At 43.3% G+C, this 267,522-nt stretch overlaps 8 protein-coding genes, 2 long non-coding RNA genes and 1 other non-coding gene across 17 annotated transcripts; 5 read left to right on the forward strand and 6 right to left on the reverse strand.

Annotated features, from left to right (window-relative positions):
• Nucleotides 1-19,112: 19,112 nt before the first annotated feature.
• TRNAC-GCA (transfer RNA cysteine (anticodon GCA)) lies at nucleotides 19,113-19,184 on the reverse strand. Its single transcript has one exon. It is a non-coding gene; the product is annotated as a tRNA-Cys (tRNA).
• Nucleotides 19,185-26,635: 7,451 nt separating this feature from the next.
• COASY (Coenzyme A synthase) lies at nucleotides 26,636-37,537 on the forward strand. 2 transcript variants are annotated; one of them, XM_072111730.1, is made up of 10 exons: nucleotides 26,636-26,746; nucleotides 28,459-29,129; nucleotides 29,428-29,642; nucleotides 31,092-31,223; nucleotides 31,838-32,027; nucleotides 32,157-32,221; nucleotides 32,305-32,389; nucleotides 33,463-33,560; nucleotides 34,844-34,990; nucleotides 37,050-37,537. In XM_072111730.1, exons 2-10 carry the CDS (start codon nucleotides 28,472-28,474, stop codon nucleotides 37,131-37,133), a joined length of 1,674 nt encoding a protein of 557 aa, XP_071967831.1. In that variant the 5' UTR covers nucleotides 26,636-26,746; nucleotides 28,459-28,471; the 3' UTR covers nucleotides 37,134-37,537. The 2 variants fall into 2 exon arrangements, 1 of the variants encoding a protein (XP_071967831.1); XR_011847788.1 differs by lacking the exon at nucleotides 37,050-37,537 and having other exon boundaries at nucleotides 33,437-33,560; nucleotides 34,844-34,982.
• Nucleotides 37,538-62,914: 25,377 nt separating this feature from the next.
• Nucleotides 62,915-67,331, forward strand: LOC140064644 (coenzyme Q-binding protein COQ10 homolog B, mitochondrial-like). The gene is made up of 5 exons (XM_072111736.1): nucleotides 62,915-63,138; nucleotides 65,308-65,457; nucleotides 65,701-65,893; nucleotides 66,278-66,379; nucleotides 66,802-67,331. The coding sequence occupies exons 1-5, from the start codon at nucleotides 63,023-63,025 to the stop codon at nucleotides 66,961-66,963; spliced, it is 723 nt and encodes a 240-aa protein (XP_071967837.1). The 5' UTR covers nucleotides 62,915-63,022; the 3' UTR covers nucleotides 66,964-67,331.
• On the reverse strand, nucleotides 66,802-93,879 carry LOC140064646 (uncharacterized). 2 transcript variants are annotated; one of them, XR_011847789.1, is made up of 3 exons: nucleotides 93,813-93,879; nucleotides 84,239-84,317; nucleotides 66,802-68,464 (listed from the first exon to the last, which is right to left on the reverse strand). It is a non-coding gene; the product is annotated as an uncharacterized lncRNA (long non-coding RNA). The 2 variants fall into 2 exon arrangements; XR_011847790.1 differs by lacking the exons at nucleotides 84,239-84,317; nucleotides 93,813-93,879 and adding an exon at nucleotides 73,062-73,270.
• MLX (MAX dimerization protein MLX) lies at nucleotides 93,477-103,117 on the forward strand. Of its 4 annotated transcripts, none has more exons than XM_072111732.1 (8): nucleotides 93,477-93,613; nucleotides 96,061-96,094; nucleotides 98,233-98,316; nucleotides 98,620-98,765; nucleotides 99,953-100,052; nucleotides 101,078-101,177; nucleotides 101,651-101,852; nucleotides 102,352-103,117. In XM_072111732.1, exons 1-8 carry the CDS (start codon nucleotides 93,566-93,568, stop codon nucleotides 102,406-102,408), a joined length of 771 nt encoding a protein of 256 aa, XP_071967833.1. In that variant the 5' UTR covers nucleotides 93,477-93,565; the 3' UTR covers nucleotides 102,409-103,117. The 4 variants fall into 4 exon arrangements, with proteins under 4 accessions (XP_071967833.1, XP_071967834.1, XP_071967835.1 ...); XM_072111733.1 differs by having other exon boundaries at nucleotides 93,479-93,613; nucleotides 98,659-98,765; XM_072111734.1 differs by having other exon boundaries at nucleotides 93,578-93,717.
• Nucleotides 102,674-112,787, reverse strand: PSMC3IP (PSMC3 interacting protein). The gene is made up of 8 exons (XM_072111737.1): nucleotides 112,633-112,787; nucleotides 110,266-110,366; nucleotides 109,883-109,972; nucleotides 109,628-109,739; nucleotides 108,225-108,370; nucleotides 107,957-108,010; nucleotides 106,984-107,043; nucleotides 102,674-103,707 (listed from the first exon to the last, which is right to left on the reverse strand). Exons 1-8 carry the CDS (start codon nucleotides 112,655-112,657, stop codon nucleotides 103,651-103,653), a joined length of 645 nt encoding a protein of 214 aa, XP_071967838.1. The 5' UTR covers nucleotides 112,658-112,787; the 3' UTR covers nucleotides 102,674-103,650.
• A 2,235-nt stretch (nucleotides 112,788-115,022) lies between these two features.
• On the reverse strand, nucleotides 115,023-135,535 carry RETREG3 (reticulophagy regulator family member 3). The gene is made up of 10 exons (XM_072111738.1): nucleotides 135,365-135,535; nucleotides 134,963-135,280; nucleotides 124,171-124,277; nucleotides 123,730-123,760; nucleotides 123,243-123,369; nucleotides 122,930-123,014; nucleotides 121,564-121,701; nucleotides 120,117-120,187; nucleotides 119,729-119,861; nucleotides 115,023-118,824 (listed from the first exon to the last, which is right to left on the reverse strand). The coding sequence occupies exons 2-10, from the start codon at nucleotides 135,211-135,213 to the stop codon at nucleotides 118,385-118,387; spliced, it is 1,383 nt and encodes a 460-aa protein (XP_071967839.1). The 5' UTR covers nucleotides 135,214-135,280; nucleotides 135,365-135,535; the 3' UTR covers nucleotides 115,023-118,384.
• A 131-nt stretch (nucleotides 135,536-135,666) lies between these two features.
• On the forward strand, nucleotides 135,667-151,210 carry TUBG1 (tubulin gamma 1). The gene is made up of 11 exons (XM_072111740.1): nucleotides 135,667-135,864; nucleotides 137,541-137,653; nucleotides 138,583-138,750; nucleotides 139,008-139,076; nucleotides 140,237-140,316; nucleotides 141,105-141,231; nucleotides 142,159-142,245; nucleotides 143,075-143,224; nucleotides 144,130-144,282; nucleotides 145,498-145,659; nucleotides 149,344-151,210. Exons 1-11 carry the CDS (start codon nucleotides 135,816-135,818, stop codon nucleotides 149,539-149,541), a joined length of 1,356 nt encoding a protein of 451 aa, XP_071967841.1. The 5' UTR covers nucleotides 135,667-135,815; the 3' UTR covers nucleotides 149,542-151,210.
• A 3,348-nt stretch (nucleotides 151,211-154,558) lies between these two features.
• Nucleotides 154,559-196,783, reverse strand: PLEKHH3 (pleckstrin homology, MyTH4 and FERM domain containing H3). The gene is made up of 13 exons (XM_072111741.1): nucleotides 195,838-196,783; nucleotides 177,972-178,027; nucleotides 171,398-171,483; nucleotides 170,398-170,592; nucleotides 169,219-169,376; nucleotides 167,605-167,728; nucleotides 164,288-164,585; nucleotides 163,536-163,743; nucleotides 161,579-161,715; nucleotides 160,136-160,256; nucleotides 159,252-159,716; nucleotides 158,681-158,872; nucleotides 154,559-157,447 (listed from the first exon to the last, which is right to left on the reverse strand). Exons 1-13 carry the CDS (start codon nucleotides 195,973-195,975, stop codon nucleotides 157,334-157,336), a joined length of 2,292 nt encoding a protein of 763 aa, XP_071967842.1. The 5' UTR covers nucleotides 195,976-196,783; the 3' UTR covers nucleotides 154,559-157,333.
• A 2,680-nt stretch (nucleotides 196,784-199,463) lies between these two features.
• LOC140064651 (uncharacterized) lies at nucleotides 199,464-218,820 on the reverse strand. Its single transcript, XR_011847791.1, has 4 exons — nucleotides 218,578-218,820; nucleotides 213,826-214,024; nucleotides 211,757-211,948; nucleotides 199,464-200,240 (listed from the first exon to the last, which is right to left on the reverse strand). It is a non-coding gene; the product is annotated as an uncharacterized lncRNA (long non-coding RNA).
• LOC140064650 (uncharacterized) lies at nucleotides 210,514-215,380 on the forward strand. Of its 2 annotated transcripts, XM_072111742.1 has the most exons (6): nucleotides 210,514-212,690; nucleotides 213,209-213,336; nucleotides 213,843-214,078; nucleotides 214,337-214,425; nucleotides 214,964-215,106; nucleotides 215,198-215,380. In XM_072111742.1, exon 1 carries the CDS (start codon nucleotides 210,524-210,526, stop codon nucleotides 212,537-212,539), a length of 2,016 nt encoding a protein of 671 aa, XP_071967843.1. In that variant the 5' UTR covers nucleotides 210,514-210,523; the 3' UTR covers nucleotides 212,540-212,690; nucleotides 213,209-213,336; nucleotides 213,843-214,078; nucleotides 214,337-214,425; nucleotides 214,964-215,106; nucleotides 215,198-215,380. The 2 variants fall into 2 exon arrangements, with proteins under 2 accessions (XP_071967843.1, XP_071967844.1); XM_072111743.1 differs by lacking the exon at nucleotides 214,964-215,106.
• Nucleotides 218,821-267,522: the final 48,702 nt, after the last annotated feature.

Below are 267,522 nucleotides of genomic sequence, written 5' to 3' on the forward strand. Positions count from 1 at the left end.
AAAATGACACTAAAACAGTCATAAAAGGCCTCCCTTTACTAATAAAAAGCCCCTAGCTGCCTCCCTTTACTAATAAAAAGCCCCTAGCTGCCTCCCTTTACTAATAAAAAGCCCCTGGCGGCCTCCCTTTACTAATAAAAAGCCCCTAGCGGCCTCCCTTTACTAATAAAGAGCCCCTAGCTGCCTCCCTTTACTAATAAAAAGCCCCTGGCTGCCTCCCTTTACTAATAAAAAGCCCCCAGATGCCTCCCTTTACTAATAAAAAGCCCCTAGCGGCCTCCCTTTACTAATAAAAAGCCCCTAGCTGCCTCCCTTTACTAATAAAAAGGCCCCAGCGGCCTCCCTTTACTAATAAAAAGGCCCTAGCGGCCTCCCTTTACAAATTAAGAGCCCCTAGCGGCCTCTCTTTACTAGTTAAAAGGCCCTAGCGGCCCCCCTTTACTAGTTAAAAGGCCCTAGAGGCCCCCCTTTACTAATTAAAAGGCCCTAGAGGCCCCCCTTTACTAATAAAAGGCCCTAGAGGCCCCCCTTTACTAATTAAAAGGCCCTAGAGGCCCCCCTTTACTAATTAAAAGGCCCTAGAGGCCCCCCTTTACTAATTAAAAGGCCCTAGAGGCCCCCCTTTACTAATTAAAAGGCCCTAGAGGAACCCTTTACTAATTAAAAGGCCCTAGAGGCCCCCCTTTACTAATTAAAAGGCCCTAGAGGCCCCCCTTTACTAATTAAAAGGCCCTAGAGGCCCCCCTTTACTAATTAAAAGGCCCTAGAGCCCCCCTTTACTAATGAAAAGGCCCTAGAGGCCTCCCTTTACTAATTAAAAGGCCCTAGAGGCCTCCCTTTACTAATTAAAAGGCCCTAGAGGCCCCCCTTTACTAATTAAAAGGCCCTAGAGGCCCCCCTTAACAAATAAAAAGCCCCAGCCCCCCTTAACAAATAAAAAGGCCCAGCCTACCTTTACTAATAAAAAAAGACCCTAGCTTCCTTCCCTATACAAATAATAACCCTATATACTTACCCTTGATGTCTTCTTGACGTCTCCTTCACTCCTAATGGCGATCCGCTCACCTTCTGTAGCTCCTGCACCGCGCGCCTCTGGTCACGTGACTTACGCGACCTGACGTCAGGTCGCGTCAGTCACGTGACATGGGCCGCACGGTACAGGAGCTACAGAAGATGGGCGGATCGCCGACGCGGGGCTTGGAGGTAAGTATGGGGGCGGGGGCGGGCGGCAGCTCGACACCGGGGCAGTTTAGTTCGGGGAACTTTCCCCCGCGGCACACTCAACCTTGTGTCGCGGCACACTAGTGTGCCGCGGCACACAGGTTGAAAATCACTGCTCTAAACAGATAGGGCATGATGGTGGCTCCTCAGGGTCAGCACAAAGTCCATCATCATTAGTAGAAGGAGGAGGATCATCAGGGTGCCCGCTAGAGGGTGCAGCACTCCTACCTCCGGATCTCACAGGGGAACGGCTCCTGTAGGTGGTACGTCTCCTCCGTTCTGGCGGGCCTTGGTCCATCGGAGATATTCCTCTCTCCCGGTGGCGCAATCTGCTCCGGGTACGGCTGGCTATAGGAGAGTCATCCAGGAAAGCTGCGGCTGCCATGGGGTCTGCTGATGGACGCTCATGGGGTTCTTTTTCTTGGCATGTTTGCTTTTCAGGAAATGGCCGTATGCTATCCATATCATTTTTTTATGAGATACATAAGGCCACATTCATTTCAGTAGACGATACGTCTATTTACATTGCTGTTGTTTACACCGTACCATACAGTACCGTACACAAGCCATTAAAAAATATAGAGCATGTCCTATTTTCTCATGTATTTCAATTCCGTATGCCCTATAGAAGACTATGGGGATGTAGAAATATGGTTTACATACCTGCTGCATATGGTTGTGCACCATATGTTGCCAGATATATCCGTGCAGTATCCAGGGAACCAGAACCACTGGGTGGACCTTCCTTCCTGAAGTTGACAAGTGAATGCCATTTGTCTCAATGGAGCGTCTGATTGCGCTGGTGCAGGCAAATCCCATCCTATAGGATAAGCGCCTGGAAACCTACACAGCCATGTGCATGTATCCCCTCCAGTCATGTGCATGTATCACCTACAGCCATGTGCATATATCACCTCCAGCCATGTGTATGTGTCCCCTCTAGCCATGTGCATGTATCTCCTCCAGCCATATGGATGTGTCCCTTCCAGCCATGTGCATATGTCCCCTCCAGCCATGTGCATGTGTCCCCTCCAGCCATGTGCATGTTTGCCCCTCCAGCCATGTGCATGTTTCCCTTCCAGCCATGTGCATGTTTCCCTTCCAGCCATGTGCATGTGCTCCCTCCAGCCATGTGCATGTGCTCCCTCTAGCCATGTGCATGTGCCTCCTCCAGCCATGTGCATGTGTCCCCTCCAGCCATATGCATGTGCTCCCTATAGCCATGTGCATGTGCTCCCTCCAGCCATGTGCGTGTTTCCCTTGCAGCCATGTGCATGTGTCCCCTCCAGCCATGTGCATGTGTCCCCTCCAGCCATGTGCGTGTCTCCCTTCCAGACATGTGCATGTGTCCCCTCCAGCTATGTGCATGTTCCCCCTCCAGCCATGTGCATGTGCCCCCTCCAGCCATGTGCATGTGTCCCCTCCATCCATGTGCATGTGTCCCCTCCAGCCATGTGCATGTGCTCCTTCTAGCCATGTGCATGTGCCCCCTCCAGCCATGTGCGTGTTTCCCTTGCAGCCATGTGCATGTGCTCCCTATAGCCATGTGCATATGCCCCCTCCAGCCATGTGCGTGTTTCCCTTGCAGCCATGTGCATACATCCCCTTCAGCCATGTGCATGTTCCCCCTCCAGCCATGTGCATGTGTCCCCTCCAGCCATGTGCGTGTTTCCCTTCCAGACATGTGCATGTGTCCCCTCCAGCTATGTGCATGTTCCCCCTCCAGCCATGTGCATGTGCCCCCTCCAGCCATGTGCATGTTTCCCCTCCATCCATGTGCATGTGTCCCCTCCAGCCATGTGCATGAATCCCCTCCAGCCATGTGCATGTGTCCCCATCCAGCCATGTGCACAAGTATAAACTTGTAGTCACTGTCAGCCAAAGACAACAAAACCACAGAAAAATATTGGGACTTATTTACTTATTTACTTTTCATCGGTTTTCCTGACTCTTCGGGGATTGTGTTGCACACGATCGTTTTGTGTCGACACAAGTGCAAGTCTCATCCAGCGCACCAATGCAATACGGAAGCCTTGCTGAGTCCTGGAAACCTTCAGATATCTGAATCCAGTCTTCTGCAGTCGGCTCAGGCAGTGAAGCAAACGGTTTGCGCACTAATGTGCAAATATGTTTTTCAGGATGGTATAAGGAAAACCATGCGACTTCTAGCTACCTATTTGTAAGACAGCTCCCTTGACATCAAGCATGACGTTTTGGAAGCCTAATGACATGATGCGGGATAAAAACCAAACCAGTATATTTATTCCAGAAGGAACAGATTCCCAACTGTAGACAGCGCTGTTTCTATGTGGTTGCATCTCTTCAGTAGAGTGTAGGGAACTGGTTTGGGCTTTTAACTAGGGTTGGGAAGTAAGAGCTCTCCTTACAAAGATTTTGCCAATTAGAGCCAACCTGTAGAGACTGACATAGAGAACAGCCATTGATGCTCCACTAGTCTCTCACTAAGCCAAACCAGTTCCCTACACTGTGCTGAAGAGATGCAACCACATCGAAAACAGCGCTGTCTACAGTTGGGAATCTGTTCCTTTTGGAAAAGATATACTGCTCTGGTTTTAATCCCCCATCGTGTCATTAGGCTTCCTAAAAGTCATGCTTGATGTCAAGGGAGCTGCCTTACAAGGTACCTAAAAGAGGTGTGATTTTCCTAATGCCAGCCTGGAAAACGTATTTGCATATGGCTAGTGCGTCAATGGCTATAGGTCTCCACACACCTATAAGGTGGCCTTAATTGGAAAACTCTCTGCAAGGAGAACTCTTTCTTTATACTAAATACCATCACAGGCAGGGGTAGTGCACGTCCCTATTATTACCTACAAAGAAAAATAAATGGTGGACCCATTAGGTATTTCGCCCCGGGGCCTCCAGCAACATTAATCCTCTGCTATCTATAGCCAACTTCAGCACTAATATCCAAGCTAAATGGTTCCTCCTCACTTTCTACCACAGCACTCATACACAATAAGTATTACAAGTACTAGTCAGATTCCTGAAACTGACAATACAAAATACAGAAATGGCACAAAGAATTTCACCAAAAAGAACTAATTAATGATGCAGACTACTCATTCGTTGTTAGAGGGGATAGATGTTCCATTTCATCCCATGCGCTTTAAGCATTTATGTTTACTACACCATCAATCTTTAGTTTCAAAGTTAAAAGTTCTGTGGTTGATTAGAAAAGAAATGTCTTAGATGAAAGTTGACTGGGTGTAATACATCCAAATCAGGGGCTGAATATTGATAAACCCACATTATTAGATATATGACAATAGAAATGTACAGAAAACCACTGCTAATGAAGAGCAGAAGATGCTTGATGGTTGCACAACACAGGCACAGACACTTGGCAGTTACACATAATTTTCAGTTTGCGTAACTTGTTGGTTAGTCCCGATGACGGAGGTTTTTGAAGTTCATTTCTTCATCTACCTTAATATCCAATAACCTCACAACATACTGCTAAGTCACTGCTGTCAATTACCAATCTCTGCCAGACCTCATCTAGGTCACACATTTCAAACACAATTCTTGCTGCTTGTGCCCTGTCACCTCATTTTCTGTAGCCCATGATGTCTGCAGCAAGGAAATACCTGATCATCCAGAACTATACTTTACAAACATTTATTGGAGCTCCTGCTTCAGGCATTGCAATGGGCAGCCAATGGTGGGGGAAGGTTGAATGGGTGTAAGGGTTTAGAAGAGGAAAATTTAATCGACATCTACCACCAGTGGTAGACTGTCTATAATGCCCCCTCGTTAGCTCTAAGGCAGTGGTTGCGAACCTATGGCACGGGTGCCAGAGGTGGCAGTCAGAGTTCTCTCTGTGGCCACCCAGGTCTCAGGCACCCTCAGCATAGAGTTTATAAGAAAGAACCCATAGCCTCCTTCTGCAGTCCAAGGCCACAAAGGACATTGTGCACTCACTACTATTTTAAAGCAACACATCCTTGGCTGCCTGCGACTGAGAAGATGTGGACAGGGCTGGATTATAATTTGAGCTCCTGCCATGGGCCCTGCAATTCTTCCTGTACAGTGGATCCTGGAGGGAAGCTACAATAATAATCTTAATTTCTCCTCTTTCTGCTGTATTGATGTCCTCAGGACGCCAATGCGATTAAAAGATTTGACAAAGCAGTAAGCAATAAGTTGTTGTGTAAATAGAACTTAGAAATAAATAAGTGAGTTTTTGTTGTAGTTTGGGCACTTGCTCTCTAAAAAGTTCGCTATCACCGGTCTAAAGGGTGATGCAACAGTTTTCCGCTTCATCCTCTTGTCCTGTAGTACGAAGAGAAAATGGTTATAAAAATAAGTATATAAACCTGATGCCAGGGTCGGCTCCAGGTTTCAGAAGGCCCCTGAGCGACAGAGCCTCAGTAGGCCCCTCTGCAGTGAACTCACATGGAAGCATTAAAAATTCATAAACTAAAACAGTCTCCTGTTCCCTAAAATATTCCTTATTTTATCATCCCAAAAAGCCCCCTCATGGTTATTTTAAAGGAAAACGGTGGCATCATCCACTATAGGTAACGAGCATGAACTATAGGACAGTCTACCACCAATAAAATGGTATTAAATGTCCTTTAAGGATATTTGAGAAATATGATCAGCCCTTTAATTGCCGCTATTGGGCTTATGTGACCCTCTGTATAATTGAGTTTAAACGCCCCTGACCTAAGTCATACTCTTGCTTGTGCTTCCTCATCATTCTAGAGTTTTCAGTAGAGTGATACACTCAGACCCTCACTCCCCATCAGACATTTTCCTCAGATCTTACACTTTTTCAATTGCTTTAGACCAAAATATTCTATGGGTGTATTAAATCAATATAGCTGAGAGATGAAAATGGAGCACTAACAGATGCCAAAGCCTTGGGAATCTGTCATTTGTTGACCATCAAGGACATGTCCAGCCAGAAAAGGTTGGCCACCACCCACTAAAGATTACATGGTTGTTAGTGTAGGTATTTTAATGTAACATTAATACTCAAGGCTACTGCATATAATAAAGTATTGGAAGAAGGTTTGGCTGACCTCCCTCCAGTCTACTTCGTTTCAATAATAATCAACCAAAATAATCCCACATAATTTTCTGTTTGACTTGAGCATTATCTGTACGTATTCTCAGCCATGTCATCCAGTTATTAGCTGACAATCAGTATGAGCAACTATATATGGGCAGATAAATGTATAATCGACCTAATGAGTCACGAATTGAAGTAACTCTGATTGCAAATGCTCTAAAATTGGAAATAGACATAACTCTTTGAACATATGAACATTTTGAGGCATGTTCAATGAGAAGCCCTCTCAATAACAATGTAATTACGTAGGCCTCCTAATCCTAATGAGCCTAATGACCCGTCCTTGACACAACCTTTATTTATCTCATACCCATTGTATGTCTTCAATATAACCATGGTAACCAATATTCATCAATTTGTTGATAACACATCAGGGTATCATGTAAGAAAATCGAATAATATATAAATGATATATAGATAGATAGATAGATAGATAGATGCACCTCTGTGATATATATATATTGGATACTCTAGAAAGGAAATATAAAGAGGGGTGCTTTATAGATACCCTGTCACATTTAAAAGAAAACCTGTAGTTCTCCAAAGGGGATTGAGGCAACCGGAAAGGCTAGCGCAATTACCCTTTCGTAAGCATCTACGTAAATCATCTGCCATCTGTTTCTGTGTCGAAACATGTGTAAACCACCATGTAACGTGCAGAAAAGAAAGGACAATATGCAGAAGGTCTCAGACCCCATTGGCATGCGCCCAAAAAGCATGTTCGACTGGTAACATGCTTCAATATTGACTTAAGGTCCTTATCAAGCCAACAGGAACTGATGCACAATGACAATGGCTTCAGGATGCTGGTCCTTCTTCAGTGCCAGGATGCAGTCCTTTGTGGCATTAAATACATGCTTATTTGTTTTTTTCATATTTGCCAAGGGGAAGAGAGTAGTGTAGTAGATAAAGGGGCGAGTAATCTAGTATCTGCCAGATGGTTACTGCGGAACAAATCTCTCTTATTTTTGACCAAGAGGGATAGATCTTGGAAAAACTCCATTATCCCCTCTTCCCAACAGAAGCAACCAGATCGGTAGCTAGGCTTTTTCTTCACCTGAAGCAAAGGTTTTATAGTAGTAAAGTAGATAAGGTGGAAAAAAGACGTCAGTCCATCAAGTTCAACCTGTTCAATAAACACAGTAAAGTGGCTTGTTTGCTCCATCTGACAAATAGCACCCCGGTGATCCCTGTCCTGAAAGCACCAACTATGGGAAAATTATTAACATCAGGAAAAGATTGTTTCTTGGTAGTTGTTGCTATTTTGATGTCTTATCATATTTATTTTAGAAGAAAGGCAATAGCTCTTCCTCAGATTTGGATATGAAGGTTATGAAGCAAGAGGTATCTTTCTCCTCATTTTTCCAAAACATCCCCACCTATTAGAAGAATAATCCCCTCATAAATGATGTAAATGATGTGAACATTTGTAGAAGTAAAGTTCCCTACTGCGTTGAATTTGTAATACTCCTCCCCTACTTACCTGAAAGAGTAATAGTCTTCCCTAAATAATGGTTCTATGTCCCATTTTGTAATAAGGATACCCAGGTATCTCCATATAGAATTAATGATCCACTTGTACTCAACAGTAATAATGGTCCCCATGTGCCCAAAATTGTAATAATAGTCTCCCGTGTGACCATATATAATAATAATTGTCTCTATGTGCCCTATATAGAAACAGTGGCAATAAAATAACATGGATGGCCTCTTTCTGAGCAGCAGTAAATGGCTCTTCATAGGTGAGTGTCTATTACTGATAGAATGAAAAAGTTCTCCTAAATTTGGTGGACAGGTCAACATCTATCCAGTGTGACCACTTATAGCTCCGTCCAACTCTCAGCTTGTTTAATGACCAGGCGACATGAAGCATGACAAATATGTACTTATGAGTGATATGGAGAAGAAAGCTAGTGTTTTACATCATTCCATTATTGATGCTCTTAATGTTTTCAGTTTCCAAAATTAGAACCCAGAATCCATAGCAGTTGTTTGGTTAATGGGGAGGGCTTACCCACTCATTACTTTACAATGAATAGATCTAATTTTGATCAAAATAAGAAATAAGGCTTTCAATTATCTCCTCTCGAAGCGAACTTGTATCTCAGAAATCATTGAGGACGGCCGCAGTAACACATACTTGAGAAGCCTTGTCATCTAGAAGAGGCGACTGATTAAAAGGCTTCTATTTGCTTTTAGATACGTAATGTCCATCAACGCTGTTCACACTATTGTGGTGAACGTGTGCTTTGAAGAGGAGTGCCTTAAAGTGCGCATTAATACAGAAAAAGGTAGATTGACTAAGTGACACCATAATCTTATTAAATCTTAACACTGCATTGACTAGTTTGCTATGTAGAATTTATAAAAGGACCCATCTACAGGGTAAATTAAAGGGGGGCTGTCACCAGACTTGAGAAGACATCTTGTAGATTGATCAAGGACCCATTTTGGTGTTCCCAGCCCAATTTGTCGCTGCTTTAACAAAATTCTATAAGTATCATTCTTGTAGAAAAAAGTAATGACTTAAAAATCCGTTCTTGATGCGCGAGGTGCAGCTGAAGTTGGTCAATTACACCTTGCGTCACCTTGGATTCAACTACACACAGCACATACACCAATCCCAAGACTGTGGTCCCTAAGTTTGTGGTCATGAATATCAGCAACAAATCAATGGGCTGAAGTGGGGAATTAAAACTGCTATGGGCCCTGGGCTGAATAAAAATTGTTGACCCTTGACAAGTTTAACTTTTTTAATGGTTTCACATCTATTGCCTAAATACAGTACCAGAACCAAGCTGCTTAGGAAAGTAGGGGGTCCCTTCTATTGGCTTTCAATTCTGTAGTTTAAGGACCTTAGAATGTCTTGAGAGGGCTCTTCAATACATATGTATTTAGCTGGCACACATTTCGGATCTGGAGATCCCTTCTTTTATTAACTCTAGCTTGTGTGGTTTGGGTGGCCTTGGGCCTGCTAGATGCCTTGGGTCCCTAGTTGCCACCCAAACACCCCATATTATGATCTGCTACAGAAAGGCTATACGTGCATTGCACAGATTTAGGGCGATATCAAATCTCAGTTATTTCATCAGTTTTTTGTATCAGTTATTGTAAACTAAGCCGATGTTGAGATTACATAGAGATAATGTAGACTCAGATGATATGCATCTGTTGTGTGCCTTCAAACTACCATGATTTTAAGTCACAATAACAAATGCAAAAATCTGATGAGAGGTGAATTGGCCCCTTTCCATTCCTCCAGAGCAAGTTACAATCTTTGTAACTGCTATCCAGTCTGGCTCACATAAGGGAACCATTCTTTCAATTATCATTTTCTGGGGTCTAATACAAACATACTGGCTCACATTTACTAAGAACAGTGCAGTCTGTACTATGTGCAGTTTGCCTGTGTAGTGTGCAGAGGGCGCCAGATTCAGGATTTCTGGCTCCCGTTCTTCGTGAATCTGACACGATTCTGTCGGACTTTGCGTGTTAAATCTGCCGCGCGGTCCGGGTGAGCACCGGAACGCCCCTTCAGTGCAGAAATTTGTGTGAAGAATAGTGCAGCCACGCCACAAACATCACATGTGAAGTTGCACGAAAAACGTGTGGAGTCCTCCAGAAAGCTGGCAAAAGCACATTAAAATACCTGAGCCACTGTTTTGGATGCGCCAAGCATCCAGTATTTCTGAGACCCTTTATAGATCTATATTAGGATATACAGGCAGTCCCCTACTTAAGGACACCCGACTTACAGACGATCCCTAGTTACAGACGGATCTCTCTGCCCACTGTGACATCTGGTTAGGGTCTCTGGATACTTTACTATAGTCCCAGACTGCAATGATCTGTAATGAAGATTTATTGATAATCCTTTTTTTCCCATTACAGCAAAAAATGAAAATGAAAATCCAATTGTGACTGGCGCAAAAATAAATAGTCTGGAGCTGCAATGATAAAATATACAGTTTAGACTTACATACAAATTCAACTTAAGTAAATACTGCCTGTATTAACATGTTGAATATTTTAAGCTAAGTGTATGTGCAAGAAAATCTTTCTGCCATTTTAGTCTCTGCACTGAATATACACCAAAAAGGGATTTATCAATCCTTCCCTTTTAGAGTGCGCAATGAAATATTTTGGAAGTGGATCACACATGCAGATTTTGTGTAAGTATAACCAATAATTGTCTGGTATACATGTCACTGTCTACAGAGCTACAAAATCTACTCTGCAAAGTGAATATGACTGTATACAGACCTCCTCAGTGTCATTTTTATAGATTCCTGTTGACTCAAAACTCATCTCATAATCTTGATTTTAGAAAACACATAGAGACTGTTCTAATGGACAGAAAAAACAGGTGTATATCCCCCTCCTCCTTTACTCCTCTTCCTCCCACCTTCCTTATCAATCCATCCTCCAAGTTACTGACTGAGGGATATATAAAGGGATGAACTGCAAAACCTCCAAGAGCGCACAAGTTTCCCCTGGAATTAAAGAGAACAGCAGGTAGGTGAATCTGAATCATTTGTTTGCTAGAAATATATATCATGTGGAAATAAAAGATATATAGCCATGTGATAATATTTTTAATGGGAAAATGTTTTACCATTACGTTGTATAAAGACACTATTAGAAATCATTTCTATCATTTCTAATAATATAATTATCTATTGCAGAAGTAGATTTTTACTATTATTATGAAAATTATTATTATTCTCTGTAATATGTATTAGCAATATACAACATTATCATGGATTGATCATGTTATATTATCATATAATAATATCATATAATATTTTATCAAATTAAACACCCAGAGAAACTTATAAATGCACAAATTACCCACTCAATTGATGTAATGTTTGTAATTAACCGTAGTTACAGTGAATGATACATTAGTGAATGCATTTTATAAAGTCATAGAAACAATGTTTTATGAATCCATACATGAAGCTGAAGTCTACATTAAATGATTTATTTCTTGGTGACCTTTACAACAGAGGTCAAGCTGCCCGGACACTGGAGACAGCTGTCACCCAGATCTATATGTGGTCTTTCATGGTTTGTGACACCTGATTGGGAAGGGCAAGTCTGGTGATATATGTAGCTGCATGATCTCAATCAAGTGGGTTTTAATTGTAAGAATAGTTATATTTAGCAGTATGTCATGTATGCTCCTTTTGACCTATGATTTTTTTAAATGAAAAAAATTCCTTTAAATAACATGAAAATGTGCACGCCTTCCTGGCGATCCAGTGCTCCAGCTCCGCAAGGTGCCTGTTTTCTGCTACACATCAGGTGGCATGTGACTGTTGCAGTCAATGAATGGCTTGGTAGTACGTTCCATACAATTATGTCACTAGAGCTGCAAAGCTGGATCACCTAGGGAAATTAAAGGGAATCTGTCCCCACAATTTACCTACCTGAACTAACTGCTATGTTATGTAGGCCTATGCCCATACAAGTCACCCAAAACTTTGTTTTTATTGTCCAGCTGCTCCATTCATTCCAGAATTTCACTTGAGAAATATGGAAATAAGGCTGAAGTGCTTTGGAGGGTGTGATCAGAGCACCTCAGGGCTTCTGCTCCACATCTAACTGGACCCAGGAGTGAAGTAGCTGAAGGGGGAAGGATGAGAGGGGGTGGTGGAACTGTACCATTATTGCATATTTGCATATTTCTAAAATTATCTTTTGGGATGGAAGGAGCAGCTAAAATATAAAAACAAAGACATATGTGGCACATGTTGTCATAGCTCAATGTAACATAATAGTTAGTTTCGGTAGGTAAATTATAGGTTTGTATTATGTAATTTATTTGGTCACTAACTTATTATCAAACGTTGCATTCATCAATAATATAAGTTAACACAAGAAACCTATAAGAGTATATTTAAATATTTTCTTTTTATATATTTTTTCTTTATACTTTTTTTTAATTCCACTTTATTTATAAAAAATAGGAGTAAAATAGGAACCTTTAACTGAACATACAAAAGCAATCTATTACCCCCTTCTCCCTTTCCTAAATAATTGTGTGGTTTAACCTACCGGGCTTCCTAACAAAATCCTCTGGTTTGCTTTGGTTTGGATGCACTAAAAAAAACATCTGGCTTGTATGTGCTGCTCACTCCTCAGCTCTCAACCCCTGCCCTTGTGCTCCTGTACAGCTCCTCCACCCCACCCCCACTGATGTCAGCTCACCACACTGTGAGCTTTGTCCATGTGTGAGTGGAGGAACAGGAGGGAGGGGTTGTACAGGAGCAGAAAGGAAGGGGCTGAGAGCTGAGGAGTGAGCAGCACAGACAAGTCACATGTTTGTTTGTTTTTTTTAAATGCATCCAAACCAAAGACAACCTGGGACCCACCCGAGGATTTTGTAAGGAAGCCAGGTTAAAACAAACAATTATATAGTAATGCAAATGCACAGAGAAGGCATAAAGGCAGATATGCAATGCAGCTGTAACGGGCTTTTGCAACCAGTCTTTAGTAAAAATGAGGACCGTGGTGACAGTTCCTTTAAGATTACAATTCACATAATGGATAGAAACAGTTTTATACATCATATACATACACTGGACTACTGAATTCTGCAAAGACTAAATATACTTTGGAGACATTTCATAGTTTCATAGTTTCATAGTTTCATAGTTTCTACGGTTGAAAAAAGACACTTGTCCATCAAGTTCAACCAAGGACGGGTAGGGATTGGATGAGGAAGGGATTTAGGGGAAACAATTCTATATAACATAACCATCAATGTTATTTAGGTGTAAAAAGGCATCTAGACCCTTCTTGAAGCTATCCGCTGTCCCTGCTGTGACCAGCGCCTGAGGCAGGCTATTCCACAGATTGACAGTTCTCATAGTAAAAAAGCCCTGTCGCCTCCGGTGATTAAACCTTGGTTTCTCCAAACGGAGACAGTGCCCCCTCGTCTTTTGATTTGATCTAATCTGAAACAACTTACCACCATATTTTTTGTATGGACCATTCATATATTTAAATAAATTAATCATGTCCCCTCGTAGTCGTCTCTTTTCCAGACTAAATAAATCTAGTTGTTTTAATCTTTCCTCATAACTGAGACCCTCCATACCCCTTATCATTTTTGTGGCTCTACGTTGAACCCTCTCCAGCTCCAGGGCATCCTTTTTATGGACCGGTGCCCAGAACTGGACAGCATATTCCAGGTGTGGCCGAACCAGTGCCTTGTATAGTGGTAATATTACATCCCTATCACGAGAGTCCATACCACTTTTGATACATGACAAGATCCTACTGGCTTTAGAGGCAGCTGATTGACATTGCATGCTGTTATTCAATTTATGATCTACTAGTACCCCCAGGTCCTTCTCAACAAGGGACTCTCCCAGATTTACTCCCCCAAGGACATATTTTGCCTTTGGATTATTGGCCCCCAGGTGCATAACCTTACATTTATCCACATTAAACCTCATTTGCCAAGTGGATGACCAAACATTCAGTTTGTCCAAGTCACCCTGCAGCCTATGAACATCCTCCATAGACTGTATTACACTACACAGTTTGGTGTCATCTGCAAAAATAGACACAGTGCTATTAATTCCTACCTCTATATCATTAATAAATATATTAAATAGTAGTGGGCCAAGCACAGAACCCTGGGGTACACCACTCATAACTGGTGACCATTCCGAGTAGGAATCATTGACCACAACTCTCTGGATACGATCCTTCAGCCAGTTTTCAATCCAATTGCAAATGATTTCTGTCAAACCAATAGCCCTAATTTTACCCATCAGGCGTCTATGAGGGACAGTGTCAAATGCCTTTGCAAAGTCCAAGAACACAATATCCACAGCTGCTCCTCCATCCAGGCATCTGCTCACCTCTTCATAAAAGCAGATAAGGTTAGTTTGACAACTTCTATTCTTAGTAAACCCATGCTGGCTGTCACTTATTATACTATTTGATGTCACATACTCCAGTATGTAGTCTTTTACTAACCCTTCCAATACTTTCCCCACAATGGAAGTTAAGCTTACAGGCCTGTAATTTCCAGGCGAAGTTCTAGAGCCCTTTTTATATATTGGCACCACATTTGCCTTGCGCCAGTCACTTGGCACCACACCAGACATTACAGAATCCCTGAAGATTTTAGTCAGCGGTACAGCAATAACAGAACTTAGGACTTGGCTCTTAGGCTCTTTATACTTTGGAGACATTTAGGACTTGGTCTTAGGCTCTTTATTCAACAAGCTGCCATTACACATGTCACATACTCATATACTCTTAAACTCTTTAAAGGGAACCTGTCACCAGGAGACCCACTTTTAGCACTCCCCCACTCCCCCAGTCCCCAAAGTGTTTTTGTATTAAAAAAAATTGGTTTTACAGAAAAAAAGTTATGTTATATTGTACCTTTCATTAGCATTTGCTGTGTGACTAGGCAGTTGCCAAAAGGGAGGGTCTGGAAAGGAGCAGTCCCTCCCCACCCTTGGGAAACATGTGACCATTTCAAATATATGAATAACTCCCATTACTCAGGATTGGCTGTAGAGGAGCAGGGGGCGTCGCTAAGCCCAGTGATGGGTGTTTTCATATATTTGAAAAGGTCACATGGAGAAGCTGTTCCCCAAGGAGGGGGGGACTGCTCCCTTCCAGACCCTCCCTTTTGGCAACTGCCTAGTCACACAGCAGATGTTAATGAAAGGTACAATATAACATATTTTTTTTTCTGTAAAACCTATTTTTTATACAAAAACACTTTGGCAGTGTATGTACTATGCTCTGTGGGGACTGGGGGAGTGCTAAAAATGGGTCTCCTGGTGACAGGTTCCCTTTAAGAATCAGAAACCCCATTACCTTATATACTCGAGTATAAGCCTAGTTTTTCAGCACAAAAAATGTGCTGAAAAAACCAAACTCGGCTTATAGTCGAGTCAAAAAATAAATATATCTAAACTCACCTTTCTGGCGACCCCTGTATATCTTCTGTGCGATCTGTCCGGCAGCCGCGGCAGGCTATATACACTGGGGCAGGGTCTGGCAGGCTATATACACTGGGGCAGGGTCTGGCAGGCTATATACACTGGGGCAGGGTCTGGCAGGCTATATACACTGGAGCAGGGGCTGGCTGGCTATATACACTGGGGCAGGGGCTGGCTGGCTATATACTGGGGAGGCTGTGACCAAAGCATTTCCCACCCTCGGCTTATACTCGAGTCAATAGGTTTTCCCAGTATTTTGTGGTAAAATTAGGAGCCTCGGCTTATACTCGGGTCGGCTTATACTTGAGTATATACGGTATTACTTTTGATATAGCAAGCAAGTACAGGATGGTTCTACTAGTATCAGTGATATCTCTAAGAGGTGAATCATCAAAACTTCGTTTTGGATAACAGTATACACATCACATTTATTTTGTGATAAGTTCCTATGACATGTCAAAAGATGTATTAACTAAACTAATATAATTATATATACCTATATACAGGCCTCGTACAATATAGTACAAAAAGTAATATATATATATACACAACACTATTATACCAAATACATTTTTTATTGAATATTGCGAAAAATAATACATGTATGATCACTACAATAAAAACAACCCATACAAACAATCCCTGGTGGACAAAAAGTGTATAGCCATTCCTGAGTAGTATCAAATACAAAGGTGAATACCTACAATGCAATACAAGTGTAAACAGTAGAGATCAATGTAAACTCTAACCATGTAAAATAGATCCTGGTAGGAGGTCATATAGCCCGCCATGGCCAAAAAGTAAAGTGCATAGTGCTAAACATTTCATATATACCGACCAGGTTGCATGATGAGCAGGAGATATGGCGATGAACCAATAGACCACGATGCGCGTTTCGCCGTCGCTTCCTCAGTGGGTAACTAATATAATGTTCTGATATTACAATGTAGACAATCAAACTCTCTACTATTGTTTCTTCTATTGTATTTTGATCTTTATTATTGATAACGGACCAGAGCTACAATATTCGAGTCAAAGCCGGATATTGCGGGTTCAGGTTCAGCAAGAAGTCTGTGGTTAAGCTTGGTGGTCAGGCAAACACCAGCACCGATAGCGGATGTTATCCCTTAACCCCTTCCCGACGCGTGCCGTAATAGTCTTGGTGACGATTGGGAGTGACGATCGTCAGATGTGATATTTTAACCCATTCATTGCAATGTCCGATTTGCACATTTTAATGAATGAGGTGGAAAATCCCCATAAACTGCCTTACTGTAGTATGGCAGTATATGGTAAGATCGATCAGACTTAAAGTACCCGGTTTAAAGTACCCTAGGGAGTCTGAAAAATAGTGCAAGTAAAAATTAAAAAATTTTAAAAAAATTATAATAAAAAAACTAAAAATTCACCCCTCTAAAACCGATATAAATAAAAATATGGGGTTAATATCATGTAACTTCTTTTTTATAATTCCGTTTAATATCATGTAACTTCTGGCGGATTTATCCACAGGATGTAAGGGATAACACCCATGATCGGTGCTGGGTCCAGGTTTGGCTGAACCCACCGGCCCCTTATATTCCTGGGTCTGCTCATCACTTCTCTTTGTCACCTGAGTATTTCCATTACTAATACACTATTTACAATAGATTTATGTTAATCTTGGCCTTTAATTCCAATTTTCTTCCACACAGGTGAGAAGCTACAAAATGAATCCCTCCATCTTGGGAGTATTTTGTCTGATGTTATGTGTCCAGAGTCGATCTCTGTATAATGAACGACTTAATGCTTTGGATTTGTCAGAAAACAGAGACCTGGTTAGTATAATTGAAACTCTATGTTTAGTGCTGTGAAGTAAGTGATTTCATTAGCAGATCTCCTATCTGCTTTATAGAGCCATATGGGTCCATTGCACAATCTTCCGTATATGAGTAACATCTGATATGTTGCTTAATTCCTTCATGGGTGTGTAATTGAAGAAGGACTCCATAGAATTTCCAGTAAATCTACCATTTGTTTTTATGCAAAACAAACCCTGAGGATGCTGTAGCTGCACTGATGCAGAAACATATCTTGTTTAGTCCCTGAACTGAGTGGTTTTGCTCAAAAAACAATTATAACATTCAGGACCTTAGGAAAGCTGGGTAGCATGCATGCACCCTACATAAACACCTTACACAGAGCTTCCTGAACTGTCCAGACAGGACTAAACAACCTGAGCTGGATGACTCATAGACAGAAGCTGGGGGATGGTGCAGTGATTGATTACTTCTGCCTGTCAGAGACAACACAGTGAATACAGCAATCTCTGTAAGCATTCTCTGAAGCAGTGCATAATTAAGGTAAGAGGAGAAGCGCAGCCACAGGAGCCACAAAGCCTCATTTTCATAATCTTAGAATAGTTTTTTCAACAAAACCACTCTATTCAGGGATTAAACAAGATATGTTTCTGCATCAGTGTAGCTACACCAAACAAACTTTTTATTTAAAGTAGTATTCCAATATTAAAGTGTACCTAAAGTTTTAGCTCATTCTGAATAAAGCCGCAGTAGGGTGGGTTTACATGGTCGTACCATTATTTATGACTGTATTCTGCATTTTTAGTAGTTTCCTGCTGTACTCTCTTTCTAATTTACAGTTGTCCCTGAGTTGGTGAATGGAGACTAGCAGCCATAATGTCACCTATACACTACACTAAGTAGAGGAGAATCTATAAAAGTTCCTTTCTCTCAATAGAAACATCAGCAAGATCACATAGGACATTATACAAAACGTTGACAGACCCAGTTCACACTAGCATTCGGACCTCCATGATAATCTTCCGTAACTGAAACGATAATATCGGAAGTCTAACAGATCCTTTTAATAGTCCATTAATTTTATTGTACGTTTATTAGGGGGAGATTTATCCTCAAGTTTCTGAGGTAAAACTGTTCTAGTTGCCCATGGAAACCAATCAGAGCTCAGCTTTAATTTTATAAACAGCTGTGGGGAAAAGAAAGCTGAGCTGTGATTGGTTTGCACCATTTCCATTATTTGGGAGGCATTTATCATGCGCTGTATGCCAGTTTACACCCTCTAGCAACCTTCACTTTATTATTTTTGTAATAAGAATCCTGGTGTAGGCCGAGCCTTTGAGAATATCTGGTATGTTGTGCGCCAGCAGGGGGAATGTTATGACCGGCGTATGATGTGCCACCCTTAATAAATTTTCCTCGTGAAATAACCAAAGTGGTGTAAATGGGCTCTAACGGAAGCCATTGAAGGTCCACCAAAGTCAATGGACATTTAACAACTTCCCTTATTATAATTTTAGCAATAGAAGATAATAATTGCTGTCCAAACACATGTTTGAGCTGGACCTAACATGTATACATATGAGTAAAGCATGTGCAGTGCCCTAATTATAATGACTCAAGATTTCAAGTTAAGGGGGTTGTCCACTTTCATCAAATAATTGATATGTAGGGCGTCCATGATCTAATATTAATGACTGTGGAATCCACTTTATGACATATAGAAAAGTCATACATGTCTGGCTCTATAGGCTACTTACTGCTCTGCCACTTGGACCCCTCATCAGAAGCATAAAGTTCTTCTCCATTTAATATATAACATTTTTATAATTATGTACAAAATGGTAATTAAAATTCGTTAGAACTAAAACTATCCACAAAAAGGAAGCAATAATATAAGCAGTAAAAAAAAAAAAATCAATGCTGCAGCTGTCTACTCCCAGATCACAAATTACAATTTCATTACAAAGCGAGATGATAATGAATGAGATGACGGATATAGTTAAAAAAAAATTAAGGGGGCACCCGGATTTGAACCAGGGACCTCTCGATCTGCAGTCGAATGCTCTACCACTGAGCTATACCCCCAGCTACATACAACAATGAGAACAGGTTAGGTGTAACTGATGTGAGTCACCCATGTGTCACCTATTTAGTTAGCATTGTTTGCATTGTACTGCTGACAGCATGGAGAATTCTCATAGGAAAGATACTATCACCACAACGCTGTAAAAATCTTTTGAAATGTAAGTGAGGACACCAATTGAGATTCCCAATGCAGTACAACTCACTCAGGACCACAGATACTTTAGTGTGTTCTTTTGTTTTTTTACTTTGGCTCAAGGAACTTCAAGAGGGGCCTGGATGTCTTTCTGGAGGAAAAAAATATGACACGTAGAGATGAGAGCTCCCTACGTTTGGGTTCGACCTTGCGACCCAATCATATTGCTGAATTAGCAGGCAAACAGCAAATCTGGCCAGATCACGCGGCTCAATCAGAACGCAAACTGGGTCATGGACCTAAATGGACCTACAATCTTATCTACTATGATACTATGAACTGGATACAGTGGCATCTTATTAAGACAAATTGTCTAAATTTGAAAATATATAAGACGAGTGGTGATAATGTAGATTGAGCCGTGACACAGAACCTTCACCTGAACCAACAGTTTCTGACAATACTCTGTGGGCATAATGCATATGAAGATATCATATGATGGAACACCAGCCCAACGCCAGATCTATAAGAAGGCTCATGTACCACTTTTTCTATAGTCCTCCACACACCTATAATGTCCCTTTGTCTTTTCACAATAAGGTTAAAAATTTGTTCATACTGTAAAAAAAAACTGGGAAAACTTACCGACTTTAGTTTAAGCCCTAGGTAGGAAATGCAGCTGCTACTAAAATATAATGTACAGCAGTAGCTGCACTGCATTAAAAAAATGTTCACAGCAGAGCCCCCATTTAATGAAATGACCACAGCAGACCCCCCTTTAAAGGAATGTCCACAGCATAGCCACCCTTTAATTAAATGCCCACAGAAGAGCCCCCTGGCATAAAATGTCCACAGCAGAGCCCACATTAAATAAGTGTCCACAACAGAGCCCCCCATTGATATTATGTCCACAGCGGAGCCCCCCTCACATGAAATGTCTGGCGGCTCTGTCTTCTTCCCTTCCTGTCCGCGCGCACACACTATGCCCGCGGGCAGGAAGAGGAGAAGATGGATCCACTGGGAGAAGAGTCGAGTAAAAGTGCCCGGTTCCTTCTCAATGGTGGATCTTCATATAGGGCCCAGGCCCCTGCCCATGCCACCTATATGAAGATCCACCATTGCCAAAGACCCTAAGCGACATAACCTGCAATCTACACAGAGCTGTCAAAATGCTACACTGGAAAATTGCCTTCTTTAAAGTTCCTGGAGACACGTACATTTCTTTAATGACTCTAAGGTGTCTTCAAGGGATTAAAAAAGGTCCTTTATTTTTCGCAGCTCATTTATGTTCCTGGCTTATTGAACAGACTATGATACATTCAGTGAGTGGGTATCCACAGTGTATTGTACTTGACTATTTAATAGATCAGTCAGGGTTGCCCATAATAAAGAAAGAATAGAGCATCTCCTAATCCTTTTTTTCCTGATCCATTAGAGATGTTCGGAGCAAGTCACAAGGCTCTTTGTGTTGGATGACACATGGCATGCTTTTAGGTACTGTTATGTCAGAGATTACAGATGCACAGGTGGTGTTCTTTAAAAGCAAGTGATTCATGAAACTTTCATCAAAGTAGAGGCTCAATGAGCTGCTAATCGATCTGTAATAACGTATAGGTCAACGTCATAAGTGGATGACAAACCTGGGTCCTCACGGATGGATGACTAAGAATAGGCTGGTGATGTGTTCATGTTCAAGTGAGGATTATTTCTTACATATAACTTAAGGACACTGCCTAGGCAGACCCCTACAGCCAGATTATACTGTAATGAACTACTCAAAAGGGCCACCATGAACTGTGCATAGGCAAGAGAAATAGATGGTTCCTCATCTATTCCATGTAAAAAAAAAAACATCTGCTAGCTAAGGCCCAAAGAGGCTGACAAGTAAGGCCTTGAGTTTTCTAAATTTCTCTGAGAATTGCACGTTCTAGCCATGGGGTAAATTTGCTAGTATTTTGTTTTCCATTTATAATCTAATTCGTGTATCCATCAATGTATAATGATGGACTTTAATTATTTCCCAGATTGAAGAAAGCTAAATTTGCTTGCCAGAAATACTGTAATTGATATTGGGGAGCATTAATGGCTTTGCACCAGTTTTTTGACGGTCCCTTTATTTTTTGGGGTACTGTGCCTTGTGCCACAATTTAGCTTCTTTTCTGACACTCACATTTTTACTTTATTTTTGTCGCAGCTTTAAATGCCCAACACTTTTCCAGCACTTCTTATTTTCCGCCATTTTTGGCAAAATTTTTGGTTCATAATTAGATCAACAAAAAACAACTGTCAGGATCAGGGGTAGTGGATCCTCTGTACCACTGCGGACGATGACTTAAGCCAACACCTGGGACCGGAGTCTAAGTGGCACCCGGTTTTCACCAGAGCCCGCCGCAGGTCGTTCCACAGGCATGACTTTGCCCGCGGTGGCGGCCAAGACGTAGTACAGAATCATAAGACTAACTCGTGGTCGGCGACAGGCAGTAGGTCGAGACAGGCAGCACAGGATCGGAGTCAGGGACATAGCGGTAGGTCAGGACAGGCAGCACGGGATCGGAGTGAGGAACAGAATCAAGGTCACAACGGGAAAAAAGGATAATTGCAAAGGGCTTAGAATACAGCTTTCTCTTGGGCATAGAAGCACAAATCCAGCAGAGTTCATGGTAAGAGGATGAGCAGTTATAGGTTGTCAGGTGGCCAGCGTTATTTAGCGGTGCGCTGGCCCTCTAAATTTCAGACGGCCGGTGCTCATGCAGGCTAGGAAGCAGGGGCGCGCATGCTGAAGCGAGGAGTGCGCCTAGGGAATTCAGGCTGCTGTCGAGAGGGGGCACACGGAGGCACGCGGGTGCCCTGCGACACGAAACATGGGTCGCAAGAGTACACTGGCAACAACCATCTTCTAAACCCCTTCATGAGCGTGATTTGTCATTTATGATACTCATTAGCTGATCTTACGGGACGCCATATACATTAAGGCGCCACAATATAAAATCCCCACTTGGTAAGTAATAACATGGTATAACTAGGAAAGTGATGTTGGTTTAACCCAGCATGGGAGATAACAATCTGATCAGACCTTACCACCCCCTTCTTTTAGTTTATGAGAACAAAGGTCCCATTCTCACTAAATTAATGAAGTAGCATGTCGAAGACATGCCCATTCAGTACTACTGAAGCTTAGAAACGCAGAGTACTTTGCTCCAGTACTACCATTTACTGTCTATGAGAGCTCCAGAGATAGCTGATGGCTGTGCTCAGCAATTTCCATTGTTACCGTAGTACAGAAGGGAGCATCTGCACAAAAGCTCAACCTTCACTCCATCAATTAGTGAAACTGGTTTTCATGAAACTACGAGGATCCCAGTAGTTAGACCCCCACCAATTGTTTTCCCCTATCCACAAAGGAAACTGGTACAATGCTTTTATAAAAAGGGTATATTCCCCTATCCAAAATGGAAACTGGTACAATGCTTTTAATAAAGGGTATATAAGGTGCTGGTTCCTTGCACTAGAACCCCATGACCCTCCACATAAAGCAATATTACTACTGTCGGTATATTTGCTCTCTATGCAAGTGAAAGGGAAAGTTGCTTTAGATTTCTATGAAAGGCCATAGACTGTGCTGTTATGACTAAAGGCATAGGTACTAGTAATTAAAGGGAGCAGGTTGGTGGGAAGTAATCCCGTCACCAGATGGAAATGGGACAAATCTTACTATGATCTAGATCAGTGATGGCGAACCTTTTAGAGACCGAGTGCCCAAACTATAACAAAGACCCACTTATTTATCGCAAAGTGCCAACACAGAAATTTAATTTGTGATTTATACTCCCTTCTCTGTCACAGCTTTCATTGATACTAGCACCCTGAGGACATCAATAAAGCAGAAAATAGTAGAAATATGGATGATCATTGTAGCTTCCTTCCAGGGTCCCATAAACAGGAAGAATTGTCAGGGCCGGAGCAGGAGCTACAATGATAATCCAGATCTGTCCACACTTCCCACTCCTCCAGTAGTCCCAGATAGCGCAGTCACTTTAAAATAGCTCTGTGCACAGGAAGTCCTGGGCTGTCTGGGACTGCAGGAAGATACCTGGAGTCCTCTCTGGTGATGGCCTGGGTGCCCAGAGAAAGAGCTCTGAGTGCCACCTCTGGCACCAGTGCCATAGGTTAGCCACCACTGATCTAGATCAAGAACAGAATATAATGGCAGCTTTTGTTTCTATTGCAGTTTTTAAGTGCATTGCAAGCATACTTCAGCAGAAGAGGTATCCATGTGGACAGAACTGCCCCCTCATATATTGTCTTGTCATCAAAGCCTCGAAGTAGCAGAGACTCTTTCCTTGATGAAGACAGACTTTTAGAGACGCAAGTAAGTGCCGGTGGTTCCAAGAAGGACATTCAGTGGGTAAGTTGGGTTTTTAAAAAAGATAAAAGTACCTAGACCAGTGATGGCGAACCTTTCAGAGATCGAGTGCCCAAACTACAACCAAAATCCAACCAACATGGCATATTAAGCAGTAACTTATTGTTACCTGTTCTTCAACATCATTCAATTGTATTGGCTCTCCTAAGGCCACCAATGCAGTTGAAAGAAGGTGGGCAAATTCAGACCATCATTGTAGCTTCTCTCCAGGAAGAATGATGGGTCCAGCATCCCTTAATTTGCTTGGGACTGCAGGAAGATTTGGTGGATGTGGTCCTGTTTGGTGAAATTAGGGGGATGGCCTGAGTGCCCACAGAAAGGGCTCCAAGTGCCACCTCTGGCACCCGTGCCATAGGTTCCCCACCACTGACCTAGACTATGTGTAGTTAAATATGGGGGGTTTATACACAGGGGGTATTTAGGACATTTTGCCACGACATATAACTCTATGGGCCAATTGAAAAAGTGGCCACACATGTTCCTCCCCTTTTGGGGCTGGGACGGGAAAAAACGAAGTCATACTTCTCTGGCTCCCATTTACTGATCACTGTAAATGTTAAAAAGCCCTCAAAAGTGCACCTGTCGTGTGATTTCTGCTGTCTTTTCTTGTCACAGAATGGATTTTGCACATATTATGAGTCTGTGGCAAGATCACTCATTGAAATCAGCGGTGTGTTGGAAAGACCAACATCTACCCCACTGACACAAAAGCCAAAATGGGTTCATATGTCATTTTTGGTATACACTTGGGAAAGTCTCCAAAGAATACACTGAGCATGCCCATTCTGGCAGGTGAAAGAATAGTTGTTGCCTCCGTCTGATGCATCCACTGAAAAACACAGGATGGAAACCGTAGCAAGCTTAGTCTTTCCATCCTGCCCCCTTCTGCTGAGCAACATATACGCTCAGTGGGGGCAATAGAAGCCGATGGGGAGTGAAGCAATGAATGGTATCTCTTCTCTAGCCTCGTGGAGCAGATACGCCGCTCAGCAGGAGGGAGGACGCCGGTGATGTCATTGTCCATATAAGGACAGTGACATCACTGGGAAAATATCGGCAGCAGCCAATCGCCATCGTGGGCAATGTATCCCACTGTATAAACATACAACATATGAGTATATAATGGAATACATCTGTAGCCGACGTGTCTTTACAATGTATGGCAAAAACGAAGTGTGAGCCCACCTTTATATCTCAGTTGTGTGTATAAAGGGTAATATTATATTTCTACTTTAATTTCAGTCCCAAGAAAATTTCTACTGATCAACTATAAAGAAGATCGTGTGGACCACGCAAAGTTTTTTTTTTACGCATTATTTATTTTTATTTTATTAATTCCAAAAAAATGAAATGGAACTGATGGCCTCCATGATGTAATAAAGTTTCACTTGTAATTGGTAATGTAATCGGATCAATTGTTTTATATATGTGCATTGGATTTCAGATGAATATATCTTGTAGAATGAAATAAAAATATCCCAATTAAATTATTTGCGACTCTCGTGACTCTTCAGAATGTATGCGTGCGTCTTATTTTGAAGGTACAGGATGAGAATATGAAGCGATGTCGACAATAAAAATCAGTAGAAACCCCTACGTAATAGTTATATTATTATACATCAGATGACTCAGTTAAAGGGGTTGTACAGGATAACATTTTTCTCTTTAATACTGGCCACAGGTGGGCTTAAAAGTCTTATACTTACCTCAGCAAGGTTCCTTCTCATCCACTGTTTGTAGAAAGACATCACAGAGGCTCAGCAGTGACATAACACGGACAATGTGCACCCTCTACAACGTGTATTGGGTGTGAGCAGTCAAGGAACCTCGGGGTTTTTTTTGTCTTATTTTTATTCCACCTGAGGCCAATAATAAAAAAATTATCAATCCTGAATGAAAGCAACGTATCACAAATGTAGATTCATGAAGCTCGTTATATATTTCGGAGTAGAATGCAATGTGGATGCAGGGAGCTGTCGGCACTTCCTGCATCCCCATTAAGCCTCTGCTGCTGCTGTGTACAGAGGGAAACTGGAAACTGGACGGGGGACATCTAACAGAAAACAGAACATTAGAAAACTGGGGAGCACTAAAATTGTGGCATTAATAAATGGAAGTGATACAAGAAAAGGGGCATAAGATGGGGGTTTAAGAGAGAGGGGAATGGTAATTGGGTGGGGGACAAAGAAAAAAGGGTATTACAAGGATGGCGATAAAGAAGATGGAGCATTTTTTCACGGAAAGTTAATAATTAAACACTACAGTTTGTGCCCAAAAATCCAGCCTTTATTCACATAGATTTAAAAAAAACAGGATACAACAAAGGACAAATTCCAAAAACGGCTTGATCATAATAGGATCCTGGGGGAGATATATCTGGCGGCCAGCGCAGGCCCAGGTCAAAAATTTGGCGTAGTTTTTCGTGAACCAGCAAATGCCCCGTGTCTCCCATCTCCATCACTTCTACATCCACCTGGCGTGCAGGTGGCGCATTCGTATGCGCAAGAATTTGCGATAATTTCCGATTTGTGATCACAAATTTCCCCCGACGTGTATATGAATGTGCACAACTGTCTGTGACTACCTTCTACCTGCCAAATTACCAGGATTATAGCAAATTCTGTGCAAAAATCCCTGTTCGAGAAATAATCTAATATGTGCATGTAACAATTGCCTCACACAATTTATAATTCTTGCTACAAGATGTAAAACACGTCCCTATACAGCAGAAAAAGAACTCGTTCTCGTCACCTAATTCCTCAGGAAAGCGGACGTCAACAAAATGGCGGCCTCCTATATCACTCTGTTTTGTTTATACTCAGTTTTGCCTCTGGAAATCACGTGTCGTCACATGACCACACTGTTAGCCCCCTTCTGTCATTTTTAAATAAAGTTATTGAAGGTGTGAAAAAAACGTGAGTTTTTACCTGTCAGAGATTAGAGAGAAGTGCAGAAGAGCCGGCGGGAGGTGAACGAAGAGGGGCCTGGCCTGCCGGGGGGCGCTGTGTATGTATGGCTGCCACAAGCATATACCGGGTCTTATGATAACTGTCTATGTGCATGCATAGAGCTGGGGCTCTGTTACTGTGTATCAGCATGGGCTGTGCTGTGGCTATGCAGTATACAAGCAGTGCCATGTAATATGTATCCTGCATAAGGAGGGTCAGGGGGCAAAGGTTGATAGACTGACCCTGACCATGGTGACAGATGGGTGTGCTGCACATCTATACACCATATAAGGTATACTATAAAACATCATCCTTCCTACAGGAATGTATAGAGCTGTGCAACAGCAAGTCTCGTTATGCCAAGGCATGCCCCTTACCCATCTCCAGCAAGTGTGGAAAATATACAGGTCCAAAAGTATACGCACCGTATACAACACATCAGATTTCTGCTGCGGATTCACACAAGATCCCATGCAGAAATCCAGAGGAAAGTCTACATCCATTACTTGTGGATTTAGCACTGATTTCTATCCTAATATAGGTGTATTTGGAAAGAGTTTCTTCCAAAAACTGCTCTTCCCCTGACCATGGGTAGTGTGTGGTATTGTGACAAAACTACATCTCTACACAGCTCAGCTGCAATACCACCGCTTACCATAGTCAGGTGTGGCGCTGCGTTTGGAAGAAAGTTGCCATGTTTTTTAACCTCCAGACAATCCTCCTGTTTATTACAAAGTAATGGTGGCCCATTATTGACCCTTTGTGTGCTGCACACTGTAGGATGCCATATTAGTTCCCCAGAATGATGGACGGCTGTGGAGTTGGACTCCACAGACACAAAATAAATTATGAAATGTCATTTAAATGTTAAAGGGGTGTCATACTGCTCAACTTTTAGGGGTTGCATCAGTAACCAGCACCCTAGATGCACCAACAACCACAGTACAGCACAAAATACCACTGAGCAATTATAAATGTCACTGTACAGCAATAAATACCACCCCAGCAACCAAATACTGCATTCAGAGGAGAAAATAATAGTGCAGACCCCAGAGCAGATAATAATAGTGCAGACGACTGTAATAATGGAGAGACCAAAAGTATAGACAATAATAAGGGAGAACTCATAGCAGACAAACAATACTGGGGACCCCCTGAGCAGATAAAAAAAAATCCTCTTCTTTCCTGGCTCCTCTTCTTCTCCCTGCACCACACTGTAGATTCCTCTCTCCTCTATGTGCCGCTTCACTCTGTCTCCCGAGCTGGTTGTATGTGCATAAAGCAGTACAATACAGCTGACAAGTACTTACCACTCCTGGGTGCTCTTCGCTGGGTCCTGGGGCCAGTGCATTCAACCAGCATCGGGGGTCATGTACAGAGTGAAGATGCAGGAGAGGACCCAGAAGCAATGTACTCACCACTACACAGCCTCCCACAGCAAAAATCTTTACATGAGTTGTGGAGGCGCTCTTAGGACTGTGACTGTCGGCAGGGTGCAACATGGCGGATACAGGTTGTGCATCATCTTCTAGGCTTTTAGTTGAGATGAATGTGGGTGCACTGTATGTACATGCACTGCTAGAGTGACCAGGAAAACAGGACCGTGGAGTCGGAGTCCAAGTTAGGGAAATTAAGGAGTTGGTGTCAGAAGCTTGGCTTACCGACTCACTTCGCAAAACTGTCCGATTCCCCCTATGTAATAGATGGGAGTAAAGTTTCATGAAAGTGAAATCCAAAACTGCATTAATAACCCTATATCTTTTTTTACAGGTGATTTTTGGCAATGTCGGTTTTCCGCTCGGGTGTGCTGGTCTTAACATCTCCCCTCTCTGCCTTGTCGATGAGATTGGCTCCTATTTTAGCCTCTGCAGCCAAAATAGTTCAAGACACCCTATACGTTCACCTCCAACCTGGGCTTCTTCTCACCGGTTCTTCTCAGCCCACTTCTACCTACATCCCTGCAACCCAAGAAGTCTGCAGCCTCATATCAAAGTTGTACTCCGATGCCGATGTCCATGGCAATCTGGATGTCCGCGTGCTCTTAACAAATATTAAAAACCAAAGCGGCAGCCAACAGACTCTCTCCTCTGTTCAGAACCTCTCACACCCCCCAGAGGTGGTCCTTACAGACTTCCAGACCATAGATGGTGGGCAGTATAACCCAGCCAAGCAGCAACTAGAGCGATATGCAACCAACTCTTACAGCTGTCATCCCCACCTAACATCAGTATTATTGTACCCAGAGTATGGAATAGAAGAGGACATTATTAATCTTAAGGAAACGGACAGTGAAGGAAACCCTCTGCAGAGCCACAGTGATGTCGTAGTAGGCGGCACCTTCGATAGGCTCCATAATGCCCATAAGATCTTACTAAGTGTTTGTTGTCTGTTGTCAGAAAGACGTCTTCTCATTGGTGTAGCTGATAAAGAACTGCTGGACAGTAAGTAGATTTTCATATTTGTGGCTCCTAAGGCTAAGTTCACACTACTGTTTAATATTCAGTTCCTTACCTCCATTAATAAAGTAAAGAACTAAGGTTTAAAGTATCAAAGCTGCAAACTGAGAATTCATCTCCATGAGACCATCAAGGACAGCATTTGTCTGATCTTTGGAAGTGCTATAGGGACAGTTTAACATGAGCACAATAGGGACACAGAAGCCTTTCCTGCTGTTCTTTATTAATGGGATGTTTCAGTCTTAATTTTATTTTAACTAAATATTTAATAATACATTTTCAGATAAGGCCCTGAAGGAACTGATTGAGCCCTATGAGAAGAGAGTGGAAAAATTGGCCCAGTTCCTGGTTGATGTGAAGCCTTCTCTCGGATATGACATAGTGCCTATATCGGATCCCTTTGGCCCTTCAATTACTGACCCAGAATTGAAATGTATTGTTGTCAGTGAAGAGACCCAGAAAGGTGGACAGTCCGTGAACAAGAGACGTCTGGAAAATGTGAGTTTCCAGATAACTGGATTTGAGATTGTGTTAACTGTCACCATTGAAGGGCTGTGGTGCTTGGTTTCTTGCTATGGCATTTGTTTATTGGACACAGCACCATACAGTTTATGTGGGCTGAGATAATGCGGCTTAATTCACCTCCATCTCGTGTAAGTGAATGGTTCACAGCTGTGTGTAATACTGAGCACAGCCACTACCGCATTTATGGCACTGTACTTGCTAATGGAGAGACGGCAGCAATTTCTTAGGCCATCTTTTAAACAGCTGATCAATGGGGGTGCCAAGAGTTGTAGTCCCACATATCTGATAATAGGACCACCCTACTTTGGCCCCTACTTTAACTACTTGAATTATTCCCTATACACTGGATAAGCTGAGTGGTGAGGCTCCAACTGCTGGGACCCCACTGATACAGAGAATAAACAATCTGGGGAATGTAGGTCATCCTGCTGTTTTATTCAACTGTGTGGGCAGAAATTGCCGAACAAAGCACTCGGGTATCTCCATGAATACCATAGACAATAATGAATGAAAGTGCTGGAGATAGGAGAGCACTGTGCTTTGTAATGTCCAACTTTCTCATACTATCGTATGGAACCCACATTCTCCAGATTTCTGGGGTTCTCATGATCCATGGAGGATCCAGCAGTCAGACTCTCTCTGGTCATAGTGTTATTCCCTTTCTCGTCGACCATTTTTTTTAATTAGGTCCCATTTGAGCCATGATCACTTATTACAGAAGTTATGTATAAGTGTTGTACATGAATTGCTATCTATGAGTGTAACAAGAAATAAGCTTTATATTCAGGCAGTCCCCTACTTAAGAACACCTGACTTACAGACGACCCCTAGTTACAAACGGACCTCTGGATGTTGGTAATTTCCTGTACTTTAGTCCTAGGCTACAATGATCAGCTGTAACAGTTATCTCAGGTGTCTGTAATGAAGCTTAATTGTTAATCCTGGATCTTATGACAACCCAACATCCAATTGCCATAGAGACCAGAAAATTTTTTGCCTGGAGCTACAATTCTAAAATATACAATTCTGAATTGCATACAAATGCAACTTAAAAACAAACCTACAGAACCTATCCTGTCTGTAACCCGGGGACTGCCTGTAGTTCCAACATATTGTGTGACACTTTACAATGCAGAGGGTTCATCTAAACCCAGTTTACAGCGGTGTCCAAAATGTTTTTATCTGTAGAAGCTACAGAGAGCTCAGTCCTATACAAACACTATGTATGTACCACATAATGATGCCATAAGATGAGAGCGGATTCCTGATGCTGCAATATCCAGGTGCTCCAATGTCCATGTACAAGGGCAATAGAGGAGCGTGGAGCCTTCATGTGATCCTTTTTGGCTTATCAGGCAGGAGAAAACGTTTTTTTCACTGTAATAAAGAATTGTTTTAACCTTCCTTCCTTGTATTATTCAGGGACTCGGCGAGCTGAGAATACATGAGATCCAGCTGGTAACAGACCCAAAACATTCTGAAAACGAGGAGGAGAAAATCAGTTCTTCCAGCTTCAGGAACAGGTTACTGGGAACTCTGCTGAAGACTCCAGCTGTAAGCATCCATCTTTCAGCTTTATTATTGCAAGAGCGTATTTCTAGGTGATTATTTCCAAACCCCTTCACGACTGCCATACGGTTAAAAACGTCTTAATTGCACTCGCCGTCTACGTATAGCATGTGTATATACGTCATGACAGGGAGCCCACTAAATATCATCTGATCTGTGGCATCTAGAAACGCTGTCCTGGTATCATTTTAAAGAGAAGAATCTCTTGTTTTATACTGCATAAGGATTATGTTTCTAGGTGATGCAGACATAAGAGAGATACAAAGTTCAAATTCAGCGCTCACTCCTTAACAGTGGATATCTCTGTGTCTGTGGCATCTGAAATTTTTGTTAATTGCCTATAAGCATATAATCTTCCAAATTTACATGTAAAAGCAGCGATTCAAATTAGAAATGGCAGGTGTATTTGATTTAAATGTGTTGGATACTTTTGTAGCAGCTTTCTACACTATTCTCATTCAGATCACAAAGAGTCTGAGCATGCTTGTGTATGGGAACAGGCAGAAGGAATAACTGACAGCTTCCTAAAGTATATAGTCTGTTTTGGTGCAAAAGATGTGTTTCTGATCTGTAATCAGATGTTTCTAATGTTTCTGTAGGAGAACCCCAGCATGCCTTCCCGGCCTTATGTTATCGGCCTAACAGGAGGCAGCGGAAGTGGAAAGTCCTCTATTGCAAAGATTTTGGAGAAGCTGGGTGCTGCATTGATAGACTGTGATAAGTTGGGGCACCAGAGTTACAAGCCTGGGGGACCGGCATACCAGAAAGTTATAGATGAGTTTGGCACAGGTAATAACACTGCATAATAATAACTGTCTGTCCTTAGATATGTATTTTTCATCTGAAAAGGTTTTTCATGGATAGTGGTTATGTTGCTTTTACAAACTGTTGATTTTTTTTTTTTTTTTGTGTTTCCAGATATCGTCTGTGAAGATGGGACTATAAATAGGAGAGCTATTGCCAGCAAAGTGTTTGGTAACAAGGTGAATAACTTTATCTAGTTGATCTCCAGTGTCATGGCACAAGAGAACTTCGTATTTTAATATCTAGGCGTTAAATCCTTTAGGATCAACTAAAGCGTCTGACGGACATAGTGTGGCCAGCAATAGCAACTCTTGCTAAAGAGGCTGTGAAGGAAGCTGCTGCTGAAGGTATTTTTCTTCATTTTGAGCCCCCATAACTGTGTACTGGCCATAGGCTACCGCATAACATTGTGGGCTAGCCACATTGTCCTATTGTATGCCATAACCTGATACTGTAAGAGTTTTGTGTGGAAGACATAGAAGCCATACCCAGAGAAGAGTAAGTCAGTCACCGGTGTCTCCGTAACCCTGCGTGTCAAACAAAGTTGTATACAGTATGTGCCAGAGCTTGTTATTGTGCATTATAGCCATAGTTGCCCTTAACCAGTGACCTAGACATTGATGCATGTAGAAGAGCGCGTGCCCAACACAGGGAAAGTGTTCTGCGGTGTTACACATTCCCTCTCTGAGATAAGAGGCTGCTTAGGCCACTGTTGGCCCACTATACTTCCCCAAGCCATATTTCTTTTTTCTGGGTACTCCCAAAATGACCTTTATAGTGTTTCATGCTTTGAAAGGGAGGATAGTAATGCACGCTAAGCACACAGAGATTCCAAATATTTTTACATAAACATAGAAAGAGATGACGGCACTCACCGGTTCCAAAAGCATGAAAAGCGTCCTTTATTGGTGGGGAAGCATGCAGGGGGGTAAACAGACAGGTTCCGGCACCTGTCTGTAAACGGCCGGAACCTGTCTGTTTACCCCCCTGCATGCTTCCCCACCAATAAAGGACGCTTTTCATGCTTTTGGAACCGGTGAGTGCCATCATCTCTTTCTATGTTTATGAATGGATAAAGTGAGAAGGATAATACCACTGTCCTCCCAGCAAGCAAATATGCTACTGTCTGATGTGATGCTGTACTGACTCTTTATGGGAGCATTGAAATAGAGAAAACTAACTAGTGTATGTTGTTGTTTTTTTTCTACATTGTGATTTTGTAAAGAGGTTAATTCATTTTAACACAATAAGATAATTTCAGTCAAAAGATATGCACGTCACTTTGTAGTCTGACCCTAGGTATGTTCCAATACAATGCTATTTGTCTGAAATAGAATGTATATATCCATAACCACTCAGGTGTAAACACATAGGGGTCTTGCTTTGTTGCACAGAAACTAAAGATTCTTATTTGATGAAGGTATCTCTGTGTGTGTGATGGATGCTGCTGTTCTCCTGGAGGCTGGGTGGAATGAGATGGTTCATGAGGTGTGGACTGTAATCGTACCAGAAAAAGAGGTAAAGGAAATTTTAGCAAGGGTTTTCTTTATTATGTGACACTGTTGCTCAGTAACGTTGTCCACAAACAGACAAACTTTGAAATACTGTATAACCTGAGACCCCTAATTTTAACACAAAAAATGGGAAAACCTATTGCCTTGATTATAAGCCTAGTAAATAGCATACCAACTCTTACCTCCAATATACAGCAAGCCCTTTACCCCCAGTATATAGGCTGCAGCCCCTGTCCACCGCTGCACAGGCTGCAGCCCCTGTCCACCGCTGCACAGGCTGCAGCCCCTCCCCTCCCCCAGTATAATGCCTATAAGAAAAAAACAAAATGTGTACTCACCTTTCGACGCCCCTCCGACAGGTCCTCTTCCTTTCATCGATGTCGGGCATCGGTTCCGTGGCGGCGCACAGTCCGTCATACACACTATGACGTCAACCACTGGCTGACATCATAGTGTGTGGCATATTAGAATGTCAGTGAGCGGCTGATGTCATGATGCCTGTGACAGACCGCACGCCAACACGGAGCCAATGCCGGACATCGATGGAATGAAGAGCACCTGCCAGAGGGGCGTCAAAAGGTGAGTACACTTGAGTATAAGCCAAGTTAGGGTTTTTTTCAGCACATTTTTGTATATACGGTAATATTATTTTAGTGGCACAGAATCATCCCATGTACAGAAGAGATAGAACCCAATCGCCTTGACAAGAATATCAGGAAAACACAGCAGTACTGGTGGAAAGTTTTCAGTCTGTGTGTAAAAATACCAGTTAATATATAATGACATTTCTTCAATATGTAACTGTAATGGCAGCCTCCGCACTCGGTCTCCATGCCAGCTCTCCTTCCAGCAGTGGAAGAACCGCTGACCCACCTAGTATGACCTGGTTTTCATGAACACCTCTAACATAACTTATAAATCCCCTGAGGACTGGTTCACATCTGCATCCGAGGTTTTGTTAGGAGTCTCCATCACAGATTCCATTAAATATTGCGTTATATTCCATTATATTTTTATCCTGTGAAATCATATACCGTACTATAGGAAGCGCTGCTGATCTTCTAATAATCAGTGGAGTCTATTGGGTGCTGTTTGTGCCTGTTATTTTAAAAAATGGAGGGATTCTGTCTTTTATTCTGGTTTTAGAACAGAAAAATAGAAGCCCCAAAAGGATACAGAATGTGGCCCCATCTTCTCCTCCTGCTTTTACATATATATCATATATTTGTCGGTTCTGAAAGCTGAATGTCCTGTCTCTGAGATCTCCTCTTGTGTTGGTTACTTCAGGCTATTTCCCGTATAATGAAAAGAGATGGCGTCAGTGAAGAAGCTGCTAAGAACAGGTTGGCCAGCCAGATGTCCAACAGTGAGCGGGTGGAGGCATCAAATGTAGTTCTGTCCACGCTTTGGGAGCCAGAGGTCACCCAAAAACAGGTAATGTGGGCGGAGGGTTAAGTAAATGTACTGAATAATCCGTATACACAATCCTAAGTTTTATATCTCTCACTAAAGTATATGAGCTGTGTTATTGGTTACTATAATCATAGTTGGGCTTCTCTCACACAAACTCCACAAACAATACCTGACTAGGGCCGCCATGGAAGTGCATTGTGTATGGGCACACTATAGGGAGCAGACAGTGGGGCACTATTACTACAAACAGTGCAAACTGCACTTGCCTGTGCAGAGGGCGCCAGATTCAGGATTTCTGCCGCACGTTCTGCATGAATCTTGCGCCCTCTGCACTGCCCTGAAAGAGTGCACCACTTATTTTTTTTTTTGGTATTAAAATAGTGTGCGCAACACAATTCCGTCAGAGTTTGCATGTTAAATCTGGTGCACGGTCCGACTGAGCACCGGAACGCCTCCTAATTTGTATTGCATGAAGGATAGTGCAGCCGCACCACAAAAGGTCCCGTGTGGTGTGGACTTCTTAAATACCTGTGCAAGCAGCTTGCACTAGAAAGAACGTACAAAATCCATCAGAAAACTGTCACATGGCGCTAAGTAAATGTGCCCCAGTGTGTCACCCCCGGGAAGAAAAAATGGTGTGCTCTATCAGTAGCTGTACTTACAGCATGGCTGCACTGCTTCCTATGGAGAGGGGAGTGGTGAGGAGCACTTGCCCCCTCCATACAGCCGGCTGGATCAGGGGAGGGGGCAAGTGCTCCTCACCATTCCCCTCTCCATAGGGAGCTACGCAGCCCAAGGTCTGACTCGGGCGAGCATACGTTCTGTGTGGAAACGGGACTGCTTGTATCTTATATCATCATAATGCTCTGTGTCCAGGACTTTGATTTATGTGACCCGACCAGGGTCCTATGAAACTGCCCTCACACAGGAACCTTGCAGCAGGCCCCCATTCTAATGACCGCTGTAAAGAGGTAATGTGTGAAAGACGACTATAGAAAGCCAAGCACAGTGCTAGGTTTTGGCTGGATCGGTGCATATTTTCTAATTAAATAGGTGGAGATAGAATAAGAATAAATCTGTATTTATACATGGCGCCGCCATATTCCACAGCGCTGTACAGATTATGGGGGGACGTATACAAACATAAAAACTTTTTGGAGTAATAATATTGTCAGATGAAACAAAGGAATGACAAACAAAGATGAATCAAAGACCCTGCTCACAAGAGCTTACAATCTATGACGACACAGGAGGTAAAGTGTATAAAGGAGTTTATATAACGATCCAGTCATTCTTTAAGGTTTCAGAATAAATAATGATAATAATTTAATTACTAGATAATGCTACTACTTGCTACTACCGGTTTTCACCTGCCATCTTGGTTACAGAGACCAAGGTGAGTAGGACTGCAGGGAAGCCTGTATATTACTACCTTGTGCTTGCAGGATAATAGAAGGTAGGAGTACACAGGGGTGGTGAGAAAAATTAAGTTACATGCAGTAGGGAGCAGGGAATAGGTTCCCGTAAAAGTCAATCTCTTCTGACAATCCCTATCACACACATGTAAAAATGACCTTCCTAATGACGGGTTCCCTTTAAATGTATATGTGAAGCTTTGGTCTTTGGATATTATATTGATAGTCCAAGGTAGGGCATTCCAGAGAATTGTTGCAGCTTGGGAGAAATCCTTGAGATGTGAGTGAGAGAAGAAAAGAATAATTTTGGATCACTGGCAGCAGGAGAGCACGAGCGATATACAGAGAAGAGAGATGGAGGGTGCACAATTATGCAGAGCTTTGTGGATAAAGGTGATTAATTTAAACTGTGTTCGGAAGGATACGGGCAACCAGTGCAGTGACTGGCACAGACTTGCGGCATCAGAGTAACTTCTGAATTGAAAGATAAATTTGGCTGCTACATCAAGAATAGATTGCAGAGGAAAGTGTTCAGAAAGTGAGAGCCCCTCCCCCTCCTCAGGATTAATGGGGGTCCTTCCTGTAAAAACCCCTATAGGTGATGATCTCAGAACAACATATTTTAGTGTGTATACAAGTTTTCAATACTGTTTTCTACAATCCAGATCCGGAAAGCCTGGGATCTTCTCCAACACCGGATCAATCCAGACTTTTCCAATGACAAGCCCTTTCTAAAATCAAGATTTTAACTTTACTATCCAGGAAGTCTGTAATTTAGAAGATGTTGCTGCAGTGGAGCCTGGGAGATGCCCGGCTGGCACAGAGGATATCGCATGCCTTATTTTACAATGTTGACATTTTATCTGTTCACAATTCCATCTGTGTCTTTTTAATGTGTGTTATATGTGCCTGGAATTCATTCTCATTTGTACTGTCATGCTCTAAATTCACCTTTTATACATAGTCTGTATTCCTACGTTATGGAATGAACTGATGAACTTAATTATACAAACAATTTTTGAACTTCTTCTGATATAGCACTTTAAGAAGAACTTGGATGAGTCTTTAAGTATTGATTCATTCTAATCCTGAGGTCCGCTGATCGGTTGATTGATATTTCAGAATAAAGAGATGTGTACAATTTTTTTTACAAGTTTCTCTTTTTCTTATTATTTGTTATTGATGAGCCAAAATCCATGATGGATGAGGAGAGAGGGGATTTCCTGTGTCGTTCTGTGACATACACTTTTGCTATAATTACTATTGAATAAGATCTTCGTTTATATACACGTGAAGGGGGACATTTAGCAGGGTTTCTATACCACAAAACTGGTGTAGAAGCTCTTAAATAGTCGCAATGCCTAGCAAACCATCGGGGATTACGATTATTATCGCCTTTATGCCTGCTCCAAGGGGACTTGGCGTAGAAATAGACGCTGTGCTTCCACCCCACTAGATCTATCGGGAGGCCAAAGCCTCTTGTTGTAACCGGAGGGGCAAGGATTTCATCAAACGCCAGCACACAAGCCCCAAATGTTTTAACCTAGGTTCACCAACATAGGACGAAAATGTACGTCCACATTGCGACGTACATTTTCGTCCTGCACTGCTGTGACTGTGACAACTGTCAATGGACGCAGTGCTGGAGCCTCCGAAGTAATAGCTGGGATAGGGATAGCCTTGATTCCAGCTGTTTAACCCGCCGCACTAGGTTCGGGTATGTTGATCATGACAGCTCCGGGGTCTCTTTAAGGAACCCAGGACTACCTTTAGCAGTGTAATGACAGTTCCTGTTACTGTGCTTGTCAGCCTATGCATGCATAGAAGGTATTGCCACATCCATAACAACCAGTACAATAAAATAAAATCATTACAAAGCCAGTACAGTGAACACTAAAATAAATTCTAAAAAAAAATAAGAAAAATCTGGATTTTTGGGCATCCAACCAAACAAAAAAGCAATAAAAAGTCATCAAAATATCACATTTACAACACAATAATTTCAATAAAAAAGTAAAACTCGTTCCGCAAAAAATAAACCCTGAATCAACAAAAAAAAATCTAAATGTTACGTTTTTATTCTGAAAAATGATTTAAAAAAAAAAAAAAAATTGGATATAGTCGTAATCGTATTGACCCATAGAACATAAATAACGTATTATCTATGCTACATCGTGTATAAAACAAAATATAAAAGTAAAAAACTCGGCCATTTTAGGGGTTTCTCTTGTTGAGGAATGTTATGAGTTCAGCAAATGCAACAAAGCATCTGAAATTTGTTTCAGTAAAATTTGCCCTTTCAAAAGCACGATGGCCTTTCTGCCTGCTGTTAGGTCCATAACGTGATTTACATCCACATATGGGATGTTGCCAGATTCCAGAGAAACTCTACAATATCACCTGCATTTTTTCATTTTATCCTGCATGAACATGTAAGTTTTAGGGCTGAATAACCATTTTGTTTTATTTAGATACTTGAAGGGAACCTGTCACCACATTTGCACATATACAGCTAGTGACAGGTTCTTTAAGAGCTCTATTAACTGACTGACCCCATTCTTTGAGTTAAAATTTTTTTCTCTTACATCCACATAAATCGCCTTTTATTTTAAATTCCCTGCCATCAGAGGGGGTCATGTCCGGCTCATCCGGCCCCTCCCATCTAATCCTCCTTATGCCTCCTTACTGGTCACAGTTGATATCATGTGACCAGAGTGACATAATCTCAGGTCCTTTTGCCTCTTAACAATAGTAAACTGTACCCCATGCATGTATCTGACCACATGAAGTCACAGCTGCCTCCATGGACTTCTACTCCTCTCCAACCTCCTTTGCGGATGCTGTAATTTCATGTGATCACATACATGGTGTACAGTTTGTTATTGTTAGATGGCTAAATGATCTGGTGACAGGTCCTCTTTAAACCGGTTACAAGGGCTGTTTTGAATAGTTTGAGGGGTGCAATTTAAAAATGTGGTACACTGTGGGGAGTTTCTAATAAATAAAACTTTTAAAACCCTATAAATATGAATAGGACTCTACAAAACTGAATATTTGCTGTTTGATTTGTTAGCCTCCTAACATCAACATAACGCAGACATAATTATACACCCTGCGTACTATGGCTTTAACCTGCCCAGAACGCCTGCACATCCCGAGAGGATAATTGCCTGACTTGTGGCATGGTCTCTGGCAATGCGAGCGCACACAAGCCTTTTGGGAATCAATTAAAAAAAACACATTTCCAGGTTCTGGAGAGTAGACTTGCTGCTAGACCCTGTGCTTCTAATTTTTCATGCAGGAGATGGGGTTGGGACACCCGGGGGACCCCCCCTCTAATGTGACTCTTATTTGTGCGCATTCCTTCTGGTGGCAAAACGTTGTATCATGAAAAACTAGATTTGCCCAGATATTCCAACGTACGCAGAAGTGATCACACAAATGCGTTTCTTGGTTAAAATGAACAGACTGGAAACGCTATGTCGCAAAGAAAAACAGGCTAAGACCTTCTAGAGTAGATGAATAGTAGAACTGGTACAACCCTTCCGTCTGGCTCAGTGGTACAATAATGCATTGCTAAAGGGCACCCTAGGAGCGCTACAATTGTAATGTCACAGGACCGGCCCACTGACTCCCCTTCCCGGCTTGAAATGCCAAACATTCAAACACCCCCCCCCCCCCTTTTCTTAATAGAGCAATGTTTTCAAATGACACCTTTCAAAGTGTTATTGACTCTATCATGGTGCAGCAAACCTTTGTCACCATTTCTGAACTGTCATGAAACATGTACATTGTACTTGTTACTTACTGTGTAATGTTGTTTTTGAAAACCAAATATAATGGGGCTTATTTACTAACGGTCCGCGGATCGTGTTTCTGTCTGACTGTCAATGGTTTGCGGGGATTTCCCCTGCTGGGACAGGTATTTAGAAGGGGATTGTGTCGCACGTGATCGGATTGTGGTGCAGCTGTATCGACTTTCATGCGACAGAAATCGCGGACGATCCAACTGATTCGGACTGAGCATGGGATTTAAAATTAAAATTGTGTCACAACCAATGCACTTACATACACCAGGAAGAAGAAGGTGAACTCTGGCGGACCTGAGTGGAGAAGCGACAGATGTAGGATATCGGGCGCACGATCTTAGTGTATCGCGACACAGTGCACTTTCGGGAACTCCGAGAGACTGTGTAAGTAAATGTGCCCCAATGTCTTACATAAAGCGAACATATGGTTAATGTTAGATAGCAGCCTATTTGAGAAGTTAAACTAACTATATGATGAGCATAACATTTAGGAATCAGAAAATTTCAAATTTTTCCAAATTTTCGCCAAATTTGAATTTATTTGTATAAATAAATGCTAAACTTTTGAACCAAAATATACCGCTAAGTTGAAGTACAACATGTCAAGAAAAAAAAGTGTAAAAATCACTTTGATAAGTTAAAGCGATCTAAAGTTATAACGCTTAGTGATAAATGGCAGGTTTGAAAAACTGGGCTGGGTTCTGAGGATAAGCCATCAAGCAATGCCTTTTTCTACCACAAGGTGGCAATATGCCCAAAACTAATGTAACCATACTCACTGTAAGGCGCTCAACAGAAAGTTGTCTGCACATTCTCTCACTTATAGGAGTAGTTGGGGTCACAGGACACACTGGTGAGCCCAGGTTCTAACGTAACATTGGTAATGGACCCTACTACAACAAGATAACCAAATTTGATTTTAAAAATGTGTATTTAATGTGATTTTCTAGCAGATTTTCTGAATGGAAATGCGGAATCTCTTAGGACGCGTGCACACACCACGTTTTGGCATTCGTTTTCATTGTGTTTGAAACATATTATAACAGCAGAGGAGAGGTGATTTGCCTAATTACATTACCTTTAAAATTTGTGTTTACATGTGTTTACAATGTTTTGTTAAAGCATGTGTTAACATAGTATTAACAAATGTAAACAGTAATGTAATTAGGCAAATCACTTCTCCTCAGCTGTTGCAATGCATTTCAAATGCAATGAAAACGCAATGGGGGACATTTACTTAAAGTGTCGGTGTCTGCATTGGCTTTGTTACCGACCTGCTCTCGGAAAGAAGACACACATTTAATATTGTGGAGCTGTGCAGAGACGTTTCTGGCGCCGAGACCATTTTCTGTCCCCGGGACCAAAATCTGTCCCGAGCACCAGAAATATGTCCAACAGTCCCTGCTAGACCAGTTTTCTTTTGGTCTACTTTCCGCCAGTTTTCAGCGCCCAAAAATGGCTGTGACACATATTAATTCTGTCTGAGTTTCCACTCCGCCAAAGCCACACCCCTTTTCGGAGAAGAGTCGGAGCAGACGGAAAAAGTCATTTTTTCTGTCCCCGACAGCTAATAAATAGGTCTGAGAGCAGAACATGTGGTGAGAGCGCCACAAAACTGGCGGAAACACCATAGTAAATGTCCCCCAATGTGTAAATGCGCCCCTTAAGGTACCTTATGTACCTGAGGAAGAATGGCCATAGGATTTACCAAATCCAAACTAACCAACGATAGCTGAATTGTACTGTGCTTAGGCTGTTTTTTTTCTGCCAAGTGCAGGGGGGTCTTTAGGAGCCTTGAGCTTACCTTTGAAACTCGATAAGCTAAATTCTGCACAGGGATCCGCAGAGGATTATAAAGATGCTACGGAAATTGCTTTTCACTAGCTTTCTGCAGTTTGTGAATAGGATCTTCATAAATCCCATACACTGCACTGCTGCTGTATTATTAGGCCCGCGGTCACACGTACAGCTAGGCGTCCGTTCATAACGCGATGCTAGCGCACAGGGGGAGGTCATCAGCCCGAATGCACATGCGTTTCCAGAGAAACGCATGTGCGTTCGGGCCGAGGACCTTCCCCTGTGCGCTAGCGTCGCGTTATGACGGACGCCTAGCGGTACGCATGACCGCGGGCCTTTTGAACCAGTTTTGGGCCGTTTTTTAAGCAGTCCGTTAAAAAACGAATGCGTTTATTGCCGGGTTTACCAATTATCTTAATTAAAACGGGTCAAAAACAAATGCGTTTTTAACGGACTGCTTAAAAACTGGTTCAAAATGCCATGTGTGCCTCCAGCCTTAGGGTGAAGACACACATGGCGTTTTTGGGCCGTTTTTACTAAGTGCGTTTTCAGATCGTTAAAAACGCGTGCGTTTTTTTGAAAACGCATGCGTTTTTGTCCATTTTTCCAAAATTGCGCAATGAAAAACGGACAAAACCGCATGCGTTTTTAAAAAACGGATGCATTTTTTAACGCATGCGTTTTTAACGATCTGAAAACGCACTTAGTAAAAACGGCCCAAAAACGCCATGTGTGTCTTCACCCTTAGGCCGGCGCCACACAGGCCGGTGGGCACGACTTTGTCTGCGTTTGCGTTTGCAAGCGCAGACAAAGCGCCCTGTGTGGCGCCGGCCTTAGGGTGAAGACACACATGGCGTTTTTAGTCAGTTTTTGGGCCGTTTTTAGTTAGTGCGTTTTCAGATCGTTAAAAACGCATGCGTTTTTGAAAAACGTATGCGTTTTTTGAAAACGCATGCGTTTTTAATTAGTTTGAATTAAGATAATAGCTCAAACCTGTCAAAAACGCATGCGTTTTTTAAGGCATGCGTTTTTAACGATCTGAAAACGCACTAACTAAAAACGGCCTAAAAACGCCATGTGTGTCTTCACCCTTAGGGCGCGTTCACACGTTGCGTTTTGACCTGCGTTTTCATTGCGTTTGAAACGCATATACAACAGCTGAGGAGAGGTGATTTGCCTAATTTCATCACTGTTAACGCATGCGTTAACAAAACGCATCGTAAACGCGATGTTAACGCATGCGTTAACAACGTGTTAACGCATGCGTTTTGCTAACGCATGCGTTAACATTGCGTTTACAAACGTAAACGGTAATGTAATTAGGCAAATTACCTCACATCAGCTGTTGTATATGCGTTCCAAACGCAATGAAAACGCAACCAAAACGCAACGTGTGAACGCGCCCTTAGGCCGCGGTCACACGATCCGCTAGGTGGCCGTTCATAACGCGACGCTAGCGCACAGGGGGCGGTCCTCGGCCCGAACGGAAATGCGTTAACAGGGAAACGCATGCGATCGGCTTATCAATCGCATGCGTTTCCCTGTTAACGCATGTGCGGTCTGGCCAAGGAACGCCCCCTGTGCGCTAGCGTCGCGTTATGAACAGACACCTAGTGGATCGTGTCACCGCGGCCTCACCCTGTGGCCGGTTTCCCATGTGCCGTTTTCATTGTGTTTTTAAACGCATCAAAAGCGCAAGTGGGAGGGGATTTGGCCAAAAGTATATGCGTTTCCAATGCGTTTCACATGTTGCTTTTTGGTTGCGTTTTCATTGCGTTTTGAAACACATTACAACAGCTGTGGGGAAGTGATTTGCTTAATGACATTACTGTTTACAATTGTTTACACATGTGTTAACATCGCATTTGCAATACATTTTGTAAACACAAATGTAATTATGCAAATCGCCTCTCCTCAGCTGTTGTAATGAGTTTCAAAACGCAATGTGTGACCGCACCCAGAGGTTCTGTACGTAGAATATTCTTAGGTCGCGTTCACACGTTGCGTTTTGGTTGCGTTTTCATTGCGTTGGAAACGCATTAGAACAGCTGATGAGAGGTAATTTGCCTAATTACATTACCATTTATGTTCGTTAATGCAATGTTAACACATGTGTTAACACGTTGTTAACACGTGCATTAACATCGCGTTTATGATTAGTTTTGTAAACGGAAATGTTAACAGTGATATAATTAGGCAAATCACCTCTCCTCAGTTGTTGTATATGCGTTTCAAATGCGATGAAAACGCAGGTCAAAACGTAACATGTGAACGCGCCCTTAGAATTCACCTGGGGCACAGAGCTGCCCATTTCATGCTCTGAGTTACAGAAATGATATAAATGGTATTTTAGAATTGGCGTAATGAGAGTAATCTCACATCTCCAGCTTTTATCAGCCTGAAATTAAACACTGGCCTATTTTCACAGCTGTTGCAACTATTTGGGATCTGGACCAAAGACCTTGATCTGACCAGTGCAGTTTACTTTAGCTGTTACACAAGAGGCTAAGTATAGGCTCACATTTATAGCATTCATGTCATTTTCTCTTTCTTTGGTGGATCCATGACATGGCGGTCAGCAGCAGGTCTAAGTGACCATAATGGGGTCCATCGCTTCCACTGGAAGCATCTGCGAGGGAGACTCCTGAGGGCGCGTTCACACGTTGCGTTTTGGTCGCGTTTTCATTGCGTTTGAAACGCATATACAACAGCTGATGAGAGGTAATTTGCCTAATTACATTACCGTTTACGTTTGTAAACGCAATGTTAACGCATGCGTTAACAAAACGCATGCGTTAACGCTTTGTTAACGCATGCGTTAACATCGCGTTTACGATGCGTTTTGTTAACGGAAGCATTAACAGTGATGTAATTAGGCAAATCACCTCTCCTCAGCTGTTGTATATGCGTTTCAAACGCAATGAAAACGCGACCAAAACACAACGTGTGAACGCGCCCTGACAGGACCTTTCATGTAGACAATCCCCATAGACATTAGGCTGTCAGCACATCCAGACATATGGAGGAAACTATAAGGGTGGATTCACAGTGGTGGGGGGTTTTTTACACATAGAAAGGAGTTTTTTTACATCATTGATTCTTCACTGAACCCATTTTGGCCTATGGATACATACAGATCGGTTTTCCCTTCCTGGCTTCAGTGATTTGTCACTGATGCCTTAGGCCACGGTCACACGTACCGCTAGGCGTCCGTCATAACGCGACGCTAGCGCACCGGGGGAGGTCCTCGGCCCGAACGCACATGCGTTTCCAGGGAAACGCATGCGATTGTTAAGCTGATCGCATGCGTTTCTCTGGAAACGCATGGGCGTTCGGGCCGAGGACCTCCCCCTGTGCGCTAGCGTCGCATTCACACGTTGCGTTTTGACTTGCGTTTTCATTGCGTCTTGCCTAATTACATCACGGTTAACATTTCCATTTACAAAACGCATCGTAAACGCGATGTTAACGCATGCTTTAACAACACGTTAACACATGCGTTTTGTAAAAGCATACGTTAACATTGCGTTTACAAACATAAACGGTAATGTAATTAGGCAAATCACCTCTCATCAGCTGTTGTATATGCGTTTCAAACGCAATGAAAACGCGACCAAAACGCAACGTGTGAACGCGCCCTGACAAAGCCTATTGAAAGGAATGGGTCAATAAGGCCGGTGCCACACGCACCGCTTTGTCTGCGTTTGAAAACGCAGACAAAGCCGCGCCTACCGGGGCGGGCCGCGGCCCCATCGCATTGGCGTTTCTATGGAAACGCCTGCGATCGGGAACAAGCCGCCGGTGTTTTGCGTTAATTTAATTCCATAGAAACGCTGATCCCGTTAGGCGCGGTTTTGTCTGCGTTTGCGTTTTCAAACGCAGACAAAGCTGTGCGTGTGGCACCGGCCTCAGGCATAAGTAACAAATCACAGAGGCCAGGAAGAGAAAAACGATCTGTATATATCCATAAGCCAAAATGGGAGAGAAATAAGTGAGAAATCACTAAACTGAAAAAAAACAACAATGTGAAACCACCCTGATGCTGGTGCCACACGCACCGCTTTGTCTGCGTTTGAAAACGTTAAATTAACGCAAAACACCAGCGGCTTTTTCCCGATCGCAGGCGTTTCCATAGAAACGCCAATGCGTTCGGACCGCCCTGGGCCGACTTTGTCTGTGTTTGCGTTTTCAAACCCAGACAAAGCGGTGCATGTGGAACCAGCCTAACATGATTACATGTGATTAGATCAACCATCTTTGATTTCCACATGAAATCCTATTGTGTCTGGAGGATCTCACTAGAAATGTTAAGCAGCTGTATGACCCTCCTGTCTCCTGAGGGCGCGTTCACACGTTGCGTTTTGACCTGCGTTTTCATTGCGTTTGAAACGCATATGCAACAGCTGAGGAGGGGTGATTTGCCTAATTACATCACTGTTAACATTTCTGTTTACAAAATGCATCGTAAACGTGATGTTAACACATGTGTTAACAACGCATTTTGTTAACGCATGCGTTAACATTGCGTTTACAAACGTAAACGGTAATGTAATTAGGCAAATCACCTCTCATCAGCTGTTGTATATGCGTTTCAAACGCAATGAAAATGCGACCAAAACGCAACGTGTGAACGAGCCCTGAGGGTTTAGCATGTGTATCCATGAAAGCTAAATGTTATTGTGAATGGGGGATCAGAAGTGATAACTGCTGGATACAATAAAAGACACATAAACAGGTGGCACTAATTTGCTTCCATTCCCCATGTACAGACTGGATGGCATGATATTGTCATAAAACATATATAACAAATAGTAATGCAGACCACATCCTTTGCTGGGTTAAAAAATGCTCACTTTATTTTTCCATTTAACAATTCAAATCGCTTAAGGCACTTGATTGCACAGGATCATCTTGCTCGGCTGGACTCACATCTGGCAAGTCGGCCAGCCGAGCGTTCTCTTTCCCATCTCAACTTTCCGCCAGCTGTGAGTTAGTGCTTGTAAGAAACAAAAACAAACAGAAATTAACAATTGAACAAAACATATCAAAAACAGGGAGGGAGGGTGGGCCGCTAGGGTGCCGCTAGCAGGAGGACGAAATTGGGAAGGACCAGCCTTATAAAGGCCCACGCTTAGGGAGGAGGGGCAGACGTCATGAGGTAGACAAGAAGGAGGGGTAAGTAGCCCAGCAAACCTACACACACACACACACACACACACACACACACACCTTTTATTAAAGTGCCAGTAGCCCAGAAACCTTTAGGGTGAAGACACACATGGCGTTTTTGGGCCGTTTTTACTAAGATTGTTAAAAACGCATGCGCCATGTGTGAAGACACACATGGCGTTTTTGGGCCGTTTTTACTAAGTGCGTTTTCAGATCGTTAAAAACGCATGCGTTAAAAAACGCGTCCGGTTTTTTAAAAACGCATGCGTTTTTGTCCGTTTTTCCGAAATTGCGCAATGAAAACGGACAAAAACGCATGCGTTTTCAAAAAACGGATGCGTTTTTAAAAAACGGATGCGTTTTTTAACGCATGCGTTTTTAACGATCTAAAAACGCACTAAGTAAAAACGGCCCAAAAACGGCCCAAAAACGCCATGTGTGTCTTCACCCTTAGGCCGCGGTCACACGTTCACACGTGGAATTCTCTAAACCCTCCAGTCCCGGGGCACCTTCCCTAAACGGTCAGGGGTACCCAACAGAATGAAAAGAAAAAAACAATCAATGCAATGAAAAAGTGAAAATCCTGATGGATGTCACTTTACAGACCCCCATAAAATACCGTGGTTGGTCTGTGAATCATGGACTGTGCAATGTCCTGTTTCATGAACCGAGCACAGTGTCTAGGACAGGACTCCTTGCATCATAGAAATATAACACTTCAGGTCGCGTTCACACGTTGCGTTTTGACCTGCGTTTTCATTGTTTTTGAAACGCATATACAACAGCTGAGGAGAGGTGATTTGCCTAATTACATCACTGTTAACATTTCCGCTTACAAAACGCATCGTAAACGCGATGTTAACGCATGCGGTAATGTAATTAGGCAAATCACCTCTCATCAGCTGTTGTATATGCGTTTCAAACGCAATAAAAACGCAACCAAAACACAACGTGTGAACGCGCCCTAAGGGTGATGCCACACATGGCGTTTTGAAACCGTTTTTGGTCCGTTTTTAAGCACTCCATTAAAAAACGCATGCTTTTTTAAAATGCATGCGTTTTTTAAAACGCATCTGTTTTTGTCCGTTTGCAATTTGCAATGATTTCACTGCTTCTACACCAGAAAACTGAGGTAGAAGGAGTGATCAATCCCCCCCCCCCTCACAATGATGTAAGCTATGACATTTTCTCATAATATGGCAACAAAAGACTGTAAGGCCAATTACTTGCAAGTGTGCAAAGGCTACAGATTCAGTATACAGTAAAATATGTATTTGCATGATTTATTGAACCATCTCGTACATTTCTGTCTGTAATATCACAAATAATTTGTCTTCTGACACCACATGGGACATTATTCTTGGCAGGGAAGCAAAGTTCTGCAATCGCAGGGTGTTTGCTTAAAGCGAACAGACGTCATTAAGGCTCATTGCAACATTATATTTGAGGGAGGACTGTTCCTGCTTACTTATCTGGCTGGCAGTAAATGTGGGTAAGGCAAGGTGGTGACTTGTGCTCCGGCTCCCATAGGCTCCTGCAGCCACTACCTCTTTTTGCAGCCATTCATATACAGCCATGTAAAGTCTGATGGGGCAAAGCTTATCTGATATGAATCAGGCTGTATCGGCTTGGTACATAGTGAAAGCTTTACGAGTACATATACAGTACTATATACATACTGTACTATATACAGTAATATATATTAAGTCTTGTGTATAAAGTGTGAAGTGGAAGGTAAATTGCTCTCACCCGGTCAGATTCGTCCTGGGGAAACTTCCATCACGGCAGCTCGGATCCCATGTGACCAGCGTGTAGGACAGCAAACGATTCGAAAAAATGATCCAGCCCGTGTTAGGGTGAAGACACACGTGGCGTTTTTAGGCCGTTTTTGGGCCGTCTTTACTAAGTGCGTTTTCAGATCGTAAAAACCGCATGTGCTAAAAAACGCATGCGTATTTGTCAGTTTTTAATTGCGCAAATTTGGAAAACCGGACAAAAACGGATGCATTTTTTAGCACATGCGTTTTTTACAATCTGAAAACGCACTTAGTAAAAACGGCCTAAAAACGGCACGTGTGTCTTCACCCTTAGGAAGAGACACTTCGGACTTTTTATTTAGCTTCCATAAAAGATATAGACATCACATATATCTTAGCACTGCGTCCATGTGGTGGACTACAATGTCCAGCCTACGCGTTTCGAGCGTATGCACACGCTCTTTGTCAAGGCTCACCCCGTGAGCGGCCCGCCCCGTGGGTGCGGCTTTGTCTGCGTTTGCGTTTTCAAACGCAGACAAAGCTGTGCGTATGGCACGACCCCGATTCCCCAAATGGCGTTTTTGGTCCGTTTTTAAGCATGCGTTTTCAGTCCGTTTAAAAACACATCCGCTTTTGACCGTTTTGGACTGTTTAACATTTGGCTGTTTACAACCTGTTTATCTATTAAGATAATTGGGAAAAACGTACAAAAACGCATGCGTTTTTTTAAAATGGACTAAAAAACGCATGCTTAAAAAGGGAACAAAAACGCTGTGTGTGGCATCACCCTAAGGCCGGCGGCACACATGGCATTTTGAACTCGTTTTTTGGCCATTTTTAAGCAGTCCATTAAATAATGCATGCATCTGTTTTTTACCCGTTTTAATTAAGATAATTGGTAAAACTGGTCAAAAACTGATGCATTTTCAAAAAAATATGCATTTTTTAACGGACTGCTTAAAAAGGCCAAAAACGGGTTCAAAACGCCACGTGTGCCGCCGGCCTAAGGTGCCGTTGGTGGATGGAGCGAGACATCATGTCCCAGATGTGCCCAAACGGATTCAGGTCTGGGGCACAAGCGGGCCAGTCCATGCCTTCAATGCCTTAATCTTGCAGGAACCACTGACACACTCCATCCACATGAGGTCTAGCATTGTCCTGCATTAGGAGGAACTGCGGGTCAATGGCACCTGCAAATGTTCTGACAAGGGGCCTTAGGGTCTCATCTCGGTACCTAATGGCAGTCAGGCCTCTCTGGCGAACACACAGAGAGGGCTGTGCGGCCACCACACACCAATACTGACCCACTGCCAAACCGGTCATGCTGAAGGATGTGGCAGGCAGCTCCAGACTCTGTCACGTCTGTCACATGTGCTCAGTATGAACCTACTTTTATTTGTGTAGTGCAGAGGTCCCCAACCGCCGGTCCGCGGACCAGGACCGGGCCGTTGGAGTTCATCAGCCGGTCCGCGCAGGGGCGGCACCGGCCAGCACTGAGCTCCCGCACCGGACGGGACCATGTTGCAGCCCTCCATCCGGCACCTTGCTCCCCGACGCTGCCAGCAACTTGCGCCCAACCCCCGACGCCGCCGGCACCTTACAACGGCCCACAGACCCTGCCGGCACCGAGCTCCCCCCCTCCAGGCTCTCGGCTCCCTGCTCCCCCTGCCCCCGCTCAAGCTCCAGGCTCCTTTCCCGCTCCCTCCGCTAACGTCCTCCCTGCTCCCGGCTCTCCGCCCTCCGCTCCCGGCTCTCTTCTCCCTCCGGTTCCCGGCTCTGCGCTCCCTCTGCCCCCCGCTCCCGGCTCTCCACTCCCGTCTCAACCTGTCTCTGCTAACGCCCCCCCCCCCCTCCAGGCTCTCGGCTCCCTGCCCCGGCTCAAGCTCCACGCTCCCCTACCGCTCCCTCCGCTCTCGGCTCTCCGCTCCCTCTGCCACCCCACTCCCGGTTCTCGGCTCTTGACCTACCCGCTCCCGGCTACCTCACCGCGCCACCACCGCTGCAGGACAAGGCACCGAAATTTCCAAGAACACAATAGGTAAGGTTACTTTATCTTTGCATATATATGTGTAATATGTGTATATATGTGTAAATATATGTAATATGTGTGTGTATATATATGTGTGTGTATGTGTGTTTGTATATATGTATATGTGTGTTTGTATATATGTGTGTGTGTATATATGTATGTGTATGTGTGTGTGTATATATGTATGTGTATGTATGTGTGTGTATATATGTATGTGTATGTATGTGTGTTTGTATATATGTATATGTGTGTGTGTATATATGTATGTGTATGTATGTGTATATGTGTATATGCTGTATCTACTGTTTGTTTATGTGTATATATGCTGTATGTATATGCAGCATTTGTGATATTTGTGATATTTATCAGGGCTTCTATTTTGTACTACATGGCAGTACTCGGTATGCATTTTATACTACTTGGCGGTACGTAGTATCTATTTTATAATACTTGGTGGCACGCTGGATGCATTTTATACTACATGGTGGTATTCTGTATGCATTTTATACTACATGGTGATACGCTGTATGCATTTTATACTACATGGCGATACGCTGTATGCATTTTATACTACATGGCGATACGCTGTACGCATTTTATACTACATGGCGATACGCTGTACGCATTTTATACTACATGGCGATACGCTGTACGCATTTTATACTACATGGCGATACGCTGTATGCATTTTATACTACATGGCGATACGCTGTGTGCATTTTATACTACATGGCGATACGCTGTATGCATTTTATACTACATGGCGATACGCTGTACACATTTTATACTACATGGCGATACGCTGTATGCATTTTATACTACATGGCGATACGCTGTATGCATTTTATACTACATGGCGATACGCTGTGTGCATTTTATACTACATGGCGATACGCTGTATGCATTTTATACTACATGGCGATACGCTGTATGCATTTTATACTACATGGCGATATGCTGTATGCATTTTGCATTGCTTTATTTTTACAAAAAAACCAATATGATAGATCTGGTCCGGACACTCCCTGATATCTTATATTATAAGCTCCACCCCTCCATAACCCCACCCCATATGACCAAAGCCCCGTCCCCACCCCCACCGGGCCATGGAAAACTGGTCTAGCTTAAAGCCGGTCCCTGGTGCAAAAAAGGTTGGGGACCTCTGGTGTAGAGAACAGAGGGCCAGTGGCGAATCAGCCACTCCTGGTGTTCTCTGGGAAATGCCAAGCGTCCTGCAGGGTGTTGGGCTGTAGACACAACCCCCTTTTGTGGACGTTGGGCCCTCATACCATCCACATGGAGTCAGTTTCTAACCTTTTGTGCAGACACATGCATATTTGTGGCTGCTGGAGGTCATTTTGCAGGGCGCTGGCAGTGCTCTGCCTCTTCCTCCTTGCATTGAGAGAAGCTAGCGGTCTTGCTGCTGGGTTGTTGCCCTCCTACGGCCCCCTTCACATCTCCTGATGCTTCTGGAAACTACCAGACACACCAAACCTTCTGGCCACTGCTTGCATTGATGTCTTATACTTGATGAGCTCCCCTTATTGAGACACTTGTGTGGGTTGTAGGGTCCATCTCATGCTACCACAAGTGTGAAAGCACCGCCAACATTCAAAATTGACAAAAACATCTGCCAGAAAGCATTGGTACTGAAAAGTAGTCTGTGGTCCCCACATGCAGAACCACTCCTTGTTCAGTGTGTCTTGCTAATTGCCTGTGAAATTGATTGTCAATCAGTGGATTATTTGATTTCACAGAAGTTTACTTGGAGTTACTGTATATTGTGCTGTTTAAGTCCCCTTCCACACTCGCGAGTGTGATGCGATGAACTCGCATCACACTCGCAACGCGTGCTACTCGGATCGCAAGGCCCGAACGCTGAAAGCGGAACTGATCTGAGATGCTGAGTTCAGTTCCCGTTTGCAGCGTTCGGGCAGTGCGATCCAAGCAGCACACGTTGCGAGTGTGATGCGAATTCATCGCATCACACTCTCGAGTGTGGAAGGGGCCTAAGTTTTCCCTAGTGTATTATAACATATATCTCATTAGACATTTATGCAATTATTCAGATAATGGGACAAGACCAATCAGATATCAACGAGCCTGCACCAAAAAGCTAGCTTGCTCATGCCCACCATATAAAGTCATGTGCAAGGAGCCTAAATCTGCATCAGAAACAGCTGGTTTCTGCCACCTATGGAACTCCACTCTGGAGTCCCAAAAATGAGCCGGAAACCAACATTTATCTTAAGTCTGAAAACCTGTGTCTAGTTTTTTTGGGTTTTTTTGAGGTGTTGGGCTTGCCTTTTTGATCTTGCGGTGCGTTCTTGGTCTGTTCTTCATGTTCTTCAGCACTGAAAACGCATGCATTTGGCTGGTTTTAATCAGTTTTTCTTCATTTCTGGAAGCTTAAGCAGCTGTGAAAATGTGAATACAGTTGCTTACACTTCCAGAAATGTAGAAAAACTGATTCAATCCAGCCAAACACATGGTTAAGACCAATAATGGACCAAGAATGCACCGTGTGACCTCACCCTCAGGGCGCATATGCTAAAACCCAATGTAACCTCAGCATGTAATCAAGGCTGAAGCCAGTGGGAAAAAAAATGCAAAAACGCAACTCAAGGGTGCATTCACACGTTCAGTTTTTCAGTTTTTTTCAGTTTTTGATGCCCACACCAGGAGTGAAGTGAAAAGAGTTCACACATGGCGTTAATGCATGTATTTTGAACGACAGCTGAGAAGAGGAGATGTAGTTTAGCAAATCTCCTCTTCTCAGCTGTTGTATTGAGCATCAAAACGCATGTGATAATGCCACGTGTGAATGCGCCCTTAGGAAGAGGGGACTCCTTGCATCATATATGAATATGATGCAAGGAGTCCCATCCTCTGTACTGTGGTCGGCCATAGAAACAGTCCACTATACTCAGCAACTCCACATTCAGTGATTCTCAACTGATAAACAGAGAATTAAACAGGAAGCAGACAGCTCCCTTGTATCAAAACACATCTACAAATATTCTTTCTGCAGCTGCCTGACACCCCAGAGCTCAACTATGTGTTTTTCATCAACAAGTTGAAAATACTTCTTGTTTATTTCCACTTTCTCTCTGGAGCTTTGGTTAATAGCTGGGTTCATTGGCCCACAACTCCAGTATCATTTGTCAATCACGAGGGAGCTTTAGGCCGGCAGCACCCGTGGTGTTTACGTACTATGCGTTTTGAAAAAGAGATTTGCTTAATTACATTGCTGTTAACATTTGCGTTTACAAAACCCAATGTTAAGACATGACAACATTGTGTTAACATTTTTTGTTTTGTTAGCTCACTGTTAACACACGGTTAACACATTGCATTAACATTGTGTTTTGTTTTTGTATTGTGCTTTAACCCCTTAATGACTGCCCTTTCGGCTTTTTACGGCGGTTATTAAGAGTGCTTCTTCTGACACACCGACTTTCTACAGCAGCGCGTCAGAAGGAGTTTTCGGTACATCCAGTCCCGCAAGTGCCAGTGTTGGGCTGTGACATCACAGCCCAGACCCGGCACTATCACCCAGGATTGGAAAAACTCAGGTGTTTAACCCCTTACACGCCGCAGTCAAGTTTTCGAAGTTTGTCCCCCGGGGTCCGGCGAGTGCCCCGAGGCTGCCGGCTCCTCTTTGCGCCAGGTTACGCCTCCTGGCAGCATCCGGCTGTAACTAACTGAGCATTACTAAGGCTACATTCACATTAACATGTGCCCCAGTACTGTAGCACGGCAGGCACATGTCGGTGCCGGGGAGAGGAGGTGTGCGGGGCGCTGCTGTAGTGCGTTGTGTATCCATTGCCGTCTATGGTGGACATATATACGCCTGTATAAACATCGGCCGTTTATACGTCCCCCATACGTTCGTGTGAATGTAGCCTTACACTGTAAACTGCAATATATGTGTATTGCAGTGTAAGGTCTTGAACAAGTGATCGGATGAATGCTTGTTCAAGCTCAAGAGTGGAAAAGTAAAAAAAATGCATAAAGAAAAATAAAAATCTTTTTATAATAATAATTAAATAAATGAATTAAAAGTCACATATTCCTCCCAGTTACATATAAAATGCAAATAAATGTATATAAATGTATACAAAAAAAGCATACATATTTGGTATCACCGCATCCATATTAATCTGCACCATTAAACTAAATCAATATTGAACCCGATCGGTGAACACCATAAAAAAAAAAAAAATCCCGTAATATATCATTTTAATATAACATTATCAAATACGCTTACAAAAAATGTTCTAAAAAGTGATAAAACAAAAGTTATGCACTTTAATATGATACGACTGAAAAGAACAACTCTTTTCACAAAAAATAAGCCCTCAACCAGATCTGTCAACAGAAAAATACAGAAGTTATATAGTAATATACAGATAGTAAAAACAATGCGATATTCTCCAATATTGGTTTTGCTCTGTAAAATTGAGCAAAGATAAGAAAAACTATATAAATGAGGTATCACCACAATCGTAGTGAACCAGAGAATAAAGATATAATATTATCTTTACATGACGGTGAGAGGGAAAAAAAAGTGCTAAAAATCCAAAATAAAAATTGATGATTTTGTCCCCCTCGAAATAGTTAATAAAATCTCACGAATAAGCTATAGACCCACAAAATTAATTATCTATACATTGTATCTCACCTCGCAAATAATAAGCCTCATATGTTCATATTACCAAAAAAATGTAAATTTTACAGCCTGTACATTGTGACAACACAAATCTTCTGAATAGTGAATACTGAATAGTGAATAGCACTGCTTCAATTCTATGCCCGGCCGTGTTCCCATACAGCAGTTACCACCGCATATGGGGTATTGGTACACTCACGAGAAATGGGGCATCAAACTTTGCAGAGCATTTCATCATTTAATTAATTATGAAACGTTAAGTTTTGGCCTAAATGAATGTATTTTCCCCCCAAAATTTGAAAGTTTCTAAATCGCCGGTCCATATTGTGTTAACCCTTAAAGGGTTAATAGACTTAATACAAAATGTTTTACATACACTCACCGGCCACTTTATTAGGTACACCATGCTAGTAACGGGTTGGACCCCCTTTTGCCTTCAGAACTGCCTCAATTTTTCGTGGCATAGATTCAACAAGGTGCTGAAAGCATTCCTCAGAGATTTTGGTCCATATTGACATGATGGCATCACACAGTTGCCGCAGATTTGTCGGCTGCACATCCATGATGCGAATGTCCCGTTCCGCCACATCCCAAAGATGCTCTATTGGATTGAGATCTGGTGACTGTGGAGGCCATTTGAGTACAGTGACCTCATTGTCATGTTCAAGAAACCAGTCTGAGATGATTCCAGCTTTATGACATGGCGCATTATCCTGCTGAAAGTAGCCATCAGATGTTGGGTACATTGTGGTCATAAAGGGATGGACATGGTCAGCAACAATACTCAGGTAGGCTGTGGCGTTGCAACGATGCTCAATTGGCACCAAGGGGCCCAAAGAGTGCCAAGAAAATATTCCCCACACCATGACACCACCAGCCTGAACCGTTGATACAAGGCAGGATGGATCCATGCTTTCATGTTGTTGATGCCAAATTCTGACCCTACCATCCGTATGTCGCAGCAGAAATCGAGACTCATCAGACCAGGCAACGTTTTTCCAATCTTCTACTGTCCAATTTTGATGAGCTTGTGCAAATTGTAGCCTCAGTTTCCTGTTCTTAGCTGAAAGGAGTGGCCCCGGTGTGGTCTTCTGCTGCTGTAGCCCACCTGCCTCTAAGTTCGACGTACTGTGCGTTCAGAGATGCTCTTCTGCCTACCTTGGTTGTAACGGGTGGTGATTTGAGTCACTGTTGCCTTTCTATCAGCTCGAACCAGTCTGCCCATTCTCCTCTGACCTCTGGCATCAACAAGGCATTTATGCCCACAGAACTGCCGCTCACTGGATGTTTTTTCTTTTTCGGACCATTCTCTATAAACCCTAGAGATGGTTGTGTGTGAAAATCCCAGTAGATCAGCAGTTTCTGAAATACTCAGACCAGCCCTTCTGGCACCAACAACTATGCCACGTTCAAAGGCACTCAAATCACCTTTCTTCCCCATACTGATGCTCGGTTTGAACTGCAGGAGATTGTCTTGACCATGTCTACATGCCTAAATGCACTGAGTTGCCGCCATGTGATTGGCTGATTAGAAATTAAGTGTTAACGAGCAGTTGGACAGGTGTAGCTAATAAAGTGGCCGGTGAGTGTATGTTGAGGGGTGAAGTTTCTATAGTGGGGTAATTTATGGGGCTTTATTATTATTTAGGCCTTATAAAGTCACTTGGAAGCTGAGTTTTACCTCAAAATGTGAGTTTTAGCGACTTTAATGAAAATGAGAAAATATTGCACCTAAAGTTCTGCACCTCATAACATCCTAGAAAAATAAGAGGACGCATTAAATATCATCTCAACACAAAGCAGACATGTTAATTATCAAGCTTTTTGGGTAGTTTTATTTTAGAACATTTACAAACTTTTGCCAAATTTTATTTTTTTTTCAGAACAAAACACAAAACTTATCACTTATCACTAAACTAACATGATGTACAATGTGTCACGAGAAAACGTTCTCAAAATCACCTGGATATGTTAAAGTGTTCCTAAGTTATAACCAATTATTGTGACATATGTCAGATTCTAAGAATCGAGTCTGGTCATTAAGCTGAAAATAAGTGTCGGTGATAAGGGGTTAATATATCCATCTTTATTCTTGTAGCTTAGCCAAAACAATATAATTTTAAATAATATCTTTGAACTCTTTGGCTTATTTTTCAGTAGTCAGCTAGGGATGACTCCAGTGATCTTGACCTTTGGGTTTTCTACCTACATCATTTCAGTCCTATCTGCTTGCGATGTATCTTTGATCTGCAGTCTAGATTTCTCCTGAGACAAAGTCCAATACTAGAAGGCTTCATGTACATGGCTAAATTATCGCTTTATGTATAGGTAACACATAGGCCGCGCTCACGTTCCACTAGCGTTGCATGCATAACATGACACTAGCGAATAGGGGACAGGCCTCGGTCCGATCAATTATGAGTTTCCATGGAAACGCATGCGATCAATAAGCCATTTGCATTGGACCGAGGCCCGCCCCCTGTGCACTAGCATTGCATTATGATTACAGCGTGTGACCACGGCCGTAGAGATGCATGGGGCATTACTGTTAATCTGTTTGACTCTTGGACTTTTCCTGTCAACCTTTGAAGGAAACGCATCAGAAATGCAAGAAATGCAAGATTTTCTGATCATTATTTTACGTATTAGTGAATACGCCATAGGTAGAGGAGCAAGCACGGGGCATTTCCTTTGCTGGATTTTACACAAAACTATTCCAGGTCGGACCTAGTTTAGTGTCGAACGCGTTTTTTGGGCCGTTTCAATAAAGATAATTGGTCAAACCTGTCAAAAACGCATGCGTTTTTTGACGGACTGTTTAAAAATGAGCCAAAAACGCCACATGTGCCATCACCCTGAGCCTCTTGATATATCCGGCACAACAAGGGGGGGCGCTCTCATATGCTGCAGGAGCACCGGTGTATGATAAATCTCCCCCATAATGTGGAACCGTAGGGTTTCTCAATGAGTATTTGATAAATCAAGAACATCATTTGCAATTTGTATAAATCAGAGGTGGTTAAAGTGAAATGTATCCAGCTACAGTATGCTAGATATGTTGTCATCCTTCCCACAAGTGAAAGATCTGCGATGACCCGGTATCCAGTTCTAATTCTAAATCCAGCACTGCAGGTGTGCCTTCTCACCATGACTAGAGGCAGCCTGCATGGGACAAGAAGTGGTTTGACAGCCCTTGAACCTGCTATACTTAGCAAGGACCTGCCAGAGCCAGATTACATGGACAAGCCTGTAAGACGTATAATATTTCTCCTTATCTTTAGTCATTACCCTTGATAGGATAAGATCCAAGTCTACAGTTTCTGCAGAAAACCTTATGACTGTAATAAAAAAAGAAATCGCATTCTATTATATTGCGTGCGGTTACATTCCCCACCTCCCCACAGTCAGATGTTTGCATCAGGGGATTTCACTCCTGATTACAAAGGCATCCATTAGCATGAGCCTCCATGCATATAAATGAGGTTCTCCTTTATCTCAGAACCACCCCCCCCCCCCCCCCATTGTAGGGTCTATCTGAATAGAGCCACAAACTCACCAAATCTCATTCACCCATTTCCCAGGACAACTTTCTGTTTTTCCCCCATGGGGCCCCTTTCATCTCAGCTCTAATGGATTGTAGATCTCATAACGAAATCACTGGATGGAATTGGCTGACATGATGTTGTGTGGCCCAATAAGTGAATAGCGCACCAGTGGCACTTCATGCACAGAGGGAGAGTCAGATTGACTGTGAGGGTTGGTTTCCCACGTGGCCTTTTGTCGCGTTTTTAAACACATCCAAAACGCAAGTGGGAGGGGGATTGGCAGCGCGTTTTGGATGTGTTTTAGCCAAACCACGTTTACATTGTGTTTTGTAAATGCAAATGTTAACAGTAGTGTAATAAGGCAAATCACCTCTCCTCTGTTGTAATGAGTTCCAAAAACGCAATGAAAATGCAAGCAAAAAGCAATGTGTGGACGCACCCAGCAGGATCAGGATGAAGAGGAACATACTTGAGTATTTGTATCTGTTTTTTACTATTTTTAATTGGTAGATTGCCTTTAAAACATCTTGGCCAAGCTGAGTGTGAATGTGTATGGAGGGAATTTGATAGATAGTGATGAGCTGAGAGAGCATTTGGTAGAGGTATCTTATCTATGTGACCAGTTAGTGAATGAAAATACATGGCACCCTTATCCAGCACGAATAAGAACCAAACAAAGGTCAACCATTACCATAAATTCCAGTAACATTTAGAGGTTTCCATGGCAGGTGGTCAGCAAACAAAACTTTTCCCCCCAGGAGACAACCTTTATCTCCTGGTGCCTGCGTCATGTGGAGAATTACAATGACCTCACATCAGACTGCAGAGCATCACAATAGTCCCTTGTTTACAAAGGTAAGAGAACAATAGGTGATCCAGCTGCCTCTGGTCTGTAAGGGTCATCCTCTGGGATTGTGCTAATGGCCTGTTTACATGAAGTGATAGCTCGTTACCATAGAGAATATCAGCTCAGAGAACATCCATTTGATATTATGTACCTACAAATGATTAAACCCATAGGGCAGCGGTGGAGTACCTATGGCACGGGTGCCAGAGGTGGCACTCAGAGCCCTTTCTGTGGGCACTCAGGCCATCGCCACAGAGTTATCCAAACAGGACCAAATCCATCAAATCTTCCTGCAATCCCAGGCAATTTAAGAGATGCAGCTGTCAGCGGTATTTTACAGCGACACTTCATTGACTGTTTGTAACTGCTTGAAAAGTGAGAAGGTGTTGAAAGAAGTGCATTATCTTTGGAGGTCTTCCTGCTGGACCCACCATTCTTGCTATAATGATAATCTGAATTTGCCCATCTTCTTTCAACTGTATTGGTGGCCTCAGGTGGTAGATACAATTGTAAGAAGTGGAAGAACAGGTAGCAGTAAGCTACTGCTTAAAATGCGACGTTGGCACTTCATGGTAAATAAGTGGATTTTGGTTGTAGTTTGGGCACTCGGGGGGGATATCTATCATACGCTGGCGCTCGTGCTCGTATGATCGCCAAGCCGCTGCGAATTCGCAGCCCGATACATCAAGAGGCTTCTGCCTCTTGATGTATCGGGCTGCCAGTAGCGCAGCGCTTATCCTTCGCCAGGCAGGGCCTGGCTTAGAAAAAACCGCAGCCGGCAACTTTTCACGTATGAAAAGTCGCCGCAGCAGCGAGTGCGCAGGGACAGTAACGCCCCGCGCCCCCTTCACGCCCCACTGGCGTGAAAGTGGCGGATTGGGGAAAATAATCGCAAAAGCTAGCAATAAGCTAGCATTTGCAATTATTTCAGGGCCTCTGCGCCACTGGCGGTGCGCAGAGGTCCTGATAAATATGCCCCACTGTCTCTAAAAGGTTTGCCATCACTGCCATAGGGGGAGATTTATCATTAGGCAGGATTTTGAGCAGTTGTCTATGTGTTAGACCCATTCTACACTTGCGACTGTGATGCGGGTTCATCCCATCAGACTCGCGAGTGTAGAAGGGGCATAAGACTGGCAGGTTTCCAACAGTCTGATTTATAGTCCCATGTATGTGCAGTGTTAAACGCCTTCCTATCTGAATATCAGCTGTGTGTGCTCTATGTGCATAGACTGGACCAGCCACACGTATGTTTAACATCTGCTCAATTTCTCCCTTTTTGCGATGTTTTTGCACAGGAAATTCTCAGATACCTCAAACATAAAATTGAGCAAAAACGTTAAAATTGAGCAAAATCTTCAAAATTGAGCAAAAACTCCCCCCCCCCCTGTAGTAGCAATGGACCCCCATACATCACCTCCTATGTGGTGTAGTTTTGTGATTAAATTTGCTGGTTTTTGAAAATTCTCAGTTGGTAAATGTGGTGTTGCACGTTGTTGCATTCTGTGGTGTATTATTTCCGCCATTGCGTGACTTTAGAGATGCGTTTTTTTTCTCGCCAAGAAAAAACCCACAAAATTTGCAACAATTATATGCCAAGAAGCTACATAAGACTAGTGATAAATCTCCTTCATAGTTGGGAAGTATCATAGCATATCTGCCCGTTTTGTGTCTTCCAATTTTATCACCAAATTGTTTTGGTTATAAATCTAATGATTTATAACTTTTTTCCATCTTTTTGCCAGCTCACTCCCCATTTCACTTCAGTCCAATCAAAATTTATCATGTTCAAAACGCCACGTGTGCCATCACCCTCTGCCATCTTGTTTTTTCCAACAAGACACTTTTTTAGGACTGATGTGAATAAGAAAATAATGCTAATACAACAAGGACACCAACATGGACTGCAAATGGACACAGGAGGAAAGCACTAGTGTGCCAGAGCCAGAGATAATCCCATTATCACAGTCTCAGTTGGTCAGGCCCAGTTGTTTGCATTTATGGAGCTTCTTCCTGTATAGTTACATTCCTGTAAATGTTGACACATGAGTGTGACTATCGCATGGTCACGCTGAATCACACTAATGTACCCTGAAGGGAACCTGTCCACATCGACCTGTAATTAGTTTAGTGAAACGTTTCTGCCTGTGGTCAAATGTTTATACCAAAATAGAGGTTCAATAAGGCACATCATGCCCCTCACTGGTGCCCCCTGCTCCTGTACTTTGCTTCTGTACTGTCCCGAACCTAAAAGTGAGGTAAGTATATGTACGTTTTATTTATTGCAGCCCCAGAACAAGAGATTATGGACACTCAACCACCGTCCATGAGTACCTGTGAGGGCGCGGTCACATGGTGCGTTTTGCTTCCCTTGAATTGCATTTCCTCAAAGTGACCTAAATGTAGCTATAATTTATAATTTTTTTAGTCTTTGTGGCCTTTGAGTATGTACATTTCTTTTGTGATAGACATTATTGCCTCAACAGCAGCAGTTTTTTAGGCTGTTTTCCATATATGTGTTTTTCGATTTTTATTTAAAAAAAAACAACCACCCAATGGAGGTTGCCTGGGTCACAGAAATGCACGAAAGTTTTAAAAAAAACACTCCTCTTTTATCAGTTGCAGCAGCGTTTCTGCTTAGGAGTGCGCTTTTTAGCAATGAAGCTGTACGGAAATACTGCACGGAATACATGATGCTGACTGACTATTAATAAAACAATGGGCGAATTTGGGTTTCAAGAGTTTTTATTCCTGCTTAGTGAGTGCACAATTAAGCTGTGTGAACAGGATGCGAGTAATGGCGGTGGCACAGCCGGTTATACTCCGGGTTACCACAGAGCACTTGGCGCCGGCTACACTAGAGGCGGGGCTAGAAAACCCCGCCCCCCGTGCTGACGTCAAAAGCCGCTCTTTGTCCGTAGAAGGAAAGTAAGCGGCTGAGGAGGAACCGGCTCATTACCGCAGAAGCCGGGAACAGGAGAACGCGTGCGTTACCGTCACATTATCAGCAGCCATGGCCGGACACTGCGGGAGAAGCTCCACTGCCCTACTACGAGCCCTGCTGGAGGCTGAGAGCCGACCGTGCAATGCGGCGCTGCGGAGGAGCAGTAACAAGCAGCAGGGGCTGAGGTGAGAGCATTACTATACTACATTACTACTATGGCGACCACCCACATGCACCGAGCTGGCAGAGGGGGGTCGTGGCTTCCGGTTACAGCCATGCAATGTGTGGGGTGCGGGGCAGGAAGTGATAATATAACGTTATATGAAGTGTATATAATCTCCATGTATGTTATATCATGGGACCAGCATCTCCCGTAGGCCACCACTTCTTCTATTATAACTATGTATAAGTTGTATCACACTTGTGGTTACATTGTTGCACGATTATCACTATCACATGGATTAGGGTCCTGGGCAGTGCCCGCTGCTGTATACACCTCCTCTAAGTGGCATCGGGCTCTTGTATACTGCCTGGTGTAACTTGTATCTGGATGGATTGGGGCTGTCCTCTATTACTTACGTAGCACCCCCTATTGGCCTATTGGGGGTCCTATAGGTATGTTGTCCCGCTCTCTTGCCTGACACAGGTGGTCGTCTCTGATGGCATTCTGGTTATGGAGAAGTTATCCTGTGTCGGGTGTATAGATGGGCATCATTATGTAACACATCCCTGCTCTTCTTTTACATATGGTGATCCTCCATAAACCAGAACAAATCCAATTACCACCTCAATTTCTAGGAACATTAACATGATATCGGTTCCCCGTTGTTATACCACCCACCTCCCCCAGTAGTGAGCAAGGTGGGGACCGGCTCATTCACTGGTATCAGCCACGTCAGAGAATAGGCATTCGTATTGTGAGATAGTGACGTGCAGGGAGGGGCGGGCGCAGTGTGAGGATTCTTGGAACTGGCACCAGACTGCATTTTCTTTTCAAACTCGTGACTCTCATGTGACGAGGCCCCTGTAGGGGAAAGTTTTACTATTCTCACCCGATTTCTGAACATTCTGTACTGCAAAAATTTTGGCAGTTGGCTTTATTTGATATGACTTATTTTATTGGAGTCATTTCCAGTTCTGCGTGTGTTGGGGACATCAGATGTCCATAGATACAAGTTTATCATCTGAATCTATAGCCAGATGCACAGACTCTACATCACCCATATCTGAGCAAATCCTGTGTGTGCCTGAAATTTTAGACATCAACTTTAAAGCTATAGACCAGCGAAAAACAAATGTGGTCGGTCAGTGAAAAGACTGTGCACTGGTGGGATTAAGCTGAATGACCACAATGCACAGGACTCGATCACTCTAGTGATCTGATGTAAGAAATCCCTTCTGTATAAATCAGCAGCTCCATATTGTAGTCATGATTTGGTCAGTCCCTTCTATTAAAACCACCCCAAATTCTTCTTTTTCACATGAGATTTGTCATTTTGGGCTGAGTAGGTTTACCACAAGTGATACCAGCTTAATAGCAGGGTTTTCTATCTTGCACATGATATATATCGCTCCCCTGTTCGGGTACATAAGATCCATAAGCTTAATTTTTGATCCCTTTGTTCTTGGGTATTAGTTCTGTCACAGCGGTAATGTGTATCCCTCCCTGTGCAGATCATGCACACTCGGCTTGGTTGAGTGTGCATGTCTACAGGGGAGTCGGATGGAATAGCTGTCACCTCAGCAACAGTTATGTAATATATATTACCACCCATGGATCTCTACTCCATCCCTAAGACAATAAGTTCTCTGCGGAGGGTGAATTGTAGTGTGAAGTTGATCACATTTCCTGGAGGGGAAGTGCATTCCCCGTTTTCAGGACACGGTGACTCACACAGAAAGCAAGAACAATTCCTTCTGTTCTGGGAAATGCCGTTTACGCACAATTCTCCCCACCACCCCAGAGCCTGTGTGATCCTACCATAAGGTGTAGGCTGGGGGTCTGCATCCTGTAGCACTAAGCTGTGAAACCACAACCCCTAACACTAGGAGTAGTAGTATCACAGGATGCAGGACTCTGTAGGGCGTGTTCCCCTCAGTTGGCCTCTTGGAGGGGGATGGTAGAAGAGGAACGTCACAGATAATGGCTCCCATGTAGAAACTAGTCTTCCTAGTTACAAATGAAAGGAGCTGCAGGTCCACATGAAATGACCTGTGCAGTGAAATTCCAGCTGGTGGATGAAATTCTATCCCTCCGTGGCGGAGGCATCTGTGGTATTTTTACTAACGCACAAGACCTGTGACCCCCAGTGTGAATTTCATTTGACATTCCTTATATTTTACTTCTATTTCAGACATTTGAGCTCCTGCGGCATTCTGGCTTCACAATCTACACGACTACCTCTACCCTCTCCTGTACAAGTGCAGTCACGGTCCTTCCTGAATTTAGCGACTCCCTTCTTGGGAAGCAAAAGGATAGACTATACTGAATCCAAAGTCTTGGGGTAAGTAATTGAATGAGTATAATTTTAATGCAGTGGATCTCTGTGCTCTTTGTATAGGGTTTGCAGAAGGCAGATATCCTAAGGCTGGGGCCAGATTGGAAATACTGTTTTCCTTGCAGGATATGAGATGTTATGTGCCATAAGGGCTGCCCTCTATAGGAAGCCAAAACTGTGCAGAACAATATGAGCTTTTCTGACTATACAAAATATCTAAAACCTATGTCCTGTCTCTTTTTATTACAGGTATTCCATAGATCAGATGTTTGACATTGTTGCAAAAGTGGAAGACTACAAGATGTTTGTACCTTGGTGCAAGAGTTCGAAAGTCCTGTCCTCCCGCAATGGTGTGACCCGCGCTGAGCTGGAGGTGGGCTTCCCACCCATCGTGGAACGCTACACATCTGAGATATACGTTAAACCCAATCATCAGATACGGGTAAGTTTGCCTTATTTAGCCTGAGTTGTTCTAAATTGGGCAGTCATATTTTTCTTGATCTCCTTGTCTTGGCATGACCTGGGCATTCACACCCTTTGTATAAAGTGAAAGGCGGTGTAAGAGAATGACGCAGGGTTTCTGGAGAACTCTCCATGTCATTGTACTTTGTACAGCCAAACCAGTGTCTGCTACATGGTTTGAACTTTGTTCTCCATAAATCTTAGAGCCATCTACTGATCGGCAAATAGTTAGTTGTGAAAGTTCCATTGGAAACTTTCATTTAGTCAGAAGCTATAAAACAAAGCTCCTCTCCCTTTTACCCAGTTCTTAGAATACACTCCCCTTTTATATTTCATTATTCTCCTTTTTTTCTCTCTGGTACAGGCTGTCTGCAATGATGGGAAGCTCTTTAGTCATCTTGAAACAGTGTGGAGATTTGGCCCAGGACTGCCTGGACGACAGGACACCTGCACACTTGACTTTTTTGTAAGTAGTGTTTAAACTTTTTGTATGTATGTGGGTACATTTTTCATTCTGTGCATGGTTCGACATTGCATGTCCAAATCCCTGCCCGCTACCTAAAGCCAGTACATTATATTAGGGGGCATATGTCTGGGTGCACTTTGTGGGAATCATGCTACTCCCTCCCCATAGGTTAGCATTATGCTATAACGTTATGGGTAAGTCTATAGTTAATCCACTTGAAGGCGCAAAAAAAGTTGTAATTTCTGGCCGTGCACACAAGCCATGGTGGCTTTAAAGCCGTATTGAAACTACATGTCCAATAGTTTTGTAATATCTGGAGGACCTTTTGGAAGATAAAATTTACATTCTAGGCAAAGGGTGATGTACACTTTGCTCCAGATTCCTGCATCGGACTTATCGCTGTGTTCATATTTTCTTTTCAGGTGTCATTCGAGTTCAAATCTCTTCTACACTCTCATCTGGCCACCGTCTTTTTCGATGAGGTAGCCAAGCAGATGGTCACAGCGTTTGAAAACCGAGCAGCCAGAACGTACGGACAACGGGCCCTTTCAGTACAGGCAGCTAAGCTCCGAGTCGTGCGCTAATGAACTTCTTCACTTTCTAATCGGTCCTATGGATCGGCACACCTTATATTGTACACCTCGAAACCGGACCACATCAAGACTTTGCACAAACGTCTTTATTTATATCTTTATTTAAATGAGACCTTCTTAAATAATTAACTTATTTACAACAAAGGAAACCTATTTAATACTTTAATACTGTGCAGTTTTTGATGTAATATAAGTGATTATTGTACTGTCCAAACTTTATTTTTATGAACAGTGTGACAGCAATGTATTTTTACGCCTTTCAAAACACAATGTATGTATATAATGTTTTAGGGAAATTCAATTTGTTTTTCTTTTTTTAATCTATCCAAAATAAAAATTGAACACATTTAATAGTAAAATCAGTGCGAGGCTTTTCATTAATGGTATAATGCAGTTACTTGTTGAATCAAACATGTCTGATCGTTCGTTCTCCCATAATCTGTATTGAAGTCGCCCTCTCCTATCCTTACATAATGAACCTATCTAATTTGAATGGTAAAGCTGGTTTACACTTGCTCATTGACCCTTTAAACTAGGCTTGGCAAGAATTCACACACAAGAATCTTAACAAAGTGATTACCATCAGATAATACATGTGCTGTTTAGCAAGTTACCCCTGGTGCACAATGTACACAGATAATCTGTATGCATTGCTTGGGTATAAGGTGTTGTGCATATGATGAGTTGAGACCCTAGGCACTATGTGGGATGTAACTAGATCAAATGGACCCAGTTTCTACCATCTTTTTCACAGAATGAACCTGCTTTGTTATTGTTTCAATTGTCTCCATCTTCTGAAGAGATTACCTATCTTTTATTTGGTTTTGGTACATAACACTCCCTCTCCTAAAAAAGAATGTCCAATGACAATGCTACAACAACACAATTGGGCTGTGTTAAGGGAAATTTATACAGTTTAATTCCGCTAATATGCAGATTTTCTCAAGAGGCTACTGGGGGCCCCATTAGTGTCTTGTGTTCCGCCTACCAATAGATAGATGGATAGATCCGTGGTGGTAGGTTTCCTTTAACCCAGCACAGTTCTTGGTACAACTGCATTCTATTCAGTAATGTACATTGGAGAGCACATGAACCTTTTGGCAAAAGAGAGCAGAAAGTTGTGACTATTTCCCAGCTATATGGGCTCATGGACAAGGGTGCTTTTAGTGGATGGAGCTTGGATATACTATCCATGAGCTGTGAGTGCTCCTCAATACCGCACTCTCACTTCCTTGGTTTGACACCTAAATGCATTGCTCTCTGGCAGAAGGTGGGCTGCTCCGCTGCATACTAGCGAGCCATACAGACTCTCCTTACATAGTGGGGATGAGCATACACTTGAATAACCCTTCCTGTTGGCTCATGTTACATAGATGAGAGCTCAGTTCTTCAGCTGGCAAGGGCTATATCAGCTGTGCTTAATATCATTTTCCATAATCCCAGTCTTCATCCATGCCAACACTTCACTTCTCCAGTGCCAGTCCTGCGTCCACTGAAATGATAGAAGATGGCATAATACTAATGTTACTATAAAGGTATCTGACGCTTAGGGCTCCTACGTCTTATCTAGTGTATACAGATACAGGAACGGACATGCTCTTAACCTTACACAAAGCCAATGCTGTGATTGTTTTGGGGGAGGGGTGCACTCCAAAACATCTGTTCACTAAGTGGCCCTTCTAGGATACCGTAGTTATTTCATTCTATAGGATTTATATATTACATTCTGGGTGAATATACAATACGATTATGAAGATTATTCATCCCTCACAAACTTTAATGTTCCAGCTGGAACGGCAAGTTTATTCTGGCAGGCGTCTAGTACAGACTGCAGGCGTTAACACCCCTTGTACTTCATCCAAAGAATGTTCTGATCTCAAACTAAGGCACATGAATGAACTCCGCTGAGTCCTGAGTCTTGGACATTCAAAGGTCAGCAGGAATTAGCGCGAGGGGTGTTCTGAGCTATGTAGACGGAACGTGGGGGCCAAAGGATGGGATCTAGCCCAAATCTAGAAATAGTAACCCTTAATAATTGCCAAGCGGGTCATGTTAATGCAGGTGGGTTCTGCTTTACCAATTACTAAAGTTGTCATAGAGACAATAATAATTGGGCCGCTCTTACGGAGGGAACAGAGAGCAGACAAGGAGGATTTATCTTGATGTCTGTGCCTGAGGACGCAGAAGGTTATGTAACTAATCCTGGAGATTCTCCTAGATACTTAGTGATACATGTGAGTCAGGTAAATCTGCAGCCAGCGGCTGTGCTCCAGCATTAGGACCTATCACTATTGGCTAAGGTCAGGAGGCTTGGTAATATCCGGGCAAGTGGTAGTGGAAGACAGCTGGGTGACATCTTGGCAGTGGTTTCTGCTATGCGGTGCACTGACGTCTATTTCAATTAGTGCTATTCAAAGGGCATTCTGGGTAGGTTAAGAAATACCCCAACAATTCCGTAACGTGAAGTCCCTGGCATAGACCCCGAAAATGCTATCTGTAAAAATTAGAAGGGTTGGGTGATTTTGAGTTCTGTTTATAAAATGTACATCTGGCTACAATATATAAATCAAATACTGGTCAGTCCGATTTTAGGATGTAGATGTACGCAGGCCGGTGCTTGGGGTGTCCATGTACCTTCTAATATTTCCCATATCTTCTGAAGTTGAAGGGCACTGATTAAGCAGGTCACAGAAGGCTCTATAAAGTGGATGGATTTGTTGTCTACATCCTTGGTTCTAGACACCTGTAGAAGATGTGAGTCTATCCATTTTTGGGATTAGCAATGTGATACAAAGTATTTATGAAGTAGCCTTCTACAGTCATAAAGGTATAATGGAAACAATAGTTACAACTTACACGTGACGGACATCTGCTGAAAAGTTGGATGGTGACATTTTTTGAATGCTCCACCTTTGCATTACTAACTGTATAAATTTGTCAGACAAGAACAGATGAATCATTAGCATATACAATGCGTGGTTTTTATTTTCTAAATTATGCAATAATAATGTAATACACAGGGGCCCCTAGTCAAAGTATCAAGGCCATTGTTGTCTTTTGAAGGGGTTGTCCACTTTCAGCAAATAATGGATATGCTTTGTGTAAGCAAGAGTTATAAAATTTTCCAATATGCTTTCTGTATCAATTCCTCCCACTTTTATACTTCATCTCTGTTTGCTGTAATTCTATAAATACAGAAATCAGTCCATGGTCATGTGATGTCACACAGGTGCATGAGCCCTCACAAAGAGTAACCAGAGCTGTGTGACATCACATGACCATGGATATAACGAGCTGTGCACCCCTGTGACATCACATGACCACGGATATAACAAGCCGTGCACCCGTGTGACATCACATGACCATGGATATAACTAGCCGTGCACCCGTGTGACATCACATGACCATGGATATAACAAGCCGTGCACCCGTGTGACATGACATGACCATGGATATAACGAGCCGTGCACCCGGGTGACATAACCATGGACAGATTTCTACCCACTAGAAGTAAAAATAGAAGTTTTCTATAGCAGAACAGCAAGCAGAGATCTAGAAAACCGCAAGGAATTACATTACAGGAAGTATATTGGAAAACTGTATAACTTTTCTTTACACAAATAATGTCAATTATTTTCTGAAAGTGGACAACACTTTGCTTAGTAGAGTCAAATTTATCCCCACTAAGAACAGGTTATATGCAACTTGCTGCCGCCTTTCTAACATCATCACGATAGTGACCATTTTACCCCATATATACAGTGAGTGGTCATCTGTCCGCATCCTTTTTTCCTCTGTCTGACCAGTGCACACAGTGGGATATGGATATCCTAGCCAGGGGCGTAACTACAGTGGTAGCAGCCATAGCAGCCGCTATGGGGCCTACAGTGTTCAGAAGTCTGCTACGGGGCCCTGCCTCTCCTAGTTACGTCCCTGATCCTAGCCCTCCATTGTAAGGACAATACAATGCAACAGGAACCAGAAATGAAGCTGACCATAGAAATTTGATGTATGTTGCCCAAAATCATCTACTCTGTATGGGAGCCGCCTAACTTTCCCACAATTTTGGGTTTGAACTTCCAACCCCTTTGTACTTCAGAAGATAAGCCACTACCAAAGAGAGATTGTATGGGGGTGTGAGGTAGGATAGCTGTTCTCTCTCACAGCTACTGGGACAGATCTGTGTAAATGTATATATCAGTGCATCAATGTGAACGCATAAGTGTATAAAAGTGTCTATATAAAAGTATATGGGGCTCATTTACTGAGGGTCCGCGGAAACACTATCTTCGGAATATCCAACGATTTCCGATGTGCGCCGTATTTAGAAGGGTTTTTTGTCACGTACGATCGGATTTTGGTGCATCTGTGCCGGCTTTCACACAACACAAATTTGAGGGCGGGCCGTCGGACGATCCGACGGATTCAGACAGCGCGCAGGATTTAACATGTCAAATTGTGTTTCAAGACATGCACTCACCTACACCAGGAAGAAGAAGGTGAACTCCGGCGGACCTCAGAGGGGAAGCGACACATGCAGGATATCGGGCGTCGGACTTCATCCTCGTCGGACAACGCACCTCGGGGATCGCGACAGGACCGGGTAAAAGTAAATATGCCCCTATATATTTTCTGAGGGGGTGATGGGGGCCCCATTCAGAAGTCTTTTTGTACCAAATACTTGTTTGTTAAAGTGCATTTAGTTTTTCTTGTGCAATAAATGAAACCTACAGTATAAAAAGTGAGAAAAGAAGGAGGTATAGAAAATCTCCCCTTGTGGTTGGCATCCAGGGGTTATGGAGTTCTCCATGGAAACTATATAAAGCCACCAGTCAGAGGTGCAGGGGCCATAGATACCTCTGTGCAGGCTCCATTCTGTCTATTAGCATAGTTTAAAATAATTATGGGACCTCCATAGGAGTCTTCATAGGAGCCCACTATCGACCATGAATTAAAAGTGTATAATATAGTAAGTACAATGCTGGATGCAAGTTTCAATGTAACATTTACTTAAAGTAAGCTCTTTCATTTCCATCCTGCCATGCATCGTCGCCAACCTGCGTAATATGGAAAAACAAACGCACTTGTGACGTCCAAGGTCACTTTAACTATTATTCCTGTTTTCTTCAAGGATTGAGGTGAAGAGTTTACTTTGACAAGAGGTAATGATCATTCCCCAAGTCTGAATCCCCCTGATCCCAATAAATAAATTGTAACAGGGCCAATACCTGTCATGTAGGACACATCAGGGAACTGTCCATTGTATTTCTCATAGCTATAGTGAAGGGGAATGTATTCTCATGTGGCTTGGGAATTTCTAGGGGTTATCTCACTAGCGTTTGGTCATTTTTTTTAGTGAACTGGTCCACCACTTTTAAACCTCACATGACTCAGTCTTATCATAACTAATCCTTACAAAGCTGAGATATAGGAAGCTGTTTCTCCTTTTCAGCAGAGCTCAAACATGTACAAAAGTAGGTAGCAGGAGTGCTGAATCACTTGATGAGTATTGAGGAATTATCCACAAGGCAGTAAAAGCACATGGGCAATTAAGGCTACATTTACATGGCATTTTTTCATATGCTACTATTATATACCCTGAGCGTATCCATAAACATGTATCGCTCCCTCCTGCTAAGTGATGTATATCCTCAGGGAGGTCCCGGGTTTTGTCACTGTCCTTTTAAGGACAGTCTCGTCCTCCTCTCGTCAAACCTGAACACTGACAGAAACCAATCACTGTCTGCCGCTGTTCACTCCTCTTCCCACTTTCAGGGGAGGAACAGTGGGATATATCCCACTGTACCCTCCAATGAAAGGACACGTCAGGAATCCTTCCATCATATCCTTACAACAGACGGAAACACAATGGGGCTTATTTACTAAGGGTCCCGCGGACGCATTTCTGTCGGGTTTCCCGATTTTTCGGGGATCGTGTCGGGAATTGTGTCGCACACAATCGTTTTTTCTCGCAATCGCGCCGGCTTTCACGTGACTCAAATGGGGGGGGGGGCCTAGGACAATCTGACGGATTCGTACTACGCGTGGGATTTAACAATTCAATTTGTGTCGCAAGACAATGCACTTACATGCACCAGGAAGAAGAAGGTGAACTCCGGCGGACCTGATTGGGGAAGCGACACATGCAGGAAACCGGGCACACGATCTTCATGAATCGCGGCAGATGGGCATTCTAGTGGACAACGCACAGTGGGGATTGCGCAGGGCCCGGGTAAGTAAATCTACCCCAATGTGCTTTGAGCTGCATCTTATGTATTCAGCCTTTGTGCAAATAATGGCCTTGGTGACAGCAAGTCAGATGTTAAATGCGCGGCCTCCTATCACACACACATTTTATAGCAGTTTCACTGCTCGGATCCAGAAATACCCAGATTAAGGTGGATAACCAGCGTCTTAATGTTAAGCTGCTCCGGTCTGATCAGGAGGTGGCAGGAGTCTTGACACTTGTTCGCATACGCTGCTGGGTTATGTCTTTGCCAATGAATATTGTATTAAAGTATCAGGAGGGCAAGTCCTGCTTGAACATGTTAAATCAGATGCTTTTTGTGGTGCTTAGTAATGCTTAGTCTATAGTTGGCTTGTATCATGTGAATGACAGTTTTGAAAATGACTTGGCAACCATTTAATGTCAATGGGTATTGGTCCTGGAGATTTGTACCTATGGGGCACATTTACTAAGGGTCCGTCGGACGTATTTCTGTCGGTTTTCCCGAATATTTCTGATTTGCCCTGATTTGCACAGGGGATTTTGCTGCACGCAATCGGATTTTGGCGCATCGGCACCGGCTTTCATGCAACACAAATCGGGGGGCGTGGACGTCGGACAACCCGACTGATTCAGAATTTAAAATTCAAATTGTGTTGCAAGATCAGCACTCACATACACCGGGAAGAAGATGGTGAACTCCGGCGGACCTGAGCGGGGAAGTGAATCGCGGCAGCTCAGAATCCTCGTTGGACATTCCGGATCGGCGGCGCCAACGGGACGGGTAAGTAAATGTGCCCCTATGTGTATGCATTATCATTTATAGATGCTTGAAGGCTCACTGAGGTGATCAAGCTCAATGTTTCCTACTGTCTTTCCCCAACCAAAAAAAAGGTGTCTTATATTAATTTTTGCTCCTAAAGAGCCACTAGGTGTTATTTTCCGAGGATGTCTTACTTTCCATGAAAAATTATTCACATTTATTCTTCAACAAAAAAATCTACTTCTCTAATATCCTTCTAACTGTCCAAACCCTGTATTTCATGCTGAATTTTTTGTGCCTCCATTGCTATTAGAATCCTTGGCCCCAATCTCTCATGTTTAGCCATAGAATTTTCCTCAATTACACCTTAATGTCTGGGTAGCTGCTCGTAGCACATTTACAGTGTAACAGTCAGTGATTTTATCACATGAATTTGTCACCCATGTATGGCACAACCTCTTGTTGTATCTAAATGATCCACTAATACTAATGTATGGGGGGAGGAGGGGGGGGGGGCTGTAGCAATGGTTGCCGCTAGGTCTTATTTCCAGGGGAGGTCTTATTTTAGGGGAAATATGGTATTACATCTATTAGGAGCAGTATTTCGCAATACACTGCATTGGCAGGGGTGTTGCACAGGGATCCTCTATATGGACGGTAGGGGCTGAGTGCAGGGATCCACTATATGGATGACAGGAGCTGAGAGCAGGGATTTTCTATATGGATGGCAGGAGCTGAGTGCAGGGACTAGTTAGCAGTGTTCCTGGCACTATCTTGGCACTGGGTGCATATTGGTATCGAGGGCATGTGAATGAAACAGCTGTGCTGCACTTAGCGCTTCCCATATGTCTAGCTCTCCTATCTATCACAGGTTTAAGGCTGGCTATAGTTACACAATGCCTGTATGCTATTTCCAGGGGATTTTCAAAACCACTGCCAAATATAGCCTCCCTATTTATATAATCTCTCTGTAGTTGTACCGTTCAAGGCAAACATGATTTGTCTCAGTTCACAAAACAAATTGTTCTCTTTCCATTAAAAACAATTTGTGGAGGGAAAATTGGCCTCACTCCCTGTCCCATGCTTACCCATCTTTACCCCTAACAGCAAGCCCAGGGAAAAGGAGAAACACAATCTGATAATTGATATTTCTGATATATTTAGGTTAAGTAGCTCCAAAGCTTAAACAGGTTTGGGTTTTTTTGTTTTTTTTTATTGTATTATTTCCAAGAACTATATCTATGTTGCTGTTACATTGGTTGCTTTTTTGCAAGGTGTTTTGTATTTTTCACCTATTTTAATCTACTTTTATATATTGTCTTTTGGGGAGAGGAAAGCAAAAATTGTCTGCATTATGCACCACTATCAGAAATTACTCACATTGTTGCCCCCTGATCATAAGAAATAATACCCACATTGTGCCCACTGAATAAATGCACCCCTGATGTGAATGGAATATTCCTCATGTTCTCTACGATGACGTGGAAACATCACTTGCATCACAGTGAAGACACCTTGTAACGACTGTCTTGCACCTTGTAGTGTGGTTGATCAAAATCAAGCATGGATAAACCAGGCACCATAACTGTGGTAATGGTCTGTTATTTGTTATCCATGGCCTCCTTTCTACTAAAATCAACTCTGGGGGTGTTGAGAAAGTGTAACAGCTTGTAAAGCTACAGCACAGAGGGGCTCTGGTAAGCCCTTTTGGCTCATTTGCATAATTTTTAAAGTTGGTTTTAGAAGGAAGGAGCTCATGGATAACAAGAAGATACCACAATCACGGTGTCTGGATTTATGATTTATCATGCTTGGCTTTGAGGGTAAATCTCCATAAGTTAAATTGTACCCAGGCCCGGCGCCAGCACCCGGCTAACCCGGACAAGTGCCGGGGCCCCGGGGTACTGGAGGGGCCCACTCGGGCCCCCGGGTCAGCAGGACATCTGCCCCGCTGCCCGGGAGGTTCCTTTCCTCTCTCATCACGATCTGTGTCCTCCGGACACAGATCGCGATAAGTACATGTGCAGTCACTGCTTTCCCCGGCAGGAGCTGCAGAGGCTGAAGGACCTGTGATGACATCATGGTCACATGACGTGCCGGGGAAAGCAGTGACAACACAGACCTGTATCTGTGAGGTGAGGGGGGAGAGACATAACAAGGGCCAGGGAAGGGGGAGAACATGTGGGGCTGTGTGTATACAGGGGGGGGGCAGTGTGTATACAGGAGGTGGAGGGGGGTGAGGCAGTGTGTATACAGGAGGAGGGGGGTCAGTGTGTATACAGGAGGAGGGGGGACAGTGTGTATACAGGGGGAGGGGGGGCAGTGTGTATACAGGAGGAGGGGGGGCAGTGTGTATACAGGAGGAGGGGGGCAGTGTGTATACAGGGGGGGGCAGTGTGTATACAGGGGGAGGGGGGCAGTGTGTATACAGGGGGAGGGGGTCAGTGTGTATACAGGGGGAGGGGCAGTGTGTATACAGGAGGAGGGGGGTCAGTGTGTATACAGGGGGAGGGGGGCAGTGTGTATACAGGAGGAGGGGGGGCAGTGTGTATACAGGGGGGGCAGTGTGTATACAGGGGGAGGGGGGGCAGTGTGTATACTGGAGGAGGGGGGCAGTGTGTATTATACAGGGGGAGGGGGGCAGTGTGTATACAGGGGGAGGGGGGCAGTGTGTATACAGGGGGAGGAGGGCAGTGTGTATATAGGAGGAGGGGGGCAGTATACAGGGGGAGGAGGGGGGGGCAGTGTGTATACAGGAGGGGGGATGTGTACATGGGGATGAGGGGCCGTGTGTCCACGCGGGGGAGGGGGGGCAGTGTGACTACTGGAAGGCGGCCCATAAAGGGGCCCACTAGAGCTCTGTCGCCCAGGGGCCCACTAAAACCTGGAGCCGGCCCTGATTGTACCTTTGCCTTAAACAGCTCTAATCTCACCTGTGGAGTGACATGGGACTTGTGATATTAAAAAGTTTTCCATGTCAAAGGTGGTAGTGATGCTTGTATATGTGCAGGGGCACAGGCTAGACAGCAGACTAAGGCCTCATACACACGTCCTGGAGAGGCAGACGTGAGCTATCCGCAATGACAGCAGGTAGCTCACGGCCGCCATAGACATTGTGAGGGAGATTTATCATCTAGTTTCTGAGGTAAAACTGTTCTGATTGCACATAGAAACCAATAAGAGCTCAGCTTTCATTTTATAAACAGCTGTGGGAAAATTTAAGCTGAGCTCTTATTGGTGGCCATAGGCAGCTAGCACTGTTCTGCTCTGTATCTCCCCACACTGTGTCCTAGCTGTGTGGACTCTCCACAAAAGATTTAGCAGGACCTATACCTGCCTTGATTTGCGGAGCGGGCACTTAGCTCACTGCTGCGGATGTGTGCATGGAGCCTTAATCATCAATGAACATGTGTACCCTAGATGGGGTTGCAGGCGATTGAAATTAAAAATTGAATGAGACTCCTGGAAGACAAGGATTCTCTTGCGATCTTAACTATGGTAAAATATCTGTAAATATAAAAAAAAAAATTTATCATACCGTATATACCGGCGTATAAGACGACTTTTGAAGACAGAAAAATCTTCTGTCTTCTCTGGGGTCGTCTTATACGCCGGTAATCGTCTTATACGGCGGCATGGAGAGGGCTGAGCCCTCTCCATAGCCGGTAAGTCTTTGCTGCATATTCATTGAACAAAAACGGGTCTATGAAAAAATAGCTGGGCAGAAGGAGCCCAGACATATAAACATCCCAAATAAAGGTAATGAACCACAAAAGCAAGACAGGATGTATATCAATGGTACAACAATCTTTATTAAATCCAAAATACAAAGATATAAAAACAATTAAAAAGCACTAAATGTGCCAAAGTCCAGCGACCAACCCTGGGCACAATGCAAGAAAAGTCATAAATAAGGTATACATACCAGGACATCAGAGCCTGGTTTGGCTCAAAGCTACCAACAATTAAATAAAGACATAATCAAAATGCAATCATGTAAGTAACAATAAGGTTATAAGTAGCTTGGCCATTGAAGCAGTGATGACAAATAGTTACCTAAAGTGCATGGTGCAATCGGGGAGGGGGCTGGAGAAGAGGTTCCCCACGCGTATCGCCTGTGCTAGCAGGCTTCCTCAGGGGTAGTGTGAGTGATATATGCAGCAGATATATAAAGGATAGAGGGACCCACCTCCAAATGCAGCCACCCATACAGAACGCTTCCCAAGTCGGTCACTGACGTATCGGGAACCGGGGGTAGTGTTCCGGGGACCGGAAGTGACGTTTCGGGAAACCGGAAGTGACACTGCCAGCCGACGGTGGTTACCAGGTGCGCGTGTGCAGTGCCTGATGTGTTTTTGTGAATGAAAACAATATATGATAGTACAATGTCAATAGCGCATGCGCAAAGAAACGATACAGAGGCGCCGCCGTGGAACAGAGGTAAGTATCCAGTATAAAGTATCAGTTAGACAGATACTCATCAGGCAGCGAAATAATCATTAGAGCGAATATGTCAAAGAAGTGGATACAAGGGTGGACATCAGTCATATACAGATGTTGGTATAAGGCATACAGCAGAGGATTAATCCTCATAACTTAGATTGCGGCACAGAAATTGCCGACTTACAGGAATATATTCTTATTCAACGCAAAGAAAAAGGAGCCAAAAATATAGAGGCAAGTATATCAAAAGATAGACACAGAGGTAGACATCGATCATATATAGTATGGAGCATGGGGTACAAGTATAGAAGCATAACCCCCCGTGTGGATACAAGCCTGCTATAGTCGCATTCAAGTAAATATATATACAGGCAGAGGGATAATCCTCATGACGTCGAACGCGGCATGAAAGTTGCCGACTTACAAGAATAGGTGCCACGCAAGAACAGGTGAGTAACACAATAATTTATTAAAGGTATTGTGAAAAGAACAAAAGACCCCAAGTCTGGGAAATTTTTTGCAATAGTAATAACTATGCATAAAGAAAACAGTGTGCTGGCTTGTAATAGAAGTCAATACGAGCCTAAAAAAGTAACATTAAATGTGAAAACTTAGATAGGCCAGGATTTGGTCCAAACTAAAGGTAAGTGAAAGAATTTTGTGGTACATAGAATGGTAACAGGGGTGGTGCAAAGTGAGAAAACCACAGAGAATGTGTCTATATATTCAGCTCGCTATGCATAAGAGCTTACGAGACGCGAACCTGAAAAAGATGTGTAAATGACCGATTAAGGGATGTTAAATGAAATGATACAGCACCTAGCCTATACTAGGGCTAAGTGGTGTAATAAATGCGAAATGGTGGACATGCGGTGGGGGCTGCACTGGAGATGGGTCAAGTCAGAAATAACACATATAAATAAACATAAGAAGAGAATAGATAAAGATTAGTAATTAGTCACTTTGAGAAAGTATATATGTAAATTGATAGCTACATAACCTAAAATACCTTACTTATCAATGTACAATAAGCATATTAGAACATAACAGGTATGGAGACACCAGGAGAGCCAGGCGAAACAGGTCAGATGAAATGATCAACTCGGTTGGTCAAGAAGGTGAGTAAGGGACGAGTCCTTGCATCAGATGAACGTTATCGGGTACGTGATACCGGGAGTTTTAATCTCGATCCGGGATAGGAGGCAGAGTCCAATATTGTCGATAGTAGCATATGATGATCTCAAATACAGATGGAATCACTGTGAAAATATATGTGACAAATGTGAATAAACCAAATCTAAGGAAGAGGTCCCAGGACAAATAAAAACTCTTAAGAGGACCATGTGCATGTGCATTCAAAGTGAAAAATAGGGGCATGAGATAGCGAATAGGGGGACGGAGAGGAGAAGCAGTGAGTGGGGAGAGAGTGGGACGTGAGTGGGGATGGAGGGTAGGTGTAGTGGATGGATGAGGGAGTGATGTGAATGAGGGAAGGATGAAGAGTGGAAGGTGAGATGGTGTATGGGGGAGGACTGCATGTAGGTGGAGTATGTGTTGTGAAGGGAGATTACAAATGAGGTGTGCAAGCATGGGTGGGGGTGTGGTGAATAGGCTAAACAGGGTGAGATAATAGAAGGTAGGTGTAGAGTGAGAATTAAAGATGGATGGAGTAAATAAAGACAGTTAAAGCAATGTAGATCTAGTCCTTATAAAAACCAGTAAAAAGTAAATCTTCATTAAGCCCTTTGGGTGCTAGTGTGTCCAATTGGAATATCCATTTGGACTCAGCCCTAAGTAATCGTTTGTTGGAACTGCCACCTCGGATGTTGCGGTGAACCCTCTCCAAACCACAGACTTTCAGGCCCGTATTCCTCCCCTGGTGGAAATGGAGAAAATGTGAGGCTACTGTGGTTAGGGTCTTACCATTGGTTTGGTCTCTTGCTGCTGTAGTTATCGTCGACAGATGCTGTTGAACCCGTCTTCTGAGTTCCTGGCCAGTTTGGCCAACGTATATTTTTGAGCAGGAACAGACCAAGGCATAGATCACATCTCTTGATTTACAGTTGATGTAACTTTTTAATCTGTGGGAAGAATGGTTGTTAGGGTGTACAAAAGTCTCATTGAGAACCCAGATACGATCACAGATCGAGCAGCCCCCACATGGAAACGAACCCTTCAGTCGTTGTCCCCTCCCTAGGGGTGTTGTCTGTCGCTGGAAGTGACTAGATGTCAAGATGTCCTTGAGGTTTCTTGCTCGGCGGGCCACCATCTGTGGTTTATCTGAAATGTGTGTGTGTAGCCGACTATCGCTCAGTAGAATGCCCCAATTGTTGTCCAAGATCTTGTAGACATCAGACCACTGATTGTGGAAGGTGCTGATCAGTCGAATTTTGTTATTAGGGAAGCGCACACGGGGCGTAAGAAGTGAATGTCTCTCACTGTTCTTTGCTCGAATAAAAGCTCTTGAAATGACCTTCTTGGGATAGTGGCGTGTTTTAAACCTAGTTGTCAGGTCTTTTGCATTCACCTTGAAGTCGTCTGGATTCGTACAGTTGCGTTTGATCCGCAGAAACTGTCCCACTGGGATCCCCTCTCTCAAATGCCTCGGATGAAAGCTTGTGAATGAGAGCAAGCTGTTTGTTGCGGTCTCTTTTCTGTAAAGAGTGGTTGTAAGAGTGCAATCTGTTAATTTGATGTTCAAATCTAAAAATTCAACAGAGTGTTCAGAAATCTTAGAGGTTAGTCGAATATTCCAGGGGTTCTCGTTTAGTAGATCAATAAAGAGTTGATACTCCTCCCTGGTGCCCGTCCAGATAAGCAAGATGTCATCAATGTAGCGGTACCAGCCCACCACATTGTTTTGAAATACGGCCAATGGGTACACGACCCGCTCCTCCCACCAACCCAAAAATAGGTTGGCATAGGAAGGAGCGCATCGCGCACCCATGGCCGTACCCGACAATCTTCCTTAGATTTGGTTTATTCACATTTGTCACATATATTTTCACAGTGATTCCATCTGTATTTGAGATCATCATATGCTACTATCGACAATATTGGACTCTGCCTCCTATCCCGGATCGAGATTAAAACTCCCGGTATCACGTACCCGATAACGTTCATCTGATGCAAGGACTCGTCCCTTACTCACCTTCTTGACCAACCGAGTTGATCATTTCATCTGACCTGTTTCGCCTGGCTCTCCTGGTGTCTCCATACCTGTTATGTTCTAATATGCTTATTGTACATTGATAAGTAAGGTATTTTAGGTTATGTAGCTATCAATTTACATATATACTTTCTCAAAGTGACTAATTACTAATCTTTATCTATTCTCTTCTTATGTTTATTTATATGTGTTATTTCTGACTTGACCCATCTCCAGTGCAGCCCCCACCGCATGTCCACCATTTCGCATTTATTACACCACTTAGCCCTAGTATAGGCTAGGTGCTGTATCATTTCATTTAACATCCCTTAATCGGTCATTTACACATCTTTTTCAGGTTCGCGTCTCGTAAGCTCTTATGCATAGCGAGCTGAATATATAGACACATTCTCTGTGGTTTTCTTACTTTGCACCACCCCTGTTACCATTCTATGTACCACAATATTCTTTCACTTACCTTTAGTTTGGACCAAATCCTGGCCTATCTAAGTTTTCACATTTAATGTTACTTTTTTAGGCTCGTATTGACTTCTATTACAAGCCAGCACACTGTTTTCTTTATGCATAGTTATTACTATTGCAAAAAATTTCCCAGACTTGGGGTCTTTTGTTCTTTTCACAATACCTTTAATAAATTATTGTGTTACTCACCTGCTCTTGCGTGGCACCTATTCTTGTAAGTCGGCAACTTTCATGCCGCGTTCGACGTCATGAGGATTATCCCTCTGCCTGTATATATATTTACTTGAATGCGACTATAGCAGGCTTGTATCCACACGGGGGGTTATGCTTCTATACTTGTACCCCATGCTCCATACTATATATGATCGATGTCTACCTCTGTGTCTATCTTTTGATATACTTGCCTCTATATTTTTGGCTCCTTTTTCTTTGCGTTGAATAAGAATATATTCCTGTAAGTCGGCAATTTCTGTGCCGCAATCTAAGTTATGAGGATTAATCCTCTGCTGTATGCCTTATACCAACATCTGTATATGACTGATGTCCACCCTTGTATCCACTTCTTTGACATATTCGCTCTAATGATTATTTCGCTGCCTGATGAGTATCTGTCTAACTGATACTTTATACTGGATACTTACCTCTGTTCCACGGCGGCGCCTCTGTATCGTTTCTTTGCGCATGCGCTATTGACATTGTACTATCATATATTGTTTTCATTCACAAAAACACATCAGGCACTGCACACGCGCACCTGGTAACCACCGTCGGCTGGCAGTGTCACTTCCGGTTTCCCGAAACGTCACTTCCGGTCCCCGGAACACTACCCCCGGTTCCCGATACGTCAGTGACCGACTTGGGAAGCGTTCTGTATGGGTGGCTGCATTTGGAGGTGGGTCCCTCTATCCTTTATATATCTGCTGCATATATCACTCACACTACCCCTGAGGAAGCCTGCTAGCACAGGCGATACGCGTGGGGAACCTCTTCTCCAGCCCCCTCCCCGATTGCACCATGCACTTTAGGTAACTATTTGTCATCACTGCTTCAATGGCCAAGCTACTTATAACCTTATTGTTACTTACATGATTGCATTTTGATTATGTCTTTATTTAATTGTTGGTAGCTTTGAGCCAAACCAGGCTCTGATGTCCTGGTATGTATACCTTATTTATGACTTTTCTTGCATTGTGCCCAGGGTTGGTCGCTGGACTTTGGCACATTTAGTGCTTTTTAATTGTTTTTATATCTTTGTATTTTGGATTTAATAAAGATTGTTGTACCATTGATATACATCCTGTCTTTGCTGCATATTGCAGCAAAGGCTTACCGGTAACACCCGCGATCGGTGCTAGCACCGATCGCGGGTGTTTGCACAGCGATGGCTGCCGGCAGCCTCAAAAAGACATCGGGGGGGAAATACTCACCCTCCGTTGGCCCCGATGTCCACGCTGTGCTGTCTTCAGTCTTCCGCGCCGTCTTCTTTCTTCTGCTGGGCGCCGCCATGTCTTTCCCCGGGTCGGCGCCTAGTATGACGTCAGCAGCGGCGCGTCATACTAGGCGCCTGCGGGGAAGATGGAAGACGGCGCGGACGTCGGGGGAGCAGCGCCGCACATCGGGGCCACCGGAGGGTGAGTATATAAGTTTTTTTTTTTTTTTTTAATGCTGGGCAGTGCTGTATACTACTGGGGGCAGTGCTGTATACTACTGGGGGCAGTGCTGTATACTACTGGGGGCTGTGCTGTATACTACTGGGGGCTGTGCTGTATACTACTGTGGGCAGTGCTGTATACTACTGGGGGCTGTGCTGTATACTACTGGGGGCTGTGCTGTATACTACTGGGGGCTGTGCTGTATACTACTGGGGGCAGTGCTGTATACTACTGGGGGCTGTGCTGTATACTACTGGGGGCTGTGCTGTATACTACTGGGGGCTGTGCTGTAATGGTAATGTTGTTGTTGTTTGCCTTATGTTTATGAGCGACAGTTTTCCTGCTATACACCTGCATGTCATAAGAATTTACATTAAAAAAAGGACCATGTTAAATTCAAATCTGTTTTTTTTTTAATTTTTACCGGTGTTTTGTATGCGTTGGAAAAGGGGTAGTCTTATACGGCGAATATATCTTAAACAGGAAAGTAGGGGGGTCGTCTTATACACCAGGTCGTCTTATACGCCGGAATATACGGTATATATTGTTACCTCCTGGTTCTCTTTATGTGAGGTCGGGTTCAGTTAACTTTTCCTCTGACAAGTTCTTCAATCAATGTTACTCTGACACCTAGTGGTCAGACATAGACATAGGTGATGTATGTACATTCTTATATGCGGAACATATTTTTTTTACCCCAGCTCCATTGTATCTACATCTCCCATGAAGGATTATGTAACTTACTGGTAGCAGATTCCAAAGACACATTTTGTGCTACACTAATGGACAAAAGCACTGGGACACCAACATTAGCAGGATTTTTCTTAGGGACATTTTATGGCCTGTATTTTAACTACATATATTTCCTGTATACTATACCGTCAAGTATAAAGGAATAAGTAGACTAGAGTTTGCTGACACTTTTCATGAATCCACAAGTTTGTAATCCAGCACAAGACTGTAGCTAAGAACATTTAAGAACAGACATGACAGATCTAAGAATGAAAGGCCTATTGTCATGGGTGATCCGGCGACCCATATCGCGGGTCACGGGCTCACCCGTGCTCCTGTCCCCCCCACTGGCATGGCCCTCGCACAACTTACATGTCCCGGTTACTGCTTCGTCTTCCTTGACCATGCGCATGCGTTCCCGACTCTTAGGGCGCACACGTGCTCACTTCAAAAGATTTAACCCCTTAAGGACGCAGGGTTTTTTCGCTCATTTCTCGCTCTCCACCTTCAAAAATCCATAACTTTTTCATTTTTACGTGTACAGACCTGTGTGAGGGCTTATTTTGTGCGTAAAAATTTTACTTTCCCGTAATGTTATTTATTTTAACATGCCGTGTACTGTGAAGCTGAAACAAAATTCCAGATGTGGGCTCACGTTCTTGTGGGCTCAGTTTTTACGACTTCCACTCTTCGCTCCAAATAACACGCCTACTTTATTCTTTGGTTCGGTGTGATCGCGGTAATACCAAATTTATATAGGTTTTATTGTGTTTTAATACATTTTCAAAAATTAAACGAATGTGTACAAAAAAGAAAAAAAACATTTTGTCATCTTCTGAAGCTAATAACTTTTTCATACTTTGGCGCACAGAGCTGAGTGAGGTGTAATTTTTTGCGAAATGAGCCGACGTTTTCATTGCTACCACTGGCTCATTGTAACGAATCTGCAGAAGCCATTAAGCCTCGGGTCAAACGAAGACCTGAGGCTACCTGAGGCAACCAATCGCCGCCCCCCGATGACGTTCGGGGGCGCGGCGATCGTGATAAATATGGCGGCGCCCGCGCGCTTCCGTCTTTTGAATGCCGCCGGCGACTTTGAAAGGGTTAATAGCCGCGATCGGTGCAAGCACCGACAGCGGTTATTAGCGGTGGGGGTTTGCTGCAATATGCAACAAACCCCACCCTTGTATGAAGAGGACTCAGCCCGTGAGCCCTCTTCATACACTCCCTGTACCTGTGCGCCGTAGAGCTACGGCGCAGAGCGTTAAGGGGTTAAACCTGCCTCTTCCTGCAAACCCTGCCGGATCTTTGAGCCTATGCCATTGAGAAAGCTCCCCTGTGATATTCCTGCGTTCCTATGTGTTCCTGCTCCTGAGTTCCTGTGTTCCTGTGTGTTCCCGTGTTCCTTTGTCCCATTCCTGTGTTCCTGTTCCCATCTGCCTGGACCAGCCGTTGCTGACCCAGGATTGGACTTGACCTTGCATCTTTGCCTCCTGCGCTAACCCTGAGCCTAAACCTGACCACGAGACTGTCTCCTGCTAAGGTACCTCGACCTCGGCTGCCAACGCGGGCTGGTCGCATCTGTGGAACAACCTGATGGTACCCGCCGCAGCAAGACCATCCTGCTTTGCGGTGGGCTCTGGTGAAGACCAGGTGCCACTTAAATTCCGGTCCCAGGTGTCGGCTAGTACCACCTCCCACGGTGGTCCAGAGGATCCACTGATCCCGAATCCTGACACCTATGCTAAGGACAAGTCATTCAAGTCAGGCAAAAAATGACCCTCCTCAGCTCATTTGAATAAAACTTTGGAGGTGATTTCTTTTTTTGGGAGATTTAGCATAAAAGGGGGAAAGCATATTTCATACCCGAACTGAGGGGCAAGTGATTAAAGGGGTATTCCCATCAGAGGATTTACATTTAATTAAATTCAGTTGCCATATATAAACATTTCTTCAATTGGATGTTAATAAAAAAAAATGTTCCTGTGTGAAGATAATTTCCTATAAATGTAACCATGTTGACCCTTAGAAACCAGATAGCTTCCTCGGATACGACCACGTCACACTCTGGCAGCGGTGGCCAGACATGTACTATTGAGCCCTGCCGGACCACCAGGATTCAGCAATCATTACCACAGGACAGCTGTGGGATATACAGTAACTCCAGGACATTTCATATACAAAAACTTTTTGTTTCTATGTGCACTCACTCCAGCAGAGGTGGTCGTATCCGAGGAAGCTATCTTGTTTCTAAGGGACAACATGACTACATTTATGAGAAATTATCTTCACACAGGAACATTTTTTTTAATAACATCCAATTGAAGAAATGTTTATATATGGCAGATTAACTAAACTAAATGTGAGTGCCCAGACGAGAATACCCCTTTAAGTGGGGTAAAAGCTGGTAACTAGAGATGAGCAGAATTGTTGTTCGGGTTCTGCCGCCCAACTCAGATGTATTGCTATCTTGGCAGAGGAACTCCCATGGCTAATCACAGCCATGGATAGTTGCTAGGGGCAGTCATTTGGCAGATTGGCTTTTTGGGCGCCAATCTGGCAATATATCCGGATCAGGTGGCTGAACCGACGAGCGCAGCATACAGGCAGAAAAGTAATGAATGCGTGTTGGTCCACATCGTGTCACCAGACAGCACAGTATCTTTAGCCCTATATACAGCACAGTGAGTAGCTGTACCCTATATAAAGTACAGTGAGGAGCTGTAGTCCCATATACTGCACAGTGAGGAGCTGTAGTCCCATATACAGCACAGTGAGTAGCTGTACCCTATATACAGCACAGTGAGTAGCTGTACCCTATATACAACACAGTGAGGAGCTGTACCCTATATACAGCACAGTGAGTAGCTGTACCCTATATACAGCACAGTGAGTAGCTGTCCCCTATATACAGCACAGTGAGTAGCTGTACCCTATATAAAGTACAGTGAGGAGCTGTAGTCCCATATACTGCACAGTGAGGAGCTGTAGTCCCATATACAGCACAGTGAGTAGCTGTACCCTATATACAGCACAGTGAGTAGCTGTACCCTATATACAACACAGTGAGGAGCTGTACCCTATATACAGCACAGTGAGTAGCTGTACCCTATATACAGCACAGTGAGTAGCTGTCCCCTATATACAGCACAGTGAGTAGCTGTACCCTATATAAAGTACAGTGAGGAGCTGTAGTCCCATATACTGCACAGTGAGGAGCTGTAGTCCCATATACAGCACAGTGAGAAGCTGTACCCTATATACTGCACAGTGAGGAGCTGTAGCCCTATATACTGCACAGTGAGGAGCTGTAGTCCCATATACAGCACAGTGAGTAGCTGTACCCTATATACAGCACAGAGAGAAGCTGTAGCCCCATATACAGCACAGTGAGTAGCTGTACTCTATGTACAGGCCACTTAGGGCGCATTCACACAATGCATTGCGTCCCTTTTTTTTAATGCGTTTTTGAACGCAAAGGCTTCAGCCTTGATTACATGCTAAGGTTACATTGCGTTTCCACTGCATCTGCTAAAATGCAATGTAACCTTAGCATGTGATTAAGGCTGAAGCCTTTGGGATGCGTCAAAAACACATAAAAACGTAAGGTACGGCATTGTGTGAAAGCGTCCTGACTGATTACAATATTATCACACCCTAAAAAGTAGGGGAACTCACAAAATATGTTTTATAAAAATCTCTTCATTTTATTTCATCAACAGTAAAACATATGTGTTACTGTTGATGAAATAAAATGAAGAGATTTTTATAAAACATATTTTGTGAGTTCCCCTACTTTTTAGGGTGTGATAAGTTTGATTGGGGGGAAGCTACTTGTATTCCTCTATAGGACATAACTTATTTGGGTTATACTGATTACAATATTGTAGACACTTGTGATACACCGCAATTTAACATGTCACTTTGCTCACATTTCTTTCAGTGGTGCCATCATTTCTGTCCAGGACTGTTTCATGACTTCTATTTTTTTCTAATTATGTTTAAGCATGGTTGTATAGCAATGTCTGCCTTTCATTAGTTCATTTTCATAGAAATGTAATTTATTGTTCCTTTTGTCAGATTCAAGTTATTTTTGTGACCATTGTGGGTTTTTCTTTCATTAAACAAAGGGTACCAACAATTTTGTCCATGTGTAATATATATATATACACTCACCGGCCACTTTATTAGGTACAGCTGTCCAACTGCTCGTTAACATTTAATTTCTAATCAGCCAATCACATGGCGGCAACTCAGTGCATTTAGGCATGTAGACATTGTCAAGACAATCTCCTGCAGTTCAAACCGAGCATCAGTATGGGGAAGAAAGGTGATTTGAGGCCTTTGAACGTGGCATGGTTGTTGCTGCCAGAAGGGCTGGTCTGAGTATTTCAGAAACTGCTGATCTACTGGGATTTTCACGCACAACCATCTCTAGGGTTTACAGAGAATGGTCCGAAAAAGAAAAAACATCCAGTGAGCGGCAGTTCTGTGGGCGGAAATGCCTTGTTGATGCCAGAGGTCAGAGGAGAATGGGCAGACTGGTTCGAGCTGACAGAAAGGCAACAGTGACTCAAATCGCCACCCGTTACAACCAAGGTAGGCAGAAGAGCATCTCTGAACGCACAGTACGTCGAACTTAGAGGCAGATGGGCTACAGCAGCAGAAGACCACACGGGGTGCCACTCCTTTCAGCTAAGAACAGGAAACTGAGGCTACAATTTGCACATCGAAATTGGACAGTAGAAGATTGGAAAAACGTTGCCTGGTCTGATGAGTCTCGATTTCTGCTGCGACATTCGGATGGTAGGGTCAGAATTTGGCGTCAACAACATGAAAGCATGGATCCATCCTGCCTTGTATCAACGGTTCAGGCTGGTGGTGGTGGTGTCATGGTGTGGGGAATATTTTCTTGGCACTCTTTGGGCCCCTTGGTACCAATTGAGCATCGTTGCAACGCCACAGCCTACCTGAGTATTGTTGCTGACCATGTCCATCCCTTTATGACCACAATGTACCCAACATCTGATGGCTACTTTCAGCAGGATAATGCGCCATGTCATAAAGCTGGAATCATCTCAGACTGGTTTCTTGAACATGACAATGAGTTCACTGTACTCAAATGGCCTCCACAGTCACCAGATCTCAATCCAATAGAGCATCTTTGGGATGTGGTGGAACGGGAGATTCGCATCATGGATGTGTAGCCGACAAATCTGAGGCAACTGTGTGATGCCATCATGTCAATATGGACCAAAATCTCTGAGGAATGCTTCCAGCACCTTGTTGAATCTATGCCACGAAGAATTGAGGCAGTTCTGAAGGCAAAAGGGGGTCCAACCCGTTACTAGCATGGTGTACCTAATAAAGTGGCCGGTGAGTGTATATGTGCGTGCTTGTTATGTGCTGACCTGGTGAACATACAGTGATCCCCCAGGTACAGTCTGTTGGGTAGGGGTAACAGTTATTACACACTGACATGCTGATCAGGGTATCTATGGGTAGCACTCATAGGACCTCTGTGGGGGCTTGAGTGTCTGGCACAGTAATGGGGAATCAGTATCTGGCACAGTAATGGGGCTTCAGTAGCTGGCACAGTAATGGGGCATCAATAGCTGGCACAGTAATGGGGCATCATTATGGGGCACAGTAATGGGGCATCAGTATCTGGCACAGTAATGGGGCATCAGTATCTGGCACAGTAATGGGGCATCAGTATCTGGCACAGTAATGAGGCATCAGTGTCTGGCACAGTAATGGGGCATCAGTATCGGGCACAGTAATGGGGCATCAGTATCTGGCACAGTAATGAGGTATCAGTGTCTGGCACAGTAATGGGGCATCAGTATCGGGCACAGTAATGGGGCATCAGTATCGGGCACAGTAATGGGGCATCAGTGTCTGCCACAGTAATGGGGCATCTGTATCGGGCACAATAATGGGGCATCAGTATCTGGCACAGTAATGGGGCATCGGTATCTGGCACAGTAATTAGGCATCGGTATCTGGCACAGTAATGAGGCATCAGTATCTGGCACAGTAATGGGGCATCAGTATCTGGCACAGTAATGGGGCATCAGTATCGGGCACAGTAATGGGGCATCAGTATCTGGCACAGTAATGGGGCATCAGTGTCTGGCACAGTAATGGGGCATCATTATGGGGCATCTGTATCGGGCACAGTAATGGGGCATCAGTATCTGGCACAGTAATGGGGCATCAGTATCTGGCACAGTAATGAGGCATCGGTACCGGCCACAGTAATGGGGCATCAGTGTCTGGCTCAGTAATGGGGCATCAGTATCTGCCACAGTAATGGGGAATCGGTGTCTGGCACAGTAATGGGGCATCAGTATCTGGCACAGTAATGGGGGATCAGTATCGGGCACAGTAATGGGGTATCAGTATCTGGCACAGTAATGGGGCATGGGTATCGGGCACAGTAATGGGGCGTCAGTATCTGGTACAGTAATGAGGCATCGGTATCTGGCACAGTAATGAGGCATCAGTATCTGGCACAGTAATGGGGCATCAGTATCTGGCACAGTAATGGGGCATCGGTATCTGGCACAGTAATGAGGCATCGGTATCTGGCACAGTAATGGGGCATCAGTATCTGGCACAGTAATGGGGCATCAGTGTCTGGCACAGTAATGGGGCATCATTATGGGGCACAGTAATGGGGCATCTGTATCGGGCACAGTAATGGGGCATCAGTATCTGGCACAGTAATGAGGCATCGGTACCTGGCACAGTAATAGGGCATCAGTGTCTGGCAAAGTAATGGGGCATCAGTATCTGGCACAGTAATGGGGAATCGGTGTCTGGCACAGTAATGGGGCATCAGTATCTGGCACAGTAATGGGGGATCAGTATCGGGCACAGTAATGGGGTATCAGTATCTGGCACAGTAATGGGGCATCGGTACCGGGCACAGTAATGGGGCGTCAGTATCTGGTACAGTAATGGGGCATCAGTATCTGGCACAGTAATGGGGCATCAATATCTGGCACAGTAATGGGGCATCAGTGACTGGCACAGTAATGGGGCATCAGTATCTGGCACAGTAATGGGGCATCAGTGTCTGGCACAGTAATGGGGCATCAGTATCTGGCACAGTAATGGGACATCAGTAGCTGGCACAGTAATGGGGCATCAGTATCTGGCACAGTAATGGGGCATCAGTAGCTGGCACAATAATGGGGCATCAGTAGCTGGCACAGTAATGGGGCATCAGTAGCTGGCACAGTAATGGGACATCAGTATCAGGCACAGTAATGGGGCATCAGTATCTGGCACAGTAATGGGGCATCAGTAGCTGGCTCAGTAATGGGGAATCGGTGTCTGGCACAGTAATGGGGCATCAGTATCTGGCACAGTAATGGGGAATCGGTGTCTGGCACAGTAATGGGGCATCGGTATCTGGCACAGTAATGGGGGATCAGTATCGTGCACAGTAATGGGGTATCAGTATCTGGCACAGTAATGGGGCATCGGTACCGGGCACAGTAATGGGGCGTCAGTATCTGGTACAGTAACGGGGCATCAGTATCTGGCACAGTAATGGGGCATCAATATCTGGCACAGTAATGGGGCATCAGTGTCTGGCACAGTAATGGGGCATCAGTATCTGGCACAGTAATGGGACATCAGTAGCTGGCACAGTAATGGAGCATCAGTATCTGGCACAGTAATGGGGCATCAGTAGCTGGCACAATAATGGGGCATCAGTAGCTGGCACAGTAATGGGGCATCAGTAGCTGGCACAGTAATGGGACATCAGTATCTGGCACAGTAATGAGGCATCGGTACCTGGCACAGTAATGGGGCATCAGTGTCTGGCAAAGTAATGGGGCATCAGTATCTGGCACAGTAATGGGGAATCGGTGTCTGGCACAGTAATGGGGCATCAGTATCTGGCACAGTAATGGGGAATCGGTGTCTGGCACAGTAATGGGGCATCGGTATCTGGCACAGTAATGGGGGATCAGTATCGGGCACAGTAATGGGGTATCAGTATCTGGCACAGTAATGGGGCATCGGTATCGGGCACAGTAATGGGGCGTCAGTATCTGGTACAGTAATGGGGCATCAGTATCTGGCACAGTAATGGGGCATCAATATCTGGCACAGTAATGGGGCATCAGTGTCTGGCACAGTAATGGGGCATCAGTGTCTGGCACAGTAATGGGGCATCAGTATCTGGCACAGTAATGGGGCATCAGTGTCTGGCACAGTAATGGGGCATCAGTAGCTGGCACAGTAATGGGGCATCAGTATCTGGCACAGTAATGGGGCATCAGTGTCTGGCACAGTAATGGGGCATCATTATGGGGCACAGTAATGGGGCATCTGTATCGGGCACAGTAATGGGGCATCTGTATCGGGCACAGTAATGGGGCATCAGTATCTGGCACAGTAATGGGGCATCAGTATCTGGCACAGTAATGAGGCATCGGTACCTGGCACAGTAATGAGGCATCAGTGTCTGGCAAAGTAATGGGGCATCAGTATCTGGCACAGTAATGGGGAATCGGTGTCTGGCACAGTAATGGGGCATCAGTATCTGGCACAGTAATGGGGGATCAGTATCGGGCACAGTAATGGGGTATCAGTATCTGGCACAGTAATGGGGCATCGGTACCGGGCACAGTAATGGGGCATCAGTATCTGGTACAGTAATGGGGCATCAGTATCTGGCACAGTAATGGGGCATCAATATCTGGCACAGTAATGGGGCATCAGTGTCTGGCACAGTAATGGGGCATCAGTAGCTGGCACAGTAATGGGGCATCAGTGTCTGGCACAGTAATGGGGCATCAGTAGCTGGCACAGTAATGGGGCATCAGTAGCTGGCACAGTAATGGGGCATCAGTGTCTGGCACAGTAATGGGGCATCAGTAGCTGGCACAGTAATGGGGCATCAGTAGCTGGCACAGTAATGGGGCATCAGTAGCTGGCACAGTAATGGGACATCAGTATTATGATGAACAATTTGTGTATTTCCTGCTGTAATGGATGGAGGGTAGAAGGCCGCACATATATACAGCGCGTCCAGGCCAGGCCATAGAAGGCTCCGCCCAGCAGAGGGCGCTCCCGGGCGCGTCACTACTCGGGCCTTGTTATGCAGTCAGTGCCGGGCCAGGATGTCGGAAGCAGTGGGGACCGCATCTCCCGAGGAGTCCTGGAGCAAAGTAAGGAGGGCGGAGTAGGACAGACCGGGGATGGTTAGAGGTGCAAGGCCCTAGGAGAGGAGGGCACGGAGCACAGGCCTCACCGCGGAGCTAGTAGTCATATGGTGTGTATACCCTCCATTACATGTAGTGCTGTGTGCAGCCCATGTCATAGCCTCATCCTACAGCAGCATATCATACATACATTGTATATACTTACATATGTGATCTCTATCACTGCCATGTACATCTGCCATATGTGATCTCATGTACAACTGCCATATACATCCTCTATATACCGCCATATGTGATCTCATCTACAACCCCTGACGTACATATCCGCTATATACCGCCATATGTGATCTCATCTTCAACTGCTGACGTATACATCCGCCATAAGTCATTTCATCTACAACGGCTGACAACCATTATAGATCAAGTTCATTTTTTTTTTCCTCTGTACGCTATCTGTGATTTCCAACCACAACATGCTGAGGATGCAGTCACATGTGGCGTTTCAAAACGCAACGCAACAGCTGAAGAGAGATTTGCCAAATTAATTAGCTATCAACATTTGCGTTTCGTTAACTCTAACGCATGTAAACACAATGTTGCGTTAACACAACATTGCGTAAATGGTTGTGTTTTGTAAATGCAAATGTTAACAGCATTTTAATTCGGGTAATCTCTCTTCAGCGCCTGCAATGCTCTTTGAGATGCGTGTGTGTGACTGCATCCTGATCCTTCATAATTAACATTCAAGCTTGTACATACAATCCCCATAGACGGCAATAGCCGCATGGAATGGTCCGGTTTTTCGTAGCCGCAAACAGAGCATGCTCTATCTTCGTCCGTATTTATGGCTGTGCGGATTTATTTTAAATGGAGAGAGGAGGGGCCACCTCTCCTCCTCCTATCCAGCGCAGTTCAGGGTTACGGGCAGGTGGGCATATGTTCGGGTACATGCAGCCCTGCTCTAACAACACAGGGCTGCAGCATATCGCATGAAATACTTGTATACAGGGGGATACACCCTCTGGTTCAGCTCCTCTCCTTGAAAGAGCGTTCAGGAAGTCAGCATATATGGAAAATTGCATCCAGTGCGTATGCTCAGCGGAGGCCCGGGGTTGGATGCCATACAGTTTTATCCATCTGGGCATGATATTCACCCACCACAATGTGACCGGGTGTCAATATACCATATATGCGGCCAATGAATGTAACGTCATTGGCGGGAGAAGAGATCCAAAGAGGAGATGATTCAGGCTCTATTCAGACCGCAATAATCTGGTCAGTAGTTACTGTTGTTATTGAGAAACCAGAAGTGGAACGTAAGGCGCAGTTCACACCTGAGTGAAATCGGGGGACACTATGAGAGATGCATTTTAGCAATGGAGGCTAATGATGGAGGTCTAAACGCAGATGTGACCTGGGTTCTTACATGGAAGCTACAAATATTTTTATTACAGGTTTTCTCTGTTGGGGCTCTCCAGCAGGTTTTGGCTTACAAATACTGGTCAGAATACGGGATTCTGAATATGGCCTAAAAGAAGGATCAGGCATGTTAGATTTCAACATGTCTGATCACTAGATATCACGGCTGATAATCCAGGATGTGTTAGTGGCTTTTCACCACTTTCCAACACGTGCATGCTAAGCCAGGCCTCACAATCATCTGTATTAGGGGCTCGGTGGTAAAATAAGATGTGTGACCACCTTTATCTTTTATAGGCCCAAGGCTTCCCCTTCCTTCTAGTCCTTAGTTGGCTCCAAAGTTCTGAGCCACCAGGAAAAATAATGATCCAGCCAATTGCTTATTTTTAGTTCATGTCCTTGGATGGTATCATGTCCTCAAGAACAGGCTCTAATAACTAAAGGAAATCTACCATCATGATAAACCAGGGACACTTACTCATAGATACTGTACTGTGATTGTGGTATCTTCTTATATTTGTTATGCATGGTCTACTTCCTTCTAAAATCAACTTGAATTATGCTAATGAGTCTGAAGAGCTCTGGGGGTGTAACAAGACCGCCTCCGTGCTGCAGATTCAAAGGCTGTTACAGTGTGCAGGAGCACTTCCCCCTCCCGCTGTGTGCTGGATCAGGCAGATCGAGGGAAAAATGCTCAGGGAGCAGAGGGGAGGGTGACAGTGTAACAGCCTGTGAATCTGCAGCACTGAGGGGCTTTGGTAACACATCCATAGGCGCTTACACTCATTAGCATAATTTTACAAGTTGGTTTTTGAAGGAAGGAGGCCATAGATAACAATTATAAGATTCCCAGAGTCACGGTGCCTGGATCTATAAATAAGTGTCCCTGGTTTATCATGATGGATTTTATGGTAGATTATCTTTAAGCTTTTACCTCTAGTTACTCATGAGTTTGATATAAACTGTTACTGAAGGAATTTTATCTATGTATCAGTAATTGTTTTTTTTCCTCTTCTTTCTTGGGTATGTTGTAGTCTGACACGTCATTCAGTGATAATGTGGAGACAGGTAAGACTTGTCATCTAGGGTTTTGGGTGTCCTGGGTACTGTATGGTTAATGTGACTTGTCACCTGCCGCAGCAGAGAGCAGACTCTCCGTACTGTACCGCTCTATGATGGATGCAGATGGAGACATTTATGGTGTCAGGGATGAATACTGAGGTATTGATGTGCATTTTATCAGTCATACAATCATTGGATCTAAAAGTTCCCCTTGTGGTGACTAAAAAAAGTGCAATGCTTGAATTTCTTTTATTTATCTGATTCATCCCCCCCCCCCCCTCGCTCAAATAGGAACAGTAAACAGTAACAGTTATATATACTGCAAAGTAAGAACCACAGATTGTCCTGCAAAAAACAAGCCCTCACTCAGCTAAAAAAAATACAGGAGAAGCTGCTGACCACAATTTTTAATAGCAGATTTGTTCCACCTCGTTTTGTTGCACGGTTCAGTCTTGCATAATATTTGCTTAAATCTAAAATATAACGGAGAAAGGGGCGCTCCAATAGTATAGCACCCTCTGTTTAACGTGGTAAGATATGAAAGTGGTAATGGAACTACTAACCTTGCAGAGTTGTGCTGCCAGGTACAACTCTGGGATTCACGTGTGTCTTAGTAGTTTTCCGTTGGCGTCTTCCTGCAGCTGCGCTCTAGGAGTGAATCCTGCTCCAACACGGGGAATAAGCTCCTGCGGCAGAACTTTCGCACTTGATGGCACTTGATTTAAATGCTTGATGAGCATTATGTACGGCGCCGGAAGACTCGATTGGAATTTTTATTTTGTAAAAATTAATTAAAAAAATGCAAAAAAAAAGGAACGCACTAAAATAATAAATACAACAAATATGAACTTTGTCTTGTGGAAGTTCGCGTTTCGAGCACTTAAGCTTGTTCATGGTAGGCAGATGCGTTCAGATGCTGTTTATGCTGATGGTACAAAAAACCTCCTGTATATATTTAAACTACGGAAGCCGGCTACAGCCAAAAAGAAGAGCGTATTCCCCGGACGGAATGAAGAGAACCTGTACTCTGAAGGGGGATTTACTGCATTGGATATATACAGTCTTGATCAGTAATAAAGACCAAGGCATGTGGTATGTATAGCTGATGGAATATATATATAACTATATATACACCGTATTTTTCGGACAATAAGGCGCACAAAAAATCCTTTTATTTTCTCAGAAATCAAAGGTGCACCTTATAGTCCAGTGCGCCTTATATATGGACTATACTTACAGGCAACAGCTGCCTTGTACTGTGCACAGGTCTGCCACCTGCTGGTCATTCATCCTTATAATCAGGTGCGCCTTATAGTCCAGTGCGCCTTATATATGGACTATACTTACAGGCAACAGCTGCCTTGTACTGTGCACAGGTCTGCCACCTGCTGGTCATACATCCTTATAATCGGGTGCGCTTTATGTATGAACCTAGACATTTTAGCAGCCTTCTATTGATGGTGCTCCTTATAATCCGGTGCGCCTTATAGTCCGAAAAATACTGTATTAAATATTTTTGTTTGTATAGTAAATAAGAGCAATGAGGGACACGAGTGGCCCCATCATTTGCCAATTTATTCATGGGAGCTTTCGAAGAGTCCTATATACAAATAACTAATAACCTATATATATATATAATTATAATTATTATTTGCTATATCTATGTTTTTGCCCTACAGAACGCTCATCACGCATTTAAATCAAGTGCCATTTGATAATATTCACTTAAATGGGTTGTCCAGAATGAGGGTTTCTTTACATGGGGGGGATTTAGAGGCTCAGCAGTGACAATGCGTCCAGACCGTGTGTGTTGTCAACGAGAGGGATATAGCTTGTTTGTTATATATTATACCCCTGAGCCCCTAATTATCTGTCCACTGTACCTTGAGTTCTTGTATGAAATGCTTCATGGTGCCAATAAAATTTAGTTGTCCTGCAAAAAACAAAAACAAACCTTTATACATTGATTAAATTACCGTTACATTGCCCGTGTCTTTAAGGGGTTAAAGAGGGATTGCTCAGACGTGGAGGTCTTCTAGTACCGGCTGCAGTATTATTTCCCGCCCAGTCTGTCATGCCCGCACCCTGGATGGTCAGCACAGGGATAAATGTTTGGGCAGAGGCTGATTGTTTTCTCATTGCAGGTCATAACATGGAACGAAAAGGAAGCATAGTATCCAGAGCCAACAGCATCGGCTCCACCAGCGCCTCCTCTGTGCCCAACACAGGTAAGTGCACATCTTCTTTGCCTGTTTTTTTTTTATTTTTTTTATTTTTCTTGGATTTTTTTTTTTTCTATCCCTTGGTCAATTCCTTCAGTCGGGGCTTACTTTATCTGCAATACTCCAATATACTGTGTCCAGCTGCTACAGTAGGTCAGCCTTTTCATAACCGACCTACTTAAAGGAGTGTTTAATACTTTTATACCTGTGGTCTAGGGCGGATCCTTGTGACATGAATAATGCAGGAGGTAGATATATTCTCTAGGGTGACAGAGCCATCTATGTGTATGTCCCCTTAACCCCTCTTAGCCCGCTCCATGATCGACAATACTTGTTCCCTAACCTCAGATGACGAGGACAGTGATTACAGACAGGAGAGCATCAAGGACGCCTATAAAGACAGGCGCAGGCGGGCGCACACGCAGGCGGAGCAGAAGCGGAGGGACGCCATTAAGGTAAGAGCAGTATTGCGATACATTCCCTGTCGCTGAGCTCCGGGTTGTTTAGCTTTGTATATAGATATGTAGGAGCGTGAGTCCAAGGCATAGATGAACATATAGCAACTTCCTCTCAACCGGACTCTCAAATTGCAGAGAGTCCTTACTACACAACATTTTTCCAACCTCCCAACTTATTTGGCGATGAATAGGTTAATTAGCACTGACTGACACTGTAATTTTTTTGCGTCATTACACACTGAGTCACCGCTCCTGGATAATAAGTAACTGGCGGACATAACATGTTACTGGAAAATATCAGCTGCGGGAGCAGGATTGGGCTCTGTGCACACAGGTATCCCATCTCCTGTAAACAGGAGTAAACCTGCAGCCCACTCTTCCCAGTAGTAGCCTTGTAGTATCTGTGTGTTAGACAGTATTGGTGTTTGGCAGCCAGCTCATCAGCCAGCTCATCTGGGGATGCATGATCCTGGAACTGGCATGTTATCAGCAAATGAAACAAAACTTAAATCCACCACATGTAGGATGATATATTCACTTCTTTATTCTGATCTTCCCAAAAGCACATGACCAAACATAGGACAAAAGGATCCACGAGTCTTGCGCGTTTTGAATCACTGCGACTTTTAATCATAGTATTAGTGTTATACCTATCCCATATTGTAACTCTTAGGGCTCCGTAGCCGTACAGGCACACGCAGGGTGCGCTGGAGAGGCCGAGGGACGTTGTGCTCGCCGTACCGAGCCCATGGCCTCCTTCCTTGTAAAAACAACTTTTTAAAATCATGCTAATGAGCCAGAAAGGCTTTGGGGAGCCCCTCTGTGCCCTGGCTCCACAGTCACATTATGCAGAAGCCCCCACTGTAGGCTGAAACTTCTTCTGCTGCAGTGAAGTTACATCAGGCTGAGGGAGGGGGGGAAGTGCTCCTGCACAATGTAAAAGACGTGGATTGTGTGTGAACGGTCTTCTTACTAGTTCTCAGTAGTAATGTCCTGGGCAATCCCTTAACACTCTGTTCCGCTCTGAAGCAAGCCCCCCCCCCCACCCCCCTCTTCCTGATCAATAATGGAAGGTTCATTTGTACATTCCAAGTGTGTGGTGTGAACTTGGCCTAAGATTATTGGGAAGCTGCGTCCTAGGTGATATCCATGTTCATTCTTCTTTCTATTTTTCCCTAATATAGAAAGGGTATGATGATTTGCAGACCATCGTGCCCACGTGCCAGCAGCAGGATTGCTCTATAGGATCCCAGAAGCTCAGCAAGGCGGTTGTTCTGCAGAAGAGTGAGTGTTTTCTCTGTATCCTCCCTCTAGTGTTGTGTAATATGTGATGTAAGCAGCTTCACTTCTTATGTATTCAGTAAATTACAGAAGGGGAAAGGGAAGCAGTCAGCGGACGAGCTCCAGTCTCACGAAAATGCAATTAGAAGCTTAGAATCAAACTAAAGAACCCTGACTATCCCTGACGTGTAATGTCATTATAGCTTAATCCAGTTAGTGGTCCGTACTGCCAGTATATACAGTTACGTTAAGGTCTACCTTCTGTCCGCCAGAGCAAAGAGCCGCAGCAGCAGCAGCAACTCCCGTCCTGATTGCTCATAATAATAATAATAATAATAATAATAATAATTCCTTCTTTATATAGTGCACACAGATTACGCAGCGCTGCACAGAACTTGCCAAATCAGTCCCTGTCCCCAATGGGGCTCACAATCTAATCAACCTAGCAGTATGTTTTTGGCTCCTCTATTTTTTTTTATACCCCACCCCTGGTTCCCTAATGGCCTGGCATTGGGCATTCATCTGCTGGGGTTTACAGTGGATTAGCCATTCTTCTCCATGTAAGGGACAAGCCGCACATTCTCACTAGGAGCCATTATGTGACCATGTATTAGACATGTTTATAGTGACCCCAACGGCATTCAGGCCACATATTGGGTATTGGGCCCTTAGAACAGCAGTAAGGCTACCAGTACAGGAACCTGTGTTGTTCTTGAGCTGCAGAGCTGCAAACAACAGATATGTTCACATATCTGACCACATGCAGATGTCACTATATGTCATTTGTGTGTGGTCCATAGAATTCTATGGGATGACTCAGGCCACAAACACGGCCAGGACTAGGACCTGATCTGAGTTTTCTACAGCCTCTACGTGGATCTGTGAAAAATATGTTCTTATACATGATCCATTGAAATGAATGTGTCAGTGTGCCATCTGAGGAAAAGAAAAAAAATAGCGCACCAGACAATGGGGGTAGTCTTGCTTTTAAACCAGCTCTGATTTTATTGCTGTGATTCTTCCTGCAGCTATAGATTACATCCAGTTCCTACACAAGGAGAAGAAGAAGCAGGAGGAGGAGGTTTCCACACTGAGAAAAGAGGTCATGGCCCTGAAAATTATGAAATCGTAAGTTTTCATCATTTGATTTGATGCATTATGAAGCAAACATACCTTGAGAATGCTGTAGCTTAATTTGGTATTGCTGAAAAAAACATTAACGTTCAGGACCTGGATTGCATGATTGTACATACAAATTACACGGAGCTCGTATTACACACGGGGCGTAGTCCAGACAGGACTAGTCAACCTGAGCTGGATCACTCATACACAGCAGCTGGGGGATGGTGCTGCAATTGATTATTCTGCCTTCAGGCACAACCCAGGGATTACATCATCCTGTGAACCAGTGCATAACTAATGTGCTAGGAGAAGTGCCAGAGCTTCGTTATCATAATTTTATAATTGTTTTATTAGGAAAAACCACTTGACCAAGGGATTAACCAGGATATGATCCTGCATCAGTGTATCTACAGCAGCTTCCAATCAAATGGTAGTTTCCTTTAAGATCGCCTCTTACTGTAATGTGTTTTCACTTTTAGAAACTACGAGCAGATTGTGAAAGCTCATCAGAATAATCCTCATGAAGGGACGGACCAGGTCTCTGACCAGGTGAAGTTCAGCGTCTTTCAAGGCATCATGGATTCCTTGTTTCAGACCTTCAATGCGTCCATCTCTGTGAACAGTTTTCAGGAGTTGTCTGCCTGTGTCTTCAGCTGGATAGAGGAGCACTGTAAGCCGCAGGTATGCCATAATACTGTACACTACAGCCTGCTCAGCTGCTTCTTAAGGGGCTTGTCTTTACCAGCGTTGAGTGAATACCCCCCCCCCCCTCCTGTTAAGAAATTAAAAACTTTATGTATGCTAATGAGGCAGTTGGTGCACCCAGGGGTGTCATCTCATTAGCATATAGATTTAAATAGGAGTATTTCATAAAAGGATCTAAATAAAGGTTTGTTAGAAATCCCATCGCCAGTAGTAGCAGGCCCATGCACAGTAGAGATCACTCTCAGGCTCCGAATACAAACAAGAGGACGGGCCCTTTATTATCCTCGCACCACACAGAGTCACATATATAAGATGTTGTAAACCCAGACTTTCCTAGCCTGTGGGGAATTTGGAGCCGCTAACCTGCAGTGATTATGGCATTTGTCTAGTTATGTGGAGGGAAGATCTGATCTACACAATTATGTTCTTTTCTGGTGCTTTATGATATTACCATGTCACCCTCTCTCTTCTCTAGACCCTCCGTGATGTCGTGCGCGGCGTCTTACACCAGCTGAAGAATCCGCTTTACTGAGACGTCACCGCTCCGTTTCTCATGCACTGTACCTGGACTTTACGTATAAAGCAATGTGGAGGCTACAGCTGAGCATTAAGGACACTTTTAACCCTTCAATGCCAAAAAATGGACTGATCAGTGCTACTAAGTGGTATATTTCTTTCTCTTCCAATATCTTTACTTTGACAATGGACTCTTAATTGTAATCTAAAATTTACTGGTGATACCCAAGAGTTGGCATTTACTACATATTTGATAAGTTGGGGGGGGGGGGGTTCACGTCTTTATGAACATCTAAAGCATAAGTACAGTGGATGAGAATCTGTTCGCCTTAATGTCAGCAGTGGAAGTAATGGTGGGGGCAGGTTGGAAAGCCTTTTGACTCCATTCACATCATGGTGCATAAAATCTTTCATAAGCCCCGGAGTGCTGTGATAAAAACCAGCAACTTGCTTAGATCCATGTTTTGTGAAATAACTTAAGTATTTTGGGTTGGTGCAGTTCCTACCAGTATCATATCATGTGAGGTAGAAACTTGGTCAACCACAACTAAATGGTCATCAGGTTATGGGGCACATAAAAGTAGAAGCCCTCAATTATCCTGAAATTTGTAATTTCTTCCTGGGCTTAACTTACTGCAGTGGGATCTCCAATGTCTGTTTTTATATTTATTTCTTTTGCAATGTCCTTTGTACAGCTGATTTATAATTAAATTTATGACCTATGACCCTGGATACCTCCATTGATTCAGTAAAAAAAACGGTAGCACATAAAAATACCACATCTCAACACAAATGTTCTTTATAACAGAGCAAAGAAAATGTACACAACGTCTTCTGTATTTACAAAGGTAAACCAAGTCCATGTCGCTCTAGGATGAGGAATATGTGATCCGAATGTTCTAGGTCACTTTTTGTGTATGTTTTATACAACTGTGTCACCAGACTACAAACTGTGCAGTCTGATCCTGCGGTCACATTAATTTGTCCCCTGTAAATGTAGCAAGAAAAGTAAGGTAGGACAGCATACAGGTTGAGTAGTCTAAAATCATATCAAAAGTTTTAGTCCTTCATAGGAAATGAAAATTAAACTGGTGTTTTTGGTGGGGAAATTAGAATCATAGCTTGGATAGATCTGCCAGTTCTTAGACTCCAAGTAGTCTACAGGACTGTACAAAAAGTTTTATATTGCTGCAGTATCTTTTATACAAATGCTTATATACAAATGAAAGGATTTCTTCTCGGGATACATGGCTCTATGTTAGACATCTGGGATGGTGACATTATGATCTTCATCTGTTTCAATTCCAACTTCTTCCTACAAGAAAACAAAAAGATGTAACTCAGACACTAACATTTAGACCGGTCTATCGAGCAAGGTGAGAGATGGGGCTGTAAAGTTGAGGACTTGGAAGTTTGGCTTACTAACTTCAACGTACTGGTCCCTAACTCCACAGTCCTATTTTCTTGGTCACTCAGCAGCGCTGAGCTAAATGCTGGCATTCCCTCCAAGCAGAGGTCGCACTAACATTTTTCCAGAAGGGTAATAATACTCCTCTCACAATTTTTGAGGAGTATTTTTAACCCAGGAGGAGTACTAAATTTTCACTAATAAATGTATAACTCCTAGGCGTATATATAGTGTTAAGAGACGTCTATTAATACAAGGAAAAAGTTACAGCTCCTGTTTTCTGTGCTTAAAAGGGTTTTCCCACAAATTCAAGTTAGGCCCTATCCACGGGATAGGGTCTAATTTGAATTCTCGGGAAATGCACACGTTTTTTATGCGTTTCTGACGCATCCAAAGGCTTCACATGTTGAAGTAACACTGCGTTTTAGCAAATGCAATGGAAACGCAATGTTACTTTAACATGTGATCAAGGTTGAAGCCTTTGGAATGCGTCAAAAACGCAACGCATCGTGTGAAGGCTCCCTCAAATAGCAAGTATGTATTAAACGAGTGCTGCACAACATTTTTATGGTGTGTTCACACATGGCATTTTCAAACACATAAGAACAGCTGAGAAGAGATTTGCATAATTACATTGCTGTCAATATTGTGTTAACAAAACGCATGCATCAACGCAATGTGGACAGCAATATAATTAGGCAAATCTCTTCTCAGCTGTTGTGATGCGTTTGAAAACGTATGTAATAACCTCACCCTTAGGGCGCTGTCCCACGTTGCGTTTGCAAACGCAGACAAAACCGCGCCCACCGGGGCGGTCCGCGGTCCAATCGCATCGACGTTTCTATGGAAACGCCTGCGATCAGGTACGAGCCGCCTGTGTTTTGCGTTAAATTAATGCAATGCACTGGTGGCTCGTTCCCGATCGCAGGCGTTTCCATAGAAACGCTGATGCTATCGGACCGCCCCGGTGGGCACGGTTTTGTCTGTGTTTGCAAATGCAACGTGGTACAGCGCCCTCAGGCTACATTCACACTACCATATGGGGGCGTATGTAAAACCACAAGCTTGTGGCTGTACATATGTCCCCAATAGATGGCCACACAGAGTGATACCGCTCAGTACATGGGAAAATGACATGTCTTTCCCCGTGTACGGCCAGTACCCAATGCATTTCAATGGAGAGGGTCGGGGTCACCTCCTCCTCCTCCTCCTCCTCTCCATGGTGCAGAACGTACGCCTGCCTGGCTCCGGCCTGGCGGGCATACGTTTGTGTGAATGCAGCCTTATTGTCTACCCAGCGGACTATGGCTGACGGCGGCCCCCAGACCAGTCCGGGGCTGATGCTGCGGAAATTTTATTTAATTCGGTTTCTGCGGTTTGGGAACATAACCCTTTTTTTTTTTTTTTTTTCATTATACAGGGGCACATTTAGGGAGGAACACATAATATATGTGTTCCCTGTTTTTTTTTTTTTTTTATAGATGACAGATAACAGTGATCTAATGGTAAGAGCCCATTGGATCACTGTCATCAGTGATCTGTATACAGAGACATGCAGAGAGGATGCACAGCACCTTCCCTGCAGCCTCTCACTGTATACAGGGGCTGCTGTGACAGGGGACCGATTATTATCAGTCCCCTGTCACAGTACACGATCGGACTGTCACATAGACAGCACGATCCTGTTACTGGCTGTGTGCACACCGATCAGGAGCACAGCCCCGGTAACAGATATCCCTTCCCCGCTCGGCTCCTCCATCTCTCACCCCCCGCTTGGCTCCTCCATCGCTCACCCCCCCCCCCCGCTTGGCTCCGCCCCCACCACTCGCGCGGCTCCGCGCGGGAGAGGCACGGACGGTGAGCTGGAAGTCCCTCCCTGTCCTGCCTCCAGCCACTCAGCGCTGCGATCCTGCAGAGAATATCTTGCAGGATCGCAGCCGGCAGTGTCACCGCTTGGAAGCGGCAGCTCACAGGAAAATCACCAAGCGTATTAATACGCTTGGTGATTTTTTTGGGGAGTAAATCAGCCTCTAAACGCGTCTATGACGCGTGTAGAGGCGTTATCGCGACCTCTGCCTCCAAGCACCTTTTTCCTTTGATCTGCAGCATAGGAGCTTCATTACTGAGCATGTACATAAAGTGCAGCCGCATTCATCTCAACTAACATCTTAGAGCAGTGATGGCGAACCTTTTAGTGACAGAGTGCCCAAACTACAACCAAGACCCACTTATTTATCTCAAAGTGCCAACACAGAAATTTAATTTGTGTTTTATACCCCTTGCTGTCACATCTTATATTCATAATCGCACTCTGAGGAAACCAATAAAGCAAAAAATAAAAGAAATTTGGATGATCATTGTAGCTTCCTTCCAGGATCCTCTAAACAAGAAGAATTGTCAGGGCAGGAGCTACAATGATGACCCAGATCTGTCCACACATCCCCACTCCTCCAGTAGTCCCAGATAGCGCAGTCTGTGCACAGCAAGTCCTGGGCTTTCTGGGACTGCAGGAAGATACCTGGAGTCATCTCTGGTGATGGCCTGGGTGCCCACAGAAAGGGCTGAGTGCCACCTCTGGCACCAGTGCCATAGGTTCGCCACCACTGTCTTAGAGGATGTACAACATTTGGTTAATCAGCAGTCTGTACCCTACTGACAACCAGAGTTAAATGAGTGTTTCCATAAGTGATGAGCAGCTGACAGATCCTCACTGTCCCCCAGCATTATCTGCTCTGAATGCCATATTTGGTTTCTAGGGTGGCATTTTGTGCTGTACTGTGGGTGTTACTGCAGCTAGGGTGCTGGTTACTGATGCTGCCCCTTAAAGTTGAGCAGTATGACAATATGGCCATCAGACCAATAAATGTTTTCCCTTGGCCTAAATCCTTAAAGCAGGAACAAAACACAGACACTTAAAGTGTAAGAGGAATCTTATGTTTCCATGAAGCACATACTTCATTGATCAAACTGGCTTTGGTCCATTTTATCATGAATTCGACTTCACAGCCCTGGCGAGAAAGAAGTTTTAGGGTATCTGCACACTTTGCGTATCACTTGTAAATCCTAAGCATAATACAGTAGTAGAGGATTTATGATAATCCCATATTACTTGTTGCTGTGGTGTTAAAATGAACTTTTTTCCCTGGATTATTCATCTTGAATACTAAAAGTGAGATTACTTACAAAGAACTGCTTTTTGCTTTTGGGGTACCCTTCAAGGATGGCATCAAAAATATCCGTAGCCTAAATTGTAAAATAAACATTATGGTCAAAAGTATATTTTGACAGACGCAAAGAATCATAAGGCTGCTTTCACATGCACGTGTAAAAATGGCTGTCCGTACTGCTGCGGGCGGCCCCATTTCAATGGGTAAATTTCCATCCATTTTGATGGACATATTGCCCATTGTGCCGTACCATACTGGGGAAAAAGATGGATCTTGCTCTATTCTTTCCCTGTAAGTATGGCCGTTCCATACTTCTCCCCAAGGAGATACGTTTGTGTGAATGCAGCCTTAGTCTAAGGCAGTGTATTCAGGACCATCAAAGAAAATGAGGGGAGGAAGATGACAGAGGTCATAGTAGAAAGGAAGCAGCTGTAGTTCTCTGGAAATCCTGTTCTGCTGGCTACATCTAAGTGTAGTTAAAACATTAACAATACCGCTTGCTACAAGGCCACACGTGACCATAGTTCTGTGAATACAGTTTCACGGACCGACCACAGTGTAGAGGACAAAACTCCATGCCAGAAGCGATACAGGATACTAGGAGTCCCTGCTTCCAATGGCACAGCTGCACCAAACTGATTATGATTACAGAGGTGAAGAAGGGACTCCTAACCTCATATTTTACTATGATACACAGAATTCCACCCCTTCCGCACCTATACTGTACTGAGGAGACCCAATTGGGTGGAAACATTGCTGTCTACAGTCGGGAATATGTTCCTTCTGGAATAGATATACTGGTTTGGTTTTAATCCCGCATCATATCATAAGGCCTCTTGTAGGTCATGCTTGATGTCAAGGGATCTGCCTTTCATGGTAGCTAAAAGAGGCGTGGTTTTCCTTATCCAATCCGAGAAAACGTTGCATATTTTCCCAAAAGAACCAAACACAGTTGTGTGGCGCTGGCCTAAGATGGTAGCAATACTCACCATGCGCTTCCTCTTCCTCCATTCTTTACTGTACTGCTTCCGTTCACTGTATACCTGGAGGAAACATTTCACATAAAATATGTAACACGATCTCCAGATTTGCCATGTATGTATTTTTTTTATATATCATTTATTACTAAATCAAGTCCAAATAAAAGCCCTACATATTTCTCATCCGCATCCTAGTCTATCCCATACAAGTCTGTTACAAAAATAATTACAAATTATAAAACAGTGCATCACGGAGCCATCCAGCATTGCACTGTACCTTCTCTTTCTCCTCCGGGGTGACGTGGTTAGTTGCAGATTTAATCTTCTGCAGCTTTTCCTGGTGTCTACTACATTCCTGCTTTAATTCCTTGATCTCTTTTATCATCTCCTCCGTTGTCATGGAGTTGTTCAGATCTTTCAGTTCTAACAAAGGTAATAAAAATGTATAGCAAATCACTGAACCTACAGAAATTTGTTTTCTGTCAATTATAATCAATAGTGTCACCAGTATCCACAGCCTGGCTCAAGCTTCCCATTTTCAACCATAATACTTGATGTCTAACTAAGGCTGTTTGCACACGTGGATTATTACCTGCAGATTCTTTAGCATAATACAATAACAGTGTTATGTATGAGAGATTTATAAAAATCCCATATACACATTGCGGAAACAACCAGGAGGGAAACTGCTTTTGCTAGGGATTTCTGAATTTGAAGTATGTTCTTTCATTGCTGCGAATCACTGCACACAGAGTTTAAGCTGTTCCCAACCACAAAATTGTGGCATAAAATGCATGAGAAAGCAGCCCATCTAGGCTGGATTACAATATTATACTATACTATTATACTGTGCAGAAAGCTTTAGTAGATTTGCCGAGCCGGAGTCAGAAACCGCTGGCCATACATTCAGAGAAAATGTGCACACTTCTGAGAATAACCTGCTTTCTTATGTGTATGGGGCTTCCAAATTTCCATCTGATGTCAGATGCCATGTGAGTTAGTATAGGATTTTAAAGTTGAGAGTCCCCTTAAACGACCCATTAAAATCTGCATAAAAAAACAGAGATGGTGCCCCTGTAGATTTGCACATGTATTAGCTTTGCACTGTTACCTATCTTGGTGCTCAGGAGAACTCAAAATCAACCACACTAATCACCATGCAGAAAGGCTTACTGCTCTACTGTTCTGCAGAACACATGCATGCTTGGCCGAGACAAGTGTGCATTTTATGGAGATATTTCGCCGAATAGCATACTGAGGGCACGTCCACACCATGTGTTCCGAAGGCTTCAGCCACGATCACATGCCAAGGTTACATTGTGTTTTAGTGAATGCAGTGGAAAGCAATTTAATCTCAGCATGTGATCATGATTGAAGCCTTTGGAATGTGTCGAAATCGCAGAAAATCGTTGCAACGCAACGTGTGAACACAGCCTTAGCACATAGACATATACATAAATGGGGAGATTTAACAGAAGTGTCTGGTTGGAACTGGAACAATTCTGCTCTCAGTCAGAGCTCAGCTTTTACTTTCCCACAGCTGTTTATAAGAATAAATCTGAGCTCTGATTGGTTTCTATGGGCAACTCAAACAGTTTTAACTCAGGCACTTCTGATAAATCTCCCCCAATGTGTACATGAGAGCCAAGTGAATGGTTTCTATTGCAGCACATAACAAACCTGTCTCCAGCTGCCGGCAGCTCTGCTGGACACTCTGCACTTTACTGGAAAGCTCGGAGATCTTCACATCCAGACTCTTGAGTTCTGTCTCACTCACATTTGGGAACTGTTCCTAAATGTAAAAAAAAAAAATATATAAAATTACAGTATGGCCGTTAAAATGAAACGGTTATTCCAAGATGTTTCTTTTTTATCTATAGAGTAGGACATCAATAATAAAAATCCTTTACATGGGGAGACTCATACTTATCTCACCTGATCAGCAAAGTAGATTTTCTGCTTGCCATAAACCTTTTCCTTGACTTTTCCCTGCTGGGCAAGTAGCTCCATTGCCTTGACGACAGCCTGGAAGGAATAAACCATGATATAAACTAAAATGGGAAGAGGAAGCAAGTTCAGCTTTAAGGGGTTTTCAGGGATGATAAAATATCCTATCTGCAGCATTACTGCGATACAGAAGAGGCAGAAGTCTTCTTATATTGTACATTTACATATAGGTCTTACCTCTCATCATATCATAAGTGAAATCCAGAGCAGCCACCACAGTAAAGCTGCAACTATACAGCGCGTCCATGAAATGTGTGCAGATGCAAAGCAAAATATTCCTATGAATAAGGGATATTCATCATAACACTTACAGTTTTCCCAAGACCATGTTCCCTCTGCAGGTTACTGAAGACATCCTGGGTGCTGTACGGCCGGTTCTGGTCATTTAGATACTTCAGGATAAGGCCGCTGGCTGTAGGAAAAGATCACAGACACTTTTATAGGGGTTGTCTATGACCCTCTACCTGTAATATAGGTACCCTAGGCATTACATGACATGTCTGTATTGTCAGGGCCACCAGTGTCCATGATACAGGGAGAACCATAAGAATGGGGTCCCTTAAACACCAGGAAGCACAGACGAGCAGCAGATTCATTCAACTCTATAGGACGGAGTAAAGTACAGACAATAAGACACACTATATCAGTGGTGGCAAACCTATGGCACGGGTGCCAGAGGTGGCACTCGAAACCCTTTCTGTGGGCACCCAGGCCTTCACCCCAACTCCTAAATTGCCAGATAGGACTCAAGGCTTTCTCCTGTGATCCAACACCGCCCAGGACGTGCCAAGCTCAGCGCTATTTTAAAGCGACATCCTTGGCTGCCAGGACTACAGGAGGAGCAAGAAGGTGTGGATAGAGATGGATTGTCATTGGAGATCCTGCTGGAAGGAAGCTACAATCCAAATTTCTCCATTATCTTTTTATTGTATTGGTGTCCTCAGGACACCAATACAATTAAAACTTGATACCGCAGGGATCAATAAATTACTGCTTAAATTGTCATGTTGGCACTTTGCGACATATAAGTGGATTTTGGTTGTAGCTTGGGCACTCTGTCTCCAAAAGGTTTGCCATCACTGCACTATATGAATGCCAGCAGTGGACCCTGGAAATATCTAAAGGGCCAACTCCCGTCACAACCATTATATTATATTCATCTCAGATCACTGGTGCAGCTCCAGAGATCAGATGCCGAGGCTGGTTACTGCTTCTCAGATTCCATCCACTGCACAGTGATAACAATCTATACAGATCCCACCCACATGCTGTAAAAAAACCCAGAGGTCTTAAAAGGGGCAGGGGGAAAAAATCGAATACAATTTTTTTTACATCTGTTCAGGCGCTTAGAACCAGAAAGCTCGGCTGGTGCTAGTATTCACAGGACCCCCCCCCTATAGCCAGTAACAAGCCTCTTCAGACTATGGAACTTTGCTTCTGTTTTATACATTGGCGCTTTTGCATCAGTCGTCCACCCATTTTTCAGAGATGGTCATAAACTATGGGATGGAATTTATCATACACCAACGCTCCGTGCCTAGACCTGCCTGGCGTAGAATTGGGCTGTAACGTTGAGTCCTGGGTATTCCCAGGCTATAGTGAGTGCACAGGAAGGAACACCCTGCGTCCCCCTTCACAAGGTGGTGTAAATAATCACAATTGCTGGTGGTTCAGGGCAAATTTCAGGGCGGGTATGCCAAAAAAAGGCCTGGTAAATCTACCACTATAAGTGATCCGTAAATAAACAAACAGTTCTGACTAGGACATGTTCACACCATATACTGGATCGTTCGTGTGTGTGGTCAATGAATCTGTCCTTAATGATTATTGTGATTTATTAGACAATTATTACTGTGGACTCTCCTTCTGGACTTTAACCTTTGTAAAGCAAATGTCAAAATCCAGACTAAACGCTGCTGTTTTTGGATGTTTGTTGATGCCGCCTCCTCTTCCTCTGCCCAGTTTTTCCAGAGCCGTACTAAGGGTGGTGTCACAGGTTCCCGTTTTGATTCAGTTTTGTAATGGAATAAAAAACGCGCTGGATGATCACTTATGCGTTTGTACGCAAACACACGCAATCGGCAATCACCGCCCAGTGTCTTGTGAAAATGCAAGACACCAGGCGCTGATTGTATGCAAATGCATATGCAATCGTTCACAGTCCGCCCCAGTGCGTTTTGATTCCGTTACAAAAACGGAATCAAAACTCTAACGTGTGACACCACCCTAAGGTGCGTAGACCCTTACATGACCTCTGTATCCCCTTCCATCAAATGTAGCTGCACATCACCAAAAACTCAAACCTGATCCTCTTGTAGCACATCCCAAATTATATTTAATGAGATATATAGCTCTTCACTGATAACTCTCCAGTATATACATGACTACTAAAAGAAGGGCGCTGAATGGTGGGGCCAGGCCAGGGATGTAAGGAACATTGCAGTTCTTGTCCAAGGCAACCAATCAGGTCATACATTTCATTAACCAAAGTGACTTTGACAAATGAGATCAGGAATCTTATTGGTTGCTGTGGACCCTGACATTTATTACAGGTATTACCTCCACTACAGTAAATCCAGTGTCCTAGTAATAAGTGCGGTAGTAGCGGCTGCAGAGCGGTGTGTACAGGGAGCAGGGGCAATGTGCGGTATATGTATATATGTGACAAGCTCACTCACCCGCAGCGTCCTTTGATTTGCTCATCTCTCGGTATCCGCAGCGCTGAAGTAACCTGGTAACTTGAGAATCCCGCCACGGCGCATCACGACATTTCCACTTACGACTCCAACATCTGCTGGAGGCTTGGAACGCAAACAGGAAGTAGTCCGAGCCTCATCCAGAGCGAGGCGCGCACCGCATATGATAAGCCAAGCTCAAGGGTATTACCAGGCCCTGCACACAGCTGTGCCCTAAACATTTGCCCCCACTGGTGGTTGTTTCATACTGTAACACGCGTTTCACACATCCTGTACAAAACACGAAAAAAAGGCCGTATTCAAGAGGGCAAATTGAAAGCACTGTACTTACCCTTTACTCGCCCCCATTCCAGCGCTGCAGAGCCCAAACCTCAACCAGCAGTGTGTACAGGGAGCAAGGGCCAAATGCGGTATATAAATGTGACACGCAGATAGATCCATAATTAACATGACTGCTCCAGGCCAATCTTCTATCATTCACTAAGTCATCTGATGACAAGCTTTGGAACTGTTTTCTACGACTTTGTTATGCAGAGGAAACAGAAGCCCCAGATAGAAGCTCAGGGCGCATTCACACGATGCGTTGTATTGTGCGTTGCATTTTTGGCGCATTCCACTGGTTTCAGCCTTGATTACATGCTAAAGTTACATTGCGTTTTAGCAGATGCAGTGGAAACGCAAAGTAACCTTAGCATGTAATCAAGGCTGAAGCCAGTGGAATGCATCAAAAACGCAATGCACAATGCATCGCGTGGATGCGCCCTTAGAGTAGTAATTACACATCGTCACATTTTTCTAGGTTGTTAGACTTTGAAGTTTGTGTGCAATTTTTCAAATTGTTTAGAAAATCAAAAACCTATATTTATAGGGAGAAACTTGCAATCAACACAATACAGAATGAACACCATGGTACATCCAATGAAATAGAAAATGCTTCTTTTATTCTTTATCCATTAAAATCATGCATAGTAACACAACATGGGTAAGCTAGACTCAGGCATAATGCCAACGAGACACGATGCTTGCCTCTAGCTTACCCATGTCGTGTTACTATGCATGATTTTAATGGATAATGCATTTTATGTCATTGGATGTGCTGCGGCGTTTCTTCCGTATTCTGTTGAATGCAGGATTCTTCATGTGAAGTCAGTCGCAACATGGTTGCTTAGTGGTTAGCATTACAGCGCTGGGGACCTGGGTTCTAGTCCCAGGGTCAACATCTGCAAAGAGTTTTTATATTCTCTCTCGGTCGTCCCACACTTCAAAACATACTGGTAGGATGATTAGATTGTGAGCCCCATGGTGACAGGGACTGATTTGACAAGCTCTGCGCAGACCTGTGTAATCTGTGTGCGCTATATAAATAAAGAATTATTATAGTCACTCCTAATTTGCTGCACATGCACTTTCCTTGGACGAGGTGTGGAAGCTTTGCATGTTTTTTAATATATATTTATAGGGACCTGTGCAGCTTTAAATGACTTTGAGAGGCTTAAAGGGGTTCTCTGGAGGTGGAAAAACATGGCTGCAGTCTTCCAAAAACAGCACCTCACCTGACCATGGGTAGTGTGTGGTATTGCAACTAAGCTCCATTCATTTGTATACAGCTGAGCTGCAGTACTGGCAGTAACCATGGTCAGGTGTGGTGCTGTTTTTGGAAGACTGCAGCCATGTTTTTCCACCTCCTGAGAAGCCCTTTAAATAATAGTAAGACCCCCATAAATTACCCTGTTAAATTACCCCTCAACGTACAAAAAAACAACTTTAAGAAATGTGTTAACCCTTCAGGTGTTTCACAGGGTTTAAAACAAAATGGAGGTGGAATTTACAAACGCTAATATTTTTTTTAGACAATACATTAGTTTTGTACAAACATTAAACATTCAGAAAGGATTGATGAAAAGCGCCACAAAGTTTCATACCTAATTTTTTTCCGAGTCTGTCAATACCCCATATGTGGTGGTAAACTGCTGTATGGGGACACGGCCGGACACAGCTCCATTCAGAACAGATTTGCATTGTCACATTTTACCGGTGGTTGTTGTAATTTGGACAGATGGGGGCTTATTTTTGTGAGATACAAAGGTGGCATATGTCCTGTGGTCTGGACACAGTTATACACCTTTATGGAACGCCATCATGGATTGGCGCAGCTTTTATACCAGGGGCTAGCATGTACCAGTATCATGTAGAATACTTACCAACACTGTAATCCTAACTGATTGGGGGCCACCCCCTTGACCAGATACTCCCCAGCAGCTTGTGGTCTGAAAAGTATAGTGACAACTACACCATATTTCCAGTAGACATTTCCGGCTTATGGAAATAATTCATTAGGTGAATATCATGCAAAATATAAAAAATCCACAGAGTAGTAATAACATTTTACTTCTGAGCACTGTGGCAAGACTTGGTTTACACTTTACAGATTGTCTATTACAATACTTAGCTTTCCTTTCCACACATGTACAATCCCTCCATCACAATCAGTGACATCATACTGCTTTATTGTAAGGTCTCCCATGCGGGGAGCTTTCCTAGCGAGACCATTCACATTTTGGCAGACAGCGGACAGACATTTGTTATAGGAGGTTCCCCTAATTTATTGCAGGAAAACAAGCGCTCTGTGAGCGGACACAGGAGACTTGTTTTCCAGATCTCTCATGGCAGTGTGTTTTATCAAGCCCTTTAATAATGTCTGAGAGCTCCTAATGCATCTTCTGCTGCCAAGAAATTGACTGAAAGCACCGACAGTAGCCCTTTAAGTAAAATCGTTCTCTCCGGGTGTCCTTTACATCAGTACCAGCTCACTGAACAATGTATACACAAAACCAATAGAACACTTCAGTTTCCATGACAAGTGATGGCACCTCTAGTAGATGTATCCGGTTTATGACCAGGACCAATGACACCCTTTCCACCCCATCCTCCATGAGACAGAACAGAAAGCTGCTTTGTAGTAGTAGCCAACCATGTGTTCCTAGGAATGGCCACCCTTCATATTACCTAAACTACAAACGCATGGCCAGGATACAGGATGATATCAAAGAGGATTTCCCACTAATACAGATCTTCCCATATGTTATGGATATGTGAGGGTTGACCACAGAAAAGGGGTTCTTCTTGCTCCTCTTCTAAATTAAGCAACAGGCCAGCTGAAGTTTTATTCAGTTTTTTCATGGGATTCCTACAGAAAGCAGAGTAGGAACACTCATATATCCATTCAAATGTAGTACAAAAAGCCCCCCATTCTTATGGTCAGTGTCAGACCCCTAGTGATGCCCCCTGCATTACCTACAGCTCAAATCCTTTATATGTAGATAAAGAAATGCTTAAAATATATTATAAATATTTCCCTATTTGTACATGAAACAGAAAGAACTGGGCAGAAAGTGGGGACAAAATTGTGCATGTTCTGCTCATTTGTGTAAATGTATAATATTTTTTTTTTAATAATAATCTTTTTTTCAATATTTGTGGAGGTCTCTAAGAGAAGCTTGAAGGGTATATAATTTGGTATATATGGAAATCACAATAATCTGTATTAGCTAATGGACGAGTATAATTGGGAATATATAAAACAACACTTTGTTCTATTGGAAGTGGCGCTCAATGATCTCACTGCAAAAACAGTGCCACGTGGGTAACACACTGGTCAACTTACCTTATAAAAGTGCCATGTGACTACAGAACGTCCCATCACTGATGATATGGAATTGGCATTGTGATCACAGTGAACCCCCCCCCAAATAAAAAAACACCTTTCAATATTTTCAAATTCTCCAGTTACATTTGTCAACATTAAAATAATCACAAAACATCAGTGAAAATCTAAATATATTCAAAATTAAAAGTGCTTTTTTGGGGGGGGAGAGATTTTGTCTCCACCGTAAAAGAAATGTTGCGCTGAATGATAATACAAGATGAAGTCCCGATCCCCATCACCTGACACAGGGTCACAGTTGAGCTTCTCCCACTACATAAAAGTAGCTGCACAAGACAATAAAATAAAGTAGTAGTTACAGCGGTGTTTCTCTGGAGGTGGGAGACGTCATCAGCACTTTAGACTGTATGTAGTCACAGGCCTCCCCTCCGTAATACAATATCCTCGGCAAAAGTGCTCCCATTTTTAATCTCTAGGTGGGAGATCCACCAGGCTTTATGTGCCTGGCAGAGCAAAAATTATATTTATAAACTATAGTTTATTATGTATTACTCTCCATAGCACTAGAATTTATGTATATTTAATGCTGTTCCGTCCTACACTATTAGATCACCTCCTCCTGGTAACACTACACTGGTCTGTTAGGCTATAGCCATCTCACTCAGGATAGTCTCCATAAACACTGACTGAGTGAATATTTATTTCAATCGTTAAAAGGGGTACTCCAGTAATAACATGGTACCCTCACTTGCCAAAATACATAACTGTTAGATTAGTGGGGGGCCCAGATTCCCCTTTATAACAGAGCATGCTCATTTTCAGGCTATGGGACTGACAGAAATAGCCAAGTACAGTTCACACTGTCCTTCCGCAGCGCCATAGCATTGAATAGAGCAGCCATGCACATTGTTGTCCATTGACACAGGAGGAGAGAATCACAATCTTGTAGTGGGACCCTCACTATCGTGTAGTTACGTATCCAGTGTATAGGTAACAAACAGGTGTTCCATTAATAAGATAATAATAAAATAGTGGTAGTCTGTTAGTAGTTTGGCTATAGTTAGGTATTGGCCCTGGATATGTCTGTAACCACACTTTGTATGTGGTGTTAGTAGCAGCAGGACTGTGAGAAGAGCATTTAGATTTCAAGTTTGTAGCTGGATTTGGAAAACTCTCCCTCCCCATTTAAGAAGGGAGAGCCTGTGCCGTGTTTGGCGAAGAGATCTCACACCTCAGTGCACTGAAGTCCAGCTATAATCATGGAATATAGTTTTTTTTTTTTTTTTCCCCACAATCCTACTTCTACCAACACCACAGATGAAGGTACCTAACACCATCTGTAACTTTGTATGGTTAAAACAAAAAAAAAATATAAAAAAGCTGTCAGATTCCATTTAAAACACACGATGCTCAGCTGACGAAAGGTGTGATACGTGTATATGGGAGCTGTCAAAACATCCAAAATTATGAGTTTGGGGCTACCATACAAGTGGGTAACAGAAGTATAAGCCACAAAGCCAAAACATCTATATTACTCTTTGTTGATCCTCCTAAGAAGAGACTTGTTCGGAAGTGGAGCTACACTTTATACGGACAAGAGTTTATCCGTGCTCCAGCACACACATCTTTGTAAGTGCTAAGTCCAGATTGGAAAAATCTGCATTGTGAAAGGGACACAATAACTACAAGGTCATAATTCACACAATGACGTGTCCCTAACGCGAAAATGTTAAAAACATCTACACTGTAGTATCTGGCAGAGCAGTCTTCTGGTATAATCTAAGATGGGGTAAGAGAAAGTCACGTCCATTGCACTAGTCCATTATCCAGCAGGGACTCCATTATAAAATATTGCGTCTTTCGTTCTAACGTGACTATTCTACTGATTCCGACTTCACAGTGATAACCTAGCAAGCTGTACAGTCCTGCCGGAACTAATGGAGACCTCACACAGGGGCACACCGAGAAGACACAGGTCTACAATAAGAGCTCTTTAAAAAAAAAACAAAAAAAAAACACGACAATGTAAGAGATTGTATGTTCACAAGGGACTGGCACCTTCGTCGGAAATCACTGTTGGCCACGTGGCCCAGTAGGATCCATCTGGCTCAACTCGGATTGGTCCAGCAGCTCAAAGTCATCGGCTTCAGCATCAGTGTCCAGCTCAGAGCTTGAATTTCTCTGATATGTTCTCTGCCTGGGATTTTCCAAAAAGCCTGAGGCTTGCTGGGTGACACCTGCCAATGCCATCTGTATCATCCCGCGAGTGACAAGGTTGGCGAGGTTGTCTTTGATCTGCTGAGCCCCAATGGCAAGCGGCACCTCTGATTCGGACAACTCCTGCTCGTCATACAGCTGGTCAGCAGACATATGGGGTTGGCTGGTTGTGATTGGGAGTCCAATGCTGGTGTCATCCTCATCATCTATCCCGGTGGTTTCTGGATTGATAGAAGGAAAGTCAGGGAGATCTCTTGCAAATGACTCTTCTGGGTCACTATGACGGTCCAGATCTGTTTGTATTACAAGTGGAAAAAATAAATATGACATTGTATATGATTATTTTGTGAAACTGTTTGAACGCAATAAATAATAAGAATCATAACATAAATAATAATGAGACAAATTTACATCTGGGTCACTCCTTTACCCTTAAAAGGGAGCCTGTCCTCACAGCTGGTGACAGGTTCTCAGAGCCCTTTAAACTAAAATAGTTTCCCTCACATCCCTATAAAATTACTTTCTCTTACCTTGCATACGATCAGATCTAGCAGAGCAAGAGTGGTCATGTCCTGCTCAGCTATGTGCAGCGCGCCCCCCCCCCAAAGCCTCTCCTCATCAGTCAGCACCTCATGTCATGTGCCCCATGCGATGTCATCCAAGGTCCTTTACCCACTGACATTTGCAAAATCTACCACATGCATGTATCTGATCACATGAAATCACATTTTGCAAATGTCAGCGTGTAAAGGACCTTAGATGGCATCACATGGCCACATGACATGAAGTGCTCAATAGTGAGGAGGCAGCTTGGGACATGGGGATGAGCCGCTTGACATGGCCAAGTAGGTCATGCTCCCTTCCACTTGCCACTAGATCTGGCTGTATGCCATGTAAGCAGGTACAGCCGGTCCCCTACTTAAGAACAACCGACTTACAGACAGCCCCTAGTTACATACGGGCCTCTAGATGTTGGTAATTTACTGTACTTTAGCCCTAGGCTACAATGATCAACTGTAACAGTTATCACAGGTGTCTGTAATGAAGCTTTGTGGTTCTCATGACAATCCAACATTTTTAAAATCCAGTTGTCACAGAGGCAAAAAAAAGAATTGTCTGCGGTTACAATCATATTCTAATGTGTCTCCATACAAGCCATTCATAACAGATACCATTGCTCCCTAATGAAATATTTACCCTCTGAGCCTTCTGTAAGAGGAGTCTGCCCCCGGGATAAGTTAAATGTCCCATTCTCTGTGTAGGAAACTTCTGCATCTGAATGTTCAGAATCCGAAATTGTTAGTTCTTTAGCAACAGCCAAATCATCCAGCTAAAGAAGAGGAGGGGAAAAAAAAAAAAAAAAAAAAGGGGAGGACCCGTGAGATGTGCATGTCCACCAGTATGCGGTTAAAGGGGTAAGAGTTAACGCTGCAAACATTGAAGGCGCGATAGAGATGGAGTAGTGTCTGGTATGCGACAGGTTCTATCGCACCCCCTGCCACAGCTCATACATTAATAAAGGAACAAAAATTTGTGAACTTGAAATTCTTTCGTTTTAACCGATTATTAGAAAGCATGCTCCTACCGTAGGACAGAACGCAGCCAGCTCCTCTTCACTGTCGCTTCCCTCAGTTGCGGGCAAGGCTCGTCCATGCGCTGGTCATAAAGATATAGTGTTACTGTCTGGAACATCTCCGGGGATGGGTTCAAATATGATCAATAGACCAGCAGAGGCCAAACTAGAAACTCGTTTTTGAAGCCACAGAAGATGCGCGTGATTTAGCATGAATCTGTAACCTAAGGCTCAATAGAGGAAACAGCAGCACTCCTTTGTAATCTAGTGAATCAAGGGTTTTCTTTATTCACACGCAACGTTTCCACACTTTGTCAAGCATTGACTTTGTCAAACCGTTGCACAGATTTCTGAAGAATCAAACACTTCATTACTACAGAGTTCTGCAGCTTTTTCCCTCTATATTATCCTACTGGATCCATCTAGCTGGGATCTTTCTGCTGCAGGCACCCACAATGATATGAGCAGGCCCAGATTGGGCAAATATGGATGCTTTCCCACACCTTGTTTTTCCGTATCCTAAGGCTGGCGCCACATGGGCATGAATTGCAGAAAGTTTGTCCCTGCACATTCACTGCAATCTTGTATATGCTCCTACTGTAAATCTCAAAAAATGTCACCTACTGCAGAAAGTGACTACCCCATAAAAGTTAAAAAAAAAACCTGCAGCAGTAGGTTGCTGTGGTTTTTAGCCTTTGCAATGCATAGAGCCTGCAAAGAAAACATTGAAAGTTTTTTTTTTGCTGCAAATGTTTAGATGAACAAGCATCAGAATTTTCATGAAGTATGAAGCATTCAGGATTCCATCAATAATTACGCACCGATTCCTCTCCCAACTCCTGACATTCCTGTTAAAACTAAAGGAAAGAGCATTGTGTTCCACTTGCATGCAATGGAAAAATGTTAAAGGAATAAAAAAAAAAATAAAAATAAAAAAAATCTACAACATGTTCATTATTGCTAAAGATTCCATAAAGAAAATTAGCAGATTACTCTATAGTATTATAATGGGCACACAAGATCACCTGGTGGTCCTTAAGGATTAAAAACAAGGCTGCTTTCTTCCAAAGACACCACCACATCTGAAAATGGTTTGTGCTGATATTCGAACTCCATTCATCTCTATGTAGCCTTAAGGACATTTAAATATAAAATATTTATATAGCCAATATATTAAAATATTATAAGAAACCCCCACAGACTCTGCATGTAAAAAAAAAGTAATAGATGACAAATATTTTATATACATATAGTATTTGGAATCAGGAGTTGAAGTCAGCACATTTTTACTGACTCCGATAAGCGGCTTTAACATTACAGCCGTATGAGTCAGAAGTTTCACCCTCAGCTTTCTGGTGTAAGATATTTGAATCCTGCACACTGAATATCCTAAGACAGACAGGTAAGGTATTCTGAATGTATAATCCATCACTAATGTTTGATGCCATATAACACTTACATTGCCTTTCTTTTTGCCTGGACATCATATATCCACGAACACTAAAGTCCAACCGCTGCAGGGCTGGCTCCAGTTTCTGATATACCCGCTGCCCCAGGCGGTGGTATATAGCCAGAGGCCAGAGCAGGATGCACAGTACTGTGTATAAGAAGAAACAAATTATAGGCAGGTGCATCAGGCCTTGTGATCCCCCGCCCCCCCATACTTCTGGGTTTCCCAGATAACACAGACTGCGCCCACATCCAATTACATTAGCCCAATCTTAAAATCACCAACATAGCAAAGACAAAATTTTCTCTCAATAGACCAGGTTTTGGTGTTATTAATATAACTTATCCATAGGAGGGGTAACCATCAATCTTCAGCAGAAAGGCGGCTGCTTTAAAGAACTGATCGATAAGGGTGGATACAATACAGGACCCTGTAACCTCTCCTTAGACTTGATAATCAATAAACCAGAAAATACCTTTATTATACTCTGAATTAGTGTGCTTTCTGGACCCTAGCCACTGACAGTGGCTTATCAGCAGCTCTCCCCACTGAGAAAATGAATATTTGGAAAAGCTGAGTGTGCATGTGCAGTCATGTGGACTAGTTTTTTGGCTGGAAACACAGAAGTTGTATGACCAGTTTAAGGCTGTTAGCACACGATCAGTGTTGGTCTGTGAAATATGGAACTTGCTCAGGCTGAATTACAAGGACCGACACAGAGCAGAGGACAGGACTCCCAGCATCATAATGATTTAGGATGTAAGGAGTCCCTCTGTGTGTCATATATTATTATTATGATGCTCACTCAGAGTCTAGTCCCCATTCCCTCCATGAAATCTAGACCGTGTGCATCTCCAGCCAAACACTACACATTAACCAAAGCCACACTGGAGTCACACAGTTAAAGGAGTGGTCCCATTTCAGCAAATTAATGTTTTTATGATAAAAAGTTATACAATATTCCAATATACTTTCTGTATCAATTACTCACGGTTTTCTAGATCTCTGCTTGCTGTCATTCTGTAGTAAGCTTCTATGTTAACTGCCAGTGGACAGAATTCTGACCATGGTCACACGGTTGTACGGCTCGTTAGTATCATAGAGAGTAATCGGAGCTGTGTGATATAATGAGCTGTGCACCTGTGTGACCATGGACAGATTTCTGTCCACTGGCAGGAAATATAGAAGCTTCCTATAGAATGACAGCAAGCAGAGATCTAGAAAACCTGTGAGAAATTAATACAGAAAGTATATTGGAAAGTTGTACAACTTTTTATAATACAAATAACATTAATTTGCTAAAATGGGAACACCCCTTTAAACAAATAAAAATCATGGACACAAACTGGGGGAAAAAAAAATTATATTGACTCACATAGCAAATAGGAGAGCACAAGACCAGGAATATATCCACCGAGGACAGTCAGAAAAGTGAGGAATCCGCAAATCAGGAGACAGAACTGAAAATGGAATAAAAACATGATTATTACAGGTGTATGATGCACTGTGACCATCTGGTGGAGGAGTTTACTACCAGTTGGTGCAGTAATAGAAGATTTGAGTGACATGGCCGCTGTATGGAGTCAACAACATACTGGAGGGCCAAGCCATGGGAACTGGTAGCTAGAGAGGCAAGTACAACCCTAATTCCCCCAAAAAGCGGGCAATCCCCATAGAAATGTGTTTACCTTCCCAGGATTTTCAGATTTGAAGACCCTGAGGTTCCTTAGAAAATTTGTCAGGGTGACCCACACTTCGGCTGCATGGTGGCACAGCTCGGGTACGCTGAGCAGTCTCGGGTGTACAAAGCCCCAGCTAGAAGAGATCAGAGGAATAGTAGCAGCAGATCCTCACAGAGGATAAATGCAGTTGCATAAGAGCATATTCACACAGTCTTTCTATTCTAGATAATGGCCCTGCATTACCCCACATGAGAGCTTATCACCAAGTTCTGACTACGCATGTACAAGTGGATCACTGTAATGTGATATTTTAGTTTATGTCACCATGTTTGTGTGTATACACACTGGCTGCTATTGTCAGTAATGAAGGGATTACCAGTCATTATTGGGCAATAGGTTTGATAAACACTGCTTGTAGGCCGCCTGCCAGGTCACAGACAGCAATCTACATAATGTACGGCATTCTGCACCATTTATATCCCCTAGAGCTCACCTTTCATTGTCCATCTCATTTGATCTTGCAGCTGAAAAAAAAAATGAATATCACTGCTTAAAAAGAGGAGAAGTCATGAAATGTACACAATTTCTGGTAACACAATTACTGGCCAAACAAGCCAGCAAAGACTTAAAGTCATGTGTCTATGGTTATGGACTGTGTGCAAAACCGATTTAACACAGTGACCATAGATCCGGGGACAGGACTCCAAGCATCATTGTGCATGCAACGAGTCCCTGCTTCCTGGCAATGCTGTTCTGTGGGGAAGCAGGGGCTCCCTGCATCATACATACCCATCTCTATTAAGCTTGGAGCCCTCACGCTAAGCCCTGTAGACAGCCTATGATTCATGGACAGACTCATTTGTGTACCTCACCTTTAGGCCAGAACTAAACTTTCAACAATTTATCAGTATTTAGGCATCATGTGACTTCTTACCTCCAAGTTCAGGCCAAATTTTGTTCTTCCACTGATCCACACAGATGAGGATCATCAGGCCGAATGCTCCTAAGAACACGATCCGGAGCGAGGTCAGAGCAAAAAACCTGCACAACAAGAAAAGATTTTTTGTATTATCCTCAGTATGCAGTAGCACAGCATAGCCACTACACTGGAATTAGCTCAACAATGTACATCCCGAGCGTGGACTTAATTTGTAAAGTTGTAAACCCCTTTAAACTTTTACAGGTTATTAGTATAAGCTTTAGAGTATTTATTTATTATGACATTAATTACATACTAATTAAAAGACTAGTAACAAAAAGAGTCACTAAATATTATCCACCGTGTAGCGCCCCTTTAAGGGATATACGAGGAAACGCTGGGGGAGGTTGATTTATTCCTTACTCAGCTGGTTAGACTGAAGGAAATAACAGGAAAGCCCTTTTATCTCAGTAAGGGTTGGCTTGCCCTGAGGTGACATGCTGAAGGCCATGAGGACAGATAAGCTTTCCCCCAGCAGCCTGACTCTGTGCACAGCAGGTGTTATCCAGAAATCCAATGCCTCAGTTTACTCTGCAGTCAAGTGTTATGAAGCTGGGGCTGATGATAATTTGTTAGCACCATATGCCAGCCAGGCGAGCAGCCGTGCTTATTGTACCAGATGCTGGGCAAACAAACAGCAGAGAAAGGTGCCTGGTACTGGGCTCTGAGCGTCACTATAACTACCCCAGATACCGTCATGCAGCTTTTCCAGGTGCCAGAATGGTGTAGCTTCCTAAATAGACATATACCCTCTACCACAGTACTGCTGTATAGGGAGGCTGGATAACAACCTGATGAGAGATGCAATAGTGGCACCAAAGGCAAGTCACGGAAATAAACTAGAGGACCAGCCAGTGCGATTTGGGACACTAAACCAAACACAGATCTTTATGGACCGATGGTTAAGGCTGTGGACATTGGACGGTGGCACGGTGGACATTTATCATACACTGGCGCTTGTGTCCTGGCGTATGATGAATGCCCTGCCCCTCCGGTTGGGCCAAATACATCAGACTCCGGGGTGGCTGCCCTTGCATCCAGTTCTATGCAGGAGGTTCCTGGCGCACAATTACGCTGCCGCGCTGCAAACTTTCCATTATGAAAGTTCACTGGCTGTATCGATTATGGAGACACAAGGAAGGAACGCCCGCACCAACACACTCCGCTGCCAGCTGCGCCACTCTTCACGCCCACTTGCCGTGGAGTTGGCATAAAAAGGCAGAAATTGTAAAGAAGAGTTTATGCAATGGATGAAGCCTGTAACCTGCTCCGATGCTGTATAGATGATGAGTGTGGGGACCAGGTGCCTCAGACCCCCATGATCAGATATTTATAACCCTTAATGAATATCTACCGTATAACCTAGTAAGCCCCTTTACAGCATGGAGGAGATTGTAGAAGACCTTACATGACATGACCACAACCTGCAACATGATGAAAACAGACTTTGGTTCTGCACAATTTTTGTGCCCCCAGCTGAAAGGTGTCATCTGGTTCAAACATCCATTCTGAAGATGATTAATGGATTAGATCCCGGAAAACACGTAGTGTGCGTTTATCTGCCCACAAGGAACGAGTCCAAGACAAATTTCCCAAGTAACTAAACAGTGGTCATTATTAATCCCCAGAACACAGCCGGGCAGCTGAATGTGTGCAGTACTCGTCCTACTGAGAAGTGTCCAAGTGATCTCCACACCTATGCATCAAATATATTTTGTACAATCTATGGATGCAGTAGGTTTTTTGAAGTTTACCACCCCCAAAACATTGACAGTGAGACATCAGTGTGGCTCCCCGTTCCCATGTGACTTACAGACATGGCCGCACTTAAACCCTTAAGCTGAAAAGCAGCTTAACATCCACCCTAATGTGTCGTGTAGATCCGGGCACACATCCACATGAATTTGGCTTTTAACACTTGTGCACAGAAATATATTTTACCCAATATCTATCACCATGATATGTCTTCAGATCCCAGTGCAATACACAGAAATACCGTGTGTGCGTGCGTGCGTATAAAGAGGGCTCACAGGCGGAGCACTCTTCATACACAGGTGGACTTGCAGCAAACCTTCACCGCTAATATCACGGCTATTAACTCTTCCGACGTTGCCGGAAAAGCATCTTGGATCCAATTGTTGCTCCCCCGACATGACAACCATGACATGGCTGACATGACTTCATCAGACCCAAGACTGTCTGGTTTCTGCAGTTTCCTTACAATGAGCTAGTGGCTCATTGTAATGAATACTATGCAAAAATGCCATATACTACAATACAGAAATATTGCAGTAGGAACGATCAGACCAACTAGGAAAGGGATTATCTAAGAAAAATGTAAAAAAAATCTAAAAGGTTCAAATCACACCCCCCTTTCCCTAGTACTGATATGAAACGTAATAAAAAGTAAAAGTCAGAAACAATAGGCATCGCCACGTCTCAAAATGCCAGACCTATCAAAATATAAAAACAGTTATTGCTGGTGGTGAACCACATAATGGAAAATAGCGTGCAAATGTCCGAAACACAACTTTTACACCATTTTACATCACGCAAAAAAAAAGGAATTAAAAAATGATCAAAATGTTACACAGACCTCAAAATGCGGCAATGAAAACATTGGCTCATTTTGCAAAAAATGACCTCACACAGCTCCGTACTCCAGTATGAAAAAGTTATTGGTATCAGAAGACGGCAAAAAAAATTCTCGCACACAATCATTTAATTTTTGAAGATGTATTAAAGCACAATAAAACCTGAATAATTTTGGTATCACTGTGATCGTACTGAACCAAAGAATAAAGCAGAGGTGTTATTTGGAGCCCAAGAGAAGGTGACAAACAATTTTTTCCCCTCAGTTTTTCCACATTTGGAATTTTTTTTCCAGCTTTCCAGTACAAGACATGGAATAATAAATAATGCCACAGAGAAGCAAATTTTGTTATGCACAAAAATAAGCCCTCGCCCAGCTCAGTACTCGGAAAAATTAAAAAAGTTATGGATTTTTTTTTAAAGATGGAGAGCAAGAAATGAGCAAAAAAAAAAATACACACACTGCGCCTTTCAGGGGTTAAGGACCCACTGGTCCTATTCAGTCCTGACATTATAATTTTGCCAGAAAGAAATATTCCCACCCTCTGAGGCACGGCACAACACATTACCCTAAAATCAGGCATAATGTGAGTCCTAAATCACTCGCATAACTCTGAGCCCTTTAGCTAAACATCAGAAATGACATGAAAAGTGAATCATTTATAGGGAGCACCCCCTGTACTACTGGTACTACCCCCTGTACCACAGTACAGAGAACAAACCGCCTTGTGCAGTAAGGAAGGGGTTAACATGAGCTCATACCCCCCTCCCCAATGTGTCACAGAGATCTCAGTGAAGAAGAAATGAGGAAAATAGAAAGATTAAGGCCAGTGGTAAGAAACTCATAATTACCAGGAATTTCCCATCAGTCCTGTAGATTATTATAGGCTGGGCAGTTCTTATAATTATACTATATTATGGAATTACCCTTTATGCGTTTTACTAGGGAGTTATATCGAGATTACCCACTTCCTGTCACTGCGCTGCCTTCTCACATCCTCATAGAAGGTTCTACTTTCCAGGAGGTTAGTAGACCCAAACTCACTCACCCCGTAACAATGATCCATTCCTACCTGAATGTGTATCTGGTTATCTCCTCAGATTTTGAGCTTAATGGCAAACAGGAGGTGGACTGATGACTTCCCAGCGGCAATTGTGAAGTGTCAAAGCTTTCCATGACATCCCGGCGAGCCAAATGAGTCTCCTTCATCTGCTACAGGCCTAGTAATTTCCTTTTCAGCTTTGCACTGAAAAGACCCCAGCACACTGCAGAACTGGGGTCCTGACATCACTGGGAGGATTAGCAAGTCCATTCAACTGTATAGGTGTCAGCAATTGCTGAGCATAGCGCTCGGTATCTCTGGCACTCCAATAATATCTACTGTAAATACTCCAGTATAAGCCACGGCTCCTAAATTTACCACCAAAAAATGGGAAAACCTATTGACTTGAGTATAAGGAGAGGGTGGGAAATGCATTGGTCACAGCCTCCTCAGTAATATACAGCCAGCCCACCCAAAAAATAAACTTATGAAAGCTGAATTGGCGGTTTCACTCTCAAATATGAAAAAAAAAAAGATTTAATTATAGAAAACACGTGTAAGTGATAGACTAAGACACATGGTGCCTTCTACCATTTACTGCGCCCTCAATAACCAGTGAAAAGGTCACTCACAGCCTGACATCTATGACATCTAGGAGAGAGCAAGACTGACGGCCCCCCCACCAGAGCCGCACCATGGAGGGGACATTTCCCCCCAACTCCTGCTCCTCCTGTCACTACTGTATCACCAGATACACAGTACTAATATATTACATGCCTGTCCCCACAGAGTTACTCATTCACCAATAATGTATATATTGGTCATACATACAGAGACCTACCATATGCCACAAAAGGAGAAAAAAAAATGTGGGGAAAAAAAAAAACCACACGTCCGATCACGACAGTATTCAATTCGTCCACAGCATTGCATATGACATCATTCACACGGCCACAATAGGGCTCTGTGCAGAAGACTTGGCCTCGTCACTCCGATGGTCACCCCTAGCAAGTCTTCAGGTTTCTGGCAGAAACATTTCTAAGCAATTTGCCCATGCACAAACTATGATGTCAACAGATGCGCCAGGCCGCGTTCACACAATGCGTTGCGGTTTTTGTCGTTTTTTTTTTTTGAGTCATCCTAAACGCATGCGTTTTTGACAAAAGAAGTAAAAGACCAGTTTGCAAATGCATTTTAAAATCCTAATCAGATGAAAGCAATTGTCTTCGGCCCCCTTGAAAAATGGATAAAAGTTGGGACTTTGAAGAAAAAGTTAGGGTGCCGCCACACGTGGAGTTTTGAACCCGGTTTTGGTCCGTTTTTAAGCAGTCCGTCCAAAAACGCATGCGTAATTGGTAAAACCTGTTAAAAAACGGATGCATTTTTTAACAGACTGCTCAAATACAGAACAAAAATGGGTTCAAAACGCCATGTGCGGAATCACCCTTAGGGGAAACAGCAAAACGTAAATAAAAAGTTGCATCAAAAAAAACAAAAAAAAAAACAAACGCAACGCAATTAGAGGTTTGAGCACTTTTTAATAATGCAACGCACAGTCAGAAACACAACAAAGACGGGAGGGCCGCAAACACATGAATTTAAATGGAACAGGAGAGTCTTTCCAAATGCGTAAAAAACGCAACAAAAACGTGACAACGCATCGTGTGAACGCAGCCTCATTGGGTGTGCGGGTAGATTGCATAGACGCGTCTCTGCCCGCACTGCCGAGATTCTGAAGTCTTTCTGTGGGGAGAAGAGGACGACAGACGTAAACTCCGGAGGTCGAGTACTAGGTTTATTATTTTTTATACTCAACTATAAGCGCAGTGGGGCTTTTTCAGGAGAAAAATGGTCATGAAAAACTTGGCTTAGGGTACTGTCACACAGCCTTCTTGGACCATTTTTAAACGGACTGCGTACCGAAAACGCATGCGTTTTTGTAGGTAAACTATGCATTTGGCAGGTTTGAATCTGTTTATCTTCATTTCTAAAAGTGTAGGCAGCAGTGAAACAGATTAAAACCAGCCAAACGCATGGCAAACAAAAAATGTATGCCTTTCAGTCCATTTTAAAACGGACCAAAAACGCACCATGTGACAGCACCCTTTACTCGTGTATATATGGCAGGTGGTTTCCAAGATCAGAAAGTTTTGTCTCTGCCTTCTGAACATGAGAATCAGCACGTCTCCCCCGAGGGCATGCAGGTAAACCTAAAGACAACGTGAATATTCTTGCCCCGACTCCAACATCAGCTGCTCCAGATAAAACAACTGTTTAATGGGAAACATGATCCAGGATTCCCCGGGGCCGGCGTCTATAGATCAGAAAGCCAACAAAGCCGTATCTCCAGAGAGCAGGAGCTTCCGGGACGCAGGATCCTAATATATGTCTAGAAACTGCACATGGTGCAAGAACCTCTCCTGAGAAACAGGAAATGTTTACACAATGCAGAAAGGAAAGTGAAAGATGCAAAGATGTGTCCTTATCAAGTAAGAGTACATGTCACATGTTACTGCACAAGCTGCTCTGTATTAACTGCAAGAAATAGCAGTGCGTAAGGCTTACCACTATTCCCTTCCTCGCTGCACTCAGGATCATAGGGGACCCAGTGACCCACCTAGTCAATGACATAGTCAGAAGATAATGGCCGCTTCCCCCCCCCCCCCTCACCTCCACGCCAGGGTTACGACAAGGGTGAGCACACAGCTGTGTGTAGGGAGCGTTACTGTGTACAAGGACAGGACATGACAATTGGTGTAACCCAATTCCTAGAGCATCACTGTGCCAAAGTATGAATATATACACCTTTTTAATCCCTTCGCGTGACAGCTTTTTTTTTGTTCATTTTTCACTCTCCACCAGCAAAAATCCATAACATTTTTCGGGATGCAGAGCCGTGTGAAGGCTTATTTTTTTGCAAATTTTACTTCTCAGTGACGTTATTATTCCATGCAGTGAACTAGGAAAATTCAAAATGTGGCGAAATTGTAAAAAAAAAAAATGCATTTGCGTCACTGACCCTATTAACTTTTTGGTACTTCGGTGTACGGAGCTGTGCAAGACGTAATTTTTTTAGCCAGATGACATTTTCATTTGGAGTGGTGTTTTGGACGTTTGGGCTCTAGTATACGTTATGGGGTTCACCACTGGGAACAACCATTTTAATATTTTGATAGGTCAGCATTTAGGGATACGGAGATACCCAAGTTGTGATATTTACTGATTATTTAGTCTTGTATCAGTTCTAGGGAAATGGGGGAGATTTGAAATGTATTTTTTAATTTTTTTTTTTTTAGATCATCCAGGGTACATTAGCCCTAGATGGTCTGATCGTTCCTACCATTTATTACTACTGTATTGCAGTATATGAAATTTTTACATAGGATTCATTACAATGTACCAAAGGCATATTGTAATAAAACCGCAGAAGCCACACAGCCTCGTGTTTTAAGAAGACCTGAGCCCCTCATGGCAACCGATTGCTGCTCCCTGATGACGTCATGGGGATAGGTGAGCTCAAAAGAGATCTTGTAAATGCTGGGGGTAGCAATCAATGGGTTAATACTCAACAGGGTATTAGCGGTTAAAGTTTCCTGCAAAATGCTGCAAACCCCACCTCTGTATAACGAGGGCTCATCTCATGAGTCTTAACAGCTCTACGCCATAACACAGAACGTTAAAAGGTTAATAAGCATTTAAATAGGACTCGTCATTGCGATATGAGACACTAAACCATGCACAGGTCCTATGGACCAGGGGTTTAGGGTCTCAAATCAGCCTTTATTAAGTCAGTCAATCGGTGGCTGCTATTAAAATAAAACTTTATACTTACATTGGTCCGGTGATTCATGCACACATGCAGTGAAGGCGGTGTACTATACCATGGCTTCACTGCGCGAGTGCTATGGTAACGATGCAGATGGGCACTGCGGGTACGCGTGTGTGGGCTTTCCCCCCTTTCCAAAGTACATGCTTTAGTAGCAGGAAATCAAGGAAGATGGATCAAGTGTCCTGTTGTCACAGAAGTTGCAGCTCAGTTCACAGCAAATGGTTAGCAATAAGAGCATTTTAATTTCCTGGATCAGTCTAGGCCAAATTTCATGGACTGACCATGGTTGTGTAGCACCGGCCTAAGGCTGACCATCCACAATAGAGTGGTCTTGAATCCGGTACTTACTGTAGTATAACAATTATCACTACCATAAGGATACTTAAAAGAATAACCACAAATATCAGAAAGTCATTCCACTGAACACAAAAGTCATATCAGATTTCTGTCCCGTTATTCTGATCTCTTGGGATGTCAGCAGTCAGACCCCAGTGATCTGACACTTATCCCCTATTAGGTGTAGTGCTAGAGTACCAGCAGCTCCAGAACTGGAATTCTAGTATATCATGGGATAATAGAGAGACCAGGATAACCAGGAAGTTCAGACATATCCATGCTGGGGTTATGGGAGATCACGAGACAAGAAGAATAATGGGGCACTATAACTCCCAGCATGTCCAGGTTATTTTTATAGTAGAGAACAGTACATTTTCAGGGAGGAGGTATAAGAGAGAACTACAACTCCCAGAAAATCCTTGCTGTTGGTACGGTTTATCAGTGTACAATAGAGAAGGTACATAAATTAGTTAACTACAACTCCCATTGTGAACATGCTCAGATTAGGGGATATGACATTACACAGGGGTGTAAGAGAAAGACAAGAGGAGGAACGGGAACAAAGAAAGCAATCCACTGCCTTCCAGCACAAACATCTGTAGTGCCCATTCAAAATTACTGAACCAAAATCAATTTCCTAAAATGGCAACTTAAACCTTTGACCTTGATGACCTGACCTCTCCAAATCCAGTACTGACCACACAGTGCACCGTGTCTGCTGCAGTCAATCTACACATTCCTCCACGGTTATGTAACACTGCGTGTATGTGGATGGAGTCGTGACTAAAGCTGGAACGAGGGTTGTGAATAATGTATTGACAGTCAGTGCTCTTAGTCATGGTGTCAGATGATTTACTGTAGTAAAAGAAGCAGCCATAGTCTCCAGTCCCCCAAACCAGTGAACAAGATCGCACATCCATTCGCCCAAGCCGGTGAAGATGGCTGTTCCTGTCACATAAAGAAGATATGGCCGCTTTCACCAAAAAAACAGCTCCACCCCTTTCCATGTGTTGTATGTGGTACAGCGCCTCAACCCCTTTTACCTCAGAGTTGTGTTGCAGTTCCTGACAGCAATGAACGATGTGGAAGAAAGCGGCCGTGTTTATCTAGCTCGACGCACATCCTTTTACCTCAGAGCTGTGGTACAATGGCCGACACAATGCAGAAAAACTGGACGCCTCTTTTTATATGAAAGTGGTAATTTAACCTGCTAGGACTCTTAGTAGGGACAGCAAAAGTCCTAACAACTACACACACACACACACACACACACACACACACACACACACTGGTAGAACTGTCAATCATTGTGAGTGGGCGCAGTAATCAGGACTCTTATTCTTTCTTCTAAGAGTCCTAACAGGAATGACACCGAGCTTCATCTGCAAATATTGGATTCACACTAAGGTGGTCACACACATTGGCATTGACTTTCTTATTAAAATGCCCATTTTGGTTCCCTGTGAAATGGGGGCAGGGTACAGTGCCAATCTATGGCTGGCATTCCCCAAGTTTGCCCATTGCTGTGCACAGCCAGTGCTGGAGGGAGACATCCCCATGTATCAGTACATAACACAATACGGTACAGAGTCTACACTGGAGGACTGCAATTGCTTCACTGCGTCCTTATGAAATATATCATGTGACGGTAGCTTGCAGGTCCACGAGTACAGTGTGACAACCAGGAATCCATGTCACTGTAAACAGCAGCTACAGTACACAGGAGAGGTACCAGAGTGAACACCTCCAGCAGTGTAGACTACAACGCCCAGCATGCATTCCTGGTTCAGTTGGCAGACCACAGATCCTGGATGATGGGAGTAGCTGCCAAAGACCATCACACAAGTCATGTCTACGCATACGGTTTGAAGCACTCTAGGCAATAACTGTGGAACCACAGGTCCCAGCATAGCCATCAAAAATGCTGAGGATTGTTGTTCCACCAGCGCTGTACGCTCTACTACAGTGGTTGTGGGTGTAGTGAGGACATGCTTGGAATCGTAGTTCTCTAAACACTGCAGGGTGCAGGGTCTAGACTATGTTGTGAAGAGAGCAATGACATGCTGGGAGTTGTAGTTCTGCTAGTGCTGCAAAGTCCAGACTATGTAGTGGATGTAACAGTGGCAAGCTGCAGGATTTGGGTTGCGGTAATGTGGTGGTGCTGGATGTAGAGACATGCTGGGGGTTGCACAACATTCAGGCGGGAGGTAGTGGAGACATGCTGGGGGCTGTAGTCCTCTCAGCACTATAGTAAGGTGATGCTGTAGATAGTAGATACATGCTGGGGACTGTAGTCCTCTTAGCACTATAGTAAGGTTATGTTGGAAGTAGTGTAGACTTGCTAGGGGCTGTAGTCCTCACAGGACTGTAGTAAGGTGATGTTGGAAGTAGTGTAGACATGCTGGGGGCTGTAGTCCTCTTAGCACTATAGTAAGGTTATGTTGGAAGTAGTGTAGACTTGCTAGGGGCTGTAGTCCTCACAGGACTGTAGTAAGGTGATGTTGGAAGTAGTGTAGACATGCTGGGGGCTGTAGTCCTCTTAGCACTATAGTAAGGTTATGTTGGAAGTAGTGTAGACATGCTGGGGGCTGTAGTCCTCACAGGACTGTAGTAAGGTGATGTTGGAAGTAGTGTAGACATGCTGGGGGCTGTAGTCCTCTTAGCACTATAGTAAGGTTATGTTGGAAGTAGTGTAGACATGCTGGGGGCTGTAGTCCTCACAGGACTGTAGTAAGGTGATGTTGGAGGTAGCGGAGATATGCTGGGGGCTGTAGTCCTGCCAGTACTACAGTCATGCGGGAGGTAGTGGACACATGCTGGAGGCTGTAGTCCTCTCAGCACTGTGGTAAGGTGATGCTGGAGGTAGTGGACACATGCTGGAGGCTGTAGTCCTCTCAGCACTGTGGTAAGGTGATGCTGGAGGTAGTGGAGACATGGCGGGGCTTACCAGAAGGCAGCGTTGAGCAGCAGGTGTAGCAGGGCGCTGTGCCGGGGTCTCTCCCACAGCAGCACGGCCTGCAGGTAGCTGAGCAGCGGCTCGTAGCTCCCCAGCTTCCCCTGTAAGGCTTCCTGCACGGCCCGGACCTGCTCGTCTCTCTCCCGGGCTGCCAGGCTCCGGGATCCGCTCCTCCTCATCCTCAGTCCCGAGCTGCTGCTGCCGCTGCTGTTCTCTTCCTCCTCCTCCGCTCTCTGCGCCATCTTTAATTCGGTTTTGCCTGCTCTTCCCAAATCACCAGGTGGTCAACATTGACGTCACTCCAGGGCGCTGACGTCAAAACATAAAATACGGTCACACACCGAAATCTCGTTACCTATCCACTAACATACGGATCTCTATGACACAACTCACCGGCAACACCAACAGCTCAACAGTGGCCGACTCGCCACTTCCAAACCCCCCCAACAATCTCCGCCGACGCACAGCTATGCACGGCGCATGCGTACAGCTGTCATCCGTCAAAGATCATGGCGGACCATACCGTTTTTACTGTGTATTTTTTCCGTACAGGTTCTGTCCAATCATCGATAAGGACACGCCCACTGGTTTAGGTCCGTCAAGACGCTTTACGTTCTTAATTCAATTAGGATCAGAAGCCACGCCCAAATTGACCCACCCACTGAGAGCTGTAACTTTTTCCGTACAATGACGTCAGTATTCGGCTGTCAAATCAAACATGGCGGATTCCTTGGTGTAGTTCCTGTCGCTTTGTTTTTTCCGTACAGTGACGTAGAGCCGCCGTTAGAGAGTGAGTGCGCGGGGCGGTGAGGCGGGAGAAGAGCTGAGCAGCACCAGCACCACCATGCCCCGGGAGATCATCACGTTACAGCTCGGCCAGTGCGGGAACCAGAGTGAGTACTGCTTTATTATAGTGTTATTACAGCTCCCAATACATGTCATCATATGAGTGTGAACAGGGGCTAAAGCAGGTATTGTGCTATCAAGGGTTAAATACGAGTAGTCCAGGCGTGCATGTGTGTGTGCATGTATTATGAGCTCAGTTTTGGTTATTATTTTTGTATTCAGTCATGACATTTTAGTGATATGGTTTTTGGGTTAAAAAAATGCAAACTGATTATTGTGGGTAAAATGCACTTAGTTCCCCCCACTACGTGGTCACAGTTATTCGGTGGGGCCATTGATCATGGGATGGTCAGATCCGGCCTGAATACATCTAATGGTACCAGGCACGGTATGTTCTGCTATAGGGTTGTCACCTGTCACCTGCTTAGTATTGACAATCACTGGTAAAGGTGGTCTCACCGTGGGGGTCTTCTCCAGTGTCCTACTAATCAAGGTGATCCTGAGCTTCCACTTTCTCACTGTACAACCAAAGGGGGTTATCCCAGCTAAAAATAAGGACAGGTTATTTATATCCGTTTTCTTTGGGATCTGACACCAAGGACCCCCACAAATCCGTTCTCAGCAGCATGAATGAATGAAACAACTCTGATCTTTGCATAGTGGCCAAGTCCCTGCAACTTAGTGCTTGTTCAGATGATCTGTAGTAACCTGCTATGACCACTACCCTAAGATAGGAGCTGTCTTCATCCTGATGCGTGAGAATGCTGGAAGAAAGGCTAAATCTAATCTAATCTTTTAAACGAAATCTACTAACAAAATCCAGCATGGTAAACCAGAAGCATTTACTTATAGATCCAGGCACCGTGACTGTGGTAATCTTCTTATATTTGTTATCCATGACCTTCATTCTAAAATCAACTTTTAAAATTACGCTAATGATACAGAAGGGATCTGGCTGTGTCAACAGAGCTCCTCAGTGCTATAGCTTCACAGACTGTTACACTGTCTCCCCCTCTGCTCCATCAGCACACCCTCTTCTCTGCCTGATTTAATCTCACTGCAGCAGAAGAGTTTTCAGCACACAGAGGGGGAGGGGGGTGCACCTGCACAGTGTAACAGCTTCTGAAGCAACAGCAGCCTTTCTGACTCATTAGCATAATTTTAAATTGGATGGATTACAATTATAAGATTACCACAGTCACATTGCCCTGGGTTTAGCACATTTGTTTTTGATGGTGGATTTCATTTAAATGTGTGATGGTCATTCATATGCCCTGCTACCTCTATTTAGAATTTCTACCCTCCACTTTTGCAAGCAAACTAAGGGCCAAAAAACGCAACCATAGGGTGGTCTATAAATTGCAGTGCAGAAGATGGGACTCCTTGCATCATAGTCCTGTATAATACAGTGCATGGATCAGGGACTCCTTGTATCATCCATCCTCTGCACTGAGGTCACTCTGTGATTCACAGACTGACCTGTGTCTCTAGCCTGTATCTTTGAGGGAACCAAGCCAAGCCATATGTAACGTTTCTCTAAGGTCGAACAGTGAAATAATAAATTGTTACCATCCTCTTTACCGCCAGAAACAATAGAAGTTTCTCAACCAATAACTGGACATCAATTGTGCAGCTCTGTGAAAGCATGACCGGTTATTACAACCAGGTACGTTCCCCTTTCAGTGTTAGTAATAGGAATCCTCCTCTTTCTATCCTGTAACAGTTGGGTTTGAGTTCTGGAAGCAGCTGTGTGCGGAGCATGGCATCAGCCCCGAAGGGATTGTGGAAGAATTTGCAACTGAAGGCACAGACCGGAAGGATGTTTTCTTCTATCAGGTAAGTGCATGGCCATTTCTAGCACTGCAGGTATCATTGCATTAAAAGGATATTCCCACAAATACAAGATTCTTACATATAACAAAATTCTCTAATTTCTGAAATTTCACAGATATAATTCCAACCTGTCTCTATCAGTCCTGGTGTACACAGTTTTGGTTGCCACGGGATCCGATTGTAAATTTTCTGACTATGGTTGGGCAGGGCATATTCTTCTCATGAATAGCTTCTCTTATCTGCACACTGCAGTGTGCTGTCTGCCTTCATCCCCTTCCCCTTTTGCATTACAAAACCATCCCAGACACTTCCTGCCGGCAAGCAGCAGTGTCCACAGAATTAGGCTGCATGCACACAAACGTGTGCCCGCTGAACAGGCATAGGTCCGGTGCCATGTAGAGGAAGAGGGGTGACTCCTCTCCATAGTAATGCATGGCGTATGGGCCGTAACACGGGGAAAGATAGGACCTATCTTTGCAGCCTTACTTTACAAGCTATAGATTAGATAAGGTTGATATAGCAGAGCTGAGAGTGTTGTGTGTTATTTGTATCTCATGGATCTCTCATCTCCCTTTTTCTATGTATCAGATATTAGTGAATGTTCAGAAGCTAAATAGAAGAAGACTTTACACTGGTTCCCACAATAAGTTGGGCTACATCTGAGACATAATGGTAGATGTGGACTTACATGCTGTAGTACTGGGCTAGTAGCCTGTTATCAGATCTTGTGGCATAGAAAACATTATATATTTCACTGCTTAGTTTCCTCTAGGTATATAAGCTTCAATATTTGCATCTCAATGACTTCTTAACACTAAGCCATGGGAGGTCCCATATGTGTATCTGTAGTTACAGAAATGTCTGTATCATAACCTAAAGATCTATCTCCTCTATACACACTTATCATTGACCTTAACCTTTCCATGTTTTAGGCTGATGATGAGCACTATATCCCTCGTGCTGTGCTGCTGGACCTGGAGCCAAGAGTCATACACTCCATATTAAACTCTCCGTATGCCAACCTCTACAACCCTGAGAACATCTACCTGTCTGAGCATGGTGGAGGAGCTGGGAACAACTGGGCCAGCGGATTTTCCCAGGTGAGAGCCCTGACCCATTAACTGGATCACCACCTATTCACACAGTAATAGCAGCTCTGACTTTCATCTAGCATCTTCCTCCTCTTATGTGTTATCTGCTCTTTTTTCTTTGTTTTGGCAAGTGCTTATTTATTCTTTCTTGTGAATTTATACTAGTATTTACATAGGTGGATAACATCACGAACTGTTTCTTACACGTGTAATTGCACCTTGCCTGCATATACTCCATAATGGGAAAAACTGTAAATCTTTTGTAGGGTGAGAAAATCCATGAAGATATTTTTGACATCATTGATCGAGAAGCTGATGGCAGCGATAGTTTGGAGGTGAGTAGATATGGGAGCAGATGGGATAGCTTTTCGGAAGTTTCATTAACTGAACACTGTGCTGTGGTCTGGACAGAAAAAACTAACTCCTTCTTCACCACTGAAATGTAATAAAGATTATGGTACAACATCGTGGTCTCGAGATTTACAGTGGCTCCTAGCATCAAATGTACAGTGGGTACAGAAATTCTTCAGACCACTTTTAATTTTTCACTTTTTTTTATTGCACAAAATTTTGTGCTCAAAGTTAAAAATGCAGTGATAGTTGACTTTGTGTAACTTTCTCCCATCTCCCTACTGCATCTCTGGAGCTCAACCTCTTGGGATCTTGGGATTTTTCTTTATCTATCTCATCTAGACTCTTCTCCTATGATTGCTTAGTTTTCTCGGCCAGGTCAAGGAAGAGTTGTGATCATCCCAAATTTCTTACACTTAAGGATTATGGAGGCCACTGTACTCTTGGGAACCTTGAGTGCTGCAGAAATTCTTTTTTAACCTATGCCAGATTGGTGCCTTGCCACAATTCTGAGCTCCTTGAGCAGTTCCTTAGACATAATGATTCTCATGTGCTCCGACATGCAATGTGAAAAGCCGGAGTTCCGCGCATACACAGTAGCTCTGGAGCCGGCGGCTCCATAGCCTCTTAATACATCAAATAGCCTCATGTACATCAAATAAAACATTTATTAAGTTCTGCGCCACTACAGTTATAGCTAAATAAAGCATACACTAGATTAGAGGAACCTGTCATCGGCTCTACCTTATTAGGTGGAACCGTGATGGTAGGTTTCCTTCTAAGGACATCTACCACCACATTTAGGGGAAGTAGACTGTCCCCAAATGGATACTTGTTACATTAGGGTTGATGGGGTACTCCTGTTGGCATGCTCTGGGCCGTCTTCTATAATGAAATATCGACTTATAAAATTTATGCAAAGTTAATATTTCATTCTAGAAGATCGCCTGGAGCATTCTAGCAGGAGGGGGACCTAAGGAGATGAGCATCCATTTGGAGACAGTCTACCACTCCTAACTGTGGTGGTAGATGTTCTTTAAGGGGTCTGAATACTTCCTGTAACTATGATGCTTTACATGTATGGATGTGGTGACTCAATAATAGATGCCACAAGGTTAATGGCTCGCCTTGTGTTTTGTTATAGGGATTTGTCCTGTGCCATTCCATTGCTGGCGGTACTGGTTCTGGTTTAGGATCTTATCTATTGGAAAGATTAAATGACAGGTAGGTATCGGGTTGTGGCACATATTTGCATACACTACTATGTTTTAACATACCAGGCCTGCTATCATATATTAGTCTCTATTTGGATCTTCTGGATTTGTGGTGCGGAATCCACACTGTAGATTTACAACCAATTACAGTATAATACATTCGGATGTGGTTTTGAGAACCCAATCAACGCATAATCAAGGGCATGCTGTAGATTGATTTTGATGTATAGGGATGATGTCTATTGTGAATCTGTAGCAGATTTGAGATGTAGCAAATATGGAAATCTTGACACTTCTTGATGGGGGTGATCTAGTACAGTATATACAATTGTGTATGTATAATGTATAATATACATAAATACAGTTATACAAACTGATAGGTGTATGTGCGACATTAGGAGAGTCAATGGTCACAAAAACAAGAGCCCCAATGTCCCTGTGTGAAAAGGATAGCAGGTCCACCACTACTCCATTCATCTCCATGGAGTGGATCCATGAAATGAAATGGGGCTGAGCCTACGTATTACTTTGATCTAATTCGCATGGCGAATTTAGGCCTAAATTTCTCATTATTGTCAGATATCCTCTATATTGATGGATATGGCTGACCTTGTATTTAGCAGAAGTCTAAATGTAGTGGGATAGATTTTGCTGAAAAGCCACAGCCGTTCTCATTTACCTCTTTTTAGGTTTCTGTTCTATGTAACCATCCCCCGCCGCAAGCCATATGTAGTTATTAATAGTTCATTATGTTTAATTATTAAAGAATTTAATCATCTGTTCATTTATTTATGCCAGGTATCCCAAGAAGCTGGTCCAGACTTACTCTGTCTTCCCAAACCAGGATGAAATGAGCGATGTTGTTGTCCAGCCCTACAATTCCCTCTTAACTTTAAAGAGACTGACACAGAATGCGGACTGTGTGGTAGGGTGACCTGTCTGTGTGGTGTTGGCACGGTCTTAGGTGCATAGTAAGGGAGCGGCCACATAGTTTTCAAATGCAGTTTGTGATGTCCAAAACGGAAGTGGAGTGAAAAGAATTATTAATTATTTGTTCTCACCTATTATAATCAAAAATTGCAACAGAAAACCTGAACCTGTAGACAAATCGCCCACTGAGAGCAGTGATTTGCTTCAGTAGGAGCGCTTTCATTAATTTTCTACTTAAAGGGGTTGTCCGAGACTTATAAAAAAAAAACCAAACGGTGGCCGGGAGGGGGCTGCTTAAAAAAATAAGCATGTACTTTCCTTTCGGTGCCCTATGGGTGTCCCACTCTGCTGTTGCTACAGTCCATGCGCAATGTAAACAAATGTGGCCACGGCAGCAGTGCTGGACTTAGCTGCAGGCCGTGGCCAGCCACGCCCACCCGTCCCTATTCACAGCATTGTATATGCGTGACAGATGGTTGTCGGGTCCGTCCGGAAGCATTGCTCCCGCAGCCATGTTTGTTTATGTGGCGCCCGGCCCGGAGCAACAGGAGCGCAGGATACCCGGAGGATGCCGGAAGGCAAGTACATCTTTATTTTTTTTAAGCAGCCCCCTCCCGGCCACCTTTTGTATTTTTGACAGGTCTCGGACATCCCCTTTAATGAATAGATCATTAAGATTTTTTGGCCCAACAAAACCATTAAAGGAGGCAGTACATGAGTACAGAAAAATAAATGGCCTTAGAACAAATTTGGGAATAATGCGCCAAATTTCCATGGCCTTGTGGCAATCGTTTCCATATTATAGACTTTTAACATTGACTGTTCCTTACAAAGCTACATGAGGTGGTGTTCTGATAATTACATTTATGATAATTTAGCATCTAGGTGGCATTTTAACATGCATATATTTTCTATATTTTAGGTGGTTTTGGATAACACTGCATTGAATAGAATTGCTACAGACAGACTGCACATACAGAATCCGTCCTTTTCTCAAATCAACCAGCTGGTGAGTCCTGCCTATGCAGAGAATCCATGCGCTGTGAATATCGGCAAAATATTAGAAGGAAATGCTTCCATTTTGTAACTCTTGTTTAACAAAATTAAGGCGGAATGCCCATCTCTCATTTTACTTCTCCAAAGTTTGAGGAATTGCCAGTTCAGCCTTGGTTCATTTTATCTTCAGAAGTACAAACCTATTTATTATGCCTTCTCCACGGTGCTTTGGAGCAGGGGGCGGGCAGGGTCGTAAGCGTCCGTCTGGTGGAGACTGCACCCGCATCTTCTTCTATGAAGCCAGAGCCTCCTAGTGGACATGGGTGCAGAAACTGTTATGGGGGGAATTTTAAGACTTTCTTGAAAACGCCAGACTAAATAAATTCCCCCACTGTGATCAGATAGTTGTTCTATATAAATAAGTTGGTGATCAGCCAACAAGTGCCGAATTCTTGTTTATCAGGTGATTTGGATTGCAATGTAACAGTGTGTCATGGAAAATACTTGCATGCTGAACCCACTCTATACAAGGCAGTTGTCTGCTGTGTTGTACAGTTATACATTACATGCCATGCTTGGTGAGACCGCATCATATTGGCACAGGTTGGTGCCAGCCATGCTCTGACCTGACAATGCTAAACCCTTTAGCAGCACTTATAGTTGTAATTTTAATTAAAAAGCCTGGAGGATTCATGGCTGTAGGATTATTTTTATGTAAGTGGAAGAAATCCAATGTACTGAAAACTATCTTAATAGCAAATTGGATCCTCTTGCTCACTACCGACAGGCGATATTTTGGGTACAGGACCAGCAGGATAACATGGCAGATTGTGTTTGTACAGGTTTCCACCATAATGTCGGCCAGTACCACCACCCTTCGCTATCCAGGCTATATGAACAATGATTTGATTGGTTTGATCGCTTCTCTCATCCCCACGCCACGTCTTCACTTCCTTATGACTGGATACACCCCGCTGACCACGGACCAGTCGGTAAGTTTAGGAGAACCACAGAAATACAGATACTGTTAATATATAATCGGTTATATTCTACAGCTGTCTTTTTTAATTTTTTTTATTTTAAAGGAGTTGTTTATCTGCAGGCAGCAATGTTATAAAGCAGAAAGTGATGGGAAATAGTGTCCTATCTGTAGGTAGCATGCTATATAGCAAGAGGAGCTGAGTAGTTTATTTAGAATGTCTTATCCGCAGCCAGCATGTTATAGAACCAGAGGAGCAGAGCAAATTGCACTTGGTGTCCTATATACAGACCGCATGTCTTAGAGGAGGATCTGGGTAGATTGTACATGCAGTCTTATCTGACTTCAGAAGCACATAGAGCAGGAGCAGGGATACAGATGAGCCCAGACTGCTCCAGCTAGCTGTATATCGGATGCCTGGATAGAGAGTAGATGACTGGTGCATCCCATCCATCATCTGCTCTCCCTGTCTGTGTGTGTGTTTCATCTGTGCGGTCACTCTCTTGTGTGTCTGTATCTGTGCATCATTAAATCCATATTTTACTCCCTGCATTCATAAAGGATATTCCTAGGAGAAGCCGATCTAAAAGCCTAATGGATTATAAGCGGGTACATCTGTGTGACTATTGATTTTCCACTCTATTAGATTGACCTTCTTACTACTCCATCTTCCTGTGTGCTCTGGCCGAAGTATTAAGTTAAGAAAATAATATGGTTCCTGTAAAATCAGAAATATTCTATAGAAATATACCATTTCCTTATGTGCACGCATGCGCTTGCCTGCTATATAGATTTGTATTCTAGTAATTTAACTTATTGTCTTTGGTGATATTATCCTGTAATACAATCTAAGAAGGAAGTTGATTGAGGAAAATCATTAGATGGTGTCTGACTGCTTGTCGGTGGTTATGTCTATAGGTGGCCAGTGTGCGGAAGACCACGGTACTGGATGTCATGAGGAGATTACTACAACCCAAGAACGTCATGGTGTCCACAGGCCGGGACAGGCAGACTAATCATTGTTACATAGCAATACTGAATATCATTCAAGGAGAGGTGGATCCTACTCAGGTAAGTGGATTTTTCTATACCATTTTATGTTGTCACAGCAACACATCAACTGTGATGTCACATTAGCCCACCTGCCATGTCTAGGCGGCTTCCCAAACAAAGCCACCTGTGATGGCAGAGTAACTAACCTGAAAAAAATAATGCCAACTGTTTGTAATAGTTGGGTGCCTGGCCAAGAAGGGCCCCATCTGTGATGTCACAGTGGCGTGCCTGGCCAAGAAGGCCCCCCGTCTGTGATGTCACAGCGGCGTGCCTGGCCAAGAAGGCCCCCCGTCTGTGATGTCACAGCGGCGTGCCTGGCCAAGAAGGCCCCCCGTCTGTGATGTCACAGCGGCGTGCCTGGCCAAGAAGGCCCCCCGTCTGTGATGTCACAGCGGCGTGCCTGGCCAAGAAGGCCCCCCGTCTGTGATGTCACAGCGGCGTGCCTGGCCAAGAAGGCCCCCCGTCTGTGATGTCACAGCGGCGTGCCTGGCCAAGAAGGCCCCCCCCCGTCTGTGATGTCACAGCGGCGTGCCTGGCCAAGAAGGCCCCCCCCCGTCTGTGATGTCACAGCGGCGTGCCTGGCCAAGAAGGCCCCCCCCCGTCTGTGATGTCACAGCGGCGTGCCTGGCCAAGAAGGCCCCCCGTCTGTGATGTCACAGCGGCGTGCCTGGCCAAGAAGGCCCCCCGTCTGTGATGTCACAGCGGCGTGCCTGGCCAAGAAGGCCCCCCGTCTGTGATGTCACAGCGGCGTGCCTGGCCAAGAAGGCCCCCCGTCTGTGATGTCACAGCGGCGTGCCTGGCCAAGAGGGGCCCCGTCTGTGATGTCACAGCGGCGTGCCTGGCCAAGAGGGGCCCCGTCTGTGATGTCACAGCGGCGTGCCTGGCCAAGAGGGGCCCCGTCTGTGATGTCACAGCGGCGTGCCTGGCCAAGAGGGGCCCCGTCTGTGATGTCACAGCGGCGTGCCTGGCCAAGAGGGGCCCCGTCTGTGATGTCACAGCGGTGTACCCAATGGAAAATGCTAATTACTGTTTGATGAAAACTTTATTTAGAAGTGGTTGTAGTGTATAGGGCAGTGGGGACGCAGAGACCATAATGCACATTTGTATATTTGTACTTTATGTAGCATGTGTCTGTATATGTGTGCAGCAGAAATAAATCTATTACTTTGTTATGTTCTTTTGGTCTTAAGAGTGTATTCATATGCTGTTCTAATATTTATTTATTTTTTGTAGGTGCACAAGAGTTTGCAGAGAATCAGAGAACGAAAATTGGCCAATTTTATCCCTTGGGGCCCTGCCAGCATACAAGTGGCTCTGTCAAGGAAGTCCCCATACCTTCCATCTGCACATCGGGTCAGCGGACTTATGATGGCCAATCATACCAACATCTCATCCGTAAGTAATGGGAGGCTATGTCTAAAATCTCTATTGTGCAGGGCGTAACCCATAGTGTCAGAGATTGGTACAGGCGGTCCCCTACTTAAGAACACTCGACTTGCATACGACCCCTAGTTACTGTAATTTACTGTACTTTAGTCCTAGGCTACAATAATCAGCTATAACAGTTATCACAGGTGTCTGTAATGAAGCTTTATTGTTAATCCTGGTTCTTATGACAACCCAACATTTTTAAAATCCAATTGTCACAGAGACCAAAAAAGTTCTGGCTGGGATTATAATGCTAGAAAATACAGTTCCGACTTGCATACAAATTCACCTTAAGAACAAACCTACAGACCCTATCTTGTATGTAACCCGGGGACTGCCTCTTCATCACTAGAGGGCAGCAGGCACTATTCGATGTGAGGGAGAATATGAAATTTTACATAGAAAGTGTTACTGTAAAGTTTTGCTTTAGATGCAATAGCTGAAAACTAACATTTTTCCAATATACATTGCCTTAATGCAGCTGTTTCTCTGCTATCATCCTGTCTCAGTCCTCCCCCATCAGCTTGGTATTCTGGTTGCTAATAATGATCCATAGAGGACCTGTCGTCTGTAAAAACGGCACTAGGAGCCGATTACTAAAGTAAGCCGCTCCTAGTGCTACAACAGTCCCAGCAGTGTTACACTGCCAGCATTCTTGGAAACCTCTGATAATGCTAGCAGACACTGCCACGATGTACACTGGAAGCGGTCCAGCGTACTCATGAGGGGGCGGGATTAGGGGCAGTGACTGCCGGATGACGCTAGGCAGTCACCGCCGGCCTATGGAGTGGGTGGAGGCAGTACAGTCCGCCGTTTCTAGTTTACAGCACGGCAGTGTCTGCTAGCGTTATCGGAGGTTTCTGATAACGCTAGCAGTGTGACACTGCTACATCTGAGATAGCTTATTTTAGTATTCAGCACCTAGTGCCATATTAGAGGTGACAGGTCCTCTTTAAACAGGAGATGCAGTGTATGGACTGAGGGGTCACAGAAGGGTGAGGAGGTGGGGCTATGCATAGTTAGTTCTGGTGTCTTCTCAGTAATTACAGGAAGCGGCAGCAGCTCGGTCATGTCTGCTCTGTCTACACTCTCAGAGCAGCAGAGGGGCAGCAGCTCGGTCATGTCTGCTCTGTCTACACTCTCAGAGCAGCAGAGGAGCAGCAGCTCGGTCATGTCTGCTCTGTCTACACTCTCAGAGCAGCAGAGGAGCAGCAGCTCGGTCATGTCTGCTCTGTCTACACTCTCAGAGCAGCAGAGGAGCAGCAGCTCGGTCATGTCTGCTCTGTCTACACTCTCAGAGCAGCAGAGGAGCAGCAGCTCGGTCATGTCTGCTCTGTCTACACTCTCAGAGCAGCAGAGGAGCAGCAGCTCGGTCATGTCTGCTCTGTCTACACTCTCAGAGCAGCAGAGGAGCAGCAGCTCGGTCATGTCTGCTCTGTCTACACTCTCAGAGCAGCAGAGGAGCAGCAGCTCGGTCATGTCTGCTCTGTCTACACTCTCAGAGCAGCAGAGGAGCAGCAGCTCGGTCATGTCTGCTCTGTCTACACTCTCAGAGCAGCAGAGGAGCAGCAGCTCGGTCATGTCTGCTCTCATATTCCCACACACAGTGCACCTCCTCCCCCTGCACCTTGTCAGTTTAATAAAGAATCTTTTATCATCCATAACCCTTTCCCTTCACACCCCTCAACTTCTCTCTGGGCTTTGATAATGTTATAGTCGGGTCAGGGAAAGAAAAGAGGGCAGGATCAGCACATCGGTCTGATCAATACGATGAAGGCTATTTACTTCTGTGTGTGCTATGTCTCCTCCGTTCTCTGTAGCGAGGAGACGGATTGCATCTGCTGAACATCCTGCCTGATGCATCCATTGTAACAGGTAGTGTGTATAGTAATATTAATCTATAGGTCTATCTGTGTAACTGTGCATAGTTGTATACATTGTAGTCTTTAGTAACCCAGTGCACAAGTTCACATTTAAATAGCTTTCCTGGCACAAACATGCAAGGATAGGTCTTTGATATCAGATTCATAGGGTTCCAGTAAGTGAGAACCTCACAATCGCCTATATAAAGAGACCCCTTAATCCTTACCAAGCACATTTGTAGTGGCTGTGCCTGGTATTGCAGCTCAACTCCATTCACTTGAAAGTGATTGGAACACGTTCATTGGCTGCATGGCCGATAGCATTTCAAACAGCAGATTGGTGGACTTGCGCCCCACCCCACAATAAGGATCATTCATTAATATTTTAGTCGCCTGGGTGAAAGTTCCGTATGTTCAGTGTTGGAAATGAGTAAATCGACCTGTAGGTGGCGCCGGTGTTCCTTTAAGCAGCATTGCTTTTCCTCGCATCCTTGAAATGTCATTTTCCAAATGCCAATAGATAGCTGTAAAGTCTCAGGGTTGTGTCTCCAGTGCTGCAATGCAGATGTGAGCCTCCCTTACACCCACCCTAATATTCATCTCCAGGAAACCAATAACAGTCCAGCCGCTCCAGCTCCGAGTATTTCCGCTGCGGGCCACACCATTGTCTCCATGCTATATTTAGCACCATAGCAAAGCTGAAAAAAAATGTAATTATGAATGTGACTCTAGGACAGAAGCCATCGGCCTTTCAATGCGTAACATGTAAAATATGTCATTCATACTAATATGCTGGTGCAGGATTATATCTTAAAGGAAACCTGCCACCAGATTTTACCCTACGAAATTACCAGTCCCTTCACGTAGAGTATGAAATGTCCTTTGTAGAATTCCCTCTTTTATGTGAAATGTCCTCTGTTTACCTATAATTGAAAAAATAAAATCTCCTTCAAAGTCATGAGCAGAGAAGAGTCATATTTGCACAAGATGAGTCAGGTTTAGAGGCTGCAGGGGGAGTGTTACTTCAGAAGCCCCTATCTTCATTTATATAGTATGTAGAAGCAAGTGTCATATTGATGATAAGAATAGGGAGCTCACAGTACATCAAGCCTGATACAATCTGAAAGATGAAATTCAATTTTTTTTTTATAACTTTGTATTTCATATAATTTTAAAATCAAATAAATATAACGCATATACATTTAGTATGATCCCCCAAGCATATTTCTAGATACTATAGAACAGAAGATGGGGCTGACTGGGATTGATGCTTCCCTCTGTAGCCTCTAAACTCATTTTGGGCAAAATATGACTCTTCTCTGCTAATTTGCATGTGTTTTTTTGTTGTTTTTTTTTAAATAGCTTTGGATTTTATATTATTTTAAAAATCAAATAAAAATAAAGCATTTATTTATAATATGACACCAGAACCATGTTTCTAGATACTATAGAACAGAAGACAGGGCTGACTGGATAACCCTGCAATCTCTAAACTCATCTTAGCCAAAATATGACTCTTCTCTGCTAATTTGAATATGACTTTGGAGGTGATCCCCTTTTTTCACATAAGAGGGAATTCTAGAAAGGACATATAATCCCCTTCCTGAGGGGACTTGTCATTTAATGGGGTACAATGTGGCCCTGGGTTCCCTTGAAGGAGCTATTCTTTATCTTTACGGTTGTCTGGCTTGCACTTATAGCGTCCTGATTTGTAAATGTAATGCAAGATCAGTAAAGACTGACACAGTAAAGCTATATGAGCTGTCCGTTCCCTTCTCCCTTTCTCCAGCTCTTTGAGAGGACGTGCCGGCAGTACGACAAGCTGAGGAAACGCGAGGCCTTCCTGGAGCAGTTCCGTAAAGAGGACATCTTCAAGGAGAACTTTGACGAGTTGGATAACTCTAGAGAGATTGTCCAGCAGCTGATAGACGAGTACCACGCCGCCACCCGTCCAGATTACATTTCATGGGGTACTCAGGATAAGTGAGCGGTGACAGTAAGGACATGGCAGCACTACAATTGGAGCACAGCACAGAAGGTGGGGGGGAGCACCTGTATGTAAGAATGTATTCCCATCCCCACTAACCACCTTGTGTCACCAGGGGGCAGCATATTCTGGTTACTGCTCTCTAGAGCGCCTGCAGAGGCACCTGATGAAACTGCAGCAATATACAGAGCTTCACACCTCCATGTCGTCTTGTATGATGAAACCAGCTCATGCTTATTCATGGTATATGATGTAATGATCCGGCTATCCAGGCAGACCTGACCCCAGTGCGTTTTCAGGAATTAACCGTTCATGAAAAGGTGGAGAAATCCCCAACCTTGATGGATGATCTGTAAGCAGGGTATATATAGACTCTTCATATATACGGGAGTCTGGGTCATTTCATGGCACAGCATGAGAAGTTGCAGACAGTTTTCATGTTTAGTTTTTGTTGCACATCCACCTGTACCATTGACTATACATAATATGGAACCCCCCGCACTTGAAGTACTACCTTTACCACCATCCAATATACAAAGGTCGGTATTTGTAAATCTGTTTCTTATAAACCTCTCCAACTCACATGGTTATTTATCTAAGCTGAGCCTCCAGAGTTGATTGTTAAAGGGGTTAAAGAAGATCATGAAAGAAAAAAAGCAACAGCGCCACTCTTGTCATTAGGATGTATCTGGTACTGCATCAGTTTCAGATGACTACAGGCGATCCGTGATTCATGACCCGACCAAAGTGCCAGGGAAGGGACTCGTTGCATCATAGTGACATATGTTACAAGGACTCCCTGATAGAAGGGACACCTTGTATTATGTCACCCTGATGTTGGCGTCCCACCCGGCACTGTGGTTAATCCTTGAAACAGACTGATTTGTCGTCTGAATCCGTCTTTGGTCCTGCTTTTGATCTACAGTAAGAACCACTGGCGCTTTACAAACTTTTTTTTCCCCAAAGGGTTACATTAAATTTTATACACCTCTGACCATCATTTACTACAGTTCTTATTGCATGACTCAATTGCTTTTTTGCCTTGCCATGTCACTAGTCCAGGATGAGCTACTTGCCTTCTACTTCATGATTAAGATTCATAATTGATGATGAAATCCTGATTACCTTTAGCCACCACTAGAGGAAGCACTATGCATACAGTATAAATTGTTGTGAAGTCAGATGGTCCTTCTAGTGGTGACTACAGGCAACAACAATGTTATATTGTAATTCTATTAATACTAGGAAGATATAACAATAACTTGTTGCACAAAGTGCAGGACCTATTTTTTTTAGAGGTCCTATGTTAGGCCTATATATTACAAAACTTACTACAAGGGGATCCCATTGGAGGAAACCATGAGAATCTCTTCCTAGGAAAGGTAGGTAACGTGGCTTACTATGGATATAGCAGAGTAGAGCTAGACTATTAGTCTTCATCTTTTATGCATGACCACGTTCAGGTCCCCCGGTCTCCGTCTTGAATCCGATGCCATCAGTAAAGTGTCCTTTATACTTGGAAAGCGTATAGCGCGTGATGCTTATATATTTGTACGTAAAATGTGTGCTCTCGAGGTCTGCCTGGAAAAAGCCGTATTTTCAAAACTTTTGTCTTCTCATTGTCTGCAATCGTAGAATTATTCTTATTAAATAAGATTCCTATAAATCACTTGTTTGCCTTTTGTCCAGTTATCTCATGGTTTGGGAGCTGTTCCAGGGCTGGAGTCAGTGACTTATTTTTTGGGGGTGGGGGTCATCATTCTTCTACTAGTTATCCTGTAAACAAAGTGACCTATTCCTAAGATATCGTGTGTCAGATATAGATGGGATTAACCCTTTCCCTTCTAAAGAAAGATCTGATATTTCTTCACAGGGTGGCCCCTCTACGGCCAGGGCTCGGCTCATTAGGACATGATTATTTGTATGGAGTTTGAACTTTGTAAGTTAATAACTGCACTGAAGAGGTTTTCTTTTTTGTCTTGAAACTGCACAATTTTTATTGTCCTGAAATGCAAAGCAATCACCACTTGTGAGCGGGGCCTAAGCAGGACATTTAATGGCCCTTTTAGTGTGAAGACACTTCCACTGGATCTCTCTTAAAAGGAAACTGTCAGCAGCAACGTGATGTTGGTCACAGCAGAGAAGTTACTATGAGACAGGGAGAGCTTGACTTCCGTGCTGAGTTCACCTCCTCTGCGACTTTATACAACAAATTTACATCTCACTGCAAAGTGGATTTTCTGGATTATTCCACCATGCGGTGCAAGGCAAGAGACACGATATGGAAAGTGAAAAGCTGCTCGACAACATACTGGCACTAGTTTATTGGGTCAATTTCTGCTGACAGGTTCCCTTTAAACCATGTTGTTTCGTCTCTTGACTCCCCAGTGTCGCAGCAGGTTGCAGCCCCGGCTTGTCTGATCTGGCTCTCATTACTCCCACTGCCTGGTTCTTGGAAGAGAATTGCTGGCAGCCGTCCTGGAGATCAACAGAAAGTTATATTTGTTCTCCAGCTTTTGTTCCTGAAATATATTCCAGTAAGCCTGCTTGGCAGATTTAGGGCATATTATGTGTGTATATAATACAATAAGTGAAAATATATATGATATGATATAAAACATGACTGTGTAGTATACATTGGGAAGACCCTACAAGGAGGTATTAGTAGTCCCATTGTCAACCAATGACATAAACGATAGTTCATACAATAAATCTTACTTTGTGGGGGCTTTTCTGCAAACAGGGCAGGAACTCTGCGCCATATTGAAGGAAGAATAGGACCATGAGATTTTGGCTAACAAACGCCTTCCCTGAAAACGTAGATGGGTCTTCCATCATGATAATGAGGTGGTAGCTCCACCCCTGGCTGGCCCCACCGTCGAGTCCTCTCTGGGCCCGGCAGAAGAGAAGCAGGACTGTGGGGGGACCGGGGAAAGGTTTTTTTTTTTGTTTTTTTTTAATACCCATCTTTCCCCGTCTTTAGGGCATGCTCCTCTCCACCGCACCGATGTGTGCTGGCCAGGGCTATAGCCGAACGATCACACGTATGTGTAAATGTAGCCTAAGGGAGGATGGTAGGGAGGGAGCAGGAGTACAGAAAACCAGGGCATTTAAAGGACACCTGTCATCAGGTCTCTGCCACTAGTCCTGTCACCTCTACCTGTTGGAGCAGCTCACAAGGATCCCATCCCAGCCTTTATCTAGTTATTTCATACATTATTCATTGTAAAATCATCTTTTCTTTATTATGTAAATGAGGCTGGTCACATGGTCAGAGGCAGTGATGTTACCCCTCCCCTCCCCTCTCCTCCCCCTGCTCATGTCTGTGTGTAATGTATAGTAAAGGATTGCTAGTGTGTGTATGTCATCTGCTGACATGCTGCATCCTCCTAATATACAGGTGAGAGACACAGACATCAGCTACACATGAATCTGACATGTTCTGCTGTAACATGGCTGCCTGGAGCTGCTGTATCTCTCCTATACACACACACATGCACACACAGGCTGCAGGGGGCGTGGCCACCAGCACCAGGAAGCACATCATTATGCAGCCTCACCCCATTATACAGGCTGTCAGTCATGCACTGGGGGTGTGGCTGTGCCTCCCACTCATGAATAGAGTGGACAGCTTGAATATGCTAATGCTTCATTGGACATTTCACAGGTCATTTGCATACAGCTTTAGGACCTCATTGCTTAGGGTTACAGGCATGTAGAGGGACAATGAAGGGATAGATGCAATGCTCTCTAATGGCAGTTTATGAAAATATATTTAGTTTAGGGGGGTTATTTTGCATGACGGGTTCTCTTTAAAGTATGGGGAGATAAATAAAAGTGGGAGAACTAAAGTAAAGGGAGGATAAAATTAAGGGGGGGGGAAGGTTTCTATGTTGCTGAGTTGCATCATGGGTATTATATATGTCCTTAGGCGGGGGCAACAGGAAGGGGGCATTCTACTATGTCTGGGCTATTATGGTTGAGTTTAAGCGATGTTTGGGGGTGTGACAATGGGCGTGGCTTAATAAAAAAAAAAAGGAAGGGCTTTTTATTGCTCTCTAGTCCAGAAGTTGGGAGCTATGCTTTTCCTTCTGTCATGTGTTTTACCAATATACATCCAGTTCTGCTCTGCTTTCTTGATATGTAAAGTGAAGCCTCCTGTCTTTTACCTCATCAGCCAGACATTCCTGTCCATAACATGGCGGCAGATGGAGGGTCATGTGATCTCTATCTGTCCATGAACATTTGCCCTGCCAGGACATAAATCTTATATTCATGAATACTATCATTTTATAGACAGGAATGTCTGGCTGATGAGGTAAAAGACAGGAGGCTTCACATTACATATCAATAAAGCAGAGCAGAACTATATTTAGATGTATATTGGTAAATTACCAAAATATCCTGCCCCCCACACATTACCGAAAACATGAGGAAAAGCAACGAAAAGCCATTCACACATAATACACACATTAGGAAGGTGAAATGGCCAACCCCTTTGACGTTCTGTTTTTCTATTATATTAAATACTTATTTTATGCACTAAAATGCACATTAATTACCATATATACAAAAAATCTGCAGAAAAATCTCACCTCGGCTTATACACGAGTCAAAAAAAATGACCAACTCACCTTCCGGTGTCCCCAATGCTCGTCGCATAGTATGCACAGACCGGCCTGCTGGCAGATCGCATGGACGCGTCTCTACCGGCTGTTACAGCTGGAAGAAGACAGAAGAGGAGCTGCGACGAGCATCGGGGACGCCGGAAGGTTAGTATGTAAGTTTTTTTTTTTTTTTTTTTATGTGCTTGGCAATCTGCAGGCTGGCTATATACTGGATACTGGCTATAATTTTGATTTTTCTTTTTGTCTCAGTTGAAGAGTTCCTGTGATAAAAATTTCAGACCTCTCCCTTCTTTGTATGGGGCCAAATCTGTAGATCTGTAAATACTTATTTTCCCTGCTATGTAAATATGAAATATATGAACAAAGGCCATCAAAAAAAAAAGCAAGAATTCAACTTTATTTCTCAATTTTTTTTATTATAAAAACAGAATATTTTTAAAGAACATGTATCTTGAAAATGGCAAGTCTCTTCGGTTGACAATTTTCGGCATTTGCACAGCCGGCAAGGCATTGGAAAACAGTGCAAAAGGGGAGAAACCGCAGGCAAACGGATATAATACACAATCTCCTGTCAGCCGGTGGCAGTCATTCCTGTCAGGTGATTTACAGGGATGACACATGATTGTCCTCTACATGACACCTCAGTACCAGGCTGTGTAGTTGTGTGCCTCACTATTACACATATAATAGTGTTACTGGTCCCCCATAGTATAGGCTTGTGAGGTGTCTCTTTCTCCCGGATGAGGGAATTTCCTGTAATATTAGACTCCTAAGTCTCCATAAGGTGAAAAGTCACCCCCTCCTAGACTGGGGTTATCCTCAACAACTCCTATGTGTCCAACCACAGTCAATTTATCAATTTACAATTTGGGTAATTAAAAAACACATTTCAATACTTTCCACGAAGCATTTTGAGATAAATGTCATATCATCTACCACACGTGGAAGAGGGGGAGGTGCTGCCTGCAGCTTACAAAACTTTGACGAAAAGTAAACTTGGCAAATAGAAGAAAATACTAATGGTACAAACAGCTACTCATAAGGCAGGTAATACAGGTGAACTAGGCCGCGTTCACACATGGCATCTCAACTCGTTTTGAAACGCAATTGAAAAGACCAGACACTCTGCACCCCTTCAAGTTACACCCCTGCCAGGGCCACGTGAAACAAAAGTTGCTTGTGGCTAAGACGTGGTGGTTTACTGTGGCGACAAGGTAATGCTGTATTGAAAACCTGCAACACAGTGATTTGGGCTGAAGCAAATTAGTCATTGCAGCAAATTGTTAGTTTTACATTTTAATACTCCAATGTATTGCAATGAGAATAGAATTATGGCTACATAAGCAATGTCAGACCTTCTCCACATGGACACTCTTATTTTTGGTCTTATGCTCTTTATGTAGCGTGGACTGCAACCGCATGTGTTCTCATGGTAGTGGATGCTACGATGATGTACACTATTTTATCCCAATTTCGTCCATATTCTGGGACCCACTGGTGATGCATCCCCCACATTCGGGCAGACTGCAAACATGTATATTGTCCATGACTTGTGGATGCAACTTGAATGATCTTTCTGTGAATCCTGCCTAATCCTGACAATCTCTGGTTAGGTTTACTGTCACCTCATGTCCTGGTGGTGGGAGTGAACTATTCCTGGTCTTGAAGGGAATGTCTTAGAACAGTCTGTACTGTTATACTATTACATGACGTGTTTGTAGCTCTATACGTATTCTGCTGTGATTATATTGCTTTACGGGTAGTAAATGATTGCCATAACGTGGTTTACTACATAATGGGAACATCTCTTTTGTCCATGGGTTGTATATGGAATTGCAGCTCAATCTCCCTTACTTTAATGAGTGACCTAATGCAACCCATGTAATTGATTAGGACCCAGGAGATTATGGGGCCCCACAGAGTTGAAGGAACTTGAGAAAAGCTTAGAATTTGACCTGCATCATCTCTGTGTAACTTTACTGGCATCTTCAGGCCCCTAAAGCAATGGTAGGCCGCATTACCAGACTCTACAGCTGTGCCCCCAAGACAAAACCTCTGCAGCTATGATCCTTTAAAGGGGTTGACCACATTACCTCAAGAATGAACTCTCCTATCTTTTACCTCATCAGCCAGACAACCCTGTCCAACATTTGGTTGCATATGGATGATCATGTGATCTCTATCTGTCCATGAGCAATCACCTTAATCTTTTATTTATGAATACTGTCATAAGGTCCTGGCTAGGTGATTGTTCATGGACAGAGAGAGATCATGAGACCCTCCATCTGCGGCCATTTTATGGACAGGAATGTCTGACTGATGAGGTAAAAGACAGGAGGCTTATTATTGTGGAGGCTTCACTTCACATATTAAGAAAGCAGAGCAGAACTATTAATAGATGTGTATTGGTAAATTACCAAATATCCTGCCCCACACATTAAAAAAGCCATGAGGTAAAGTGGCCAATTTCTTTAATTATTTTTAATGAATTCTCTCAGGCATTCATAGATACACTGTATACAGACTGTGGTGGGCGAGAATCAGTAAGCAGTGAACCCCGCTTTATTCCAATAGTAGGGACCCCCAATTATCAGGCATTTGCGGCATATACTATCTAATCTAATTTTGCTTTTGTACATTTTTTTTAGACAATTGTTGTACCAAAGATCATTTACACTAAAAAGTAGAAATATCATTGATGACTAAAGTGCTTTTGTAACATAAACTTAGATTTTTCCCTTATATAAAGCACAGTTTGTACAATAACAAAAACATGACTTCTTTTTCAAACTGAGAAAATATAAAATAACAAAAACATTGGGGTTACCTGCCTTAAAACAAATTTTTTTTTTTTTTTTGCCAATAAATATGAAGGTGATAATGTCCTGGTTGAGAATATTGATAGATGCAGTGTGGTCTATGAACATGCACCAGGGTGGATGATAAGTATAAGAGAGGCGGTACGTGATGGAAGCTGAACATATGCTAGTTTTTGGTTTTTTAACATAAAAGGCCTAGACATGTGGATCTATGTGTGTACAGGTTACAAAGCAGAGCATTCCTCTGTGTTGACTGTATTCAGCCCAGGGGTGTTAGCAAATAGTCTTTGAAGTGCTCTGTGTAGGGCTTGTGATGTGGTGACCCAGATAGTGAGATGGCACAGGTCAGACCAGCTGGCTCGGGTCTTCAGAAGAACTGCTGCTGCTTTCACCAGGATGCGGAGGTCCATTACTGATGCAGGTGAGGTACGTGTTAATAAGCTGAGTGATCTCATCGACCTGGAAGCAGAAAACAAAGACAACATGTTAATCACATGACTGAAAATCCATGTATATGCTTATCCCATATGGGAAACTTTTCCATCCCACTGGGCTGTGACTGGTATTGAAGTCTAAACAGAAGTAGGCTGCAATACCGGGTAAATCAATAATCTTATAGACAGTTTCAAACTAATAAAGATGATTTGTCACTTCATTTAAAGCCTTATAGAAAGAAGGTGACAAACTACAGCATTGGGTCCCTTGCCCACAAACGATTTTCTCATACAAGTACTCTCCGAGTCTACATGAGTTGTGTGTGACACCTGCCCATTGTAGTATTATAGTATGTAAGGCCGGAAAAAGACCCATGGTAGAATCGCCTCTCCTCTAGAGGATGCCCCCCTGTCCTGGTCACAGGCCTAGGTATAAAAAGATCTTTGGAGAGATCCTTGTAGTCAATGGGCGTGTGAAAAAATGGCACTTAAAGGCCATCCTAGTGTGGCTCAAGTGTTTCAAGGAAGTAGCTCAGAGCCGTGAAAATCTAACTAGGACTACAAAACAAAACAAATAGCCGGACAGAACTACAACTTAAAATCAGATCAAACTCGGACCAAAATTGTCATTTTTTCCACTGACCAATGATTTGACAATTGGTTTGTGGGTATCTGGCCTAACTGTGCAGAAAACAGGTATTGTATTACCCAATACAGGCAGTCCCCGGGTTACGTACATGATCGGTTCTTTATTTTTGTACTTAAGCGGAATTTGTATGTAAGTCGGAACTTTATATTTTATAATTGTAACCTCAGCAAAATTATTTGGTCTCTGTGACAATTGGATTTTAAAAAATGTTGGGTTGTCATAAGAACCAGGATTAACAATAAAGCTTCATTGCAGACAACTTTGATAACTTGTATAGATGATTATTGTAGCCTAAGGCTAAAGTACAGTAAATTACCAACATCCAGAGGTCCATTTGTAACTAGGAGTCGTATGTAAGTCGGGTGTTCTTAAGGCGGGGACCGACCAGGCTTCTAAAACTTAACTCATGACACTACATATAACTTGTAATAATCAGCCACATAAGATCTTAATTATTTTTTCACACAACTATTGAAGGGGTTTCTTAAATTAGCCCCAGTATTCATTGTATTCCTTCTCTCTTGAAACCTGCCACTCTTTTCATTGGCCTTGCATAAGGTACTGACTATACACAGGGATACAAAAAAACAAAGTAAACTATCATCTCACCTTGGAGGTTTCGAAGATCATTTCCTTCTCTCCCACTGACACTTTAAAAGTGGAGTTGTCCGAAACGCCAAACGATGTGATCTGACTGTATTGAATGTTTTCAAAGGCATCCACTTCTCCCTGCTTGTAAAGACTAAGTGCGCTGGCACTGACACCCAACCATAGCCGCTGGGAGAAACTCCCAACAGAACTCTGCAGGAAAGATAGACATGTGATACGTGAGTATACATTTTCAGAATCTTCTAGGATCATATGTAAAGTAAACATATGCATTAGATATCTCCCCAACCCAATCATTATATAGGTGTAAAACTACCATGGTTAAAAAAAGGATCAGGGATGTAGACTTTGAACATGCCTAATCCTTTATCCTTAGAGATTTGTTAGAGAAGATAAACCAGCACCAAAGGTTTCTGGTGGGAAATGATTCCATTGTCCCTATGAAGAACATAACACATGCTCCACAGGGACAAGCGTTCATGTTATCGGTGGTCTGGCTGATGGGTGTGAAAAGAAAAGCATTTCAGTTTTCCATAAAATCTAGGAGTAATTCTCCATCTACAAAACTTACCATATAAAAGTCAATGTCATATACTGTGGATCCAAACCCAGACCATTGTTTGACTATGGACAGATAGGTGGCCATGACTTCAGTTCTATCCATGCTCTGTAGAGCCTTCCATTTGTCTACAATAGCAGACATCATATTGGCCCCTTCCTCTTTCATGCGACCTCTAAACTTCTGACTCTCCTCAGCCTTCTGTTTGACTAAAGAGTTGTTCCATAATCCATTCGGAAGAGCTCCTGAGAAAAGACCTTTGTGGAGGCTGGGACAGGAAGGTTTTGATGTAATGTGAGGTTTACTAGATGCCAACACCCGAGAGTGAAGAATATAGATGGGGAACAGCTCCTCCAGCCTAGGGAAAGGTGCGCTCGGGGAAAAGTCACCATTAAGGAACTGTAGACGGAGGGCTGCCAATGACTGTAAAGATTCCTCATTGGTCGGAAGATAGCCTTGAATTACTGCTTCATGCGCCTAGAAAACAAGGAACACATCATTGCTAAATTCTTAACAAATTGGCATTTTTATAGGTTATCCAGGTTAAAGATATTGGTGAACTAAGCTAAGGAAAGGTCATTAATATTAGGTTGAGGCAAAGTTAGCAAGTGGGCCATGAAATGCACCATTATTACAACTGTCCGAATGTGGCTCCAAAATAAAGGAGTTGTGTGAGACATTTTTATGGACTTTAAATACTACAGTCATCCTCTATCCAGTATGAAATGATTGTTCATCAAACCAAAGATACAACAGACTGCAGGTTCTTGATGGAAACCCACCCATTCCCTGAAAGAACGTCCTTATAGCATTTAGTAAATTGGTGCCGTTGCTATATTAACTCCGGATCCATCATACAAGGAGCTAGGGCTGGAAGTGCTGGATTTGTCACGTACCTGCTCAAAAAGGAATGAATATTCTAAGCTGTCTTTTGGGACATCATCTGTGTCGAGGAAACAGTAAAGCTTGAAGTATAACCTCCATCTTGTTTCAAACCCCTTTTCTTTACACGTAAAGCTAAAAAATATGAAATAAAAACAGTTTTGGGTTAAAATCTTGATGGTTTTTTTTTTCTTCCTTTTATTATTTTAAATGATTAGTCTTTTCATTTTTGGCCACAGATAATAAATTTATACTTTCAAAACATGGAGAACTATACATATCAGGAGCAGGCATGGAATAAGGATCTGGGGATCTCAAATTCGACCAAGGGCTTTCCGTGGAGTCTGCATGTTTTCCTTTTGTTAATGTAGGTGTCTACCAAATACTCCGGTTTCCAACCACAATCCGAAAGATAACGATTGGATCTTATATGGCAGTGGTGGCGAACCTATGGCACGGGTGCCAGAGGCGGCACTCAGAGCCCTTTCTGTGGGCACCCGAGGCATCATCCAAGCACACGAGACAGGACTCAAAGAATCTTCCTGCAGTTCAAGCAACTTAAAAGATGCGGCTTTCAGTCATACTTACTTGGCTACATGGGACTGTAGGAAGAGAGAGAATGAGTAGACAGGGCGAATTATCTTTGGAGGACCTTCTGCTGGCCCCACAAAGCTCTGTGTACAGAGGGACACTGGAAAGAAGCTACAATGATGCAAATTTTACTTCTTGTCTTCAGGAGGCCAATACGATCGAACGTTGTTGAAGAACAGGGAGCAATAAGTTACTGCTTTAATTTATGGTTGGCACCTCCCAATAAATAAGAGGGGTTATGGGTTGCAGTTTGGGCACTCGGCCGCTAAAAGGTTTGCCATCACTGTTATATGGGATAATAATCTGATTGGTCCAACTAGTAGGACCCACACCGATCACGAGTATGGACCCCGTACTTCACAAGGTCTCATTCTCACTAAGTGATGGGGCGTCGTGTCGAGCATGTGTGCTGCTCTCCATTCAATACTATAGGAGTGTTGGAAATTACCAGTTTTGCTATGTCTGCCAATCTCTTTCATTACGGATATAGCTAAGTGTTGTGTTTGGCAACTTTCAACACCGCCCATAGAATGTAATGGAGCGGTACAATGAATACTGGACCTGCCACTTCATTCAATTAGTGAGATCAAGACCCCCATCAGCATGATTGGGGCCCTCCTCTCTTAGGTTGTCATCCCCTATCCGGTGAATAGGGGAAAACAATTAAACTTGATAAACCCCTTTAAGTAATACCCTTTCCACAATAAACCCTGCCCCATGTCATATTAATAACCTGTTTAACAAGAGAAATAATTAGGCTGCATTCACACAAGTATTTGCAATGTAATTCGTGCAGCAAAGCATCTAGGACCCAAAATACAACACTCCTTTCCAGCCTTAAAACCCAATAGTAAAACTCTACTTACTTTTCAAACCTGGTTAGGGTATCGGCAACTATAGTGGCTTTGGCAAGAACTTGCTCGTAATGGTTGTTCTGCTCAAAGAGGGCAAACACATTGCGGCTGCCATTCAGCTTCAGCTTTTTAATCAGCTCTTCCACCAACTGTTTCAGGAGATAAAAAGTAGACGGATTTATTACAATGAGTCACAGCGTGTAAGAAGCCCACGTCTAGCCCACAACTCCTCTCCTAAAACAAAGCAGGTCACTAAAAAAATACATCACAGACAGACAAAAACCAAACTGAAAACTCACCAAAATACAGAGTACAGAACAAAGTACAGAGCAGAGCAAAGTATCGTTTAGGTAGAAGGGCCAAGCTTAGCGGTACTGATGATATGTGTATATATATATATAAAACCTCATTGCTTAGTCTGTATTAGGGTTATATTAGATTTATATGGTATTGAAACCACAATGGGAAGATTTTAATTTCAGTTTTATAACTGGCTTCAACCTTGTACTTCCGCTTTGCTAAACCTACCAGTACTGTCGGAAGAGGTCACCTGGTTGCCTATGAACGTGGCTCGAAATTAGGCATCATAGTTTATGACCAATATAAGTTTAGTATATAAAACACCTTGTTGCTTCTATATCTCCTATGAACTACATTGGAGCTAACTCAGATAAGAATATCTTTTTATTGCGTCCCTTGGGACTGGTACAATCCCACAATGTGGCTCAAAGTCTACAGGCTGCTATACACAGCTATTTGCAGTCTGCTGACAGATTAATAGGACAATAGAGGAGAATTAACACTTCTCTCACTCAGTACTGATAAAACTGATTTCATCTCATCTGTCCTCATACAAATGTTAGAAAAGCATATACCTCATGGACGCAACTCCATGAAATAAAATATCCCAGCATACTACATTATTCCATAGAACAGCATGGAAAACCCGGCAGAATACCAGCCTACAGGCCTCTCTGGGTGCACAGGGCTTCTGGGATACCTTTACCAATGGTGGCACCAAATATGCCAAGTTAAATTAAAAAAATGTTGTATGAAAGAAGTCTCATGTGTATAGATCAAATCTAATTAGGACACATGCTAATAAGTTCTTGAAAGTTCTCCAACCTGGAAGCCAGTCCATTTACATATAACACAATTTTATGTTTGGATCAGAAAAAGTATCTTAAAAAATTGGAGCGATTTCACTGACCCATACCTTGCACTGATGATATCTAACAAGATCAAAACAGTTTACCGGCAAGATTGACTCATGGATCCAAATGTCTGGCTTCATCCAAACCGGTGGTTGGCCAATAGGGGCACAAAAAGTCCTAGAGCAAGTGTAATCATGCCGGTTATGAGCATGTGAAGAATTCTTCTTTAGGTGCAATACCTGTCAACTGGATGGCGCCGTGATTCCTATTATCCAACTTGGCACAAGCCTTAAGGATGCAATTTAAGAGTTAAAGGGAACCTGTCAGCAGGAATTGACCTACTACTAGTATGTTGCCAAGCAGCTGAACACCTTATAGATCATGTCCATTTCATGGCCCAGTATACAGTGGCATCATCCAGAAAATCAACTTTGACGTGAGATGTAAATTGGTTTTATAAAGTCAAGGAGATGGAGAGTTTAATACTGAAGTCAAGCTTTCCTCACTTCAGAAGGGCCTCTTGATGTAATTGATCTTCCTATATCCAGACACATCACTAACCAGATCTCCTTCATTCTGAGGTAAGGAGAGCTTGACTTCAATGCTGAGCTCTCAACCAATTTACAATTCACTTTAAAGTTGATTTTCTGGATGAGGCCACCAGACTGACCCATGAAAGAAACATGATCTGGAAGGAGTTAATCTGCTTCACAACATACTGGTAATGGTTAATTAGGTCAATTTCTGATGACAGGTTCACTTTAAATAAATGAAATACGTGGCCTGGTATAACCACAATGCTAACAATATCTCACCTCTTCAGCCGTGGTATGAGATGTAATTGGAAGTTTACAGACACCAGCTCCTGGGTAGTGTACAGTGCAGATCAGCTCCTGCCTCTGAATGAGCACCGAGATCTCCTCATAGGATGGGACGTACTCCCGCTGTTTCGTTTTATCCAGAGATGATAGGATGAAGTCCGCATACTTCTCAGTTTCTGTACTGGGGTAATGGCTTTTCATTCTGGGAAGGGTAAAATAAGATATCATGAAGGCCACTATATACAACTTCTTTATTATTTCTCAAGGTGGTCATATCCATGTAAGTGCATTCACCAAACTGCGCTCAAATCTCTGATCAAGATCCCATATTGAATGCAATGAGTTCTTCTGTAGTGCAATTGCAAAGTGGAAATCGTATGGAAACCCAACAAAAATGCGCTCCGCGGACCCTTAGTGAATGAGCCCCATTGTGTAGAAGAAATGATCGTTTATCGTACAATCCGTTGACAACACGGTAAAACCCATACCAGAAGTCTTATTCAGCAATGTAAGATACAAAGAAATATCTACTCTTGGCCAAAGAACTGACACAGAATGGAAATTAACATATCACACCTCTTAGTCACTCCATTTGTGTGCATAGAACCGGGGAGAGGTGCAACGTAAAACAGATGATTCACCATATTTGTCATTAACACGTAATTTACATGCCATCGCTCATAAGGACTAACCGCATGTAATAGTCCAAGGTCACCTTCATAGTTTCTGATTTACTTCTAATTTACCTGTGCAAGTGAAACTGTAGGAAGCGTAGGACAGCCGGACTGGGCAGGTAAGTACAACTCATGCAAGTAAGCAGCTGCCAATATCGGAGGTCAGATACACTCCCAGGCTCCGGCGGCTCGGTGGTTTGCTTCATAACCTGGCAGTAAACCTCATCTCGAAGAGGCCGTAGATCTAGACATGTCTGAAGAACCCCCTGCATTAACGGCACAGGGTCGTTTTCATTCTCCATTTGCTGTAAGGAGTTAAATATCTTCACTGCTTCGTCTCGTAGAGCTGTGTATCCCTTAACATTATGGGCTGAAAGAAGCAGAAAGTGCTGTTTAGGACCAATACTAGTCTAAACATGAAATACATATAATTATAAACCATTTGCCATGTAGAAAACAAATACATAAAAGGGAGCACTTGAAAGAGCTTAATAAGCATTTGTTGTACAGAAGTCTGGCAGGAGACAGATAATTGCTCCCACTATTCCTCTCCAGTGTTACTATAGTTCTGCCAAATGGCCTAGCAGAGGGCGTAGTGGGGTTATACAAGAAAACAACACTTCAGTTCACATGGCAGATGGATACATTAATAAGGTTTTAAAGCCTAAAAATATCACACGTTATCCTTCATAGCAGATTGGTGGGGGTCCAAAACTGGGGGTTTCACAGATCATCAGTTCTCAGACAATGGAACAGGAAGCGGACAGCTCCATTTTCTGTGTAGTGGTCAGTCTAAGTTACTGCAGATCGGCTAACCGAGGAAACAGAAGAAAGTTTGCGGCCTGGTTTGGCGAGGTGGAGATGGGAGGTGCCCTATAATTTCTGCCTTGGTATGTGGTGGACTCGCCGCACTGTGACCGTGCACAATAGACCTCTATGGGGGCAGTGAGATAGCCGCAATTTGTGCAGCCAGCCCCACATATGGTTGTGTGCATGAAAGTCTGACCATCCCCGCATGGTGAAGCTGTGACATTGGCACTTGTTTATTTTAATTTGGGGAAGAGCTTGCGATAACCTTGTTAGTTTGCCAGACCAAACTCGGTCTGTGCACTTGTGGGATTCACCGGACCAAACCAAGAACCACCGAAGCACGGCATCAGTTCAGTTGTAGGTTTGGTCCAGTAAATCCGCAAAGAGTAAGGACCAAAAAAGGCATCCACCAGGGAATTTCTACGTTCCATCTTATAGGACGTTGTCCTCTTCCCACTCTTTATTCTGATCATAAGATCAATAGATAAAACAAGCTCTTTCATATGATATTATGTGAAATCTATTGTACCAGGTCAGGTTCAGGAATGCTATATCGGTGATGGGCCCATTATGCAAAAACAGCCAACGCTGCCACCATATATTGTTATCAAAGCTTTACTATACATAACACAACCACAAATATATTATGCAATGGTGTTGTTGTTGTGTATGTCATGTCATATGCAGCACAAGGATACCCTGCGTGCTGAAACATTACCATTGTGTGCTTCTGTGCTCCACAATAAAGCTTTGACAAATATTTTTGGCTGAGTCGTGGACCATCTTGCTAACTGGATTCCTGTATGCAATGTGACTGGATGGAACAAATCAGTGAAGTCAAAGATCAGTTTCCCAGAAAAAGACGGTACAAAATGTGGTAAAAATAAAACGAGATAAGCGTAACCAAAGGCTTTCATTTTAATATTTAATATGGGATGTTTGTGCGGCTCTGTCTGCCAGACTAGAGGGATGGAGCAGAGACAAGGGATCAAAGGACAGAGAATGACTAAGACATTTCCAAACTCCCTGGCGTCTGGGGTCCTTATGAAAAGACAATGATTTCCTTATTTGCTGGAGTGGGAATCCCCGAAATGTCGAGTTACACTTGCGGTAAATGATCGCTTTTTCGGATGATCAGATCATAGATTAACAGTAATGTTTTGGTCATCTCCAATGTGGCCGTCAGGATCTGATAGAATTGTATATGTAGTTGTGTTTTGTGTATTTTTTTGTTGTGGTAGAGTTAAGCTAACCAAAAGGATGAGGAACGGAGAAATAAGAATTAACCACTTTCAAACATTGCAGTTGTCTATTAGTCCATTGTACGGATATTACAACGCATGTTTTATTGTAGATGCCATGAATGTCAATACAATACACTTAAAAACATTTGAAGATGTCATAAACAACTAAAGTTTTTGGATTCTTCAAGTTGATTAGACAATCTATTGGCAAAAAAGTGGTGTCTCCTTTCAATGCTAAAGAAAAGGGTATGCAAGATTTTATAGAAAAAATCTCCAGCTCACCCCTTCCACCTTAGAAGTATTATATCACTATTATAGCACTATAGGAGCAAGGTCCTTCTTCTCTGCAAATGCACATACACCACTTCAAAGGAAACATGGTCCAGCTTCAATCTTCAGCGCCAACAACTTTACTGTATAAAATCACATTAAAGCCCCAAGTAACATCCAAGACCACTATAAAGTCCTTTACCGTAGTCTTGGATGTTACTTGGGGCTGCAATGTGATTTTATACAATAAAGTTGTTGGCACTGGAGATTGAAGCTGGACCATGTTTCCTTTTAAGCTGTATGCAAAATTTTACCTTGCCTTCTCCTTTATAGGAAATCTAACTTATGTTATTAGAGAATTTCCAATACTTTAAAACATGAGCCATCTCAAGGCACTTGGTTCAATGCAATCTCCAGTGCTCCAGAGAGATCTGGTCTATCTCTAATCTCCAGTCATCTCAAGGGACCTGGTCTATATCTAACCTACAGTGGCCTGAAGGATTTGGAACAATCTCCAGTAATCCCAAAGGTTTTGGCCCTGGTCAGATCTCCAGTGTTCTTAAGGGATCTGGTCCATCTGCAAACTATAGCGTTTGCTACAATTTTGATCCATCTCCAATCTCAAAGGATCTGCTCTACTTTCAGAGAGAGGTCTCAAGGATTTGGGTCTATCAGCAATCTCCAAATGTTTATGACATCAGGGTCTGAAATCAGAGCCCATTTACAACTGCTTCCCAAATATTAAAGTTCTTGGCAGATGCTTAAGCTGTGAAAAGCCTATGAAGCTCTACAGGATGATCTGATATAGGTATGTATGGTTCTAAATGAATAGTATTTTTTACAGAATGCCCAAGTGTTATAAATACTTTGAAGGGAGCGTTCAGCAATCTAATGCTATGTCCTTGTTCTCCTTTCTACCATAGAAAAATAATCCCACAGATCTGATAGGTCGCTTTTGAAACCACCAGAGCTTTCCTTTCACTATCTGTAGAAAAGGCCACCGCTGAGGTTTGTCTCGGATGACGTAAAATGAAACAATAGCAAACGCTGTTTCACAACACTTACGGGAATGATCGTCAGATCCATAGGGGAAGGGTAAAAGCGGAGCATAGAGGGGACTTTTTGTGTGCCGTAGAATTGGGTTCAATTTGTAGATTTCTTCCACAGTTTCTTGATTGCTGTGATTCTCCTGAATAAAGAATGAAAAAGGGAAGAGTGTAAGATTCTCTTTCCCATGGCGCTGACACAATAGTTGCTATGTGCTAATGTTGCAGAACTCTCATAACACATATAACATCATGGAGCTTCCTCCTTGCAAATATTAGCTTCATGTTTCCTGTTTCGACAGGGCTTTTTTTAATGTAAAACTGCTGAGATTCTGCGACATTGTGAGACAGTGTTGCATATTTCAGAATATATTACAAAAGAGAAAGTCTGTGGCTACGTTTGGTAAAACTTGGAAAAATGGAAGAACATAGACTTATGCCATGCCGTACAAGTTCCTCTTTTCTAGCCGTGGTACTTCCTCTGCGTCACTGGAATTACAGAGAAAGTATTGCTGCATTTTAGTAGTCTGGGAAAATTAAAGGATTGTGCACTTTAAGCATATTCCAGCAAATAATTGATATTGTTTGTGTAATGAAAAGCTATAAAATTTTACAATACACTTTCTGTATCAAGAGCTCTGCTTGCTGTCATGCTACAGGAAGCTTCATCGTTTACTTCCTGTAGATAAACACCGGTCCATGGTCATGTGATTTCATACAGGTGCACGACTTGTTATAAAACACAGTGTAATCAAAGCTGTGTGATGCTAACGAGTCACACGCCTGTGTGACACCACATGACCATGGACCACTGTCTGTCCTATAAAAAGACAGAAAGCAGAGATCTAAAAATCTGGGAGGAATTGATACAGTAAGTATATTGGAAAATTCCATAACTTTTCATGACACAAACAATATTAACTTTTTGCTGTACTGTGCCTAAAGTGGACAACCCCTTTAAGGTTTAAGGGTGGATTCACACTGCCAAACGTGCTACGGTACGGCGGGCACACGGCAGCTTGCGGGGAGAGGAGGAGGAGGTGAGCGCTGCCCTGATGTCCTATCTTTTCACGGGGTACGGAGGGCACCGTGCTCCCATTGCCGTCTATGGGGGACGTATATCGGCTGTATATACGTCGGCCGTATATACGTCCCCCATACGGCAGTGTGAATGTAGCCTAATACAGCACTTAAATGTGAACCCTAGTAGTTATCAGTTTGGGTAAAAAAAGCAAGTAAAATTAGACAACTAAATAAGACAAATATATGTCTAAAGGGACACTTTATCAAAAAATGAGTATTTTTTAGCACTTCTCCCTCACCAACTTGCTACCTGTTATATTTGATCCCTGTTAGGGATAAGTTCTTCCTTACATGTTTGTATTGTAGTGCATTTTTCTGTACCTGCATTGTATTTTTATTCGTTACGACTAAAAACAAATAAACTCAAATATGGAAAAAATTGGTATTTTCTTTTTCCATGGAGAAGAATTTATTTAAAATTATTGCAATTCTATGGCATTAAAAATGTAAAACACCTACAATAACTGAATGATGAACATGTATTTGTTTAGAGCAGACAGACAGTTGGATGGATGGATAATGGATGCAGTCTGCAGTCGCGTATACTCACTTCAATGTCTTTTATGAGCAGCTGTGTGGGAGTCTCCATTGGGTCTTTGCTGTCTATCACCTTCTGGATGGCACACACCCAATGCACAGCCTCATTGAGATGTTCCGTGTACAGGCGGTAACAGTGCTTCCTTCCGTACACAGTTACATTCCAGTATCCTGAGGACAAGCAGGACAAGCATTAGCGGGCTGAATAGTGAATATCTATTGATGTGAACAGGAGGTACAATAATAATTTTACTATGACCTTAAACAGAGAAAAATAGGTAAAGTACAAACCCAAAAGAACTATTTTTAAGGCCTGTCCTGTTCCAAATACAAGCATGACGCTTACTCTTCAGCAAGATATTCATGTCATCAGCATTTTGGTTTTCTGGTGATTGACAAGTGCGCTATGAGTAATGAAAGCTGCTTTGTGATTGGTTGATAACTTGTTTTTTTTGACAGTTTTAAAAAAGCTCTCAGCATCTTCCAGCATTGGGAGAAGTGTCTGATCAATGGAGGTCAAATAGTAATCATGAGAACAGGACCTGCAAGAGCCTCCAAGTTCTCCATGTGAACCTCTAGATTAGTGAAATCATTAATCTGTCAATAACGTGTATATCCACATGAAGATACATGAAGCCTTGTTGGTGTTTTTGGGTCCCAAACATGTTCACCTTACAGCTGTTGGCACCCTATTCCAAATTGTGGTTACTACACCTTGCTTCACTATGCGTCCAATGTTCAGGGCATTTGCAGTGAATGAAGCTTGGCTTTACTACATGCTGAGTACATTAAGTCCATTGGGCCGGAAATGGACTCAAGTGACCCATCTATCCCCCTCTGGAAACTAAGGAACGCGGCAACCGACAGATGCAAGATGAACAATTTTAGGATCCCAATGACATTTGAAGGAGGTAAAGCATCAGAAATTGCAGTGCTCCGTGACTGTATACTAATCCTATAATAGTTATAATCCTTGTAGGGAAAAATACAATGTCCACATTACACAAAAACACCATATGACATATTTATGACCTCACAGAATTTATGGGTACCCTATATCTTCCATTTAAGAAGTTACAGAATTGTACCATGGCCTAATGCTCGGGAGTGCCTCATAAATGTCCGGATGTCACAGACTGTGATGGATGCCTGGGTCATGGTCTTTTTTGTTGTGATGGCTGATATGACTTACCTGTCTCCTTGTAAGTTTGTTTAGATGGCCACATAACAGAACACAAGCTGGTCAGCACCAAGCTCCCCAAGCGCTTGCTCGGCTTTTCATTGCTATTGTAGCAATCTAGGGAATCTGGGGTCAGGACAAACCAGTATTTCTTCAGTCTGGACCAGGGCCTTCTGGCTTCACCACACACCTCACGCTGCAGCCACCCTGAGGTCATGGAGAGAGGGAGAAAACCCACATGAAGTTGGTGGAGACAATGCCTATCCGGCCAAGTCTACAATTGACAAGATATCAGTTTATGTGTGTATAGAACAGGCAAAAACCCAATAGAGAGGAAGAGAACCTTTATATATCATAGCAATTTAGACCCAGTTTAGACTTGTGCCATAGGTTTCTCTTGAGCTCTTCCAATATGGAATGTGGAAGGCCTTACATTCCGCTTCTATCCACCTTAGGGCTCCGTGTATGTTTATTGGCAATGGGAATTTTTTTTGTGCTAATTAAGGGCCTAATGGAATCTCTTAATGCGCCAACCTGTCACTTTGTTGATACCGGGAGTGACAACAAAGTGACCAGAAGACGCACTGGTAACAGGGGTTCAGTGCAGGATAGGTAGGGTAGGTAGCTTTTGTATCTTTTTTATTGTATATAAGAACTTGTGATTTAGGCTATGGCACACAATGGAGGTATAACCACGACTGTACATGATAAGCATTAGAAGAGTATCTCATCAGAATGATTATATTTACATAGGACTTATCTTGCGCCAGACCTGGCCGCCACCTGAATGTTTTATATCCAATTTATAATTTCATATCACTAATCCTGGCCAAGGCCCAATCCACCCACAACTTCCTTTTACTTTGTTGTCATCCAAACTTTGTGAGAGAATTTTTACTGCCTCAATCACTACATAATTTTACATGATATATATATATAATGTATATGCATTCACATTTCTTTTATATTTTCTTACACAGGCATTGGATAGATGACTTCCATATATTTTTACCTTTGACAATGACATCCTGGTCGTCCTTACATATAACCTTGCTGTTCGGTGTTATCAGGCTCTTTTCCTCCGAGACAAGTAACGGCCTGAAATAATGAGAAGACAGGATAGGATCTCTTTTCTAGCCACCCACACATGTTACATAGAATATGATAGCAGATAAGAGGCCTCTAGGCCACCCACTCTGCTCTTCTCCTATCTCACGTAAGTCATGATTTACAGCCAAAAATAAATGCTAAAAAGAACATAGAGATTACCACCGTATACCCATCACCTATAATATGTTATTAATAGCCTCATTGTTCCATCCCTTGCACATAGATGTTATGCAAACCCCAGTGACAAGGAGAAATGGCTTCCTTACACATTGGTGAATGTGGATACTTGAATGACAAATCCTCCTTATTAAGAAGGTATTCTAGACCAGGAAATGTACCATTATATAGAATGCCAAGATATTACTAAAAGGATGAAGCGGATATTCATGTAATGAAGGCCACTTTTAGCAGAGGACTGGTTAAATGCATATATTGCAGGATGAAACAGGATGACTTAAGCCATTTAATACTGGCATCACATTACACAGCCTTGTTCTTTGTTCTGGCATCAATATAACATCAATACCCAATACTCAATACTATTTAAGAAGAGTCTGCACCATAATTGTGACACACGCGGCGCAGCTCCGCTAGGCACCATGCAACACAAATTAGGGGGTGTTCTAGTGAACAGTTGGACCGCGCACCAGATTTATCATGCAAAGTCTGTTACACGCCCTATGTTAAAGGTGCACCATAATGAAGTTGGTGAACTCTGTCGGGTCAGTGCAGGGAAGCGACAGATTCATGATTTCTGGTGCTCTGATGTTCTTCATGAATCTGTAACATCCAGAAATGTACACAGGCAGAGCACTTTTAGTGCAGTTTCCTACATTCTTAGTAAATGTGCCCCAGTGTGTACAATCTGCTCATCTCCTCCTGCTCTATAACATGCTACCTGCAAATAGGACCACATTAACAATCTGCTAAGCGCCCCCAGCTCTATAACATGCTGCTTACAGATAGGACACAATGTACAATCTGCTTTGTCCCTCCTGCTCTATAATATGCTGCCTACAGAAAGGACACTGAACAATCTGCTCAGCTCCTCCTGCTCTATAACATGCTACCTGCAGATAGGACCACATTAACAATCTGCTAAGCGTCCCCAGCTCTATAACATGCTGCTTACAGATAGGACACAATGTACAATCTGCTTTGTCACTCCTGCTCTATAATATGCTGCCTACAGATAGGACACTGAACAATCTGCTCAGCTCCTCCTGCTCTATAATATGCTGCCTGGAGATAGGACACTGAACTATCTGCTCAGCATCTACCACTCTACAACATGGTGCAGGCTATAGCTGGTGGTAGGTGTGGGGTGTCCAAATGGCATTTCACCACCCCCTCCCTGCCTAAGTGGGAATGTGTCACAATCGCCAATCACAGCTTATACGCCTGTATTCATGTGTATAAACCATAATAAATCTCCCCTATGTATTATGTTTTTAAAAAGAGTCATGTGCAGTCACTATAATAGATTCACCTTTGAAAATAAAGAATAGCTCAGATGTTCTTAGCCCTGGAAGAAAACCGAGAAAGTTGGTAAAAAAAAAGTCTCATGCCCCAGGACTAAACACATGCCACAGGACTATTAAAGTGCCATGGGAAATCTTTGCCTAGTGGCTCCTGGGATGTTGCGATCCCAGCAGGAAGGAATGCTAGGACGCGCCAATGTGCTGGGTTTAATTTAACCACCTGAAGGAAGGGAGGGAAACCACATCAGCGATGGGCTGTAGCCAATGCCTGCACCCAGACAGTCAGATGAAGGGCACAGGAGATGGGGCGGTAATGTAGACTGAATGTGTGAAGGAGGAGGAAGAGGAGGAGGGGGCGGCTGAATCACAGGGAAAGAGGGAATGATTTGTATAATGATGAGTCAGACAAATAGGAGGAAGGGAGACAAAAAAGTAAAAATAGAGGAGAGGGAGTGCAAAATGAGATCCTGATCCACATGGAGAAGTGAAGGGGAAAGGAAGGGGAAAATTTTACTCTCCAGATTCTAAAAATCCTAATGTGGCACATTTAGTAACCCCGTCCGCTGAGTTCACCGGAAGTGCATTGTGACTTGTCCCACGGTAATGCACTCTGCCGCGATTCACTAAGATCGTGCGCCCGATATCCTGCATGTGTCATTTCCCCGCTCAGGTCCAACAGAGTCGGATTATTTAACAGCAACCCCTCTAAATTGTGTTGCATGGAAGCCAGTGCAGCTGCGCCAAAAAAAGGATTGAGTGCGCCAAAATCCCAGTGCAGACACTTGTTAAATACCTGTGCAAGCCGCGTAACCCCCGAAAAAGGCGCATAGTCCGACGAAAGTGAGCACTGCGACCCTTAGTAAATGAGCCCCAATATGTTGCAGTGTTGACAATATTTACAGTTTTAAGTGTGACCTACATTCACATAAAAACTGCTGTGAGTGATACCCCTATTTCATTGATTGTAAGCTCTTGTGAGCAGGGCCCTTACTTCTATTGGCTGATCATAATATAAGTGGTTTGGGTGGCAGCCCAAAGCTTCTATGAGGCCCATCACCATCTGAACCAATCACGTGCAATGGTTTGCATATGTAATAAAAAGAGGGACCTCTTATACAAGAGCCCTTGGAGGTCCACCAAAGGCTGTGAAAATGAAGATTAAAAAGTGGACAGAAGTAACCCATCCTCATTTCCCATGTAGATTTATTCTGGTACTGTATATAGGAATTAAATGCCATTAAAAAAATATAAGACAAGTGGGAGGCCCACAACCTGTATACGGCACAGGGCCCTCCCGTAACTCCTCACAGTACATCTGTATTTTAGGAGAGCCAACTTGAGAGTGAGTCGGAGCTCCTCCATTGGGTCCATTTAGACCAGGTGGAGTAATAAGCCTCTATCCGGCTATCGTCTAGTGCCCTGAGCTCTTCCAGACCGCGAATGCGGTCACCTTCCTCCACCCACATCAGGCGGGTAGGAGTCGTCGTAGACTTCCAGAGTCTGGGGATCACCAACAGGAAGTGTCTTAGGATACCCTTTTTAACGCAAAATATATTAGGTTCTAATGTTATCTCTTATCCGAGGAAATAGTGGAAACATGTTAATGTAACACAACATATAATATAGGTGGTTTGGGCGGTAGCCTCTGGCCCAAGCCAAATTTTATACTGAGAAGGACCTTCACCTATGAAATGGAAGTAATTTGGGTAATAAAATTTATATTTAAATAAATCAAGGCTGCCTTAGACAATAGTAGATAATAACACAGTCGGCTTGGGGGTAGCCGGGGCTAAAGCCATCTAGACCAAACCACCCATATACTGTGAAGGGTCTTCACCCATGAAATTCTCGATATCTGCTCCTGCTCTTAATACACATGTACACAGAAGCCATTTCAGGACCTTTAAAGGTCCTTTAAGGTCCTTTAAAGATCGAAAGCAGGCAGAAGGGTCGCATCCTCTATTCCCCAAGAAGCTTGATTCTAGTACCATATAGGAACTGAATTCAGGACTTATAAGGGCTATAACATTCTTACACCCCAGGGCCCATGGGTGTTAATCTGCCCCTGACTGGTATATGTACCCCCATTTATCATGAGATTCCATTCCCCCATCTGAATTGAACATCAGGTTTATGAGACTGATGGAGATTGCTGGGGATTTCTAACAGTTTCATAAAGAATAATTGGTGTTCTACCCCATTCTTGGGGTAGATGGCTTTTTAGGGGATACTATTTCAACTTTGGCCACGCTATGTTTCTCTCGATAACTTCCCTGTTAGTAAGCATTGGTTCAGATTCCTTGAATATCATTAAACTTTATCAACAAGCCAAGTCAGACATTTACTGTCAACTTTTGGAACTCAGTACAAACTTTCTATGAAAGCAACTTGCTGAAATTAATTAAATGTTAAGCTTTTCCAACTAATCGTACTGCGAGGCTGAGACAAGCTGTCCTCTAAACCATATCGCCATTTCCTGATGCATGCCAGGGGAACTAACTTTTAATAAGAAATGTAGCCGTACATAATCCTTCCAGATTCCCAGACTCCTTTGCTGCTGAGCTGGTGGGAAAGTAGGGAGCCAGTCTAATCAGAGCGAGACCTCGGGCCTAAAAATAAACTTGTTTACGTAAATCCTTGCGGCCAAGGAATTTGGAAAATGGTCCGAAAAAGTTTAAGGAGGGAGGGAGGGCTGCAGAGAAGAGTCAGAAACAGGAAAATTCACAATACTTGAGTTAACTTTGAGGAGAAACTAAATACTAAAAAAAAAAGTTGTGTTGTGAAATGAGTCACTAGATTTTCTTGTAAGTAATAATTTAAGAAATTGAAAGTTACGGCTTACGTAAAGAAGGGGAGAGAAATGAAGAGAGGAAGAGGCATGCGGGGGAGGGGATCCTGGCGATTAACCTTGCTGTCATCCTCTCCAGATGGATGTGTAGCTTACATTCACATCCTGGGACATTGCTGAACCCAGCTGGACTGGATCTGTAATATATCAGGGGACTCTCCTTATCAAGCACTCAAGAACATTAAATCCAGAGGTAAACTGATAATAAAAACAATGAAAATTCCTCCTATGGCTGTGGTCTCATGACACACCTATAGCCAAAGAAGGGTTTTGTGCCAGGAAATGAACATATGCCTTCCCATATACCATGGCGCTGTACATCCGTACATCCGTTTCCACCTCCTCTGGTGCCCAGTCCTACACTACAAACAGTTCCATAGAAAGTCAATTAACTTCACTGAGTAAAGCAAAACCCATGTGACTATAATGTAATATAATATACAAAGCTCACTAAAGTAGAAAATAGGCCACAAAAACTATTGGATTAGTAAAATCATGACTCTTGCATAAGAGATCTTAGGCCGGAATAGTGGGTAAGCTCCCCTGAAATAGAGGAGGCTGAGCAATACCATTACAGCACACAACCTGTACATACGCGTTCCACCGTTTTTGCATCTTAAAGGCACCAATACACAATACATATTACAGCAGAGTCAACTGAAACCAACTGTTTGGGCGGAGTTCAGTGGGAATTTGGCTTCTCACTTCTTCCACAATCGATGATGTCAGAAGTATCTATAATGGTCTTACTCTCATTTACCCCTTTGGCCAAACTATTAAATGGGTTTTCACATGAAAGAAAGTTCAGAAATTTTAATCCCCTAGTAATGTTTGCACAATGAAGATAATTTTTGACCCCCTTACTTTACAATGTTACTCAGTGTTACTGCTGTTTTACCTCCTATCACTCATTCACGGTCAGTGTAATATTCCAGAGTGTGGGGAGGGACTTTCTAAGCAGACACTTCATGATTCCTCTGTGCTATGAGATGCTGTGTGCTGACAATGTGCTTAGATCTTTTCTCTTTTACATTGGACAAATCTGGCTACGGCTGTCATTTGTCCGAGAGTTTAGGGTGGTATTATGGACAAAGGAAAATGAAACAGATTTGTGAAAAATTTACAAAACTAAAATCTGGACTAGAGGGGGATATATACCAATTTCCCCTATTTTATGAAAAAATTTGCAAAGCTTTAGCAAAGTGGATCTTGGATGATTTGCTCATCTTTAATTCCATTTAACATTCATGACAAGTCTAATTTAGTAAATTCCTGTATTCCCTGAAAATCACAATGTATAACTTTGCGTTGTTTTCCTCCATAAATGTCTGAATGCATCAAAACCAAGGCATTATCAGTAGACACAGTTGGATGGCAGTAAGTTGGGTAATAGAATTTATGTTACAATAATATATAACAATTCATGGCTGCTTTAGCCAGTAGTGGATAATAATATGCGCGGTATGGGGGTAGCCCGGGTCCCAAGTCTTCTAGGGGGTCATGGCCAACCAAACCACCCATATACTGTGAAAGGCCTTCACACATGACATCCTCATAGATCTGTTCCTGCTCTCAATACGCATGTACATAAGAGTCATTTTAGGACCTTAAGGGGTCCTGAAACTGCAGATTGAAAGCAGACAGAAGTGACACGTCCTCCATTCCCCAAGAAGCTTAATGTACAGTAGTACCAAATGTAGTAAGTGATTCCAGACTTGTAGGGCTATAACATTCATACAGCCCAGGGTCCATGCATGTCTCCGTCTGCCCCTGACTTTAGCTACATAAAATTGAGGATGGCTACCAAAGAATATAAGATGCCTGATGGACCATGATGAATTAGCAGACCAATCCATTATCTATAACAAGAATGGCAAGCAGGTGCACAGTCTACAAAAAAACTACCTCTAAAATGTCACTTTTAATATTTCTGGGAATAATTCCTTCTGTCTATATCGTCTCCATGTGACTGCACATAATATCAGAACCACACGTCTATATCACCCGCCAACAGCTTCCTATTACATAATTCCAGTCTTGTGTTTTATATTAGGGGAGGCACGCAATGATTGTATAATGCTATTTGTAGCATATTCTAATACATATTAGCCAACATTTCATTCATTAGACACAGTTTGAGCTCCTACCTTTCCAAGCCATTGGATGCACGGACAGGCTGGGTAACGCCGACATCTTGGGACCCCTAAGAAAACGATACAAGATGAATCGATAAGAGGCCGAACAAGTAACATTATGATAATAATTGTAGCAAATATCATGAATTTTTACAATCTGTCGTGACCGACCATGATATTGATGAGTTCAAATTCCTGAAATACAACTTCTGATGTCATATACACATTGAAAACATAGTAAAGAACCAGTTCTGCTTGGGCCGTATTCAGGTGTGTGCAAACTTCATGGTGTGTCTCCTTCTGTGACAAGCCACATACAAAAAGCTCATCACCAGGCTCAGAAACATTTGACAGCTGTCACCGTTTCGATAATAGTTTCAGGATATATTTGTTTGACCTACATATCTTTCAGGAGAATAAGAAAAAAAGGTGTGTTGTTTTTCTCCTTCAGAAACAGCGCCACACATGTCAATCAGGTATTGCCAGTTATTGCAGCTTGCCAGCACTCAAAGAGTCATGCTGAGTTGCAATACCGGACACAGGTCCCATGCACATAACTGTATTGGGGGCCACTGATCATAGTCCTTATAGAAGTCTATTACCTCCTTATAGAGGTGTACTGCACACATCGGGGCTTATTTACTAGGGGTCCCTCGGCCGCATTTTCGATGGGTTTTCCGACTTTTCGAGGATCGCGCTGCCGGGACAGGGATTTAAAAGGGTATTGTGCCGCACACGATTGGATTGTGTCGCAATCGCGCCGGTTTTCATGCAACACAAATCTGGGGGCGGGCCGTCGGATGATCTGACGGATTTGGACAAACCTCAGGATTTAACATTTAAATTGTGCCGCAAGCCAAGCACTGACATACATCGGGAAGAAGAATGTAAACTCCGGCAGACCTGATTGGGGAAGCGACAGATGCAGGATATCGGGCGCACGCTCATAGTGAATCGCCACAGCTGTGCATTCTCGTCGGTGAACGCAACTCGGGATCGCGCAAGGACTGGTAAGTAAATCTGCCCCACCATGTCTCACCACACAATGTCCAAGCCGGATGGACACGCCACAAAAGATAGAGCAGGTGCTATTGGTGTCCGGATTTGCGGAGCAGACGTTCAGCTTCCTATAGAGAGTGGAGGGGTGAGGAGTGCTCACACCCCTCCTGCCATGTGCTTCACCTGCACCGTGTGCATGAGGTCTTAGGATAAGGGTGCTTCTAGATAAAACTATCCAACTTTGTTGGCTTCTATGAAAATTGTGAGAGGTATGAAAAATGAGATTGTGGGACAAAACATGGTGTGCATGATGCAAGGTTATTCTGGGATCATATGTCAAACATTTTTTTCCTGACCAGGTCATCCCTCCTTTGGCAGGGGACTTGGATTTAAAAAAAAAAAAAAAAAAAAGATTGTTTGGTCTAAAAGTTCTTACGTTGCCTTAATTTGATGCTTGTGATAACAACTGTCTAGGGCCATACATACAGACCAAATAAAGGACCCCTGGGAAAGATGCCTGAAAATGTTCAAAGGATCTCCAGAGTCCTTCATCTACAAACACTTGTAAATGTTTGACAGGGTATGTTGCAAGTCAAAATATATGGGAGCAATTTAAAAAACAAACAGACCAAAAACACAAGTTTATTGCCCCCCATGGTGGGAGGATATAAGAAGCTGCCACACTTGGGACTGGCTGAAAAAACAACACAAAAACTAACAAAAAAACATGTAAAATAAATAATTTACACAATGGACTGTATAGAGCAAAAGTGTAAAGAGTTTCAGGGGCTGGGGCAGTACAGTGCATAGTTGTGTTTTTCCCCCCATCATGGGCTAATTGGCATCAGCCTTATCTTGTCCGAGCCAGGGGTGTCACATGGCCATAATTATTTAGATGCAGTGTCCAGACAGAAGACATCCACATGTTCAGTTTTTCAGATTGACGTGCATGTTCTGCGCATGCTCCCAGTAGCATTAATTTGGGGATATGTTTATTAAGAGTTGATAATGTAGTTTATTTGTAAAAAATACATTTCTTAATATTATTAACTTTGTGTAAATGTAGCACAAATGCTTTGGGGGAGGGCGGTCGTCACTAAAGCACATCCGGGCTCCGTGGTTCTGGCTCTTGCATCCCCCCCCCCCCCCCCAAAGAACTTGTGTCCCCCTGTCCCCCTCCCTGCTCCCTGGGTGCTTCAATGCTTAAAGGGACCTCTCACCAGGGACCTAATTTTCACTGAAGATAGGTTGTTGAAGTCCATCACACCTGCAGTGCAAATATGTCTTTCTGCCTTTCTCTAGGCATTTGCATTACAAAATAATTGTGTGTTATTACTTACTTTGAATCCTGACAGAATCCTCTGTGTAGTCCCAGTGGTTGGGCTTTGGTTTGGATGCATTTAAAAAAAACAACATGTGACTTGTCTGTGCTGCGGAGTGCTCAGCTCTTGGCCCCCACCTTTGTGCTCCTGTACAGCTCCCTCCTCCCCCACTGATGTCAGCTCACCAGGCTGTGACCTCCGAAGAAGCAGGACAGAGGAGCTGTACAGGAGCACAAAGGTGGGGGCTGAGAGCTGAGCATTCTGCAGCACAGACAGGTCACATGTTGTTTTTTGAAATGCATCCCAACCCCTGGGACTACACAGAGGATTCTGTCAGGGTTCAAGGTAAGTAATAACACACAATTATATTGTAATGCAAATGCTTAGAGAAGGCAGAAAAGCAGATGTGCAATGCAACTGTAATGGGCTTCTGAAACCTGTCTTTAGTGTAAATGAGGACCTTGGTGACAGGTTCCCTTTAAATACTGACAGAACAGACAGTGAGAGTCCAAATAACACACAGCGAGTGACATTTATTATGCTTTGTACGCCAGTTTTCAGGCCTACAAGCCACAAAAAATGTACAATTCCCAGTGCACGCCGAGGAAATTGAGACATTTACTTCCTTTTCTAGCCCAGATGCCATTTTTTTTTAAGTGGGCATTGGTTCATTTTAGGCTGAATACTGACATATAGATTTTATCCTACTTTGTAATCTATGTCATTTGTTATTTAAAGGCAATATACTGAGTGGTGTTGGCTAATTATTTTACATTTTAAAATACATAATGAAATGCTTAATAGTTACTAGAATATACTCAGATGGTTAAACAATAAAAAGTGTTGGTACATCGAGCATACATCGAGTATAATAGAGCATCAAATAATTTGAGATATATGATCAGAATGCAGAAAAGCCAGGAGAGAGATGCTAGATATTAATAATCAATTCAACCACCACTACCAACCTCTCCCTCCATACACCAGGCCCCTATATACATCGTTGGCAACATTCTGACCCAAACTGACCTAGAGAATGGAGAACCTAGCCAAAAGGTTCTACAGTTGTGTAGATTGCCAACCGTCTACAGTTGCGAAATTGTTCCTTATGGAATAGATATACTGGTGTGGCTTTTATCCCACATCATGCCATTAGGCTTCCTGAAAGTCATGCTTCGTGTTTAGGAGGCTGCCTAAGAAGGTAGCCAAGTGGCAGTGGGGCTTATTTACTAAGGGTCCGCGTGCATCGTCGGACTTTGCACCGTTTTTGGGTTTTGCGCTGCTTGGACAGGTATTTTACAGATGTCAGTGCTAGGATTTTGTAGCATGCGATCGGATTTTGGCGCAGCTGCGCTGGCTTTCATGCGACAGAAAGTGGGGGCCGGGCCATCAGACGATCCGACTGATTCGGACTGAGCGCGGGAATTAACTTTCAAATTGTGTGGCAAGACCAAGCACTTACATACACCAGGAAGAAGAGGATGAAGTCTGTTGGACCTGAGCGGGGAAGCGACACATGCAGAATATCGGGCGCTAGGCACTTGGTAGGGTGTAATACACCGCCTCACTTTGGGACACTAAACCATCGGTCCATAAACCTGTGGGTAGTTTAGTGTCCCACATCACCCTCACAGGTTCCCTTTAAGTGATAAATATTTTTCTATTCAGTAATGTGTAAATTTGTATATATATTTAGCCCATGAACTGTACGGAATATGACGTCACTATATTAATATAGATCATTATTATTATTCATTCATTCTTTAGCATTTTTGTGAATGACCCGGACAACCCTTTTAAACTGCAGAAAACATCAGATACTAACTTTGACATGATTATACCCCACCCCCACACTCTCTGCAATACATAGAGGTCACACAGACGACCAGATGTGGCATGTATGGCCCCGACTAGTAACTCCCATGCTAGTAATATGAGGAGCGTGTAGCCGTCTAGTTTTCAGTGTGCCGCAGGCTAGTGAAGGGATATTTTAATTTTTGTAATGCGGGAGCTACAGAAGAAAGGTAAAAAAAAAAATCATTTTTCCGCATTATGTAAACAACTATTCCTCACTTCTCACCACTGCTGTTCTAGATAAAGATTGTGCAAGGTCCGATTAACCAAATTCTTGGCTGCCTTCTATCCTTATGAAACAGCACAAGTTCCTCCTACGTAAAACCGCACAACCGTCATTAAAACATTAATAAATGGAACACACAACGTAAAAATACATACGACTACACAAATCATAACCTCCCCACTAGAGAGCTGCAAAACCTATGGGTGTTGTAGTTTGGGTAGCCATCACTTAAAAAAAACAACTCACTTTGGGTTCATTATAATGAAATTGTGTCAATGAATTCTGAATTTTCTAGTCATTTGTAGAGCCATTAGGCATGTACTGCTTCTTGCAGGGCTTTTAGGGACTTAAAGGCGACCATTGAAAATCAATGAATGGCCATTGATTTCGGGGAATGTTCTGCCCTGCGTAATGTACTCTGTAGGGAAAATGAGCGTTTACACCCACAGCTCCCAGCAATAAGTCAAGTATATGGGATACTTGGCCTTGTAAGCCTACTGCTTTGGCAGGGAATTAGTTAAGGTTGTATCAATGGAGCAGAGAACTATCATAAAAAGAGAGCACTCAACCGTGTAACTTCTTCCAAACCAGGTGGCTTATCACAGTCTGAGACATAAGTAAACACAGACACACAAGACTCAAGGAGGAGATGGGGGAGGGGAGGGCTGCATTGTCCCTCAGCCATGGTTCTCAAGAAATGCCATGTCCATGTGAAGTCCCCCTACCCAACCGCACTCATATATTTTACTTTATATGTTTGTTTTCATGAACAGAAAACTATAACAAAAATGTTTGTTCCACTGATCAAACACATATTCAGAAGATACATCAACTCACAATGAGCAGATAAAGCTGCCCATAAACACATGAAACCAAAGTCAGTCTGAGACTAAAGGATCTCAATGGTTGAGGACAGTCTTGTGGTTGGCCTTGATTGGATCAATCCACATGTGACCTTGTGTCCAAGCCGCAAGTAGACAAGATGTTGTATGTTCCTTTGTGTTTGCGTGGGTCTCCTCCGGGTCCTCCAATTTCCTCCTACACTCCAAAACATACTGGTAGGTTGATTAGATTGTGAACCCCATTGGAGACAGGGAACAATTTGGTAAGCTCTGGGCAGCAGTGCATAATCTGTGTGCGCTATATAAATACAGGAATTATTATTATTAAGGCTCGACATCAGCCAACATGATCTAAGATGTTTCCCTATGTTTTGGTTAATAATGGAGACCAGCAAAATAAAAACGTTCATAAAGTCTTGAATACTGCTGCCATAAACCATGTATTGTGTGAATGGAGACATACTGTCCCACTGACAACTACTGCACATCTGGTACTTTACTGCAGGGACAAGAACACCACAATAATGTCCTGGATGAACTTAGTCTCCTTGTGCCAAACCACGAATGAGCAAGTGCGGCATGATTCAGTGAATAATCTTCAAGCTCTAGAGAATGTGATTTGTACAGTAATAAAAGTATTGTCAGCAGAAGAGGACATCTCAGTCTCCGGCCCATATACTCTCTTATGGGATTAGAGTTATCATCTACGGGTTCATTTGGATACCTATGGCCAGGGAAATATGGTTCATGTGAAATGCACATTTTCTTGACCTGGGTCATTCCCTCCTCATGTGGACCAGATCTGACCATCCATTATGTGGTTACCCATTCATATGGAAAGTAAGGGGAAATACATGACTAGATGTGGCATACCGCAGTGGATCACCGGGGTTTACAGACACCAGGCACGCTGTATATTGCTACAATTTGAGATGAGTTGCTGTTTACGACGCAAGGCCCAATAACTGCTGTAGATAAATGCACAAAACAATCTCAAAAACGGAAATGTTTAAAACGGCCTTCGAGATAGTAAAGATTTTCAGCACATGCCAAAGGAAAGAAATGGCTTGACCTATGGTGTCCCACCCCTCGTTTCCATTCCACAAGTAGATATAGAGTCCGCACTTCATAGTCTACTGTGTTCAGCAGTTACAGTCAGTTCTTTACTAAATGAAAAAGATCGAGTTTCTATCTTGCCTGCATCCTACCAGGAGAAATGAAGGTGACACTGTCTAAATATAACTCCATGTCCCATCTGTCCCGCACCAGGTGTTGTCACCCCGATCCAACGCTCCGGCAGGTGGCCAAATGGAGGACCTGATTCTAAATTTAATAGGGACCTGGCAGTGAGTCTTCAAAGGGGTGTGCAGATGGCTTTAAAGCTATAATACCTCATTCTGTGTTGTCAATGCTTCTGTAATCATGTGCAAGGGGGTTCTGGTGGCATTTACAATATTCACCTTGCAGATTCTCTGCTGCTCACATTCCAAAAGTTATTGGGGCTTATAAGGGTCCCGCAGCCACATTTTCGTTGGGTTTTCCGACTTTTTGGCGATCGCGCTGGGGATTGTGTCGCACGTGATCAGATTTTGGCGCATCGGCTTTCATGTGACAGAAATGGGGGGCAGGCCGTCGGACGAACCGACAGTTTCGGACAAACCGCGGGACTTTGAATTTGTGTCGCAAGATCAAGCACTTACATGCACCAGGAAGAAGAAGGTGAACTCCGGCGGACCTGATCGGGGAAGCGTCACATTCAGGATATCAGGCACACGATCTTAGTTAATCGCGGCAGCTGTGCATTGGAGTCGGGGAACGCACCTCAGGGATCGCGCAGGGACGAGGAAGTAAATCTGCCCCATTGGGTCTCTACTTCCCGATCCTGTACTAGCACACAGGAAGTGCTGCTCAGCCAATCACTGAATTATGTCACCATGGTCAATGGTGATTGGCTAAATGGTCACCACGATGGGGACCTGGACAGCATTGGAATGGGAGTGACAGGACACTCTTGCAAAGGTTATTCCTTTTTTAATGTTTTTTTGTTATTCTGCAACATTTGTAAATCAGTTTTACCCACCACAACCTTTTTAGTATGAATATGTTGAATAGAATCTGAAATACTAAAATAACCAATGTCCACTTTGATCTGTAACTGCAACATTGAACATTTACATTGTTTGCAATGATTCACATGTTCTCTATGCTGCTAATCTAATCCATAACCTGTTTTGCTGCCAAGAAATGTCATGTAATTGGGTGCCTAATGCTAACCCTGTGGCTCAAGGTGACGACACGGGATTACAGGCCCTACAGCTGTATCTTCCCACGGTATAACCAGGCACAGCATTTACTTTTTTTTTAGTAAAAGAAGGAATTTACAAATATTAGCTGTGTCTTCACAAACGCTCAAGAAAGACAAAACTCCTTCCTTCTAGTCTACGATGACCATTGTACAAATATATATATATATATATATATATATATATATATATATATATATATGGGGCAACTTACATTGTTGATAAATAATATGCAGTTTGAATGTTCTGAACCCTGAAGACACTGGGCACCAATGCAACGTCTACACATCTGGCAATTCTTGGTGCTCAACACTGCTCTAAAAATATAAATATCCAGCAATACAAATGTATATTTTACAGTCCTGCTGCTACTAACAACACACACAAAGCTATGCTTATCTCCCCAGGCCTTCTACCCAAGGCCATATTTAACACTTTATCATATTTACCCAACACAAGACCTAGGGCACGCAGCCACGCAGTGGGGCGGCAAAGCGGAGGGGACTTTATTAATATGTAAAAGAAACCTGCCCATGCCACCACCCCCTTCATTAAGCAGGCACCAGGGTGTATCTACCCCACAGACTACTACTATCATCAGCAGCTGCATATTTTGCTTTTAACAATAATAGTATTGATTAACATTGCTACATATACGTTGCTACCTAGAAAACTCATATGTATGTGATGACGCGTCTTACCCAATGCATTTCAAAACGTAATGCAAGTGCATCATGTGAACGCAGCCTGAAGCAGTTTTTGAAGCTAAATCTAGCAGTGGACCATTGGTCCATCATTGGTCCATATTATTATGATTCATATCTTTTTCTGGGACCAACGCTGCTTTCTACTAGTAAAATGCTTGGAAGGGTTGGGGGATTTGGCATTTGTGGCAGAATCATTGGCTTGAGGGCACCTATAGGGGCATAAGCACTGTAAGTACCTAGGGCAGTACTTAATAAAGTCCTGCTGCTTCCTAACACTGCAGCTCTAGGTGGTCAAATGAATATAAGCTGAAGCTTTAGTGTAGTCTCCGATGTCTGATGAACGTGGCTAAAGTTAGGAAATCCATCTGCTTGAACATTAATGACATGCCCACTGCACAAGCACTAGACTGGCATTCAAGATGGGGATTTTCAAGGTTTAGTTTTTTTGGAAAGGCTTTCTGGCACACAGTGACTGACCCGCCCTCACTTTCACCACATAAATAATATGTTAACATTTGAAGTTTTTTTTAGTTTAAAACTAGATTAAAGTAAGAAGATCAGATGATGTTCCAGACCTAAGACCTGTCAGTTCCCCCTTGAACATACTTAGGCGGTAACTTTTAAATAATTCCCAACCTAACAACTGCTTACTAAGGTGCCTGCCAAGACTTGATGGATCTGTGAATATTTAAAGATTCCATTTCCTGGTCCAGAAGGTTAGACCAGGGTAAACTGAGGTAACTAATGATATCCAGTTTTACATGTCGCTGTGGGTTATTTACTTGTACATAGGAGTAAATGACTTCCCTCTCAAAGTGGTGACCTGGGAAGACTCGCTGCCCTGTATGCAACACGTTTTTTCCGTACCCCTGGCGTTTAGCTTGCAGACAATAACCAGCTTCAGTAACTTCAAAGCCTAAAATTCATGGCGCTATATCCCTGCCCGGTATCTGCATGATCCATAGCACATCCATCTGTGGTACCAGAAAACAGAACCTTCTCATCTATTAAACAGTTACCCATCTAACATAGACTTCCTTCTTCGGATTTACTGTAGATACCAGTTTCACGTAAAGCCGCAAGATACATTTAAATATTTGCATTCAGAATTTATTTTGGGACAGTTTTCATCTCAATTAACTGATATAGAAGTATCACACAAGGGAATGTGCTGTGGATAATGGGGGGTGGGGTGGATGATCAAATGAACCTTCAATTGGATGAAAAGCCCCAAATCATAAATGGAAGCAAATAAGCAAACATGGTATATTACAGAACGTCACTTCTTTATGCATTAATACATTGTATGGGACTGGGAAACCTTTGGCCTACCATGGCACGTCCCCGTGGACCATTCAATAGCACCTAATATTTGTGTAGAAATTTTCCCAAGTTAGTCTCTGCTAGATCTTCAAAGCCTATTAGTTTCAGAGCCTGGGCCCACTAGTGGACCCTCTGGAACTTAGACCTCAAGCAAACGTTATATGAGGACAGGCGCCTGCTGTTTCACCAGATACCACACATCCCCATGTGTTTCTATAGGCTCATACACACGGCCCCGTGACTGAGCCGACAGCTTTAAATGTATACAGCTAAAGCTTTTTATGCAATATCAGCCCGCACACAACAGACCTGTGATCCGTTGTTTGTGGCCAATGTGTCATCGGCATGTGAAGTCCACTCATGCACCGATGAGTTGCAAACATAGTCAGGAATATGACCTGCTCCATAATCTACAGCTCAGTCAGTTGGCTCATAAAATCTGCTGTGGAAGCCACCATAATGTGTATGAGCCCATAGGAATACATAGGGCTGAACACATCGAGGGGCATTTATTATTGACTTACCAAAAAAAAACTGTTGCTTTTTTCCACCTTGCAGCGCATGTTGTGCTTTATTTAGGAAGTGTCGGCACCCCAATATTGGTGTTTTTGGGACAATTACTAATATTTCTTTTTTTGGTGGACAATTTGGTAGTCACTTTTCAGGGCCGGCTCCAGGTTTCAGTGGGCCCCTGGGCGAAAGAGCCTCAGTGGACCCCTTAGGCCGGCGCCACACAGGGCGCTTTGTCTGCGCTTGCAAACGCAAACGCAGACAAAGTCGCGCCCACCGGGGCGGGCCTCGGCCAGATCGCATCAGCGTTTCTATGGAAACGCCTGCGATCGTGACCGAGCCGCCGGTGTTTCGCGTTAAATTCACGCAAAACACTGGCGGCTCGTTCCCGATCGCAGGCGTTTCCATAGAAACGCCGATGCGATCGAGCCGAGGCCCGCCCCGGTGGGCATGACTTTGTCTGCGTTTGCGTTTGCAAGCGCAGACAAAGCGCCCTGTGTGGCGCCGGCCTTAGGGTGAAGACACACATGACGTTTTTGGGCCGTTTTTACTAAGTGCGTTTTCAGATCGTTAAAAACGCATGCGTTTTTGAAAACGCATGCGTTTTTGTCCGTTTTCCGAAATTGCGCAATTAAAAACGGACAAAAACGCATGCGTTTTCAAAAAACACATGCGTTTTTGAAAAACGGATGCGTTTTTTAACGCATGCGTTTTTAACGATGTGAAAACGCACTTAGTAAAAACGGCCCAAAAACGCCATGTGTGTCTTCACCCTTAACAGTTAACTCATGTGACAGCTGCAGCCTATATCAATTATGCTCAGTGTGCGGTCACTGACTTTCCAGCCCTGCCCACAGTGCCCAGACTGCAGCCTCTATTAATTATCATGCCCAGGCCAGGCTGCAGCCTATATTAATTATTATGCAGCCAGGCCTCCACAATTTAAAAAAATAATAAACTGTGAACTTACCAGAATGCAGGTCCTCCGCTCCGGCGATGATTGATGCGTCCGCTGACTCCGCTCCACTCTTCTCTCTCCATCTACCGCAATCTCTGACTTCAGTGCAGCGTCCGGCAGGGACGCATACGCAGTGAAGTCGTCACGCTCAGGCACATCTACGCGGTGCCCTTGAGCTGATGTCTCCTGCAGGAGAATCCTGCGTGATCCACGCTGGTGCCACCCCGTCAAGCCCGGCGGCAGTCGACTCGGACAGAGTAAGTAGGGTCACCGCAGGATGCCGGCGCCGGCGTCGTGGCATTGTTGTCGCTGATGCCATAAATTTTTTTCTTCAATAATCACGGTGGGCCTCTGGGGATCTCCGGGGTCCTGGCACTTGCCTGGGTCAGCCGGGTGCTGATGCCGAACCAGGCACTTTTCCTGCACTTCTAGTTTTCTGACTATTTTGCCTTCATGAATGTGGAGACAACTCTAAACCTTTTCGGTCCTGTCCCAATTCATTAACCCCTTGCACCACAATCTAACATCCCTCTGTAAATTATAGCACGATTTGTGTGCCAAAAACACAGACCCTGTGCTAAAATTGATAAATGCCCAACATTATGTTCTAAAAAAAAACGTTCATATGCATAAGGCCGAACTGTCTGTCCCAAGAACTGAGGGACACGACTACTAAACCAAAGCGTAACATATCGCAAACATGTTTTACAACATGTAAGAATGGACAGTGCAGTCATAAATTCTTTATCCTAGTGATGACACACACATGCTATGCTGTGACTAAAGAATTTTGGCGCCACCGAGGAGGTTTCTCTGGTAAGACAGGTTGAAGTCCTCTGGATATTGTTAAATTACGTCTTAAATCATCCACAAAGCTTCTGTTACGAACGCTCCAATGAATTAAAAGGGTTATAAAATCTACTGCAAGTACACAACAAGCTGCTAACACTGTTCATAAGTATGGACCTACACGTCTGCCCTGTGTGACGCTTCATAGCGGATGGTTTTATACATTTACACAGAATTTCTGTATACACTGTACTTGTGTATGGAAGAGTTAATGCCAGATCCTACAAAATCGGATGCTGGCTTCTGCCAGCAACATATATATGAGGCAATGAGAAGGCAGATTCACAGCCTGACAAGTACTTATTACATAGCAACTTCTCTTTGTGACAACTAACTGCGTCCTCTTCAGCTTGACACAAAATCTGACATCTTTATCACTGAAAAGACAGGCGTAATAATCACATCTCGTCCAACAGGTTTTTCACAGCCTCCAGCGAGCTAATGTTAGAGCCGCTCCTTACTCAATTTGTACAGAAACAGTCAGATTCCTTTGTATGAGTCTCCAGGTCTTCAGAGAATACCACACAAAGGCAAAACCACTTCCTCAAAGTCACCCAACAATTAAAGTAGGGCCGATTTCCCAAAATGACTAGGCTTACAGGGTGGGTAGTAAGTGGAGTGCTGGCACATAGTGACTGAGCCTCTGAGACTCCATGTCGTGTTATTATATAGAATATGTGGAAGTAATTTGCTAAAAAGTTCCATAATTTATCAGTGAATTGCCATATATATGATTACAGGACAGCAAGATCTGATACTTTCCATTGTGTACAGTCATCTATTACAGACCTCTATCAATTTGGATCAAAAGATGTCTTGTCTTAACCCACACCTTTTTATGTCCTAGACGTGAAACCCCCATCCCCCATTTGCCCTGAGTGATCTACAGCCTCACATCTGGTCTGTGTCTGTGCAATATTTGCGCACCATTCATCGCCATGATCTACATTGTGCATCTGGGTTTACACATGCTGCATTGTTAGGGGTTATAACGGCTAATGGACTTAACTTAAGCCCTGAGGCACATGGCAAATCTGTGGCATGGAGACTGAACAATGGCACAATGAGGCCCTGTGGCTTCATAATGTGGAGGTATTCTACCCGAAAAGCACTGCTGCTATAAAATATACATGTCACTGCATCTGATGGAGGATGGGGCAATTTTATTTCTTATAAAACCAGACACGGAAACAGGAACTAAAAAAAAATCTGTGTGCCAAAAGCCTAACCAGAGGCATAACTGGCAAAAGCTGCTGAATGCCAATGCACAATCTGTACCAGAACCCTAAAAAAATTGTATTCTTCATAATACTAGTCTATTTGTAAGGGAAAGAGACACCTTATGTATCTCCTAAGGCTCCTTGGCAGGATGTGACCTTACTACTCATCAGGCTTTGTTCCTGGGTCTAATATTTAAAGGAACTTTCCAGGGGCTGTCAAAAAATAAATTTGCTTGGTTCCCACAGTGGTCAGATACTTCTCGTTTTTGGCCCTACACCCAACCAGAAGTTCCAGGAGTAGTAAATGGCCTGCTCTGACCATGTGATAACACTTTTCTGACCATGGGAGGTCATTGTCTCCGGGTTTGAGTAGGTCATTCATTGGCTAAGCAGGTCCCTTAGGCACAGGCCGGTGTGGAGCTGAAGCAGGATAAATATGTGTTTTTGCCACCTTCTACCCTGACTCCCACTGGCTTTTCTAAAATTCCCAGAGAATAGAGATTTGTAAGGTGACAATTCAATACAACCGCTAAAACGAACACAGAATTTTTTTTACAAAGCTGGCCGCCTTCCTGTGGGTTTGCATTAGGGAATGCCCACCTGTTTATTGTCATTGCAATAAAATGATTCATTATTCGTTATCACGTGAACCCTACCATCAGACAAAAAAAATTACGATTTCTTAATCTTTCGCGTTTCATGAACGAATGTTTACCCTATTATACAGTACAATAGCTTTGCACTGAATTCTGCACAGTGAAAGCAAATAAATGTCCAAAGTACATCCCGAGATCCTGTCTACTTTAACATGTGTGTGTTTACCCGTACGTGTGCTGCAGGGAACGGGTTAGAAGTGCAAGGCCAGCAATCCTACAGCTCAGAGGCAGCAGATGAAGCATGTGGCTCTCATTACTGGGGCCGCACCGCAGGCCAGATACTGAGGGGCTTTGTTACTCCTCTGAGAAGCCAGGTGCTGACCATCCATTGTGAAAACCAATATTGAAGGCTTGCATTGATGAGCAAATTCCCAGATCCAGCCCAGCAGATTTCTTTCCCAGAAAATCCATTCCTTTATGACAAGTATATGCTGGCAATATCACAGAAGACTGGCCATCATTCAGAAGCCATTGTAGGACTGAAAACCTAAAACAGGGAAAAATCAATAATCCTGTTTTCAAGGAAAATTCTTAATTTTGGAAACATTACATGACAGGACTGAGCGTCCATGAATTCTTACCCTACAGGGCGGATATTGTATGGTGCTGGATTAGAGGTCAGCACTGTGGTAGATGAGGAGTGGTTTGTACCCTGAGGCAAAGGATAGACCGAGAGTTGTTTGGGACCCCAGGCAGTAATAGTCAAAAGCTCTTTTACAGTTAACAGCATTTATACTGTGTAATCATAGCCCTTTTATTACTTCATTAAGCACTTCCATGGGAACAGACAGGGTCACAAACACAATGCATCTCAGACAGGTCAACTACCAAATCTGTAATGGTCAGCAACCTTTTATTAAGGCAGTAACACTTGTTCCATGTTTCCACTTACTTCCATGGGAAAAAAATTATTGTGACCCATGCACATCAATCCCCTATTGCCCGGATCCCCTATGGCAGTGGTGGTGAACCTGGTGCCAGAGGTGGCACTCGGAGCCTTCTCTGTGGGCACCCACGCCATCAACCTGCACAGAGGTCACCATCGAGGACTCCTCCTACAGTCACAGGCAGCCCAGAACGTGCCATGTTCAGCACTATTTTAGAGTGACGTGAAGTACAGGAGGAGCAAGGAGGAGCAAGGAAGAGCTGGATTATCATTGAAGCCCCTTCTCAGGGCCTGTGATTCATCCTGTTAACGGGACCTTAGAGGGAAGCTACAATAATAATCCAAATTTCTCCATCTTGCTACTGTACTGTTGTCTTCAGGACGCCAATACGTTCGAAAATATGTGGCTTTCGGTTGTAGTTGGGGCATTCAGTCTCTAAAAGGTTTCCGATCACTGCCCTATGGTCTCTACTTCCTAATACCATCTCAATACATATAAAGTGTCTACCAAGCCACGCAGTGAGTGGAGTGGGTCAATTACTGCCAGGATTTGCCATAGTAGAAATTCCCTGATTTAATAACAAAAGATGATGTAACCACCAGTCCATAAGGACCTGTGGGTGGTTTTGTTTCCCTGATAGGTTCCCTTTAAGAGGTAAATCAGACAACCGTGGGTTGGCCTGTGAATAACAGACCTACAGAGGCTGTAATTTCCCGCATCAACCATAGTTGAATGGACTGGACTCTGACCATCATAGTGATATACAATAAACTGAGCTCCTTCTTCCCCATAACTGCAGGTTTGTGATTAATGGACAATGGCCTTGTAAAGGGACCTAAGCTAAAATAGAGCCGTTCCAAAGAGAGCAGCCATGTTGTTTTAGAGTACGGTTTTGCCTGTGTAAGATGCAACACATAATTACTTGGAAACCTGCAGATGGAACTTTTTCTGGTACAGATGCACAAAGGATCTGAATGCCTATGTATCACACAACTTATTCACACAACCAGGGGCGGCTCCAGGTTTCAGTAGGCCCCTGGGCGACAGAGTTGACCCGTTGGTGGTATTAAAAATTCTGAAACTAAAACATTCTCCTAGTTTATCACACCAAACAGACCCCTCATGGTTATTTTATCAGAGTCCCCCTCACATGATATGGATTCATTAGATACAGCTCCAGCTCACCCCCATGTACAGCCTTATGTGGGCCCCCCAGGAGCTCTGGGCACCGGCACTTGCTCTGGGCACCCAGTGCTGGTGCCGTCCCTGCACACAACTTCTTTTTCATGGCACATACAAAAACCAAATTGAATATGGTCATTTTTCATGGTCAGTGTTACAAAAACACAAATACATGCATTGAAGGTGGACTGCCAATAGATTTCATGGTATATTTAAAGTATAGGATCCAAGTTGAGACCCATAAAAGTATTTTTGGATGTTTACCTGCCGCTTATCTTCTTGAATCCAATAAGGATTATTAGGTAGTTTGCCATAGAAGATTTCTTTATTCTTAGTTAAAAGGTCTAGTACCAATCTGGTAGTAGAGCACAGATCATTATAATTATATCTTACTATACTAATGTACTATATCTTACTTTGCACTAAGAAGCGCATCTTCTCCTCTTTTTCCTCAGTTTACTTCACTGATAGATTTCATGCTGATTCAGTGCCAAATTCTGTCAATTCCACAGTGTTTGGAGCTTTTTCTCACATTCAAGCTTTTTTATGTATTCTCTCTTATTTTATTACAGAAGCATATAGGGGCCCTGATAGTTGACTTCACTTCACAAAGCCTATGGCACCTCACATGCAACTTTTACACCTTGCAATATCTTTCATGTTCTATTGAAAGACTTGGCGGCTTTCTTCCAAAAACAGTGCCATGGTTTGTGCCGGTATTGTGGCTCAGCTGTATAGAGATGAATGGAGCCTAGTCACAATACCTTGGTCTGGAGGAGCTGTTTTTGGAAGAAGGGGTTAAATGGGAATTTGAAGTTGCCCATGTGTGCCAATTATATATGACAAATATTGGACAAGGTAGATTTTAGTAACCAGTTGACTGACATGGATTCTCATCTTACATCTGTACATACCTGTCACTCTATAGATTCTCTAATGTCAACCTACGGATTAATGTGGATTTTAAAGCCAGATAAATCCATCACAGAAGCAGAAGTCACCTTACAGTCTGCACAGGATTATTATAGTTAACCCTTACTTTCCTCGTAAGGTCAACATCACCAGGGCCCTGCTGCAATGAGGCGAGTCCAAGCAGCAAAGGGTCGATATGCAAAAGCAAAATAAACAAGCAAAAAATGTTGTAACCTTTACTGACCCTATCATTAAGATACACAATTCTGCACTACAAGTTATTCAATAAACCTCTGTACTCTTGCGCAACGAGTGCATACAACCCCGATGGTGGACCTGCCTGATACATGTGAATATGTATGTCCCAATGCTATGATACCTGGAAGAACGTACCCTTTATACTACACCCACAGTGAATACTGCCCGGGGCAAAGTAACAAAACTGTAAAATGTAGCAACACTCAACTTGGCAGATTTCCCGGAATGGTTGTCATAGTAACTGCAGTTTAACCTAAATAAAGTTTACGTAAATTCATTCTACAGATGGAACCCAGCTGCAAGATTATGAAGGGGACCATACATGTAACAATGTTTCTTTTTGCTCTGGATTATTACAAAAAAAAAAAAAAAAACAAGTGTCTCATAAATAAACTCATCTTCTGTAATTGTAAGCAATTTTCCTAAATATCGATTTATGGGATATCATCTGATCTGATCTAAATTGACCTAACAGATGAATGGATTGAATTGGGTTGTATGTGAGCCTTTGGGCAATGGTGACATCATGTTCACCAGTCATGATCTCCTTTATAAATTTACAATGCAACCGAGTATCTATCTTACCACATCTATACCCAAGGTCAAAAATCGAGACCCCCCCAATCTACCCATTAAGCACGCTTTCAGGCTGTTAGACTGTTAAATCATTCATTATAGACCAGCGGCTATTACATGTATTAATAATTCATAGGCAGGATTCAGTCATCTACAATTTGTAAAACCGGCTTTGACAACTTAACTGCAAGTTTTAACTTAATCTTCAATACGATTTCATGGGATATTGTTCATAAAGTACATATAATGACAGGAAATTATAGTCTTGTCATGCACAATGTAATGGACACTTACATTTCTGTTGGTCATCTGGATGCCAGGACTGCTCATCTCAAATGATTCCTCCTCTTCCTCTTTCTCCCCATATTCTCTGCCCAGGAGGGTAAACCCATGCCTGCAGCAAACCCACCACCAAAATCCTTGTAAAGGCATTCAGAAGGGCCCTCCACCTCTCTGCCCCCACCCTGTGCTTTGGCTTAGATGGTTCACATCTGACAATCTTCAACCCCCAACTGAGAATAAAGACTGCAACAGTTTCTGTTCAGTCGGATACAATATTGCAGTGAAAAGATTAGGGCCAAGAAATCCAAAAAAAGAGACCACACTGTGAAAAGAGCAACACTCGCAGTCAGTTGTTGTGCCAATGGATCTGAAGACGCTTCTTAATCCAGATTGCTTGAAGATCAAGTAGAAGGATCCAGGGTAAGGAATGATTTGATAAGCCAGAGGTGGGCAGAGAACCCCCCCATGTGAAAATGATCCGGATTCGCAACCGGAAGAACAGGACACTCTTCTCTGTGCAGTCACAGTCTTAGCTTGGAAGGAGGGGTCTTGGCATCTGGTGGTGCCCACATCTGCAGCCACCACAGCCTCACAACTGGCAGCAAGGCATGAGCTCACCCCAAAGAGGACTTCACAGTTTTAGGTGTCTATTAGATAATAATCCAAAGCAGGATTGCACATCAGATTATGATAGGATGAGACAAACTCTAGCTGCAGATACAGGTTGAAGAGACCAGATGTATAAGTCAGGAAGTGCACAGTCGCTCTGTACTTTTCACTTGGATAACAGGATCTCCCTAAAATCCATAGCATAAAATGAGACGTAAGAGTATTTTATGTAGAAGAAGTAGAAAAAGGAGAGATCCACATGAAGACGTGACTGCAGCTGTGTCTGTGACTACTTCCTGATGAACAAGGAGAGAGAAGGAAAAGAGTGGAGGGAGAATTAAAGGGAGGGAGGAGGGAGTGACGGGGAGAGGCTGCATCTCTTGTACATTATACAGGGACATAGACCATGTGGAGGGGGATGGGATCCACTACTGACCAATCTCACAAAGTCTATGGATTCAGGAGGCCAATGGCAATGCGGAGGTGTGTCAGCAGGTTGTGCAAAACCCTCTCTGACTCTCCAGCTTGTTGCATCATGTGCCCCTTGGCAGAGCACAGGGGAGGTGGAGGAGCCAGCTGCAGGCGCAACTGCCCCTCCATTAACCCCTTGCAAGTCCCAAATAACTGAAAATGCTGACTGTACATGAAATTATTTATTACTCTATAGTTACTATGGTATAGAACTATAGATCCCAGCATGTCCCATGTAACCAGGATAAGGATCATATACTTATGATCAATCCCTTTGTACATTAGCGAAATGGTGATTGCTCATTGAATAGTTCCCCTTTAATAGGAGGAATTGCTTCCATAACAATGCTCGGAAGCCACAAGGAAATTAAATTCCCTTTGTCTTCTTCGTGGTCCATCAGCGGATCCAGCTGTTTAATGATAAGCTGTGCCAGCTCTAAACAGGTTGCTATATAAACATGGGCTTGTTTTCTGCTGAGATACGTAATTAGGGAATCTCCTACTATCAAGCCAGTTTGGGAGGTGGGTGAGGGGTTTATGGGGGCCTACGCACTATTTGTACAGGTCATATACAGTATGCTATTGATCCAGTCCATCCGGTCTAAAGGGTGAAAACCACCAAAGGAAATAATGGGGCAGATTTACTTTCCCGGTCCTGTCGCGATCCCGCGGTGCGTTCTCCGACGAGGATTTGGGTCTGCCGCGATTCACTAAGATTGTGCGCCCAAGTTCCTGCAGGTGTCGCTGCTGCGCCGAGGACCGCCGGAGCCCACCTTCTTCTTTCTGGTGTATGTGAGTGCTTGATCTTGCGACACAATTAGTTTTTTAAATTCCGCAGTTTTTCCCGAATCCATTGGGTTGTCCGTCAGCCACGCCCCCGATTTCTGTCGCTTGCAAGCCGATGCGCCACAATCCGATTGCGTGCGCCAAAAACCCGGGGCAATTCGCCGCAAATCGGAAATATTCGGGACGAAAGTGCGGCGTTCAGACCCTTAGTAAATCAGCCCCAATGGGGGTCATTTACTAAGGGCCCGATTCGTGTTTTCCCGATGTGTTACCCGAATATTTCCAATTGCGCCGATTTTCCCTGAATTGCCCCGGGATTTTGCCGCACGCGATCGGTTTGTGGCGCATCGGCGCTGGCATGCACGCAATGGAAATCGGGGGGGGGGGGGGGCATGGCCGAATGGTAACCCGACGGATTCGGAAAACCCGTCGCATTTAAAAAAAAAAAAATTGGTCGCACGGGCCATACTCACATGCACCACGATGAAGACGATGAACTCTGGGGCACCCCGGCGGACTTCGGCGCAGCAGCGCCACCTGGTGGACATAGGGCGCAGGACCTTCATGAATCGACGGAAGAACCGAACGCTCGTCAGAGAAGCCGCGAATGGACCGGGTAAGTAAATGAGCCCCAATGTGTTGTCTTGTCACTTTATATTCTTCATTCACACTCTGGAAAAGTTTACAGTCATTTTATCTTTTCATTTCTAGCCTATGTGCTCCAAGCCATAGGACACAGGCATACCTTGATTTCATGAGAGCGTCACATTGCTTGTACCCATGTAATCTTATATATAACACTCCTGGCCTAAAGGTAAAAATCTTAAACATTAGCATTTGCTTTTGCAGCATTTTTCGGTGCAGTTTTGCAGGTGAGCATGGTAAAGAAACAGGTTTCACCTGTAAAATCACATGTTCATTGAAAGCCTCTGCAAAAGCACATACTATTTCTATACGTTGCAACCGCCGGTCAGTGGCCCATGAAGCGAGAGTCTAATTGCGCGATTTTCACTGACCAAATATGGTCAGAGTTCAGTTCTGGTGCGATCCCACCATCCGTTTTTTTTGTAGTCCCAGCGTCATGATAGATTTTCACATCTCTGAGCTACTTCCTTGAGACACGTGTGAAAAACTGACAGCGGCAGGTGGGGGATTTATCAAGGCTTGTTCTGGCGTGCAAATACCTGGTGCACATCCAGGTGGGTGCAAAACTGACCACAGTAGGATGGTATCCTAGGGCAGTTAGTTTTTTTTCACGATTTTTATCAAGACTTATACTGGTGTGTACCTTTCTAAAGATTCAATCCGTGAGCCTTTAACCCCTTTCCATCACCTCCATGCCAAAAGGGGAAGGGAGGGGCATGGAATTGGCCGAACTGGGCCACAGAGTCGGCTGGCACGGGATAGGAATGCCCTGCTCCAGTACTTTAGCTGTAGTATGTGCCAGTTCCTGATGCAAATTAAAGCACAATTCTATGCCAGGCAGAGAATTATCTGGTTGTGCAGCGGAAAAACTAAGTTGCAGCTAGCATAATGTGCCAGTGCTTGATAAAATCCCTCCTTTACTTCAATGGGCAAGTTTAACACACAACTCAGATCAGAGCATCAGTGCATCTAATAGTGTAGAATAAAAGATCAACGGACTGTGAAAAATATCCGACACATGCATAGCACAATAGTCTATCAATGAGTTTGAGTTCTGTCCGAGTGTTGTCAGATGTAGACTTGGACAGCACTCTCACAAAAAAAATCGTATGCAATCCCGTTATCCACTCTGTGTGATGTGAATACTAATAATTCTTTATTTATATAGCGCCAACAGATTACACAGCACTGCACAGAACTTGCCAAATCAGTCCCTGTCCCCGATGGGGCACACAATCTAATCAAGCTACCGGTATGTTTTGGAGTGTGGGAGGAAACCGGAGGACCAGGAGGAAACCCACACAAACACGGAGAGAACATACAAACTCTGTATGTTATTATGTTCAATCCGCAATGGTTGTAAAAACATATTTATATACCAATATGACTTACGCTTCACCTAACTGTGTCTCTAAGAGCTTCAAAAACAGGCATAGCAAAATTGAACTGAAATCCCCTTAAATTTTTGAGCCGCAGCTTTACAGACAAGTCCCTACATGTTCCATGCATACTGTTTGCCCTACATTTCAATTGTATATCACATTAGAAAGCAGACGTATTGTACTTTTCACACATCGTCGTAGCCTTAATACGATTAACAGAGTCATCAATTGTTTTACAGACTTTAATAGGATCAAGTTCTTAAAAAGTCAGAATGGCTTCCTGAGACTGCACTTTTCTCCTATAAAACAGAATAGGATTTTCCAGTCCACCCCACAGGCGGCTTGCTCTGCACACTAATTGCTGCATATCTTTCAAAGGAATCCTTTACTTTCAAGTCTGGATTACGCTCCATATTGATGGGACTCCAGAGACTTCTGTAGGATCAACAATAGGATTTTATGGGAATTCCTTAATCCGAGCCAAGGCCCCGTTGGTTTTGAGATGTGGGAAGGGGCTAACCACTGTAAAGAAACCACAGATACCTCAATATTTGTTAACTACATGTGAATGCACTCAGTTGGCAATGTCATAGACAGTGAAATCCATCGTGTTTAATAATTGTACCAGATATATTTGGGGAAAATGTAAAATTAGATGTGGAACCGGAAATAATGTTCAAATATACGGTACTTTATAGTTTATACTGTAATAGATAATGTATGTACTCGAGTATAAGCCGATACCACTAATTTTACCACCAAAACTGGGAAAAATATTGACTCATGTATAAGCCGAGGGTGGGAAATGCATTGGTCACAGCCACCTCCCCCCCGGGATATAGCCAGCAAGTCCCCAGTAGTATATAGTCAGCAAGCTCCCAGTAGTATACAGCCAGCTCCTGTAGTATACAGCCAGCCCCATGTAGTATACAGCCAGCCCCCTGTAGTATACAGCCTGACAGCCCCCAGTAGTATACAGCCAGCCTGTCCCCATGTAGTATACAGCCAGCCCCCATGTAGTATACAGCCAGCCAGCCCCCAGTAGTATACAGCCAGCTTGCCCCCAGTAGTATACAGCCAGCTTGCCCCCAGTAGTATACAGCCAGCCAGCCCCCAGTAGTATACAGCCAGCCCCCAGTAGTATATAGCCAGCCCCCAGTAGTATACAGCCAGCCAGCCCCTAGTAGTATATAGCCAGCCCCCAGTAGTATACAGCCTGCCAGCCCCCAGTAGTATATAGCCTGCCCCCAGTAGTATACAGCCTGCCAGCCCCTAGTAGTATACAGCCTGCCAGCCCCCATATAGTATACAGCCTGCCAGCCCCCATATAGTATACAGTCAGCCAGCTCACAGTAGTATACAGCCAGCCCCTAGTAGTATACATCCTGCCCCCCCCCCCCCACAGCGCTTAAAGAAAAAAACAACTTATATACTCACCCTCCGATGTCGGCGGCGGCTCCCTGGTGTCCCCGATGTCGGCGCGTCCCGTCTTCTTTCTTCCCTGCGGCCCTTCTTCTTTTGTTCTGTAATGGGTGCGGCCATGTTTTCTTTTAGCAGGCGCATACTATGAGTGTGAGTATACAAGTTTTTTTTTAAAGTGCTTGTAATAGACTCGTGTGTATTATTTTGTGCTGAAAAACTCGGCTTATACACGAGTATATACGGAAACTGGGATTTCTGCTTTCCTCCTCTCAAAAAGGATGATCATGATCAGGGGGGTAACTAGGAGAGGCTGGGAGAGGGACCCCCTTCCTCTTAAAAAAAAACATTTGTACACACACGTTTATACAATTCACACATTTATACACTCACATATACACACATTTCTATACTTATATATACACACACATTCTCTACTCATACACTCACCTTTAAATATTCATACACATTTGTGTATACATTAATATAATATGCATTAATATACATGTATACACTAATAAGCACACATTTATATACCCATAAATACATTTAAACACTAAAACCGTATTTACACATACAGTATGTACACATCAAATGTGTATACATACTGCATATATACATACATATATAAAGTATATATACATCATATCAGCTGACGGCACTGCAGAGGTGTTGTGGCAGCCCTGGTTGTGTGATAGCAGCCTTCAGCTTGTCCGCCTCATTGGGTCTGGTGTCTCATTTTCCTCTTGACAATACCCCATAGATAAACTCTGGGGTTAAGGTCAGGTGAATTTTCTGGCCAATCAAGCACAGGGATAATTTGGGTATTAAACTACATATTGGTACTTTTGTCAGTGTGGTTGGGTCCCAAGTCCTGCTGGAAAAAGAAAATTCCATCTACAAAAAGAAGTCGGCAGAAGGAAGCATGAGGTGCTCTAAAATTTCCTGGTAGGCGGCTGAGCTGACTTTGGTCTTGATAAAACACAGTGGACCTACACCAGCAGATGACATAGCTTCCCAAACCATCACTGTTTGTGGAAAGCTAATACTAGACCTCAAGTAGCTTGGGTATGCACTCTTCCTCTAGACTCTAGGACCTTGATTTCCAAATGGAAGTTCTTTTTCTCCTTGACCCCCGTAAGATGCCTCTGGCGTTGTCTATTGGTCAGAAGTGGCTTGACTCATGGACTGCAACACTTGTAGCCCATGTCCTGGATACTTCTTGTCCACTCCTTTTGTATTTTCCCCAACTTTTTAAATGCCCATTTCTTAACAATCCTATCAAGGCTGTGGTTATCCTAGTTTCTTGTGCACCTTTTTCTAGGACACTTTTTCCTTTCACTACACTTTCCATTAATTTGCTTTGATACATCACTCTGTGAACATCCAGCTTCTATAGCAATGAACTTTTAGATAAGTGCTGGTGTAAAGTGAGGCATCTTCTACATACAGAGGGTCCTATCGCACAAACCCCTATGTGGTCTAACGTTCAATATTCAGAAATGAACACACTTACACACTTCAATCAGTGGCTGTCCAGAGGAGTTTTCAATATTGTTCATCTCTTTGATGGGGAGCCTAAAATCTTTTTATCAGATGAGAGAAGAACCTGGTCTATCTACCCATACCGACATGGTACGGCGGGCAATATGTCCATCAAAATAGATGGACAAATGGCCCATTGAAAGAAATAGTAGAGCATTAGAAATGTAATCATGTGGTTTTGATGTGTTTTAATGGCACAAATGTGCTGTGGAAGAGAAGCAAAACACTTGACTTACTATTGCTCATAGGATTCATACTATAATGGTTCAGATTACTTAATTAATATCATTTCAAAATAATTTAAGAACTTTTAAAATTGAAATAATAATTTTAAATCTATCATTGGTAAAATTGACTACAAAACTGCTTGTGGTAAAGATTTGTGTAATAAAGGAGTAATTATGGGGCATCTGTAAGAAGATCCTAACTCAACTACTTTAATAATGTGTGTATCGTATATCAGACCTTTTGGCTTTTTAAAGGCCTACATGACATGACATGACAATAGAATTGCCTTTCCGTGATATGCGGAAGACCCTTAGGATCACAAAGTTGACCCAAATGTAGAAGGCAGCAGTTGTGTATAAGAGACTCCCAAAGAACATTATGGGGCTCATTTACTAAAGGTCCGTCGGAGGCATTTTCGTCAGGTTTCCCGACGATTTCCGTTATGCACCGAATTGCCCTGGGATTTTGGCGCACACGATCGGATTGTGGAGCATCGGCGCCGGCTTGCACGCAACAGAAATGGGGGGGGGGGAGCGTTCCGTCAGACAACCAGACGGATTCGCACGAACCGCAGAGTTTAAAAAAGAATTTGTGTCACAAGATCAGCACTCACATGCACAAGGAAGAAGCAGGTGAACTCCGGCGGACCTCAGGGTAGAAGCAACGGATGCAGGAACTCGGGCGCACGAGGTTAGTGAATCGCGCCAGACCCGAATCCTCATTGGACATCGCAACAGGACCGGGTAAGTAAATGTGCCCCAATGGGAGCAGTTGTGGGCAAAGTGGGGCATGTATAGTCTGCAGTGGGGGAAGATTAGTAGGTTGACCATACACATTTGTAGAATATTCTGAGGTTATATCTGATAACTTAGAGTTTAGGACCTTTGAGACCTTCAACCTTCAAACAGAAAAAAGACAGGAAACTGCAGTGAATGCAAAACCACCAGGAGAACCACAGCAATGAATTTTGATATTGGACTTGATAAGGGATCTCATGGCCATCTAAAGATCTACACAATGGGGCAGATATAAGCAAGTATCTTACAGCAGAATTTTTGTGTCTCTTTTGTGTATTTTGTAGGACAGATTAATAAGAGGGGTTTAGACAGCTTGATAATTTATTGGCGTAGCGGATCTCCAATTTTTAATTATTTCCTGCACCATAGGGGGAATTAGAGTGGATATGCACCTATATTTTAGACCTTCATAAATCTATGTAGCATATAAGAATTTACACAGTAATTGCAAGAGTTAATTGTCTGAAGAGAAAAGTGGAATGGATTAGATCAATCATACAATAAAAGTCGCAGTTTTGGAGCAAATCGGTAGCTGACAATTTGGAGACGTTTAGAAGACAGAGAAGTGTAGTAACTGTAACAAGATATCCTGCTAATACAATGGGGTTGGCCTTCCATGATACCCTAGGGTCTTTCTACCACTAAGGTATCTCCCAATTCAAAATTGGGACACTTCCATGCATAATAGATGGTCGGTAATGACCAAATCCTGTTATACATATTAAATATTTCAATAAAAAGGAAGTTTCTTGTGTACACGGTACAATGCCAAAGGACAAACTGCAGAATACAAGCACAAATGTGATAAATTATACATATGTATTGTATGAAAACAATGCAAACATTTCCCCCCTAGATATTAAATAACATTACACAGCACATTTACCTTAGCGTAAAACAAGCCACCTGGCACATAGCTGCCACTCACATGCTTTCATGTCACAAAAACTAATTTCAATGTAAACTTCTCATGGTGATCGATCTGTTTAACCTCATTCTGGCTGCCTACTCTCTTTGGCCTGTAGGCAGGGCAGGTATTAGACTCTTGTTTCACTTTTAGTATTGTTTTAACAAAAATAATGAATTGCAAAAAAAAAATTATGCATAAAAATATAAATGATTACATAGTTATATGTGTCACAAAAAAAATATTGGTGGAAATCCACCTAATATAATTAATGGTCTAATGCATGAACTATACATAGCATATAGGCAGGGCTGGCATTAGGGGGGGCATACTGGACATTTGCCCAGGGCCACTGTCTTAAAGGGCCCCCCTGCATGTAGCCTTTTGTTGGCAGAGGATGTATTGCTCTTTTTATACCCCTTGGTTGAATGCCCGGGTGAAGCTGCTTATCACCTATCTCTGTCTATATATCTATCATCTATCCGTCTAGTTATCTATATCTTATAATTTGTCTATTTCCTATCTATATATCAATCTTTCTTCTATCTATCTACCTATCTCTCGTATATATCTTCTATTATCTATCTAGCTATCTAGATATAATGCACTTTAGATTTCTGCATCTATAAATCTATCATTTATCTATAAATCTGTATCATCTTTCATATTTATCTTCTATCACCCATCTACCCATCATCTGTCTATCTCTGAAAAATGTCTCCTACAGTCCCATATTACAAATCGCCTAACCATACTACTGTTATTATTGTGCAAGACTGTTGCAGGCTGTGACTGTTCATAAAATAGTTTTAGTTTGGGGCTCCGCTTTTAGTTTTGCCCAGGGCCTCACTTTGTCTAAAACCGGCCCTGGATGCCATGGGATGATGTCGTTATCTGCTGGCATCACAGCTACAGGGGAAGATGAAAGGAGGTTAGCTGCTGGGGAATGGGGACAGGTGAGTACATGGTGTTTATTTATTATTTTATTAATTTGAAGCAAGGAAAAGAGGATGAATGGGGAGTGGCATAATATGAGGGGTATGAGAGGGGGCCACCACAAGGGGGGAATAAGAGGGAGCCAACGATATGTGGGGATATAATAGGGGGCACACACTAAGGGGGTATGAAAGGAGGCAACAATATGGGGGTTATGAGTGGGAGACAAAATAAGGGGTGTATGAGAGGGGGGGGGCACAATATAAGGGAACGATAATAGGGGCCACAATATGAGAAGGAGATGGGGGGGGCACAATATGTGGAGATGAGAGGTCACAGTATCAGGGGGAGATGGGGGGCCACAATGTAAGGAGGAGAAAGGGGCTTAGACAGGGAGCCACAATATTGGGGTTAGAGAGGGGGCCACAATTTGGGGGAGTATGAAGGGTCGCCCATAATATGGGGGGTGGCGGGGGGTATGAGAGGGGGATTAAATTATGGAGGGCATGAGAAGGGGCATACAATATAGGGGCAGTAGAGAGGGTCCACAATATTTGAGGACATAACTGGGGATGATGATATGGGGGGTATGAGAGGGGGCGCAATATCAGGGCTATGTGAGAGGCCCACAATATGTGGGGTATGAGAGAGGGCCTACAATATGGGGGATATGAGTGGGGGTCCAACATTTGGGGGTATGAAAAGGGACCCACAATAGCGGGGGTATGTGAGGGGGTCCACATTAAGGGCTATTAGAGGGAGCAACAATATGGAGGGTAAGAAGGGCCCAAAATATTGGGCGATGAGAGGTGCTTACAACATGGGGTGTATGAGTGGGGTGACATGTTCACAACATTGAATTACATTTTAGATACATCTGGAGAATCTCCTTCCTAAATGCAGACTCCTCCCTGATGTCTGAATGCAGGCGTGTTTAGATTTAAATTACAATTACTACTTACCAAACACAAAAATTTAGGTATAAAAACATGTTCCGCTTTTCAGGAGGAGAGTCTCCATATGCCCCCTAAAACGCATTTTAAAACACAATTAAATCGCATCTTGTGCATATGGTCTTAGGCAGCGTTCACATTATGGCCCAAACTGCACTTTGTATCGCAAACACTTCTCAAATACATGTATAAGCAGTTTGCACTGAAAAGTATGTGCAAAGTTCATCAGAAAACTGGCTCAAGGACCTTAGAAAATGTGGGCCTATGGGGCTCATTTACTAAGGGTCCTTTTTGCGCCGCATTTAACAGGGGATTTTTGGCGCACGTGATCGGATTTTGGGGCATCGGCGCCGGCTTGCACGCAATGCAAATCGGGGTGCGGGCCGTCGGGCAACCTGACGGATTAGGACTATGCGCGGGATTTAACATTTAGAATTGTGTCTCAAAACACGCACTTACAATCACTGGGAAGAAGAAGGTGAAATCCGGCGGACCTCGGCGGGGAAGTGACAGATGCCGGAACTCGGGCGCACTAGCTTCATGAATCGCGCTGCACTACATCTTCGTCCAACCATCCGAATCGGGGATCGCGACAGGACCAGGTAAGTAAATGAGCCCCTATGTGTTTTAAAACACATTGCAAACACATTGGGAGAAACATCCGTGATTTTATTATCATTAATACTGATGTGTTTTGGGATGCTTTTGCCTGATATATTTGCTGTGCCTTTCAAAACACAATGAAAATGTATTCTGCGTGGTCTAAGAATATGCAGGTAATATTTCCATTTCCAGCAGCTGGGACCCCAGAATCAATGGAACCCTAGACCCCCAGTCCGACCCTGAGTGCAATACAATCCTGCAATATAAATCTATATTTCACAGTTCTTCTGCTTATTACACACCTCTCCAGGAACAATACCTAGCACCGGCCGCAGTCTATATGGTACCCTGTTTCCCAAAAATAAGACAACCCGACCTAGCGCACTTTTATTTGGAGAGTTATAAGGATGTTAGAGAAAGTGTTGACATGACGGTCTTTAAATATAAAATATTGCTTTTCATAAATTATTGTACATGGAAATATTGGCACAAGACTTTCTTGATGGAATTCAGATGTCTATGCTGATGTTTTTGATGACATGAGCACAAAATATTACTAAATATAGATAAGACCTAGTGCAGTGGCGAACCTATGGCATGCGTGCCAGAGAGGGCACGCAGAGCCCTCTCTGCTGGCACACGTGCCATCTCCCCAGTCTCATCAACGATACCTACGCAGCCCGGTTCACTCCGATGCCTGCCGGGTCCCAGCGCTCTGTTGACCGCTCGGCCCCGGTGTCTTGCTGCCTGATCGTTCGCGCCGACGTCTGCGCAGCCCCTGCTCACTGCCTGCGGAGTCCCAGCGCGCCGACGTCTGCTTGGCCCGCCCTGCTGCCTGCAGAGTAGCGGGGTCCCGATGCCAGCTTGTCCCCGCCCTGCTGCCTGCAGAGTCGCGGGGTCCTGATGCCTGCTTGTCCCCGTCCCGCTGCCTGCGGAGTCCCGGCGCCCCATGGAGTGTGCGCTGTGTGAGTGGAGTGGAGTGTGCGCTGTGTGAGCGTAGTGGAGTGTGCGCTGTGTGAGCGTAGTGGAGTGTGCGCTGTGTGAGCGTAGTGGAGTGTGTGCTGTGTGCGCGTAGTGGAGTGTGTGCTGTGTGCGCAGTGTGAGTGGAGTGTGAGCAGTGTGAGTGGAGTGTGCGCAGTGAGAGTGGAGTGTGCGCTGTGTGCGCAGTGTGAGCGGAGTGTGCGCTGTGTGAGTGGAGTGGAGTGTGCGCTGTGTGAGTGGAGTGGAGTGTGCGCAGTGTGAGTGGAGTGTGCGCAGTGTGAGTGTGCGCAGTGTGAGTGTGCGCAGTGTGAGTGGAGTGTGCGCTGTGTGCGCAGTGTGAGTGGAGTGTGCGCTGTGTGAGTGGAGTGGAGTGTGCGCTGTGTGAGTGGAGTGGAGTGTGCGCTGTGTGAGTGGAGTGGAGTGTGTGCTGTGTGAGCGTAGTGGAGTGTGTGCTGTGTGAGCGTAGTGGAGTGTGTGCTGTGTGCGCAGTGTGAGTGGAGTGTAAGCAGTGTGAGTGGAGTGTGCGCAGTGTGAGTGGAGTGTGCGCTGTGTGAGTGGAGTGTGCGCTGTGTGAGTGGAGTGTGCGCTGTGTGAGTGGAGTGGAGAGTGTGCTGTGTGAGCGTAGTGGAGTGTGTGCTGTGTGAGCGTAGTGGAGTGTGTGCTGTGTGCGCAGTGTGAGTGGAGTGTGAGCAGTGTGAGTGGAGTGTGCGCAGTGTGAGTGGAGTGTGCGCTGTGTGCGCAGTGTGAGTGGAGTGTGCGCTGTGTGAGTGGAGTGGTGTGTGCGCTGTGTGAGTGGAGTGGAGTGTGCGCTGTGTGAGTGGAGTGGAGTGTGCGCTGTGTGAGTGGAGTGGAGTGTGCACTGTGTGAGTGGAGTGGAGTGTGCGCTGTGTGAGTGGAGTGGAGTGTGCGCAGTGTGAGTGGAGTGTGCGCAGTGTGAGTGGAGTGTGCGCAGTGTGAGTGGAGTGTGCGCAGTGTGAGTGGAGTGTGCGCTGTGTGAGTGGAGTGGAGTGTGCGCTGTGTGAGTGGAGTGGAGTGTGCGCTGTGTGAGTGGAGTGGAGTGTGCGCTGTGTGAGTGGAGTGGAGTGTGCGCTGTGTGAGTGGAGTGGAGTGTGCGCTGTGTGAGTGGAGTGGAGTGTGCGCTGTGTGAGTGGAGTGGAGTGTGCGCTGTGTGAGTGGAGTGGAGTGTGCGCTGTGTGAGTGGAGTGGAGTGTGCGCTGTGTGAGTGGAGTGGAGTGTGCGCTGTGTGAGTGGAGTGTGCGCTGTGTGAGTGGAGTGGAGTGTGCGCTGTGTGAGTGGAGTGGAGTGTGCGCTGTGTGAGTGGAGTGTGCGCTGTGTGAGTGGAGTGTGCGCTGTGTGAGTGGAGTGTGCGCTGTGTGAGTGGAGTGTGTGCGTAGTGTGCGCGGCGTATTACCAAAATGTTCATACTCCTCCTCGGGTAAAAATACTCCTCAAAAATGCTGAGAGGAGTATTTTTACCCTTCTGTAAAAATGTTAGTGCAACCTCTGATAATGGTCTTTATGCTATTTATGTGGTTGTAATGGTGGCCTCATGATGTCACAGTGTTATTTGTCTCTTGTATAGTGGTATTGTGGCGCTATTGGACTAAACTGCTGTGTTGGCACCTTGCAATAGAAACGTCGCCTTTGGTTTGCAGTTTGGGCACTCAGTCTCTTAAAGGTTTGCCATCACTGACCTAGTGCCTCTTTAGGAGCAAACATTAATATAAGACACTGGGGCTCATTTGCTAAGGGTCCTCGGACTATTCCGACGATTACTGATTTGCGCTGCATTCAAAAGGGTATTGTGATGCACGCGATCGGATTTTGGCACGATCGCGCTGGCTTTCATGCAACACAAATCGGGGGCGGGCCATGGGCCTATCCGACGGATTCGGATTGAGCGCGGGATTTAACATTTAAATTGTGTCACAAGACAATGCACTTACATACACCGGGAAGAAGAAGGTAAACTCCGGCGGACCTGAGCGGGGAAGCGACACATGCAGGATCTCGGGCGCATGATCTTAGTGAATCACAGCACAGTGCATTATCGTCGGACAACGCACAGCAGGGATCGCAACAGGACCGGGCTAAGTAAATGTGCCCCACTGTCTTAATTTCAGAGAAACACAGTATATTACACAGCTCCTTCAGGGTACCAAAAGTCATAAATCTTAGGACCGACCTGATCCCCTATCACCTGAATGAGGTGCAGGCCAGTAAATCCTCTGACAAACAGTTATCACCTGCCCCATCACATCTGCACTGGACAAAACAGCTGCTATCAACTGCCACAAGAAAGGGTTAATATTTTTCTGTGTGTATTGAAATGACGTTGTCTTGTTTACCATGACATCACTGGATTCTGAAAACATGGGACACACCCAAGATAGCCCTCATCTCATTGGCTGTTGTATTGTGATATCACTTGCTCTTATGACATCACGAGGCTATATAAACCCGGAACACAGCTACACACACTCAGGCTCCATTTTGGATTCTTTCCTATTGGATTATTTCCTCGGAGTGCGCTTTATTTTGAAGACTTTGGGTTTTGGGAATTGGGTATTTTTGGGGAAGGTGAGACGGAGAGGAGCATCGGTGGCTCCAGAGATGTCGCCCCTTTCTGGAGAGAAGGAGAGTGACATGAAGACGCAGAGCAAAGAGACTTATAGACCAAACTCCTGCTGTACGGCTGAGACCCCAAGCCGCCAAACATCCACAGTGAGTAGTTCTCTGTTTCTCCAAGGCCATGTCCCCTCAATCCACACTGATGGAGAACAGAAGAGAAAAATTGAAGACCTGATTGAGGCCATGAAAAAATTAAAAATTGCTGAAAATGGAGCTCCTCCATCATCTAACAAAATAGCTAGGAGTGACCGCTCCAGAAAAGCTGAGACCTCAAGCTGCAGAACATTTACAGTGAGTAGTTCCCTGTCTCTCCAAGGCCAGGTCCCCTCATACCATCCTAACGGAGAACAGAAGAGAAAAATCAAAGACCTGATTGAGGCCATGAAAAAATTAAAAATTGATGAAAATGGAGCTCCTCCAGCATCTAACAACATAGCTCCTCAGGGTCTAGCACCCTTCTTTCTTCAGCAGAAACTTGCCCAACTGGCATCAATGAAGAACAAAAATACTAGCATGGAGAAGGGAGACAACACTAAAAAGGAGAGTAAGGAGACTGATGGACTAAACAAGAAACCCATCAACAGGAGTGATCGCTCCAGAAAATCTAAGACCTCAAGCTGCAGAACATCCACAGTGAGTAGTTCCCTGTCTCTCCAAGGCCAGGTCCCCTCAAACCATCCTGATGGAGAACAGAAGACAAAAATCGAAGACCTGATTGAAGCCATGAAAAAATTAAAAATTGATGATAATGGAGCTCCAGCATCATATAACACCATTGCTCATCAGGGGCTCCAAGGCCAGGACCCCTCAACCGATGCGAAAAGAGGACAGAAGAGAAAATTTTCAGACCTTGATGAAAATATTGTATCACGTTTCATTTTCCACAAGGAACTTGGCAATGGGTGTTTTGGATGTGTCTACCTGGCATCAGTCAAGAACAAAAATACCACCATGGCCATTAAAGTAATCGCCAAGAACCAAGTAGACAACTTGCTGCAGGAGAGCAGAGTGTTGAGGCGCACATCTGGAAAACCTTACCTGTGCAGTGCCTTTGCAGCCTTCCAGACCAGATCTTACGCCTTCCTGGTCATGCAGTATCTCCCTGGTGGCAGCTTGGAGGAAGTTCTGGAGGCCAGGGGACCCTTGGATGTTAATACTGCCGCCCTATGTACAGCACAAGTCATCTGTGGTTTAAAACATCTGCATGAGATTGGCGTAATTCACCGGGACCTAAAAACAGAAAACATCCTCATTGACCGCCACGGCCACAGCAGGATATGTGACTTTGGGTACGCAGCAGAAAACGTCTTTGGAGCCATGACAATCTTTGGATTAGCCGGAGCCCCATACTACAATCCGCCTGAGATGCTGACTGGGAATGCCTATGGTTCATCTGCAGACTGGTGGGCATTCGGAGTGCTGCTATATCGACTCCTGACAAACAATTTTCCCTTCACTGGAGGGAACAATCTCCTGCAGTATCGGCAGGTGGTGTTAGAGAAGGAGCCCACCTACCCCGATCATCTTAGTGATGAGGCAAAAGACATCTTGCCAAAACTGCTTTGCAGGGATCGCCACAGACGTCTAGGTTGGCACGGTGACATTCGGCAGCACCCCTTCTATAGCGGCATTGATTGGGTGAAAGTAGAAGATAAGACTATCAGTCCACCTTTCCCACCTGCGTTGGACCAGAACAATATCTCTCCCACAAGCCAGCCCTTGGATCTGTCCTTCTTACAAGATGAAGAAGATGAGGACTGCCAATCAAATGCCGACCACATCCCTGACTTTTCATTTGAGGAGGATTATTGGCCTCTATAGACGGCCATAATTACATACCAAATCTGACCGCCGAGTGTCAAGGTGATACAAGGGCCCCACCCATAATCACTGGAGGCAGCGCCATTATTATCATCATCATCATCCAGTGCTGCACGTGGATGTGGGATGCCAAGCAGCCATCACCATGCAGGTACAGGACTCTGCTGCTTTTATACTTTTGTGCTTCCTAGTGATAGTTTTGTTTACTTCTGTGTCTCCTATTCCAGCTGTTGCCCATTGCAACCAAAGTTTTTTTTTAGCAGGAGAAGCCTAAAAAGTGTAATATTTGCTCTTGGTTGCAAATGGAAACTGCCCCATATACTACTGTATGTGCTGGTCTTGTACTTCAGGTCCAGTCTGTTTCCTTTCTTGGTTCCTTGTTATAATTGTATATTGTATATAATGAGAGGAAATCCAGCATAGGCCTCATTTATCCATTGTTACCCATAACAACCAATCACAGAGTAGCTTTCATTTTACTACAGCTAATTAAGAAATGAAAGCTGAGTTCTGATGGGTTGCTATGATAACTGAGGCCCAGTTCATATTCTGTACGCACTGTTTGTGGCATCCATCTTGTGTTCTGGAATCCTCCATTTTGTCATGCTCAGTATTTGTATATGTATATGGTGTCATTTACCATAAACTTATCTTCTTATTTCTCCTCAGATTTCAGAGAATCTCCAGGAAGCTGAATCCTATCTCTGCGTAAACTATTCAATGACGCTACCGACCATTTTCTTGAGACATCAACTTGAGTACAGTCTCAGCTGAGACCGCAGCACAGTAGATTACTGGTGAGTGTGGTACATATATACTCATATATAGTTATATTCTTGAACATAGGGGCAGTATTATAGTAGTTATATTCTTGTACATAGGGGGCAGTATTATAGTAGTTATATTCTTGTACATAGGGGGCAGTATTATAGTAGTTATAGTCTTGTACATAGGGGGCAGTATTTAGTTATATTCCTGTACATAGGGAGCAGTATTATAGTAGTTATATTCTTGTACATAAGGGGGCAGTATTATAGTAGTTATAGTCTTGTACATAGGGGGCAGTATTATAGTAGATCTATTCCTGTACATAGGGGGCAGTATTATAGTAGTTATATTCTTGTACATAGGGGGCAGTATTATAGTAGTTATATTCTTGTACATAGGGGGCAGTATTATAGTAGATATATTCTTGTACATAGGGGGCAGTATTATAGTAGATATATTCTTGTACATAGGGGGCAGTATTATAGAATATATCATCTACCATATACCAGCATACATACCTCTCTCTCTCTTGTAGAGCACTTTGAAAAAGAAGGCAGACATTTGCCTTGTCCAGTCTGGATTAGATCCGCACACTGTCCTTGTAGTCAGGAAGGAGGATTATCTTGGTGCTGTCATTAGGAGTATAGATGGAAGTTCTGGATCCACCGTTGTCCACCGCTTCCTGGACTCCAGCCTCTTCTCTCCCTCTCAGATCAGCTACAACAGAGAAGAGATGATGGAGAGACATAGGTTCAGCGATGCAGAAATCACGTAAGGATCAGACATTTGTTATAGGGTAAATAAGCCAACAATGGCTTGTCACAGCCTCGCCCATGTTACCCTAAACAGAAGAATCAGTATAGGGGCGCATACATCTCAGTAACATCTGATGCTCCTGTTGACACAAGATTTTTGGGGTCATCTCAGTGTTGCAGGACGTTTTTCGGTCACTTCCAGCATCTGAGGATTATTGTACAATATTAGATGATCAGATATTACAGAGCTTTTTATCTCACTCTTGTCTATCAGGCAGCTTGTCCGTGCCGATGTCAGGAATGCTGGGAGCTGTTGACTGTCCATTCCCAAAGCCGGGAGATTCTGCAAACATTTTATAAAAGGTAATGTAGGATACATGAGATCTATACTGCTAGTAGTATCAGAAGTCTGTCTCTCTATAGTACTGGTCTATGGGAGTATGTGGGTATGTGGCAAGGGGTGTAAGGAGACGGCTCATAGGCTGCGCCCTCACCATACAGACCAAGTGTTTGCTGCATTTTGGAGTCTCAATAGTCCGGATCTGGGTATTTCCTGGTTTGTGCCATAAATAACTTATCTTGTCATTTTGCCACTCATAAAAATTGAAAACAAAAATTGGTACCAAAAATGGTATCAATGTAAACACTATCTCCTCCTGCAAAAAACTGGCACATTACACAGCTCCATATTCTAAAGTATGAAAAAAATATCAACGTTAGAATATGGCAAAATTAAGCCTTTTTATCATACAGTTTTTCATTTTTTTTAAAACCGAATAAAACCTGTATAAATTTGGTATCCCCTTAATTGCACCGACCCAAAGAATAAAGAGGTGTTTGTCACCCCACACCCTGTTGAATCTCTGTTAAATAGTTCTTATCTCCTTCTTGCTCTGCACAGGACGGAAAGCTCTTGTCTCACAGATCAGTCGCTCTGATATAAAGAAGTCCTCCGCACAGATCTACTAGAAAACCTCCCGCAGCTCTGCGCTTAGGAATGGAGTATCGGATCTATGACATGATCGTGGCCGGGCTAGTGGACTGGTGAGTGGTGGCATCAGAGGGGTTACACATAACATATCGTGTCCTATTGCTTTATCCATTCGTGTACTTATGGGGGTCTTCTCTCTTGCAGCGTTCCTACTCCTTGTGGGACCCTTCTCCACCTCTAGGACACATAGCCCCGCACTCTCACCATCCCTGTGCCTTACAATTCACTTTCCTGCCATCTGCGGAGCCGTGACAAGAGGAGCTGAACAGGGACCCCCATCATACTGAGGACTACAATGAATTTATGAGAATTATAATAAATTCATCTCATTTATTCATCACTTCTATGTCTGATGTCTGGATTATTCTAGATACGATTACCATCTGTGTGTGATATAGAGGGATGTGCTGTATGGGGGCCATGAGATACTGGGGTCAACACTACACCCACTATTCAGTAATTATGAGATGATTTATTAGTCCCCCCCACTCTGTCTGACTCTACATCTGCTACTGTGTATATAGACTCTACACATTGTATATGGCCAGCATTACACCTCCCCAGATATTGGGTCACTATATTTATTCTAGTGGGTGTTAATGGGTGTTGTAGCGGTATTACTTTAGTCACAGATAGAGATCATTTGGATCTGCCATGTGTCTGCAAGGCCTACTAAAAACGCCAAGGGGAATTTATTAAAGGGGTTGTCCACTTCCAGCAAATAATTGATATGGTTTGTGTAAGGAAAAGTTATACAATTTTTCAATATGCTTTCTGTATCAATTCCTCACTATTTTCTAGATCTCTGCTTGCTGTCCTTCTATAGGAAGATTTTATTTTTACTTCCAGTCCATAGAAATCTGACCATGGTCACACAGGTGCACGGCTCGTTATATCCGATTACTCTCTATGATACTAACGAGCCGTGCACCTGTGTGACCATGGTCAGATTTCTATCCACTGGAAGTAAACATTGAAGCTTTCTATAGCAGGACAGCAAGCAGAGATCTAGAAAACCATGAGGAATTGATACAGAAAGTATATTGGAAAACTTTATAACTTTGCCTTACACAAACCATATCATTTATTTACTCACAGTGGACAACCCCTTTAAGACTGACATTTCAGACGGGCAGTCTTAAAATCCCCCTCGCCGGCCCATATTTTATAAAAGGCTCCAGCTTAGTGCGCAATTTCGGCCAGGTAAGACCTACTTGGACGAGACCGAGATTTATTCTATAGTCTCCGTTCTTTTTCCCTGCGTGCAAGGTGGAAAAATTGCCAAAATGGCTGAAAATGGGAGATTTACATGTCTTCTGAGCCAGAAAACTGGGGTGAAGCAATAGTACGTTTGTATATGTTTTAATGTTTTAAGTAGCAACGGGACTGTGAAATATGGATTTATATTCCAGGACAGGGCTGCATTGGGGATGTGTCCTCACACTGCTATGCTCAGTGCTCTCTGCATTGAGCTGACTGCTGTATGGATCCTCTCCCTGCTTTGAGCAGATCTGTAGGAGGATTCTAGTTAAATACTAAGTTGGTCACTCAGAGCAAAAACATAACAGTTCAATGTTGAGAGCCAAGAGAACAGCAGTGTGAGGATACGCCACGAGTAAAATCAGGGTCGGACTGGCCCACTGGTGTGCTGGTGAAAGCCTTTTAGCCCTGCCCCCTGTTAGGTGTTGACACGGCCCCATGATACCGCTGGCTCCCGTGTCGGTACTTCAACTCTATCTGTGATCGGAGAGGACACAGGTAGACTTGAATAACAGTATGATGCATAAAGCTATTAAAGGGGTTTTCGCATGAATACAAGTTAGGCCCCGTGGATAGGGCCTGATCGGTGGGGGTCTCAGTGGTGAGAGCCCCACGGATCACAAAATCGAGTGGTCCCACATACCACATACCTTGTCGGACCACTCATCGCTCCATGAGAGTAATGGAGCAGACGGCCGCGCATAACCATTCTGCTCCATTCATCTTTATGGAGCTGACGGACATCGCCGAGCGATCCATTGATATAGCTTGTATTCGTGGGAAAACCACTTTAAATCTCTGCATCATCACTGATTCTCTGATGTAGCTGTGATGCTGGCTGTGCTTGTGTTAAGGGAGCGGCAAACTGGGCATTTGCCCAGGGCCCCTGTCTCCTAAAGTGGCCCCCTGCATGTGGACTTTTGTGGTCAGAGGATTTATTGCTCTTTTAATCCCCCTTGGTTGAATGCCTGGGTAAAGCTGCTTATCATCTATCTCCTGTCTATATATCTATCATCTATACGTCTATTTCCTATTCTATCAGTCCCATATTGCAGATTGTCTTACCATACTACTGCTTGTAAACTACAAAGTGTTATTATTGTGCAGGGCTAAAGGAGCCTCTTACTGAATGTGACTGTTCATAAAATAGTTTTATTTCAGGGCCCCACTTTTAGTTTTTCCCAGGGCCTCACTTTGTCTAAAACTGGCTCTGTATATTGGTTATTTAATTAAAGTAGTATTAAAGATATAATACTTATATGTAAATTTTCTTATGCGGCTACTGGGGCGTGGAGTAGCCGCATCTGAGGTTACAAGGCGCGGCTACTCCACGCCCCGGTAGCCTCTTTTCTTCTCCTACTCACAATCTTCGGCGCGCAGCTCCTTGTAGCTGGGCGCCCTTGTGCGACAATCCTGCTGTCTGCGCATGCTGTCTCTGCTCCGAAGCCGGAGCTGCACAGGTGCGGGCCTGCTGTTCTGCGCATGCGCAGACGGCAGGATCGTCTGACGAAGATTGTGAGTAGGAGGAGAAAAGAGGCTACTGGGGCGTGGAGTAGCCGCCCCGTGTAACCTCAGATGCGGCTACTCCACATATATCTCTAATAAAAGTTTCCAAAAAAGTGCGGGGATGTGAGGATTAGCCCTTAAATGGGCTATCCTCACGTCCTATTGATCCACCTACCACCCGATCTACCTTTATAGGTAGATTCATGGTGGTAGGTTCCCTTTAAGACCAGATACATTGATAGCATAGGCAGTGGAGATGGATCCTACAAAACCTTGAATTTATCCTGAAAGTAGAAGTATTTAAAGGGGTTTTCCCATGAACTAAAGTTAGGCCTTATCCACAGGATATTGCCTAATTTGCTTATCAGTGGGGTCTCAGTGATGAAACCCATCAGAACACAAAAATGAGGGGTCTCACGTACCTCCAACAGTCATGCGCGGCCATCTGCTCCATTAGTCTGACGGAGCGACGAGGGATCCGATGGAGGTACGTGAGACCCTATCGAACCCCTCGTTTTTGTGATCTGTGGGGGTTTCATCACTGAGACCCCCACTGATCAGCATGTTAGGCCCTATTCCGTGGATAGGGCCTAACTTTAGTTTTTGGTTAAACCCTTTTAAACCTGTCCTGTCACCACATTTGCACATATACAGCCAGTGACAGGTTCCTATAGAGCTCTAATAACTGATTGACACCTTCTTATAGCTAAATATTGTTTCCTTCACATCCCCATAAATCACCTTTTATCTTATATTACCTGCCATTGGAGGGGGCGTGTCCTGTTGATCCGGACCCTCCCATCAACTCCTCCCCATGCCTTAAGCCTTCTTACTGGTCACAGTTCATATCATGTGACCCGGGTGATGCGATCAAAGGTCCTGTGCCCTTTACATTTGCAAGATGTACCCCGTGTATGTATGTGATGACATAAAATCACAGCCGCCTCCATGGACTTCTAATCCTCCTCATCCTCCATGGAGACTGCTGTGATTACATACACACACAGTAGTCATCACATACATACATACAGTACAGTTACAGTTTGCTAATATTAGGTTGTTGGCTAAAGGACCTGAGATGATGTCACTCTGGTCACATGACATGAATGTAACACAAGGCAGAGCTGTCAGTCTATAAATGGTGTACGGTTAATTTAGAGCCCAAGAGAGGGAATAGTCAAAGCCAGAATACATGAGGGTTAAACCTTGAATTTATCTTGAAAGTAGAAGTATTTAAAGGGGTTTTCCCATGAACTAAAGTTAGGCCTTTTCCACAGGATATTGCCTAATTTGCTGATCAGTGGGGTCTCAGTGATGAAACCCCCACAGATCACAAAAATGAGGGGCGCAAAATATATTGGACGCTGAGCTGATGCCGGTTCAGCTCAAGAACTAACTAATAGCCGACACCCCAGTGTAACGCAAACGCGACATTTAACATGCCATTGGGGGGTCTTTCCCCCACGACCGCTCCCCCTGCACTGTTTTCGGGGTGGGGGTATCACTGCTATGACAACTCTGGGGTCCGATCTGGACCCCAGTGTTGCCTGCAAGAACTGCTGGTAAGCTGGCGTCGATGGCGTCATCTTACAGGAACAGTGGCAGCCTGTGCATGTACATCAGTATTGCAGAGTATTATCATGAACAAGCCATCAGATGATTGCTTGTTTATGTCCCATGGTGGAAGTAGTCAAAAAGTAGAAAAAAAATGTAATAAAAAATAAAGTAATAAATCAATAAAAATGGCCATAATCCCCATAACATATAAAGAGACATATAACGCTAAAAAAAGTCTAAATCATAACAAAACCCTACATATATAGTATCACCACATCCGTAACAATCCATAGAATAACAGTAAATGATTATTGAACCCGTACGATGAACTCTGTTAAAAAAAACTATTAAAAACCCGCCAAAAATTATGGTTTTTACCTATTGAATCCCACAAAAAATGCAATACAAAGTGATAAAAAAACATATGTACTCCAGAATGATACTGTTGCAAAGTACAACATGTCCCGCAAAAAACAAGCCATCAACCAGCTCCATAGCCAAAAAAATAAAAAGTCACTTGGAAGACGACAATGCAAAAATGATCGATTTTTCCCCACATTCATAGTATCATAGTATCATAGTATCATAGTGTATAAGGCTGGAAGGAGACGCAAGTCCATCAAGTCCAACCTTTAAGAATTAAATAAATGTTTTATCCCCATAACCCGTGATATTTTTTCTCTCCAGAAAGTCATCCAGGCCTCTCTTGAACATGTACATAGAGTCCGCCATAACAACCTCCTGCGGCAGAGAGTTCCATAGTCTCACTGCTCTTACAGTAAAGAACCTTTGTCTATGGTAAAATCTCCTCTCCTCTAGGCGTAGAGGATGCGTAGAGGATGCCCCCTTGTCCTGGTCACAGGCCGAGGTATAAAAAGATCTTTGGAGAGATCCTTGTACTGTCCGTTCAGGTATTTGTACATTGTAATGAGGTCTCCCCTCAGTCGTCTTTTTTCTAAACTGAATAATCCCAAATTTTGTAGTCTGTCAGTGTATTCTAGTTCCCCCATTCCCCTAATAATCCTGGTTGCTCTCCTCTGCACCTGTTCCAGCTCTACTATATCCTTTTTATACACTGGTGCCCAAAACTGTACACAATATTCCATGTGTGGTCTGACCAGGGATGTGTATAAGGGCAAAACTATGTCTTTATCATGAGAATCTATTCCTCTCTTGATACATCCCATTATTTTATTTGCTTTAGCAGCAGCCGTCTGGCTCTTGTCACTAAAATTAAGTTTACCATCCACCAATACCCCCAAGTCCTTTTCAGCTTCAGTTTTACTAAGTAATTGACCGTTTAGAACATAATTATACTTTTTGTTTCCATGGCCCAAGTGCATAACTTTACATTTATCTACATTAAACCTCATCAACCATTTCTCTGCCCATCCCTCAAGCTTCCACAAATCCCTCTGTAATGCTAAACTATCGACCTCAGTATTTATTACTTGACACAGCTTAGTATCATCTGCAAATATTGAAACTTGACTGTGTAAACCCACTACAAGGTCATTAATAAAAATATTAAAAAGAAGTGGCCCCAATACTGACCCCTGTGGCACTCCACTGGTAACATCAACCCAATCTGAGAATGTGCCATTAATGACCACCCTCTGTTTTCTATCACTAAGCCAATTACTTACCCAAATACACAGATTTTCTCCTACTCCCAGCAGTCTCATTTTATATACCAACCTTTTATGTGGCACGGTGTCAAATGCCTTTGAGAAGTCCAGATATACCACATCCACAGCGTCCCCCAGATCCAGTCTTGAACTTACCTCCTCGTAGAAACCAATCAGATTAGTCTGACAGGACCGATCTCTCATAAACCCATGCTGACGCTGGGTTATAAGGTTGTGCACAGTGAGATACTCCAGGATAGCATCTCTAATAAACCCCTCAAATATTTTCCCCACCACAGCAGTTAGACTCACGGGTCTGTAGTTTCCAGGATCGCTATTTGATCCTTTTTTGTATATTGGTACCACATTTGCTATGCGCCAGTCCTGTGGAACATAACCAGTCCTCAGTGAATCTTCAAATATTAAAAATAACGGTCTGTCTATCACCGTACATAATTCATGCAGAACCCGGGGGTGTATGCCATCTGGCCCAGGTGATTTATCTATCTTAGTGGTTGCGAGGCGGCGCCGTACCTCTTCCTGGGTTAAACTGTTGACATTATAAAAAGAATTAACATTATTCCTCATTGTGTCTTCCACCAGGGGATTTTCCTGGGTAAAGACAGTTGAGAAGGCGACATTCAGTAGATTGGCCCTTTCCTCATCTCCTTCCACCATGACCCCCATGTTATTTCTAAGGGGACCCACACTCTCTGTTTTTAGTTTCTTATCATTTATATACTTGAAAAATAATTTGGGATTATTTTTGCTCTCCCTGGCAATATTTCTCTCATTCTCTATTTTTGCGGCCTTTATCTGCTTTTTACAGGATTTATTTTTCTCTCTATAATCCTGTAATGCCTCATCACTACCTTCACGTTTTAGCACCTTAAACGCTTTATCTTTCTCGCTTATTGCTTTCCTTACAAGACTAGTTAGCCACATAGGGTTTTTCTTGTTCCTTTTATGCTTTTTCCCATAAGGTATGTGTTTCTCACAGGACTTTTTCAGAATATATGAGAAAAAGTCCCATTTTTTGGGGGGGCTTTTGTCTTTGAGAACATTATCCCAGTCTATGCCTTTAAGGTCTTCCCTTAGTTGCTGAAAATTTGCCCTCCTGAAGTTTAGAGTGTTGGTTGCCCCTTCACTAACGCTCTTAGTAAAGCATAATACAAAATCAATGATATTATGATCACTATTCCCCAGGTTCCCCCCAACCTGTAGTTTTGATACCCTATCAGGTCTGTTGGTCAGGATAAGGTCCAGCAGTGCCCCCCCTCTTGTTGGCTCCAGGACTAGTTGTGTGGTAATTGTCTTTTGTTGTTGACAAGAACCTGCTGCCTTTGAAGGACCTGCAGGTTTCTGATCCCCAGTCAATATCTGGGTAATTGAAGTCCCCCATGATAAGTACTTCACCATGCTTTGAAGCCGCATTCATTTCACTTTTCAGCATTTCCTCTGCTGCCTCCATTATATTTGGAGCCTTATAACAAACCCCTAGTAATATTTTATTATTCTTTTTCCCTCCTCTTATCTCAACCCATAGGGACTCCACATTTGCGTTACTGATGTCATCTCGCAGGACGGGCTTGAGACATTAGGTTTTATTTGGCAAATTTAGTAAAATGTAAGAAATAATATTCAAGTCTGTTGTCCCCGTAATCGTATCTGCCCATAGAATAAAGAAAAATTATTATTAGGATATACGGTGAACACAAGAAAGAAAAGTAAAAAATCCACTACAGAATTGATGCTTTTCTACTCCTGCCCTCAAAAAAATATTCCTAAATTTTCAACAATAGGTGATACCAACCCCAAAATGGTAACACTGGAAAAAGCATCTCATCCCGCCAAAAAAAAAAAATGCCGTCACATGACCCCAATAATGAAAAAGTGGAAATTTTATAGCCTATAAAAGGCACCAATGAGGAAACTAAAATCCTGGCAGCTGCAGGGTGCTCCTTCCCTTCTGCGCCTCGCAGTGCGCGCAAAAAACAATAATGGCCACTCGGGAGGAATTGCAGAACAAATTGTTAGATGGGTTTTCTCTTTTTATCTTTTGGAAATGTGTATATTTTAGGGCTAAATGAACGTATAACCGACACAATTTGACCATTCTAAATTTCACCTCCATATTGATGAGTGCAGATTTGAAAATGGGTTGGTTATATATTGGAGTTTTGATGTTAAATATGTAAAATTTCATTCAAAACTGTATTTATCCCCAAAATAGTGAGTTCTGAAAATACGGAAAACCGATATTCGATTTGTAAGCCGCGTGACATCAAAATAAATTATCCAGACAATTTCAAAAATGATGAAAATGTAAAGTAGACAAATGGGAAATGTTATTCAGCAACTTTCTAAATCATCATTTTTTCTTTTTTTTGTTGTAAATAAACACAAAACTTATCAGCCAAAATTTACCACTAAAATGAAGAACAACATGTGGTGAAAAAACAATCTCAGAATCACTTTGATAAGTAACAGTGTTCAAAAGTTATAACCATAGAAAGCGAAGCAAGTCAGAATCCAAAAAATGGGGCTGAGCCTTAAGCTACAAATGGCTGCATCCTTAAGGGGTTAACTAAGGTACAGTGCCCCAGCGGCAGCTAATTTTAGGTGATATGGGGAAGAATGGCATTGTTACACTTAAATAGAGATATTGGGGCTTATTTACCAAGGGTCCCGCGGCCACATTTCCGTTGGGTTTTCCGATGTTTTCAGGGATCGCACCGCTGGGACAGGCATATATCAGGCGATAGTGTTAGACGCAATGGGATTTAGTCGCAATCGGCTTAAAGGGACCTGTCACATATATTCGAAAAACACTTAACCAACCATAGATGCAAATTGACTTTTGGCTTTGTGTCTCAAGCCCCATCCTTATGCTGTCCATGTGGACAATTTAAAGGAAATTTACCAATCAAGCATGATTAACCAGAGACACTTACTAATAGATCCAGACACTGTGACTGTGGTAATCTTCTTAAATTTAATATCCATGGCTCCTTCCTTCTAAAACCAACTTTTACAATTATACTAATAAGCATGAAGGGTTCCTGGAGGTTTTACCAGAGCCCCTCTGTGCTGTAACTTTACAGGCTGTTACAGTGTGCAAGGACTCTGTGCTAAAACTTCTCCTGCTGCAGTGATACTACATCAGAGGAAACGGAAAGTGTTGAGTGGCAGACAATTGCCTGAAAAGCTACGGAACGGAGGAGCTCTAGTAACACTCTCAGGAGCCCTTCCAAACTCATTAGCATAATTGTTGATTTTAGTAGGTAGGAGGCCTTGGATAACAAATACAAGAATATTAACACTGTCACGGTGCCTTGATCTGTGAGTGTGTCATGATGCGTTTTGATCAACAAAAATGTAGATATTCTGGGTAATTCATTAACCCCTACGGGACGCAGCCTCTTTTGGCCTTAAGGACGCGGCCCCATTCTTCAAATCTGACCTGTGTCACTATAAGTGGTTATAGTTTTGGAACGCTATGAGATATCCAGGGGATTTTGAGATTGTTTTCTCGTGACACATTGTACTTCAAATTAGTTTAAAAATTTGGATGAAATCTTTTGTGTTTAGTTATGAAAAAAAACAAAATTTGGCAAAAATTTGGAAAAATTCTTTATTTTCAACGTTCTAAATTCTCTACTTTTGATGCAGATAGTCATAGCTCCCAAATAAATTCATAACTTACATTTCCCAAGTGTCTGCTTTATGCTGGCATGGTTTTTTAAGATTCCACATATTTTACTAGAATGTTCTGAGGCTCAGAATTTAGGTATCATTTTTCACATTTTTTGTAAAATCACCAAAACCTGTATTTAGATGGACCTGCTCAACTTCTAATTGTCACTGAGAGGCCTAAATAATAGTGAGACTCGTAAATTACCCCATTGTGGAAACTACACACCTCAACGTATGAAAAACCACTTTTAAGAAGTTTGTTAACGCTTTACGTGTTTTATAGGGGTTAAAACAAAATGGAGGTGCAATCTCCAAATTGTAATATTTTTTCACAATACACTCATTTTGGGTGGAAAATTAAACATTTACAATGGATTAAATGAATAAAGGCTCCACAAAGTTTGTTACCCAATCTCTCCCGAGTACACGGATACCCCATATGTGGTGGTAACCTGCTGTATGGGCGCACGGCCGGGCATAGAAGGGAAGGAGGCGCCATCCACATCAGATTTGCTATGTCACATTGTACAGGCTATAATTTTTTTCTTTTTTTTATTGTGGACCTATAGGGGCTTATTTCTTTTGCCACATGAGATGCACTTTTCTGGTACGTAATTTGGGGGAATCTATAGGCTAATTGGTGAGATTTTATTAACTCTTTGTTGGTGGAGGAAATGAAAATCATCACTTTTCAGGAAGATTTTTATGGGGTTTTTTTTTGGCTGTTTACCATACCATAAAAATAGTATATTATTTTTATTCTATGGGTCGCCACGATTACAAAAAGACCTCATCTATATAGATTTTTTATTTTTTTCCCATTTTTATTGCATAAAAAGTAATTTGGCAAAATTGTTGTTAATTTTAGCATCACTGTCTTTCATATGTATAACTTTTTTATTTTTCACCTCACAAATCTGTTTAAGGGCTTATTTTATGCGAGAATGATTGCTCTTTTTAGTGGTCTTATTTTAGATTGCGTAACTTTTTTAAATCACTTTTTTTAGAGCATTTTTGAAGGACATTAATAAAAAATCATCTTTTTCAGAGAGAGTTTTTTTAGGTTGTTTTTTACGGGGTTCACTTTGCGGATCTAATAACGATTCTGTTTTATTATACAGATTGTTACGGACGCAGGGATACCAAATATGTGGGGGTTTTGTGTATTTTATTCAATTGTACTGAATAAAAACTAATTTGGAGAAAATCTTATTCATTTTAGCATCACCATCTTTTTATATGCATAACTTTTTTATTTTTTGGCTGACAAATCTTGTTAGGGGCTTATTTTTTGCGAGAACAGTTGTTCTTTTTAGTGGGCTTATTTTAGAGTGCATACAATTTTTTAAATCACTTTTTAGAGCATTTTTTATAGGGTATTAATTAAAAATTATCTTTTTTCGGAACGTTTTTTGCGTTTTTTTCCTCCGGCGTTTACCGTGCGGGTCCAGTAACAATTCTGTTTTATTATGCAGATTGTTACGGACGCGGCAATACCAAATATGCGGGGTTTTTTTGTGTTTTTATGTTTTTTATACTTTATTAAGTTTTTTATGGGAAAGTGACATTTTAGGGGCTTATATTTTATGTATTTATTTTTTAGTTATTATAATGTGTAGTGTTAAGTGTTTTTGCATTTTTTTACTTATACATACTTGAACTTAAACCAGTGATGCTCTGATCACTGGTTTAAGTTCAATACACTGCTCTACAATACCATTTTATTGTAGAGCAGTGTAAACTGTCTGAGCAAGCTTGCGCATGCTCAGACAGTTTGCAGTCAGACCCGGAAGGGGTCTGGCTGCCATGGAGACCGGGCAGCTCCGGGGCACATGCCAGTCCTCGGAGCTGCCCGGAAGAGGATCGGATCCCCCGGTAAGCGGCACGGGGGATCCGATCCACAGCAGGAACACCCTTACACGCCGCGGTCATGCTTGACCGCGGCGTGTAAGGGGTTAACACCCGCGATCGGAGCCGGCTCCGATCGCGGGTGTTAGCGCAGGCTGTCAGCTGTACTAGACAGCTGACAGCCGCTGCTTCTGGTACCGGCTCCGTTCGTGAGCCGGTCCCAGAAGCTGGACGTTATACTACGTCCCGGTGCGCTAAGTATCTAGCCCCGGGGACGTAGTATAACGTCGTGGTGCGCCTAGGGGTTAAAGAAGAAAAACTGAAATATCACTTGGTCATAAGTATTCAGACCCTTTGCTGTGACACTCTTATTTAACTCATTTAACTGGTTTTACTACTTCATTGGAGTCCAGCTGTGTTTAATTAAACTCATTGGACTGGATTAGGAGAGGCACACAGCTGTCTATATAAGACCTCACAGTTCACAGTACATGTCATAGCACATAAGAATCATGAGGTCTAAGGAACTGCCTAAGGAGCTCAGAGACAGAATTGGGGCAAGGCCCAGATCTAGCCAGGGTTACAAAAGAATTTCTGCAGCACTCAAGGCTTCTAAGAGCACAGTGGCCTCCATAATCCTAAATGGAAAAACAAATGAACTGTGGGAGTAGAGGCTTGGTAAAAGAGAGGTAAAGAAGAGTCCCAAGGTCACTGTAGCTGAGATGCAGTAGGGAGAGAGTTACACAAAGTCAACTTTCACTGCAGCCTCCACCAGTCAGGGCTTGGATTGTGAGTGTGCTGAGTGTGCTGACGGAAGCCTCTGACTGGGCTGAAGATTCATCTTCCAACAATACAATGACCCTAAGCACACAGCTAAAATAACAGGCCCAAATGAGCATCTGTGAAGAGACTTTAACCCCTTAGCGCTCTGCGCCGTAGCTGTACTGCGCTGAGTCCCGCGATTAGCGCTCAGCGCAGTACAGCTACTACGCAGAGCCGATGCCGGTTCAGCGCTGCATAGCAGCCGAACCGGCATCGTTAGCCGCGGGATTTCAGGGAAAGTGATCAACAAAACATATGTACTCCAGATATTGTTGCAAAGAACAACATGTCCCGCAAAAAACAAGCCATCAACCAGCTCTGTAGCCAAAAACATAACAATGTTATGCCACTTGGAAGACAGCGATGCAAAAATGATAGATTTTTCCCCACATTAGGGTTTTATTTGGCAAATTTAGTAAAACATAAGAAAAAATATTCATGTCTGGTATCCCCGTAATCGTATCGACCCATAGAATAAAGATAACAGGATTATTAGGCTATACGGTGAACACGAAAAAAAAAAAAAGTAAAAAATCCAGTACAGAATTGATGCTTTTCTACTCATAACCTCAAAAAAAGTTCCAAAATTTTCAACAATAGGTGATACCAACCCCAAAATGGTAACACTGGAAAAAGCATCTCGTCCCGCAAAAGAAATGCCGTGACATGGCCCAAATAACGGAAAAGCGAAAATTTTATAGCCTTCAAAAGGGGGCAACCAGAAAACTAAAATCCTGGCAGCTGCAGGGTGCTCCTTCCCTTCTGCGCCTCGCTGTGCCCCCATAACACAAGAAACGGCCACGTGTGGGGGGTCGCTGCACTCAGGAGAAATTGTAGAACAAATTTTATGGTGGGTTTTCTCTTTTATCTTTTGGAAATGTGTAAATTTTAGGGCTAAATGAACGTATAACCGACAAAATTTGACCATTCTAAATTTCACCGCCATTTTGATTCAATTACTATGAAGATCTCAAGGGGTTAACAATCTTTGTAAATGCTGTTTCTGATAGTTTGAGGGGTGCAGATTTGAAAATGGGTTGGTTATATAGGGGGTTTTGTTGCTAAATATGTAAAATTTTATTTCAAACAGTATTTATCCCCAAAATAGTCAATTCCGAAAATACGGAAAATCGCTATTCGATTTGTAGGCCGCGTGACGTCAAAATAAATTATCCAAACTTTTCAAAAATTATGAAAATGTAAAGTAGACAAATGGGAAATGTTATTCTGCAAGTTATTTAGGTGGTAAATCTATCTGCCTGAAAACGCGGTGATTTTGAATTTCGAAAATGGCAAATTTTTCTAAAAATTCATTTTTTTTTTTTTTTTTGTAAATAAACGCAAAACTTATCAGCCAAAATTTAGCACTAAAATGAAGTACAACATGTGGGGAAAAAACAATCTCAGAATCGCTTTGATAAGTAACAGTGTTCAAACGTTATTACCACAGGAAGAGACACTGGTCAAATTTTAAAAAAAAGTTGCGAGCCTTAACCTGCAAACAGGCTGCGTCCTTAAGGGGTTAAAATAGCTTCCACCAATGTTTACCATCCAACCTGATGAACCTGGAGAGGATCAACAAGGAAGAGGCAGGGAATCCCCAAATCCTGGTGTGAAATACTTGTTGCATCATTTCCCAGAAAATAGTCCTGGCTGTACCGGCTCATAAGCTGCTTCTACTCAATACTGAGCAAAGGGGCTGAATACTTATAACCATGTGATATTTTAGATTTCTTGTTAAATAAATAGGGTTACATGAGGAACTAAGCCACTGGTCTCCTTTATAGGGGTATTCTCATCTGGCATACATTCATATATATAAGCCATATATAAATACATTTCTCAAATTGAATGTTATTAGAAAATGTAGCTGTGTGAAGATAATTTCCCATATATGTAGCTATGTTGTCCCAATTAGAAACGAGATTGTTGTCCTTGGGTACAACCACCTCCATTGGAGTGTTTTTATAAAGAAACAAATAGTTTTTGCATATGAAATATCTGGGAGTTACACAGCCATCATGTTGTAATAAACATTAAATTCAGGTGCTCAGGCAGGACTCAATAGTGCATGTGTTGCCACTGCTGCCAGAGTGAGAGTGTGGTCGTATCCAAGGACAGCTATCTGTTTTCTAAGGGACAATGGCTAGATTTATGGGAAATTATCTTCACACAGGTACTTTTTTGTAATAACATCCACTTGAAGAAATGTCGATTAATTAAATTAAATGTGAATGACCCAATGAGAATACTCCTTTAAGGTGTAGTTTTTGTAACCAAGGAAAGTATTTCTTGCAATCAACTTGGATAGGTCTTTCCAGTTCTTAAAATACTAAGACATGTAAGTGGCTTCTTTGACCAGAAAGCTTTGCACATTATATATTACATCACCAAGGTTTAGCTTTGCCAACTGCAGAGTGAGAGGAAGTTTGTGGGTATAATTTTAACACATTTGATCCAGCACTCTGAAACCACAGGCTGGTGTGTGAAGGATTTAGAGGTAGTGGGTGTGAGGTTCATGCAGTTACGAAACCATGGAACCTGGAAAGCATCCAAGATCTTAATCTGCACGCACCTTTCACCCTGCCTGATATTTGGACATGAGCCTCCCACATCTAACTCAGGATGAAGAATGAAAGACAAGCTGCCTCCATTTCCTATTCATCCATTCGGACCATCCTTGTGTCTCACCTTTAAAAGTTAACGTTGAGATGTAGTGAGGGCGAGGGCAGTTCCGAACAAAGGTCTTGTCCATCACCCAACTGAATGGTATATAATCACAGTTCATTTTAGTTAGAATTTGTTACCAATATCTAAATTTAAAGGGAACCTACCACCACGATTCTACCTATAAAGGTAGAACGGGTGGTAGGTGCATGTATGGGACGTGAGGATAGCCCTTTTTAGAGCCTTCTCCCACCCTGAGATATTTGGCGTGCAGCTCCTCGTAGATGCACGCCCTCGTCCGAGAAGCCCGTGTTCTGCGAATGCGCAGTAACTCCGGCCTTGGAGCTGTGGCCGCACAGCCAAGAGCCTGCGTTCTGCGCTTGCGCAGTATGCCGGCTTCTTGGACAAGGGAAGATCTCAGGGTAGGAGGAGTAAAGATGCTACTGGGGCGTGGAGTAGCCGTGATGTGTAGCCCCATGTCCGGCTACTCCATGCCCCAGTAGCCGCTTTACAAAATTTACATATTAGGGCAATAAAGTTTTCTAAGACATAGCGGGGACGTGAGGATTAGCTCTAAAAAGCATCCGCCTACCACCCGTTCTACAACTATAAAGTGACATAATATGAGCTGTCCCCCGTCTCCTTCTATTCATTCATAAAATTAGTTACCTGCAGCCAAGTCACCTGTCTCGGCACGATGTTTTAGAAAAAAATTAAAGTTTGCTCTCCTAGTGTGTATCAGAGACAGATGCGCAATGAGACAGTGGACAGTGGTGGCCATCTTAAGTAAGGGCATGTTCCCTTTTCAGATCCATAATGGGACTTGTGGAGGAAAGTATCCAAATACTGTAATGCTGACTGTCAGATACAATTCGGGTGCATTGTTAGTCCCCCTGCTCACTATTGCTTGGATTTACCAGGTCACCTGGTGACGATTGGCAAACCATCAACCCGTGATTCTGGATAATTTGACCCCAAAACCTGAGACCTGACCTTGTCAGCTAGGGCAATAACCCCACCTCCAGTCACCATTAAAAAGACCCTATGTGGGAGCAGCACCTATAGTTAACAAAACAAAAGCAGGTAAAAAATAAAAATTATATTAAAAAAAATAATGATAATAATAAGGAGACGTCTAAGAGACAATGGTCCCTCTGATGGGGGTGTTCATATAATTCTGATAATCTGAAAGAAAGAGAAAAATAAATCAAAACAAATACTGGTATAGAGCACTCTCTGGCACTCTGCACATCTCACTATTAATAAATCTGGGCCATAGACTTCTATTGTGGTTATGATCTTGCCCGTGTAGTGTGCAGGGGGCGCCAGATTCAGGATTTCTTATTTTGCAAACAGTTATATTTAAGTGATGTTTCGGTCAATCACTGACCTTCTTCAGACACAATATAGAAGTTTGTAGGGGTTCAGGAGCTGCTGTGCAGGCTGGGCGCTTAGGGGAAGAGCAAAAAACTGGCACAAGCACCTTAGTAAATGTGGGCCATTATCTTGTGCCAAATAAAGCCAATACACCAACTTTTTTGTTAGAATATTACACAATGGGGCTCATTTACTACGAGTTGTGCTGCTTACTTTCGTCAGACTGTGCGTCGTTTTGGGGGATTGCTCGGCTTGGACAGATATTTAGCAAGTGTCTTTTTTGAATTTTGGTGCACGCAATCATTTTTAGGCACATCTGTGCTGGCTTCCATGCGACACATATTGGGGGGGCGTTCCGTCAAACGATCAGACTGATTCGGACTGAGCGCGGGACTTAACATTCAAATTGTGTCGTAAGCCCTAGCCCTAACATGCACCACTAAAAAGATGGTGAACTCTGTCGGACCTGAGTGGAGAAGTGACACGGGATATCGGGCGCACAGCGATTATCATCGGAAATCCAAAGACAGGGTAAGGAAATGTGCCCCAATAAGTTGCATTAGAGATATTACTTCATACAATTCTATGTTTCAATTTGACTTTTCTCAAGTAAGGATCTGTATGAGCAAGAAGTTAGGGTGGGCATCTAGATTGGTTGGCACTGATCAGATTGTCGATGGTTTTTAAAGATCTGTCTGTAAAATCAAAGTTAGGAGTATAGCAGGGGATTGGAGTTGTTTGGGGGGCTTTACTCAACACCTTTCACCTCAGGCAGCAAAGAGGATAGAATTGCCCCTGGACCTGTGTAATCAATTTTTTCCATTTTCTTTCTTTGTTGTGTTGGGAGGTTGTAAGAGTTATCATTTGTGTTTTCTCCCACATGGCATATCTGCAGACTCCCTATGTTATAAAATGGAGCCCATATTGTAGTGAGATAACTAGGAAAAATTCAAATTTAAATACCAATAATGCAGAATTTGACAATTTTAAAGTTCAAATTTTCCCACACAGAAATTGAAAGGAGAGGACCCATCCTTCACTACAAAGAGATGTGTGGACAGATTCAACGCACTTTAGTCGGACTGTGCACTTTCTTTAATGTTAAAATGTCTTGCACAAGTATTTAAGTAGTGGGTGCGTTGCGATTGTGTCAGATGCGACCCTTTTTGTGGCGCAGCTGTGCTGGCTTTCATGCAACACAAATTAGCCGGTGTGCCATCAGACTGGGTCGCAAGCACTTAGATGCACCACTAAATAGATGCTGAACTTTGTTGGACCTGAGCAGGGCTTAGGCTAGCTCCTGAGTTTATCTTGGTGTTCCTGTTGCGTTGGCAACTTCCTCCACCCCGGGCTGCCGCTAAGCTCTCAATGTCAGTGCCATTTATCAATTCATACTTGTACTCCATCATTTTTGTCTCATGCCCTACTAGTGGAATTAAGGTTACTATGCTATCCTTGTAGCGTGGATCGAGTAGGGTGGCCACCCAGTAATCAGAACTGGGGATTATCTGGGCAACTCGGGTGTCATTGTGTAGGCACTGTAGCTTATAATGGCTCGTGTGGGCAAGTCTATCTTTAGTGGGATGTGTCTCCTCCTCCTCTGCATCTCTCCAGCTACTCTCCATTGATGCCCGTGAGGTGTTCCACATGTCACCCTGCCTTGAGAAAAAGTCCACCTAATCCTCCTCCCCTTACTTCTCCAAAAGTGTTCCCTGGCTGGATAGTGCAGTACCACTGGTCCAGCAACCTACCCCTGCAGGCCATATGTGGACACCTGTTCACATTTTCGTTGTTCACACTCTGCTGCTGCTCACACTGCAAAGGAACTTTGGCCTGCCCACCCACCGCCTCATATCTGATGTACAAACTAGGTAGAATTCCACTTTGCATATGCTGGAAAGGGTGTGTGAGCAGCAGCAGGCAATTATTAAATTACAGCTCCAGAACGCCCAGAGGAGTTGAAGTAGTGACCAGCAGCACTTCACTACAACACCATTGCCTGGGCCACCATGATGGACATTTTTTCAGTCAAGTAGTGCATCCAATAAGCCACAAATATGGCTAGCACTGATCCCTGCTTGAAAAAGCTCTTCTGGACTTGACGGAGAATGTAATGGTGGCACAGGAGGAAGAAGAGGAGGAACATACGGCGCACAATGTAAGCAGCAGCTCCGGCAGGTTTGTGTAGTTGGCCAGGAACATTTACACCACCAGGTTCATCACATGCGCAAGGAGAGGGATGTGTGTCAACCTAGCTTGGCCCAATGCTCTTACAAGGTTCTGGCCGTGGTCACATACCACATTGCATGAGGTTCAATGGCAGCAGCCACTCATCAGTCTGCTCCTAGATCCCAGTCTACAATTCCCAGGTAGTGTGTGATCTTTCCCCCAGACAGATGAGTATCAGCAAAGCCTGCTGCCATTTCCCTATGGCTTTGCTGGTGGTGGTGCAGGCGCTGCTCTGACTGGATGAAGAAGCAGGACTGGAGGAAGAGGAGTAAGAGGCAAATGGCCGCAAGGAGTGATGTCTGGCAATCCTGTGTGTGGGTACAATGTGAGCCAAAGCGCCTCCTGCCTCAAAAATGCCACAACTAATTCCTAAAGTTTTCCTACAGCACTGGGGACAGTAGTAGATCTCTGCCTAAATGTTTTACTTTTTCGAAAAGTCACTCTTCATCTTCATAAATCTATCTACTTCCTCTCGATTCATATGATGAATCTAAAGTAAGTTTTCTGAAGAGTTGCAAATTGGTGCATTGCATTGGAGATATTTCGAAGATAGAAAACCGACCTAACTGCAATGATAACCCCCCCTGACACACACACACACCACCTCTAGGCAGTTTAGAAAGGAAAATAATAAGTTGGGATAGACCATTCCTGTTTACCAGACCACCATAACAAATAGAAAATCATCCATAACAGGCACAGATGCTCATGCTGGGCAGACAAGACAGCTGTAGCTCTTTGCTTCTGTTGTAAACTCTGTTGATAGAAATTATCCAAGAAGCCACATACAACAGCTGGACATGGCTTCTTCTATGCACTGGACTGTGTGGGATAATATGAATACCTTGAGGGAATGACGGCTTTCTTGAGATTCAGGAGCAGGTGAAAGAGAAATAAGGGTGTCCTGTTGTGACCGCTGACGTACGAGAGTGTGGCCATTCTGTTAAGAATAACACCATTGTGACAAAATGACATTTTGTATTAAAAAAAAAAATTTTGTGACACAAAATTAATTATGTAGACCAGCGCCATAACAAGACTGTAATGGGGCCACTGCAAACTTTGTGCTGGGGCCCCACTTACCAAAATCCTCACTGATGTCTGCATCCAACACACAATATTTGAGCATAAACATATACTTTATACACACAGATACACATTAGTATATACCAGCATTTAGTATGCCGTGCATATAACTATAACAGCAATAAATGCACTGCACACCAGGACTGAGATACATATATCACATATAGACATTGATTACTCATTGAACCACATTTACTTACCCGTCCTGACGTGTTCCCCGAAAGTGCATCGTCTGACCAGAATGCACTGTGCGACGATTCATTAACATCATGCGCCTGATATCCTGCATGTGTCGCGTCCCTGCTCAGGTCCGACAGAGTTCACCTTCTTCTTCCTGGTGTATGTGAGTGCTTTGGCTTGCGACACAATTTGAAAGTTAAATCCCACGCTCAGTCCAAATCAGTCAAATCGTCCAATGGCACGCCCCCCAATTTCTGTTGCATGAAAGCCAGCACAGCCGCGTCACAATCCGATCCTGTACCACAGAACCCCCTGTTAAATACCTTGTCTGACTGAGCACCGGGAGCCTCCTTCAGTGCAGAAATTTGTGTTGCACGAAGAACAGTGCAGCCCCGCCACAAAAGGGTCGTGTCCGCCACAAATGTGACACGACTCTTCTTAAATACCTGTGCAAGCAGTTTGCATCTAAAAGAACGTGCAAAGTCTGACATAAAACTGGTGCAGGCACTTTGGTAAATGCGCCCTAAAGTTTTTTTCTCACTTTAATAATAGTGTCTGCACTATAGAAGTTTTTTTATATTAGAAAACTGTATCAGCCACATTTTTGTTCCCTAAAATGGTAGAAGTATGGCAGAAGCTACCCTTTCATTTATGGCGCCCCATAGGAAACAGAAGGTGAATGCATGGTGTATGACTAACAATGTCTATAAGATGTAACTCATACTGTACTCTATTAAGATAATAATAATAATTCCTTTATTTGTATAGGGCACACAGATTACGCAGCGCTGCCCAGAGTTTGCCAGCTCAGTCCCTGTCCCCAATGGGGCTCACAATCTAATCAACCTACCAGTATGTTTTGAAGTGTGGGAGGAAACCGGAGGACCCGGAGGAATCCCACACAAACACAAAAAGAACATAAAACTCTTTGCAGATGTTGATCCTGGGACTTGAACCCAGGTCCCCAGCTATTCCTTAAAGGGGAAAAAGGATAGGACCTAACTTGTTAATCGGTGGGGGTCTCAGTGATAATTACTGAAAACGAGGGGTCCGATGGGGTCCCACGTACATCCATCGTACCCCTTGTCGCTCCATGTAAAGGAGCAGACCGCGCATGACTGTTATGCTCCATATGTCTCAAAGGAGCTGACGGAAATAGCGGGGCCCTGAGCTCAGCGATCTCCGTCAGCTCCATAGAGAGCACAGCTGTCAGCACCATTTCTCTCATGAAGCGACGAGGGATCTGACGGAGGTACAAGGGACCCATCAGACCCCTTGTTTTGTGATCTATGGGGCTATCCTTTGGATAGTGCCTAACTTGCACAGTGGCTTAGTGAGGAACGGCACGGTGGCTTAGTGGGTAGCACCATAGCCTTGCAGCGCTGGGGACCTGGCTTCTAGTCCCAGGCTCTCACAATGTTTGCGTGGGTTTCCTCCAGGTTTCCTCCCAAAACATACTGGTAGGTTGATTAGATTGTGAGCCCCATGGGGACAGGGACTGATTTGGCAAGTTCTGTGCAGCGCTGCGTAATCTGTGTGCGCTATATAAATAAAGAATTATTATTATTATTACTCGTGGGAAACCCCCTTTAAACCAGACACTCCTATATGACTCCATCACAAAAAATCCTCAGAAAAACTCTATATTAGACACCATATCCAGCGGACAAATTTTGGTTGGTGGCCTAATTCATTAGCCTATATCTTTCCATATAAAATATGCATTGTACACACTGTACTGTCAGGTAGGTGGTTCTGTGTTGGGGCAGATAACTCATTTCTGATCAACTGCATTGGATATGGTGTAACATCACCTATTAAAGAATGCAAAGTATTGGAGTTGGTTTTTCCCCGTTGCATGTATATTACAGCAGAAGTATATTGGGATGAACCTGCTTGGTGCATATAATCCTGGAAAGAATGGAGTAAAATGTAAGCTACTAATCCCATGTGCAGGGCTGAATGACTGTAGCCTGGACTGCACCTATAAACTAACATGGCAGGATTCCTGAAACGCTTACTCATGTTGGTGACGCAAGAGCTCGGGCCGTGGTTTACACATGTATGCAGTGATTACTAAATATCTGTCTTATCTTGTCTGCCTCCATTCACCACCCTCCAAGATAATAACCAGGTGCGGCACAGGCGGCGCACAGTAGTCATAAATCTAGGCCGTGCATTCACATGGAAGAATGAGCCAGTCTCTGCGGGATTCTTTCATACTCATCAGTTCTGCAAAAACTTTCACATTCAGTTGTACTTAATAGAATTATTTCTAGGTTGACGAGTTTTGTAGTAGTTCGTATTATGGGTATTAAGTAATAATAATAATAATACTTTATTTATATAGCGCCTACAGATTACGCAGCACTGCACAAAGCATGTCAAATCGGTAGCATAGAGGGTATGAATATGAGGGGTTTCCCATAAAAGACATTTATACAATATCTACAGGATAGAAGATAAATGTCTGGAGGCCCAGTAATGCCAACTCCTGGCATTGGCTTGCCCTGTGAGCCGTGGGTACAGCAGCAAGATTTGCAACCATAACAGCTGCTATGGGGCCTGCAGTGTTAGGGGCCCGGCCACCCGACCTGAGACACTAAAGAACGGAGGAAATGCACTGGTATATACATCTTATGCTGCACATTGTACATCATAAGATGTATATAACAGTGCACATCTTCCACAGTAAACCACCAAGGGGACAGCTCAGATGAGAAATTTTGCTGTATGTGTGTATATGTGTATATACTGTATATATGTGTGTATGATGACTATATATTGTATGTGTATATATGATATATGTATGTATATGCAGTATGTGTGTGTGTGTATGGTGTGCTTATACTGTATATCTAAATGTATACACTCACCGGCCACTTTATTAGGTACACCTGTCCAACTGCTCGTTAACACTTAATTTCTAATCAGCCAATCACATGGCGGCAACTCAGTGCATTTAGGCATGTAGACATGGTCAAAACAATCTCCTGCAGTTCAAACCGAGCATCAGTATGGGGAAGAAAGGTGATCTGAGTGCCTTTGGACGTGGCATGGTTGTTGGTGCCAGAAGGGCTGGTCTGAGTATTTCAGAAACTGCTGATCTACTGGGATTTTCACGCACAACCATCTCTAGGGTTTACAGAGAATGGTCCGAAAAAGAAAAAACATCCAGTGAGTGGCAGTTCTGTGGGCGGAAATGCCTTGTTGATGCCAGAGGTCAGAGGAGAATGGGCCGACTGGTTCGAGCTGATAGAAAGGCAACAGTGACTCAAATCGCCACCCGTTACAACCAAGGTAGGCAGAAGAGCATCTCTGAACGCACAGTACGTCGAACTTTGAGGCAGATGGGCTACAGCAGCAGAAGACCACACCGGGTGTCACTCCTTTCAGCTAAGAACAGGAAACTGGGGCTACAATTTGCACAAGATCATCGAAATTGGACAGTAGAAGATTGGAAAAACGTTGCCTAGTCTGACGAGTCTCGATTTCTGCTGCGACATTCGGATGGTTGGGTCAGAATTTGGCGTCAACAACATAAAAGCATGGATCCATCCTGCCTTGTATCAACAGTTCAGGCTGGTGGTGGTGGTGTCATGGTGTGGGGAATATTTTCTTGGCACTCTTTGGGCCCCTTGGTACCAATTGAGCATCGTTGCAACGCCACAGCCTACCTGAGTATTGTTGCTGACCATGTCCATCCCTTTATGACCACAATGTACCCAACATCTGATGGCTACTTTCAGCAGGATAATGCGCCATGTCATAAAGCTGGAATCATCTCAGACTGGTTTCTTGAACATGACAATGAGTTCCCTGTACTCAAATGGCCTCCACAGTCACCAGATCTCAATCAAATAGAGCATCTTTGGGATGTGGTGGAACGGGAGATTCGCATCATGGATGTGCAGCCGACAAATCTGCGGCAACTGTGTGATGCCATCATGTCAATATGGACCAAAATCTCTGAGGAATGCTTCCAGCACCTTGTGCTGAAGGCAAAAGGGGTCCAACCCATTACTAGCATGGTGTACCTAATAAAGTGGCCGGTGAGTGTATATGAGTGCATAAATGTGTGAGTGTTTGTATAAATGTGCAGAACTTTATGTGTTTGTATATAAATATATAAATGTTTGTGTAGAAATATGCATTTATGTTTTTAAGGGGAAGAGGACCCCATGTAAGAAGTCTGACATAGTTCCCAGCGTCTCCTAGTTATGCCCCTGCTGTGAGACATGTAGAATGGCCAAAGAAGTCAATGGAGCACAAGACAAGTTTCGGACGCTGTAGACCTCACAGGAGGAGCTGTTAATGGAAGATAACATAACAGAGACCCCAATCAAACATTATAATGTGTCCTTAATGGGAAAACCCATTTAAAGGAACACTACAATCATAGTCAGAGTCATTGAATCATATATTGTACCTGCAGGGAGGAGCATTCTGGTGGATCTTTGATGATGATTCACATTCACATTTACTGGTACAGTCATCAGAGTTGGATTTTTATCTTATACTGTACCTACAGTACAATAATACTTCCTCTAGGGGAAAAAAAATTCTCACACAGTTTTATTTACTTTGCTGCCCGCATGATTTAAGTATAGCATAGATTGTGATAAGATCAGGACATTCTTACATTTTTAGATTTAAAGTTACACGGAACGCAGAAAATTGACAAATATAGTCCAATCATTATTTTCTTTGGTTCTACTTTGTACTGTATCATAGTTAAACCAATCAGTAGCTTAAGCCTCTGTTCCTTTTTAAAGTATGACACCCTAGGGACCCTATAGCTAAACTGTGCACTCGGCCCCTTAAAAGGGTTAGAAAACTTAAGATATACATGGCTTTGTGGGGTTGTAACAATAATAAAGCGTACATAGTCACCTCCTCTGGAGCAAGTGATGCCACAGTACAAGGGTTATAGAGAAAGTGATGCCACAGTACAGGGATTATAGAGAAAGTGATCCCACAGTACAGGGGTTATAGACAAAGTGATGCCACAGTACAGGCATTATAGAGAAAGTGATGCCACAGTACAAGGGTTATAGAGAAAGTGATGCCACAGTACAGGCATTATAGAGAAAGTGATGCCACAGTACAGGGGTTATAGAGAAAGTGATGCCACAGTACAGGCATTATAGAGAAAGTGATGCCACAGTAGAGGGGTTATAGAGAAAGTGATGCCACAGTACAGGCATTATAGAGAAAGTGATGCCACAGTACAGGCATTATAGAGAAAGTGATGCCACAGTAGAGGGGTTATAGAGAAAGTGATGCCACAGTACAGGGGTTATAGAGAAAGTGATGCCACAGTACAGGCATTATAGAGAAAGTGATGCCACAATAGAGGGGTTATAGAGAAAGTGATGCCACAGTACAGGCATTATAGAGAAAGTGATGCCACAGTACAGGCATTATAGAGAAAGTGATGCCACAGTAGAGGGGTTATAGAGAAAGTGATGCCACAGTACAGGCATAATAGAGAAAGTGATGCCACAGTACAGGCATTATAGAGAAAGTGATGTCACAGTACAAGGGTTATAGAGAAAGTGATGTCACAGTAAAGGGGTTATAGAGAAAGTGATGCCACAGTAAAGGGGTTATAGAGAAAGTGATGCCACAGTAAAGGGGTTGTAGAGAAAGTGATGCCACAGTACAGGCATAAAAGAGAATGTGATTCCACAGTACAGGGGTTATAGAGAAAGTGATGCCACAGTACAGGCATTATAGAGAAAGTGATGTCACAGTACAGGCATTATAGAGAAAGTGATGCCACAGTACAGGCATAAAAGAGAATGTGATTCCACAGTACAGGGGTTATAGAGAAAGTGATGCCACAGTACAGGCATTATAGAGAAAGTGATGTCACAGTACAGGGGTTATAGAGAAAGAGATGCTACAGTACATATGCCATAATAAACAAATCCATAGTACTCAAGTGTACAAAGTAAATCATATAGTATGATACTGACATGTAGCTTAGCATTGAGATCACCATTGATCCTGGACAAGTAGCCAACACCTTTGGCATAGAAGCAATCCCATATCATCAAGCTTCCTCCACTTCCTTCCTTCAATTTCTCCACCCTTTTTCCTTGATTCTCCTAAACCCATTTGCACCAATTGGGCCCAATCTAATGACTCATGACTCCATACAGGGCCGATTCTAGCATATTTGCTGCCTGAGGCGAATATTAAAATGCCGCCCCTCCCCCCCCCCCCGCTCCCTGTTAAGTAAATCCTTAAACTTTACTAACAATTAACAACCCTACAGACAGCTCACTGACACTGTGACTGACTACAGGATCTGAGAGTCATTAGTGACATCTGGTACCTTATAGATGACAATCTCTTCCATCAGTAGAACTTTATTCCGGGTTCTCCAATCCATGAATAATCACTGCTGAATTCACGGGCAGATATCTTCAGCTCCGTGCAGCATCTCCACCCGGCGTTCCTAAAAATACCGCAGTCACTTACAGTGTAAAATCAACTGGATAACAACACTGTGCTCCTAAATAATATATACCCCTCACAACACAACTGACCGCACTCTCCCCACATACAAAACATCCCTTCAATATATATATATATTTATATATAGTCTACTGGAATTATAGCATGCTAAGCACCAATCAATATACAACACCCCCAATTTATTATACAGACCCCCCCCAACATTTGGTTTACATGATGCAAAGTAATCTGTATCCTATAACTAATGTATCCCACCCTGTTATTATGTTACATGATTTTACATACAGTGCAACCCTGATAAAATATATAGCACCCCCTAATGAATATATATACACTCACCGGCCACTTTATTAGGTACACCATGCTAGTAACGGGTTGGGCCCCCTTTTGCCTTCAGAACTGCCTCAATTCTTCGTGGCATAGATTCAGCAAGGTGCTGTCATATGGATTTTGGTCCATATTGACATGATGGCATCACACAGTTGCCGCAGATTCGTCGGCTGCACATCCATGATGCGAATCTCCCGTTCCACCACATCCCAAAGATGCTCTATTGGATTGAGATCTGGTGACTGTGGAGGCCATTTGAGTACAGTGAACTCATTGTCATGTTCCAGAAACCAGTCTGAGATGATTCCAGCTTTATGACATGGCGCATTATCCTGCTGAAAGTAGCCATCAGATGTTGGGTACATTGTGGTCATAAAGGGATGGACATGGTCAGCAACAATACTCAGGTAGGCTGTGGCGTTGCAACGATGCTCAATTGCATCCAAGGGGCCCAAAGAGTGCCAAGAAAATATTCCCCACACCATGACACCACCGCCACCAGCCTGAACCGTTGATACAAGGCAGGATGGATCCATGCTTTCACGCCAAATTCTGACCCTACCATCCGAATGTCGCAGCAGAAATCGAGACTCATCAGACCAGGCAAGGTTTTTCCAATCTTCTACTGTCCAATTTCGATGAGCTTGTGCAAATTGTAGCCTCAGTTTCCTGTTCTTAGCTGAAAGGAGTGGCACCCGGTGTGGTCTTCTGCTGCTGTAGCCCATCTGCCTCAAAGTTCGACGAATTGTGTGTTCAGAGATGCTCTTCTGCCTACCTTGGTTGTAACGGGTGGCGATTTGAGTCACTGTTGCCTTTCTATCAACTCGAACCAGTCTGCCCATTCTCCTCTGACCTCTGGCATCAACAAGGCATTTCCGCCCACAGAACTGCCGATCACTGGATGTTTTTTCTTTTTCGGACCATTCTCTGTAAACCCTAGAGATGGTTGTGCATGAAAATCCCAGTAGATCAGCAGTTTCTGAAATACTCAGACCAGCCCTTCTGGCACCAACAACCATGCCACATTCAAAGGCACTCAAATCACCTTTCTTCCCCATACTGATGCTCGGTTTGAACTGCAGGAGATTGTCTTGACCATGTCTACATGCCTAAATGCACTGAGTTGCCGCCATGTGATTGGCTGATTAGAAATTAAGTGTTAATGAGCAGTTGGACAGGTGTACCTAATAAAGTGGCCGGTGAGTGTATATGTACATATATATATATAAAATACATTTATTTTTATATAGCCCTGCTCTCATATATTTAAAGGCCTCGTTATTCACCACCCAATTAAATTATATACAGCTCCCATCTACAGATCCCCTACAGCTTAAATAAAATCTTGCCCCACATATACAGCCCCCCCCAGCTTAGTAATATACTGTATCCCATATACAGTCCATGCAGCTTAGTAATATACTGTATCCCATATATAGCCCCCCAAGTTAGTAATATACTGTATCCCATATACAGCCCCCCAGCTTAGTAATATACTGTATCCCATATACAGCCTCCCAGCTTAGTAATATACTGTATCCCATATACATCCCCCAGCTTAGTAATATACTGTATCCCATATACAGCCCCCCAGCTTAGTGATATAGTGATATATAATAAATACAGCACCCCCCAGTATAAAGTAATTATAGCCCCAAATAATATATATAGCACCCCCCCAGTATAAAATAATTATGGCCCCATATGATATATATAGCATCCCCCCCAGTATAAAATAATTATAGCCCTAAATAAAATATATAGCATCCCCCCCAGTATAAAATAATTATGGCCCCATATGATATATATAGCATCCCCCCCAGTAAAAAATAATTATAGCCCTAAATAAAATATATAGCATCCCCCCCAGTATAAAATAATTATAGCCCCAAATAATATATATAGCATCCCCCCCAGTATAAAATAATTATAGCCCCAACCAAATAATATATATAGCATCCCTCCCAGTATAAAATAATTATAGCCCCAAATAATATATATAGCATCCCCCCCAGTATAAAATAATTATAGCCCCAAATAATATATATAGCATCCCCCCCAGTATAAAATAATTATAGCCCCAAATAATATCTTTAGCACCCCCCCCAGTATAAAATAGTTATGGCCCCATATGATATATATAGCATCCCCCCAGTATAAAATAATTATAGCCCTAAATAAAATATATAGCATCCCCCCCAGTATAAAATAATTATAGCCCCAAATAATATATATAGCATCCCCCCAGTATAAAATAATTATAGCCCCAAATAATATATATAGCATCCCCCCAGTATAAAATAATTATAGCCCCAAATAATATATATAGCATCCCCCCAGTATAAAATAATTATAGCCCCAAATAATATATATAGCATCCCCCCCAGTATAAAATAATTATAGCCCCAAATAATATATATAGCATCCCCCCCAGTATAAAATAATTATAGCCCCAAATAATATATATAGCATCCCCCCAGTATAAAATAATTATAGCCCCAAATAATATATATAGCATCCCCCCAGTATAAAATAATTATAGCCCCAAATAATATATATAGCATCCCCACCAGTATAAAATAATTATAGCCCCAAATAATATATATAGCATCCCCCCCAGTATAAAATAATTATAGCCCCAAATAATATATATAGCATCCCCCCCAGTATAAAATAATTATAGCTCCAAATAATATCTATAGCATCCCCCCCAGTATAAAATAATTATAGCCCCAAATAATATATATAGCACCCCCCCAGTATAAAATAATTATGGCCCCATATGATATATATAGCATCCCCCCCAGTATAAAATAATTATAGCCCCAAATAATATATATAGCATCCCCCTCAGTATAAAATAATTATGGCCCCATATGATATATATAGCATCCCCCTCAGTATAAAATAATTATGGCCCCATATGATATATATAGCATCCCCCTCAGTATAAAATAATTATGGCCCCATATGATATATATAGCATCCCCCCCAGTATAAAATAATTATAGCCTTAAATAAAATATATATCATCCCCCCAGTATAAAATAATTATAGCCCCAAATAATATATATAGCATCCCCCCAGTATAAAATAATTATAGCCCTAAATAAAATATATATCATCCCCCCAGTATAAAATAATTATAGCCCCAAATAATATACATAGCATCCCCCCCAGTATAAAATAATTATAGCCCCAAATAATATATATAGCATCCCCCCCAGTATAAAATAATTATAGCCCCAAATAATATATATAGCATCCCCCCCTGTATAAAATAATTATAGCCCTAAATAAAATACATAGCATTCCATCACCCCCCCCCCAGTTTAAAATAATTATGGCCCCATATGATATATACAGGCGGTCCCCTACTTAAGGACACCCGACTTACAGACAACCCATAGTTACAGACAGACCCCTCTGCCCACTGTGACCTCTGGTGAAGCTCTCTGGATGCTTTAAAATAGTCCCAGACTGCAATAATCAGCTTAAAATTGTCTGCAATGAAGCTTTATTGATAATTCTTGGTCCTATTACAGCAAAAAAATTTGAAACTCCAATTGTCACTGGGGCAAAAAAAAAAATTGTCGGGAACTACAATGATAAAATATACAGTTTCGACTTACATACAAATTCAACTTAAGAACAAACCTACAGTCCCTATCTTGTATGTAACCCGGGGACTGCCTGTATAGCGTCCCCCCACCCAGTGTCAAACGTTTTCTAGTCCCATATAATACATACAGTACCCCCCCTCCCAGTATAACACGACACCTCCCCACATACTTTTTAGCCACATTTAATTAATGAAAGTACATAAAAAATAATAAAATATATACTCACCTGTAGGCAGCTGCTCCCTCGGCGCGCGGATCCCGCCTTTCTGGCTGCTGTGTCGCTCCGTTCATAGCAGTGACAAGGACTTCTGTGAGCCGCGGCTCCGCACAGTGACACAGGCGCCGTGACGTCATGACGTCTGTGTCACTGCTATGAACGGAGCGACACAGCAGCCAGAAAGGCGCGGCGTCGCTCCACATATAAATCGCGCCTGTGTCTTAAAGAGACAGGCGCGATTTATTTAGCTGGTGGGCAATTCGGGCGTTAATGGACGCCCGAATCGCCCACTTTAGAGCGGCAAATTTCGCCGCCCTTTACAGGGACCCGCATTCTGCCGCCTGAAGCGAGATTTTCATCTCGTCTCATTGCAGATGCGGCCCTGACTCCATATAACCCTATTCCAATCTTTTACTGTCCACTTTTCATACTTTTGCGAAAACCTGAGGCAACACTTCTTATGATGGTGTCGTAGTCGGTTTTCGGACCACCATATCAGACTTGTGGAATGCTTGTTACACATTTCAATTGCTTCGACAACTGTGGTCTCACTGTTATGCAGCATAGGAGCCTCCTCCACTAATGTGTCTGTGAAGCCAGAAGAGAAAGACCTTGTGGTGAGACAACTTGTTGGCTATAATATTTTGGTGGATCACCTCTTGGCTTTGGAAGTGAAGTACCGGCTTCATTTCGTATTCTTCCTAATGCCATGACTGTCACATGATGCCGTTTGGCAATTTTTTCGGTCAAGAGATCGCTATTGATTTGGTTGCTTCTTCATGGTGGCTCCTCAATTCAAACCAGTGACTTTTCACTTAGGAATCGACTTAATAACAAACTGAGCTATTAAGGAAAGTGAGAACCGGCTGTAATTTGTAGTATACAAGAAAAAAAAATTCCACCACAAGGAGCAAAACAGTAACAATGCAATTCTAATCAACCTACCAGTATGTTATGAAGTGTGGGAGGAAACCGGAGGACCCGGAGGAAACCCACGCAAACACGGAGAGAACATACAAATGCTTTGCAGATGTTGGCCTGGATGGGAGTGGAAACAATAACCCCAGTGCTGCAAGGCTGTAGTGCTAACCACTGAGCCACCATGAATCTGCATATGCTAAATCATATGCTAAATAGTAGCAAGTCAAATTTATCTGTGATATAGCCAAGAAGATTGCCTATAAAATGATGGTAGCCTCAGGTTCAGAGCTGTAGTCAGGGGCGTAACTAGAAGGGGTGCAGAGGGTGCGGTCGCATCTGGGCCCAAAGACTTAGGGGGCCCATAAGGTGTCACTTTCCCATATGAGAAGACTAGTTCTATTAACCATACATTATAGTCGGGGGCCCGGCCCAGACTTTGCATTGGGGGCCATCAGCTTCTAGTTACCCCACTGGCTGTAGTGGATGGTGACATATGGAGCCTGAAGTCAAAAGTTCAAAACTTTCAGTGTAACTTTCACTGGACCGACACAATGCACAAGATAACCATCTCCCATTGCAGTGCAAGTGTATGTTAAAGGAAATCCGTTCTTCATTAAACTGTTAATGGCTAATTTTTCATGAAAAGGTACTTTTAAAAATATGCAAATGAGCCCCAGTGGCTCTTGTGTATGTCACAAAGCTCTTTCTGACTCGGTTGTCAGCTAATTTTTTACACTGTCCTCCAGGGCTTATGCCCACCTCCTCCCTTCCACTGCTAGTGAGCCAATGACAGACGATGGTGCCAGAAGGGGCTTCTGTTCTGTACACAGGAGCCCCTGAGTCTCATTTGCATATTTTTCATGAAAAACAAGCCAATAAGAGCTAAATTTAAAGATTTTAAAAATTGACATGTGTATTTTTTGTCATCTGTGATAATTGAGGTTATTATTATTGACCCCCTTACTCAAGATCAGGTGTTAGATCCATGTGGTTCTCTGTTTCTTCCATCCATGAATTGCTGGTCGCCCAAAGATTTCTTCTAAAGCTTCAGTTCTTATTCTTTGCTAGACACATAATGATGTTCTGCTTGTGAAAGTTTTGACATAAATTCCAAGTGCCCTGAGGCGATTATGAAATGTCAAGAGAAAAAATAGCTGAAGAAGATGAAATATCACTTCTGTGTAGAAAAATGTGCGCTGGTACGGCATTCAGGGAAAGTTCATGTACACTGAACAATACAGTGAGTTGAAAAACTATTCTTACCCCTTGAACTTTTGCTAACTTTTAATCCTTACAGCCAGAAACTTAAATGTATTTTATTGATATTTATTGTGTTTAACTGAGAAACACAAAGTATCAAGTGTTTTGAAGTGTGAACTAAACTGTATGAGCTTTTCAAAATGTTTGCAAATGTAAAAACATTGGGGCTAGAGATGGGCAAATTTTTCAAAAATTCGATTCGCTGAGTTCGCCAAATTTTCAGACAAAATTTGTTTTGACCCAAATCGAATCATGGTGAATCACGTTAAAAAACAGGTATTTCCTGGCTGCAGAGAGCCTGTAGGGTGTTGTAGAACGTTGTGCCATGCTTAAATATGCATAGGGAGCGTGGTTTGGTCTTCAAACAATGCTGTGTTTTAGTATGACACGCACATGACAGCCGCGGCTCTTAGAATCGCTTCACTCTTCACTTCCATGGGCACTTACATAGGCCAACTTCACCAAATAAGTGAAGCAGGAACGCAGCCTGACAAGGTAACGTCTGTGCCAGCTCGAAAGGACTGAGCTGAGGGCCAAGATCCCACTATAACATCAAAGAGTGCACTCTTTTTACACTGACATCAGATGGTTCCATAGATTAGGACAGAACCTGTTCTGTTAAACGCGGATACATATAGAAACCCCCCAAAAGAGTGGAGAGGGTGTCGGCAGTAATTTTGCATTGACGTCACTGATCATTTTGCCCTTCATTTCATCGGTCAGTGTCTGCTTTCAATCGGTCAATAATCCATCAGTATTTCTAAAGCCAAAAACAAACAGGAGTTGATCCAAAACAGAGATGACCAGTAAATGGGACATTTGCATGTTCTCTGTGTTCTGTATCCACTCCTGCTTTTGGCTATCAATCCTGAGACTTTTCATTCCTTCTGACAAATGAAATGAATGGGAAAACTAAACATTGTGGCAACATCATGAAGTGATGGAGGGTGAAAACAGCATTATGGAAATCACAGGGTGTTCCAGGGAGACAGCGGTCAGTTGGCAGCAGCATGAGTAGGCCACAGAGTGGCACAATGACAAATTATGAAGGTGGCAGAAACATGGTAGGCCGCTTGGCTCCCGTCCTCGCACTGCTGCCACCCTGTTGACTCACGGCCACAATAGCAACTTGCTGCCTGGCATCCGCCTGGGCCATGCCAACTAAGAGTTGTATCTAATGAACCCACGGAATCTTGGCTTGGGTTGTCAGATGTAATTTGGGAGGAAGTGGATAACCTAGTCAACCAATCGAGAACCTTTGGGTTGTTCATCACTGCCGCTAGATGACACCTGCAGTTCTGGCCTCACAGAGTCACCTCTGCTGCGACCTATGCCTCCTCCACCTGCCACCTCTGTCTAACATATTGGTTAATCAACTAAATTGCAGGGCTAGGTACTTTTAGCAGGCACCCTCAAGTGGTTGTCCTCTGACTTGTACTACATTACTATTGTGACTGAACAGTATCTATCTATCTATCTCTATATATAGTCAGGTCACTCTGATTTTCTTAAATTGGTGATTGGTGAGAAAAACAAACTGTGCATTAGTCTGCATTTTCCTATCTACTATACATTAACTGGAACCTGTTACGTGGGGTTCATTTCATGTTTTCTGCTTTCCAGCGTATATGTCGGGGAAGCTCACAGCGTATAAATTGACACATAGTTGCCTCCGCCTGACCACAATACATGGCACTTTCCATCCTGCTCCCTCCTGCTGAGCATATAAGCTCAGTCAGGGCCGTCGCCAGCACTGGGCATACCTGGGCAAGTGCTGGGGCCCACATAAGGCTATACAAAAGGGATCCTTGGGGGTGAGGGAGGCTGTATCTAATGAATCCATAGGTGATGAGGGGGGCTTTAAATAAAATAACCATGAGGAGGATTTATATAAAATTACTATGAGGGGGCTGTATATAAAATACTCATGAGGGGCTGTTTGGTATGATAAACTAGGGAATATTTTAGGGAAGGAGACTGTTTTCATTTGTGAATTTATAATGCCGCTACGTGAGTTCACTGTAAAGGGGCCTAGTGAGGCTCTGTTGTCCAGGGGCCTACTGAAACGTGGAGCCGACCCTGTGCTCAGCGGAGGCAATAGAAGCCTATTGGGAGCAGATGCAATGCTCACTGAGCGCATAAGTTGTTTAGCAGCAGGGGAGGGACAGTGACATCACTGGGGAAACACTGTACCCCCATAAACCCCGTACACTCCTCCCACCCCATTGAGTGGGATGGAGGGGTCCCCAGGCAACGTATCCCACTATATAAGCATAAAGTGGGATTTGTCCGTGGGATATGGCACGTCACAATCCCCTCAACATGTCCCTACAACGTAAAGTGAACCTAACCTTACTTGTAGTTATGCTCTGAGATCTTTTAAAACCATTGTGAATATGTCATAAATCATTTTTGATTTTCTGCACCAAGCTTCCTGGGTACAGGAACAACATTAAAAATGTAAGTTCTTCTTTGTGTTCCGCAGAAAATAGAATATCAGCGATGCAACAGTGATGACCCCCAAAAATGGTGTATAAATCTACATTATATAGACATCAAAGAGGATGTGGACTAATAAGGGGATTATGCACATATCAGTTCTAATCTAAAAAATCACCTACCTTCTTCTCTTGTGTCACCCGTCTTGACTGACTAAATCTCTTGGGATCTGGAACAGTAGAAACCGCACACTCTTGTGGTAGTGGTGCTCAATGTAGGATTCTCAATCCAATTTGTATCCAATCAGAAAACATGGCACATACATTGTATGTTCTTTTTTTAGTATAGCCTTCACCATACTATAAAGATAAAGAGAAAATTTGAGTAACAGATCATAAATTCTTACATTTCGGTCATCCTGTGCTTTGTCAAGTTAGATCTGGCTGAAAGCAGTAGGGCAGAGGATACTGGTTAGGCTTGATATATTATGGTGAAGGCTATATAATGTGAAATACTCACTAAAAGAAAAAAAGAACATACAATGTGTGTGCCTTGTTTTCTGATTAAATCTCTTGGGATGTCCTAACACTAGCAGATACTTCAAGACCTGAGAGCTGCGAGGTTAAGGCTCCAAAAATTGGACTTTTTTTACTTCCTATCTCACAGATGCTTGGTTGGTCTGAGATCTGGATGTTTTGGAGGCATAGTTAACATCTAAAACTCCTTTTTCCTCAAACCATTCTCCAACAACTTTGCAAGTGGGAAGGCAATGTTTAGGTAGATGATACCATATCAAAGGAATATGGGATCCAGGATTTCCTAGAGTCTTTGACTTTGTTAAAAGCATCCCTCACGCTTCCTCCACTGGTTTGCAACTTATTCCTAGTGCACATTGGTGTCATCTTTTTCCCAGGTATCAGCAAATGTTGGGTCTGCCATCACCTTTACCTCTTCTCGTGGATGTACTTTTATAGCCCAGTTTTCCTAAATGCGCTTTGATTTTTGTACAAACCTAGTTTTTTTTGTTCCATGTTTTGTTTTGTACTTGGAATACTTTCCTAATGTTCCATTATCATCATAGAGATCTAAAAATAAAAAGAGGAGAGACTGTTATCAGGAAAAAATAAATCCCCAAGGGGCAGAAGTGCGTTTCTAGGAAGTGGAGCTGGACACAGGCTGATAGGAGAGGAATGTGAGGGGGTGTGAATGTCGGGGCCAACACTATGCTCATCACACAGGCAATAATGATTTGCTTTATGACTAGGAAGTGATTTAACGCCCCCCCTCCCGGTGTGCTAAGAATAAAAACATCCTACAAAATGCCAAAAGATTGGTGAAAGAGCGAAACACGGACCATAATTTAATGATGCAAAATACTTTTGGATCTCTATTCCTGCCTTTTCAATATGTTATCCAAATAGCGCGAGGTTAAAATAAGTACAATGACGGAAACATCCAGCATTTTTATAGACTTTTTTAAGTTTTATAAAACTTGCAGAAAAGATAAATCTTATTTTTTTTTACCAGGGTTTGGAAGTAAGAGTCCTCCTTACAGAGACTTATAGCAATTGATGCTCCTCTAGGCAATCTTTACCAACATATAGCTGTAAGGAATAAAACTTCTAAAAACAAGCAAGTAGATGTGGGGGTCTGAACCCAGTGTCAGACTGAAGTCCTTGGATTCAGGACATAAAATAATTCTCTATTTTTGTGAGTGGACATTTGGATCTACCAATAGAGCTTTGTTTAGTCTCCAATGGTACAGGGAGGTTTCTTATAGGAGTCATGATCTGACCAGGAGGAGGACATATGCCTGGAATAAAGCATGGAAGATAAGGAAGAAGTATCAGTGCATATATAGTCAATTCTGGAATAGGTACGATGCATTAATGAAAAGTAAGTCTAACCATGGGACTCTCACCATTTATCGGCCAAATTAAGCATTTTAAGCAATTGTATGAGTTTAACCAGACGCGTCACATCAGACCTGCTCACAGCAGAGCTGTCCATAGCAGGGCTGACGGTAAAATTAAGATCTCCACGCCAAATTATAAAGCAGTAGGTAAAGTGGTGGAGTCTATGGAAAACATGTTCACATCTTGTTGAGAGTGACTGCTTCCCTGTATCATTTTATGATGACTTAAATCGGTATCACTAAAACTAGTATTTATCTATTCTAAACAAACCTCGGTGAACACATCAAATGAAAGAAGGGATCTCATGAAAACAGATGGTAACCCTTCAAGAATTGTGAGCTGATCCTTTTCTTTTATATATCTAAAGTTGGTACACTGGTAACACTGGAAATTGCATTCACTATAAATATCCTATGTAGGTTGTCCCAAACCATGAAGACACACACTTATTCTTTTAATTATTTTATTCTGTTTTATGGCTGGACCATTATATAAGCTCTTATACCTCTTGTGTCAACCCCTCAGCCTCATAGACTGTAAGCTCTTGTGTCTCCCCCTCAGCCTCATAGACTGTAAGCTCTTGTGTCACCCCCTCATCCTCATAGACTATAAGCTCTTGTGTCACCCCCTCAGCCTCATAGACTATAAGCTCTTGTGTCACCCCCTTATCCTCAGGCTGTAAGCTCTTGTCTCACCCCCTCATCCTCATAGACTAATCTCTTGTGTCACCCCCTCATCCTTATAGACTGTAAGCTCTTGTGTAACCCCCTCATCCTCATAGACTGCAAGCTCTTGTGTCACCCCCTCATCCTCATTGACTGTAAGCTCTTGTGTCACCCCCTCATCCTCATAGACTGTAAGCTCTTGTGTCACCCCCTCATCCTCATAGACTGTAAGCTCTTGTGTCACCCCCTCATCCTCATAGACTAATCTCTTCTGTCACCCCCTCATCCTCATAGACTAATCTCTTGTGTCACCCCCTCATCCTTATAGACTGTAAGCTCTTGTGTAACCCCCTCATCCTCATAGACTGCAAGCTCTTGTGTCACCCCCTCATCCTCATAGACTGTAAGCTCTTGTGTCACTCCCTCATCCTCAGACTGTAAGCTCTTGTGTCACTCCCTCATCCTCAGACTGTAAGCTCTTGTGTCACCCCCTCATCCTCATAGACTGTAAGGACTGCTCAAATAATAAACACGTACTAACCCGGAGCCGGACTGGCCCCTTTAATACCGCATACCCCAAATATAAATAACCACACAGAAACCATTGCTTAACCATTCTCAATAGTGGGTTGACTCGGGGTCGGCCACAGCTTTATTGAAACCATTGATAATTTAACCATTTCTTTGTTTGAATATATACACACTTTTAACCATTCCACTTTACATAACACCAGATAACACCCTGTATGCCTGCCATATGTAAGGGCATGTAGGGCAGTGTTACCCCTAAAAAACCGCCCGCTGTGACAAAAAATACACGAAAACGATATATAAAGGGAGGGAGGGAGGGAAAACCGATGAAAAAGAGGCTGAGTCTCTGCTACTCAGTATTTGAGCATGTGCTCACCTCCTGTACCGCCCACGTTACTAGCCATGCCCCCAGCACATCCCTCTGATGAATAAAGATGAGAGGGTAGAGCAACCTCCAATTAAAGGGGCCACACATCTTTTATTGTGTTCAGACTGCTAGCCACCTTTGAGCAGTCATTAGCCCAACGGCTATGCGCCTAGGGGCTATCAAGACTGCTCAAATAATAAACACGTACTAACCCGGAGCCGGACTGGCCCCTTTAATACCGCATACCCCAAATATAAATAACCACACAGAAACCATTGCTTAACCATTCTCAATAGTGGGTTGACTCGGGGTCGGCCACAGCTTTATTGAAACCATTGATAATTTAACCATTTCTTTGTTTGAATATATACAAACTTTTAACCATTCCACTTTACATAACACCAGATAACACCCTGTATGCCTGCCATATGTAAGGGCATGTAGGGCAGTGTTACCCCTTAAAAACCCCCACGGAGGAGGTCATGTATCCACAACTACATGACCCTCCGACCCCCAGCCAACCAAAAACCACACCATATCCATATCCGTCCAAAGATGGACGCCAACAGGTAACAGCAAACCATCACTGGTGCCCACCAGCTGATGTGATACACCACTTTTCCTCTGGCGCAAACAAATTGCGACACCCAGGTATGGTCACATCCACTATTGCTGCATCGCTAGCCTCGTACCATACTGCCCTTATGATTATGTCCTACCACGCCAACTCGGGGTAGCAGAAGAAAGACGGAAATCGCTCCAGGTCGGACTGGATTAGTGTAATCTGTCACCTAAGGTGAATGTAGCAGATGACGACGCCCCTTAAATGACGACTACTGAATAATGGCCGATTATCGTAAGCTCAAGCTGTTTTTTGCAAGCAGTGCAGGACCCGGAGACCTCACCCACAGATGTTGGTACCATAGAAGCCCAAAGTTCCACCACCCAGACGGATATTCACGCGCTGATCTGCCCAATAGACACACAAGTGTCCTAGCAATCACATGCTGGAGTGAAAACCTGAAAAAGAGAATGCATTAGCAAAGAAGCAAAATTAAAGTATAACCTGCAAAACAATTAGAATGCCAGCACCTTATCCATCCCACCTCTGAAACTAAAAAGACCTTACACACTAGCTGTAAGTGTAGCGCCAATTTTAAGAGAGTGAACTATATTCCTTAGAAGGAGTCCAAATTCACTAAAACCCTTAATAAAACAGCAGCAAATTGTAAACAACTCGCAGGAAACTGATTTGCAGGAGCAAAACCCACGCACACAAACTTTGAAATACAAGGAAACCTCAATTACATGACAAGTCTCACCCCAAAAAAATGCCATGAGGCCAGCCCAATACCCTTATCAAGTTATTTGACACAATGACATCTACATAAAGCCAGGGCCAGGAACAGGCATCAGCCCCTACAACACATCTGTCGGCTATGATCAACAAAAACAGCTCTAAAAACCTCAATGGCGCTAATGATCCAAACCCTTTGATACAGGGAGATTGCACCCATTGTGGACATGGAGCCCCTACTAGCAAAAAACCCACCCATCGTCATAACCTGACATACTGAAACCAGAAGGCCCAGGACTGACCACGCTGCTAAAGCGACTCGCACAACCAGGACAACAAGACAGCAGGCAAAATACCGTCCCCAAAATAAATTTTCAATACGACTAAAATAGGATTCAGCTGAAGAGGGGACAACCTAAAGACAGTGAAGGAAAGGAAAGAAAATAAGCAGGTAACTTCAATGAGGAGAGTCACAAGGACCAACAGAAAATTATGAGAGTAACCAGTAACCAGAGAAGAGGACCCCTATCCCACCAGATCCACACCAAAAATATACTAAAACCACTTAACAATGAAATGAAGCCACCCACCGGTAAACACGATCTAATAAGACATCATCCAGCTGGCGACCCAATTATTGGACACTTCAGGAACAGATAATAAGTATAAGACAGATTCAGCGTCCGATTTGCCATAAGGGCCCCAGACTCGCCTTGTAAACCCACTCACTCTAACAAGGGAGACATAAGACACCAATACCAGATCCTTCATAATGCTTTTAGGACCCGCACCGGTGAGGGTTTGTGGCTCAACCTGAACTGCTCTACAAATCCTGAGAGCAACCTTCAGAAATTATGAAAAAAACTGAGAAATACACAAGGAACAAATGAGTCTAAGAGAAACCTGCCCTATGTATGAATTACTCTGCTTTTTTGGGTAACCCACTCTGAGGGCAGGAAGGGGCAGCCACAGGACAAGGACACTGGATGGTGCAATTATTGCCCCAACAGTTGGACTATACACGCCAGACTTACAGGCACCATAAATTAGACAGTGGCCGCTGTACAGCATGGAGCAGACCTCCGCACTGCCACCTGAGAAACCCCAAGGTGGAAAAACAAAAGGAAGATGCCCAACCAAGGGCATAGTGGTAATCGTGGCCCAAAGCCACACATTAGTAACCTCATAATACAGAATAATTTACTTCAATTATGTGATCTCATTAATGAATGGCTGGTCCATTGTACCAGTGCTGCCACCTCCTGTGTCCTACTCCTCATGGATTGTAAGCTCTTGTGACTATTGTACCAGCCCCATCATGAACTGCATCACCCCTTCTCCTCATAGACTAAGTTCTTGGGGGGGCAAGCCCTCACTCATTGTATTACGTGGCTATGATATGTCACTGTTATGTCTTATTTTATTTGTAAGGCTGCTAAATGAAGGGTAGAAAATACAATCTATGAAGTGTATTAGAAAGACTAAGCTCTTGTGCGCAGGGTCCTTATTCCTATTGGTCCTTCTGACCCTGCAACGTCTTATTTTGTCCGCATAGGTAGGTAATGATCTGTAAGACGCTGTGGAATATGACAATGCGCTCTATAAATACGTATTATTAAGAACTTGTATATAGGCGCCATGAGTTATACAGCGCTATGGAATATGATGGAACATATAAATACAGATTTATTATTAGTACTATTGTCCCAACCAACACCAGGACTTTCACCTCCTCCTAAATCACATCTCAGCCAGTCACATCCCCGTATGAGGGGGAGAAACTGATCAGGACATTTTGTGTAATATCGCAACCAAAATCTGGTAAAACTTGAATATAATTATGGCCATAATTTTGAGTGTTTTGATTTAATTAATGACACTGCACTCAGAATGGCGCCGCTTGTAAGCAATCACCAAATCCACAGACAACAAGGACCAAATGTCCAAGTGCTGGTTCTGTAGGATCTAGACCTGGTGTCATCAGTCAGGTTAGCGCTGAGAGGAGAAACATCACAGAAATAAGTATCACTAACGCTAGGACTGCTAGGGGTGATAATAGATGTGACGATAATATATGTGACGCTTCAGCAAACAACCTCTCTTTTGAAAGCGTTCGCCCAAATGCCATCCCCAAAGGTGAACTACAAGACACAAAATTGCAGATTAAGACAAAGACCCCCAATCCTGCAGCAGAGGAACTCACCCACAGGTGCAGGAGCTACTGGTGCTCTGATCACAGCCGTGTGGACTACGAGAGGCGCTGGAGGTATCGGAACGCCGCATGACGACCTAGAGGAGCCGCTGCGAGATCGGCGGCTATGGAGGCTGAGGGAATGACAGCGGGACGGAGCACTGCCATCGGATTTTAAAGACCTAGATATGGAAGAGCTGCGCCAATCCCCAGACTGGCATCGCCAGTAGGAGTGGGTTGCAGTGCACTTCCAGGAAAACGCGGGAGGATATAATCGAGTCCCAGGTCATGGGATTGTAAAGACCTGGCGACCTGGATGTGGAAGAGCTGCGCCAATCCCCAGACTGGCATAGCCAGTAGGAGTGGGTTGCAGTACACATCCTAAAATCGTATATAACAGAGCCCCACATCACCAGTTAGCATGGTGCACCCTGGGATGGAGGAAGTTGGGGAGCATAAGCTGCCCATAGAAAGGGGGGGGGAGCAGGTCTTCATCAGGGACCTCAAATTCTATAGGGTATGATGGGGGGTGAGGTGTTACTCATAGCTGGGGCAGGGGGCTATAGACTCACAGCAGCAGAAGCCCCTGCCCTGGGGCACCACATGTGAGGGAAGGATCCAGCAGCCAGAATAAGGAGCTGGTAATACATGACTGCAGCTGAGCCTCTATCCTGCAGCACTGCAAGGGTTAAATATGCTGCTAGAAGCAGAGGGCAGTGAGGGTGGGGGAGGGACAGTGTGCTGCTCAGGGCACTGGAAGTGAAGGTGCCAGGGCAGGAGATTTACTATAGATAAGCCCTGGCAGGACTATGGGGACCATGTGGTGTGTGCATGTACAGTAGTACAAGCAGCTGCTGGGGATGCACTAGAGCTACTCCCTGCCTGGCAGCACTATAGGGACCATGTGGTGGGTGCATGTACAGGAGTACAAGCAGCTGCTGGGGATGCACTAGAGCTACTCCCTGCCTGGCAGCACTATAGGGACCATGTAGTGAGTGCATGTACAGTAGTACAAGCTGGGGCTGGGGGTGCACTAGAGCTACTCCCTGCCTGGCAGCACTATAGGGACCATGTGGTGGGTGCATGTACAGGAGTACAAGCAGCTCCTGGGGCAGGGGACAGGCTCATTACAGCTACTGCCAGACGGCCCTGATGATAGGGGAGAGGTGGCAGGAGACAGCCATACCTGGAGTGACTGAGCAGGCCAAGGCTTGTCTCTGCAGGGGAGGTGGTGGGACAGAGGTGCAGGGGGGCCAGGCAGGAGCAGGGCTGGGGGTGCAGAGCTCGCGTGCTCTGCCAGGAGAGAGGACTCGGCGGTGACTTCCTACCAGAGCCTGGAGCAGGGTTGTAGGAGCCAGTACAGCAGGGGGAAGCAGCCATGGTGGTTTCCATCAGGAGTGACGCAGCCATGCTGAACCCTCGGCCTGCAGACGACGGCGCATCCTCAGACAGCACAGAACACGCGGGAAAACCGATGAAAAAGAGGCTGAGTCTCTGCTACTCAGAGTATTTGAGCATGTGCTCACCTCCTGTACCGCCCACGTTACTAGCCACACCCCAGCACATCCCTCTGATGAATAAAGATGAGAGGGTAGAGCAACCTCCAATTAAAGGGGCCACACATCTTTTATTGTGTTCAGACTGCTAGCCACCTTTGAGCAGTCATTAGCCCAACGGCTATGCGCCTAGGGGCTATCAACTCTTGTGTCACCTCCTCATCCTCATAGACTGCAAGCTCTTGTGTCACCCCCTCATCCTCATAGACTGTAAGCTCTTGTGTCACCCCTCATCCTCATAGACTGTAAGCTCTTGTGTCACTCCCTCATCCTCATAGACTGTAAGCTCTTGTGTCACCCCCTCATCCTCATAGACTGTAAGCTCTTGTGTCACCCCCTCATCCTCATAGACTGTAATCTCTTGTGTCACCCCTCATCCTCATAGACTGTAAGCTCTTGTGTCACTCCCTCATCCTCATAGACTGTAAGCTCTTGTGTCACCCCCTCATCCTCATAGACTGTAAGCTCTTGTGTCACCCCCTCATCCTCATAGACTGTAAGCTCTTGTGCCCCCCCTCATCCTCATAGACTGTAAGCTCTTGTGTCACTCCCGCATCCTCATAGACTGTAAGCTCTTGTGTCACCCCCTCATCCTCATAGACTGTAAGCTCTTGTGTCACCTCCTCATCCTCATAGACTGTAAGCTCTTGTGTCACCCCCTTATCCTCATAGACTGTAAGCTCTTGTGTCACCCCCTTATCCTCATAGACTGTAAGCTCTTGTGTCACCCCTCATCCTCATAGACTGTAAGCTCTTATTATATGACTGTTCGTATCCGTCCCCCATGATTTGTAAAGCACTACGGAATATGATGACGCTATATGCAGTAAATAAAGATTATTACTATTCATTAAATAAAAAGCGGTCATGCTTTGTTAGCAGATGTGTCAGTAAGTCTTACCTAGCAATCCCTGTCTACTGCAGTCAGTACTTTATCTCATGTCTCTGAATAAATCTAGGTATATAGAAGAAGCTGAGTCATTCATGGTGTAGCTGATCTCAGGTTCATTTCCCTGCCAAAGGACTCCTGCAAAATGTCTTGCCTTGTCCTGCTTTGCTGAGCAGACAGAATCTCAGCATTTGTCAAACCATGCAAAAGCACATTGCTGGGAGCCTCAGACCATAGAGGGTTAAATCGGCTAATCACTTACTGTGATGGGAAGGAATTTGCTGGCGCTGGGTCTCATCTGTATTGTTTAAGTTGGCTACTTGTAATGTAATATTAACTGCCAGCACTTTAAACAGCCTGGAGTAAGTACAGGTTAGACAGAGGGCAAGGAAACTTTCTCTGTGCATTTTAATGTAAATGAAGTCTAGTTATCCTCAGAGGGATTCAGCCAGCCGCAAATGTCCGCAATGACGCCTTCTGGATCAGGAACGTTTGGTTTGGTTGAGCTTGGATAGGAGCGAGTGATAAAAACAGTAGGGCCGTGTTACTGTCATAGACAGTGGCGTAACTTTATGGGGTACAGAGGTTTCGGTCGCACCCGGGCCCAAGAGGTTTAGGGGGCCCTTATGGTGTCACTTTCCCATATGAGAAGACTATTACTATAAACCCTACATTATAGTTGGGGGCCTGGCACAGACTTTTCACTGGGGCCCACCAGCTTCTAGTTACGCCACTGGTCATAGATGGTGCGAAATGCATGAGAATTCAGAGGTAATCCAATATGGTGACATTTGTGTATAGGACACCTACAATTTGTAACTGCTCTGGCCAAGTTTGCCCTATGTGACATATTGGAGCACATTTACTTACCCGGTCACTCGAGTTCACTGAAGTGCATTGTCCATCTATCATGCTGTGCGCGGCGATTCACATTGTGCGTCTGAAATAAAAAATCTGGTGGTTCCCCTCACAGATTTAACAGAGTTCACCTTTTTTGTTGCACCTTTAACATATGGCATACGGCACAATTTGAAAGTTGGACCACCCAATGACACGCCGCCCAATTTGTGTGGCATGGAGGCAGCGCAGCTGTGTCACAAAAGGGTTGCGACACTTCTTAAATACCCGCGCAAGCCGTTTTAGCAACCTGAACTGTCCGACTAAAGTGTGGCGCAAAGCCCTAAGTAAACATGCCCCATTAAAATATATGCAACTTTTTCCAACAATTTTCCAACAATGTATAACAAAGGTCCAAACAGGCAGAAAACCATTTCTGCATTTCTCCTAAATACAATCTAACTTTGCAGAGTAAGGAAGACCAAAAAGATGTAAAGAAAATACATTTCCCAACATTGTATATAAAAAGGTCCAAACATTGTATATAAAAAGGTCCAAACGTTGGGGGTCATTTACTAAGGGCCCGATTCACGTTTTCCCGACGTGTTACCCGAATATTTCCGATTTGTGGCGATTTCCCCTGAATTGCCCCGGGATTTTGGCGCACGTGATCGGATGGTGGCGCATCGGCGCCGGCATGCACGTGTTGGAAATCGGGGGGCGTGGCCGAACGTAAACCCGACGGATTCGGAAAAACCTTACCTTCACTCAGCCCAGCTCGGTGTATTCCAGTGCGTTCTGATGCTCTTCAGCGCAACAGCGCCACCTGGTGGACGGCGGAGGAACTGCCTTAGTGAATCCCGGCCGGACCCGAATCAAGCGCAGAGAACGCTTGATCGCGAATGGACCGGGTAAGTATATCTGCCCCATTGTATATAAAAAGGTTCACCTTGACGCTGAGACCTCGATAATCACAGAAAAGAGGCAAAAATCAATTTCTGCACTTCTCCTAAATATAATCTACAAGGGAAACTTAAAAAAGTGAAAAAATTACAATTACCAACAATGTATATAAAAAGGTCCAAACAGGCAGAACTTCTATGATACTGGTAAGAACCATAGGAGGTCCACCTCGACACTAAGACCCTAATAATCACAACAAAAGATGTCCTTGAGTCCCTTGTGTGAAGAAAGTAGCAGAACATTCATGAAATCAGCTAAACAATGTTACAAAAGTGCTATTAACAAAGAGAAAACCAACTACAAAAAGACAAGTTTTGTGAGCCCCTTAGGCGCTGGTGACAGTGCCATCTAGAGGAGGACAGCATATCACACTCTGAAAACCATTTCTGCTTTTCTCCTAAATACAATATAACTGCAGAATAGGGAAGACTGAAAAAAGAAGAAAAGAAATTACATGGTTCCTGTTTCAATTTAAAATGTATGCCATTCGTTTATTTTTACAGCAAATTCGGCACAATTCCAAACTGATACTCTTTGGTTTTAAAGCAGATCCGTCCATTTACTATACTGTTATATCTTCTGGAAAAAGGGTAAAGGCAAATATTTCTACCATCTGGTTAATAAATTATTAAATGAAAAAACTATCCCAGTATATTAGGAAGGATTATAGTAGATCAGTTCATTAGGGGTGTGATCATACTAGCAAAAATAGTTTTTGAAATTCAAAGTAAAAAAAAACCTATTGCATATTACTGCAATTGTAACACAGAGATCTATATCTATAAATAAAATCCATTTTTTAAAGGTGACAACTAGTTGATTAGTTGTGGTCCAACTACTGGGACCAGACCAATCACAAATACAGGAAGCCAATGTATTATGTAAAATGCCAACGGTTGCTTAACCCCTATTGATCGACTAGTTGTGACCTTTCCTATTGACTGGAGGGGCTTTAAAAATAAAAATTGCATTGTACAGTAAAGTTGCCAAAAGGAAGGAGAATGGTATTAATTTATAATGTATTATTTCTGTCAGACAAGATATATACACTTCTCCATCAGTTTGGAGTATTTCCCGGAGAGCAGGGTGGATAGAGGCGTGAATATTACTACTATCTAGAAAAGGAATCTCGCCTCAGGCGGAAGATGTCTGATCCCTGAGGGGGCGGCAGACTAGGAGAATGTAATGTGGGTGATTCAGGTGCCCGTTGTTGCCCAAATTGCCTTCCAGAAAATGAATTGCATCTGTATTTCTAAATTCAATTAATATACAGAGCAGTATATATCTGTTTGTCTGTGCCGCTCTGTTGCTTTGGGAAGCCCATGCGACTTGTGCTGACGTCACACCACCTGTGTCCCAGCACAAAGTATCCAGAGTTGGGAGAAGATGAGAACAGAGATAAGTAACTGATTCATTATTTTTATTTCTGGGGACAATCTTCATATAATATTAAAAACTAGGGTGGCTTAGGGAAGGTGAACTGGACATAATATAACTGGTGGGGCTAAATATAGTATAAACAAAGGGCGGCATATAATATAATCACAGGGAATTGTACATAATATAATGTATATAGATGTAAATTTTCGCTCAGGTAACAGATCACATGAAACCTGTTACCAGGGACCTCATTTTCACTAAAGACAGGTTGCAGAAGCCCATTACAGCTGCATTGCAAAGGTGTCTTTCTACATTTTCTGTCCTTTAGCAAGGACGCCCCTTGCTATTGCCACTGGCAATATGTCCAGGTCATGCAACTGAACCCAAACTGAAAGTACGGGTCCGCTCCTCCCTACTTACAATCTATGAGAGATTATAACTTCATTGTACTCTGTATCTAATGAAAAAGTGAATGTGAATATGAATGTGATTTATTATGGAGAGGAAGTAAATATTATGAGGAGAATCAATCACCAGTCTTGATATTTCCCGTGCCAGTGTGTGTGCCAGTGTGTGTGCCAGTGTATGTGCCAGTGTGTGTGCCAGTGTATGTGCCAGTGTATGTGCCATTGTGCAAGGTTTTGAGTTATTGCCTGATGTCCCCAGATGTTTACCCATCTGGTAGGCTCCATTGTTGATTCCATTATTTGTGATGGAAAAACGGAAAAAAAAATGTGATATGTGGCAACGCTATAGAATGAATAAAAGGGGGGTCGTGAACAGCGTCTGCTCCAGGTTTCAGTAGGCCCCGGGGTAATAGAGCCTCAGTGGGCCCCTTTGCAGTGAACTTACGTGGCGGCATTAAAAAATTAGAAACTAAAACAGTTTCCTGCCCCCTAGTTTATCATACAAAGCACCCCTCATGGTTATTTTATATAAGTCCCCTCATATCCTATGGATTCATTCGATACAGCCCCCCCTCACCACATGCATTCCTTATGTACAGCCTAATGTGGGCCCCCCCCCAGCAGCTCTGGGCCCCGATACTTGCCCAGGTATGGCCAGTGCTGATGCCGGCCCTGGTCATAAATGCACACCAACATTGTCTTTGCAGGGAACCATTTGGGCTTAATTTTTTTGTGGTCGTCGGACTGTAGCCTGTATCTTGTGGTTAGAAAACTGTTATTGATGGGAAAACAATCTTAAAGGGGTATTCTCGTCTGGGGATTCACAATCAGTTTAACTAATCTTCCATTTATAAACATTTCTTCAATTGGATGTTATTAAAAAAAATGTTCCTGTGTGAAGATAATTTCTCATAAATGTAGCCATGTTGTCCCTTAGAAACGAGATTGCTTCCTCGGTTACGACCACGTCACACACTGGTAGCAGTGGCCAGACATGCGCTATTGAGTCCTGTCTGACCTCCTGGATTCAGAAATCATTACCAGAGGACCGCTGTGGGTCATACAGTAAATCCAGGACATTTCATATACAAAAACCTTTTGTTTCTTTGTGCAATCCCTCCAGCAGAGGTGGCCGTATCCGAGGAAGCCATCTCGTTTCTAAGGGACAAAATCACTACATTTATGAGAAATTATCTTCACACAGGAACATTTTTTTTAATAACATCCAATTGAATAAATGTTTATATATGGCAGATTTATCAAACTGAATGTGAATGCGCAGACGAGAATACCCCTTTAAGTTATGATTTGGTTAGTGGGAGTGAAATGTATCTTAATAATAATAATAATAATAATCTTAGTATTATCAAAACTCTATACAACTATAAATAAAATGGATATTTGTCTTATGTCACCATCTGTCATCTTCAATGGTGGCAAGGGGTTACAGAGACATTGGGGCACATTTACTAAGCTCTGTGAAGCTTTTTAAAGTGCCTGCACCACATTTGTGTTGCATGGGACTAGAGATGAGCGAACATGCTCGTCCGAGCTTGATGCTCGTTCGAGCATTAGCGTACTCGAAACTGCTCGTTGCTCGGACGAATACTTCGCCCGCTTGAGAAAATGGCAGCTCCCGCCGTTTTGCTTTTTGGCGGCCAGAAACAGAGCCAATCACAAGCCAGGAGACTCTGCACTCCACCCAGCATGACGTGGTACCCTTACACGTCGATAGCAGTGGTTGGCTGGCCAGATCAGGTGACCCTGGGATAGACTAGCCGCTGCCCGCGCTGCTCGGATCATTCTGTGTCTGGATGCCGCTAGGGAGAGAGCTGCTGCTGGTCAGGGAAAGCATTAGGGTGTTCTATTAGCTTACTGTTAGGCAGGAGTGATTCTCCAAGAACCCAACAGCCCTTCTTAGGGCTACAATAACGTTCTACTTTTTTTTTTTTTTATTTGCATCTAGTACCATTTTGTGAGGAATTAGCAGGGGGACTTGCTACCGTTGTGTTTAGCTCTTAGTGGCACACATATCCACCTCAAACACCAAAGTGGGAAAATTTAGTAGGGGTTGGATTTCAATTAGGCACAGTCTGCCATTTTTCCTTTTTTATTTTACGTTTATTTTGTTTAATAACTCAGCGTCATCTCATCTGGCATAGTAGTGTGCTTTCATACTTGGCTAGAAAATAGCCATAGGAGAATCCAAACGGCTTACGCCTACAGTAGCGTTATATATTTGATTTCTGGTTGATCTGCTGGTGGCTGTACTTGCTGCAGTGCATCTACTAGCCAATTGTGAGCAATTTGTAGTGAGACTTGCGACCGCTGTGTTTTGCGCTTAGTGACGCACATATCCATTGCAAAGACCGAAGTGGGAAAATTTAGTAGGGGTTGGATTTCAATTAGGCCCAGTCTGCCATTTGTCCTTTTTTATTTTACGTTTATTTTGTTTAATAACTCAGCGTCATCTCATCTGGCATAGTAGTGTGCTTTCATACTTGGCTAGAAAATAGCCATAGGAGAATCCAAACGGCTTACGCCTACAGTAGCGTTATATATTTGATTTCTGGTTGATCTGCTGGTGGCTGTACTTGCTGCAGTGCATCTACTAGCCAATTGTCAGCAATTTGTAGTGAGACTTGCGACCGCTGTGTTTTGCGCTTAGTGACGCACATATCCATTGCAAAGACCGAAGTGGGAAAATTTAGTAGGGGTTGGATTTCAATTAGGCACAGTCTGCCATTTGTCCTTTTTTATTTTACGTTTATTTTGTTTAATAACTCAGCGTCATCTCATCTGGCATAGTAGTGTGCTTTCATACTTGGCTAGAAAATAGCCATAGGAGAATCCAAACGGCTTACGCCTACAGTAGCGTTATATATTTGATTTCTGGTTGATCTGCTGGTGGCTGTACTTGCTGCAGTGCATCTACTAGCCAATTGTGAGCAATTTGTAGTGAGACTTGCGACCGCTGTGTTTTGCGCTTAGTGACGCACATATCCATTGCAAAGACCGAAGTGGGAAAATTTAGTAGGGGTTGGATTTCAATTAGGCACAGTCTGCCATTTGTCCTTTTTTATTTTACGTTTATTTTGTTTAATAACTCAGCGTCATCTCATCTGGCATAGTAGTGTGCTTTCATACTTGGCTAGAAAATAGCCATAGGAGAATCCAAACGGCTTACGCCTACAGTAGCGTTATATATTTGATTTCTGGTTGATCTGCTGGTGGCTGTACTTGCTGCAGTGCATCTACTAGCCAATTGTCAGCAATTTGTAGTGAGACTTGCGACCGCTGTGTTTTGCGCTTAGTGACGCACATATCCATTGCAAAGACCGAAGTGGGAAAATTTAGTAGGGGTTGGATTTCAATTAGGCACAGTCTGCCATTTGTCCTTTTTTATTTTACGTTTATTTTGTTTAATAACTCGGTGTCATCTCATCTGGCATAGTAGTGTGCTTTCATACTTGGCTAGAAAATAGCCATAGCAATAGGATAGCATTGTTTGGTTTTAAAAACTCAAAAACACAAAAAAAAAAAAAAACACAAAAAAAAGTTAAAAAAAAATTAAAGCTATAACTCTCATTTTAAAAATGTTTAACCCGAGGGCTAGGGGTAGAGGACGAGGGCGGGGACGTGGGCGTCCAACTACTGCAGGGGTCAGAGGCCGTGGTCCTGGCCGGGGTGAGACACCACCTGCTTATGAGGGAGCAGGGGAACGCCGCAGAGCTACACTCCCTAGGTTCATGTCTGAAGTTACTGGGACTCGTGGTAGAGCACTGTTGAGGCCAGAACAGTGCGAACAGGTGATGTCGTGGATTGCTGACAATGCTTCGAGCAATTTGTCCACCAGTCAGTCTTCCACGCAGTCCACCCATGTCACCGAAATCGCCACTCCTCCAGCTCCTGCACCTCAGCCTCCTCCCCCCCAGTCTGCCCCCTCCCAGGAAAATTTGGCATTTGAACCGGCATACTCTGAGGAACTGTTTTCTGGACCCTTCCCACAGTCACAAACCACTTGTCCGGTTGCTGCTGAGCAATTTTCCGATGCCCAGGTTTTCCACCAGTCACAGTCTGTGGGTGATGATGACCTTCTTGACGTAGTGGAAGTGTGTAAAGAGGTGTCCGACGATGAGGAGACACGGTTGTCAGACAGTGGGGAAGTTGTTGTCAGGGCAGGAAGTCCGAGGGGGGAGCAGACTGAGGGATCGGAGGATGATGAGGTGACAGACCCAAGCTGGGTTGAGAGGCCGGGTGAACACAGTGCTTCTGAGACGGAGGAGAGTCCTCGACCAGAACAGGTTGGAAGAGGCAGTGGTGGGGCCAGACGGAGAG

The sequence above is a fragment of the Engystomops pustulosus genome, chromosome 6 (assembly GCF_040894005.1).
Source record: "Engystomops pustulosus chromosome 6, aEngPut4.maternal, whole genome shotgun sequence".
In the NCBI taxonomy this organism is placed as follows: domain Eukaryota; kingdom Metazoa; phylum Chordata; class Amphibia; order Anura; family Leptodactylidae; genus Engystomops; species Engystomops pustulosus.

Coding starts and splice junctions, on each gene's coding strand:
- COASY (XM_072111730.1), top strand. CDS start 28,472: ATGTCGGTTTTCCGCTCGGGTGTGCTGGTCTTAACATCTCCCCTCTCT. Junction 29,643..31,091: donor ACAAGAGACGTCTGGAAAAT/GTGAGTTTCCAG, acceptor TGTATTATTCAG/GGACTCGGCGAGCTGAGAAT. Junction 32,222..32,304: donor GCAAAGTGTTTGGTAACAAG/GTGAATAACTTT, acceptor TAAATCCTTTAG/GATCAACTAAAGCGTCTGAC.
- LOC140064644 (XM_072111736.1), top strand. CDS start 63,023: ATGGCCGGACACTGCGGGAGAAGCTCCACTGCCCTACTACGAGCCCTG. Junction 65,458..65,700: donor ACTGAATCCAAAGTCTTGGG/GTAAGTAATTGA, acceptor TTTTTATTACAG/GTATTCCATAGATCAGATGT. Junction 65,894..66,277: donor AACCCAATCATCAGATACGG/GTAAGTTTGCCT, acceptor TCTCTGGTACAG/GCTGTCTGCAATGATGGGAA.
- MLX (XM_072111732.1), top strand. CDS start 93,566: ATGTCGGAAGCAGTGGGGACCGCATCTCCCGAGGAGTCCTGGAGCAAA. Junction 96,095..98,232: donor CAGTGATAATGTGGAGACAG/GTAAGACTTGTC, acceptor TTCTCATTGCAG/GTCATAACATGGAACGAAAA. Junction 100,053..101,077: donor GGCGGTTGTTCTGCAGAAGA/GTGAGTGTTTTC, acceptor TTCTTCCTGCAG/CTATAGATTACATCCAGTTC.
- PSMC3IP (XM_072111737.1), bottom strand. CDS start 112,657: ATGAGCAAATCAAAGGACGCTGCGG. Junction 109,973..110,265: donor AACATGGTCTTGGGAAAACT/GTAAGTGTTATG, acceptor TATTCCTTCCAG/GCTGTCGTCAAGGCAATGGA. Junction 108,011..108,224: donor CCCCGGAGGAGAAAGAGAAG/GTACAGTGCAAT, acceptor TGTTTCCTCCAG/GTATACAGTGAACGGAAGCA.
- RETREG3 (XM_072111738.1), bottom strand. CDS start 135,213: ATGGCGCAGAGAGCGGAGGAGGAGGAAGAGAACAGCAGCGGCAGCAGC. Junction 121,702..122,929: donor TGTGCTCTCCTATTTGCTAT/GTGAGTCAATAT, acceptor TCTTATACACAG/TACTGTGCATCCTGCTCTGG. Junction 120,188..121,563: donor CAGGCAAAAAGAAAGGCAAT/GTAAGTGTTATA, acceptor CTTTATGACCAG/CGCATGGACGAGCCTTGCCC.
- TUBG1 (XM_072111740.1), top strand. CDS start 135,816: ATGCCCCGGGAGATCATCACGTTACAGCTCGGCCAGTGCGGGAACCAG. Junction 138,751..139,007: donor GGGCCAGCGGATTTTCCCAG/GTGAGAGCCCTG, acceptor AATCTTTTGTAG/GGTGAGAAAATCCATGAAGA. Junction 140,317..141,104: donor TTGGAAAGATTAAATGACAG/GTAGGTATCGGG, acceptor TATTTATGCCAG/GTATCCCAAGAAGCTGGTCC.
- PLEKHH3 (XM_072111741.1), bottom strand. CDS start 195,975: ATGCCTTTACAAGGATTTTGGTGGTGGGTTTGCTGCAGGCATGGGTTT. Junction 178,028..195,837: donor TCCAGATGACCAACAGAAAT/GTAAGTGTCCAT, acceptor TCGTTTTCTTAG/GGGTCCCAAGATGTCGGCGT. Junction 164,586..167,604: donor TGGATCTGACGATCATTCCC/GTAAGTGTTGTG, acceptor TGCTTCTTTCAG/CCCATAATGTTAAGGGATAC.
- LOC140064650 (XM_072111742.1), top strand. CDS start 210,524: ATGACATCACGAGGCTATATAAACCCGGAACACAGCTACACACACTCA.